The sequence below is a fragment of the Cricetulus griseus genome, chromosome 4, assembly GCF_003668045.3.
Source record: "Cricetulus griseus strain 17A/GY chromosome 4, alternate assembly CriGri-PICRH-1.0, whole genome shotgun sequence".
NCBI lineage: Eukaryota > Metazoa > Chordata > Mammalia > Rodentia > Cricetidae > Cricetulus > Cricetulus griseus.
In genome coordinates this window covers 93,244,370-93,485,977 of record NC_048597.1, presented here as the reverse complement: position 1 = coordinate 93,485,977, position 241,608 = coordinate 93,244,370, and the positions used below count along the sequence as shown (strand labels likewise).

Genomic DNA, 241,608 nt, shown 5'->3' with positions numbered 1-241,608 from the left:
GGCTGGCACTGGGGTCCAGACTCACAGACCTGCCCCACAGATCCTGCCTCCAGTTTTGGCAGCCAGCGTGACCTGAAGCCAAGATCATCACCTCCCAGTTTCTACCTTGGTTCTTTGGAGGAGAGAAACAGCCAAGCAGACCACTGGGCCTCTTACAGGGACAGCATGGCCAGAATGGGAGTAGGGTAGCTTCTCCCAGGAATTTTGAGACAGGGTGTCATGTAGACCAGGCTGACCTCAGATTTGCTAACCTCAAATCTTTCTGCCTCCACTTTGCAAATGCCTGGGATCACAGGGGTGCTCGACTGTGTGTGGTTGGTGCACTACTATGGATGGATTCAACCTAGAGGCTTTGTGTATGTTCAGCAAACACTTTGCCTACTGAGCCACATCCTCAGAACTCGCTTTTTTTTGGGTGTTTTGTTTTGTTTCCCTGTTGTTGCACTTTGAGAGAAGGGCTCAGAGCCGGGAGTAGTGGTGTATATCTATAACCCCAGCCCTTAGAGCAGAAGCAGGGCCATCCTGGTCTACAGACTGAGTCCCTGGACAGCTAGGGCTACACAGAGAAGACCCTGCCTCAAAAAGAAGGAAGACAGACAAGGTCTCAAGTACCCCAAGCTGTCTTTGAACTTGCTGTGTGCTAGATAGCCTTGACCCTCTTGCCCCTGTATCCTGAGTAACTGGATTGCACACCCAGCTTGGGGCGGGGGGTGGGATGGGGGTGGCTTCCAAAGAAGGGTTTTCAGTAGAAGGGAACCTCGCCTGTCCTTTGTGTTCCAGCAGGTTCTAAGTGTCTTCACTGCACCTTCCAACTTCTCCTTTTCTGTTACTCCATCCCCGATGACATTTCAGTATTTGTAGGGAAGAAACCCCCTGTGTTTACCTTTTCTTGGTAGTTATGTGATGAGCAAGTAACAGGAAGCCCCCCCCTTCCTCCTGAGCAGAGGGAGCAGCTGGTTCTCCATGAGCCCACAGAGAGGGGAAGTTGACAGGCCTCTCTCCAAGGACCCCAACTGTGGGAGAGGCCTGGTGGTCTGTTTACGACTGGCCTGCTGTCTGGTTTTGGCTACCTTGATCCTTTGCCAGGAGACCTGACAGTTCTGTGTCACAGACGGCCAGCCAGACATCGTCTGGAGAGAACTTACTTTTTAGGGTTACTTCCCCCCTCTACTTGGTGTTCTGTGTCCAGAAAAGTGGCTGTTGGCTCTGAAGGAAGCTGTTAACTCTTACACGGCCCTTCTCCTTCCAGCACAGTCAGGAATCCTGGAATTTGCTCACGGACATGAGTCGCAGTCACTGGCACAGTTTTCATTTCAAAGGGGATGTATTCATTGCTCAGGGTAGACTGTGCTCTCCCAAGAACAGTGGAGAGAGAGGTGGGTCCTTTACCCTACTGCCAGGGGTGATATGTGCAGTGACAGCACCTTTGTGGAAGGCAGGCTCACAGGCAGGTCTGCACTTAACATTTAGAGAGCTTCATCCCTAAACACCAGTGGAACATAAATTGAAGAGTTAGAGGGGTTTGTTATTGGTCACATTCCTGTCATGCCCTATGACTATTTATTCATTTAAGAAGGATATTGAGTAAGAAACATTAAAAGAATTGGTTGTAGCTGGGGCTGTTAGCCACATTGGGTGGCTCCATTCCAGGCAATCTGATGTCCTTCTCTGGTCTTGAGAGCACCTACACACATGTACATACAGGTACACAGACACACAGATACACATAAAAATAAATTTCAGAGAAAAGTAGGATACAGTTGATTCTGAGAATCAATTGTGAGAAAAGGTATCACTCTGTATCCTTGGCTGGCACAGAACTCATTATGTAGAGCAGGCTGGCCTCAAACTCAAAGAGATCCTTCTGCCTCTGCTTTCACAGTGCTAGGACTAGAAGTGTGTGCATACCTAATGATATTTACATTTTTAAGAAGTTGACAGAAACCCAAAGGAAGACAATTCAATGAGAAGAATCATGAAGTTCAAAACCCAGGGTCCATAAACAATTGGAACATGCCAGGGCTGGACAGCTGGCTCAGCAGCTGAGACTGTACTCAGTACTCACGTCAGGTAGCTCACAACCAGGGATACCACGTCCACTTCTGGCCTCTGTGAGCACCTGCACTTTGCTGCATACAACCACAGAAAGATACACATAATTAAAAATAAGTTATTTTAGTTTGGACATGCCATACATTGTGGCTGTTTTTCCTTGAGTTCTCAGAGATCTGAGTGACAGAGACTGTTTTGCTACAAAACCTAATACACTTGCTGCTTTAGTGTTTATAAAACTCCATAGCCAAAGGCAGCTTGGAGAGGAAAGGGTTTATTTCATCTTACAGTTTGAAGTCCATCATCTAAGAATCAGGCAGTGTAGGAACTTCAGGCAGAAACCTTCTATAGTTGTGTCCTCGGGAAGAACAGTGGCTCACACACAGGTTGTGTCCAGCCAGTCCAGCAATGACTGCCTCCTGAGGCAAAGTCCAAGGACCAGTAGTTCAACCCATGAGGCTGGATGCCTCAGCTGATGTTCAGTCCCCGTCAGAGTCCTGAAGAGGCAAGCTTATGCTAGTGAAGAAAAGCCTCCGTTGCAAGATAGGTGAGTGTGCCAGTGAGAATAAGGGCAAACAGGCAAAAAGTGAAGGCTTCCTTCTGTGTCATTTATATAGGCTGCCACAAGAAGGTGTAACCCAGATTTCCACCTCAGATGATCTGATCAAGAAAAACCCTGTCTGGCAGTAGTGGCACACACCTTTAATCCCAGCGTTCAGGAGGCAGAGGCAGGTGAATATCTGAGTTCGAGGTCAGCCTGGCCTACAGAGAGGGTTCCAGGATGGCCAAGATGACACAGAGAAACCCTGTCTTGAAAAAACAAACGGAAAGAAAAAGAAAAACCCCTCATAGGTGTGCCAGGCTGCTGGGGTTCTTGCTTAATTCCAGATGACTATAGTCAAGTTGATAATCACCATCACAAACCTAGAGGCAGGAACTGATGCAGATAGAGGCCATGGAGGTGTGCTGCCTACTGCCCTGCTCCTTTTGTTTTCTTAGACACCCTAGGTCCACCTACCCAGGCATGGCACCACCCACAGTGAACTGGGCCTTTTCACACCAATCGTCAATCAAGAAAATGCCCCCATACTTGCCTACAGACCATTTTACAAGTCATTTTCTCTCAGCAGAGTGTCTTCCTTCCCCAAATAACTCTAGTTTGTGTCAAGTTGATAAAACTAGCTAGCATAATTGACTCCTTGTCAACCTGACACACAAACATCACAATTCAGCTAGACACCTTTCACATATGTCCACAAGATGCCATGTTAATATTAATTCTGAGATATAAGATAATCCAGCTTTTGGGAGCTGGAGAGATGGCTTGGTGGTTAGGGGTACTGACTGCTCTTCCAGAGGACCCAGGTTCAATTCCCAGCACTCACATGGTCCCTAAAACATCCAAAGTTGAGCTAATTTAGCAGAGGAGCTGGAGTCGGTTCCCAGCATCCATGCATTGCCTCACAACCATTTCTTAACCCCAGCTCTAGGGGATCCAGTGCCCTCTTCTGACCTCAGTGGACACCAGACACACACGTGGTACACAACCATACACTTAGGCAAAACACTCATACAAAATGATAAAAGTCTTTAAAAATTAGAAAAACAAAAAGGCAAAAGTCTCCTCCAAAGATCAGAGCCTCTGTAAGATATCCAAAATCTCTAAAATCCCCAAAGTGTCTGTAAAATTCCAGTCTCTAAAGCGTTGGGGGCTCTGTAAAATCAAAACAAGTTAAATACTTTTTTTACTCCCGAGAGGGTAGAACCCCAGAGCATAGTTCAAATCAAAGAGTTCAGTGCTTGACCTCTGGGACCCACTCATGGTCCTCTGGGCTCCAGAGGATCCAGGCCACTTGTCAGCTCTGTCCTTTGTAACAAATGACAGCTTGCTTCGTAGATTCTGGCCAGCTTCATTCCTCAGCTGCTGCTGTCTATTGTTGGTTCTTTTTTACTCTTTTGCTCTTTGTCTTTGCGGGGCGGGGGGGGGGTGACACACCCCCCAGCTCCTAAATAAATACACAAAGGCTTATTATTATTTATGAATGCCTTGCCTTAGCTTGGCTTTTTTTTTTTTTTAAGATTTATTTATTTATTATGTATGCAGTGTTCTGCCTGCAGGCCAGAAGTAGGCACCAGATCCCATTATAGATGGTTGTGAGCCACTGTGTGGTTGCTTTGAATTGAACTCAGGACCTCTGAAAAAACAGCCAGGACTCTTAACCACTGAGTCATCTCTCCAGCCCCCAGCTTGGCTTGTTTCTAGCCAGCTTTTCTTATAATTATCCCCATCTGCCTTTTGCCTCTGGGCTTTTTCTGTTTCTTACTTCTGTATATCTTACTTCCACTCTTATTCTGTGGCTGGCTTCTAGCAGCCTCCTCTCCTTGTTCTTGCTCCTTCCTCTCTCTTCCCAGAACTCTCCTATTTATTAACCTCTGTCTTCCAGCCCCGCCTATCCTTTCCCCTGCCTCACTATTGTCCGTTCAGCTCTTTAATAGACCATCAGGTATTTTTTGTTTTTTGTTGTTGGTGGTGGTTTTGTTTTGTTTTTGTTTGTTGTTTGGTTTTCCAAGACAGGGTTTCTCGGTGGCTTTGGAGGCTTTCCTGGAACTAGCTCTTGTAGACCAGGCTGGTCTCGAACTCACAGAGCTCCGCCTGCTTCTGGGATTTAAAGGCATGCACCACTACTGCCCCATGACCATCAGATGTTTAGACAAACAAAGCTTCAGAGTTAAACAAATGCAACATAAAAGAATGTAACACATATTTGCATCATTAAAACAAATGTTCTGCAGCATAAACAAATGTAACACACCTCAAAATAATTCTGTCTACAACAGCTGTCCATGGTGGTGGTCCCATGGCACTGGCATCTCCAAGATGTCAGGGTCTTTACTGACATCTTTCCTGGACTGCACCTCCAGTAGCCTCTTCTAAACTCTGCAGGGAGCCTGACCCTGCGGCATGGTGCCTTCAGCTGCTCTCCACGATCCCTTCATGCTTCAAAACCAGTACTAGCTAGGAAGCCCTTATATGTTACCAAGCTTGGCCAGCATGAGATGCAACCTTCGCTACCTCTAGACCACAGCTTCTGTGTGCTGACTCAAGGAAATAATCCAAATCTACAATTTCCAGTGGTGCTGGTCTCTTTTCTAATCAGTGCTGATTTCTCAACTCCAGATTACCAGCATTGATTGTCCCCACAAAGCTAAGGTTTCACTTCAGTGGCGCTGTCTCTCATTAATCACGGTTGACTCTTCCGCCTCAGTTCACCAGAAGCACGAGTTTTTAAAGCTCAATATATTGAATGGCCTCGGTAAGAGTGTTTAAGAGTCTCCCAAATTTCCCTCTGAAACCTCACAAGCCAGGGAAGCAAGCATTCAAGACATAATCCCAGAGAGGACTTTTCCAGAGTCAGTTGGACCTTCTGCACCCATGATGATTGGATGTGCAGCAAGACCCTGGCAGATCTTCAGAGAAGGGCTCTCTCCATCAGCTGGCCTGGAAGGGGGCCCCTTTGAGATCTGCAGTTTGTAGTGTGCCTTGCCAGGGTGCCTCAAGAACATTATAGGAGGCATGGATTGCTCAGGCTTTTTGGGGGGGGGAGGGAGGCAACCTTTGTAGTCTATAATGTCTGCAGCATGTTTGGCTTTGCCCTACGAGCCATAGCTTCAGGTGTGGGGAGAGACCCTGTTGGCTACTTTCTGCTGCCTAAGGCAGCCTGTGAGCTGGAGAAGGGACTGCTGTCTCTAAGGGGGTGCCCTACACTTCTCTCTCCGGTGTGGACTCGGCTTCAAGTGCTGCCCATGCAGGCATCCAGAAAGTAAACACACAGTGGGGTAGTGGTGGTGCACTCCTTAAATCCCAGCACTCGGAGGCAGAGGCAGGTGGATCTCTGTGAGTTTGAGGCCAGCCTGGTCTACAGAGAGAATTCCAGAACAGCCTGGGCTATGCAGAGAAACCCTGTCTTGAAACATCCCCCCCCCCAAAAAAAAGTGGACACTCCATACCCTGTTCCTGTTTGAGGAGGGGAATCGAATCCTGGGAGGAAAAGGGGGGCAGTAGCCATTTCCTCTTCAGATGACTCAGAAGCCAACCTACAAGCCCCCTGGAGTGGAAGGTGCTGGGAGTGGGGGTGAATCCCTCCCCCAGCCAGGCCTTTCAGAGCAAAGCAGCCCTTTTCTTACTTTAAGACACCTTTGCCTCCAGTAGATGGAAAACCTTGGAAATGCACAGATGGTGAAGATTGTATTTGACAGGCCAGGTTTTTTTATGATTTTTTTTTTTTACTTATTGTTTGTGTATGAATGCTTTGCTTGCATGTATATCTGTGTACCATGGGCTTGCCTAGTGTCCACAGAGGCCAGAAGAGTTCCCTGGATCCCCTGAAACGAGTTACAGACAGTTGTGAGCTGCTGTATGGGAGCTGGGAACTGAACTCAGGTCCTTATGACCTGTTTTCAGCAAAGCCAGTGGGTGCTGGAGCTCAACGGTAGTCTAGCCTGGGAACCAAAGCCTCTCTATAGGCCTGCTGTGATAAATATTATTTATCCCTCTCCAAGATGCTTGTCTTGTGCGATCCCAAACACAAAGAACATGGGGGAGACATCCTGCCAAGAATCCTGTCTGTTGTTTTTCCGTTCTCAAAGGTGACATTCCGGAAACAATATGGTTGCATTTGAGCCTGGAACTATCTCCCAGGCTAAGTGGAGTCAGCCTGTTTCTTTGAGTTAGTGGCTTTGAAAATTTTTACCAGCCCTGGGGCTAGAGGGATGGGTCAATTTGTAGAGTACTTGATGGCCAAGCTTGGGGACCTGGTTTGGATCCTGGGCTTCCACAGAAAGGTTGGACCTAGCAGTGTATGCCTGGGAGCTAGGATAGGGAGAGGAGGGTCCCTGGGCCTTGCTGCTCAACTAGTCTAGCAGAGTCCTCCAGGTCCAGGTTCTGTGAGACTCTGTCCCCAGATAACTAAGTAAGTAAGAGGATGAAACAGTTGAAGAAGGTGCCAGGAATACCTGTGATGTGCAGACAAACACGCAGATGAAACACTCAGATTTTGTTTACTTTTCTTTTTTGAGACAGGGTTTCTCTGTGTAATAGCTCTGGCTGTCCTGAGATTCTTTGTAGACCAGGCCGGCCTCAGACTCACAGTGATCCACCTGCCCCTGCCTCCCAAAAGCGTGCACCACCACTGCCCAATAATAAAATCTTAAAAATCAACAGAATTTTTTAAGATTTTATTTATTATGTATACAACATTCTGCTTCCATGTATATCTGCACACCAGAAAAGGGCACCAGATCTCATGACAGATGGTTGTGAGCCACCATGTGGCTGCTGGGAATTGAACTCAGGACTTCTGGAAGAGCAATCAGTGCTCTTAACCTCTGAGCCATCTCTCCAGCCCCTGAAAAACAGAATTTTTTAAACTGCAGGTTGTACTGGAATGGACAGACTCTACATATTGCCCACCTACATATTGCCAAGACTCCCTTAATAACTGGGTGTGTACCGGCCCATCATGGTGCTGGCAAGTTGAAGTTCAGGCCAGTTCTGGTCACCTGATGCTTCTGCCCTGTTAATGAAGTCCCTGGGTTTCAGTTTTCCCTCCCAATCCTCACTCAGAAACTCAAAGTTCAATAAAAGGTATCAGGCAGACACAGCTACTGGCCATGGTGATATCTGTCCCTGGAACTGTATGACCAGGAGCCTGGGGAGCCCTTCCCACCGCAAATCAGCTAAAACAAGGAAGACTGGGTTCAGGGCAGGAATGGCTGTTCAGGAGGCTGGGGATGGTTTGGGCATCACATCCTTACTTGTCCACCAAGCAGAAGCCAGTTTCACTTTTGAGATGGGGCTGTGTCAGCAATGACCAGTAACTAACACCCAAGAGCACATTGTCCCCAGCTGGCCCAGAACCAGACCTCAGTCCTCATGCTAGCTGACCACTGGGCTCCAGCACCCAACATTCAGCATTGTTGATTGTAACTCCTGCCCCATACTCCAGGATCTCACAACTTGTGAGGGGCATAGGAACATTGAATCCTCCCAGACTGGTCATAACAGGCTAGGATGTGGGGAGGAGCTGACATACCGGCTCTAACAGGCACCTGTTGTGTCCACTCTGGCTTTCCACCTACCAGCAGATCACACTGGGCAGGATACATCACTTCTCAGGACCTGATATTTCCCATCTATAAAATGGGGCAGCAATAGTACCTACTTTGTGGGACAATTGTAATGGTTAAAGAGCCTAGGACAGGACCTGGGAACCTGAGTGGCAACTATTTCTTTGAGCTGGGTACTATGCTAGGACAAGGAGATGAAACCACACTGAACAAAACAGACATGGCGTTCCTCCTGAAGTTTCTAAGGAGACAGGCACACATCAAGCAGGGGCAGGACTGGGTGCTCTGAAATGATGGGGGAGGGGTGCAGTGAGCAGGGAAGGCTTGAGGAAGCATATGAACTAGAGCCTGGTGAGTGAGAGGCAGTTATTGATTTAAAAAAAAATAAAAGTACCCAGGCAGAAGGAACACAAGCTACCAGCCACAGAGACAAGTCTGGCCCTCTGCCTGTTCATATAAATAAAGTTTTATTGAAATACAGTCCATTCATTTGTTTACATACCATAGCTGCTCTTTCAACTTCACAGATCCACAAAACAGTAAAGATTTATTATCTGGTCCTCTCCAGAGAGAGCTCTCTTGTTGGTAATGAGTTGCCCTCTGAGAGTTCATTCTGTAATACCTGAAGAGGCTGCTAGACCCCTTCCAGAGAATCCTCCACAGAGATCTGGAAACCAGTAGGATTGGTGCCACTTTGTGACCATGGGAAGGAAACGTGTTTGGAAAAGAACCATGGTTGGTAGTTCTCAGAAGCAATCAGACATGTAGGAAACTGACCCCATGGATCCCAGAAAAAAAAGGGCAATAATTATGTCAGTATACAGAGTCTGTAAAATCCTTGTCCCTTTCAAGACCTCTATTTACTAATTATAAAGTAAACACAGAGCTGAGAATATAGCTCTGGGGCAGAGGGCTAGCACATAATTAATTCAGTAGTACCTAAAAAATAAAGGAAAACAAATGAGCATGACATCACTATGGGCATTTAAAACCCTCTGTAACAAAAAGTAGAGATCTGTAAAGGAGATGGTGCCCAAACTGCTTCTGAGGGTCAGCCATGTGAGCTCAGATTGGGTCGAGCCCTCAGCACCCACACGATGGGAGTGTTGCTGTTCACACGCGTCTGTGTCCTGCTTTTCCCTTGAGGTGTAGGAAGTGCTTTATAAGTACACACCCGAGCATGGTGACAGTGCCTGCATCTCATGCAATTTCCTCACAAATCCATCTCTCTCCTCTGTCCCTCCCTTCCTCCATCCCTCCCTCTCTTGTATTTTGAAGCTGGGGCTCACTCTGTAGACCAGGCTGTCCTCAAACTCACAGCCTCCTTCTCCATTTTGAGGGCCGGAATTAAAGGTGTGTGTCACCAGGCCTGGCTGGGTTTGTTTATTTTTTACATAGAGCCTTGATTCCTAGTCCTGGCTGTCCTGGATCTCCATTCATAATTCAAGCTGAACTTGAATTTACTGAAATCCTCCTGCCTCAGCCTGAGAATGCTAGAATTACGTGTGTGCTACCACACCTAGCTCCTCAAATCTCTTATGCAAACAATTGTTGCTGTAGTCTACCGGGGATTTTGAATCTTGCCAGGCTCCATTTCTAAAAAGCAAACTGGTGGCAAAGGCCTGCAGTCCCAGCTGTGTGGGAAGTAGGATCATGAATTCAGGAATTGCCTAGGGCCACAGAGTGAGTTCAGAGCCAGCCTTGGGAATTTAGGAAGCCCCTGCCTCAACAAGGACTGGGAGTAGAGTGCTTGCCCAGCACAAATGCTTGATAACAGGTACCTGTGCACCTTGAATGACTGAAAGTGTGCTAAAAGGTAAGCTGAGACATACGAAAAAATTTTGGAACGTTTACTTAAACAATGATACATAAATTATGAAGCTCAGGGCTTGTCAAGACGACTAAAGGCACATGCCAACAAGCTTCATGACCTGAGTTCAATCCCCAGGACCCACATAGTAGGAACAAACTGACTTAAAAGTTGCCCTTTGACCAGATGATGGTGGCACACGCCCTTAATCCCATCACTTGGGAGGCAGAAGCAGGTGAATCTCTGTGAGTTCGAGGCCAGCCTGGTCTACACAGTGAGTTTCAGGACAGCCAGGGCTTCACAGAGAAACCCTGTCTTGAACAACAACAACAAAAAAAAAAAAAAAAAAAAAAAAAAAAAAAAAAACAAAATGTTGCCCTTTGACCTGTGTACACACTCGGGGGTGTACACACACATACACATGCATGCACAAAATGTAATAAAAAACTAATAAGCTTCAAGCCATCGAGGTTCAGGAATTCAGCTGAGGGTACTTGAGAGATTCAAAAGGAAAACAGATCTGATTGGTTTGGAAGATTCCTAGTGATTGATCATAACTGTATTGGCTACTTCTGATTGGTTGATTATAACTGTATTGGTTACTTCTGATTGGTTGAGGACAAGTCCTGTCTGTCTTTAGGTAGTTCCTAGAAATGGCTAAAGTTTTGTTTGTGTCTGTTTGCAAATCAAGCAGGGCCTGTCTGTCTGTCTGCTCAGGGTCCTTTATTCTGCCTCCTTTTAAATGTGCTTTAACAAGTGGGGATATAATTTTAACGCTTGCTTTGTATTCCACCAAGGACAGATCTCCCTGGTGTGGAACTTGTGTGTTTCCCCAAGATGTTCTCATGCTGAGTACCATTGCTTTGGTCCTTGGGGGTGCTGGAGAGTCTTCAGGGCTCCATTCCTAGAGGCACAAAGCTGCTTGCGTGATGGCTCGCCTTGCAGGTGTCAGGTGCAGGAGGATGTGGCTTTATGGTCCCCACACAGAAAGCTTGAACCGGGATCCACTTGGCAATGTGTGTGCCTCTAGAAAGCAAGTCTCCCTGCTCGATGGACCTTGATTGGGTGAAAGGCAGCTGTCTTCTGCCACATCAACTGGCTGGGGCGGAGCTGGGTGGCAAGGCACTCACCAGGACAAAGAACAGTAGCGGTTCCTTTTCATGTAGTTCACATCACAGCCCCAGATTTGAGTCCTGTCGCTGCAATTTATCTGTCTATTCAGGTGAGGTCAGCTGAGGGCCTCAGCGCTGGCTTCCTAAGGCAGTTAAAAGATACTGTCATGACTGATCACAGAGCCTTGGGTCTGTCTATCTTTTTTGTTTGTTTTGTTTTGTGTGTTTGCTTGCTTTTAGACATTTTTAAATTTCATTTATTCTATGTATGTATAAGTGCATACACATTCATGTCATGGTGTGTGTGTGTTTGTGTGTGTGTGTGTGTGTGTGTGTGTGTGTGTGTAAGAGAGAGAGACAGAGACAGACAGACAGACAGACAGACAGAGAGGCACCGACAGACAGACAGACAGACAGACAGACAGACAGACAGAGAACAACTACTTTTAGGAGTCAGTTCTACTTGGTAGATTCCAGGACTTGAACTCAGGTTCTCAGGGTTTGGTGGCAGGCACCTTTATACATGGCCCTGTTTTGTTTTCTGACATAAGCTGTGGGATTCTGGTTGGCCTGATACTCATTATATCATAACCCAGGCCGGCCTCAGCCTCTCAAATGCTGGGATGACAGGCATGAACTACCATACCTGGCTCATATTTTATTTTATCGAGATGGGTCTCATTTTGTAGCTCAGGCTGACCTCAAACCCTTCTTGTTATTGACTTTTAAGTGCCATGGTTACAAACATGTACCACCTGGCCCTGCTGACTTTCATTTTTTAAATAATCTGTGTGCATGCAAGGCAGGGTATGCCTTCTCTCTATGTGGGTCCTGAGCCTGGCCTTGCAAGCAGGCAGGGCAGACCCTGGAGGCTAATCCCCCTTCCCCCTTCCAGATCTGTGCTGTGCACTCTCAACCTGAGCCTGTCTACTCAGTGCAGCCCTGGTTGTGACCCCTGGTGTCATTGTCACTTCTCCTGCCTGACTCTACAGCCCACCCTGGAGTAACATATTTACTGGGCAGTATGTGGTGATGGTCTCTTGCCCTGTTTCCTGGCTGGTCCCACTGTCCCATGAAGGACTACAGGAGGGACAGCATGAGCCCATGGATGGTATACAACCTGAGATGTAGGGTTGGCCAAAGGAACAAGATAGGGAGGAGAAATCCACTGGGGAATTGGGGACGTTACTGCCTGGAGAATTCTGCTAAAGGGACCTGGTGATTCACCTGTGGAGTGGCCAGGACAGTCATATTCTTTAGCCCGGGTTGGCCTCAAACCTGCAGCACTCTCTGCCTTGGCCTCCCCAGTGCTGGGATTGTAAGTGAGAACCACTGCATCTGGTTATGTAGAACCGAGTGAGAAGAAAAGCATCCTATTGCCCAGGAGAAGGGAGGATGCTGAGTACAAGCTGAGCTACAGAGATGGGGATACACACACACACACACACACACACACACACACACACACACACACACACACACACACGTGACACGAAAGCTCTTCTATATACAAGCAGCAAAGAAGTGGGTGCATTGTGGTTCCTTCCCCTCTGCCTGCCATTTTCCATCTTGAATGGAAGTGAGACCTGCCCTCCCTTTCAACTGGCCTCAGCCTCCCGTGACAGGGTTCTTTCTGGCCACACTCTCCATTGCCCATGGAAATGCTGTGACTCTTGTCTGAGGTCTCACCCAGAGGTCCCGTCACCTGTAAGGTCCCATACCTTCCTTGATTTCCAAGAGTGGCATCAGGCCAATGCTCACCCAATTTTAATCAGACTTGTCACCAAAGCTGTCACAAACAAGGGGGTGTGGGTGTCACATGACCAGCCTGAGTAACCACACTCTCACTTCCTTCTTCCACACCCTGCCGTTGGGGGTAGGCGCATTGGGACCACAAGTGTCTGGCAGTGTGGGCTGGGGCCTTGTCACTGAGGCAGAGTCACTTCTGGGCCCTGAGGCAGCTGCCCCATGCTCTGCTGAGCAGGGTAAGTTCTGGTTTGCAAAACTTTGGGGAGTGGCTGGGGGCTCTAGGGACAAGAGGCCTGCCTTTGTGTTGCTAGCACACATGGCAGAACCCGGGGCCCTTCCAAGTGTCACTGAGGCCCTGGACTAAGGTCTCATTGGAGACTGGGTCTCCTCTAGCCTTAGCTGTGGGTCTCTCCTGATACTGCCTAACTGCTGTCTGGTTACCAGGCCATGGCTGCTACCTTGCAGTCTCTGAATGGAGACTCAGAAGTCTGGGCCCTCTCCCTAGGAACTATCCTGCCCGCTCTTGTCATGAGGGGGAAACTTAAGACCAGAGTTGAGACTAAGTCTGGAAGAGTCCCAAAAGGATGGTGTGGAATTCATCTTGAGGTTGTTACAGCATGAAAATATTCTTTGGGATTCTCTCTCTTTCAAATTATATATAGTTTCCATTTGTTCATTAGGCTGGCTTGGAACTCTATGTAGCCCAGGCTAGCCTCTTGCTTTGGCCCAGTGCTGGGGTTACAGGTATGAACCACCATGCCAATCTTCTTTGATGATTTAAATTTTTTATTTTTATTTGTATGTTATTATTGCTGTGTTTGTGTGCTCATATGAACTTGTGTGTACGGACAGGCACATGAATATCATGCAGCATGTGTGGAGGTCAGAGTCTGTTCAGGGAACTAAACTCAGGCCAGTGGACATCCCTGGCAGGCACTTTTGCCCTCTGAGTCATCTAGCCCACCCATATCTTTTTTGCTTTTTTAAAAAAATTAAATTAGATTTTGAAAATAGAACTTGTTCATGAAAAATTGTTTTTAAATTAGTCTTAATTTTAAAAAAATGTTCTTTGTATGTGTGTTCGATTACATGTATGTCTGCTCATTACATGTGTACAGTGCCCTCATAGGCTAGAAGATGGTGTCAGATCCCTTGGAACTGGAGTTAAAGATGGTTGTGAGCCTGTGGTTATAGGCATGTACCTCTACCGCACCTGGTTCGTTGATGCTGGAATCAAAACCAGGACTTCAGGCATGCTAGGCAAAACACTGCCCACTGGAGACTGGCAGGGGCTGAAGACCCAAGCAGATCCCATCTGCCATACCTACAGACCTGTGTTGCCTTTGCTGGATGATATTGGGGTTTGGCCCAGGCCCTTTGGCAAGCTTGGCACCGAGCAACCTCGAGCCCTTCCCCCTGCAGATAGAAATTGGTTCCTGTTGTCTGACCACTCTGCTTTTTGGTGGCCTCATCTTACCTCCTTTTCCCGTAACTAACTTCTATATACAAGTTAGGGTTAGGGTTAGGGTTAGGGTTAGGGAGGTGGCTCTTCTGGGTGCCTCTGCTGATGCCACACCCTGTGTGGATGTTCCTTCCTCACCAGAATGGCCAGCAGCCAGAGAGCTGAAACTGGGGAACGGAAGAGCCATCCTGCTAAGCACCCCCAGAAAACCTGGGTTGGGTCCCTCCTGGGCCACCAGAGGGGTTTTGGTGCCTTGGGGTCACCTGGGTGTTCCTAAAGGTCAATGCTGCTGTTTATAGGTGGGGAAACCAAGCTCTGAGGAGAGAGGCAGCTACATATGATGTCATGTGCTAGAGGCACTGAGTTAGGCTGCCACACAGGCCTCTGGCTGCAGGCGCCTGGACAGTGGTGACTAGTTCTGTCAGTCTCCTTTGATGCATAGTGCAGGAAAAGGGGATCGGAGGGTGATGCACTTGAGGGAGACCATCTGGCTGGGCTATGTGCTATATATGCCTTTTCAGAAAGCCAGGTGAAGCTCTCCTTGAGTTAATTCGTGCTAAGCCTCACAGCTGACCTGTAGCTGGCCAGTGCCCTAGGGTTCCAACAAGCCATGCTTGGTTCCTGGGGCTAAGGAGCCCCCACATTATCTAACACCATGCTTTGTGGCCTTGCAATGGGGCCACAGGATATTAATTAGACACACAGGATGTTTACTAGTGAAGAGTCGGGGCCCCAGAGTGGAGGCGCACACCTTTAATCTCAGCATTTTCTGGAAGCAGAGGCAGGTACATCTCTATGAGTTTGAGGCGAGCCTGGGTCACGTAGGGAGATGTTGTTTTTCATTAAATTTAGTAGCAGTCCCTTAAGCTGTCCTAACCAGCAGTTGCAAGTCTGCAGCTACCAGTTCATCGGCATTGGCCGTAGCCAGATGGGAATTCTGAATTCCCTCTCTGGCACCCGACTAAAGGGAACTTTATCTAGATCTCTGTCCCTCTGTAGGACTTGGGATTCAAAGTCTGAGGTGAAATAGCAAGTAGCTAACCTCCTCTCCTAGCTTATGGCTCCCCCAAAACTGGGACTCAACCCCCACTTAAGAACCCTCGCTATACATGGTTCCTCCCTACCACTTCCTGTCAACTAGTTGCTGACTCAGCCTCCTGACCCCAGGTTAATTTTACTTAATCAAGCAAATGTAACATGTCTTTGCATCACTAAACAAATGTTCCACAGCGTAAACCAATGCAAACACATCTTAAATTAATATTCCACAATAGTGAGACTCTTGTCTCAAAATGAATGAATGAATGAATGATAGGAACTGAGTGTCAAGGCACACAGCTCTAATCTCAGTACTCAGCAGGCAGACTCAGTAATTTAAGGTCATTTTTAGCTAAAGAGCCAGTTGTAACATGAGACTACCTCAGAACAAACAAAAAGTTTATAGGTGGGAATGTGAATTTTAAAAGGTGGGATGTGTTAGTTGACAAATACAGGAGACTGCAGACGGCATCTCTGTGCAGTTCAGGGGCTGGGAGTGGTCCTGACCGGGCATGCCGGGCCTGTTGGTGTTGACAGCTACAGAGTTCCTGCCCTCCATGAGCTTGTGGGCTGGTGGGGTGGCCCAGAGAAGATTACCCTGGTGCCCCTGAGTCTAAGGCACAAGAGTCACGGGAGACCCCAGCTGTGTGCCTGCCTGTTGCTCGATCCCGGGCATGTGGCACTGTCTCCAGGTGGTTGTATTATTGAGCTTCAGGAATTCATGGGTTAACTTGAATGGAGTTTTAGGAGACAAACTTCAGGAAGGTTTACAGAATGGAAGATGCTGGACCAAACCCAAGACGATCTGAATGGTTCCAAGAACAGATGATTTGGGGCTCTGTGTGTGTGTGTGTGTGGCAGGGGGTGGGGTGGGGGGTGTTGTTGCCTGGCTTCAAGCTCCTGCTTCTGGCCTGGCCTGTGTGACTCTAGGTGTCTGGGGGCCTCAGAACGATGGTTCCATCCTTTAATGGGACAGGTCTTAGGGCGATATTCAGCACACACACCAAACTCAGTCTGTATGACTCACAAACCTGGAGGTTGAAACTGAGGGTGGCATCCAGGTCCTTCCACAGAGACCAACTGCTGTGCATCTCAGTTCTCTGGGGAAGCAAAGGCCAGTTCCAGCCTGCTCTAAGGTTGGGGATTTCCCAGGACAAAACAGTGGTTAACAGGGAGCCCCTTGCCCTAAATGCAAAATTCAAAGTTATGACAATGATCTAGACATGGTTTTAGTCCCAGCACTCCCCGGGAGGCAGAGGCAATTGGATCTCTGCGAGTTCAAGACCAGTCTAATCTACATAGTGAGTTTCCAGACTAGCCACATAGTGAGACCCCATTTCAAAAAGATGATGATGATTAACAGCTGGCTTTTATTGAGCATTTACTGGTTGCTAAACATCTTGTGAGTACCACACCTCACTCACCCTCAGCAGCCCCATGAGGAATGGGATCTCTCTCTCTCTCTCTCTCTCTCTCTCTCTCTCTCTCTCTCTCTCTCTCTTAGTTTCTCTGTGTAGCAGCCCTGGATATCCTGGAACTAGTTCTGTAGACATGCTGGCCTCCAACTCTCAGAGATCCACCTGCCTCTGCCTCCTGAGTGCTGGGATTAAAGGTGTGTGCCACCACTGCCAGGCAGAGGAATGGATCTCTTGCCTCTGCACACACTGTCCTCAGTGCTGTCCAGTGACTGTTTGCCCTCGTGGTGGTGTGAAAGTAGCAGCCATCCTGGAGAACCCACAGTTTGAGTTTTTGATCTGATCTATCCTGGGCTATCGATTCTTAGACACTGCAGGCTGGAGTTAGACAATGTTGCCCAACTGCAGGCTGAGGTAAGCATTTCCAACACGTTTTAGCTGAGCCTGGCTATTCTACAGTGTGTTGTCAGGTCAAGTGTGTTAATGTATTTCTCACACGTCCGTGCCACCACAGATTCACAGGGACTAAACCCCATGGCAAACCGAGGCACACCTATATAGCAGATGGGATACCCATGGCTCAGAGAGGTGAATTGAGTTGCCCACAGTCATACAGCTTTGTCTGGGACAGAACTATGATGGACTGTCATCTGACTCCATGACATAGACCCCTCATGGGACCTGAGGTGCATGTGCCCCAGTCTCCCCTGGTTGTTGGCATATGCTTTGCCTCTCTTGGAGTCTGAAAATCACTCTAAGATGCTGTTAAGAGAGTCAAAAGTGTTGGAGGAACGAGGGCCCTGGCAGCCTGCCCTTCATAAACCCCAGGGGTGAGGGAGATAGCTACTGGTTTGGGGGTGAAGGACAGGAAACAGGCAGGCAAGCATCGAGACAAATTGGACTTGGACATGGCTCCACCCTCTCGAAGCTCAGCCCAGCCCTGATCTTGTTTTCCTGTCACCTGAGGGTAGGAGGGTGAGCCACCCTTCCAAGGCTTGCCTTCCTCATCTGTGTCATGGGGGTCTTGAGAAGATGGGGGAGTTTACCCAGAGAAAAGCCACTGCAGCGGCAGCCTGACGGGGCCTTGATGAGAGTCGCTTTCAGCTGGACCTCAGGAAACATCACCAGTGACGCATCTGGTACTGGTCCACCTGTTTCGGGCATGGCGAGATTCCATCCCTGCAGAGGACAGATGTTCCAGGCCGTGGTGTTCCAGGCCCATCCTGTTGATGTCCATTGATGGCAGGGCATGGCCTGGAGCAGCCAGTGGCCCTGGGTAGTAGAGACTTGGGGACTTCTGTGATGTATGACTTGTGGTTCAAGCTGGACAGGCCCAGGCAAGGAGATTTGGGCACATCATCTTCTGTGCTAAGCAAATGTTCTTCCATGGAGGCACAGCCCCAACCAGGGAGGCACAGCCCCAGCTCTTGGTTTACACATTTACTTTTACAGCTGAACGTATGTTCTTCTGTCTCTAGCTCCCAAGTGCTGGGATTACAGCTATGCATCAGCATGCCTGATCACATATTTTAAAGAAGAAACTATATTAGTTAATGTATTTACTTATTTATATGAGACAGAGGTGTTGCTCAGGCTGGACCCAGCAACCCTTCTGATGCCAGGGCCCTCCCTCCACCCTGCTCGCTGCTGCCCTGCTCCCACCCACAGGAGGGAACGGCTCCCAGTTCCCTGGATGCCACAGTGGCAGCATTCTCATTTCCATGGCCCTCTTGAACCTGAGCCTCGCTGTGTCCTCACAGAAGGCTTCTTCCTTTCAGAAGCCAACATCAGGGACCTCCCATGGGACATCTTTGAAGCAATGTCACTCATTTTATACATGAGGCAGCTGAGGGTTGGGGAGGGCACTCAGAGTCACATAGCTCTATGAGGTGAATATGGGATTCTGGCCAGCCCTGTCTTCACCCCAGGCTGCCTCTATGTACAGGAGATTGTGGGTAGGAAGCAGCCTGGCTCCTTTCTGATTGGCCCTCACCTGCAGATGGGACCCCTGACTTTCAGACTCTCTGACCCCCCACAAGCTGCTTTGCCCCCAGGAACTGAAGGGCTAGCCTTTGTAGTGCCCACCCCACCCCACCCCCATTTCAGGAAGTGGTTAAGTCTCTGCCTTCCAGGAACCAAGGGGAGGTAGTGGGTGTGGGCAGCGCGGTGTACTTTGTCATGATGATGACACTTACCTCAGCACCGGTGGCTTCTTCCTGCATTGCTCTCCCCCCAGGTAAACAGGACCCAGTCAGGGTCATGTCTTTTCCTCTAAGAAGGAACCCTGCTCAGAGAGGCAAGTGCCTGTTTCAAAGTCACACAGCTTCTAAGAGGCAGTGTTTGAACCCCCTCCCATCTGATGCCATTGTCTGCTGCCCCTTTCTAGGACCTTGGTGGTTACTGAACAACTAGTGTGAGCCTTTCCCCACTTCCAGGATCCAAGCTCCACAGGCCTGAACTAAGCCCTCTGCTGGTCAGCACCTCTGCTCCTTCACCCAGGCTATGTTTTCCATAAAGCCTCCCTTGGTCTGGACTTGGCCACTCCCTTCCCAGGTGTCTTTGGGCAAAAATCTTGGCATCTCTGAGCCTGTGCCTGCCTCTGTAACAGGGGTGACTGTCCATGCAAGTACCATAAAGTTTGTTTTCACATTTCAGTAGAAGATGTGATCAAACTGGGCATAGTGGTTCATACCTTTAATCCCAGGACTTGAGAGGCAGACTTGAGAGTTCAAGGTGAGTCAGGGCTACTGAATGAGTGCCAGGACAGCTAGGGCTATGTAGAGAAACTCTGTCTCGAAATAACAATAAAAACAAAGGAAAAAAAGCCCACAAAGATGTGCTCAGAGTTGCATTTAAAAACTTGGTGCAAAGCCGGGCGTTGGTGGTGTATGCCTTTAATCCCAGCCCCTGGGAGGCAGAGGCAGGCAGATCTCTGTAAGTTCGAGACCAGCCTGGTCTACAAGAGCTAGTTCCAGGATAGCCTCCAAAGCCACAGAGAAACCCTGTCTCAAAAAAACCAACCAACCAACCAACCAACCAACCAACCAAACAAACAAACAAACAAACAAAAACTTGGTGCAATACTAACTAACCCGTGAAAGAGGCCACATCAAACCCTAGGAGGGCCCTACAGGTTAGAGTCATCTTGTCCCTCCCTCCTGCCAATTACACAAATGAAGGACCAGGGAAAAATATAGGAAATGATGGATGCGGAAGCTGTCCACTTCAAAGACACTGTTGGAGGGGTAGTGTACTGCTGCAGGATGCTGTGTGCAGGGCACCAAGTACCCAGCTCCTGCCACTCACCACAGTGTTCTTTAGGGCTGGCCTTTATAAATCCTGGACAATGCCTGGAGGAAGTAAGGAGACAAGGGGATGATGGCCTAAAGGAAAGGGGCTGTTCTTCCTGGTTCCCTGGTTGGGAGGACAGTGGTCTCATACAGACAAGTCTGAAGGCTGAGCTCCTTGAGAGGTGAGGTTCCTCCTGGGTCCTGAACCTGCAGTTGATGGCTCTGGGCCCTGAGGGATTTATAGAATAAATTGACTGGAGCAACCAGAGCATCCAATGTTGGCTGAGAATTTGCTATAACATGACATCTTCACAGTGCCTTTGAGGCAAGTCTTGTCATCCCCATTGTCCAAGCAAGGACACAAAGGGAACAGGACTAAGGAGAGATGCAGAGAAGGGGAGAGATGGCTCAGTGGTTAAGACACTTGCTGCTTTTCCAGAGTACCTGTGTTTGGTTCCCAGCACCCACATCTGGCAGCTCACAACCGTCTGTAACTGCAGCTCCAGGGGACCCGATGCCTACACTCAGGTGCACACAGCCCCATATAGACATGTCATATGGATAGTATAAAATACTAAGAAGAAACTTTTTTTAAAGTTTTAATTTTTTTATTTATTTGTTTTATTGGTTGTCCAAGACAGGGTTTCTCTATGTAGACCTGGCTGTCCTGGAACTTGCTCTGTAGACCAGGCTGGCCTCAAACTCACAGAGATCTGCCTGCTTCTGCCTCCCAAGTGTTGGGATTAAAGGTGTGTGCCACCACCCAGCAGGTTTTTTATTTTTATTTTTGAGACTATAATTACATCATTTCCCCCTTCCCTTTTTTTGATCTAAACCCTTCCATATATCCCTCCTTGAACTATTTCAAATTCATGGCTTCTTTTTTCATTAATTGTTGTTTCTGTATAAGGTTACTTGCATGTATGTTTTCAGAGATGACTATTGGGTGGTGGATAACCAGTTGGCGTGCTCTTCCCTGGGGAGGACTATTTCTCTCCATTTCAGCATTCCTTAGTTGGCTGAAGTTCTTAAGTAGGGCTGAAGTCTTTCTAGGTCCCCTATGGCATGTCTATTGGTGTTGTCCTTGTTAAGTTCAAATACATCCTTTTTTAAGGAGAGAGAGAGAGAGAGAGAGAGAGAGAGAGAGAGAGAGAGAGAGAACTGAAGACAGGCAAAAATTGTGTGGGGCAGGGAGGAGACAGAGAGATGAAGGGGATGGGGCTAAGACCTATTAGGGACCAAGGAGCTGGCTTTGTCCTCAGACCCCAGAGGGCTCCTCTACTCAGCCACTGTATTGTGTGACACCTGCTGTTCTTTTGACACTGTTAATGTCTAAAATAGAAACTTAAGGGCCAATAAGAGGCTCAGCTGGTGAAGACGACTGCTGCCAAGACTGAGAACCAGTTTGAATCCCTGGGCTGACAAGGAGGGAACTGACTCCTGCAGGTTGTCTTCTGACCTGCACACATGGCTTGCGTGTGCACACACATATGCACACACATGCAAAATAAATAAAACACAAATAACTAAAACCCAGACATTGAGAAGAGCTAACACAAAAATGTAAATGGAGGCCTTGCAGAGATGGCTCAGCCGTTGAGATTACTGACTGCTCTTGCAGAGGACCCGGGTTTGGTTCCCAGAACCCACATGGCAGCTTATAACTGTCTGTAAGTCCAGTTCCAGGGGATCTGACGTCCTCTCCTATTTGCCAAGGCCACTGCATGCACATGGTGCACACACAGACATGCAGGCAGGCAAAACAATTATATGCATAAAATAAAAATAAATCTTCTTAAAAAAGATAAGTGAATGTAGTAAGTAAGACTTCCTTTGCTGGGCTCAGTGGCACACCCCTTCATGCTGTAGTGTGAGATGCTGAGGCAGGAGGATTGCTTAGTCCAAGGCCAGTCTGCACCACAAAGTGAGTACCAGGCCAGATGCATATATTTAGTTAAGAATAAACCAGGAGTTGGTGGCGCACATCTTAAATCCCAGCACTTGGGAGGCAGAGGCAGGTGGATCTCTGTGAGTTTGAGATCAGTTTGGTTTACAGAGCGAGTTCCAGGACAGGCTCCAAAGCTACAGAGAAACCCTGTCTCCAGAGGGGAGGGTAAAAAACCGGTGGGGGCAGAGGGGGAGAAAACAAAATTTAACCAAAACTGCTAGTGAGGTTGGTAAACCATCTCTGATGGCGTTATTTATGTGGCTAAGTGCAAAGCTTCTAGCAGCCAAGAGTCCCATCTCAAGAGATGTCTGCTGCACAGTGCCTGCCCCAGACCAGACCAGGGCTGCCTGTGAGATCCTCAGCCAGCACAGGCTGATGCCATCCCTCCTGCCTCTCTGCCCCTGTCTTCCCAGGTACCATGCTTCCACACTTGCTTCTGCTGCTGAGCCTCTTGGGCCCTGGCAACTGCCTTCGGTCGTGGGACCCCTGGGAGCACGGAATCAAGGAAGCCTTGGAGCCAGTGCATCTCCGGGACCGGAGACAGGCCGCTTCGGATGATGAGTTTGAAGAGCCGGACTATTCTCCGGAAGGCACAGACCCCCCAGAAATGTTGATAAATATTACCAACACTGTGGGTGCACACCCTGAACCTCTGACCGTGACAACCATGCTAGAGCAGAGAGTTTCTGTGGGGGCTGGAACCTCTGAGTCAGCCACTGTCACCGGCCCTGCTGGCCTAGATGCAGGAGGACAGAGCACAGAAGCTGTCACACAGTGGAGGCCAACCACAGTGGCGGCGATGACCATCCAATCAGCATCCACAGAAGCAGGGACTTCACAGCCAGCACCCACGGAGGCAGAGACCTCGCAGCCAGCGCCCACGGAGGCTGAGACCTCGCAGCCAGCACCCACGGAGGCAGAGACCTCGCATCCAGCGCCCACGGAGGCAGAGACCTCGCAGCCAGCGCCCACGGAGGCAGAGACCTCGCATCCAGCGCCCACGGAGGCAGAGACCTCGCATCCAGCACCTATGGAGGCTGAGACCTCGCATCCAGTGCCCACAGAGGCTGAGACCTCGCATCCAGCACACACGGAGGCAGAGACCACCCAGCTTCCTGGGAGTCTGATTGTAAAAAGTCTGTCTACAGAGTCCACAGCCACAGAAACACCTTCCAAAGAGCCCACGGCCACGGAGACCATGTCCACAGAGCCTATTGACTCTATCATCTTCCTTGGGCCATCTGTGACTCACAAGGGCAATCGTGTGGCAACTGGCCACATAAATGACAATGGTTTGAAGAACGGGCTGTTTGTGACCCCTTGGAGCTCTCTGGCCACAACGACCCCAGGGACCTCTGACCTCATCCCAGTGAAGCAATGCCTGCTAGCCATCCTCATCTTAGCCTCTCTGGCCACCATCTTCCTGGTGTGCACGGTGGTCCTAGCTGTCCGCCTTTCCCGTAAGAAGCACATGTACCCAGTGCGGAACTACTCCCCCACCGAGATGATCTGCATCTCATCTTTACTGCCTGAGGGGGGTGAAGGGGCCCTTGTCACAGCCAATGGGGACCTGCCCAAGGTCCAGGACCTGAAGACAGAGCCCAGTGAGGACCGAGATGGGGATGACCTCACCCTGCGCAGCTTCCTGCCTTAGTCTCTCTGGCTATCTGAGCAAGGCCCTTGCTGGCTTTACCCTCCACGCCCACCTGCTGGTCACCAAGGCCACAGAGCTGGGCTTCCTGGGTGAACTTTATCCATAGGGGTCTTTAGGGTCCAGGACCTCCAAGATCCTGCAGCTCCTGCTTCATTCATGGAGCCTGGTGGCCTCCAGGCCAAGGACCACAGTAGCAGTTGCTGCTCCTGGACACCTCTCTCTACCTGTCTGCTGTTTTTTTTTTTTTTCTGGGACCCCCAACCCCCACTGTCTCCCAGTGCTGTGAGACTTCCTGGGGGTCACTAGAGTCCTGGCCTCACCTCCCCAAGAAAGAATAACTTCCCTACCCCAGTCCCAAAGCTTCCCTGTTGGTTGCCATGGTTGCCTGATAAGAAAGGCTCTCTGGGGGAGGCTGCCAGTGAGCAGCATTTCCCAAGGCTGTGTCTGTTCCTCTGGCCGCAGTGAGGGGCAGCTAGGCTTTCCCAGGCACCTGTCTAGGGATAGCAGGGCAAGGACTGGAAAGACAGTCCTTCATGTTGGTCTGTGTGAACCATGAGCTTCTGTATGTTGACAGAGCGACCTCGCAAAGTGGCCTGTCACAGAGCAGGTGCTCAATAAATGTGTGGCAGCAAATGGCGGCTGAGTCCTTCACATGCCCAGGCTGCCACCTCCAGACAGTTTAGCCACAGGCTCTCAGGCCAATGTGCATGTTGCTGTGAGACAATAGAGACGTTTAGTCCATTCTTGGGCAGCGGCAAGGGGGAAATGGAGGGCTCGACTTGGAAGTGATTGCACACACTAGAGACCTGAAGGAGTAGGAGCTTAAGGTCATCCCAGGATATGTGTCAAGCTTGAGATCAGCCTGGGATCAAAGAAAACTAGAACGGGGTCTGGGTGGATGGCTCAGTGGGTGAAGAGTGCTTGCGGCCAAGCCTGATGTCTTAAGCCTGACTGGGGGTCCTACATGGTGGAAGGAGAAAACTGACTCCCCCAAATTGTCCTCAGATCTCCACACACAATAAACAAACAAAACCAAACAAATAAACAAAGTAGAGAGCTTTGCTGAATACACCCTTACCAAACTAGGCCAAGGGAGGTGGGTCCCTCAGTTCTCAGACAAATATGCCTCTTGGTGCCCACATGACCCTGCCCAGAAACCTCTCTCCCTCCACAGGGTGCCCATGTCCACTTCTAGCAGATTCTCACAGACTGGCAGAGCTGCTGCCATCCATGACACTTTCCGGGTGTCACTTACCTCCCTGGGCTGTTGCTGAGAGTTTGGGGCTGACCAATTTCTTTTTAAGGCAAAGATGGTGAGTATTTGGGCTGTGTGTACCACACCATCTCTACTGCAACGTCCCAAGTTAGTTCTCTAAGCCGCAGAGAATGTGTGGCAAATGACGGTGTCACTGTGTGTTCTGTTAGGGCAGTTGACTCAGTAGGGAAAGCACTTGTCTTATCAGTGTGAGGACCTGAGTTTGATCCCCAGAATCCACAGAGCAAAACAAAACAACAAAGCAGGTACAGTAGTTCACACTCTCAACCCCAGCCTTGGGCAGCAGAGACAGGTCATTCTCTAGCCAGCTATTCTGTCCTACATCGAAAATTCCAGGCCAATAAGAGACCACTCAAAAGGAAGATATATAGTTCCCGAAGAACAAGAGCTGAGAGTGTCCTCTGGCCTCCATGTGCACATGTAAACATGTACATACACATATACATGAGCACACACACACACACACACACACACACACACACACACACAACAAGCCAGCTCAGGCTCTGTAATTTTGACCCCTAATTGCAGGACAGGGTACCACAAGGTCACAAATTTGCCAGCTTTCTGATCTTGGCATTAGAGCCTGTGCTCTGAGAGCCTCCCCCAACTCCAGCAAACCAGAAATTGTCCACATGTGTGGCAGACATGCCCCACCTCACCCCAATCCCACAGGAACCCCAAGGCTTCATGAACTCTCACTCTTGTCCCGCATCCAAGTTCTTTCTTCCCATCATTTCCACAGACAGGAGGGCTGCTTGAGTACACAGCACCCTGTCTTCTGGAAGAAGAACAATGTCCTTTAGAAGGAAAATGTTTTTTTCTCTCCCAGAAAACACTCTGGGATGAAGAAGCCTTGACCCACCTGCTCAGGGTGTGACCTGCAAGAGAAAGCTACATCTTGGGAGAGAGGGATTGGGACAGGAAGAGAGCCACAGGGAAAGGCAGGAGGTAACATGGCAGGTGATGGGATCCTCAGGGACAGAGTAGAGAGTGGTGGGGAGATGTCCCAGCATCTAGAAGTGGTCCTGCCCGCTGCTTCCCCCTCAGCCTAAGACGATCCTGGCTGGTGCACTGGGAAGACCTGGGTTCATCTCCCCTGAATCAGAAAGAGTATAAGGGGATCCACAGACCCGGCAGGTACAGGAATGAGGGCATCTGAGCAGTTCCCCGGGGTCCTGGTCCCCTTCTCGGTTTTCTTGCTTGGAAAGGGGCTCACCATGGATGAGAGGAGCGGCCACCAGGGGGCGCTGGTCACCTTCTCCTGGAGGATGGTGGTACAATGAGGAGCCTGCATCCTGGTGTTTTGAGTATGAGTGCTCTTGGCTTTTCTGGTAATATATTTGCTAAACAACCGATTCTCAAAACTTGACACCTAGCCCTCGGGCAGATTCAGATGTCCCTTGTGCGCAGCTGCCCCACCGCCCATCTCTGTATGGCTCTGACGGTGCAGAACCAGTCAGTCAAGGCATCCACTCCGTGAACCCACACACGCGGGCAGTATCTCCTCACACATGTCTGCAGCATCTCTCTCAACCCCTCAAACTGCCTTCAAAGGAGGCCCTCGAGTGTTCCCTTCATAGAGGAGGAAACGGAGGCTCAGAGAAGTGAATTCCTAGCCCATCCCACAGAGGATCTGGGACTGTAATCCCTGCCCTGCAGCCTTGCTCTTGCCAGGGTGACATTCTATCCTCCAGATCACAGTGGGATTCTGGGGGAATCCTATGGCCCAAGATCACTTTGCTGACCTTCCTGCCATCCGGAAGTCCCCCTTGTCACCAGTAATCTCCTTGGAACAGAGGAAAGGCATGATTACTTGGAAGGGTGACCAAGCAGAATCAGCCCCTCTCTGTAGAGACGACACAGAGTCAGGCCCAGCACAAAGAGGGCAGATGTGAGCTGGGCACTTACCTAACCCTTGTCTCTATCATCTCATTTAGGTCACAGTGGGGCTGCACAACAGGCACGTGCCAAACTCACCGTGCTGCTGCTGGGGAAACTGGAGCTTAGAAATTGGGAGCAAATTGTCAAAAAGACAGAAGAGGCAGGGAGGGAGTCAGGCCTGGGTGGGGGGCAGACAGGAGGTGGGTGGGTGGGCAAGTAGTGGTAGGCTAAGTTTATGCCCAGTCCTTGACTCCCCCCAGTGTCAGGGGCTGCCCCTTCCACCCGTCACATGGGTGTTTCACTTGTCAACAGATCTGGGCAAGAGCTCAGGCTTTCCTCCCTGTCTGCCTCTTGGACAAGTCACAGGGTACTGGGGTGTGTACTAGTGTGAACACAGAGGGGTGCGTGAGGGAAATGAACATGGCAAAGGAGGGGTATCTGGAAGAGGAAGAGTTGCTGCAGGGGTTGGGGGAGACTGAGGATGTGGGTGAAGGATTGCGATGCTGGCATTAGAGAGGGCGGGAGGAAGAGCAAGCTAAGACCTCGGGGTTCTGATGTGGGCAGCCATCCTGAATAGAGCCTGTGGGAAAGGCAGCAGAGGGCTGGGATGAGGGAGAGAGGGGCTCCTGGTGGGGTTTCAGCCTTGTGGGGTGCAAAGACCCTCCAGGTGCTTCCCCAAGGCAAACACGGTTTGACACTATCAGCCATCAAGGGAATGCTCAGGGAAAGCCCACTGAGGTTCATGTCACAGCACAGCAAGACTGAAACCGACAAGGACAGCAGTACACGGTTGGATGGGGAGGGGCTAGGTGTCCAGCATGGTTGATGGTGCATCTGCTTTAGAAACCAACTGAGCAAATTTCCATAACATTCAAAACAATCACTGTACACCTTGGGAATCCCACTCCCAGGTAAACGTCTGCCCCAAAGAATGCAAATACATGCTGGTCTGAATCCATTCACACACTGGCAACAACCTCAGTCCTAACAGCCAGATTCAGCCCATGAAGGAGAATTACCCTGTGGTATGTCCATATGGTGGAATAGTACTCAGAATAAAAAAGACTGGATACCAGCACGCCTGCTGGCATGAGGAGATCAATCACAGAAGCCAGGCACAAAGGCTGTGTGTAGAATGTGGATCCCAATGACACAATGTCCAGAAAGGGGCTGTAGAGATGGCTCAGGGGTTAAGAGCACCAGCTGTTCTTCCAGAGGACCTGGGTTCTGTACCCAGCACATCAGAACTCACAACCACCTGAAATTCCAGCTCCAGGGTATTTGATGCCCTTTCCTCACTTCCATAGGCACCAGGCATATATGTGGTGCATATATACACATGCAAGCAAAACACTCATACACATGATTTATATATATATATAATATATATATATATATTATATATATATATATATATCCTAAAAGTTCAGGGTGGGTCTGGAGAGCTAGATCTGAGCTTAAGAGCACTTACTGCTCTTGCAGAGGACCTGAGTTTAGTACCTAGCATTCTGGTCTTGTGGCTCACAACCACCTGTAACTCCAGCTCCATGGGATCCAACACCCTTTTATGGCTTCCCTGGGCACTGCACTCATACACATATACCCATACAGAAACACACCCATGCGTATAATTAAAAAATTTTAAGGATTTATTTCTTTATTATGTATACAGTGTTCTGCCTGCATGTATGCCTGCACACCAGAAGAGGGCACCAGATCTCATTATAGATGGTTATGAGCCACCATGTGGGTGCTGAGAATGGAACTCAGAACCTCTGGAAGAGCAGCCAGTGCTCTTAATCGCTGAGCCATCTCTCCAGCCCATAATTTTTTAAAAATATTTTTTTTAATTTCAGAAGGGCTAGGGAAAGGGCTCTGTAAGTAAAAGTGTTTGTCGGTCCAGCTCAAGGATCCAAGTTTGAATCCGCAGAACCACGTGCTTTTTGGTGAGGAGGGATATAAAGACAGGAAAATGTCATGGGAGAATCTTTTGTACACTGTGAAGATGTGATGTTGCCAAGGTGCCTTCTGATTGGTTTAATAAAGAGTTGAATGGCCAATAGCTAGACAGGAAGAGGTTAGGCAGAACTTCTGGGAGAGAGAGAAACTCAGGGATGAATCTAAACCTTCGAGAGACACCTGGAAGACATGGAGACAGTCGTACAGATGAATAGAAGGTAAAAAAGTCACGTGGCAAAACGGATATTAATAGGAACATGTTAATTGAAGTTATAAGAGCCTAAGCTTTCATAATTAATAATGAAAGCTGTGTCGTTATTTGGGGCTGGTGGTCCCGACAGGAACCACTGCAGAAGAATCTCCCAAACTCATGGGCTCAGCTCCCTGAGCAGAGCTGCTTCTGATCTCTGGATGGATCTGGCAGCCACACTAACCTCCTGTGCTTGTCCCCACTCCTCTTCCTGGGGAATGACATCTCCTCCATCCTCCCTCTGGTGATGGACGTGGAGATGAGCCTGGTTGCTCAACTGCACCCTCCATCTGCAGGGTAGGTGCCTCTGTGTCTGCTCATGTCACCCAAAGACCACTGTTTACCTGTTCAGGTGGGTGTCACCCAGAGACTCAGGTTCTCCTTTCCCCAGTTTAGAAAGGAGATAGACATCAGCCTGAGACCCACTGGGTGTTTCCTAAGGGACTCTTTGTGCCTCTTGGTGCTTATCTGCAGCCTGGGTGGTCCCAGGGTTATGGAGACATTGGGCATAGGACACCGCACCCCCAGACAAACAGCCACAGTAACAGCTCTTGATGCTGGCTAAGTTTGTTGTCACACTCACACTGATTCCTCATCCAATGTGGGTCCTTCTGGGGAGATTATTATCTCACATGTCTATCACTGTGGGGAAGTCAAGTGTCAGGGACACAAAGCATCTGGTCACATGGCAGCAGCTGGTCACATAGCATCCAGTCAAGAGCAGAGAGAGGGAGCCTGGACTCGTGACTGGCTTGGCTCGATTCTCCAATCTTGTGCAGTTCAGAATCCCCTACCCGAAGTGGAGGGTTCTCTCTGCTCAAGGCAATCTCCTGTAGACACATCTCCTGTAGACATGCCCACAGGCCAACCAACCAAATCTGGACTTTCTCATTGAGACTCCCTTCCCAGGCTGATAATTAGAACAAAACATCATAGTCACTTAACTAAAGCCACATAGTCTGAAAAAAATATCAGAGATCTGGATATCTGTATTTAATCTCTCTCTCTCTCTCTCTCTCTCTCTCTCTCTCTCTCTCTCTAAGCATTTTTTTTGTTTTTTTTTTTAAGCCAGGTGTGACAGGATACACCTAGAGTCCCAACATCAGGAGGCAAAGACACATGGATCTCTGTGAGTTCAAGGCCAGCCTGGTCTATGTAGTGAGTTCCAAGACAACCAGAGCTACATAATAGAGACTCTCTCAAAAAAACAATACATAAGTAAGATAAAAGTATAAAAAACTTTTTCAGAGTTTAATTAGCTCAGGATTAAACTCCATTTTTCTTATTTTGAAAGAATTTAAAATCTTATGTGGTTATGAGTTTATGTGTACCTTATTGTATGTACAGGTTTCTGCAGAGGCCGGAGTATGTCAGATCCCCTGGAACTGGAGTGACAGGCAGTTGTGAGCTGCCTGATATAGGTGTTGGGAACTAAAGTCCATCCTTTGCAAAAGCAGTCTGCACTCTTAAGCACTGGCTTATCTCTCCAGCTCCAACAGAGCTGAGATCAGCCATGACCACAGCCTAGCTCCCTGAGCAATGGCTGGGAACCCCCCAAATTTCTAAATCACTAGGTCAGGCAGCAAGATTACTCTCCCAGAGTCCACAGCAAAGGTGGGAAAAAGCCATGACTGTGCACTGCCCACGTGTGGTGCCCATCTGGCCAGAGGGGAAGTGGGTGAGCTAGGGTGGGGGAAGCAGAGAGGCGACCTAAGTCCACCAGCTCTGGTCTAAACTCTAGAAGCCTGGCTTGTATGTTTGTGGAGCGGGGGAGCAGGCCACCACCCTCTCACCCATTTCCTCATCTGTGAGTTGAGGTAGTTCCAGGCTGCAGGAAGAGGATCTGAGGGGCTGAGGTGTTGCATGGCAGGCAGGAGGTAGGCTGTAGAGCCTCTGCCTGAAGGAAAGTGGGAGCTACTGTGGCTTCAATGTATTGAAAAGGAGCCCTAAATCCATGAGTTAATAGTGTTAGGAAATAAGGACTTGGCTCAGAGTTTCCTCACATAGCAGAAGTGATCCCAGAGCTTATTTCCCAGTGTTTTCTGGAGCATGGATTGGTTTCTGGGTCCCCAAGAGCTTGGTTGCAAGGTCTTGGTGGTGTGAGGAGGCTACAGCCACCTCTGTTTGTGACTCTGGGCTACAGAACTCCCCACCATGGCAAAGGTTAGTTAGTGGGAGGTGAGGGCTACTGTGGACACAGAAGCCCAAGTACCAGTGGCTGGCTCAATCGAGCCTTCACTCCCCTAGGGTGGCTCATTCTGCACACGTGGTTATCTGGCCTTGGCTCTGACATTTGTGTCACATAGAGGCACAACTTCAGGTAATATTCCCCAAGAGTTCAGCAGTCCCTGTGGAGACAACTGAACACAAAGGCTCATGAGTGTGACTCGTTCAACTTATCAATGGAAGTTTCTGGGCCCAATTCTGCCCTTGTTAATTTTCCGATACACATCTGCATCAGATGGTTAAAGGGAGGTGCTGGGCACCTCCCCCTTAGCCCCCATTTGACATAATACAGAAACTCTAAAGTTTAGTTAAACAACGTGCTTGGATTTTAGGGGAGGAAAAATAAATCCAACTCTAAATCCAGCATTGATTTACTTGAATAGGGACTAGGAAATAAAGAGAAATAGAGTTATTTGAGAGACAGCTATAAAGTTTACTGTATGGCACATTCCTTTTGTTTGATGGTTATAGCTACCTTCTCTTCTTAGGCAACTACCCATGTAGTGTTCTTGGACTTTTGGAAATGAGTTTTCCTGTGAAGATAGAAGCAAAAAACTTCCCTTTCTTTTAGGAGGTTTCTATTTAGTTTATGAGATATACCTCAGTAAATACCTGTCACTTGTCCTTGTTGAGAGGTTTGTCCTTTTCTTTTTTTTTCTTTTTCTTTTTGTTTTTTTCGAGACAGGGTTTCTCTGTGTAGCTTTGGAGCCTATCCTGGCACTCACTCTGGAGAACAGGCTGGCCTTGAACCCACAGAGATATGCCTGCCTCTGCCTCCCAAGTGCTGGGATTAAAGGCATGCACCACCAATGCCCAGCTTTGTTTCTTTCCTTTTTTTGGGGGGAGGGGTTGTCCTTTTCAACTTGAATGTTGATCAAATTTGATGGTTGATTCAAAGTTTTTCTTCTCCTCGACAGGTGTGGTCAGGTACACCTGTAGCCAGCCTCTAACAGGTGTGGCTTACTGTCCCCTACACCCATTCCTCAAAACTTTCTGCTCCTCAGTACATGTTTTTTTTTTTTACCTCAGCACCTTTGTGTGTGGTGTTCCTGATGCCTGGGGTACACGGACCTCTGAATGGCTGGTGCACACAGATCTCTGAATTGCTGGTGCACACAGATCTCTGCATGGAGGGTGCACACAATTCTCTACATGGCTGGAGCACACAAATCTCTGCATGGCTGGTATCTTTGAATTCCTTAGGTCTTGCCTTGAAGTCCATCTGCTCAGGTAAGAACACTTTAGCCATCAATGTTCACACCAGCAGGCCCTTTCCCTCATCCAGGCACTGTGGGTGTATGCTATAGGAGGACTTACTTAGCTCATACTCCCTGGCACTATATATGGTACACAGTGGGCATTCAGATAGGAAGGGAATCTTTGCAAAAGGCTAAAGGCACAGACGGGAATGGAAGCCTCAAAAGGTCTCAAAGTCAGAGTAGCTGTTTCAAATCCCGGCTTTGATTCTTAGGGTGTGTGTGTGTGTGTTACCACGCAACTTCCTCACTTCTGGGCCTCTCACTTCCTCTCCTTGAAATGGAGAGGAAAACCCTTGGTGCCAATCTGTGCCCATTGGCAAACTGTGAGGAAGGCAGGACCATCCCAGGGGTACTATGGGGGCCTCACAACCCTCTCAGTCAGTCTGCCTCTGTGGTTTTAGGGACCCAGACCCCGCCCTGCTAAGCTCTCTGTCTTTTGGCCTAAAATTAACTCACAAATTCCTTGGCTGCCTGGCCCAAGCTTCTAAGTGACAATTCAAACCAGATGTTTCCAGCTGTTAGGCCCCATCCCCCCAACCCCAACTGACCCATACTGCTAGCTTGTGCCCAGGCTCAAGAGGTTAGGCCTGGCTAGAGGGTCTGTCTGTTGTTCCACCTGCCTAGGCCCTGGGGCTGGGTGGCCAGTGGGAGGGCTTTGTGCACAGCTGTTCAAGAATAGGACATTTCTCTAAAGATACAGTGGAGTGGGGGAGCTCACTGAGTGTGTAAAGAGCAGGCAGGGTGGCTGAGGCTTCCTCTGCCTTGTGGAGCCCTGCTGGGTGCTACTGAGCATCTATGACCATCAATCCCCCTTAGTTCCCTATGTGACCTCTGTCACTGCAATGGTTCTCATCTTGGTGCCAATGGCTCCCGGCCTTCCCACAGGAACCCTTGTCTGACAACAGAGGGAAAAGGCCCTGGCTGGTTGGCCACTCAATGAATGGTGTCCCTGCCAAGCCACAGACCCTCAGGGCAGGTAGTATGTTATTGGTGACATCCTTTGCTTCCTTGATCCTACTGTAAGGGCCTGGTTCCACTTGGTAGGTGGTCTGGATGTCCTGGAAGACCCCAGCCCCCATGCAGCTGTCCCTTGATAACCTCTGGCCCAGTGGCAGAAGGCTGACTGGAGTAGCACCTGCAGGAACATGAGGCAGAGCTTCTGGACCAGCTGAGTCGGAACTTTGTGGTCAAGTGGAAGGATCCAGAACCAAGGCAGAGACCAAAGACCTGCATAGCCATCAGGGGGTTGTCACAGAGCCCTTGCCCTGCCTAGAGATGGGGCCCTGAAAATCGCTTTCTCTGGGTCCTTGAGAAAAAAGTATTGTGAGTGCACAGGTGCTTGATGTGTGAAAGATGTGGCCAAGTCTTACATACATGCAGAACACAGCATGGTTAACATGGAAAACAAAGCCCTTCACGTGTCCCCAGAGCTGCAGGCCTGGCCCACTCATCTGCTGTGTTCTAGCCACATCTCCCTCCTTCTCACTCCTGGATGTTGACAGCTGACCACACCTCACTCTTCCTCTGCCTGGACCATTCCTCAGAACATCTCCTGGACCTACTGTCACCTCCCTTCAGATCTTTGCTGGAATGTTACCTTCCCCCTACTCTGTGGCCAACCCTGAAAGGTTCAGGCATTATTCTGGCCTGCCCCTATTACCTGGTTGAACAGGCAATACCCTGGTCAGCCCAAGGTTCCATGGGAACTAAGACTGCACGCAGGTGCAGAGGACCCCTTTAAAAGATAGGCCCCTGCCCATTTACGCTCTCTGTTTCTCTGTTCCCTCTCTCTGTCCCCTCTCTCTGTTTCCCCGCTCTGTCTCTCTATGGCGACCGGCCATGGCGGTCAGCCATTTACCTCTGTTCCTCTTCTTAGTCTCCCCATTCTGCCGGGCCTTATAATAAACTTATAGTCTTATGTCTCATGTCTCAGCATTTCTCTTTTCTTCTTTTTAAACAAAACAATAACAAACCCCACACCACCAATACACTGTCAAGTCATCTTCAAAGTGGTCCATGACCTCTGATCTTGATGTAGGTTCCATAAGGACAGGCCTGTGTGGCACCTGGAAAAATGTCCAGAACAATACCATGAGGGCAATGTAGAGGGGTTATAGCGAACAAGAGAAATGGAGGCCACACCCTTCGACTGGGAACTTCAGGCCCCTCCCTGCTCTTAAATATACAGGGTCTTTGTCCCCTCCCTTCTCTCACCCCTGCCCTGACACTGCCTGGGGTATACAGAACAGGGAGCGTGGTGGTGACTAGCCTGGAAGAGCCCAGCATGGAGCTGATATGGCGGAAGGCTGAGGTCAAGCCTAGCAGCCACCAGCTGTACTGCAGCCATCACCATGGCCTCTTCCACAGGGAGAATGTAAATGTTTACAAGGCAGCCACAGTTGGCTGGCCACCCGGCCACAGGAAGTTCTGAGACCCCAGTCTGCAGTGTGTACTGCTGCGGAGGGATGTGGGCTCTTAAGAAGTCTTTGAACTGAGTCATAACCTGGACAGGGCAGGCTGATCCCTAGTGTCCAGCTGTACCTTCCCACGCTGTGTGTCCCTTGAATAGGACCCAAACCTGAAGGCCACAGGACCATCCTGTCCCTTGAGCCCCTTGCCAGTCAGAAGCCCCCAAGAGTTACCTTTTGACATCTCAACCCACAGCTTAATCTGGCCTTGTTTTGTGGGGTTTGGGGCATGTATTTATTTGTTTGTTTATGAGACAGGGTCTCGTGTAGCCTGGGCTGGGCTTGAATGTTGGGAGCTGCAGGTACCATGCCTACAAGATGGTGCCGGTTTCCGCCTTCCGCCAGCCTGATGGCGAGTGCTGTCTGTGGTAAACAACTCCTTATTAGGAGCAAGGCCACGTATCCTTCTAAATCTGCTTGGTGACAACCTATCCTAGCGTGCCACCTGGGCGTAGATGATTGGTAGTTGCTGGATATATTAAGCCCTGCCTTCCTGGGTTCAGGGCCACTTCCTGTAAATCAAGGTTCCCGAATAAACTGTGAGAAGAAGATTCCTCGGTGTTGCGTCGTTCTTGCTGGTCAAGGGTGGACGAGACACTTGAACGGTGTGCTCAAGGATGTCTTTGAATTCCTGATCCTCTTGCTTCCACCTTGTATGATTACAGGCACGCGTCATCATGCGTGTCTTCTGCATTGCAGGTGGAACTCAGGGCTTCAGGTGTGCTAGGTGAGCACTCAACCAACTGAGCTTGAGCTACTGTTCTGTACATACAGCTCTGTCAACTGTACACAGCCTAAAGTGACCTGAGAAGGGTGGGGGATTGGCTTGTTGATTGATGGAGAAGAGCCCAGCCTACTGTGAGCAGCATCATGCCCTAGGCAGACAGCCCTGGGCAGTATGACAAAGCTAGTTGAGCACAGGCCTGAAAACAAGTCAGTCAGCAGTGTTCCCGCCTGACTTCCTACCCTGACTTCCCTTCGTGATGGACTGTGACCTATAAGAGGGTAAACCCTTTTCTTTCCTAAGTTGGTGTCTGTCACAGCAACAAAAAGCAAACTATTATAGCTACCTGCATCTCTAGCTTGTCATAGCTAATCTTGATGGTCACCGTGGTTAGACCGACAAATGTCTAGGAGGCTGATGAAACTCCATGGGTATTCCTCCACAGGCCTGGGCTGTGATGGGGCTGCAGCCCAGGCCTCTCTAGCCACATGAAAGACCCAGCTATTTTTGCTTGGAAGGCAGGCTCCAGTGCTCAGGGTTGTGTAATTACATGTGGCCCTGGACCCATGAAGGGATGGAGCTGGGGACTGTGGTGGGCTGGCACTGCCCAGAGCCCACAGGAAGAGTCTCAGCAGAGACCCAAGATAGGGGCGTTTCCCAGCCCCCCCCCAAACTCCACTGGCCAGGGCTGCTGAGCAGGGCAGTGTGGCTGCTAATTGCAAGGGACTCAGGGCAGGGTCTCTGAAGTGTTTCCAGGCAGAGCAGAAACTCTGGTACTGCTCTGGGCCTCCGAAATTATGGGTTGCAAGTGAACAGCCCAGCCTGAGCACCACACTGCAGGCTTGCCCACGCCCCATAGATACCACAGCCAGCTGGGCCCCACACGTGTCCCAGAAACCCTGGGACGTGGTGTGAGACACTGTGGAAGGATAGAGCATCTCTTAAAGTGTTGGCTGACGGATGCCTGACGGTATGGAATCAGATGGCAGAGGTGTCATTCAGGTAGCCAGTGCCACTTATTGAACCCCATTGTATTTCAGGTATTGTCCTAGACCAGAATCCAGAGGTTCTTAACCTGTGCGTCATGCACCCCCCACCCCAGGGTCACATATTGGGTACCTACATACCAGATATTTAAATTATGATTCATAACAGTAGCAAAATTACCATTATGATGTGGCAACGAAATAACTTTATGGTTGGGGGCTCACCACAACATGAGGAATTGTATTTAAGAGTCTCAGCATCAGGAAGGTTGAGAATCACTGTCCTAGATGTAGTGTTAGGATAGGGCCCCAGACAAGCAGAGTCCTTTGTCTCCACAGACCTGGCTCAGCCATGCTAGCCTGACAATATTTAGGAGCTGCCTCAATGGTACTGTGCTTCTGACTGCCTCAGGACCTTTGCACATGCTGTCCGGATGCCAGGAACTCTCCTTCCTCTGTGCCTTCCTAAATACCTTCCCTCCATCTTTGAGGGCAGCTTTACAGTCTCTTCCTACAGTGGAAGCCTGGGACTGGGCTAGATGCCCATAACACATGTAGCCCTGAGCAACTCCTCCCCAGATCTCAGCCCAGGGGTGCAGTCCAAGGCTCCTTTGCAGTTCACTTGCTTATTGCAGTTCTCCTGCCTCTCTTGTGAGCTCGGGCCTGTTTGCTTATCACTGGCTCTTTAGACCTGACTGTGGGCTGGATGCCACAGTCTTGGGATGTATCTACAGAATGAGTGGAATCTGGAATGTCTCTAGGTGGGAGCCTGAGGGATGGCAGTCAGTGACTAGCATCTTACTGGAACTCATGTTTAGTTGTGGCCCAGGGAAAGTGCTGTGACTTGTGGCAGCTGGGTGCTGGGCTCTTCTGTCTCTGCTCGTGAGTGGCACTTCCTGAATATCTACAGGTTATGGGTGAGGGGGCACGGTGAGGAAAGGTGTACCTGTGTGCACATTTATATGTTCCGTGTGAACTCGTGAATGTGTGAATAGATGTGAGTGTGTGTGTGTGTGTGTGTGTGTGTGTGTGTGTGTGTGTGTGTGTGTGTGGCCCCATAGTCCCTTTCCCCAGGCATGTGGAGGTAGGAGAGAGGCTGTGCTGTGGCAGCCCAGTCAGATGTGGGTCACTGGAGTGGTGGTGGCCCTTTGGGAGATTTGGAAATAGAAACTGGTGCATGAGAAGGGGTCCTACACCTTAGCCTTCCATTACCGCAGGGCATGCCACTCCACTGTGAGCCTGTTCACTATTCTGGCATAGAGCTTCACTCTCTCACATCTCCACCAACACCAACAGAACCTTGTCTGGGCACCATTGGCACCATGGCACCAGGCTGCAAGGCAGGTCTCTCTCAGGTGGCAGGATGTGGCTGCTCAGTATCTTTGGGCTCTGTGTCCTCAGGCTCAGCAAAAATGACATCATGCAATCCATAACAAAGTAGAGCAACTGCCCATACCTGCACCACAGTAGGAACCAGTCAACTGGAGGCAGCTCAGTGGCCCAGCAGGTGTGCAACCCCAAATCCCATGCAGTCCAGACCCAGGACTGGACCCCCAGCACTCCCGAGGTAGAAGCAGGAGGATCAAAAGCTCAAGAATGTACTTGGTTACATGACAAATGTGAACCAGCCTGGGGTACAGGAGACCCTTGTCTCAAAAGAAAAGAAAAAGAAAGGAAGGGAAAAATGAAAAGGAAGAGAAGTCATCAAGGCATTTTGAGATGAGTTAAAGGACACCAGGGTTGGGGCATGGGGAGAGCGGCAGGTCTGGTTCTGCACAGGCACTGTGTAGAGTTGCATGAGGAACTTGAGCATGCATGGACTCTGTATCCTTGTATCCCTGGGGCAAAAGACAGGAGTGCGAAGACCCTCGATCTGGGGCCTGTGCTGTCTATACTCCTACCCTGTGACTGTGTCACCAAGGCCTCCATGGTCATGAGCATTACTTAATATGGGCTAGGGGACTCTAGATGGGGACATGATAGCCCTTGGTCACCCCTAGGTGACCTTCACCAGGGAAAGAAAGAGGGCAGAGAACACTGCTCACTGCTTGAGGATTCTGCCTGGCTGCTGGAAAGGAGGAGGATGAGGTCTGAAGCCAAGTCAAGCAGGAAGCTTCCAGAACCCTTGATGAGGCTGTGGATCTGGCCCTTCCTTAAAGACCAGAATCCTGGCCGGGTGGCAGCACATGCCTTTAATCCCAGCACTCGGGATGCAGAGGCAGGTGTATCTCTGTGAGTTCAAGGCCAGCCTGGTCTACAGAGCGACTTCCAGGACAGCCTCCAAAGCTACAGAGAAACCCTGTCTGGAAAAACAAAAAGCAAACCACCACCAATGACAACAAAAAGACCAGAGTCCTGATACAAGTCCTCAGTCTGTTGGGTATAGGGCTTGCTCCCTGGAAAGTGGCCCTGGGGAGGTCTGAGGCGGCTTGGGCAGGGTCAGGGCCATCCTCTTTCCTTCGCTTCCTGAAGTGCTTTGTCAGGCCCCCTTTTGTTCAGGTGGGGTTCCAGGGTATATCAGCCTTCCAGCCTGGCTTCCCTGTGGGCCCTCTCCTGCTATGGAACCCCCTCTGGTTTGCAGAAGGGCAATGCACACCCCATGATGAATATTGCTGCACATAGTCCTAGAAGCCTGGGACCTCCTGGAAGGGAAGGCATGTCTTCGTTCCATCTGGGACCTGCTCTGGACTGACCTTGCATGTGGGGATGCATCAGGTGTTTACGGAAATAAACAAGAACATGAGTGAGTATGTAGGTGAGTGAGTGAGTGTGTGGGTGAGTGTGTGGGTGGTGAGTGAGTGTGTGGGTGAGTGAGTGTGTAGGTGAGTGAGTGAGTGTGTGGGTGAGTGTGTGGATAGTGAGTGAATGCCAGGGCTCAGGGATCACTGGATTCACCTGTGAAGGTAGCCATGGTGCTCCAGGGTCAGTTGGCTACCATCCTCAAGCCCCAGCTGCACCATGTGAATTCCCTCTTCTTTCCATTTCAGTGGAATGGGCTCATAATATCTGCTCAAGCTGCCCTGCTGGGACTTTGTGAGGTAGAGGGCAGGGAGCCAGTACCTCAGGCAGCTCCCTCTCATCCCTAAGAATGGGGAAACTGAGACCAGGGAAGGAAGGGCCAGAACAGTGCCTGAACCCAGCGCCGTCAGGCTTCTTCCCTGAAACACCCCCTTTCCCACTTTGTACCCTAAGCCTGGAAATCCTGAGTCACAGCTGGAATGGGCCATGGAGAGTTTTCCTTCCCACTTCCAGGGGCCTCAGAGCCTCCTGACCTCGCCCCTCAGGGAATGTTGGAGGGGGATGGGAAGGACCTCAGCTCGAAGTTCTGAGAAGTTCTGGAAGCCCCTCTGTCTGTCAGTCCGTATGAGTCTGCCCAGGGGACCCGAGGTCAGGGGGAAGCAAGCATGGAGTGTGAGGAGGGTGGGACTGCGTGTGGCCCAGCGTAGTCCCGCCCTTCACTGTCCCCACCCCAAGCTCTCTTAATGAAATCAAGCTGGCCCTCCAGCCCAGCGGGGAGGAGGAAGGAGGAGGGCCTGGAGGCCGAGGCGGGCAGGCACCAGCTGGAGCAGCTGGCGGCAGACGGCGGCGGCGGCGGCGGCAGCGGCAGCAGCCAACTGTTGGACTGTCTAGCGGGCCAGGCTCTTCTAACCTGGCGGTTGCACCCAGGCTTTCCTTCACAGGGAGCTGGTAAGTCCCAGCCCGCAGCTCTGAAAGTCTGAGGTGGTTTGATGTTTGGAGCTGGAGACTCTTGGAGAACTTTTCCAGAATTCCTAAACGTGTGTACGGTCTGAGTATGTGTTTGAGGCTGCGAGTATGCATATGCTAAGATGTGTGTGCATGGATGCTGGGGTCACCAGAAGGATAGCACATATGTGGTTGGGATGTGGGGAGGATGCCTGCGTGTCATTTCCAAGGCCAGTGTGCAGCTGGTGTGAACTTGTATTGTCCTGTGTGTGGCTGTAGGCTGTGCCCGGGTTGTCTCATGCACCAGTTGGTGTACATGTGTACAAGATCTGAGGGCTGTGGGAGCTTGCTGGAGTGTCTTGGAGTTGTGTATTGTAGGCTTTGGCTTCTGCTGCTGCTGCTGCTGCTGCTGCTGCTGGTGATGGTGGTGGTGGTGGTGGTGGTGTGGTGGTGGTGGTGTGTGTGTGTATGATGTAAGCTCGTGTGTAGGCTCTGAGACCTCAGTCTCCTTCCAGACCTTTTCTCAAGGAGTCCAGGTCCCTGTCCTTGGCAGTCCCAGAGGAATAGGCTGTGGATACTATGCTTCAGCCAGAGCCCCCTCCCCCCAAGTCTAATTGAAGCCAGGTTTCCACAGCCTGCCCCTCCATCACTGGCCACCACTTTCTGGGTGGGGGTGGAACAGAGGCTCTGCCTAGGCAGCCTCAGGTCCTGGCATACTCAGTCCCTAGGGTTAAATTTGCCTCATCTGCATGTTCATGACCACCTCCATTTAAAACAGCAGCTCCTAAGAGAGAGGGTCCTGGAGGGCATTCTGGACATGCTTCATCCACTTGCTGACACTTATATAGCAGGCATGGCTGTGACCTGTCCCCATTGCATAGATGTGGAAGCTAGAGCTCAGGGAGCTGGCATGCCCAATCCCAGATACAGCTAGGAGGTGACACAGGGCTGTTCTGAGCCACCTCTTCATCAGGGCTCTGCTGGGCAGTGAGTTTCCTTTGGGGTAAAAACAGAGGAATAATCAGCCCGAGACCCTGAGTCCTTGTGCAGGACAGACCTAGGAGGTCAAGGAGGCCCCATTCTCCCTAGGAGGCAGGCCAGGGGTGTCTGGCAGGTCTAGAAGTCATTTCAGCTCTGCTTGGGTCAGTTCTTCCATTCCATGGAGAGGAAACTGAGGCCCAGAGCGTTTAGGGGAGACACTCAGGGTCACATGGCCATCTCCTGCAGGATTTAGCTAGCTCCACACAGGGCTGAGTCCCCACACTTAGCTGCCTTTCTTGAGGACCCAGGAAGACTGAGGAAGGTGGGGGGCTCCAAGAGTTAGGGTCTTGCTCTTTAGAGATAGTAGTTTCTGCTGTTCTGTCCGTATTCCCTTGACTGATTCTGTGGTGCCAGCGGGAGGCCAGTGCTCTCTTGTCTACATGTGTGTGACTGTGTACACGTGTTTGCATGTGTGTTCTGCTCTTCTGCTGGGGGTGTCAGGGGGCCAAAGCAAGTGAGGACAGTCATGGGTCCGTTGAGGGGAAAATGCTGGCTTACCCTGCCTGAAGCATTCCATTCCTGAGTTCCAGCTTTCTTGTGAGATCAAGCCTGTGCTGGCACTTCTAGAATGTTCTCTCACACAGTGTCAGCAGCTCTCGGAGTCTCAACCTGGAGTCACCCCACTGAGGCCCATTTGAAGATAGGGAAAGTAAGGCCCCCCAGGAGCCAGCTGGCAGATTTAGACATGATGTGGCCAGGTTGATCAAGCTAGCCCAGTGGCTTTCTGGCTGATGTATCTGGGGTCAGCATGCTGGGGACTTCTACAGTGCTCAGGCACTGTGGTCACGGTGGCCTATCTCTCTGGAGCAACAGTCCTCACTTCCCACCACTGTATTTTTAGATAGCATCTTAATATGTAGCCCAGGATGGTTTTGAACTTGCCATCCCCCCTCTGTCTCCCAAGTGCTGACCCAATGCTGCGGTGTATGTAGCTCAGTGGCAGAGCACTTGCCCAACATACATGAGACCCTGGGTTCAGTCCCCAGCACCACCCCAAAGGGGAGGATTGGGGGGGGCAGGTCAGTAAATGCTTGCCAAGAAAAAAATGAGGAGTTGAAGCCCAGAACCGAGCTAAAAAGCCAGGTGTTGTGATGTGTACCTGGAATCTCAGCCTTAGAAAGGCGGGGACAGGGGCGAGCCTAGCCCACTTGGTGACTCCCAGTTCCCAGGGAGAGGCCTCTTGGGCATAATACCCCAGATTGTAGTATGGCTTGCACACACATACACATGCCATGCACACTCATGCACACATATGGATGCCCACAGCCAGTCACGATCATCTGTATGTCTTTGGACATGTCACCATCCACTTTGAACTTGAAGGGTATCCATTGTGGGCCTGGACCTAGGGAGAGGGTTGAGATGAATCATCCTCCATCACTGTCCATGAGCCCTGGGGGCTCAGCAGCAGAGTACTTGCTTAGCACACATGAGGCTCTGGCACAGCAGAAAAAGAGGAAAATAAAACAAGCAAATTGATAATTTAACCACTTTAGAAAAATTTTTGTTTCATTTATTTACTTATAGGGGGTTGTGCAGACCACAGTGTATTCAAGAGGTCAGAGGACAACCTGTGGGAGCTGTTCTCTCCTTCTAGCCTGGGGGACCTGGAGATCAAATTCAGGGCTTTAGCCTTGGCAGCAATCTCCCCTACCTGCTGAGCCATCTTGCTGGCCCATTTAGCCTCCTTTTTTTTTTTTTTTTTTTTTTTTTCTGTTCTGAAATGAACTTCAGTCTTCTTCTGTTTGAGCCAGTTTGACTGAATTGGCATCAGTGCAGTGGCCCCTGCCATGAATCCCACCAAGGTAGAAAGCATTTTAAAAATTAAGCTATAAGAATTTAACTATTGCCGGGTGGTGGTGGCACATGCCTTTAATCCCAGCACTCAGGAGGCAGAGACAGGCGGATCTCTGAGTTGGAGACCAGCCTGGTCTACAAGAGCTAGTTCCAGGACAGCCTCCAAAGCCACAGAGAAACCCTGTCTCGAACCCCCCCCCCAAAAAAAAAGAACTTAACGATAAAAACGAACAGTATGACAAACCCCCACAGCATTTGTGATGTTGTGAGTCACTCAGAGCTGACTGGGAAAACCAGGAGGCTGAGAGATGCCCCCCCTCACTGAAACGGCTTGATTTTGGCTCCTTTGGGTGGGGGTGGGGACATCCTGGTGCCAGTTCCCTGTGATACTGAGGGCTCAGTGCACATAACCGGAAGGCTTCAGGCCACTGGGATAGTCACTAAATGACCAGCTTCCTGAGTCCCTGTCACATGAGAGGCAGGTAATGCCACCTGTGTCATCAAGCAGGACCCGTGGCCATGGTGCAGCTCAGAAACTTGTGTGGTCTGTTGTCTGCTCTGGATCTCTGCCTCTGTCTCCCCATCTTAGTCCTCCAAGGGAGACCCCCTGAAACAGGGCCCTGAAGCCTTCTCTGTCTTACACTTCTTGCCCTAGTTAGCCTCAGGGGACCAGAACCCTCGCCTGGGATAGCAAGAGTTTGAACCCCAGATCCTATCCCCCTACCCCCAGCAGGGAGTGTTAGTGTAAACTTGGGCTATGAGGAATTTATTAATTAGCCTGGCTGTCTGGGCCAGATGGGGTCTGGGGGGTTCATGCCGGGAGCAGCCTTCCAGGGGGGGAGGGGCGCATCTGGTTCCCATTTAGTGGTGGCAGTGGGGAGAGGCTACGGCATTGGAGAGGGATTGCAGTGCTAGCTAGCTTTGTCTCCCCAGGAGCTGTGGTTCCCCCTGGAACCTCTTGGGTTTTTCAGAGGCTCACAGAGAAGTCCAGGCCTCCAAGGGTTAGGGGAATGGGGGACACAGATGCCCTGAGCCTCATCCTGGCAACCGGGCCTCCAATAGAGTGTGTAGACCTGGCAGTTTCAAAGCCTAGAATCTTCTGGAAAAGGAAGGAGGTGGATTGGAAAAGCCTATGCTGGAGCTACAAAGGCCCTGGGGTAATGGTGCCTGGGGGCATTTCCTGTGCAGAGGTGTCCCTCAGCCATCTGGTCCCCCACCCCACCCCAGCACCATCTCTCAAAGCCCTCAGGCCATTGCTTCCTTTCTTAAAATTTTTTATTTAATTATTTTTAAAATTTTGGTTTTTCAAGACAGGTTTTCTCTATGGAGCTTTGGAGTCTATCCTGGCACTTGCTCTGTAGACCAGGCTGACCTCAAACTCACACAGATCCGCCTGCCTCTGCCTCCCAAGTGCTGGGATTAAAGGCATGTGCCACCAACGCCCGCCCAGCTTGGCCATTGCTTCCTTTATGCCTGCCAGATCTCCCTGTAGAAGTCTCTTGCTCCCCCTGAGCCTCAGTTTCTCCTGAGCCTTGAATTCTGCAAATGGAAATGGGGATAGTCATAGCCCTTCCCCACTGGGTAGCTCTCAGACTTCCATGACAAATTTCTTTCTTTTCTTTTTTTCTTTTTCTTTTTTTGGTTTTCCAACACAGGGTTTCTCTATATAACAGTCCTGGCTGTCCTGGCACTCTCTCTGTAGACCACACTGGCCTCGAACTCACAGAGATCCGCCTGCCTTGGCCTCCTGAGTGCTGGGATTAAAGGCGTGCATCACCACTGCAGGTCCCATGACAAATTTCTATTTGGGCTGGGAGATGGCTGGGGTGGTGGTGCTGGAAGACCTGTGTGGCATCCCTAGCACCTGTGTCAAAAGCCAGCGTGGTGGCACATGCCTGAGATGTCTGCAGTGGGGATGGGGACACAGGGGGATTCTTGGAGCCTTAAGTCCTAGTAAGAAGCCCTGCCTCTAAAAGGTAGTGGAGGAGGGTGCCTGAGAAGGAATGACATTTGAAGTTTTCCGGTTTCCTTTTTTTTTTTTTTTCTCGAGACAGGGTTTCTCTGTGGCTTTGGAGGCTGTCCTGGAACTAGCTCTTGTAGACCAGGCTGGTCTTGAACTCACAGAGATCCTACTGCCTCTGCCTCCTGAGTGCTGGGATTAAAGGCGTTCACCACCACCGCCCGGCAGTTTTCTGGTTTCCAAATGCATCCCTCTTCAACTAGTATCCGATGCCCAGTAAACCATGAGAGCCTAAGCTAGCATGTGGATTCAGCCACACTGGTGAAGAAGCATCTATTGAGCACTTAGTGTATACTCAGGGTGCAAACACTGAGGACACCAAGATGAACAAAATGCAGTTTCTGTCCTCAGGAACATTAGAAGGAAGTGGAACAGATGGCATCCCATGTATGTTCGTGGGAGCATGTTCATGTTGCCACACGGTGAGGAGTTCAGCTAAGTGACTTGCTGGAATGTGTTCCGGCTTCTCTGGGGAGCTAGCGAGCCACTCCTGAGTCCCGAGACCCTGGAGACACGGAGACTCAGCCTGATTTCTCTCTTACCGCTTCCCCACAGGTTCTGTGGCCAACATGGTTTCCAGCCTCCTCTTGTCTCTGCTGCTACTTCTGAGGCCCTTACCTCTGGTGGCCTACTCTGTGTCCCTCCCAGCCACTTTCCTGGAGGATGTCGGGGGGAGTGGGGAAGCTGAGGGCTCCTCAGCCTCTTCCCCGAGCCTGCCACCACCCCGGACTCCAGCCTTCAGCCCCACATCAGGGAGACCCGAGCCCACAGCTTTGGAGGGCCCTGCTCCGCCCACCAACCTCCTGGATGGGATCATGGACTTCTTCCGCCAGTATGTGATGCTCATTGCGGTGGTGGGCTCTCTGGCCTTCCTGCTCATGTTCATCGTCTGTGCCGCTCTCATCACCCGCCAGAAGCACAAGGCCACAGCCTACTACCCATCCTCCTTCCCCGAGAAGAAGTATGTGGACCAGAGTGACAGGGCTGGGGGTGCCCGTGCCTTCAGCGAGGTCCCTGACAGGGCACCTGACAGCCGGCCGGAAGAGGCCCTGGACTCCTCCCAGCAGCTCCAGGCTGACATTCTGGCTGCTACCCAGAACCTCCGGTCTCCAGCCAGAGTGGTGTCAGGCAGTGCGGAGGGAACAAAGCTGGTGAAGGGTGGGTCAGAGGATGAGGTGCTGAGCAGCCAGGAGGAGGCCCAGGAAGCTCCAGTGTGCGGGGTCATTGTAGAGAAGCTGGGGATCCCAGAGGAGCCAAGCCCAGCAGAGGCTGGAGGGGCTCCTGCAGCCAGTGAGGGCCCAGAAGGACAAGAAGGATTTTTCTCTGTAGCCGAGGAACCCCAGGGACAAGCTGGGCCCCCTGAAAGTTCCTGTGCTTGTAGCAGCATCTCCCCCAGTGTCTAAGAGGCCCAAGAACTGCTGGGCCTGACTGTTAGGTCCTTGAAGGTCACTGCCTTGGTCAAGAAAGGCCTTCAGCTCTGACTGCTTCTTGACACCCCTCCTTGGCCATCGCTGGCACCAATCCTGACCCCAAATGGGCAGAACTGATGGTCTCTGGTGCACCCCAGGAATCGTCATCCTAAGTTCCAGTGCCTCTCATGCCTCTTCCCTAAAGCACACTTCTCTACAAGAAGAAGGACAGACATGCCCCAGTTGGAGCTGTAACAAGGCAGTCCCTATGAGCAGCCACACAGCAGAAGGGAAACAGACCAGAGGCCCCCAGTGAGGTGGCACACACTGCCACTTCCATCTTGGCTGGGAAGACAACCAGGGCTGCTGGATTTAGAAGGTGTCAAATGGATGGGCCTGCCACAGTCCTCAGCTGTCATTGTGCCCTACTGGGAAGGAAAGCAAGGTGCAGCCCATGTCCAGTTGCACCAGGGACTGCAGAGGGTCCCCTTGGCATCTCCCCATCACCAGGATGTCGATGTCACTCTGCCTCTGCTCAGCGGACTTGATTAGTTAGAAAGCATCTTGAAGGGGCCCCCATTTTATCACAGAGTTCCCCTAGACACTCCATAGATACACAAACTCAAAGCCATGTGAGTCAAGGAGCCGCTGTGCCCCTCCCCCAAGCTGATGCAACTACTCTAAGGGTTCCTATCGGGCTGGTCTTGTTTCTTTCCCCCTGCTTTATAATTAGGGTGATGATGGATAGCTATGAAGTCCAATCTCACCGTACCCACTCTGGAAAACATCACTCTTGATTTTCTCTAAGGCACCCCACTTCCTGATTTGGTTCAGTGTTGGAATGTGAGAGGCAGGGAGTCCAGTTCTCTCAAGTATCCAGCAGCTCTGACTTGAGAGTGTGCAACTCATCTTGATATCGATGCTGGGATGAGGGGAATGAGGGGGGTTCTTCTCTGTCGGACCCCAAAGCAGCCTGGAAGCCAAAGGGCATTTGGGACAACTGCCATTCTGGATTCTGACGCCCAGGCTGGAGCAGGGGCCTGGCCCATCCTTTGCTCACACAGTAGTCTGGCAGCCTGAGCCCACACCATTCCTCAGTGTTTGACAGTGTGGAGGCTTTGTCTTGTTGGGGGCCTTGAGGGGGGGCTCCCCATATCTCCATTCAGGGCTCCCTGACTCCATGGCTCTTCAGGTGTGGAGATATAACATATAATAAACCTTGATTTGGCTCGAGTGTATCTGGACTGTCTGTGGCTGCACAGGTCTACAGCGAGGGAGGAGGTGTTTGTGGGCTGTGGGCAGCATGAGAGGAGGGCATCAGCCAGGTCCTAGAGCTGAGGGTGGGTGTGACAAAGAGAAAGATGGGTGCCCGTAGGTGTTGGGACCCACATACCTGAGGAGTCCTAGAGATGGTGTGTCAAACCCATAGAGGCAGTTTGCCTCCTGGCTCTGCAGCTGGTGTGGCCACACCACAGCCACCTCTTTGCGCTGTGGGACAGGGCAGCGGCGAGGTCACGGTTGTCCGTCCTCTGTAGGTGGGACAATGTTGCTGACACCACCCTTGTCAGGTCTTTTGGCCTGCAGAAACCCACCCAGCCATTGACCCCCACCACCACCACTCCACCCCCCCCCCCACACACACCTAGTTTCTTCCTTCCCTTTGCTCGTGAGTTCCTGTGATGGTGACCTCCTGCCTGGGCCCAGGAACTGCCTTCTGGGATCCAGATGTGGTGGGGTTTGGGAACATGTGCCAGGTTCCCAGGATGGTGGTGGCAAGGAGGCTGTCTCCTAGAGCCCTGATCCTTCAAGGAGCACACATGCAATCTGAGGGGCCCGTGCTTAGTCTTCCGGAACACACAAAGGCCTCTGTGTTGTGTGGCTGGAAAGGACCCATTTCTCAGCTCAGCCCAGCTTCCTCCAAGAACACCAGAAGAGTTGCCTATGTTCCCCCAACTACCTCCCATTCTGGTGTGCTGTGTGGTTCTGGCCAGGTGCCTCAGTTTCTCTGGGTGTCAGGCTCTCTCCTTGTTGGTCAGAAAGTACAGAAGCTCCCTAGGGTCACACCAAAACGACACTGGAGAGCAGTTCTCCAGGCAGCAGCCTCCCACTAATTCCAGGAGAGCTCTCCAGAGATCACTGTGGCTTATATGGCCTTAACAACAGTGTGTATTCTCTGATCCTGGAGCAGGAGGGGATTAAGGAGGTTGCCTGAGAGGCTCTGTGCCTCCGAGCTTTTCCAGTGCCCTTCCTTATGTCATGATTCCCTTCCGCCCTTCCATACCGCATGCAGGGCTAACTCCACCTCAAACTCTGGCCTAGACCTTCTGATGCTGCTCCTTCCCCACCTCCGGGCTCAGCAATGGCAGTGGACCGTGATGAGCATGGGTGAGCGGTGATCGGGCCCTCTGCAGGGCCACTCTAAGTCCTTGACACCTTACTCACTGAGACTCTTGGACCTTGAAGTGAGTGCTGGCTTTACTACCACAACCCAAAGAAGGAACCAGGCCCAAACAGTGTAGCCAGTTGTCCATGTTATACAGACAGGGGGTCAGCTCCGTGGACATGATCCTTAGTGTTTTGCGAGGGATGGTGGGTAGAGGGAGGAAATGAGGGGATGATGGAGGGAGGGAGGGTGATGAATGGATGGATAGGTGAGTGGCTGGAGGGATGGAGAGGGGGGAGGGGACAGCACGGCTCCACTCCTGCTTAGAGCCCTCTAATTTCTCCACATCTGCAGGGATCTTCCCAGAAGGGCTGTTTTGTGGACATACCCAGGAAGCCATAGAGGGAGATCATGAGTTGTGGGCTAAGACCACAAGGGACAGAACTGGGCTTGATGGTCAAGCGAGACAAGGGACCAAGGTCTGAACAGACCATCCTGGTTACAACCTGTTCATCTGTCTGCAGCCAGGCCTGCTGCCACTGTGTGAGTGTGTGTGTGTGTGTGTGTGTGTGTGTGTGTGTGTGTGGTGCTGGTGACCTGTGGTGGGTGAGGGGCTGAAGAGCTATAGCAGGATTGTGCTCTGGCCAACCCCAGCAACAGGGCTGGGTCATACTCAGGTGAGAACAGAGGTAGGCAGAATGCAGCCTCTGTACACGTTTTTATCCCTGTCATGGTAGAGTCAGAACTTCTGGTTTAATGCCAGCTCTATTCTCAGCCATGTGACCTTGGGCACACCCCACTTCTCTGGGTATCTGTTGCTGTGTAAAGGGGGTGATTTTATCCCGGGGTCATGGCTGAGGTGTAGCTTAGTGTTGAGTGTTTGCTTGGTGCAAGCAAGTCCTCTAGATCTACCCCTTCAGAGAAGGATGAAACAAAGTTCTCTGAGAGCAGCACCAGCCTACCTCCCAGGGTTTTCCAGACAGAGAGTATGAAGTCCAAGAGAAGAGGGGTGTGCAGCTCCATCCCAACCTCAGGGCTGTCCTGGTGCTGTGCACCTGGTGCTGTGCATGCTTGAGTGTGAGGAGGAGAGGAGGCCAACACCAGGATCCACATAGCCACCCCTAACCCTCTCCACAGAGACCAGCAGCTCAGAGAGAACAGCAACTTGCTGGAGGTCACACAGCCCTGCAGAACTGCACTTGAACCCAGGTCTGTCTGCAGATTGGGCAGGAGTCCTCAGGACTGTGAGGACTGACTGCCTTATTTTAGAACATGCCATTTTATTTTATTTTTAAATGTGATTTACTTTATTTTGGCAGGATTTTGCTATGTGGTCCAGGCTGGCCTTGAACTCCTGCCTCATCATTGAGTGCTAGGATTGCAGGCATGGGCCACAACTGGCTGGAACTTGTCAATGGTCCAAAGGCCAAACCCAGCTGCTGCTGGTGGGGTGGGGGATGCACGTGAATGCTATTTCCTCTATCTCCTCTTCTGCCTTCCTCCCCAGGTGCTGGCTGCACCAGGGTGTGTGTGGGCTGTGAGGAGATAACACAGGGCAGGCAGTGAGCTTCCTGAACTCTCCTTAGGGCACCTTCTTCCAGTGCCAAGACTAATGTGTTGTAATTACGCTATTGCACAGCAAAACCTGCCCCTAGCGTCTGGAAGGAAAAGGGAAATGGACACCCACCCATAGAGATCAAGTCCAAGATCTCGTGGCCACATGGAGCTTTGAACACGGGATGATGGCGAGGATACTGGGGCAGACAGGACTTCAGGAGCCTCTGGTTCAGTGGATCAGAACTGTGGCTGATCCTTACTATCGCCCACAGGATTTGGAGTTCCCTGGGAGACACACCTGTGGGCCCTCTGTAAGGGTATTTTCAGAGAAGTTTAAGCAAGTAAGACTCACCCTGAAAACAGTATATTCTGTGGGCTGGAGTCTCAGGCCAAAAACCAGGGGTGGAGTGAGAAAGTCAGCTGGGAACCAGCGCTCATCTCTGTGCTTCCTGACAGAGTGGTGTGAGCTGCCTCAGCTCCACCATGGAGCCATCCAGGCTATGAGCATCCGCATCCTTTCAAACCATGGGCCAGGGTAAAGCCTTCCTTAAGCCGAGTTTGCTGGACATGCTGTTATAGCAAACTGACCACAAGAACCAGGGGGACTGGAGCAACGGCTCAGTGGTTAGAGTGCTGACTGGACTGGGTTCGACTCCCAGCGCTCACCTGGTGGTTCTTATCCATCTGTAACTCCAGTTCAGTAGACTCGATGTTCTCTTCTGGTCTGCGAGGGCTTCTGTGCATGGGTGTGCACATACTCTCAGTAACACACACACAGAAAATGAGTCAATAACTTCTCTCTCTCTCTCTCTCTCTCTCTCTCTCTCTCTCTCTCTCTCTCTCTCTCCTTTCTCTCTCCCCCTACTAGGCAAGGTTGTATTATGTAGTGTTGACTGCTGTAGAACTCAATATGTAGAACAGGCTGGTCTCAGACTCACAGAGATCCACAAGCCTTTGCCTCCCAGAAGCTGGGGCTAAAGGTGTGTGCCCTCAGCTCTGACTAACAAATAATTGGCAAAGGATCACCTGGTGTCCCTCTGTGACTGTTTTGGGAGTGGTTCAGATTGGAAACCCTGATCTAAAGCAGTCTTTTATTCTCTTTTATGTGTGTGGGTATTTTGTCTGCATGCATGTGTGTACACACTGTGTGTGTGACTGGTGTGGGCCGAGGCTAGAAGAGGGCATCGGATCCTTTAGAACTGGAGTTACAGATGGTTATGAGCTGCCATGTGGGAGCTGGGAATTAAACCAATGTCCTCTGGAAAAATAACCAGTGCTCTCAACTGCTGAGCAGTCTCTCCAGCTCCTGTTCTTTCTAGTATATTTGGCCACATGAGGCCCAACTGGGGGGTGGGCATCCTTTGCACCAGGACAGACCTCATGCAGGGGCAGCCTTGTGCCAGCCCTTCTGCTCTGGAGAAAGGATGAGCCTTTGATGGTGGTGGTGTGGGACAGGGGTTTGCCTCTGTTTCAGGAGGGCTTAATTTCAGGATTTCTCTGGCTGGGCAGAAATAGCAAGGGGTGGGGGGACTTGGCGCCGGCTCTGGGCCCTGGAGACCCTTTACAGCTGTTCCCCCAGGGTGGGAGGGTGGGGGGCAGTTTATGGCAGCAGCTGCAGAGTGAAAAATAGCCAAGCTTATAAATCGGCCTCTCCAGGAACACTGGAGCCAGAGGCGTCTGGGGCTTCTCCCTCAGGCTTGAGGATCGGGTTCAGTCAAAGGAACTGGAGGGGAACGAGGGGTTCATCTAGATGGTAGAAGAGCAGGGATGTGGTAGGACTCTGGGCCTCTGTTGTTGCCGAAGGCCTCCTCCATCCCCATGGGCCTCAGGTGTACAAGGGACAAGGTGCATAAGGACAGGGCTGGGGTCTCAATTCTGTCTCCCAGTGTGTGTTATCCCTTTGAGCTGACTGGGTCACTTGAAGCCCTCATGGTACCGGTGGGAACTGAGTTTTTTCTGGGACCCTGCCCCCTATGGATGCTGGGCAGTGAAGGGGGGAAGAGGGGAAGTAGGGGGAGGAGGGAGAAGGGAACGAGGGGGAGGGAAGAGGGGAAGGAAAGGGGGAGGGAGGGGAGAGGGAGGAAAGGGAGAGAAGTGGGCAGGGGGAGAAGGGGGAGGAGGCCTTTCTTCTCTGAGGTGAGTTTCAAGGCTCTGCAGCCTGAGCTCCTGGAGTCAGTTAGGCTCCTAGAGCTGCTCTTCCTTGAGCAGCCAAATACTCCTGAGGGCTGGGAGACCAGAGCTGAGTCTGTCACCAGGGGAGTCCTAAGACTGTGCATGAGGGAAGAGAGACTGGATCTCTGACACTCCATATCCCTGGGCTTGTGTGGAGTGTCCAGTGAGGTCAAGGGTCACATCTCAGTTGTTTCTGGTCTTCCCTTGGGGACGAGGTGACCCTGGTCAGGGTTTGATTGTTGTCTGGGTCAGCAGCTGGAGAAGTGGCTGGCAGCATGGATGGGGGTGGCCTTGCCCCACTGGGCCAGGTGCCAGGCTTTTTATAGGGGAATTGGAGGACCCTGGGGTTAATGATCTGGGAACCCAGTTTATGTTGTTCCTACCTCTACAGGAGTCTTTGTGGGGACAACTGTTGTTTTTTGTTTAAGTTAGAAAGAAAGTGCGCTATGGAGATGGAACCAGCGCGATGGAAAACCCGAACCATAGAAAGTACATTAATCATACATTATTAAAGTGTGTGGGGGGATTGAGAGAGGAAGAGACGAGGATAAGAGAAGAGAGCAAAGAGAGCGTAAGTGGGCGGGGGTCTGTCTTTTAAAGGGGTTCTTTACACCTTCGGGCAGACTAGTACTCAGGAACCCTCGGCTGACCAGAATACTGCCTGAGTGCATTCTGCCAGGTAACAGGGCAGGCCAGCATAATGCCTGAACCTTTCAACAACTTCCAGGCACAGCTGGGGGAGGGTGTGAGGCATCTGTCACAGGCCCACAGAGACTCAGATTAAATCCCAGTATTTAATCCACCCCTCCTTTTGAGCAGCTCCTGCCCCCAACTTGGAACCTCTGAACCCCATGCCTGAGAGTCCACAGGCCCTGTCTGGCTGAGAGGCTCAGGGCAGAAACTTCACTGTGTCTTTACTGCTCCCACTCGTGGAGACTCTGAAGAGGGTGCTGTGCCCCCAACCCCAGCCACTCCTTTCTAAGCCAGGCCCATAAGTGAAGAGTCAGAGGTGGGTGGGTGACGCTAGGTGTTGGCTAATCCTTGGTATCAGCTCCAGCCACAGCTTTGTCTTCCCTCAGAGTTTAAATCCTACTTTAGAATTTCCACCACTTCTTGGGCACCACTGTGCCCTGGTGATGGTCATCAACATTTGTTTTTGTTTGTTTTAAGACAGGGTGTAGCTCAGGGTAGCCTCAAGTGTGGTGTAACTCAGCCTCCCAAGTGTGGTGATAATGGGTATGAGCCCCCAAACAGCACTTTCTCATGTACTGAGTCCTCACAGAGATGAGAGGGGCACTGAAGTCACTTGCCTTTTGTTGAAGAAAGATCCCGGAGTTCAGAGAGATGAAGTACCTGTCCAAAGTTACACAGCCAGAAAGTGTCTGAGCCAAGATTTGAAGTCCTGGATGGTTGAAATCTATAGTCAAGTTTCCTGCACTTATTACAGAACAGCGAGTGGATGGATGGATGGGTGGGTGGGTGGATGGGTGAGTGGGTGGGTGGATGGATGGGTGGGGGGATGGATGGGCAGATGGATGGATGGATGGACAGGTGGGCAGATGGATGGATGAGTGGCTGGCTGGATGATGGGCAGATGGATGGATGGATGACTGCTTTGGGGGAAGGAATCCAAGGCAATGAGCTCAGACTTTCTCTGGACCCTAGGCAGCCTGTGGCAATTTCTCCACTGCTGGGTGTTACATCCCTTATGGCTTGCCAGAGAGTATGCAAAGACTCTGACTGTAGCTGGCTGTTGTCAGGCCCTTTCTGTCTGCTCATGTGGTGTAGCTGTCTGTGGGTTGATAATCTGTGGGGGCACCCATGTGGCAGAGCCCTGGCGGCCTAGCATCTTGTGTGAGCAACCATGACCTGTTGATCTTCCTCTTGTGGAAGGGAACTTGCTTGGTTGCTGACTCCAGGTGGCTAGTGAGTGACCAAACCCTGCCCTTGGATCGTGGGTGGATACTGAGGCTCCAGGGCTCTGAAGCCACCACCCTGTGGTTCTCTGGAGATAGGCCTGTGATGGAAGATTAATCCATGAGCAAGCCCTGGCCCTGTGCCAGGAACCCTGGGAGGAAGGACTGGTCTCTGCCACTTGCTGGGCTGTGCCACCTGGATCAAGTCACTCACTCTTTCTGGGCCTCAGCTGTGTCTCTGACATAGGAGAGATTTGAGGCTCAGACTGAATTTTAGTCAGGGATGAGTCCCAAGTGCCCTCCCCAAACCCACTTCCACATGAGACTGTGGTTGGGGGTGAGGGCTGCCAGAGCCAGTCTCCCTTAAGCAAAATTGCTCAGCCAGGCCATAAGACCTTAGATGGCTCCTTCTGGAATCCACCACAAAGGGATCAAGCCCCTTCCCTCCCTATTTTCAGATCCCCCCATCCCCAGTTCCTAAACTCCTTTTGCACCCTCTCCACTATCCACCAACACTGAACTCTGGGGAAGTCCTTCCTGCTATCTAGCTGAAGTTGTGCACCTTGAGCCCAAATACTAATTTCCTCAGGGCCCAGTTATGCAGAGCTGTACTGGAGATCTGGGCCAGCCTGGGATTTTGTCTTCTCCCATGACTCTCAGCACATGTAGCCCAGGCTTTGAGCTGACTGGTGGGGGATTGTCACCCCTCCTGGAAGGTCCTATGATGGCATCCAGTGAGCAGTGAGTGAAGATCAGAAAGTCATTTCTAGAACTTTCCTGCAGAAACACACCTGAGCTCACACCAGGGTGGACACGTGGACACAAGAGGACCGCTGTGCTATTGTTGTTTAGAATAAGTAACAACAGGGAAACGGGAGCAGTGGAGAAAGGCTAGCTGCTTCAAACTCTCCCGTGTAGCCAAGGGTGACACTGTACTTCTGATCCTCTCTCTGTCCCATGAGTGCTGGAGTCACAGGCATGTGCTACACACCTGGTTTTCTGCAATGCTGGGGATGGAACCCAGGACTTCACACATGCCAGGCAAGAACCCTACAGCCCAGCCCTAGACATTTATTTATTTTTTTCTTTTTCTTTTTTGTTTTTTTTTCTTCTTCTTTGAGACAGGGTTTCTCTGTGTAGCTCTGTAGACCAAGCTGGCCTTGAACTTACAGAGAGCCATGTACCTTGGTCTCCTGAGTGCTGGGATAAAAGGCATGTGCCACCAGCACCTTGCTGGAAGTTAATTCTTGAATAAAGATATTCAGAGAGACCTTGTTTCATGCCGGAACAGAAACAGTCTTTATTTCACACAAATGGTTGTACGTAAGAAACTGCTGTGAGGTTGGTTTGGTTGAGTTCATTTTATGACAAGGAAATCAGAGGGTTTTTCCGAGGCAGTCCCTCAGGTGTGGAGCAGGGCACCCCCTGGAGGGCAGGGAAGAAGCTGTGGCACGGGGGCCACAGTGGCTACCTGTCTGAGGGGTGGACTCAGATGTCCCCTGCCCTTTGGTGACCATGAGTGAGCATGCTTCTTCTTGGGGTGTGTGTGGGGGTCTGTGACAGCCATGCTGTAGATGCCTGGGGTGACTATGATAATGGGGATGGTGGATGTGATGGTGGGGGAGGTGATGACGGTGAGCAGGATAGGGGAGGAGGTGATGATGGTGAGCAGGATAGGGGAGGAGGTGATGATGGTGAATGTGATGTTGAAGGAGATGCTAGCCAAGGTGGATGTGGTGGAGGAGGAGGAGATAGTGGTGGTGTGGTAGAATGGATGATGGTGGAGGAGGCCTCTCACTTTTTGCATAATGTCTGGCTGTGGATCTCTGCATTTGTTCTCATCTTCTGCAGGAGAAAGCTTCTCTGATGATAGCTGTGTAAGGTGCTGATGTTGGTGATCCCACTGTTGGTGCAGTTGGTTGGTGACAGGCAGAGGTGAAGGCCATGACGGCCTTCACGGTGGTGATGGCTGAGTGTACTCTTTGAGTCTACTGTTCATGAGAATGCTTTAATATTTTGTTAGTGACAAAATGTAGGCTGTCGTTCCAAGCAAATGATCTTTCAGAGGTCTTTCTAGTCTTAGTGGCCTGTCTAGTCAGGGTCAGTTCCTGCGACGAAACACCGTGACCATAACCAGCTTGGGGAGAAAAGGGTTCATTCACATTATCAAAATCAATGAGGGCAGGAACTCAAACACAACAGGAACCTGGAGGCAGGAGCTGATGCAGAGGCCATGGAGGAGAGCTGCTTACCTACTTGCTCCTCATGACTTGCTCAGCCTGCTTTCTTATAGAATCCAGGACAACCAGCCCAGGGATGGACCCACCCACAATGGGCTTGTCTCTCCCCTATCAATCGTTAATTGGGAAGATATTCTCTCTGTTGAGGTTCCCTCCTTTCCAGTGACTCTAGTTAGGGTCAAGTTGACATAAAAGGAGCCAGGACAGCCACTGAAGTTTAGTAAATACTTTCCATCCTCTACTGGAGCACAGCTCCTCATCACCATGGGAGGCTGGGTGGACCTGTGCCTGGGCAAGCAGAATGAGGCGCATTGTGCGCACCCACCCTCCTCCTGCTGTCTTGCCTGGTGTCTCCCTGATATGCTGACCCTGCAGAACTGGGAGCCGCCCAGCAGGCAGAGTCATCCCAGGGACAGCATCCCCTACACTCACTCTTGCTGGCTCAGCGCTTTCTCCTGCACACTTCTGCCGCTGTTTCCGGCTGATGGGATCCCAGGGGGACCCGACTTCCCCCCCCCCCCAGTTGTACCAGACAGAGCTTGAGACATCCTGAGGCTGGGTAAAAATGCTAGCAGCAGACAGGCAGGAGGGGTCTTGATGCCCTGCATTCTGCTCAGCCACCCCCTGCGGCTGGAGTTGGGGAGAAACGCTTTGCTTTTGCGGTGGGGTGAGGAGAGGAGGGGTTGTCTAGGCAGAGGGGGCAGATGAGTCATGCCCTGGCCTGCATCGGTTATGGGCTAAAACTAGGACTTTTCCAAGTCTGTGGAATCTTTTTGTTTGAGCTGGAAGGGAATATAGTTCTTGAGATTCAGTTACCTCATCAACTGCAAGCGAGCAGAGAAAACTGCCCAGGAGTTAGGGAAGAGTTCTGCCTCCAGGCTTTCCCAGGGTCCTCGCTGTGGGCAGGTCTGGAGGAAGGTGAACCAGAGGGTGATCTCTCTAAGCAAGGAACATCTAGAGCGACTATGATGGTGTAGTGACCAGGCCTGTGTCACCTTAGCTGTGGCTACTGGGAGCCGGTCTGGAAGATGGCATTTAAGTGAGATCCATCTGAAGGGCAGCAGCCTTTGGGAACTCTAGCCAAGAGAGTTCCTGAACTGGGAACAGCAGGTACAAAGATCCTGAGGTAGGAATGAATTGGGAGAGGTAAGCCTAGTGTCCCGAGCAAGCTGTGTGAGAGTGGGAGCGGAGCGGGCAGCTGCTTCATGAAAGGCTGAAGTATATTGTTCCTTCCTCACAGTGTGTTTAAGGAACCACCCGATGGAGGAATGAGCATTTAATAAGCGCCTGCAGTATACTTTGTGCTGGGCACTTTCCAACTGCCCCTCTATTGTTGTCCAAACAAGCCGAGCAAATGTAGTTGCTTGGAGGATCATACACAGCACAGACTCAGCTCTGTCCCTGGGAACCCTTAGCTTAGCTAGCTAGATTTAAAAAAAAAAGCCATACCAGCTCACTGTCCACCACTCGGCTCCCCTGAAGACTGGGGATGCTTGGAAGGAGACTCAGAGCCTGGGACTGTCCAAGCCAGACCTACAAAGAATCTAAGCTGGCTGTCTGCAGCCTTTGGGGGTTGAAGTGGATGAGCACTCCCCTGATGGGGAGCACTCTCTGGGGACCCTTGTTTTGTGGGAAAGAGAGCAGGATCCTAGAGCTGAAGGACCAATGAATGCTCTCACTGAGCCCTTTGCCCCTAGATAGCAAGACTCGGGGATGCCTGGGATACCAGCGGCTTAGTCATCAGTGTCTTATTGCCTCCAAGTGTAAACTAGAACTCTCTCTGGGAAAATGAGTCCTGACACCAACAGTGTGAAGAGAGTTAGGTCCTTTTGCAGGACAACATGGAGGAACATCAGGCCTAAAGCACCCAGTCATGGGGACTTGGATTGGTGACACCATGATTATCTCTCCTCTCTTTCAACTCTGAATTCTTACCCCATTTCTTCAGGAATCATCTCAAGTGAACACCCCGCTCATGGCATCCATTGGAGAGACAGCTTTCTGCAGGAGCAGGGTGTGTAATAATGGTGGTGGTGATGGTAACAATGGTGACAATGATGGTGGTGGTGTTGATGATGGCAGTGGTGGTGATGGTGATTGTCATGTTTAGTTTTTGTTTCTTGCCGATTTGACACAAGCTAGAGTTATCTGAGAAGAGGAAAGCACAATTGAGAAAGTGTCTCCATCCGATTGACCTATAGGGTGTGGTGGCCTACACCTTAATGCCAGCACTCAGGAGGCAGAGGCAATTGCTACACTAGACTCTCTTCAGAGACAGTTGCTATGGAGGTTTTGAAGGAATGCAATCTGCTGTCCAGCACGAGGACATTAGCCAGCCAGGGTGGTGTTGATGGTGCTGGCAATGGCTGTGACAGCAGTAGCTATGGCCTCGGAGGTGGCACCTCATCCCAGTTCTTGCTAGATGCTCGGTGTTGTGGGATTAACTCTCACAACAATCTTGAAACTTAGGGGCCAGTATAGTGCCAGTCTCCCAGTGTGGGACAAGAAGCTCAGTGAGGTTAAGCATATGGCTACATGTCTGTTGTAGACAGATCATGGCATAGTTACAATCAGAACCCAGGCCTCTGGATTTTCTTCCAAAGTTGTCCCTAAAGTCCATGGTCCTGTTTCCAGGCTGTGGGGCGGAGGACTGTAGGGCATGCTGTACTAGGGCAAGGTGTGGTCCAGCCCATTTTCCCCACTCAGGCTTCCTGTGACCGGTTAGCCTGAGGCCATGGGGCAGCATGGGAGGGTTCAGAAACCACTCTTCAGGGTATTGAGGGTTCTCCTCCCCTTGGAGTTAGGTTTCTGTGGAGCAAGGCCAGGGGTGGAGGTAACTAAGATGACTTTCCAAAGACAACTGGGTGGATGTGAAGGTGGTTATTCAGCCCCGTGGCAGGCTGACTGTGGTGGAGCAAATTTGCCTGTCAAGCCATGTGTGACAGGAGCTACTGGTGTGTTGCTGCAGGGATGTCACCAGGAGGATCTGTGCAGTGCTGTGTACTCTGGATTACTGTGCAGTACTGTGTGGTATTCTGGAGCACTGTGAAGTACTATGAAGTACTGTGTAGTAAGGAGTATTATGTAGTATTCTGGAGAGCTGTGAAATACTGTAATAGTTCTCTAGAGTACTGTGAAGTACTGTGTAGTATTCTGGAGTACTGTGTAGTTCCAGGCTAACAACACTGAGGCTGGAAACCTTGAGATACTATTATAAAAGAATGATATGGTTAATGGCCATGGTAACAGCAGTTTCTATGAGCAGCGGCAAGAATGACGATGGCAGTGTTCATGGTGACTACAGTAACAGCCAAGGTCTTGCCTGTGCTGACTCCTGACTGGAGGGGTCTTGACCTTGAACCCATCACTTCACTTTTTTCTTTACAGCTCCTAGCTCCAGTGCCTGGTGTATAGAGCCATACAGTGGTAATCCCCTGGGTGACAGAGTCACGGCGAGTGATGGCTAGTGCTTCCTGTGGGTGTTTCTGGTGATATCTCTGGTGTCCTCAGAGCCACAGCGATCTATCAGAACTGACCGGACAAGAAGTGTAGGATCTGGGCAGCTCACAGGGCCAGATGCTGCTGAGGTGTTTAAAAGGGCAGTTTCCTCAGAGGCTGCCAGGAAAAGTGGAGTGTGGAGGGGCGGTTCAGGAGGCTTCAGTGACTCACCTTGTCTCCCAAGACCCATCATGTGATCCACCTACATGGTTCATGCTGTAACCACACATCTGGGAGACTGAGGCAGGAGGATTGAGGAATTTTGAGGCAAAAACAAACTAAAAACCAAAACCCAAAACCCTCCAAATAGCAGACATTACATGGAAGAGCTACTTCAGTGTTTGGAGATTCCTATGGAGACTTAGGCTCAGTGATGGGTACATGGGGCCGAAGTTGATCTGTCTGCAGAGGGGTGGCTTTACAGCAAGTGCTAGAAACCGGGCCTGTTTGGGCTGCACTCACTCCCATCCTCAGGGTTAGGCTGTGGAATTTCAGATGTCAGCTGGGACAGAAGTGCCTCATTTTAAAGTCACAAATAGGGGTGGGGCCCTGTGCCACGGCCACGAGCAAGGCCCTGAATTACATAGCAGCACAGGACAGCGAGCCCTGCAGGGCAATCTGACACAGCCCCACCCAGGGTCTAATTTGAGATTCTGATGGACTCTGGCCTGTGGTCTCCTCCAGACTGTGGAGGGAGTGGCCTTTGAAGTTCTGAGCCCTTCACTAGAACTCAGACTATTTTAAAATAAAGGATGATTTCAAAGTCAGCCTGCAAGTGCCTGCACAACAAAGCCGCCATCAGAAACAGTTTGCCTTTGAAGTTCACTGTGGTAGTGTTCCAGTGTCTTCACTGGAAAATAGGGCCTTTCACTAGGCTATACCACTGTGTAGCTCGGGGCAGGGGTGGCTGCTATCCATGCCTGAGTCAGACTGTGTTTGGAGACATGGTCTGAGTAGACCAGGCTACCCTCTAATTTTTAATCTTCTTCCTCAACCCATTGAGTGCTGGGTTTACAGGCAGGTGCCACCATGACCAGTGAGATGCCTGTTTTGAAGAAATTCAAGGCTAGTGCAGTACATGTACTCTTCAGTGAAACATGAGAAGGGCACAAAAAGCCTGTGAGGCCTCTGGAAGGCTAGCAGAACCATCTGCCAGAACGAAACTGGTGCCTGGGCCTAGACAATAGTTGAGACTCACCCCGAGGCTCTTCTGCTTGGCCCACAGAGCTAGGCAACACCTCAGCTAGCTTCTTGGGTTTATTTCTGACTTTCATAGACCAGTGGTATTACTGCAGGGACCCTTGAAGCTGTTGTGAATTTACTACACTTCCCAAAGAGCAGTGAGGAGCAACAGACATCTATCTCCTGTACCCTTTTAAGAGCACCCAAGTGGCTAAGCACTGGTATGCTTATTCATCTCAGCCTGGCCTTGGGGAACCCCAAGGGGCTTTGGGCATAAGTGAAGGATTCAAGAAGCAGGTTCACTGGAGATAACCATCATCTTACATTCTTTTATTATAATATATATATATATGCAGATCTGTTAAATATACAGTAATAAATTCTATCAAATAACTACAAGGCATTCTGCTGGCAACCTCCCCCCCACAGGGTTAGGTAAAACTTGCTGTCACTCTTCAAAGGCCACCAAAGCTTAAGACTTCAGCTCTCAGGACACAACATAAATCAGAACAGACGTTAATTGCACTAAAGATACGAGTGAGCTGAAAGGAACGTAGAACTAGGCATAATCAAACAGTGTATTTGCCTGCATTAGAACCACAATGGCAATGGTGAACAGTGTGCGTTTCTCGTAGCGTTGATGTGGTGCAGGGTGGCAGGAGGCAGCTGTGACCCGCTGGAGCTTCTCCAGGGCTCACTGCTTCTCTGGCTCTCCCTTCTTGGGTTCTTGTTTCAGTTTGTAATCGGCTAGGGCAGCTTTGATGGCGTCTTCTGCCAGCACTGGAAGGCATGGAAGGGTAGATAGCTTCACTTTCAAGACATTGGAGAGGTGGTCTTTATGATTTTATACACTTATCTTTGTTTATTCATATAGTTGTGTAAATAGGTATTTGGAGCATGTATGCGTGTGTTTGTACATGTATGTGAGTGGGTGCATGTGCTGTGCTCATGTGGAGGTCTAGGACAATTTTGGGGAGTGGGTTTTCTTCTCCACCATGTGGGTTTAAGTGCTCTAACTTGGGCTTGGTGACAAGCCTTACCCCTGGGCTGTCTCCCTGGTCTGGGAGGTGGTCTTAAGGAGGAGAGTCTTTTTAAGCTGGAGGGTGCTAGAGCTGGGAAGGCCCAAGAGTGTCCTAGCTGGGCACACAGACTGGGATGGTCATGCCTTCCTGGCTGGGATAGTGAGGGGATTTCCAGAAAGTGCCTGTCACCAGGCAGGGACACAACAAAGATCAGGTCCCAGAGAGTATGGACTGGTGGTCACAAGTGCTGGCAGAGCTCAGCCTTAAGCCAAGAACTCTGATGGCACAGTCTGCACACCTCCTCCTGCAGTCCCATACTGGAAGGCTTTTACTGAGGTGGATACCCAGAGTGAGGTTACGGGGAGTAGAAGCTGAGAGCCAGAAGGCCACAGAAAGCTAATGACCCACACAGATGAGCTACTGCCTTGGCACCTGGAAGGCTAAAGGCTGAGGCTTTCCCTCAACTGCCAAACTGTAAAGTGTGATCTCAGGGGTGTCCTGAGGATGGTGCACCAGTCCTTCGCTCGTCTGCTCTCTGATGCATCTGAACCGACTAGGTCAGCAAACCTGACAGCATGTTACAGTGACATCCTCATTCCTGCTTTCTGGGACATGGGAGTGGATGGAAGGCATCAGATGTGAGTGCAGGTTCTGAGGTGCATGGCCTCTCTTAGGGCAATGCAAGTGTTACACAATGACCTCAGTTGAGGAAATGCACAGTGAAGAGGGCGGTGGAGAAAGCTGTCTCTTGCCCGCCTGTCCACCAGTGTGGTGGGAACAGCTGATTCTGAACAAAGATCCGGGCTCACCTCTGGCCCTACTGCTTTTCCCCAAGCCTCATTTCCTCATCTCTGAGGGGAGCAATGCTGCCGGCTGGGGTGTTTCTGGGTGCTCAGTGTGGCTCTAGGGCAGAGGCTTCCCAGCCTGACTTCCTAGAGCTCTGGAGCGTGAGACCATAGGCTCTAATCTCCCAAAGGTTACCATGGCAGATGTTTTCTGGGGTCACAGGATAGGTGCCTAACAGGGAGTTATGACTACTGAGCGTCTCAGTTCCTGATACTTGGGGTAGACTCACTGGAGCAGTGCAGTTTCACGGGCGGGAGGCAGAGCTCCTTGGCGATGTCCGTGTTTTTGATGGTCAAAGCTTCTTCCACCTGAGGTGCAGGGGAAAGTGGGAAGTTTTAGTAGGTCAGAACACACCCCAGGATGGGCTGTCGGGTAACTCTTGCTTAGGACTTCAAAACAACTACTGGGCAGAACTGCCACTGTGTACCCAGGGGTCTCTAGGGGGACACACACAACTGAGCTGCCTGGCTGGGTAAGCAAGAACAAGACCCCTGCCCACTGAAGGCAGGTATTACCTAGGCTGCTTCTGCAGCCTCTGCCCGAGGGTGCCTGTGCACTGAGAGCTCTGAGGGATGATAGAGGCAGGGGACATGGCCAGTACATTAGGGAAAGCCAGTCTCCCCCAGACAGGAGACCTTGAGATTAGAGAAAGAGTCTTCCTACTTTCCAATCATAGCTCAGAGCTCTCTAAATGCCATGTCATAGCATGTGCCCAGTCTCACTTCTCCTTTCCCCAAGGCTAGTTCTTAACCAACTTCCTTTGAGCCATTTTCTTCCAGAACAAGCAGGCCTGGGCCTCCCTAAGCTCTGCAGCCCAAGTGCCTGAATCATGTGGAGCAGGGGGCATGAGGCTAGTAAATGGCTCCACTGGAGGGCTGGCTGACAACATAAGCATACCCCTCCATGACTCAGCTTCCTGAACTGGGTCCTGCAAGGGTACAAAAGATGAGCGCACTGCTTTAAAATGGGGTCTCATGCAGGGCAGGGTGATGCTTAAATTGCTACGTAGCTGAGGAAGACCTTCCTGTCCCAATCCTGCCTCTTCCTCCTAAGCGCTGGGATTCCTGGCTGGTGAGCCATGAGCCACCACACCCAGCTAGTGCGGGTGGTTTTGATGCAGCTGGATCTTAGCAGACTCATCTTAGCTGCTGAGGAGGGGGCCGGTAGAGAAAAGGACAGAAAAGATGTCACAGCCCATTCCCAATTCCTTTCAGAAGTTCCTGGCTGGCCACCCGGACCACTGCTCTCCTTTACTCCGCCCTCATCCTTGTGATTTTGACTTCTGAACCCCCTCAACACAAGATACTTCTACCAGCCTCTAAGTGTGCCTTTCTGGAATCCCAGTCGAAACAGGAGATAGGAGGAAACAAGGAGTAATTATTACACAGTATTCTCAGGAAACCTTAGGGAAAGCCCATGGTGGTTTCTTTTCAGTTCTGCTTGGTCAGAGGGACTGGTGATGACCCTCGTCTATTTAGCTGATAACCAAGTAACAGTAACAAAAAGCCTCAAAATGGTTCACAACTCCCAATGTGAGGAATGTAACCAGTATTAAACTTTAGAAAATGGCTTCAAGAAATCATTGACATCTTTTTTTTCCCCCTAAGCAAGGTCTTGCTGCCTTTCCCAAGCTGGTTTTGAACTAACTATCTTCATCTTCCTGCTTTTTGTTTTGTGATTTATGACTAGACTCTTCCAGAGCCAGGGTTGCAGGGAATTCTGATTTAATTCTATGATTATGTTGAAACAGGTCTCATTATGTGCACAAGGCTAGCCTGGAATTCAGAGATCCTTCTGTCTCTGCCTTCTGAGTGCTGGGATTAAATAATTCTATACAATCTGTGACCACTCTTACCGTCTTTCCCTTTACCCACTCCGTGGCTAGGGAGCTGGAGGCGATGGCGGAGCCGCAGCCAAATGTTTTAAATCTGGCATCCACAATCTTCCCCTTCTCATCCACCTGGATCTAGAAAAGAAACAGGCGCTCAGAGGTGATTCCTGGACCTGACATCTAGAATGCAAGAGCCTGGAACTTCTGGCCCACAGTGTGTGTTATGAATGAGCCCTGGCTTGCTGCCCACACCAGATGCCATGGCACTGATTACTGTTTTTTTTGAAAGAGCTCAGTCACTGACAGTGAAACTCGGGGTCCACACAGGCCCAGCCGGTAGAGAGAGAGGAGCAGGGAAACGATGGCTCTCACCCTACTTTGGTTGTTTTCAACCCTAGTCTGCTGTATGTGAATTCTAAGCAGAAGTCTGCTGACAGCTGCTGCCTCTATCGGCCTCCTTAGGCACCAGGAGAGCCTGCAATCCAGGTCCTCATTAATGTCTTGGACACCGACTATAATTAGTGGCTCCTTCCTACTGCTTACTCAGGTGATACACATCATCTCCCGCCCCTTCCTCTTCCTGGAAAGGTTCGGTTAGCACATTCCCTTTCTCACTGTCGAGTGCTAGCTCATGCGGATTCTTCCATTGGCCAGTAACATTCATAAAGCCTTTCACTCACTGAAAAGGGGTCTACAGTGATGCAGTGAAGAGGAAAATGAAGTCATCTGTTTCAGAACAAGACAAGCCTCTACCCTCACCATCCATGACAGCCACTCAATCTGTCTCACAGGAATGGACAGACAAGACGATTTGCTACGGTGATCCTTTCCATCCAGCCAGTACCTGCAGTTTCATGACGTCACCACACGCCGGCGCACCCACCAATCCGGTCCCGACGTTTTTGGATGTTTTGTCAAGGGACCCCACATTCCTAGGATTCTCATAATGATCTACAACCTGAAACGACAGATTAACAGACTTCACCATCTCCCTTGGGTCAGCAATCCCAATGGGACAGAGGTGGGAGGGCAATGTGTGACGTAGACTCTTTCCGTCTCCTTCCTGACGACCTTCATCTAGGAGATACTGTCCGAGATATTGGCAAGAAACTCAGGTTACAACTTAGGTTCATAGGTATTTCAACCACAATTTAATCACGTGACTTACACAATGACACCAGCTTTGGGCTCAAACACCACTTACTTACATTTTTTACCAAACAAAATATACTGTCGTAAGAGAATTACGCATTTTAAAACTCCAAGGGTACAAATGGCCCCAAATGGAAGATTTCCTAAGTGTCAAGGTGACTGTTTCAGATGAGCCAAGGTCGCCGTGGCGCCGCGCCATTTGTGGCTGTAAACATAAACACAATGCCACCCTGGTGCAGGAGCGCCCCCTGGTGCCGTAAGGCTTCCAGCCCGCCCAAATTCCTGTGGATACTAATGTCAACAAAACACGCTCCTCTTTGGGGGGGGGGTTGAAGGCCTTGGCAAAAGCATGCAAACAAGAATATAACAGACAAGAATATAACAGACAGACATTACAGTCAGGAATAGTAAGATTTAATAACTTTGATTTTTTTTTTTTGGCTAGTTACCAGGAGGCGCCCTCATTTGCAGATTGAGTCTAAGCCCTGAGGCCCCACAACGCACATCTCATCTGATGTCTTGTCTAGCTGTGGTAGTCTTTTTTGTTTTTTTTTTCTTTCTTTCCCGAGAGTCTCTTGTCAGGGGGCCTTCACGTCCTTAGAAGATAGGGGGCCACAAACTACCTACCCTTCTATACTTTGTGCTCCCCGAAAATACACAAACAAATAACCGAGAGCCAAAGTTGTACGTAGGTTAGGTGCTTGGTTCGCCCGGGGCCCATCAGCTCTTAAAATAACAACATGGCCGTAAGCGGTTTCCATTCGTTGGACCGAGCGCTCCGCACACAGGGGGCTGCCGAGGACCCTTTTTGGATCTGGGGGGACGGGTCAGGCGATGGCAGTGGCCTGGCGAGGACGCTGGTGCTGGGCAGTGAGCTCAGATTCAGAAACGTGTGTGTGTGGCGCCCCTTGACCCCCGGCATGACATACCGGGACCCTCCCTTCTGGGCTGGCAGAGTCGGGACACTCCAAGTGGCGGGGCTGAGGTTGCCGCGGGATCGTCGGGGGTGCTCATCCGGGCAACGGCTGCAGGTCGGGTAACTGCGCAGCGGGGGTAGGCGAGCCGGGGAGTAGCTGGGGAGCCGACCGCCTCTCCCAGGGGCACCCGGCTGGCGCCGGTCGCCCGTCCCCTCGGTGGTTCGCGCACCCCCTCGCCAGCCCATACCTTTTTGTGATAGAGCCGGGCTGGGGCCGACAGCTCCCGGGCGGGCAGTCGCGGGCTCCGGAGCAGCAGCGCGGAAGCCGCCCTCCTCAGACGGCCCGCTCCGACCGCCGCCATGTTGCCGGCTCGCACCTGCGTCGATCGCGGCGACGTCAAAGCCAGGGCGCGCTAGCCTGACGTCACCGGGCGTTGCGGCCGTCGGCCCCGCCCCCGGGAGGGGCGTGGCGGGCACAGAGCGGGAAGGTCTGAAGCGGCGCTAGGCTGGGTGTTGGGGCTTTGCTCGGGCCGCCGCAGGGGTCTCGGGCGGGCTTGGGGTTCGAACTGGCGCGAGTCCCGGTTAAACTCCGTGTTCTGGCTGCGTGGCTCAGGAAGCGGGCTCTCTTTGCTAATTCAAGCACAGCCCTTTCATCTGGAGCAAATGCGTAGTGAGTGCACACGGGGCGTCACCACAGAATCTTGGGGGGGGGTCCCCCGGAAAGCAAGACGGACGCGACTCCCGCCTCGCTAACCTTGCTAGTGAAGGAGAAAGGCAGTGTGCATTGAAAAGCGCCAACGCTTTTCTACCCCAAGGACGAGAAGTGTAAGAAGGAAACGCCCCGACATATCCATGAATGAAACTCCCCGTTTTATGGCAGTGCACGGCATCCCTAGACAACACTTACTGCACATTACCAATAACACTGGCTATGAACCTGTGAAGTCACAAAATTCACGGGGTTAACACCTAGGAGGACGCTTTATCCTTCCGGAGACAGAACGTTCTCGTGAATGGTGCAATCCGATCGCCGAGGAACCCGAGTTTTTTTTTTTTTTTTTCTGCACCCGAGGCTCGGTTGCTGGGAAACAAGCAAGCACTTAGAGCCGGCTGAGCGAGGCAGAAGGCGTTCAGTCCCAAGAATGACTTTGACCTTCTTAAGATGGCGTTTCGACCTTAACCACAGACACCACGCTCACACGACTTCCGCTGTGGCCGCCACTTCCGGTTCAAAGACCCAACAGCTGTCCAAAGTTGTAACGGAATTCACGTTATGCTCATGAGCCTTTTTCCCCCGACATTGCCTCCTTTAGAAATATAAAGATATATCCGCGGTGGTTATTTTACGGGTTTCCCGCCTCTCCAGGCCCTCCGTGCCGCTTCTAGTGCTGACGAAGCGGCGTTCTGATTAGGCGGACGCCGCGGACAGCCCGACGTTCGCCGGGCTTCGGCGGGCGAGGGAAGACCCGAGACTCGCAAGCTGCGCAAGATGGCGACTGCGGCTGCAGCCTCTGCGTCCGAGCCGGAGGTTGAGCCCCAGGCGGGGCCTGAGGCCGAGGGAGGGGAGGATGAGGCGAAGGCAGCCAGTGCGGACAGGAATGTGCAGTCCCGCGCTGTGGCCTCCGACGCGGCCAAGACCAAAGGGCCAGGGTGGGACCTGCAGCGGGAAGGCGTGAGCGAGAGTGACGGGGATGAGGAGGACGCCATGGCTTCCTCCGCTGAGAGCTCCCCCGGGGAGGACGAGTGGGAGTACGACGAGGAGGAGGAGAAAAACCAGCTGGAAATCGAGCGGCTGGAGGAGCAGGTGGGCAGCGGGCTCCTTCCCTTGGGTACCCAGGCCTGGCCCGCCCGCTCGGAGGTCGCCAACGCCATCGCCATCGCCATCGCCATCGCCGTCACCCACCGTGTCTCCCTGCGTCCCGGCTCTGCGTGCCCAGTGTTTTGCTAGCGTATTTCATTGAATGAATTCTTCCCACGGCCGAGACGGGAGTAGTGTTGGTCCGGTTTCACTGTAGGAAACCGAGGCTCTTGGAAGGGGCTCTTGGAAGTGTTTCTTGTGTTTAAGCCGAACCCAGGACTGTCTACTCTTTTTATACTTTAAATTTGTGTTTGTATGCATGCACGCACAAGGTTGTCTCTTACCAGGGGGGTTCCCAAGATTGAACTCTGGTCATCAGGTTTGGCCGCAAGCGCCTTTATTTTCTGAGCCATCTCTCCTGCTTCAGGACTGCCACTCTTAAAACCAAATGGTGTAATTGGCTGACAGTCGGAGGAAAACTTATTTTCCTTTAGGCATTTCTTAGCATTGATGTTTGTTACCTAATACAAAGTTTTTTTGCGCTCTCTCTCTCTCTCTCTCTCTCTCTCTCTCTCTCTCTCTCTCTCTCTCTGTGTGTGTCTGTGTGTGTGTGTGTGTGTGTGTGTGTGTGTGTGTGTGTGCTTGTGTGTTTATAAGACAGGGTTTCTCTGTGTAACAGTCTTGGCCGTCTGGGGACTGACTTTGTAAACCAGGCTGGCTTTGAACTCAGATCTGCAGCTTCCCAAGTGCTGGGATCAAAGGAGTGTGCTAGCATGCCTGGCTGAACGTTTTTTTTTTAAATCCCCCCCTCCCCGTTATTTGAGTTAGGGTCTCTCTAAAATAGCCTTGCCTGTCTGGAACTCACAGAAACCCTTCTGCCTCTGTCTCCAGAGTGCTGGTGTTTAAGTGTGTTTGCTGGTATTAAATGTGTTCCCCCACGGCCAGTCTGGAATCTAGGAACATAGCACACATTGGCACATAAGCTTTATTGATGTTGGCCTTAATACCTCAGGAATGTTGCAGACATCTACCCTGGGGTCATGCAGCCTCTCTGGGGAGGGTGCCTTGGCACTCTGCAGTTTGGGTTGTGCTGTGCTAGCATACTGAAATGCTATTTCCAGACTTTCTGATTTAAAATTTGTCAGCTGGCATGTTCCAAATGTGCAAGTCTTAGTGTGCCGTCTGTTTGCATGTTCAAAGATCTCCAGAAGGGTCCATTTGGCAGATCTGGAGCTTAGTCCCCACGCAGTAGCCGCCTTCTCTCTCTCCCCGAGCCCAGCACACCCTTCAGCTTCTCTTTTGTGAGTTTGACTACTTCATATAAAAGGCAAGTCGATTTGTGTGCATTGCAATCTTGCTACTCTTGCTCATTGTTTCTGAGGGTTTGTAGGTTAATCTTGGTTTACTATGCAGTCTTGGCATGTGTATTGTTGTCACCTTTTTCCTCCCCTTAAGTCCTTAATTTCTTTTCCTTGGCTGTTTGAACCTCAGATTCAACTACATGTTTGACCAGAAGATACTCATGGTCATCTCTGTGTGGTTTTAGAAGGTTCTGAGTGTATGTCCATCAGGGATTTGGGGGGGCTGGGGTTGTAAGGCAGGCTCATAGGCTAGTCTGTGTCTTTCTGTTCTTGTTTTGCTAATTAAAATTCTAAGTCGTGGTTGATGGTTTTATCAGATGCCTTTCTGTGTCTCTGTGTTCACCTTTATCTGGTAAGTGGAAAATTACACTGATTGGTTTTCTGCCTCAAAACCACCTTTCTACTTCAAGAATGTGCTTAGCACAGTGTGCATCGGTGGCTTCCCTTTGCTGGGCAGTAGGCAGGATGTGGATATTCATTCTGGCTTAGCCTGGTACAGTAAGGACACTGGCTATTTGCAGTTGGGGGCGTCTATGAAGAAAGCTGCATGAGCACTCGTGTGCAGGGGTGCAATGGTGGTGTTCTGTTTCTTTGGGAAAAGGACAAAGAGTGCTGGCTGGCCTGGAGGTAGAGGCTGAATGCTGGGTGTTTTGAGAAGCTCAGGTGTTGCCTGTGTACAGCTAGAGGAGGTGGGCGTGGTCCAGACACCTTTGCCAACAAACCTTTGATGGTGTCTCTGCCAGCCTTGCTGTGGAAGGACACTCACTGGTTTCATTGTGCATGTCCTTGCTTGCTGAAGGTGTTGATCTCACTCAGTCTTGTTTGCTGTCCGATTGTCCTCAGAAAAGTGTTTTGTCTTTTTTCCTTTCCTTTTTTTTTTTTTTTTTTTTTTTTTTTTTTTTTTTTTGAGATAGGATCTTTTATGTAGACACTGCTGACCTAGAACTTGCTGTATAGACCAGGCTGTCCTCAAACTCAGAGATTTGCCTACCTCTGCCTGAATGCTGGAATTAAAGACACATGCCACCACATATGAGCAATTATGCTCTCCTTGAAACAAGATTTTTCAAAGCAGCCAAGGCTGACCACGAACTCAGTCTTCCTACGTCTGCCCTTTCAGTGCTGGGGTTGCACCATGCCTGACTCTGTGTGGAGTGTCTTCACTGAACTGTCCTGGCTCCAGGCTGTGCTGCTTGAGTGTAGCCGTCTCTCCTTCCCATTCCCCCTTGCAGCTACTGTCTTGGGTCAGATGGTCTTAATGGTCTGTTTCTTCCTTACATGACTTAGAACCCTGAGGAGACGCCTCTCTGTGTGCTTACCAGTGCCTCTGTTCCTGTTCTTTCAGGGTGGATCTCCTAATGCTATTCTTTTTGTTGTTGTTGTTGTTGTTTTTTGAGACAGGGTTTCTCTGTGTAGCTTTGGAGCCTATCCTGGCACTCGCTCTGGAGACCAGGCTGGCCTTGAACTCACACACCTGCCTCGACCTCCCGAGTGCTGGGATTAAAGGCATGCGCCACCACCGCCCGGCCCTAATGCTATTCTTAAACTCGTCCTTTGTGTGGATGTGTAAGAGTTAAAAATATTTACAGCTTTTAGCTTGAGAAGTTTCAAATGTAAACCTATATACCTAGACAGAAGGCAGGCAGAAGGCCAGGACTGCACCAAGCAAGGTCTGTGTTCCAGAGTAGGAACACATGATTCTGGAGAGATGGCTCAGTGGTGAAGAGCAGTTAGCAGAGGACCAGAGCTCTCTTGGTTCCCAGCACACAAATGTGGTGGCTCACAACACCTGTAACTTCAACTGGGGGTGGCCTCTTAGGACAACTGATGTCACTTATCCCCATATAGACATAATTAAAGAAAATATTAAAAATAAAAACAATGAGCTGGGCGGTGGTGGCGCACGCTTTTAATCCTAGCACTCGGGAGGCACAGGCAGGTGGATCTCTGTGAGTTCGAGACCAACCTGGTCTACAAGAGCTAGTTCCAGGACAGTCTCCAAAGCCACAGAGAAACCCTGTCTCGAAAAACCAAAATAATAAATAAATAAATAAATAAATAAACAACAACAACAACAAAAAAAAACCAATGAGAAAACTATGAACATGGTAGTGTCAGTTAAGACTCAGCCCAGGCCTGGCGTTGGTGGCACAAACCTTTAATCCCAGCACTTGGGAAGCAGAGGCAGGTGGATCTTTGAGTTTGAGGCCAGCCTGATCTACATAGTGAGTTCCAAGACAGCCTCCAAAGCTACACAGAGAAACCCTATCTCAAAAAACAAAAAAGACAAAAGAAGACTGAGCCCAGGTGTCAGTGGCTGGAATGTTGTGCAAGTTACCTTGTTGTGCAGTTGTTTTGTAGGTGTGGGATGTGCGCCAGAGTTGGTTGCTACAGTCGTGCTATTTATTTATGGCTCCCACACCAGCCTCTTGCTGTCCTTACTTGTTCAGTGTCATGAAAGAATTCATATGGCACACCTGCAATGTCGAAGTGCCTATGCGTTCTGTGGGCTGGAGACTAGCAGTGCCCCAGATGGAAGCTGAGGCTGTGGAGGACACTGGTGACTTCCTAAGGGTGGTACTGTCTCAGTAGAGAGGGCCCAAGGGGAGGGAGCTTCCTGTTAGGATAAGAACACCTCTCACTTCTGTGTGACGGGGCTGGTGCCGCTTAGCTCACTCAGTGGCCTCCCAGGCTAACATCAGGTCTGTTTGGGACAGATGTGTCTGTTGTTACCAGAGGTGACAAATGCTAACTTTCTTCTTAGCTGTCCATCAACGGCTATGACTACAACTGCCATGTGGAGCTGATCAGGCTGCTGCGGCTGGAAGGGGAGCTCAACAAAGTGAGGATGGCCCGACAGAAGATGAGCGAGCTCTTCCCCTTGACTGAAGGTAACGCTGCCCCGGGGGTGGGGGTGAGGGGCTGCTTTTGGTTCAGAGAGCTGAGGTGAAGGAGATAAAGGAAGCCAGCTGCTTCTCATTTCATTGCCTTAGACAGTGTTCTGTGCTGCAGATTCACATGTGGAACATTATGAGAAACAGTTTCTTTAACGTAATTTAACTTCACTGTGGTCACTGTCCCATTCCACAGATGTGTACTTAGCCTATGCTCATAGTGCTATGGAATTGTAAATTTAGGTAAACATTTATAGTTTTAAAATCTCTTTTTAAAAATCTTTATGTGTATGGGTGTTTTTGCCTGCATATATGTGTATGTGCACCAGGTGGCCAGAAGAGGGAGCCAGATGCCCTGGAACTGGAGTTCTAGACAGTTGTGAGCCACTGTGTGGGTGCTGGGAATCAAACCTGGGTCCTGTGGAAGAGCATCCAGTGCTCTTAACCACTGAGCCATCTTTACAGACTCTAAACTGAAATAGTTTTAAATGCAGTTGTTTCATTTTGGTACAGTAATTGTACATTTTGTTTACTTCCACGCATTTGCTTCTGAGAAATATACTTGTAGGAATTGGCTCTGTGACTGGGTCTTTTTTTTTTGTTTTTTTTGAGACAGGGTTTCTCTGTGGCTTTGGAGGCTGGAACTCACTCTTGTAGACCAGGCTAGTCTCGGAACTCACAGAGATCCACCTGCCTCTGCCTCCCGAGTGCTGGGATTAAAGGCATGTGCTACCACCACCGACTGTGGCTGGGTCTTGCTTCGTATTTGTAACTGGCCTTTCAGCTCAGAAACCCTGGCCTTGGGTGTGTCTCTGTTCCATCTTCCTTTCACAAAGCCCAGCTCAGGTGGAGCTGCTGAGAGAGACCACATTGCACATGTCTAATGAGGCTTCTCACTAGCAGACTAAGCAGATCATGGCAACAGTGGAGACTCAGTTTCCCACAGTCAACTAAAGGTAGCAGTAGTTCTTGCCTGATACATGACAGAGTAGGATCCATTTCTTGGGACAGGTGTGTCACATACCAACTGGCTCTGAGTCGTCAGATACAGGTTATCACTCTTTTAAGAACTGGATCTCTGGGAACCTTGGGAGCATGTGAAGGCGTGTGCTGAGGTGTGCTGTCATCTCTAGAGCTCTGGCTGGAGTGGCTGCATGATGAGATCAGCATGGCCATGGACGGCCTGGACCGAGAACACGTGTATGAACTCTTCGAGAGAGCCGTGAAGGACTACATCTGTGAGTGCCCGGGCCCTGGGGTGCTGGTTGCGCCAAATCTTTACTGCCTTATGATGCATTGTGAGTTGTTGCCAGGAAGTTGGACTTTGTTTTCTTTGTGCTGTCTTAGTGCTGAATAGAGATTATTTGGGCTTAAGACAAAAGTGGAGAAATATTCGTAGGAAGAGAGTAAATTAAATGCCTCACTCAGCATCTGTCTGTCAGGGAGGACTTACACAGGATTTCTAGGCACTTAAAGTTTAGCATGTATCTCTTGATTGAAACAGACTCACTCTGTAGCCCAGGCTAGACTTCAGTTTGTGACCCTCCTGATTCCACCGCCTGAGTTCTGGGACTAAGGCATGAATGTCTGTCCCTGTGTGTCCATTTTGTTGCTATTGCTTTGAGACAAGGTCTCATCATATAGTTCAGGCTGGCTCTGCTTCAGCTTCCCAACGTGGTGTACAGGTGTGTGTCACCACACCCATGCACATGTCATCATGAGTTCCAAGCCAGCCTGGGCTACACAATGAGTTCAAGGGCAGCTTAGGTTATGGAGTAAGAGCCCCATCTCAAAACCAAAAAAAGTCTGAGATAATGGCTTTGCACAGCCTCTTATACCACTTTTAGACACGTTTTTGAGAAGAACATTAAAACACTTTAAGAAAGCTGAATGGGGAGTTCTGCAATCCCAGTACTCAGGAGGTGGAGGCAGGTGGATCAAGGGTAGTCTCATGAGGCATTGTCTCAAAAACAAACATAAAACCCCTAAAAACAAGAAGCAAAACCATGAGAACAGTTTTTAAGTGCTATCTCCAAGATGATGGAAAAAAGAGTGGCTGTGGCTGTGTGCCCTCATACTTGTGGTTCTTCTGCCTTTGCCTCTCATGTAGTGGGATTACAGATGTCCCCACCACACCCATCAAGGTAGGCTCATTGATTGTCACAAATGTACCACTCTACAGGGGAGGTTGGTGTGACAGACTCCATGTGTGGCAGGGAAGGAGAGAGGTCTCATGGCAAGTTCCAGGACAGGAGGGGGCCGTAGGGGAAGACCTCACTCTTCTCAAGAACTCAAATCAAAACAAAAAGTGGATTTCTAATGACAGGATCAGTGCTTTTGGTTTTATTCTTTCCTTTTGACCTGAACACTTGAAAGACTAGGGTTAGCAAGAAAAACTTTAGGGCCTGATTTTTTTTTTTTTTTTTTTTTTTGACAAGTGACTCAGATTTATAATTTCAGTCACTGAAATATGTTAGTGGGTTCCTACACATACACACACACACACACACACACACACCCCTGTCTTTTTGCTGGGGATCAAACTCAGGGCTTACATGGCTCCATGCTCTACCCCTTCCGTTTTAAGTTAGTTATGTATTGTCCCTTTGTGTGCTGTCTGTGCAGTCAGATCTCTGTACTGTGCTTAGTAGGAATACTCTTGAGATTTCAGCCTTGTAGGAAGCTGGGTTGCTTGTTGACAGTGATCTTTTTTGCACAAATGAGCACGTTTTGATGGGGTATGTGTTTTGTTAGCACTAGGGTGACACTGGGGCATATTAGGAGCTGAGCTTACAGATCACTTCTCCTTTTTAGGTCCAAACATTTGGCTAGAGTATGGCCAGTACTCTGTTGGTGGCATTGGTCAGAAAGGTGGCCTGGAGAAGGTTCGCTCTGTGTTTGAAAGAGCCCTGTCATCTGTTGGCTTACACATGACGAAAGGCCTGGCCATCTGGGAGGCTTACCGAGAGTTTGAAAGTGCCATCGTGGAAGCTGCTCGGGTGAGTGCCCAGGTCTCTGACCCAGGCTTGCAGGAAGTATTATTTTGAAACATCCAAGAGTCTAACAGTTAACCCATCCGCCTTTGCCTGTCTGTTAGGGATGGACAGTAACAAAGTCAGCCATCTCTGGTAGAGTGAGGGATTTCCTTGACTTGGATGTAATTGACTATTTCTTTTCTGACGCATTAAAAGACTATTACGTGGCTGTGGACAAGTGCACTAGAACAGTCCTGTACACGTGTTTGTGTGTCTGTTAAGGTGTATGTATATTGTGTGTGTATCTTTGTATCACGATCAGTGTGACTGAGGGGAGTTTTCAGACAGATGCATAGACAGCTGTCCTCTCTGTGTGACCCTCTGTGTTAATGATTGGTGCTCTAATCTGGAAATCAGAAATCCAGAATGCCTCACCTTCCAAACCTTTTGAGCACTGACTGACTCTGACTGGGAAATTTAGCTTCTGAGCTCTTGTGATAATGTGGCCCAGCTGAAAAAAAAAAGCCTTGTTATATAAAGTGTAGAAGGTGTAGAAGGCATCCCTGCTTAGACTGGGCCTCTGCATGCTAAGGCTGGGCACCTCATTTTCCAGAGATTCTAGAATCTGGAAAGAGTATGATAAGTGAAACCTTTCTGGGCCCAGCTCAAGCTGTGTGAGTAGAGTGGCCTCAGTGGCTTCCTAGTCAGTCCCAGTTCTCACTCGCAGAGGGTCAGTGACAGTGAGCGTGTAGTGAAGCCAGAGCCTGTGCTCTGCAGCGTCTGTTCCCTCTGTTCTGACACGGGCCCAGGCTGGCTTCAAACACAGTGCCTGCTTCTCTGCCTCCCCACCACACTGCTTCCCCTGGAGTCACTGAGCCTGCCCCCTGCCATGTGCTGCTGTCCAGATCACTTCCCTTCATGACAGCAGCAGGTCCCCACAGCCGTGACCCTTAAGTGCTTCTGTGACCCTTAAGTGCTTTGCTTTGTGATACTTAGGTGGACAGGGCCTGTGTAGCTTTGTAGATCAGGTTGGCCTCGAAGTCACAGAGATCCACCTGCTTCTGCCTCCCAAGTGCTGGGATTAAAGGTGTGTGTCACCACCACCTGGCTTGGATTTCTCTTCCTTCCTTCCTTCCTTCCTTCCTTCCTTCCTTCCTTCCTTCCTTCCTTCCTTCCTTCCTTCCTTCCTCCCCTCTCTCTCTTCCTTCCTCCCCCCTCTCTCTTCCTCCCTCCCCCCTCTCTCTTCCTCCCTCTCTCTCTCTCTCTCTCTCTCTCTCTCTCTTTCTTTCTGGTTTTTCGAGACTGCGTTTCTCTGTATTGTTTTGGAGCCTGTCCTGGAACTCACTCTGTAGACCAGGCTGGCCTCAAACTCACAGAGATCCACCTGTTTCTGCCTCCTGAGTGCTGGGATTAAAGGCATGCACCACCAACACGGCGGTTTCTTTCTTTTAAAAAAGATTTTATTTATGTTTTTGTTGCATTTTTATTGTGTATATGTGTGGTATATGTGTGCCACAGGTACGTGTGGCAATCAGGACAACTGTGGGAGTTGGTTTTCTCCTTCTATCTTGCCTACCTAGGGGCTGAACTCAGGTTGTCAGACTTGGTGGCAAGCACCCTTAGCCTGCTGAACCATTTCACTGGCCCTGGGTTCCTTTTATTCCTTTTTCTCTTTTTGTCGTAAGCCCTTAGAGGCAACAATATGGATGACACCTCCTGTATAAGGCATCACAGCCTTTTTTTGTTTGTTTGTTTGGAATGTTTTTTTGAAGTAGAAGGAACCAACACTTGTCCTTTACTACCGATTTGCTTCTTTAGCCCATAGCTGCCTTCCTTTCCCCTTCTGACCGGGAACAAACCTTTGATTCACAGCTGGAGAAAGTCCACAGCCTCTTCCGGCGACAGCTGGCGATCCCACTGTACGGTAAGAGAAGCAGGCTCTCCAGTAGCCAGCCCTCTGTGTTGTTGTCCATGTCCTTCCCCAGTGTCCTGCAAGGGCAGGCAGGACTGCTGCTCTCCTTCTGACTGGAAGAGTCTGTTAGGAGTTGTCAGTGCTAAAACTTAGGAGAGGCAAAGGGCAGGGAAAGACCCTGTTTCCTGGAACTCAGCTGCAACTTCTTCCTACTGTGAAGAGGAGGACACGGACACAGTCCCTCATTTCCTGGTCACTGTTGACCAAGAGTCCCACTGCTGGTCTGTCTGCATGTCAGGGGCTTAGTATCACCTCCTAAGTGATTTGGCTGAGGAGTTGATTATAGGCATTCATGTTTCCGTTTCTGGGCTTTGCTTAAAGTTTCTGTGGATGAGCCCATTTTGGAAAGGCTTCAGCAGTGGGTATGGGCAGTACCAGGGGAGCTTTTCCTGTGTGTGGGGTTGGCACTGCCCTGTCTGGCAGCAGGTCTTGCTCAGAACCTTGGGGCAGCTGCTTGAGCCCCTTCTTCTCCCACTTCGTGGCTCCTTGGGCTGCAATTCTCAGCCAGGCTGCTCTGCTGTCAGCTCTTCCGCCTGCACCGAGAGGATCACAGTAGAGCACACTGTGAAAGGTGGGCGGGAATGCAGGACTCTGCTGTGCATGCTCAGTGCCTGATCGTGGTCTCTTGGATTGAGAGGCTGGTAGGGTTGTCTGACCTGTTGTTTTGTGATCTCCACAGAACTGGGAATCTGAGCAGTGAGAACTGTTGTGGCTGCAGATATGGGATGGGCGGGTAGCTTTTTTATGTTGATAAACTCAGTGGCACAGCCCATGGGCTGATCCCATCTCTCTCTAGATATGGAGGCCACCTTGGCAGAGTATGAAGAATGGTCAGAAGATCCCATCCCAGAGTCGGTACTTCAGAGCTATCAGAAAGCCCTGGAGCAGCTGGAGAAATACAAGCCCTACGAGGAAGCCCTGGTGAGTGCTCTGCCCCTCAGGGACTCTTCACTCAAGCTCTCCCTCATCGATAGTGCTGCAAGGTAAACGGTCTCTGTACCGTTTGTCTCTGTGCAGTATGTAGAGAGTGTAAGTGTCCATCACCCAGGTTAAGAGCTAGAGTGCCCTTCTCCAATTCCCTCTTCCTCCCTGTCCCTTGAGGTAATCACTTTGAAGACTTTTATGATAATCCCTCCCCCTTTTGATAGCTGCACTCCTGTGAATGTACCTGTAATATATCACTTGATCGTGCTTGTTGAACTTGGCTTGGTGATTTAGGCTGTGCTTCTTTTCCCTTGTGAGTGTGTGTGGTGGGGGTTAGCTTACTTCATAAATGGTTCAACACATGGGGGCCGTGTAGTGTTGTATGTATAGCAGTTTGCCCACAATGGTGCAGTGTTGTCTGTAAACACAGAGGAGTTTCTCTAGCATGTTTGTGTCAGAGAGGGGATTCACTGGCTACATACAGTGTCATGTCCCCAGGTTCATGCACCCCTGCCAGCAGTGACAGGGGTGAGGGGCCCTCACCTGTACCAGTCTTGATTTTGACATTACTGGGCTTAGCTCATTCCACAAGTTAGGGGTGGAGTTTTGTGTTTTCCTTGATTGCTAATGGCAGAGCGTTGGCTTGTGTGCATTTGGCCGTTGGGAGTTTTTCCTTTTGTGAAGGTTGTTCAGCTTTAGAAGTTGTAAAGTTTTTGTTTTTTTTTTCTTAGTGCTTCTTGGGAGACCTGGCTTTTGATCCTTCGTCATGATGTCTTTGCCTTTGAACTACTGTCTTTGTTGGCACTGATTTCATCTTGAAGCAGTAGTCTGGGTTTTCAGTCTGCATTTCTGTCCAGTGGCAGCAGGCAGTAATGATCTGAGTCTGTGGAGAGGCACTTGGGGCCTAGATTATGACAGGTGTGTCCCTTGCTGCAGTACAGGACCACACAGTGACTGCGAGTTTGCTGGGCTCTGCCCGCCTGTCCTGCCTGTCCTGTCATAGTAGTGACAGTTGAACACTCTTCACTGAGCCCAAAGCTTTCCAAGGGATCTTGGCTTTCTTCAGCTGTTGACATGTCTGTCAGAGCTACACTCAGCCTGTCAGTTTCATTGCTATTGCACACGTCTGTGGGTTAGTTTGAGGGCGTTCCCATCTCCTGGCATGTGAACCCCGCAGGTCTCCTCTGAGGCTGTGATAGCCCATTGCCTCGGAAGCTTTAGACAGAGTGGCTTTTGGTGTATTTGAAGTTGTTTCTTTTTAAAGACTTTATTGTCTAGTTATTTCTCAGTGTATAAGAATGCAATTGATATTTCACATTATTGTTCTTTTTCATGTACCATGCTTGCTCACATTGGAGTTTTGGTCTTCGGCTATTTTGTGATTATAGGTGACATTTACCACACCGTATTGTGCTCTCACTTTTTTGAATTATCTTGCTTTTTGGTTTGTCCCTCCAGACATCATTGTTTACACTACCTCAGACATTCATTGCTTATCAACATTGTTAGCAGTACGTCAGACAGTCTCTGCATGCTGCTTTCTTTGTTCCATGTTCCTTTTGAATCTTAGTTCTGTATCTGAAATCCTGCAGCCGGAAGTTGGATGTGTGCCGTCTCTGCACCCAGGATTCACTGGCAGCAAATTTTCTCCATTTAGTGTCTGACAGGCCCTTTCTTTGTTTTCCTTCTTGACTGTTCTATTCTCAGGCTGTAGCATTGCACTAATGTGATGCTCTTGGCAATAGAACAATCTCTGTCTCTTGTTTTCTATTGTCATAGATGGCTCAACTTTCCGTCACAGACTTGCTTCTTTGAAGATAATCATTGCTGTCTGTGATTTTCATTTCTCATTGTTTTAGCTTATGCCCTGTGATCCCATTACCTTAGGTGGTTCTGGCTGCCCTGTCTGTCTTCTTAGAGCTTCCTTAGGCATCTCAGTTGTTTTCAGCATCTTTCTGAGCACAGTGAGGAAGAGGCCAAACTGAGAGTTAGGCTGTGCCAGTTCTGAACCCAGCATTAGCTATAATTCTGGGTAAGTGTTGAACTTCCCTGTGCTTCAGTTTCCCTGATGTAAGATGGGGACAGTGCTGAGACCTGCCTCTTACAAACGTTTTGGGGATCAGATTGCTACAGTTGGCAGAGACTTGACCCTGAATAGGCTTTCTGCATTCATTAGGGTCCATCCTCTGCTTGTTGCCTCTGTGCCAGGCCGGCTATTGGAGCCACTCTTGTCATTTCAGTGGCACCTTGTCTAGATGGTCAACTCACTGTCATTACGGGAAACATGACTCTAAGACACACTGATGCTGTGTGCAGAAGCCATGTCCTGCTCTCATTTGCATCTGTAAACGATGTGTGTGCACTTGTGTTCACAAAACCATCTGTTCCACTGTGGCTGTCAGCAAAGGGTGGCTGAAGAGAAGACAGGCTGAAAGTGGGTTACAATTGTTGGTAACACTCAGCCTGGCCCCTCTGTCTTTGGCCTGCATTGGTGTTCTTCTGACACGTGGTCTCAGTGTGAGCCCTTCACTGCACCACTCTGGAAGGATGTGAGCAGGGGTCATTGGCAGGGTGCTGTTCTGTCATGTGTGATGAGGAGTGGTTGTGGAAAAGAGTTTGGATCCTAGTGGCAGGGGCCAGGTGTGCGGAGGCTCCCAGTGCTCACAGGTCACAAATTTGTCCTGTCGTGGGCAGTTCTGAGGAAGAAGTCCTGGTGGCTCTCATCTGGGGTTATCTGCTCTTGCCAACGCTGAATTACTTGAAGATGATTTCTGAGAGTGTCAAGCATCCAGATTAACGAGTGTGATTTTCCTCACTCCAGTTGCAAGCAGAGGCCCCAAGGCTGGCAGAATACCAAGCGTACATCGATTTTGAGATGAAAATTGGAGATCCTGCTCGTATTCAGTTGATCTTCGAGCGCGCCTTGGTGGAGAACTGCCTGGTCCCAGACTTATGGATCCGCTACAGTCGGTACCTAGTAAGATTGTGCCTCAGTTCTGTGTCTGCCAAGCTAGACGTGAAAGAGATGGTTAAAGTGAAGCCTCCCGTACACACCACTGCTGGCTTTCAGCGGCAGTCACAGCCTGTGTGGCTGGCTTCGTTGTATCTCTACTGTCCCATCCCTGTTGTTCTTCACTGCTGCCTCAGCGTGTACATGAAATGTCCTTCTGTGTGAAAGGGCCCGGGTGAAGCTCATCCATCAGGGTTGTGTCTGTGGGACAGTTTGGACTGCCACCTCCCCCGCTCTGCCTATCTTGCATTCCTCTGGTGATTTCTTCCTTGAAGAAGTCAGGCCATGGCATTCTTTTATGTATGTTTTTGTCTCCATTTCTTTTGAGACAGGTCTCAAATGTGTGAATCTCCTGCTTTAGACTTGTAGTTGGCCCCACCCTACCCCAGGCGTAGAGGGGGCGGCTTCCCAGCTCCCAAATAAATACACAGAGACTTATTCTTACGTGTAAATGCCCAGCCTTAGCTTGGCTTGTTTTTAGCCACCTTTTCTAACTTAAATTATCCTGTTTCTCTTTAAGTTTTGCCTCTGGCCTTTTTTTATTTTTATTTTTTTTTTACCTTTCTTTACTCTATATGTCTTTCCCTCCTTCTTACTCCATGGCTGGCTGGGTGGCTGGCTTTTGGCATCCTCGCCTCCTCCTTTTCTCAATCCTCCCTCTTCTCTTCAAGCCTAGATTTCTCCTGCCTGCCAACTCTGCCTATTTTTCTCTGTCACCTGCCTTTTGGCCATTCAGCTTTTTATTAGACCAATCAGGTGTTTTAGACAGGCACAGTAACACAGCTTCACAGAGTTAAACAAATGCAACATAAAAGAATGCAATGCAACTTTGTATCATTGAACAAATATTCCACAGCATAAATGAATGTAACACATCTCACATCTTAAACTATATTCCACAGCATAGCCTCCTGAGTGCTGGGATGACAGGGCATACCTTGTGCATTCTTAGCTTTACAAGAGATGTTTCAAAGGAATCTCTTCCATCAGTTGGCTGTTCTGGGAGTGTCTCACTTTTCTCATCCACCACCAAGTACTTGACAGAGGCAGCTTAAGGGATGAGGCTGAGGGGATGCAGCCCTTGATGGTGTGGGGCTGTGGTGATGACGGTGTGGGGATGTGGTGATATGCTTCTGGCAGCAGCGATTTCAGTCAGGGATTGGAGAGTGGGGTACAGGGTAGGAGTGGGGTTGAGTTATAATCCTCAAGGCTCTCACCTCTCACTGACCCACTTGCTCAGGTAGAGCCTACCTCCCCAAAGTTTCACAACCTCCCAAAACAGTGCCAACAGCAGCTGGTACCAGGTGTTGGAACCTGAGCCTGTGCAGGGTGTTTCAGTCTCTACCACTGAGGAAGTCGTACAATTCTGTCCTCTCACTCTGGGATTCTTTGTCACAGGATCGGCAGCTGAAAGTAAAGGATTTGGTTTTATCTGTACACAGCCGTGCTGTGAGGAACTGCCCGTGGACAGTTGGCCTGTGGAGTCGGTACCTCTTGGCCATGGAGAGACATGGAGTGGACCATCAAATGATATCTGGTGTGAATGTTTGTGTGGGAGAATTTCTGAATTATTTTTTGGAATGTTCTTTCTATGCAGCTCGCTGTGGAGCCTAGGCTTGCTGGGATGACAGGCATGAGCCATCATGCCTGGCAGCTCTAGCCTTTTGTCCCAAGTGAGGAACAGAGCTGTAACAGTCTTGAGCCAGTACCCCAGGGCCTGCCTTGTAGTGGCAAAGGCTATATGGCTTCTTAGCACTTTAGCTTCTAATACTCAGTGAATTTCTTAGAAGTCACGAACTGTCTTGTCCAACTGGGACTCTCACTATGGAAGAAGAGTTCCTCCTAGAGCACAGGGCTGGAGGGGTGTACCCTGCAAACACTGCTTCTATTCTTTTCCTTCCTTGATGTGTGATGCTGGGATAGACATCTACAGCTTGTGCGTTTATAAGTGCATAAACCACATATTTATGGGTTTTGATGGCTTTATTTCTTTTTGAATTGTCTGGTGAATATTGTGTTTTTTCCATTGCAGCAACCTTTGAGAATGCTCTGAGTGCTGGCTTTATCCAGGCCACTGATTATGTGGAGATTTGGCAGGTGTACCTAGATTACCTAAGGAGAAGGGTTGACTTCAGACAAGGTAGAGTGTGAGCCTCATCAGAACTGGACTTAGTCATCATGTCCCCCCACCTCCCTGTGTGTGCATGTGTGTGTGTGTGTGTGTGTGTGTGTGTGTGTGCGCGCGCGCGCGCGCCTACGCACAAGCACATGTGTGTTCTCGAAGGTACATGTGTGAAGGTCAGAGATGAGCCTTGGGTTCTGTTCCTTGGGAGTCATCCACTGATTTTTGGGACAGGGTGTGTCATGGGTTGACGCTAAGCTTTAGCTTGGCTGGTTTGTCAGTGAGTACCAGGGATCTGCTTGTTTCCACCTTCCTAGCAGTGGGGCATGTCGCCTCACTGGCTTTTTACTTGGGTGCTGGGAATCATGTCCTCAGGCTGGCATGGCAAGCACCTTATGATTGTATCATCCTCCCCCATCCTCCAGCTGCCATTCTTTTTCTGAGCACATCCTTGGAGATATGTCCCTGTTCTTTAAGCACGCTGAGATTGGGAAAGGGTTGGTGAATGACCTGCCCTTAGAACATTTTTTGTGGAAACTAGCAATTTCCAACTGAATTCACACTGTGGTGTGGAAAGGATGACAGCTCTTGTGCTTGTGCTAGTTCCTGGTAGCCACGGTAACCTCTCATTTTCTGTGTCTGACCTGTTATAAGCCCTGTTTCAGTTTCTTTTCTGTTACTGTGATGAATGTTCTGACAAACACTCAGGGGAGAAGGCACAGGCCAGCAAGTTGGGCATTCAGGGTTGAGGAGCTTAGAGCAGCCACCACAGGACTTTGAGAGAAGAGAGTAGAGTAGATGCTGTGTGTGCCCTGTCCATCACACAGCCCAGGACCCCAGTTGGGACCACGCCACCCACAGTGGGATGGCCTTCCACCTCAATGAATGTAGCCGAGTTTACCCATCACAGGCAGGTCCAGGGGCCCTTTTTCCTGCTGATTCTAGGTTCTGTGGAGTTGACACTGACCACCACAAGCCCCAGATCTTTTTTCCAACAAGACTGCCATACTCTTTTTTTTTTTTTTTTTAGATACTTATTATTATACAGTGTTCTGCCTGCAAGTATGCCTGCAGGACAAAAGAGGGCACCAGATCTTTTTATTTATTTATTTATTTATTTATTTATTTATTTATTTATTTATGTATAGTGTTCTGCCCAGGCCAGAAGAGGGTACCAGGTTGCATAACAGATGGTTGTGAGCCACCACGTGGTTGCTGGGAATTGAACTCAGGACCTCTGGAAGAGCAGCTAGTGTTCTTAACCTCTGAGCCTTCTCTCCAGCCCCTGCCATGCTCTTTTAAATCTTTGTCTCCAGGATCCCTGTTCCACACTGTGGTGGACTTACACAGCCCCATGCCACCTGCCTGTCCCTGATGTGCAGCATCTGTGTTTATCACTGCCACCCCGTCTTTCCGTCATTTATTACAGTGAGAGGAAATGTGACTGAGGTTCCTGTGTCCATAGTGGGTCTTCATGGTTGTGGTGTGAGACTTCAGAATGGTGACTTCATGGAGTTCCTCTGCCTTTTTCAACAGACTCTAGCAAGGAGCTGGAAGAGTTGCGGTCCATGTTCACACGTGCTCTGGAGTATCTGCAGCAGGAGGTGGAGGAGCGTAAGTGTCCAGCCTGCTGTCTGCCCAGTTGTCTTGACTGTTCTTGCTCGCTGAACCTCTCCTCACCTGGGGTGCTTGCTTCATGTCTGTCCTAACTGTTCCGTTCCATTCTGAAAGGTTTCAGCGAGAGTGGAGATCCAAGCTGTGTGATCATGCAGAGCTGGGCTCGGGTTGAGGTGAGCATCTTCACAGCCTGTTACTCCCTCCTCTGAGGGCTTTGTTCAGCACTCAGGAATTGGGGGACAGAATCTGAGGGTGTGGTCTACGAAGCAGCAGTGCCTGGACTCTGGCTGTGGATCCATCCACCTCTTCAGCCCTTCCCTCACTGCTTGAGGGTGTACTGAGTGTGTGCTGTTCACCAGTGTGCTGAGGGTACTGTGAGCGAGCTGGTCTCTGTGTGCTAAAGACTTTAACCTTGTCCAGAAGATGGACTGTGTGAGCAGTAGAGGGTACAGGTGGATGCTGTTCCTGAGCCAGGGACACCGAGCAGAAAGAAAAAAGAATTATAAAATTCAATAAGATTCAATCCTGTTCCATGATGGCAGTTGGGTCAGTGAAACTCACCTGGATGTATAATTCTCTAAGATTTTTGTTAAATTTTGAAGGATGAGAAACAGACTGCACTTAGGTGGTGGTACTAGTTCAAATCACATAACTTTGAGTTAGCGTTTGCTGCTGATGGATTATTATCTTCCTCTGTAATGCTTTCCAAGTAAACATTTGTAGTCAAGTTTATATAAAAAGTAAATGGCTGCCCTGCCTCACGTTTGCAAGACCTCTCTGCAGAACCTTTGTCTCTGGCTTCAGAGCCTTTCTGTGCTGCAGGCTCTGTCCGAGACTCAGCTCTGTGCACACCTGTGAGGCTCACTGCTGCAGAGAGGCAGGCAGCCAGGCTTCAGGCCTTTTAGTGCTAGAGGGAGGCCTGGGACCTTCAGGTGTTCATGGGACACAGTCATGGGGTAAGGAGGAGTGTTTTTGGCATATGGTGTGGATATAGCTGTGATAGGATGCAGGGCCTGTCCCACCTGATCTTGCTAATGTATTTTAGGCTCGCCTGTGCAATAATATGCAGAAAGCTCGAGAACTCTGGGACAGCATCATGACCAGAGGAAATGCCAAGTATGCCAACATGTGGCTGGAGTATTACAACTTGGAAAGGTGAGTGACTCAGGGCAGGTGACATCTGTACCCATTCTTGGCTGAGGTGACTTGAGCCTGCTCCTTGGGATGGGTACCCTCCTGCCTCTTCCTTTAGCAGGGCCCATGCCTGGCAAGTCTTGAGGACCAGTGTTTTGTGTGGGGGTGGGGAGGCTCATAGCCCATGAAGTTCTTCTAAGCTGTTTGCTTTTTCTTTTGAACATGCCTGCTTGGACTCTTGTGGGTTTTTTTTTTTTTTTTTTTTTTTTTTTTTTTTTTTTTATTGCATTTGTATAGGAAAGCTCAAAGCACTGAAAGAGAAAAGAGAAACACCAGATTAGCTAGGGGTTGCTGTCTAGACTTAGTGTTATTTATGGGTTAGGGTGGGCTCCTGGATGGTGTGTTTGTAGTGTGTGTGTCCAAGCTGTGATCATTCTAGATTATTGAATTCAGTAAACTACACCTAGTGGGAATACAAAAAAACAAGACCTTGCCTTTCCTCCTTTCCTCCCAAGATTGAGACTGTGTATAGCTGAAGAAGTAAGTCTGCAGCCCACCAGAGTGCTCTGCACACTACTGATCCAGATGGTTTAACTCCATGCTCTGAGCCTTGAGGCTGGCCTTGAAGCCATGGTGATTCACCTACTCAGCCTCCCCAAGTGCCTGCCAAGATGGCAGGCATGAGCTGCCACCACTCTGAAGGTTTTGAGTATGCTCATACATGCATGCATACATACATACATATATACGTATGTACATACATACATTTGCTCTGAAGGTTTTGAGTATCCACATGCATGTATACGTGCATTTGTGCCAGTGTGATTAGCAAATCTTAATCTGTTAGGGTAAAACCTGGCTCAGAGCATGGAGTTAAACTATCTGGATCAGTAGTGTGCAGAGCACTCTGGTGGGCTGCAGACTTACTTCTTCAGGAGCTAAATCAGGGTGCATTCGGTTGATGCATGGTTCCCTCCCATGTGCACAGAAGGCCTGGCTAGAGGCTCTTGTCTGAGGTGTATCCCTGGTGCACCTGCCTGGCCAAGGGGAAGCATGTGTAGGGGAGGCCCTCCCTCACAACTGCAGAGGCTTGTGGCAGGAGAGAAAAGGCCCTGGTGCTTCTGAAAGCCACTGTCGTAGGGCTCTTCTGTCTCAGCAGTAACCTGTCACATTCTTTGCTGTGGGCCTTCATGGCAGCTATTTGTTCTCTGCTCTAGGGCACATGGTGACACACAGCACTGTCGGAAGGCTCTGCACCGAGCTGTCCAATGCACGAGTGACTACCCTGAGCATGTCTGCGAAGTGTTGCTCACCATGGAGAGGACAGAAGGTGGGACTCTGCTTCTGCTTCTGGCTTGAAGTGTGGTCCTTTGGCCAGTAGTCTCCAATGGAAACATCTGGTCTATAAGGACAGGTTGGCTGCTTGCCCGTGGGAGTGAGTTCTCTTGCAGTAGTCCTCAGTCTGCAGACACAGGAAGGGCTTAGGTGCACTTGTGGCTGACCTCATCAGTTGGTACCAGTAGCCGTCCTCCCCACCACAACCACAAGGGGACTCCTAACAGATGTCCCCCTTCTGGGAGGAGCCCACATGAGAACTACTGCTCTAGCAGTGTGGGGTACTCGAGAGGCAGGGCTCAGCATGCTGTTTGGTCCTTATGGAATTTTAGATTCTTGGTGCTGGTCCTAAGCCATAACAGAACTTGGGAAGACTGTGGGTTTTTCCATGGGCACCTGTCTGGATGGGAGTGTGAGCCTGAGACCTGTAGGTGACACCCAGAACAGAGATGCTGGCACATGGGAGTAGCTCCCTCGGCTCTTGAGTTTCACGTATCCCCTGCTTTGGAATGCTTTTACAATCTTTGCCATTGAGAGCCTGTAAAGCTGTCTTTTTGTTTGCTTTTAAGTCTCTCTTTGGAAAGAGGAAGGACACGTAGCAACCCAGAAGGATTATTAGAAATAATAATCTAGCACCTGTTGACATTCATTGTCTTAAAGCAAGAGCAACTACAGTTCTTGTGACAGGAGCTGTCTGCTCTGGAGCACACTGCTACAACCCGGAAGTGAGGGCTCAGAGCTCTACTCTCTTTCTGCCCAGGAACCTTAGAAGATTGGGATGTGGCCATTCAGAAAACTGAAACTCGCTTGGCTCGTGTGAACGAGCAGAGGATGAAGGTGACTGGAGTGCTCCCGAGGGTTTGGGACTGCTCCATTTTACCCCCTTGTTTGCTGTGGTGTTCTGTCTGTGTGAATGTCTGTGCACCATGTGTGGGCAGTCCCCACCGTGGCCAGGAGAGGGTGTCAGATCCCCTGGTACTGGAGTGTCTGTTGGGAGCAGCCATTTGGGTGCTGGGAATTGAACCTGGGTCCTCTGGAAGAGCAACTGTGCTTATAACCACTGAGCTATCTCTCCTGGCCCTTCATAAGACATTAACTAAAAACCATTTGGGTCAGTATTTATACTTATCCTTTGTCATCTTTCAAATTCCCTGGTGGTGGTAGTGCTGGCCTTTAATCCCAGCACTAGGGAGATAGAGGGAGGTGTATCTGTGAGTTCCAGGCCAGGCTCCAAGTTACAGATAAGCCCTGTTTTGAAAAATCAAACCAAAACAAAAACTTCCAACTTAACAAGAATTGACTACACTAGATCAAATAGAAGAGCCTCAGAGGGGCTCGTGGGGCCTCATGCTTGGAAGCTGTTGGCACTTGATGGCTACTGGGGAGGGAGCTTCAGTTTGCTTTCAGGGTGCAGCCTGGGATATAGATTGACCCACTACCTCCACTGGATGGCCTCTGTAGACATACCAGTGGTACCAGTTAGACTCAATGGTTTAACAGAAGGAGTGAATGAAGTTGAGGGAGATGTGGTGGCCAGCATCCAAGATGAATCAGAGGGGAGACGGGGGATTTGATCAAATTGTATTGTCTATATGGATGACATTCTGGAAGAATCTTTTTTTTTTTTTTTTTTTTAAAGGAACCACAATTAGTCTTGAGGGATTTTCTAAGTCGGAGGTGGGAAGACCCACCCTGAGTGTGGGTGGCTGGGCTCTGAAATGAAAGAAAAGAAGTGAGCTGAGCATGGTGTGTGCTCATTCCTTCTCTTATCTGGATGGCCTTCTCTTATCTTACCTGGCCATTTCAAGTTCCTGCCCTAACCTCTCTACCACAGTAGACCTGCAAACAGCCTGCAGCTGTGAGCTCAGATGAACCCGTTTTTCCCCTCTGACTTTTATCAGGCTACCCTGCCCCAGCACAGAGATGAAGCAGGGCAGGGCCCTGCCTTTAGGAATGGGTTTGCTTTTTCTTGCTGTGTTAACAAGTTGAGGCTTTTGAAAGTATATGAGGTATGAGTCTCCTCTCACCATGTTCATACAATCTTGTGTTGCATGAAGAGTCATGTTGCGTGCCCCCCACCCCCTTAAGGCCCTGTCTCCTCACAAGCCAGCCTGCCAGCCAGCCAGCATAACATGGCACCTGGGAATGTCCTGCCCTCTTTCCTAGGCTGCAGAGAAGGAAGCAGCTCTTGTGCAGCAGGAAGAAGAAAGGGCTGAACAGCGGAAGAAGGTGCGGGCTGAGAAGAAAGCCCTGAAAAAGAAGAAAAAGACCCATGGCGCAGACAAACGCAAGGCGGATGAGGAGGATGAGAGAGAGTGGGGCGAAGAGGAGGAAGGTACTGTTACCTTAGCCAGGGCCTGCACATGTCTTCTTAACTGTCCAAGAGTGGCCTTGCTCCTCAGAGTGAGCTCACATTGATGTCACAACTGTGTTGTCCTGGCACAGTGAGGACTCATACCGTCAAATCCTCAGCTCTGTTTGCCATCTCCATTTTTCAGTAGTGACTCTGTGGTCAAGGCACAGTTGAAAATTGGTGTTCTGTGTAGCTGCCCTGTGTCTTGAGGCATTGGTTGAAGCTGTCCAGACCTAGTCCATGTGTGCTGGTGGGATGAAGGACTCTGGCCAGTATTAAAAGAGTGGGTTTTTTCGGGAGAGGGGGAAGAGACAGGATTTTTTCATTGACATAGCTAGTGCCTTTGCTGGAGTGTAAATTGGACCCCCCACATTATGGGACATGGTGGCTGTCCCTCTTACGTATCTTGGGTAATCACGATGCAGATTGTGTGGGGATGTGCTTGATGCAGAAGGAAGTCATAAAACGTTAACTGCCTCTGCTTCTCTTTTGAATGCCTGCAGAGCAGCCTTCCAAACGCAGAAGAGTGGAGAACAGTCTGGCCTCTGGAGTGGCTTCAGCCATGCAGGAAGAAACGGAACTCTCTGGGAAATGTGTAACGATAGATGTTGCTTCTCCTTCCAAGCAGAAGGAGAAGGCAGCCTCCCTCAAGCTGGACATGCCCAAGGTGGCACATGACAGCAGTAAAGATAGTGTCACTGTTTTTGTCAGCAACTTGCCCTACAGCATGGATGAGCCAGAGGCGAAGCTCAGGCCACTCTTTGAGGCTTGTGGGGAGGTGGTCCAGATCAGGCCGGTCTTCAGCAACCGTGGGGACTTCCGAGGCTACTGCTATGTGGAGTTTAAAGAGGAGAAGTCAGCGCAGCAGGCCTTGGAGCTGGACAGGAAGAATGTGGAAGGAAGGCCGATGTTTGTTTCCCCTTGTGTGGATAAGAGCAAAAACCCCGATTTCAAGGTATGGTTTGGGAGAAAGGATGCCTTTAAGGTGGCTGCCAGATGGGCAGTGCTCAGCCCCTGGAGCCCACATAGGACCATGCACTGGCAGTGTTGAGGAGCCTGTGTGCCAGGCTTTCAGGCTCCACCACTCTGAGCCTCCTCTAGGTTTGGTGATGGATGTAGTGATCATGTGGAAAGACTCTGCTTACCGTTGCTTGGGTGCTCAAGAGCACATGGCAAGAGCGACTTTACCGGTGCTCAGTGCGTGGCTGTCATTCTGGCCATTTAACAGGGTGGGGTGCCCCGTGGTTTTGTTTAAGTCTCTGAGAGCAGGTGTGGCTCAGGGTGAGTTCCTGGATGCATATGCTGGGCTGTGCCGTCCTGAGCTATGGGCTTTGCCTCTCTTTCAGGTGTTCAGATATAGCACCACCCTGGAGAAACATAAACTCTTCATCTCAGGCCTGCCCTTCTCCTGCACCAAAGAGGAGCTCGAGGACATCTGTAAGGCTCATGGCACCGTGAAGGACCTCAGGCTCGTCACCAACAGGGCTGGCAAGCCGAAGGTCAGTGGGGCACAGGCAGACTTTGGATCTCTGCTGAGGAGTGGCCCTGTTAGGTCCTTTTGGTGACATGTTTGGGTTCATCTTTCAAACCCTGACTCCACCCACATTGGAGAGTTGGAAAGTGTGGTGGAAGGAAGATGCCAAAGGATAGTGACAGTCTGTGGTCTGGTTTGTGCCTCTCCAACCTTTTCCTGGCTCCACACTGTTTCTTTCTTTGGGGCAAGCACAGAGAGGCAGAGAGGTTTTTTTGAGCTTCCAGTCAGTGACTGCTACTGGGAGTAAATCTGTAGCCAGGATGGTGACATTCAGGAGGTCACTGCTGATGGGTGCCGCCTACCACGGCTGCTCTCCTGACCTTGGAATCTGACCCACTTGTGGGTTTTGTCTTTCAGGGCCTGGCCTATGTGGAATATGAAAATGAGTCCCAGGCATCACAGGCAGTAATGAAGATGGACGGCATGACCATCAAAGAGAATGTCATTAAAGTGGCAATCAGCAACCCCCCTCAGCGGAAAGTTCCAGAGAAGCCGGAAGTGAGGACAGCACCGGGTGCCCCCATGGTGCCCAGGCAGATGTATGGCGCGTAAGTGTCCACTGCTGTTTTGTGCAGTTCTGTACTGGCCGGTGCTGGGGGTGGGGCAGTCATGTCCGGAGATTGATGCATTGGGTCAGAAAAGCCAGGACCTGCTGCTCTTCATGGGCCCTGGTGTCACTGGGAGAGATGTGCATAGCCAGTCTCAAAAGGGAAGTGGCCCTGGTGGCACAGTGGTGTTTGCTGGTCACACCTTTTATTGGTGGCACTGGGGATGGAATCCAGGGCCTTGTGAATGCTAGCCAAGAATTAGGTGGGGAAGAAAGGGCTCACAACTTAAAGTTACTCCATTATCAGGAAGCCAAGACAGTTTTCTGGAGGCAGAGGCCATGGAGGAATACCAAAAGCTTACTGGCTTGCTCTCCATGTCCTACACAGCCTGCTTTCTTTAATTTTTTTTGTTGTTATTTACATTTATTTTATGTGTTATGAGTATCTTGCCTGCTCATATGTCTATGCAACACATGTGTGCAGTACCCACAGAGGCCAGAAGAGGGCATCAGATCCTCTGGAACTGGAGGCAGAAATGGTTGTGAGCTGCCTTAGGGGTGCTGGCAGTTGAACCTGGGTCATCTGCAAGATGTGCTTTTAGCCCCTCAGCCATCTCTCCAGCCCCTCACCCTGCCTGCCTACCTGCTTTCTTTTACTTTTACTGTTGATGTATTTATTTATTTTTATGTGTATGGGTGTTTAACTGCCATAATGTCTGTCCTGTAGAGGCCAGAAGAGGGCATTAGAACTGGAATTACAGGTGGTTGTGAGCCACTGCATGGGTGCTGGGAATCCAACTCCAGTCCTAGAAGATCAGCCTGTGCTCTTACCTGCTGAGCCATCTCTAGCCGTAGCCTACTTACCTGCCTGGGGATGGCACCACCCCCAGTGAACTGGGCCCTCCCACATAAATCATTAATGAAAAACATGCTTCACTGTCTTACACACAGGCCAGTCTGATGGAGGCATTTTCTTAATCAATGTTCCTTCTTCCTGGATCATTCTAACACGTGTCAAGTTAACAAAAAACTAACCAGCTACATTCTTAGCTTTTGACAAAAGTTTAAGACAGGGCCCAGGTGAGCTCTGAGGCACCACATGTTTGTGTTGCCTTTGTCATTGATCCATGCTCAGGACAGAACTGGAGCCACATGTGTGGCAGTCTGCAGTGCAGCTGTCAGCCCTATGCATAGGTTGTGCTGTTCTGCTCACTTGATAGGAACTGGCAATGCCAGGATCTTTGAGACAGCCATTTTTGTCAACTGTGACTTGGCATAGGGGTGTTCCTTGTCAGGGCTGTAGAGAAGGCAGCTTGTTCAAGTGTTCTTGCTTCTGGCTGGAATCAGGTGGACGGTGTCTCATGGTTCCCGTGCTTTCCTTTTCCTGTGTGAGGTTAGAGCTCACCCTCAGGCATGCCTGGACAGTTGTAGTTCTCACCATTTCCCCATCTTCTGACTGGGCCTGATAGTCCCAGCTGTTTCACAGTCCAGTTGGGCTGAGTCTGTGCTTCCAAAGGGCCATTGTGTTTGCTCTTTCTAGGCGCGGGAAGGGAAGGACCCAGCTTGCTCTTCTTCCTCGGGCTCTGCAGCGCCACAGTGCTGCTCCTCAGGCCGAGAATGGCCCTGCCGTGGGGCCGGCTGTCACCACCTCCATGGCCACCGAGGCTCCTAAGATGTCCAATGCTGATTTTGCGAAGTTGCTTCTGAGAAAGTGAAGAAGGCTCCGAGAGATGGGAAATGCCTTACTTACTCCTTCATGCTGGCCCGGCATGCCACTGCGGCCCTGGAGACAAGGGCTGGGCACTCAACCTGTCTCCCACAGATTGTCCTCTGATGTAGACAGGAAGAAACGCCTACATTGAGCATGACGTCGAGGAGTGTTCCCTCATATTGAGGGTGGAGGCCGACTGCTTTCAGGCCGTCCCAAGGTACTTCAGTGTCCTAACAAGGAGCCACTCGGCTTTTGGGGCCCATTTGTCCTGATACTTTCACCACCTCTGGCCCTTTTTCTACGAACACCCCCACCCCCACCCCCACCCTCCTCAGCCCTGCACAGCACGAGTGCCCTTCGCTCTTTAAACCTAGAAGATAAAATGGAAGATGCTTGTCACTCATCAGAATGGCCTATTTAGTAAGTGCGGGTGGGGGTATCTCAGAGAACACATTTGATGGGCTTTTGTCCAAAGAGGCTGTGAGTTTTTCTATTATGTATTTGTAATTGACACCTCAACTGTTTTATGTTCCCTAAAGCGAGTGTCTGTGACATTTGTTTATATAGGAATGTGTGTGCCACCCGCTGTGGACCATAATCTTTGCTCACTGACTGGAGACCTGTTTCCTCTGTCCAAACACTTGTGTCTAAATACTATGTCGAGCTCAATGAATTCCCCACTTAGCTTTGTTTATTAAAGTGAAGTTCTCTTACCAGAGCCTTGCACAGTGCTGCTAGGTGTGTGTTCACTTATGGCAGGTGTGTTTCACATGGATGCACCTGCTTTCCTAAGGAGTGTATTAACAACTTGTGCAAGTCAGATCTCATGCCACTTTTATTAAATGATTTGCCAGTGACACAGACTTGCATATGTGGCAGCCTGACACTGCTGGGAAGATTTTTACTTCTCTCACCTTGCATCCTGTAATTCCTGATTTAAAAGCCCCTCGGCAGGGGCAGGGAGAGTGGTGGGGAAACAACTCACTGTGTCAAAGCACCTCAGAGGAAAACACTAGGGACCCTGTGTGTGCTGGACATTGCTCCTGTCTGTTGTGTGTGTTTACGCATCAGCCAGCCATCAGCTCAGCCCTAAGATTTTTGCCTAGGAGTTTTGCCTGCATGTGTATGAGCACCATGTGTATGCCTGGTGTCCATGGACTTTAGAAGAGGGATCACATGGGCCTGAAGTTATAGGTGGTTGTGAGCTACCATGTGAGTCCTGGGAACAGAACACAGGTCCCCTGTAAAAGCAACAGAAACAGCCATTGAGCCATCCTCCAGCCCCTTGACATTTTTTAAGTGTAGGCGGGGCTGTGTGCATGCTGGAGCTGTCAGCACTCAGTTCCTGCTCACCTCTCCTGTCCAGATACCAGGGCACCCATCCGTCACCAACTAATGCTGTCAGGGCCTAGCCCCAGTTCAGCTCCTATCTGGTGAGCGGTTCTTTACCTCCTGTAAGTGCTGCCATGTTTAAGATGGAGGTTCTCTGCTTTTGTTGGGTAGCACACAAAGACCTTTTTCAGTCATTACCTCAATTAGACATCAACTACAGGTAACAGGTGCCTCACCGTGGCATGGGCTCCTCCTGAGTCTGTCTTTGAGGGAACTGACCTGGCAGTTCAGAGAGAATGTGCACCTGGGTGCGTGCTGAGAATCCCACTGGGTTTGTGTGGCTTTCCTGATGGTCTCACAGAAACCATCTGGTTCTCTTCCTGGTGGCCAATACTCAGGTATGACTTCATGCTCTCCACAGGGTTCATGACACAGGTGAGCCTCTCCACACGCCAGAAGGGCCCACTGAGGGCATCGGAAAGAGAACAAAAATCATTTTGAATCTGGGTAAAAGCTTAGTGAATTTAGCTGAGGGCAGGCACTCTCTGAGATCTGTTGCCAGGACAAGGTACACAGTGGCAGCTCAGAACACCCTCCCTGAGTAAGACAACACAATCCGTGTTTATGTAATAAAATACTTTATTAGAACCAGTAATTTGTTAAAATATCGTTCATGTGTATCTAAAGTGCAGGTTCTCACTACAGGACAAAGCAAGCACCCTGTGAGACTAGGTATGCTGCAGAGAAAAGCAAGGGGCTTGGGGCTGCACTACCATGCAGTGGTGTGCAGTGTGACATGTCGCTGCAGGCTTAAGAGCTGTTATGTGCCGCCACTGCATGCACACATCTTTCACCCAGCTCCCCAGAAACTACCACAGAGTATCGCAAACCCTGATACATCAGTTGGCAGCATCTACCAGTTTGACACCTGGTATGAATTTACCATCCTTCAAAAAAGAGAAAGTGCAGTGCGGTGTGGGGCTCCTGGGCTGTCCCTCAGAACAAAACCCAGGGTTTCTAGCCATTCTGACTAAATAGCAGCAGTCAAATTGGCACTTAGCCATCATATATGATTGGAAAAAGTTTATTTCTTCTAAGATGACAACTTTGAAATGTGCCTATCAGGCATGACACTAGAAAAGCAAGGCCACTCTGAGGCAATCTCTACCTACTCAAGGGAACATTGGACCCTGTGATGGCTTTATAGGGGAAGGGGGTTTAAAAACAGGACAAAAGGGACCAGTCTGGGCTGTAGTCACAGGTGTCTGCTTTTAATTCTTTTATCAGAAATGCTTATTTGGAGTTGGTATGGTATCTTAGATATGCTTTTTTTTTTTTTTTTAATAATGTTAGAGATGGTGCCTAGGGTGGGGCATGTGCTACATAAGCATTCTACCATTGAGCCTCACCTCCAGGCCCTCTAGGGTCTTAGTGCAGGAGACTGAGTGGAAGTGAAAGCAGGCCTGTTTTATGGTGTGAAGGAGCAGGTTGACAAGATTGGAGAACTCTGAAACATCTGGTCTGACTCAATGCAAATGAAGCAGAAAAAGCCAAGCTGGCTGCCCTCCTCCTAAAAGTAGACAGGAATATAACATCCCCAGACATGACACTCAGGCTAGCAAGCAAGTTGATGGCTCGGGGGAGTAGGGTGTCTTTGGAAATCTGCAGTCTCCTGCTGGAGATAGAAACTGTCTCAAAGGGCTGCTCTGCCTGTCGAAGCTGCCCCCACAGCCTCTCAGGTGTGAAAGCCTGCCACAGAGCAGGGCAGGTTTTGCCCAGGATTGCAGCCTTCCTTCTGGTCACAGGACCTCAAAGGCATCTGAGTGCCCCCTGCAGCCTTGGGCTTCATTCCACAGATCTGGCCCCTCTGCCCCCACTTTAGTGCAAATTATGCCCAGAACCCAGGCTCGGGACATGAGAGGAGCACAGCTGTCCCTACATGGTGCTGGGGTCACCACAGGCATAGCTCTTAACAGCACCATTTGGCACTGCTAGCTCGTTCAAAAAAATAAATAACTTGGCTGAAGTATAAATTATCCTAAAGACAAGGCTTAATAATTTTCTTTTTCAACTAAAAAACATATGGAGGTAAAGAATGTTTAAATATCTCCTGCTCCTGGGGAGAGCTATGTTTCTAGAAAGGTGCTCTTCGAATACCGTCTCCTGGCCTCCCTTGTCGCCAAGGGAGGGCTGGCAGGTTAGGGCCTCACAGGGAGTGTCTCCTTGAGCCCAGAATGGTTGGGCTGGGCTTCTGGCAGCGCCACAGAGTACTCAGTGGTGGCAAGGAGCAATGTGTCCAGCGTGACCTCCGTACACTTGGCAATGAAGCGGATAAAGGGCCGCACGTCGCCCTCATTGGCGACTTCCAATACATGGTAGTACTCAGACCTCTGCTCCTTGAGTATGGTGATTGGGGGGTACCCTGCCTGCATCAGGATCAGGTTCATCAGCAGACGGGAGGTCCTCCCATTGCCGTCAATGAAAGGGTGGATGTACACAAGTTTGTAATGGGCTAAGGCTGCGAACTCAACTGGGTGCAGGTTCATGGCGTCCTCTGAATTGAGCCACTGTGTGAACTCCTGCATCTGCTTCTCGACATCCCGGGGATGGGGGGGGATGTGGTGTCCCACCAGGACCTGGGTCCTCCGAAATCTTCCTGCCTCCACTGGGTCTACATACCCCAGCACCCTCCTGTGGATCTCCAGCATGTCGTCGATGGTGACAGACCCGATGCGGGAGACCAGGGTAGTGTTGATGTACTTCATGGCCGCATGCATGCCGATCACCTCGTTCTGCTCCTCCAGGCTCTTCCCTGGCACTGCGTAGCGGGTCTCCAGGATGTGCCTAATCTCCGAGAGAGTGAGGGTGTTGCCCTCGATTGCCACCGTGTGGTAGATGTGGTGGTAGTAGGTCTCCTCCATGACCCTGCGCAGGGCGGAGCTCCCCTTAGGGATGGACATGACCTTCTTTACTTTGCTGTCGATGATGCTGAAGTACCTCTGGTCGATCTCCTCCACGAGCGGCAGTGTCCGATCCCGGTTGACCAGCGCCTTCTCATGGAAGGGTGAAATGGTCAGAGCCCTGGTGTACAGGTAGTCCGCCTGGATGATGTCCTTTTCCTCTTCTGAGAAGATGCCGAACTCATTGAGTGCATCTACGAAGCCAGGGTCCATCTTGAGGGCGTGCAGGAAGAGCTTGTGGGCTTTCTCCCTCTTACCTTGACGCTTCATCTCCAGGGCTTGGTTCAGTGCCGCCTTGGCTTCCAGTTTCCCTGCTGGAAGAGAACCAAAGAGGCCTAATGAGGAGGGTATGCTGCAGGGAACACTCAGGAGGTGTCCCTGGATGGGTCTGTCTTGCAGTTGTGATAAACATGCCCCAGGTGATGCCTCTCTCCACAGCCCCATGGGGTGGAATGCTGGTCCCTGGGCTGTGTCCTGAGCCACTCTGTATCCTGGGAGGCACCAGCTAGGCTCCCCTGCTACCTGCCTGGACATAGAAACAGGGCATTTACTATCCCTGTGCTCTCCCTACAGTGGCAGCTTTGGGTATCTGCCTTCCCTGTGGTCAGGTGGCCCTATCTCTTGAGCCCCTCCCCTTCAGGCCTGGGGATGCCAACACCTCCCACTCAGCCAATCCCTGGGGACTTCCCATGCCTGGACTGTTTTACCTTATGACAGTTGTGGGGACGGAACCCAGGTCTGGGACTGCTTTTAATGTGCAATCCCAGTTTGTGGTAATGTCTAGTTACCACCACTGGGGGTCTCTGCACATGGGGCACACTAGTGGAGGGACCTCACTTTGAACGCAGCCCTCTTCCCAGCTCTGTGTTGCCTCTGAGGGTCAGTGCTCACACCCAGCTTCCCTGAATTCCTCAGTGTCTCCAAGTTCCATGCTCTGTGGTTTCCAGCTGGAGTCCTGTTCTCAGACACTTTTCCTTGAACCACTCCCACTTGGAGCTGAGATGCAACTCAGGCCCCACCCTCTGTGAGTCTCCCTCCACACACTGGGACACCTGTTCTCAAGTCACTCACCAAACTGCAGTTCGTGACTGCCTGCCTCATTTACTGTAACACCCTCGTGCCCACGCACAGGACACGGCAGGCTCTCTATACACATCTGTCTTAGCTGACAAGGGCGAGATGGTCTGTGTGCTCACCTGGAGATGTTTTAGTCTTAACAGTCAGCAGCCCCACGTCCCCAGAGGTGACGCTGAGCTCTGTCGATGGGCTGGTGCACTTGGTGACCACATGCTGTGTTCTGTCCAGTTTGCTCCTGAGCAGGTGGAAACTTCTGAGCACAGCCAGACACTGCTCTTCCACTGCTCCCAGTGGCAGCAGCAGCGCCAGCAGTGACCCCAGAGCCATGCTCAGCAGTGTCAGCCACAGGAAACGGCCCCAGACCGAGATCCATTTGGGTTCAGCCACTGCTATCACCGAAGCCATAGGCATGAGTGTCATCTGGACTAAGGGCTGGGCCCGGAGCACTTGTCCCGTTACAGAGAGAAAGCAGAATCTGAGGAACCAAGCATCATAGAGAATGAGGCAGGGGGATGGACTTATTCCCAATAATGTCATAGCTGATGGGGAGGCAGGTGTCTCACCAAGGAGAAGGGGGAAGGTAAGGGCTCCTGGGGGAGTCTCAGCCTGGGAAGACTCTAATACTAACTCCTAGCTCCTCCTGGATAGTGTGATAGGAATCTCATGCAATTATTGTATGTATATCAACTCCCACAACAGACAATAACCCCACGAGGTGATGTTTCCACCCCACCCCCTCCAGATGGGGAAAGAGCTCAGACAAGTGAAGCCTGGGAACTTCTCAACCACGAAGTCCACCAGGGGATGTACTTCACACACTACAAGTGTGTGTTGCCACCGGACGCCTAGCGTTTGGGGCCCCACTCCTGCACAAGCGCGTGTACACACACCACATTCTTCGATAAGCACAAATGTCTGGTCTCCTGGTTGTTACCACACGAACGCCACTTAAGTGCCCACAGTGCTGCGTCCCTTCTGCCCTTCCTTTCCTGGCTTGTCCATCATGGACTGCGAGCCCAGGGCCTGAGCAACAACAGCCGGTGATGTCCCCACCTCAGTAAGGGCAGACACAAGCTTGGGGCTGGCTGCGGGGGAGCGAGGTATGCAAACGCCATCTTGCCAACAATAAGCATTTATTGGGCAACTATGGTGTGGCGAGCACTGCTCTGGCCTCTAGCCTTGCATCTTGTGAACGTCCCCGTGGAGAGCAAGCTACCTGTAGCTCCGGTTTACAGAAGAGAGGGACGCCGCGGCTCTGACAGGCGGCGCCGGGGCTCGAGGGCCTTACCCGCCACGTCATCACTGCGCGCGGCTTGTGCAGCTGCTCCAGCCCAGCATGCTGGGTTTACTCCCGAAGGGGGAAACTGAGGCTGGGAGAGGCGCCAGGCCTGCCGCCAGGTCCCTCCGAGAACTGGCCCCAGGGCTCGCGCCCGCTGCCGCACCATCTAAGCCCGCGCTGCGGTGCCTCGCTGCTACTGCCGTCGGCCCCGCCCCCTAAACCTCTCCATTGGTCGGCTCGCCGCCCTCGCAGCGCCGGATTGGCTTTTTCCACCTGTCCATCCGTCGCGCTTCCGGGTTCTAGAGTTCACCTCAGCCTCCCGGGAAAGACGCGCCGTGTGCCGCTTCTATTGGCTGTCGCTTGTGCGTCGCGTGCCTGCAGCGACCAATAAGCAGGGGGGGGGGGGAGAAGGCGGAGTCGAGGTCGCCGGCCGATAGGGGGCGCTAGCGTCCTGCCTCCGGCACCGAGCAATTGATAGCTTCGTGTGCTTCGTGTGCCTCCGTTTCCCTGGTGTGCAAAGGCGGTAGCCACCCAGCGTTTTCCACTTCTCAGCCCCGGGTTCCGAGTTTGTCCCTTTTCTTTCCTCTCTCTTGTTCCCTCTAACCGTTTTTTTCTTGTTTGTTTTTGAGACAAGGTCTCACTGTGCAGCCCAGGCTGTTTTAGAATTCACTGCTTTGGCCAAGATGGTTTAGATGTTTGCAGAGATTCATCTGATGCACCACGCCCTCCCTGACCTTTTTAGTTTGCATTCTGTGCTGCAGCCTGCTATGGCCCTTGGGCTACCAGATAGGGTTTCTGTGGTGCTGAAGCCTCCATGTTAACCCACAAACACTGAAAGGAAGCACCCGGGGCCTGTCTGGGAAATGCCCTCTTAGAGGAGTTAGTGGGCCCATAGATTCAGATTTTGCCCTCAGCCTGCTGTGACCAAGTGTGGGTGGCTCCATCCCTGAGCTGTCGGTCCTGGGTTCTCTAAGAAAGCAGGCTGAGCAAGTCATGAGGAGCAAGCCAGTGAGCAGCACCCTCCATGGTCTCTTCATCAGCTCCTGCCTCCAGGTTCTTACGTATGCACACAAGCATAAGATTAAGCGTTTTATAAAAATTAAGAAAGATGGGCTGTTGTCTGTAGTTGGTTGGGCCCTCCCCCATCAATCACTAATTAAGAAAATGCCCTACAGCTGCATCTTATGGCGCCATCTTCTCAAATGAGGTTCCTTTCTTCCATATAACTCTAGCACAGTGGTTTTCAACCCCTGGGGGCGTTTAGAATGATATCAGATATCCTGCATGTCAAATATTTGCACTATGATTCTTATTACAGTTATGAAGTAGCAATGAAATAATTTTATGGTTGGGGGTCACCACGTTATGAGGAACTGTATTAAAGGGTCTCAGCATTAGGAAGGGTGAGAACCACTGCTCTAGCATGTGTCGAGTTGGCATAACACTAGCCGGCATAGTGATTCTTATGTTTAACTTTTATGCCGTCTTCTATGCCGTTCTCTCAGGATCCCCTGAGGTTTCAATCTGACGCCCTAAGTAGTACATCATTGTAAAAGCCTTTCCCAGAGGAGGCAACTAGTGTAAGGGGAGGGGGCAGTTGCTGTCACAGAAGACAAGAAGGCTCTCAGGCTAGACTCATGGCTACTTAAATGCTGGGCCACCTCCCTGGGCAAGTCACTTACCCTCTGAAGTTGCCAGGCAGAGGCACTCAGACTTAAAATTGCCATTTTTTTAATTGTCACCCCCACCATCCCAGACAGGGTTTTCTGTGTAGTTCTTGCTGTCCTGGAATTTGCTCTGTAGACCAGGCTGGCCTCGAACTCAGACATCCACCCAAGTACTGAGATTAAAGGCATGTGCCACATTTAAAGTCCTCCTCTCTCCAGGGCTTCTTGGGAGGCCAACATAAATAATCTCTAATGAATTTAGGTCACCAGAGGCAAATCCAGAAATTCTGAGGGCCCCTGCTGACAAGTGAGAGACAGGGGGGTTGGGTGGGGACTGCAGGGAACTGGTTATAACCACTCAGTTCTAACCCACCACTTTTATGCTGGGTGCAGTCTGACACTTGATAGCACCCCCCTACCCCAAGTTTTCCCAAAGACTCATCAGGCCTGGATTGTTAAGTGAAGTTTCCAGGATTTTAAACACTAGGCATGTCTGTGGGCTAGGTTGTAATCTGAGAGAAGCTGATCTTGGAGCAATTGCGGGGAAAGGGAAGGAATATGATCAAAATATGTTGAATAGAAAATCTAAAATGTAACAACAAAAACCCAAAACCACTTGGTTGGGAGCGTCAGAGCAGCAGTACGCTGCCTGTGTGGACACCAGGGAGCTGTAGCTTCCCTGGAATGGCTTTCCTCCTTCAATCCCTCCTCAGGAGAGGCTGCGATGTCTTCTTTCTGCTCTCTGCACTCAGCTGCATCGAATGCACTTTATATGATCTCTGAAGCAATATTGGAAAGTTTTGCTTTCTCCGTCCTTAGTATTCTGCATTACATAGAATTGCCTCTTTGCAGCACTTGTAGTTTTTTGTTTGTTTGTTTGTTTGTTTTGTTTTTTAATGCTTATCTTGACACATAACAAAGAATGTAGAAAATGACTGCATGGAAACTATGTCCATTATGAAACACCAAACCAAACAGAAGCCTTCGAATCTCTGTATGTCTGCCATGTTTTGCTAGAGAAGGCAGATATCAAGGTTCCAGAGGACAAACCCAGCTGAGGCCTCCCACATATATCTCTGGACTATTGGCAATGGAGGTATCCCTTGAGATTACTGAAGATTCCTTTGGCCCAGTAGTGTCTGAAGGCTTGTCTGGGGCTGGACATCCCAGCATGAATGGCTCAAGAGTGTGATGTCAGCCAGGCATGGTGGTCTTTAATCCCAGCACTTGAGAGGCAGAGACAGGCAGAGTTTGAGACTAGCCTAGTCTACAGAGAGGGTTCCAGGGCTACATGGAGAAACCCTATCTATAAAAAACAAAAGCAAACAAACAAAAACAAGTGCATTGTCTTTATTTTTGAGATAGGATCTCCTACTGGCCTTGAACTCACAGAGATGGGCCTGCCTCTGCCTCCCAAGTGTGTTTTGGGTAGTGTCATTTATGATCCAGCTTTGGAAGTCAAGTGCTATCACACATGCTGTAGGTTATGTGGATGGCTTCCCCATGTGACTCATTGTGAGAAAGGGCAGTCAGGGCCATCTTGGAGCCTCTGACTGTACCCCTTGGCCCCTTCCCTCTTCAGGCCTAGCAGCCATTCTGCCAGGGTCAAGTCTCCTTGATCCAGGTCAGGATCTTCTGCGTGGGGGTGGGGGGTGAGGGGTGAGTGGTGAGGGTGGGGTGGGATTTATCTGAGTGCACAGGAAACTGTCACCACCTCCCCGAGCTGTGCATGTGTCTTTCCCAGTCAAACAACTTTTAAATGGCCAGAAAAGCCCAAAGATGCAATCCTGCTGGTGTGGAGACTGGCTCAGGTGTTCAGTGTGTTCTCAGCCTCACCTGAGGGATGACTAGTGCACTCTTCCCCTCCTGCTTGGGGATGGTAAATCAAGATGCAGTGAGGCTCTGGAGGAGCCACTCTGGAAAACTCCTGCTTCTCTACACCCTCTGTTTCACCTGCCTGAGTTGGCATGGGTGCTACTGGGCAGAGGGGCTGTAGCCCTCTTTGTCCCTTTGATTCATCCAGAATCCCAAAAGCTCTGTGGGTAGAGGCTCTGTGTTGTCATAGTAACAGAAGATGTAGAAATGAAGATGGGCACCTGCTGGCCAAGGAAGCCAAGCTTTTAATGCATGTATCTCTCTTTCAGAGACAGTTTTCCTGAGAGGGCTTTGGCCAGACATCAATGGGTTTATTTCAGGAGCCAAGGAAATGGTCTTTGATTACTAGGGAATGTGTTTGCCCCTAATCAGAGAGGTTGGTGGCATTTGGGAGTTCTTCAGGGGGACCAGGTGTGAGTTGAGTGCCTAGGCAACCTTTGCTTCTTAAACTAACAACTTTGGGCTGTGAAGATAGTTCCGAAGATAAAGCACTTGCCGCAAAGGCGAGGGCACTAGTTGAGAATGTGTGTTGACCCAGGTGCCTGCAACCTCAGCACACCTGCACTGAAGCAGGAGGCTCTCCCAAAGCTCATGGACCAGCAAGACTGGAGTGCACCACAGTGCATTGAGCTAGAGACCCTACCTCAAACAAGGTAGAAGCTGAGGACTGACACAAGCTTTTTCACTGACCTCCACACACACTCCCTCCCTGAGCTGGCTCCATCCACATAAGCTAGAGTCATCCGTGAGGAGGAAACCTTCATTGAGAAGATGCCTCCATAAGATCCTTTATGGGTGGTGCCATCCCTGGGCTGGTGGCCCTGGGTTCTTTAAGAAAGCAGGCTGAACAAGTCACAAGGAGCAAGCCATTGAGCAGCACCCCTCCATGGCCTCTGAATCAGCTCCTGCCACCAGGCTCACACTCTATGTGAGTTCTGAATGAACCCTTATGAGACACCAGTCTTTGCTTAGGGCTGTGTTCTAGATAACCCAGCCCAAGACAGTTTCAGGACCCCAAGGCCCTGGAGATGACTGTGTGACTCTACTGTTTTTTGTTTGTTTGTTTGTTTATTTAATCTGACAGATCTGTGGTTCTGGTCTGGGGGGTCATGTTAATTTTAGGTGTCAATTTGATTGGGCTGGGCATGCCTAGATAGCCTTGGGCACATCCTATATATCTAAGGATGATTTTGAACTTCTTGTCCTTCTACTAAGACCTCCTGGGTGCTGGTTTGTAGATGGATGCCACTGTGCTCAGTTTATGCAGGGCCAGGGATTGTACACAGGATGTCACACATGCTCTGCAAACACTACCACAGTGCCACCTTCTCTATCTCCCCACCCCCACTCTGTCTCTGTCGCTCTCTGTGTGTTCAGTTTCTTTAGGGTGACAAATACAGTGGATGTACAATGTGAAGGTGACACAGACCTGCCCTGTGGTGCTAGACAATAAGGAAGGCTGACATGTGATAATTGAACGGGAAGATGATGATGATCCTGAGAGGGAAGCATCCAGGGCACCAAGACATAATCACAAGTGACAACCCGATTTCTACTGGCTGGCTGATGGGTGGGGGTGACAGGGGAGAAGGTCTAGGAAGATGGCATTTATGCTGGCACTTACTGTGTGGAGAGGAGTTGAGGAAGCGAGGTTGGCAGTAAGGAGGTCTTGCAAGGTAGAGTGAACCAACTGCATGTGCAGAGGCTCAGTTAGAAGAGACTGACAGAGGGCCTGGTTAGGGCAGGGGTTGGAATGCAGGCTCCCTGTGGGAGAAGGGCATGGCAAGAGGAAGGGAGCAGCAGGAGACAGGTCTTCGGCAGCCATGAGGGCTGCGGTGAAGAACTTAGGTCATAGTCTAAGGCAGATGGAAGCCTCTGGGTTTTTTTTTTTTTTTTTTAAGTAAGGAAAGGTGGTTTAATATGATGGCAGAAGCTTAGTTTTCTTGTGGGACAGAGGATGCCCGGGAGAGGGTGTGGTTAGGGCCTGGCCAGGAGCATAGTGCAGGGAGCTGGCAACTCAGTGTGAGAACAGCCGAGGAGCCAAAGAGGGCAATAATGTGACCCACAAAGAACCAATAGCAGATTACCTTGGTAACCATGGCCAGATGGACAGTGAGGAGGTGACGCCATCAGATCTCTGGACCTGGAGCCACCTGGCAGGAAGAACCAGGTTGCTTCCAAGTAGCATGAGCATATGGCAGACCCAGATTTCAGCTTTGTTACATCAAGGGCAACACTCAGTCTTCCTTGAGACAATTTCAGATTATTAAGAATTCTTGAGTGGTCTCGGTCAAGTCACATGACTACCCCAGAACCAGCCTGGCTCAGGAGGCAGGGTTTCTCCTTTAGACCATGCCCATTGCTATGGAAGCTGTGATAAGCAGCTCCAGCAGGTGCCCACAGAATAGGGGGGGTACTTTTAAAGGGAAGTCTGAGACCAGAGTGCCCGCTACAGCTTCCCCTTCAGTCCCTGTTCCCAGATTATTGGCAAGTACAGAGGGTTCGGGTTCGTGAATGACAGAAGGCATTGGTCCTAATTTTTTTTTAATAATTTTTATTCTTACTTTTTTTGTACATTGGTGTTTTGCCTGTATGTATGTCCATGTGAGGATGTCAGATCTTGGAGTAACAGACAGTTGTTAGCTGCCATGTGGGTGCTGGGAATTGAACCTGGGTCCTCTGGAAGAACAGTCAGTGTTCTTAACCACGAGCCATCTCTCCAGCCCATTGGTCCTTGTTTTATGGGAACAGAAGAAAAATACATCCTATTCTGTGGTCTTAGGGACTGAGAAAATTCTATAGAAGGGCGATGGATCAGACAAATCAAGAAAAGTGTGAGGTCATTGCCGAGCTGAATCCTAGCCCCTCTGGCAATGGGCACTCTGGATCACGGCCGAAGAAGGACAAGCTAGCAGTGGTGTTGTGTTTTTGAGCTGTGTAGATGGACCCACAGTCCCTCCTGGACGAGGCCTTGTTCCTGGGAAAGGGTTTCTTCACTATCTTTACTGACAAGCTAGCAGACATCGATAACGTAAGCTATTAACCGCACAGCCAGTCTGTGCTTCAAAATTCAATCAACTCGGAGCATCAGTTTGCCCAGACTCATGCTGGAACCATTGTTCTAGCCATGGCCAAAATGTCCAGCCACCAGAGTGGGCATTCCCTGCATCCTGCCTCTCTGACAAAGCAACCGGAGACTCCACCCCCTCAGAAGGCCTGAGAGCGTTGTCTTGAAGCTTAGAGGAGCCTGGAAGACAGGAGTTGGTGGGTCAGTCTGCTCTTTAAAGTCCAGTGGTCAGTTAGGTGTGCACACAGATGCCTGTAACTTCAGTACCCGAGAGGTGGGAGTGTTGCTTCCAGTTCAAGGCAAACCCAGAGGAGTTGGGGGGGGGTGTTGGTCTGATCAACATACAGTGTATACATTTGTGAAATCATCAAAGAATAAAGATTTGTGTGTGCCCTCTAAACAAGTGTGTCTCTAACTGAAGAGCTATTTGGCCACCAGTTTTCCATATGAGAAGCTGGGGTTTCTTGATTTCTGTTTTTTCCTCCCTGGGTGTGGTGTGGGTTAGGGATGAGAGCGTGGGAATTGGGTATTTCTCTGTGGCAGGTTGGTTGTACTCATGTCCTCTGCTGTCATTTGATGCTCTGTGTTTTAGCACTCCATCCCTTCCTGGATCAGGCATGACACATGACATGTTTTGTCCAACGACACTAGTGAGCATCATGCCAGCAGAGGCACGTGTGTTTCCCCTTGCTCTTTTGGTACCACACTGTCCTCATGGGAACATGCCCAGGCCAGCTGGAAAGCATCCTAAAGACACATGCAGGGAGAGAGGAGGGAGAGAGCCTGGCTGTTACACTTGAGGTCATCAGACACCATCCTGAAATACTGGAAGTTATGTGGGTGGAGTCAGCTGGGATCAGAAGAATTCCATCCAGCCTTCAGACTCATGGAGGCAACCTTAAAAAGAATAGTTTGCGGCCATTGCAGTACCTGTTACACAGCAGTGTTGTGGCAGTAGGTAACTGACACGTTTGCATCCTGCAGGGACCTCCTTCCTCCCTACTTCCTTTCCTCCCTCCTTCTGGTATTTATTGTGCAGTTACCATGTACCTGGGCTATAGCCGTGCATAAACTATATAGTTTATAGTTTGTAGAGCTATAGCTCCCTCTCTTAGATTTTTCTAGTATTGTCCTTGGTCCCATCAGGCACCTTGAAAGACAGAAGTTCAGTAAGAGACTAATTTTGGGCTTACTGCAGGGTGGGCAGATCTGGGTGGGTTTCCACAGACTGCTTTGTGGGGATTTCTCTGCTTCTCATGTTAATGGTTCCCTCTGCCATTGTGGAAGTCACCACCAGTAGAAACAGCCCCTTCCCTGTGATGGGAATCCTTCCACGGTGATGTGTGAGCTCAGGATGGCCTTGAGTCATTTGTAGAGGGTGAACAATTCTTGCTGTGTTTTTATAAGGGAGAATTTATGTACTCCTAAGTTTGACACATTGTTTTAAATTATGCTTTGGTTCCAGGCCTGTGCAAAAAAAAAAAAAGTTCAGTATTTCTCTGAGTTCTGGGAATACACTGTAAATAATTTGATGCTTCTCAGGCGGCAATTTCTCTAATACAAAGCGGTGTCAGTATCTATATCTTATGGGAGAATAGGTATGTTCCCCTCCTTTCTCACTGCAGGGAAGGAGTGAGCTTTCTGGGTTCTCTGGAGTCTTGGAGGAATTGGGCCTGTGTCCTCTGGGCTTTGTGTGTTCTGCTCCCAGCTGCCTATCTCACTCAGGTGACCTGTGCCATCAGCTTTCGACCCTCTGCATTCCCACCTCCCTCTTCCCCTTTGGTGTCAGTCTCAAAAGACACATGTTCGAGACCAGCCTGGTCTACAGAGTGAGTTCCAGGGCAGCCAGGGCTGCACAGAGAAACCCTGTCTTGAAAAACAAAAGACAAACAAAAAGACACTTGTTTGAGTCATGGTGCTGTGACATCAGAGACAGGTGAGTAACCCTGCATCAAAGGTGATGGGCAACTTTCTGGAGGATGATAGCTTGTCCTCTGGCAAGTGCTCTTGTCTGCTGAGCTACCTCACCTGCCACCCTCAGTCCCTACCTTAAAAAACAAAACAAAACAAAAAAAACAAACTTTACGTAATTCAAAATTTGAGATCATAATAAAATTACATCATTCCCCCCTCCTAACCTTTCCATGTACCACCTCTCTCTTTCAAATTCATGGCCTTTTCCTTTGTTATATATTCCTAAATACACAAATATAGCTTGCCCAGGAATGTTACTTGTATGTATATATGTTTTCAGGGCTGAGCATTTGGTATTGGATAACAAATTGGTGTGCTCTTCTCTAGGGCACACTGTTTGCCCCGCCCTAAGCATTCCTTAGTTGCCAACAGTTCTCTGTTTAAGGTTGAGGCCTTGTGGGTTTCCTTTGTCTACCTTAACATGTCTGTTGGTGTCTTTCTTGTTCCGGTCATATTAGGCAGCCATGTTGATGAGACTTTATGTATGTGGCTTCTGACACATTCCCAGGAGACACAATCGTATGACAAACTCCCAGAGCCTCCTGCCCCCCCCCTTTCTGAAATGTTCCTTTAGTCTTAGGTGTAGGAGTTGTGTCTTAGATGTACCCCTTGGAATTGGGCTCCAGGGTTCTCATTTTGATTGGTTGTGGTTTTCTGTAACAGTCTTTGTCTGTTGCAAAGGGGAGTTTCCTGGATAAGGGATGAGGACCACACTTTTCTTTTGGAATAAGGACAGATGTTTAGAATGTAGTTGGGGATTATGCTGGATTAGAAAATTAGTAGTTGTAGGTTTTTCTCTATGATCCATGACTTCACTAGCTTTGGGTAGTTGCCTGGGTTTCTGGTACCAGGCATGATTTCCCTCTTATTGAGAGGATCCCAAGTTCAATTAGAGAGCTGTTGGTTGCAGCCAAGGTGTGCCTGCCACTACTGCACCCTTGGTGTTATGCTGTGACAGTCATTGTTATATTTCATAGGCGTCACAGCTGGGTAGGACTGTTGGTTGCTTCCCTCCTTTGGAGCTTGTATGTCACCTTCGGCACCATGAAAGCTAGTCCTTGGGAAAGAGGTATCCAGGTGAGTTCCAACTCAGGTCCCATGGGTTCTGCCCAAAGTGCATGGTGTCTTCAGCAATAGGGACTTATCTCTGGGAGGCAGCCAAGGGCAACAGCAAGAGTTGAGAATGCTTTTGGAGTCTCTCAGATAACCCTGACCAACAACTCAAAAGGGGACTTCTCCTGCCTGCTGTTGGGGTTTTTGTTAGACAGTCTATTGCTCTTTCTGGGAGCACTATCAGCCCAGATAAGAGAAGTTCATTAAAACTGTATCTGTATATTTATACCGAGAATTAGATATATTACAGGTTTTCTTTTTAGGTAGATAGTTAATAGTGTGATTCTTTATGTCTTTTTCAGACATCCTTGCTCTTATATTACCCTCCTGCCTCCTTCTGTATTTATTGCTCCCTTCCCCACTTAAAGTCCCCGTGATTCTCATTTGCCTCAGATCACCTGTACCCTGCTATTCCTCTCTCTCTTGCTCCCCAACCCTTTATCCCAGCAACTGTCCCTTTTTACTTTCCTGGCTTCTTCAGTTACTCCAGGGTCTGTATTCGTATCTGAAGATTTGGAGCTAGCAGCCTCCAGCGAAAGAGACATGTGACGTTTGTCTTTCTGGGTCTGGGATACCTCACTCAATATGATCTTTTCCAGTTCTACCCATTCACCTGCACAATTCGGGATTTCATTTTTCTTTACAGCCGGATCAGTCCTCTCCCTTAAGGGCATTTATCATGCGCTCAGGGCTTCCCTGCCCAGTGTCTATCTGAACTTAGACTCCAGAGCAGACCATTGTTCAGGCCATACCGACTGCAGCAGCTCTTTTCTATATGTAGCCCAGTCATAGGGTTGTCCTTGCTCCCTGAGGAGATAGTCATGTCAAATAATCTCACAAATAAATGTGAAATTGCACAGCGAGGAGAGGCGGGAAGGTCAGAGACGCAGTGAAAAGGTGCAGCGGGCTGAGAGCGCTCACTTCCTTTCCACGCCTGACTATAATCCCAGCACTCAGGAGGCAGAGATAGGAGGCTTAAGACATCAAAGTCAGCTTTGGTTACAGAGCTTGGGACTAGCCTGGACGACTTGAGATCCTATCTCAAATAAATGACAAATCAAACCAAGCAACGACAACCAACATATCCACATCCTAACCTGGGGCCAGGGAATCTGCAGCTGCAATTAAGAATCTTATGCCGACTCTTCCTGCTTTGTGTTGCTTGGCCCCAAACTCTACGACAAGCGTTCATATAAGGGAACAGAGACAGCCATGTGAGGATGGAGGCAGCTTGGAGCAGAGTTGGGAAAGTAGGAGTTCGATTGGCCAGAGGGACCAGGCTGGTTGTGAGGGGACAGCCAGCCAGTAAAGGCATGGAGGTGGGAGGGACTCACTCCAGCCTTTGCTCCCCAGCTCAAGGCCACCTCAGGAGCCTTATGCAGGTCTCACAGCTTGCTCATCTCCAGCTCTTCCAGGTATCCTTCAGGCCTCAACAAAGATGAAACTTCTCCAGGAAGTGTTTTTTGTTGTTGTTGTTTTTTCATTTGTTTTTGATGGGGAGGGAGGTTACTACAGCCCTTGGGGAGGTCAGGATATCTTGGGAGAATGGAGTCTCTCCTTCCAACCTGTAGGTCTCAGGGATTGAGCTCAGGCCTTGGGGCTTGGTGGCAAGTAGCCTCAGCTGCCAAGCTCTCTCCTTATATTTATTTAGGGAAATGACCTTTGGGATCTGGTCTGGGGCAGTCAGTGCACAGACCCTCAAGGCTGCATCTCATTCCGAAACACTGCAAAGCATGAGAGCTCAATGTGCAGGACTTTGCAGGTGTTTCCTGGTTGGTGAAGCCACACCCAACCAGCACATTTTCTACCATCAAGGAGCTGCTTTTCCTTGTATAGCCACTGCTCCTCCAGTGGCTCTCAAGGATGCCCTTGATGACAGCCAGCTCCTATTTTTTTTTTTCAAGACAGGGTTTCTCTGTGGCTTTGGAGGATGTCCTGGAACTAGCTCTTGAGGACCAGGCTGGTCTCGAACTCACAGAGATCTGCCTGACTCTGCCTCCCGAGTGCTGGGATTAAAGGCATGCGCCACCACCGCCCGGCAGCCAGCTCCTATTTTATAGAAATAACCTTCCTTAAAAATTCTTGGGCCTGGACTGGAGAGATGGCTCAGAGGTTAAGAGCACTGGCTGCTCTTCCAGAGGTCCTGAGTTCAATTCCCAGCAACCACATGGTGGCTCACAGCCATCTGGAATGAAATTTAGTGCCCTTTTCTGGGCATATATGCAGGTAGAACATTGTATGCATAATAAATATTAAAAAATACAAGATGGCTTAGTGGCCATACAAGCCTGGGTGCTCAGTTTGGTCTCTGGAACCCATGTTAAAAAAAAAAAAGATGAGAGAACTGTTTGTTCCACAAATTGTTACCAGACCTCCACACGTGTGTCATGGTATGTGTGCATGTGCACATATGTGTGCTCATACACTACACACTCAAAAGGCCCTTAGAAAATTCTTCTTTTTGTTCATTTTTTTATTAATTTATTTTTAACATTCCAATTCCAGTTCCCCCTCCTTCCTTTCCTCTCACTCCCTCCACCCCCCACCCCACCTCCCATCTGCTCCAGGGAGAGGGTAAGGCCTCCCCTAGGAAGTCTACTAAGTCTGTCCCATCATCTAGTTGAGGCAGGACCAAGGCACCTCTCCACCCCCACACCCCTGTGTCTAGGCTGGGCAAGGTACCTCTTCATGGAGAATGGGCTCCACAAAGTCAGTTCATGCATTAGTTTTAGGTCTTGGACCCACTGCCAGTGGCCTCATATATTGTCCCAGTTATACCATTGTCACCTGTATTAAGGGAGTCTAGTTTGGTCTTATGGAGATTCCCCATTTGTAAGACCTGAGTCAGTGATCTCTCATTAGCTCAGGTCAGCTGAGTCTGTGAGTTTTCCCATCATAGTCTTGACTCCTTTGTTCATATTTTTGCTCCTCCCTCACTTTGATTGTAGTCCAGGAGCTTGGCCCATTGGTTAGTTGTGGATTTCTGCATCCCCTAGAAAATTCTTTATGACTATCGTGGTTTGGATGTAAACTGTCCCCACAGGCACTTGGTTGGGTACTTGGTTTCCAGCTGGTGGCACTGTCTGGGGGCAGCTGTAGAACCGCTGGGAACTGAGGCCTAGCTTTTAGACCTGGGGCATCAGGGTTGAGCCTCACAGCCCTACCCCACTTTCAATCTGCTCTGTGCTTCCTGGCTGGGCATCTGTACCTCAAGCTCCAGCCAGCATGGACTTCCTCATCATGGTGGACCACTCCCTCTGAATCCCTGAGCCAAACAAGCCTTCTCCTCATTTCACTGCTCTGCCAACAATTATGTCATAGCGAAGGCAGAAGCAACCAACATAGTGGCTGTGGCATGGCACTGAATCCCCATTTCCTGGACAGGGAAACTGAGGAATGGGGAGCTTGGGCAAGAGGTAGGGATTGGAGCAAGCCCAGCTCTAGAGCCACACTCTCAACAATGATGCTTTTGGGGGCTGATGGGGATGGTGAATTGAGATGGAGGATAACCAATAGGTTTGTGCCCTCCAACCCCCCACACACCCCATGGACAGCATGAGGCTTGTCTCACAGATGGTGACAGGGTAGGTAGGATGTATAGTATTTCATGTTGTAATGAATCTGACAGCACCTACTAACCATCAAGGATAAAAGATGATTAGAGTTTGTTAGGTCCTAAAATTTCTTTCTTCTTTTCTCTCTTCCTCTCTTTCTTTCTTTTTCGAGACAGGGTTTCTCTGTGTATCTTTGTAGACCAGGCTGTCCTCAAACTCACAGAGATCCACCTGCTTCTGCCTCTCGAGTGCCGGGATTAAAGGCATGCGTCACTACCGCCCTCTGACTCTAAAATTTAATCTTTCCCTCAATTCTGCTTTTATTCACTCAACAAGTGTTTTACTGGGCAGCAGCAATCAGAAGGTTCCAGTGTACTGTTGTGCTTGTCCCCACAACAGCCACCCCAAGGGGTAAGTGGCTCATTTAGACTTCAGAAAAGCATATGGGCTTGACCCACGATAGCCTAGTACCCACGAGGACATTGAATCCACAGTGCCCTGCCAGGACAGTGGGATGTTCATAGGAACCTATTTACAAGTGGCCCTGTTTAAGCCTGTGGAATTTCTCCTTGTCTCTGGGAGCCATTGAGAAAACTGTACAGCATTCTGGTACCTCGTCTGGTATGCTTGCTGTTCAGCCGGAAACTGCCCTTGACGGGGTTGCCTCCCTGGTTAGCCTTTGAGCTGGGTGAGCGGCTGCTAGGGTCTTGCTCCTCAATTCCCAGCTGGGCTCTTCGGTGCATTGCTCTTCTGGATCAGCAGGTGGTGCTGTTGAGAGGCAGTTGGAGCATGAGCTCACTAATCCGTTCTTTGTTATTGGATTCTTGCTGGTGAGACGTTGACTTGATCTGAGGAAGCAGGGAACTTTGTGTGCCTTCAAGGGTGTGTCTTGTCCCTAATTCACTCCGCTAGCTCTCTGCCTACAGCACCTTTGCACCATGATGCTGTTGGCTTCACAAGTGACAGAGCCAAGGGCAAGAACTGAGACCCCTGAGTCTGTGAGCAGAAATGGACCTTCCCGCCTCTGACCCGTTTCTCTCATGTGCTCTGTCTGTCACAGGAACAGAAGGTTGGTGACACCTCAATCCGCTCCGTTGCCAGAGATAAAAGTCAACTCGGCTTCTGCCCTCAGTTTCCCCATTTGTGGAAGGGTCAGAGTCCTCTCAGTTCTGTCCCAGGTCTAACTTTCTTTTTCCAGAGCCCGCAGAGGCTGTCATCTCCAGGCAGGTGGGGCTCAGGACCCGCTGCTGAAGGGTGCTAGAGAACACATCCCCTCACAGGCCACAGCGGCTGCCCATGAGGGTGGCAGCTACATCCTGTGAGTGGGGACGTGGAGCAGACTTCCTAGTTGAAGGTTCTAAGTCGCTGACTCTGGGGGACTGATTGTTATATTACTCTAACCTGACAGGGTGGCATGTGGGAGCAGGCATTGCAGGGTAAGAATAGAATCCAGGATATCTCACATATGACCTGTTCTTTATCCGTGGGAGAGGATGGTATTGGGTATTGGGTAGGGGACTGGCAGGGAGGGGCTGTTCCTTCAGTTGTGCCGGGGAGCTTGGTGGTATATCTAAAGGTGAAGGGAGAACAATTCTAGGCTAAGGGTTGCTGGGACTCACTGCTTAAAGACTACCACAGTTTGACTCTCACACAAAGCGGGTCTCTTCACTTTCAGGGTACATGAAAGCCTGCCCTCCGCAGGCTTTCTACGGGTGGCGAGATGTAGCAGACCTGGCGGAATGGCACTCAGCCGGCCCCACAGCAGGCTTTTCCTTGCTGGCTCCAGAGCTCAGCTCTGCTTCTCAGTGGAAGGCAGATTGTGTTAGCTGTCCCCAGACTGGCAGGAAGTAGATCTGAATCCCTCCTCCCAGCCTTGTGGAGTAGCCTGCTCTAAGGAGAAAGGGCTCTTTAGAAGAAGGTAAGATGGGCCAACCAGGGGAAGCTTTCTCAAAGAGCTATGTCAGGAGGAGGTAGCTATGCAGGTAAGCACTGGTTCTTTCTCAGAAGAGTTAAGCCTTGTAGGTAGACCCTGGAATGAGAGCACCAAGGACATGTGACAGAGACAGAGGTCAGCTTGACTTTCTTTAGAGAACTTAGGAGCTGGGCAACAATTTCAGTGGTTCATGCCCTAGGATTTTATTCCCAGCATCCAATACAGTAGCCATAAGCCCCACGGGGACATTTACATTTCAATTCATTGAAATTAAATATAACAAAAATTAAATACAATGAAAAAATTCAACCCCTCTGTCACATGGACCACATTTCAGTGTTCAATGGCCCTATGTGGCCTGTAGTCACCCTGTGGGATAGCACACAGAATGTCTTTCTAAAAATTAGTGTCCAGAAAGTGGTTAGACAGATGTGGGGTTGGGACATTGATTCTGAGGACAATTCTGGTGTTCAATTCTGATGTCCCCCTGACTCGTTCCAGGGGACACTGAGAAAGAAACTACTGACATAATGTCCTGTCACCTATGAGCACAGCAGTCTGCTTCTCAGACCAAGGTCATGTTCAGGACCATCAATCCAAGATTTAGGGTCAGGACACTAACCCCAGGGCATCCGACCAGCAGAAATCTAGAGTCCATTTGTCCCAGTGACCAGGTTCAGCATCATCACTGTGTGAAGGTGCCCTGTTTCTTGAGTATTTTCCAATCTGGAGCATCCCTTAGATGTTCTTTGACCCTTGTGGCCTGCACTAGACACTGTTTGCTTTTTGAGACAGGGTCTCATGTATCCTAGGCTGGCCTCGAACTCAGAGATCCACCTGCCTCTGCCTCTGGAGCACTGGGATTAAAGGCGTGTGCCATCACACCTGGCTGAGGCTACATCTTTCATGAGCAATCAAACATTCACTTCATTCATTCATTCATTTATGTGAATGGAGTTGTTCTTTGATATTGCTTTGTAATATGCTATTAATGTCATTAATTTTGATGCTTACATTGCCTTCAAGCTTCTTGTCTCTTGACTTCTGTGATTCTTTGACTACTCCTTGCTTTCTGGAACAGGATAGTCCTTTGCCTGAAGAACCTTTGTCACCAGAATTCTCAAGGAAGCTCCACTTCAACTTAACAGAAAATATCTCAAATATAGATCTTGGTGTCAAGTGTATTTGCTGCTATAGCATGTCACTACAGGCCCCTTAGTGGACAAACACAGTGTGCCTCTGTGTGTATATAAGTGTTTTTTTTTGTGTGTGTGTGTGTTTGTGATTGTGTTTTGTGTGTATGTGTTTGTGTGTGTATGGGTTTTTTTTTGTGAGTGTGTGTGTGTGCACATGGTTTCTAGATGTCCTTTCTCTAGATGGAAGTCTCATGAATGACTTGCTTTCTCCCCTTGTAGTTCCTTTAGTCCACCTCTGCTTCTTCCTTGCATTGTGGCTGGAGATTCATTATCCTCCTTAGATTTCATCACTGGACTGTTGTAACCATTTTCCCATCCCAGTGTTCCATCTCTGGAGGATGCTCATGTGTGCACCCCATCCTGCCCTGTTTTGGATTTACTGTTGTGGTTACTGTTTTGGTTCTGACACTCTTCTTAGGAGTCGGGGGACAATAGAGTGGACAGGATGCATCTCCTTCAGGTGACCTGCCTTGATCTATCTGAGGCAGGGACAGTCTTAGAGGCTCATGGGTGCATTCTTTTAAATATTCATAGGCTCCTTCTACCCAGCCCCCTCTAAGAGGTCAAAGCCATTAAAGAGGTCCTTGACAATCATGCAAGAGTATTCAGAAATGGATGGATGATTCCAAGGGCCATGTCATTTATTCTCCTCCTCCTCCCCCACAGAAATCCAGGGGAGGAAAAATGCTGCAGCTGAAACGAGCCCCCACTTGCTTTCTATAAAGAGGAAAATTAGCTGCTCTAATAATCATGAATATTAATGTGCAGCCAATTTCACTCAATTAAACTGATGACTATAATTTTGCCTTAGCACTTTTTATTTAGCACTTCATGGGGGCCATTTCAGGGATGCTCAGTGTGTGTGTGTGGGTGCTTTGATCCAGCCACAGGTTTGTCTTAACTCCCTCAATCATCCCAGACTTTCATTGCATGATGGACAAACTCTGTCTGTGTGTAGACTGCTCCCTTTCCCTGGTTTGTGGCCGGGTTGTGTCATTGCCAATGAGAGCTTACAGGATTGTCCAGCTTACTGTCTTGGTTTCTGTTTGTTCACCAGCCACAGTGTCCTTGGGTGGTGTGCCCAGTGCCATATGTGTTCATTGGCCATGGTGACTGAGCTAGTGGGAATATGCCTCCCAGGCTAGTGTTTCTCCTGTATGTTGTACATTGGGACAGAGAAACTGAGCTGTAGCTGGCTTTGGGTATGTGGGCCACACTGCCAGTTCTGTCACGTGGAGTGGTGTTCTTGTGCAGAGAGAAGCATTTCAGAGCAGATGAGGAGGGGGCAGCATCCTGATGGCCACTGCTGGCTGGTCAGGGAAACACTTCTGCATCCTTGTAACAAGGGCCTCATATGTTTGTCTTTAAAACTATTCAACGTATTACTTAAAAATGATATGTGTGTGTACATACCTCCCCCCACCTCCCCCCCCCCGCCACAAGAGTACAAGTCCTCGTAAAGGTTAGAAGAAGCCCCAGAGACGGTGTTACAAGTGGCTGTGAGCTCCAGTTTTGAGCCATTTTTGTTAACTATACCCAGGGAGCCCCAGCTAACACCACAGTCAGGGGACTGTTGGAGGCAGTGTTTCTCTTGCTCCAGCCCTGTGTTCCAAGTGTGGTGGTTTGAATGAGAATGGCCCCATAGGCTCACCTTTGAATTTGTGGTTCCCAGAAGGTGGAACAGATTTGGGAAGGGTTAGAAGGCATGACCTTGGAGGAGATGTGGCCTTTTGGGAGAAGTATGGCCTTATAGGAGGTGTGGCATTGTTGGAAGAGGCATGGCCTCACTGTGGTAGGCGTGGCCTTGTTGGAGGAGGTGGGTCACTGCAGGTGGGCTTTGAGGCTTCTAAAGCATCATTATTCCCAGTGTGCTCTCTACCTCTGACTGGCTGTTGGAGATGTAAGATCTTGGCTGTTCCTGACATCATGCCTTGGTTCCACCATCATAGACTCTAGCCCTCTGGAACCATAAGCCCAACTAAACGCTTTCTTCTATAAGTTTCCTTGGTCATGGTGTCTTATCCCAGCAATAGAAGAGTAGCTAAGACACCATGATTCTGGCCCCATGATTCTCCTGTTTCTACCTCCCACCTGACTGTAAGAATGCTGGGGTTACAGACAAATGCCATCGTGTCTAGTCATTGCGTGGTTTCTAGGGATCTGAACTCAGGCTTTTGTGGGCAGGCTCTCTGCCCTATCCTGCCTTTGGAGCCCAGGTCTCCCTGAGTACTTTACATTGGCCTTGAACTCAATCTGGATTGGATTCAGACTCACAAGGGACATGCTGCCACCACATCTGACTGGGACAGGGCTTTGAGATGTATTGAGGGAGACAATGGGCAGCTCAAGTTGGGAGGTCTGGATTCTGGCTCTCACTCTGTGCTTGAATTTGGGAAATGTGCCTCACCTTGATGAACCCGTTTTCCTTCTGGACAATGGGAGTGTGTGTAGACTGGTCAGCCTCAAGACTAAGTGTGTGTTGGAATTGCGTGGTGAGAGGTCTCACAAGTACAACCCAGGACTCAAGCCTGCACAGAGTGGTTCTGCAGGAACAGCTTCCTAGGGCTGGCAGGCTAGTCCCTCCCTCTCAGCAGGTTTTGGGAAACTGAAATCACATGATGGTGACGAAGTCCTCTCAGTGGGGCAGGGAACAAACACAGCCCCCACCTCCAACACTCTTCTTTTTGGAGAAGCCAAGGCTGCATGCAACCATTAACCCAACTTGCTGCTCCTTCCACTCCCTTCCCCCTTTCTCTTCCCTTTTTCCTCCTTCCCTTCCTCCCCCTTCTTTCCTCCCTGCCTATCCCTTCCCCTCTTTCTCCATTCTCCCCCTCTCCCCCTTGTGTTCTCTCTTCCCCCCCTCCTCCCACTTCTCTTCTCCCCTCCCTCTTCCTCTTCTCCCCCTACCCCCTCCTCCTCAGCCCTTCCTCTCTCCCGCAGCCTTTGGAGCTTTCCATGGTCCTGACCCCAGTCAGGCATCTTTCTGGCAGCTGTTTACAGAGGCGGTGGTGAACAGTCTCCTCTCCCTGGGAGTTCTCCCCACTTTCCTCGGCTTGGAGGAAGAAGAATGCTTGCTCTTCTAGTCCTGTTGCCAGCACACTGGTTGCCATGGCAGCAGAGAGGGAGGATGAAAGCTAGGCTCTCACCTAAGTGGAATTAAAAGCCACCCTCTTGGGGGAACAAATAATGGTTCCAGGAGGGCCCTGGAAACTGGAGAGCATTGTTTTTTTGACTCATTCTCTTTGTTGGGATGAGGTTCCCAGAAGGAGAAGGTATGGGGGTGGAGGTGGGTGGAGGGGTCTGTAAGGGCTTTTTATGGTGGGGTGGGGGTGGGGAATGCATGGCAATGGTGGCACCAGCAAAAATGACAATGCCTTACAGTGCCACCACCCTTCAAAAATGGCGACAGACATTTTAGACTCTCTGTGGACTGTATAACTGTGAATTATTTGGGGGGGGATCCTGAAAGCACCATGAGGTGACTGGAATATTGTCTACAGGAAGCCTCCTTGGTGCCTGGGGCTTCTCCCGGTCACTTGGCTAGAGCAATGTCTAGACCATGACACTCTCCTCCTCCTCCTCACAAGGAAGCACTGGTCCCATCACAATGACAGCCTCCAAATCAAGACCAGGTGAAGAACGGTAGCTACCTGCAGGGCTGTCCTCTCAGGTCATGGTTACTCCTGGGGACAGTATTTGAGACTGAATGGTAACTACAGTGACCAAATAGCTGTCATTTTGCCTGACTAGAGAAGGGGGTGTGTTCAAGCACATTGCTCTCCCTTTGCTGCCAGCAGGGAAGGTCTTGCTTAACCACACAATGCCAATGGTTAATTTCCTGTCCTGTGGACCCACAAGACAGCCCGAGGCAGTGAGTGCTAGAGTCATCTACATTTGACAGATGAAGCACACAGGCCCAAGGAGGAGAAGTAGCTCTTGGAGTTCGCACAGCTAGAAAGTGCCATGGTTTAGATTTGAACCCAGGTCAGCTACCATTCCAGATAGAATGTTAAGTCTAGCTGAGGCACCAGAGCAAAGTTTCCATGGAACCCAGCTTGAAGCCAAAGGGCAGGCACTCTTGGGACTCTGCTAGTCAAGTGGTCTTTGCATCATAGAGACTTTTGGAGAGAAGGGTTTGTATCGCCCTCCATATGCAGTAGTTATTCAGTAACAGTGAGTGGGAGTGAGTCCCAGGGTCACAGGGAAAGCCTGATTCATGCCCATCATCCAGAGGAGGATGGGTAGTTTTTCTGACTTACCCTCTCACATACCACAAGATTGGGTAGTGATGTTGGCTTGAGATTTTATTTTTACAGCCCCCTGAGATGCCATAATAGACAGGAATAAGGGTCATTATGACACACACCACCAACAGTTGTGCTAGTGGGAAGGGGGAACTCTCATGGGCCCATCCCTAGACAAAGGACTAGAGGTAACTAATGATGCCTGAGAGAGGGAGAAGAGTTTCCTAATTGGTCTCCAACACCAAGTGGTCAGCCCTGAAATCATACACACACAAGCAACACTAAACAGAGCAGCAAGTTATATTTGTATATTTCTCTCTCTCTCTCTCTCTCTCTCTCTCTCTCTGTGTGTGTGTGTGTGTGTGTGTGTGTGTGTGTGTGTGTAAAACAGTAATAACCCAATAAAAATAAGTCATGGATTCGAGAGGGAGTAAAGTGGGGCATAGGAGGAAATGGAAGAAAGGGGGATGGGAGAGGATGGAGAGAGGATATAGAAGGGGAGGAACAATGTAATGTTTTAATAGACAGAAAAATAACAAGTGAACCATCCAAAGAAAAATTTAACAATTCTAAAGTTAAAAAATAAAGGGATGGGGTCATGCAATCATAGGTCAGGTTTGTCAACTCTCAGAGCAGAACGGGACTTTATGAGCAATCAAATCCAGCCTGGAAGATGGCTTAGTTGGTAGGTGAACTCAGCAGAAGACCCGAGTTTAATTCCCCAGAATCCATGTGAAAAGTCCAGGCACAGTGACATTTGCCTGTGACACTAGTGCTGGGAGTGGAGATGGGAGATTCCCAGTGCTCACTGCTCAGCCAGCCTGGCCAAATCAGGGAGCTCCAGATTCATTGAGAGACCCTGTCTCAAAAAACAAAGTGGAGAGTGATTGAGAAAGATACCTAAAGTTGACTCCTGGCTTACACACACACACACACACACACACACACACACACACACACACACACTCATACACACATGGAGTAGTCTGGTCCAAACTATCTCAAAATGTTCTTGTTGATGGTCTATAAGATGGAGTACATATTGTATTGGTTAGTGTAAGCTCACATGAGCTGCACTGACAAGCAAGTGTGCTCTGACAGGACTTTTATTCTCTTCCTCCCAATGCTGCCCTCCAAGGGCACAGGTTGATTTGAATTTTTAAAAATTTTGTTTTTACTTGTGTGTGTGCGTGTGTGCGTGTGTGTGTGTGTGTGTGTGTGTGTGTGTGTGTGTGTGTGTGTGTGTAGGTGCTTGTAGGTGATTTTGAAGGCCAGAAGAGGGTGTCAGGTCTCCTGGAGCTGGAGTTATAAGTAGTTGTGAGCTGCCTGACACGGGAACCAAACTTAGGCCCTTTGAGAAGTAGCAAGCTCTTCTAACCACTGAGCCATCTCTCCAGCTTGGTATACTGAATTTCTGGGATGCTGTCTCCTCAGCATGTAGCTTTGGGGTCATGAGGGCAAGGGACAGTGAAATGGAAGGCTGAGAATTGATAAAAATGATTGAAAAGTCACCTCTCTCTATCAATTTTGTACTTGGTTGAATTATAAATCATAACTATTCACAAGGTGTCAAAGGTTAAGCTTTTACAGCATGAGGATTTAAAGGATATGGCTGTCACAAGTCTGTTGAGGGGAATAACCACTGCATAAAACAAGTATCTTGGAATAAGTGTTTTACATCAATAAACGACAATCCTGGCTCTAAATAAGAATGACTTGCAGGGGCTGGAGAGATGGCTCAGTGGTTAGAAGCATTGGCTGCTCCTCCAGAGGACCAGGGTTCAGTTCCCAGCACCCATATGGCAACTGTCTTTCAAAATTGTCTGTAACTCCAGTTGTAGAGGATCCCACAGCCTCACACAGAATACATACAGGCAAAACACTATAAAAAGAATTAAAAAAAAAAAGACGACTTACAAATGGGGTTGACAAGATGGTGAAGCTGTTAAAGGAGCTTGTGGCCAAACCTAATGATGCAGTTCCATTCCCAAGTCCAACATGGTGGAAGGGGAGAACTGACTAGTGCAAGTTGTCCTCTGGTGTCCAAATGTATGCCATGGTATGCATGGGCGAATGTGTGCACATAATTTTTTATTTTTAGAATGACTTCAGAGGGCTGGGGATTTCCCTCAGTGGTAGGTCACTTGCCTAGCAAGGGATTTCCCTCAACACCATACACACACACACACACACACACACACACACACACACACACACACACAAAGAATGATGTAGAAGAAGAAAGTATAGGTGACATTTCACTAGCCAGAGCTCAGGGACACACTGTGTATCAGCATCACTCTTATTTACCCCAGAACAGAAGCCAAGCCTGGCTTCAAGAGTCCCCTTCTGAGCAGCAGGGGACAAGGAGCCTCAGGTAGGAAAGAGGAGGCATTTTAGGGACAGCCAGTGAGGGAGGGGGGAGGGAGGCGGATCTTGTAGTTGATCTTTCAGTCTTCCAAAAATCCTATTTGAAAAGGACACGGAAACATGAGTGAGAGTTATGGCTAGGACAGAAACACAAACAATACAGTCGTAAAGACAGGTGGATGCTGAAACAGACACAAATTCATACCGGTGTCCAGACACACAGGTGGAGACACACCAGCAGTCGCCTCCAGCACATTGATTACTCCAGGTGTAATTAACCTTCCCAAGGCAGAGAGGAGATGCCAGGCAGACCCCTGAGGCCCCCTGTGGATAATGAAGTAGGCACAGATGCACAAACCTTCCCCATTTCTGTCCCACGAATGCCTGTAAATAACCAGTGTCAGCTCCTGCTCCTGGCAGCAGTCTGGGCTGCCATGCCACTGGCTTTAATAGATTCAGCCACTACTAGATGGTGTCTCCCCAGCTCTGCAGAACCTGACTGTCATGGTAAAAATGCCAGCCAGGGATGTTTCGGAATCAATATTGTGTTCTCCTTGTCACAGAAACCATGAGATTGATTGCAAGGAAGCAGCCGTGGTTGGATTTAACTGGACCCCAGGGCCTAACCCAGCAAGGAAGATCTTTGGCCACAGCTGTGATAGACCCACTCCTGCTGAGCCAGTGCTGTGGCGTCCTGGTGATGTGTCCCCAATATTACCCTTCCTATGGCATCCGTTTGGCTATGAATTATGCCCACCTGAGCTTGAGTCTCACAGGCCCTTCCTGAGTCCAGTTTCAACCATAAAATAGTCTGAGAATGGCCCTGCTTGTGGGGCTGGCATGGGACCTCTAGGATGGGAGGAGGGGGCATGGCAACCCTAGTTTGAGGTTTAAGGCTTTTTTTTCCCCTCCAGCAATAGGTGGTAAGTTTCCACTTCCCTGTGGCTTGTTGCACCCAGGAATAAGTTTTTTTTCTCTGCTACGTAGTCAATTTGGACATGTACTGGGTCTTTCTGTATCCTTATATTACAGAATGCAGAGGAGGTCGGGTGCCCACTTTTACCCCAGCCAATCAACAATCCCTATTAGGACACCACCAGACCAATAGACAAAGGGAGGGAGGAAATTACCTGGTGGGTCACTCTAAACTCACATAAAGCCCAATCCCTCAGAGTCTGTGGTCTTCCCAGCTCTATCTGAGAACGCTAACATCTGCCAAGAAACACTTGCACTTTGCACTGGGCTCTTCTCCCATCTTATTTCTTTGAGAGCCTATTCGAGGCCTGCATCCAGCACAGGGCCCAAGCCTCATTGGCTGTTTTCACCATAATACCACAGAGTCAGGAGACAACAAACCCTATGTAGAAGTGTTTGCATAGATGTAGCAGCCTCAGAGAGAAAATGGCTTCGAGGTCTCAGCCATTTTCTCTGAGGTCCTAGCTGCCCCAAATATACTGGATCCACCTTACTGGGAGCTGAGTAATGGGGGTAGGGACAGCTGGCTTGATTGGCCAGCTGGTTCTCTCCTGGGTGCTCAAGGCTCTGGGCATAGATGTTACCAGAAGTTCATCTGCTCCTCTGTTTGCTCAACCCCCTATTCCCCTACTTCTTAGAGGTTTATTGGGTACCTCCTGTGCTCTGGGCATGTGAACAAATAGACCAGACCCCTGTCCTGGTGGGTTTGTGCCACAACCTGGAACAGAAGATCAAAAAAATCAACAGAGAGATGAACAAGATGATTTGTGAGGTTGTCTAGTTCTCTGAAAGTAAGGCAGGCTGATGAGTGACTTCAGTTGGGTCTGGGGAGGCCTCTAAGGAGCTGACACCTGATCTGAGCCCTGACAGAGGAGGAGGAGCCGGAGGAGACCATGTGCAGATAGATACCTGTCAGCTGGGCTGTGAGTTCCAGAGAGAGGGAACAGCAGGTGTAGTGCCCATCAGGGACCAGAGCTGGGAGTTCAGTGTTTCTCTGGGGGCAGGAAGAGGGGTGGGGTAGTTGAGGGAGGCTGGGGGGTGCAGGCTGGGAGCATGGATGTCAGGGAGAGAAATGAAGGCTTTATTTAAAGTATCACCAAAAATCATTTGCTGGAGGTTCGGAGTTGGGAGAGACACAAGATCCAATTTATATTTTAAAAGGAGGAAGGACTCTGGGTGCCTTGTGCCAGTGGCCTGTGGAGAGCAAGGGCATGGGTCGGGGAGAAGCCACCTGCAGTAGGAGCTGGCAGGAGGAGATGGCAGGGCTCTGACAGATTGGGCAGGATGGGGGGGGTAAGGGTGGTAGCTTGGCCTTGTCTGTCTCGATGTAGATCCCATTCTGTTTTCATATTAGCTTTTGATGATGACTGATATCTTAGCTCATCTGGGAGGGCAGGTGGCATGATCTGTGACAGAGACTTTCCTCCCTCTCGACTCCTAAGGAAGTGATGTCAGGAAGCAGGGTCATGGCCTAGTCACTTGCTAAGTGACTGACTAAATCACACCCCCGAAATCTGTCCCGGGGCCCCCTCTGTGAAGTGAGCAGGAAGGTGATAGTGGATCAGAGGGAAGCTCCGAGGACCACTGGAGTCCAGGGGTCACCACCTGCAGGATTTAGGGGAGTGTGACATAGAAGGGTAAGGGTAGGGGACACTTCTCTTGGCTGCCCCTTCTTGTGCCTTTAAGTTCTGTTGGACCAAACATTTATTAAGCACATATTTACCAGATGTTCCCCCTACTAAAATTAATGTTTCCAATTTACAGGGGGAAACATCCCCAACACAGCCCCAAATGCATAGAATTTATATTTTTGGCTTATTCTTCCATCTCCTCCTCTCCCCCAAATCATTGGCTCTTGCTTCTGGCTTGTGTTAGAGTTTGGTACAAGATGATAGTTGATTTAGCATGAAATTTTATGTGGCAGGATAATTTATTGAGGTATTAATTTATGCTCTGTTTTGCTACAAGAAAGGAATCAGAACAGATGGGGCTATCCGCAGCTTCCCTTCGGTGCTGGATACAGCTTGGAAAAAGGGATAAAAGAAGCCAGGCAGGTTGGGCACACAATGTCTGTTTCCGTGGGCACTCAGTCATGGTCTGTCTGCTTCTTTCTTTCCTTCTCTGTCAGGTTAGGACATCCTGGCTATGGAGAAGGGATGCCATTTGCAAACAGGAGGACTCTGTGAGTCACCAAAGCCTGCTCTGTTGCTGGGGGCTGGGGAAGTGCTGGCTCCGACAACACAAGGCTCACTCTACAAGCCTGAAGACCTGGGTTTGAGCTGGGCCCTCATGGGAGTGCTGAGAGTGGCGGCATACACCTGTAGTGCCGGGGAGGCAGAGACAAGAGGGCTTCTGGGTTTTGCTGCTCGGCCCTTCTAGCCAACTGATGAGCACCAAGGTTCAGTGAGAGACCCTGTCTTGAATACCAAGGTGGCTGAATGGCTTAGCCGTTAAAAGCATTTGCTGCTCTTGCAGAGGACCTGGGTTCAGTTCCTAGCACTGTCATGGTGGCTCACAACAATTGGTAACTCCAGTTCCGGGAGGCTGACACTTTCTCCTGAACCCTGTGGGTACCAGACATACACACAGTACACACACACACACATACACACACACAGTACATACACACAACACACACACACACACACACACACACACACACACACACACACACACTCCTAAAATAAAATAAATATTTAAAAAAAACCCCGGGGGGTGGAGAGATGGCTCAGTGGTTAAAAGCACTGGTTGCCCTTGCAGAGGGTCCAGGTTCCATTCCCAGCACCCACATGGCAGCTCCAAACTATCTGTAACTCCAGTTCCAGGGGATCCGACACCCTCTTTTGACCCCAGTGGGCACCAGACTTATAAACTGTGCATATAAATATTTAGGCACACACTCATACAAATAAAATAAAATACATTAAAAAAAACAACCCTGGGGCTGGAGAGATGGCTCAGTGATTAAGAGCTCTTGTGCAGGACCTGAGTTCCGTTCCCAGCACCCACACGGGTCAGAGCCATTGGTAACTCCAGTTCCAGATGGTCTGATGTCCCCTTCTGACCTCCATAGGCACCAGGCATCATGTGGTGCACATGAATAAATGCAGGCAAACCCTCGTACACATAAAAGTAAAACAAACAAGATAAACCCAGGGTGAGATGAGGAGGCAGCCCAGTAGTCAAAGTGCCGGTGGAGTGAGGACGAGTCTGGATCCCAGATTCCACATAAATACCATGTGTGCAAGACGGCAGCACTGTAACCCCAGCCTGTAACTGCCATGTGTGCAAGGCGGCGGGTCTGTAATCCCATCCCTGGAAGGCAGAAACAGGCTCCCTGGAGCAAACATATTAGCAAAGTCTGAGTTGGAAGTAGGGGAACCTGCCTCAAAGGATAAGGTGGGAGAGTAATTGAGGAAGGTTCTAGATATGGAGCTTGGGCCTCTATGTTCATATGCACACACCTGTGCACATGTACACACACATGCAAACGTGCATATACACACATGTATACCACACACACACACACACACACACACACACACACACAAAGAAGAAGAAGAAGAAAACAAAGCAAATCAAGTTGGAGAAAGGTAGAGGAAGACTCCTGCTGAGGATTAGGGTTACAGCTCAGTTGGCAGAGTGAGTGCTGGCCTAGCATGCATGAGGCCCTGGGTTTAATGCTCAGCACTGCATCTACTAGGTGTGGTGTCACATCTGTGATCCCAGCAGTAATGAGGAAGAGAAAGGAGGAACGGAAGAGCAAGGTTATCCTTGGCTACATAATGGTTGAGGCTAGCCTGGGTCACGTGAGACCCTGTGTCAAAAAGACAAATGAACAAAAACAAACAAAGCCTCCCCCAACAAAACAAAAAGAAAAAAGAAAAGAAGGGGAAAAGGCGGACGTTGGAGAAAAAGCAGACGTGTACTGCGGGGATCAGTACAGGATGAAGATGCTATCTTCTCTACTGTGGAGTTCAGGAACGCAGCTTCCAGGGCTCCGCTCTGGCTGAGCTGACTTAGCATGCATGCACACCGAGTGTTTCTCTTTGCAGGCAACCATCTCTCAGCTGGGAGATAAAGTTATTTAACTACGGCTGTCTCCCAGAATGAAACTGTTGGAGACGTTTCCTGTTTGTCTCAGAAGACCAAGGGCACCAGCTGCTGGCCTGCCAGCCTCGGGTAGGCTTCGTGACACTGATCTCTGAATGGGGAGGTTCTGCGTGGGTAATGGAGTCAGCTTGTGTTCCAGCTGCCTGTGAACTCTCCTCTCACTCGGTCCTGGGCCTGATGTGAACTCATCACAGGCTTCACAGGTAGCAGGGTAGGAGTGATGGGGCCTGGGAGGATTCTTCTGCCTGCAGATGTCTGCTCTGCTGGCTTGTCACGATGTCCCTCCATGGAGGAGGAACAGGGACTGTGAAAGAAAAATGTCATCGTATACAGTTGCAACGGAAATTGTATGTTTGTCTGCATGGAAGAGGCTAGACACTTCCTCTGTGAAGACCCCGATAATAGATGTCTTCAGCTGTGCAAGTCATGTGATCTCTGTAGCCCATTTAGCTGAGTCACCGAAGCACTTAACAAGTTGTACACAGTATGCACAGACCAAAACAGGTGCTGGGGAGACAGCTTGGCTGGTAAAACGCTTTGCAAGTACCAGTTCAAACTCCAGAACCCACATAAAAAACAGGACACAGTGGCGGCATGTACTCATGATCCCACCACTGGAGAGACAGAGGCAGATGGATCCTTGGAGCTCACTGGCTAGCCTGGACCAATCTGTGAGTTTCAGCCAAGGAGAGATCCTGTCTCAAACAAACAAACAAACAAACCAACAAACAACAAAAAAGAAAACAAAACATAAAAACAAGGGATATGTTAAGAGAGATGGCTTGGCAGTTTACAATATTTGCTGCTCTTGAGAGGACCAGGGTTTGGTTCCCAGCACCCACGAGGTGGCTCAAAAAGGTCTGTAACTCCAGCTCCAAGGATATGGTGCTCCCTTCTGGCCTACACTCTGACATAGACACACACAGACACACACACACACACAGACACACACACAGACAGACAGACAGACAGACAGACAGACACACACAGACACACACACACACACACACAGACACAGACACACAGACAGACACACAGACACACAGACACACAGACACACAGACACACAGATACACACACACACACACACACACAATCTTAAAAAAAAACAACCCAAAACTGTGGCATATCGAAAGTCACCCAGTGGAGACTATCATGTTGTGGGTGACCATCTGGAACCATGTCTCCATTTCCATAATCTAACAATAAGCCCCTCCCCTTGGGCCACAGTGATTGACACTCTCCATAGAGTTATCTGAAGCCAATTAAGCCAATCAGAATCCTTTCCCAGTATCCTTCTGGATCTGGAGGCTCTCTCTCTCTCTCTCTCTCTCTCTCTCTCTCTCTCTCTCTCTCTCTTTCTCTCTCTCTCTCTTTCTCTCTCTCCTCTCTCCTCTCCCCTGTCTCCCCACCCCCTTCTGCAACTTTCCTTTCTGGAAACGTCTTTCTCATCAGTACCAATAGGATTGCAAGGAGAGTAACTGAAAGCTGTTACTGCTGGTCACAGTCGGTGGTTTGAGGGTGAAAACTTGTCCCCAGAAAGACCAGTCACCCCGTGAAGGCTCTGAAACTGAACCACAGTTCTCTGATGTTCTTTCCCCAATGGTGTGGTGTGATTTCTCTACTTGCCTGTGGTGGGGTTCAGTGACTCCCATGATGGCAAGCCACCTCTGTGTCAGGTCAGAGAGAGAGTGGTTCCTGGGAAAAGTTCTCCATCTGTATCCCTCACTCCAGGGCACACCAGCTGCTGTGTGTGGGGACTGCCAGCCTCCTGTGAACCCCAGTGCTAATTTGCCACATTTGACTGAACTATCTTGGGGTTGGTTCTCCAGCCCTAACCAAGCTTTCCCATACCTTTTGGGGCAGCAGAGCTGTCCAGCTCCAAGAACCCTGGGGTTCCCAATGCACAGGAACTGTGTGAGATCACAGTCCACTCATCTTGAGGCTGCTGTCTTATGTAGTGGGAGGTACCTGATATAGACTACCTTTGAAGGTTTGGGATTGAGAGAATCAGGCTAATTGATCTGTTGGCATGCCTGTTCCCACCATTAAGTTTAGGATGCATGCCTGAAGGAGCCAGTTTTTTGTTAGTTTTGTTTTTTGTTATTTTGGTTCTGATTTTTTGATACAGGGTTTCTCCATGAAGCCCCGGCTGTCCTGGAGCTCACTCTGTATGTAGATCAGGCTGGCCCAGAACTCACAGAAATCTACCTGCCTCTGCCTCCTGAGTGCTGGGATTAAAGGCATGCACCACCACCACGCTTTTTTGTTTTATTCGTGTGTGAGGGTGAGTGTGTGTGCAGGTGCCTGCAGAGGCCAGAAGAGGGCACTGGATTCCTTGGGGTTGGAGTTAGAGGCATTTGTGAACCACTCATGTAGGTTCTGGGAGCTGAACTCTGGTCCTCATGACTGAGTGTCTAGTGCCTTAACTGCTGGGCCATGACTCCAGCCTCAGGAAGTCAGTTTTCAAAGACAGAGGGAAAGAAGGATGCATGGGTGGATGGATGGATGGATGGATAGATGGATGGATGGATGGATGGATGGATGGATGGATCGACGAGGGAGGGAGGAAGAAAAGGGTTGATAGTGATGTGAAGCTATGGTGGGTGGGTGCTGTTTCTGCCATGCTTCTTTCTTTCTTTCTTTTTTTTTTTTTTACTTGTTTGTTTGTTTTTGGTGACACCTCCTGTTGAGTCAAATAGGTTGGAAATCTCATTTCACCCCAGTGCTTCTTGGGTGAGCCTGTCATTCACGTGGTTCTGCACCCATATGAAGGGCCCCTCATGCCTCTGGAGCTCCCCACTATGTGAGTAAGCCACTGATCCCTTCCTCCACCTTTCTGTGGTAAGGCTGTTTGACAAGTGGCAGGCTCCAGTGTGGATTTAAGAAAAGAACGACACAGCAGGTGAAGTTCTTTCTAAGAAAGTGCAAGTCCCTAGATCTAGCTATCCCTGAAACCCAGCCAAGTTCCTCCTTCCATAGAACTGGCCGGAACAATGAATGTTCATTGCACACTTATGATAATTTCCACTTTTTGTCAAGTCAGTTTCTTTTGCAACCAAGAAAGGTTAAGGGGTGCAATACCCAATGCCAGGGGACTCGAGTGTCAAGGGAAACACCTGGAACCAAGGTTTACAAAAACATGAAGAATGGTGAGCTGGAAAGTCTGGCACTGAGTCCTGGAGTCTGCCTCAACCTGTTAGTTTAGGGTGACCCATGGTGTCCACATACCCCATGGTGAGCTCTTAAGGGACCCGGTGCTGCTAACTAAGCTGGGGTTGGAGGACAGCAAGCAAGGCACATGCCTGAAAGCCTTCTGAACAGCCAGAAAGATGGCTCCATTTGTAAGTGCTTGATGTATAAGCTGTGTGGCCCGAATTTGATTCCCAAAGCTCACAGTGGAAGTGACTTTAGGAACCTGTCCTTTGACCTCCATGTGAGTGCCACAGCTGGCACATATCCACAAACACACACTAATACAACGATAATAACTAAAATAAGATGATTTAAAAGAACAGCAGAGGCAGGATGTCTCATTTGCTATCAATAGGCCCCATTCCTTGTTTATTTCTGTATTTTTTCCTCTTAGATTTTTTCCTCCTTTGCCTGAATACAAAGTATTGGTTCAGTCTCTGCTCCCTGTGTACTTACAAACAGTTTGGAGTGCATTCTTGCAGGGGTTTTCTTCCATATTTGAACACTTGGTGTGTACCCAGACTCAGCCAGACTGTTGCCATTTTTTCTTTGCCACTATACTTATAAATAGGTCTTGGGCACAAGGAGGCCTGGTTTATTTCTGAAAGAGCTCTTTAATAACCTAATGGAATATTACCCATCCCCCTGTGGATGAAGTTGCTTTCAGCTTTTCTTTTTGTCTGTGCATATTTTTGTAGGAGTACAGGTGGGAAAGTGAACTTGAAGACTTACTTCAACTTACTGCTGAAGGGTCTCTGTTTCCTTCTACTTGTCAAGTGAGGGCAATTTGTTTTGGCTAATCTGATTGACGATAAGACTTCCATTTATTGTCTTAACTGGAGTTTCCTTTATTTATTTATTTTTTTTCAACTCTCAAACAACTTCCTTTTCCTTGGGCGCACACACCCTCTCTTCCTCCAGCCCTCCACACAGTTTCCTTTCTTCTTTACATGCCTGAGAGGGGTCTTCTCCAGGGTGTAATTAGCACCATGGCTCTCTCTGGACTTCCCCTTCCTTAGAAGAAACGCAAACCTTTGTCTGGAGTGGTGAAATCCAGTGTTTCACTGGAGGCCGAAACAACGAAAATGAATCAGGCAGGACAAGGAATGAAAGCTAGATAAACTCCCACATTTGAAGCACCTCTTCCCTCATGGGGACAAGGGTTGTCTCCTGCCTGCTCACCATTCTCCTGCATCTCGCCCTCCTGGGAAGGCAAAGAGAAATCTTAACAAACACCGCGGTGAAGGATGTGAAGGATGTGCTGTTCTCTGGGAGTTTTCAATTTGGCTGTATTGATTTATAAGGACTTTTCAATTACTGAATTCTTCCAGGTGGCATAGCGGAGGGCCGTAGACACGAGCGCCATGCTCTATTGATCCCAGGTACTTACACAGGGGCGCCAGTGTGCCGGCTGGAGATTGATGAAGCTCTGAACGATGAGGCTTCCCGAGCAACATTTATTAAATGACGGTCTAGGACTCATTAATATGGAACTCGTCTAGAGAAGACTAGGGAGCCGAGAGAGGCACGGAGGAGAACCCCTGACCGCGGCACTTACTTAATATACGAAGAGATTCACATCTAGTGGAAAGGCCATTTGGAATCTTGGGAAATTTCGTCTCTCACTTTATTGTGCAGTGTGTTTGGGTGGCTTCTGGGGAACCATCCATTAAAACTCAGGTGCATGGGGAGACAGGGACTAGAAAGAGAGGTCAGTTCCCCATTTCATCTTCAGTTTAAGATGGGGTTATCAGCCAGTACCTAACCTCTGACCTAAAGGAGAAGCAGTGAGCAAGCGAGTGACTAGGAGAGACCACTGAGTACTAGCTACGGTTGTGGGAGCAGACACAGCTACTTCTATTCCCAGTCAGGTCTGGGAATTTCCAGCTTGTAGATTCATGTCCTCTGAGGTGCTTCCTGGGAGTGGCCCATGTGACATGTACTAGATGAAACTGTTAGTGTCCTAGGACTGTCTTAACAAATTGATACTAGATGGGTGGCTTAAGAAGGACCAGATTTGTTCTCATGTAGCTCTGGAGGCCTGAAGTCTGGGAGGAAAGCATCTATAGGACCGGTCCTGCTCACAGAAGGGTCCCACTTGGCCTCGTTCAGCCTCCGCTGGCCTCAGCTCTCCATGGCTTGTGGGCACATACCTCTCTTCCTGCTGCTTGTCCTCATATGCCACTTTCCCCATGTGCTGATGTCTCTAAGTTGTCCTTATACAGACGTCCATCACCAAAGTGAGTTCCCTCTGTAGACCACCATGACTTCTTCAAACAGGGTCACGTCTCCAAAGACCCTAATTTCTTTGTCTTTTGGTTTTTAGAGACAGGGTTTCTCTGTTTAGCTTTGGAGCCTGTCCTGGAACTCACTCTGTAGAGCAGGCTGGACTTGAACTCACAGAGATCTGCCTGCCTCTGCCTCCCGAGTGCTGGGATTAAAGGCGTGCATCACTACTGCAGAAGACCCAGTTTTCAAACAAGGTCGGGCTCATAGGCTCTGAGTGGATCTGCATTTTGGGGTGACACTGTTCACAGTACAGGCACTGTGGAGAATGCCTATATTGCCATCCTTCCCTGGGGTTAACAAAGGGTAGAGGAGATTAAAGAGATGTCCCCCAACACACCTGTTTGTACTTTGTCATTGCCCTGGAGTCCTTCCTGTAATGGAATCGAGTAGGAAGGATGCCACTGATTTTTAAAGATGAAAAGACAGGGTCATTTTAAAGACAGAGGGTCAGGCAGGTGGCTTCTCACAGCTGGGAAGCTACTGGTAAAGAAGAATGTTAGATTGCAACCACACCCTGGAAAAACCTGCTAAATTCCTGTGTTTTCAGTAGGCACTGCCCACCTTCTCTGCCCACCTCACACTGTGTTTGGTCATGACCCTCCAAATCTGCCCATAATGGCTTAAGTCAGGCATGAGTCCCTGGCCCACACCAATCCCATTAGTTCTTGTCCTGGGGGCTTGAAAAAGAGATTGGGGTTTCCAAATTTAGTTCTGCTGATGGGAGCCTGATACTGAGTAGGCGAGAACTGGACCAGCCACCCAGTACCACGGTGTGGGGGGCAGTGTCAATGGCAGGGTTAGGGGTGGGGTGGGTTGGTAGCAGGAATGTGCAGCCTTCCCAGGTGGCTCCTGCATGTAACCCAGTCACACCCCTCTCCTTTTCTTGCACAGCCTTCTGGTAAGCTTCCTGTCTTAGTTTGATCTTTCTTTTTTTTTTTCTTCTTTTCATGTCTTTCTTTCTCTGTGAAGCCCTGGCTATCCTGGAACTCACTCTGTAGACCAGGCTGGCTTTGAACTCATGGAGATCCACTTGCCTCTGCCTCCCGAGTGCTGGGATTAAAGACGTGCGCCACCACACCAGGCTAGTTTGGTTTCTATTGCTGTGATAAACACCATGATCAAAGCAATTTGGGGTGAAAGGGTTTATTTAGATGTCTGGATCACAGGCCATGGAGGAACAATGCTGACTGGCTTGCTCTCACCACTGGCTCAACCTGCTTTCTTATAGAGTTTAGGGCCACCTGCCTAAGGGTGTCACCACCTACAGCAGACTGGCTCCTCCCACAATGTTCATCAATCAAGAGAATGTCCCAGAGATGTGTGTACAGGCCAATCTCATGGAGACATTTTCTCAAGATGTTCCTCTTCCCAGATGGCCGTAGCTTGTGTTAAGCTGACAAATAACCTAACCAGGGCATCTCATTCTCTCCGAGTCAGCTGTGGATCCTCCCTGTGATGGATTCCGCTAGATAAACTCACTGCAGCTGCCTATCGGCTACTGTGACGGCGTGGTTGACAGAACTCAGGGTGAGGATGACACCCTGTGTGTCACCAGCCCAGGAAAAGCCCCAAACTCAAAATGCAAGTTTAGTTTTTACTGGAGGTGTGGATGTGTGTCCCTTTCACCCCATTTCTAAGGTTAAGAAGTTCAAGTGAATCATTACTCTCTGCAAACCTGAAGTGACTTCTGTTACTTATTACCAAGAGCTACATGCGTGGCAGGAAAAAAAAAAAGTTAATAACCCCAAACAAAGAGTAGCTTCAACTATCAAGGTCTTTCTTTGTTTGCCAAGATAACCTGGTAGAAGATTGTTCTAGAAGGTAGTAGTGTGACAGGTGTTTCCTGTCTTTGTGTCTTGCTAACTCTAGGGTGTAGGCAATGAACTCCCCTTATGGTAACAAGGTGGCTGCTGCTGCTCTGAGACTCTCATCCTCTCAAGTCAGGACTGAAAACCAGGAAGGGCAGACAAGGATGGGGAAGCCATTCTGTGCATGCCTTTCTCATTGAAGAGCTGGGCAGGCCACATTCTCTCATACCATGGTTCAGATCTGAGTAATACACAGTGCAACATGATGGGTTTAGACAACTCTGTGTGTTTGCTCACATGGAGGCCAGAGGTCAAGCGGTACTATGGCTGGCTTTCACGTCAGCTCTCCACTAATTAGGCTCACTGAGTAGGAAGACTCACCCGAGGAGCCTTCCAGATTTCTTTGGCTGACCTGGAAGGGCCCTCTTAGACTGTGGACACATTTTCTGGCAGCAGTACAGATAGAAGGGTGTGGCAGGAGGAGGGTCACTCCCTTTTGGCCTCTCATCCTTCCTCTCATACCCAGGTTGATGTGCCCTGCTACTGGTTCCTCTGTTGACATCAGAACCACAGGCTCCAGGCTTCTTGCAGACTCCAGTGTACTCATTAGAATGGCAGTACTGGGGAGAAGTTGGAATGTTGCAGCTCCAGAGGGTAATTACCTCACCTTGGGCTAATTCCAGCCCTCTGGAACCACTGTTACAATAAAGCACATGGGGGACTTTGGAGGACTCCATGTTGGGCGAGAGACAAACATGCCAGGCAGACAGAGCTTAAGTTAGAAGTTTTATTAGAAAAGGAAGGGAGGGGGGAGGTATTGCGTGCTCAAAGATGATCTGTAGGCCGTAAGACTAAGATTTCTTTATTCAGATAAATACCAGCTAAACGCAAGCCACAGCGTGCCCAGAGGCTGCAAGCTATCGAGGCCAGAGAGAAGGGGTCTCCACGTGTTCTCAGCCCCTTAAGAATTGCCCCCCACAGTCATCTTCAACCTCCCCTGACCACACACGCCCTCACGGGTGTGGCCAGGCACACCTGTAGGGGCTACTAGAAGCCGGGCTACAGTGTCTCCCTACAGGGAGGGAAAGAAAAGAAAGAAAAGAGGAGGAACAAAGTGGGGGGTCCTCTTTGTCCCTTCAGAGGAGCAGGTGGAAGAGTGGAAATGGGTGGAGTTTCCTTTTCTTTTAAAGGGTACCTTTGTACCTGTGTGCAGACTACATAGCCATGGAACCCTGGGCTGACCAGGGTACCTAATGCCTGAGTGCATTCTGCCAGGTGACAGGGGGCAGGTCAGCATAATGGCTGAATCCTTACAGCCACCATTCCTTACCCACCTGTGTCTGAACTAACATCTCATGACTAATAGTGAAGGGACCAGCTTCCCTTTTGGCAGCCATAATGGCCAAACACGTGCTTCTATGACCTTGTCCCAGACACTAGAAAGTCAGATGCCTGCCTTGTGACAAGGAACCAATCAGAAGTTAGCTGGTAGCGCTATGCTTTACGACCCTGGGTGTGCTTTACAGACAAGTGCACAGCAATGACGTAGAGAGCATAGCAACCACCCTGGGAGGGCCTATGGGCCATAACAACCAGTTGACCAATCAACACAGGGCAAGCCCTCCAAGCCTGGAGGCACACCAATCCTGAGTCTGTGCATACCCCTAGACACTCCTCTTATGCTGCCCTATAAGATCTCTTGGGAGCCCCTAGGAGCCATCTTTTGTTAGCCATCCAGCATGGCGGGTGGGTGAAAGACCCTAGCTAACATGGGGTTAGATCGTTAAATTACAATAAAGCCTCGTGCAGTTTGCAGCAAGCTCTCGAATCTGCCTGGTGATTGGGGTGACCTCGAACGTGGCCTGGGACCCCGGATACTTGAGTTTTCGGGGTCTAACAATAGGTAGACATCTTTTGGAATCTCTTAACTTAGCAGGTTGCTAGCTTTCACCAACCCCAATGCTAAGGACACCATCAGATAGCTTCTGGGGCCTATAGAAAATCTTCTCCCATCTCACTGTACCCGCCTCTGATGTACTCACCAATGTATTTTAAATTTGTCTTGGTGTATGAAGTTCTTTGTTTTGTAAAACTACAAAAACTTTGTGAAACCTCTTCCACATTGGAACATGGAATCTGGAGTAACCTAAACCTGTGTTTCCAGGCTGTGGTCACTCAAATTGGCCCCAGAATAAACTATCTCCTTTCCCTTTAGGATTAGAGCTAGCCAGGCAGTGGTGGTGCACACTTTTAATTCCAGTACTCAGAAGGCAGAGGCAGGTGTATCTCTGTGAGTTTGAGGCCAGCCTGGTCTGCAAAGAGACTTCCAGGACAGTTAGGGCTGTTACACAGAAAAACACTGTCTTTTTTTTTTTTTTAAAGATTTATTTATTATGTATACAGTGTTCTGCCTGCATGTATACATGCAGGCCAGAAGAGGCAGAAGAGGGCACCAGATCCCATTACAAATGGTTGCAAGTCAACATGTGGTTGCTGGGAATTGAACTCAGGACCTTTGGAAGAGCAGGTAGTGCTCTTAACCTCTGAGCCATCTCTCCAGCCCAGAAAAACAATGTCTTGAAAAAAAGAAAAGAAAAAGAAAACAAATGAAAAACCCCAAATAAACAAATAAATAAAATGTAAAAATAAAAAAGTAAATAAGATTAGAGTTTCAGTTTTGTGCCAACTAGACCAGTGGCTCTCCAGGGACTTAATGAGCACACACACACACACACACACACACACACACACACACACACACACACACCCCACAACACATATGTGAAGGTCAAAGGACAGCTTTTTGAGTTGGTTCTCACCTTCCACCACATGAATTCTGGGGATCAAACTCAGGTCATCAGGCTTGGTGACAATGGCCTTTATTCACTGAGCCATCTCACTGCCCTCCAGGTGGGCTTTAGACAAGTCTAAATCCATCCTCCAGAGACGGCTTTGTGTCATTCAAAAGAGCTCTCATAGCTGAAGAGGTAATAGAGAAGGTTTCTGGTTCTGGGAGGGCAAGCAGTACATTGCTTTTTTTCTTTTTTTTTTGAGACAGGGTTTCTCTTTGGAGGCTGACCTGGAACTAGCTCTTGTAGACCAGGCTGGTCTCGAACTCACAGAGATCCACATGTCTCTACCTTCCAAGTGCTGGGATTAAAGGCGTACCCCACCAACACCCCGCCAGTACATTGCCTCTAGAGCCCTATACCAGAGCAACCCAAGTTTCCCTACTGTTTTTGGTACGTGATTCACCCATTACACTACAGAACGACAACCCACAGCCTTCCCTGCACCCCTCTCCTCTGCTGTTGCCCTGGCAACAGTGCAACCTCTGACCCTGCTGTCAAGGACAGCACTTTCCCACTTCTTTGTTGGAAACTGTTTTTCTCCCCCAGGTAAGACAGGTAAGACTCTCCCAGGGAGCATTCTCAACTTCCTCCTAACCCGAGGGCCCAGTACTCTTTCCTAATGCCTTGGGGGATGGGTAGTCACTAAGGAAGGCATGTCCAGGGGGGCTCGGGGAGGGAAAGTGTGCTGGGTTGTGAGGGGACCAGATCTCCTGCCAGTATTGCTTTCTTATCACAGGGCCACCTTGGGAACCCTTGGCCTCTAGTGAGCCCTTGCAGGCTGACCACAGTTGTGTCCTTTGCACGCCTGGGTCCCCCTGACCATAGGGAGGTGGACAGAGGCAGTGTGCATTGTGGCTGAGCCACAGCTTTGGATGTGACCTGACACGAATTGAATTTTGCCTCTGCCCCACAGGAAGCCAGTTCCTTGTGCAAAGCCTCCAACCCAGCAGAGGAACCAGAGAGTGTGAGCTTCTATGACCCGCTGTTTCCACACCTTATAGTTACTGCACTTTGCTTTCTAGGAGCCAAACTGGACCTTAGGAGGTGGTAGTGACACAGGTAAGAACAGGTATGTACCCTCTGCCTGGCACTGAGTCACTCACCTTGGACTGAGACTAAACAGCCATCTGCCTGGTCCCTTACAGTGTGTCCCCTGCATTCCAGCCATCATGGAGCTGTGTGTGGAGGGGTAGGTCTAGGACAGTGGAGCAACAGGAACCGTCTGTCAGTAAGAGGAGACAGTAACCATTAGAGCTCCTCCACTGAGGCTGCACAGGGTAGCCACTCCCTGGGCATGCTCACTTTTCTGGGCATGTGTTCTTAGGCACAAGCCTAAGAACGCATGCAACTTATTAGGCAAAGTAAGTCTGAGACTGAGCTTCCAGAGTCCAGGAAACGTGAGCTAAACTCAGAGAGCCCCAGCAGCAAAGGCCCACTCTAAGGCCACGTTGGGTCCGAAAGACAGTTCCGCAATGCCCTATACTCTCTCTGGCTCTCACAGTCTTTCCTACTCATCTTCTGCCATGTTTTCTGGGGCTTGGAGTAGGTGATAATATTCTGGTTATTTTCTTCCAAAAGTTTAATGGTGAACACTGGGCCACCATGTCACAGCAGTGGTCCTCACTCTGAACCTTTGATGAGGGGTCAGTCTAAGGCAGTAATCTCTTCCCACTGTGAACAGGCTTAGCTCATGGCAGGCTGAGGGCGGTGGTAACCTGTGGGTATTAGTTAGAATGACAGGCACATCTCATCATACCCTTTTATTATTATTTTTAAAGACAGGGTCTGTATATCCCCAGCTGGTCTAGAATTCTCTGTGTAGCCCAGGCTGGTCTTGAATCATGAAGATCTTCCCGACTCAGAGTCCTGGGATTACAGATATGTGCAGCCATGCCCAGATACACCACAGCCATTTAGCAAAAAAGCAGTGGTATCTCCACCCTAGGGACTATGACATTCTCAGCCACAGTTCTCACCCCTGTCCCTCTGGCTTACAGTACAGATGTGGGTTCCTTCCATTGTAGTGAGCTTTAAGTCCTACTCGAAAGTAGTTGGCTGTCCCTATAACAGTCATGCCCCCCGTTGTGGCATCAACTCGTATTTATTTGTGGTATAGCATGTAGGATCCATGACTAAGCACAAGTTCGGTTGACACTCTTCCCCAGTAGCCTGCATAGTGCCTTCTGATACCAGGAAAGTCAATCATCCAGGGAGGAGTTTCTGTTTCAGTGCCAGGCTGATATCTCCGAGTCCTGCTGCCATCTGAGGATAGATACGAGATTAACTGTTGTTGGAGCTGTCGGGGGATTCTTGTCAGGTAGGTGGTGCCCGGTGCCCCAGTGTGTTGTGTCTTCGCCAGCAGAGCCTTACTGTCAAGTTCTGGTATTCAGTAAACAGCAGTGGCAATAGCCTGAGGTGTTTTGTGGGCCTTAGGTACCTTGCTAGCCAATGACTGATGAGAAAGTATCCTACCTCTGGTACCGGGGCTTTCATTTAGTAAGCCCATGACTTCTGGGAGTCTTTCCACCATTGCAGGCACCTTTGTTCAATTTCTTTAACTACTGTTTTAACAACCCATTCTCCCTTCCAATTAACCCAGTGACCTGAAGGATTGTACTGTAGGTGAAAACCCCATGGGATCTGGTTGTTCTCAGCCCAGTTCTGTTCATCTGTGTTTATGCAATGAGCCTCCATCACTGTCGGCTTTCTGGGATATAAGTGTACATAACCTCGGTGGTAGGTCACCTTACCTGTTGCTTGGTGGCATGGAATACTTCTAGAGGGTTATGCAGTACACACACAGGGCACATCTTCACACCCTACTTACAGACATGGATCCTGTACCAATACTGGACTGGACATAAGGATTCGCACACTTGCCTCTGTCTTCTGTCCACAGTGGCTATAATTGGGGGCAGATCTACCTCACATGTCTGGGCTGCATATAGGTATTTCATGGGGATGCCAGAAGCCTTAGCTATTTTCCAGCTTATGTTGATTCATTCATGGCCAGACTTTGTATGAACTCAGAGAATATCCATGGAGGGTGGTACCTGAGGGCAGACAGTCAGTATTTTAGTAAGGGCACCTGTTTCTTGGTCCCCTGTAGACTCAGTGGGCCATGGATTGCCACACAGAAAACTCCCAGGGCCTATGATTCACACTGGATTCCATTGTCTATTCCTGTGTACACCTGCTGTCTTCACTGTGGCTGACTCTGCACAGTGAGACTGTAGGGGAAGCTGTAGCCACGCCTACTTATGGGCTGGCTACAGGTGTGCCTGACCATGCTTTCGAGGGCATGGTCAGGGTGACGTAGAGCGATACTGCGTTTTCTCTTTCGGTTTCACTTTGGTACTTGCTGGACAGACTGCTGCCATGCCGGCTGGCTAGGTAACTCTGTAAGTAAGGCTTTTCCCTATTAAATACCCTTATATTTCTACCTGACTCCGTATTGGTAATTTCCCACTATATCGAGACCATTCACAATGGTTCCAGATACAGCCTAGCTGTACTACAGATCCTCACAGGTCAAGTCTCCTGAGTCAGCTCTATCCATGCTGCCCTTAACTCAACTCACAGGGCAGCTCTTCCTCTTGCCTCCAGCCTCATGGAGTCCATTCTCTGTATTGTGGCAGCCACTTACTCCTGTCTAGTCCCTAGCTTGTGCTGTTACTGTGGCAGGCAGTTACAGGACAGTCAGCATGGCTTCCAGTGTTGTCTCTGGTTTAATTAGACAGGGAGGCTTAGTAGCTTGGAGGACATTGGTTCAAGCACAGCCCACATGACGTTGGTGGCAGGGCTGGAGAACTACAGGTCACTGCAAACATGTCTGCTGTTTGATTCTGTGCTGTCACAGAAAGAGGCGTGGCCAGATGACCCTCAGTGCAATTCTTACCTGACTTTTATTGCCTGGGCACAGGGGGTCACACACACTGCTGTGTTTTGACACTCTATCATGGATTTCTGTGGCTAGCCATGATTGGGATCAAACCCTCACTGGGGTTGTCTTCTCACTTTGTTTCTGCCTTAGCAGTCTGAGCTTCCAGCACACAAGGGCACTGGGGCTACTGGGCATGCATCTGTTTAGCCTATCCTACAGGGACCTTAGCTGGCTTAAAAGCCTCCTAAAAGTTTCAGTCCATCCCCTACAACAGACTCTCCCTCCCCCCATTTAAAAAATCAAGTTACAGAAATGAGGGCAACTTGAGCAAGGTAGGGTATGAAAATACTCCAGTATTCCCAGGGGGATCCCAAACACCTGCAGCTGTTTGCATTCACAGGCACGGGCTGTTGTAAAATTTGCTTAATAACCTTGTTGGGTTATTGTCACACTGCGACAGTCCCTAGAGCTCGGCAGCAAGCCTGGCTCTCCCACAGTGTGAACTGTGTGCTCGCCCTCATTCCTTTAGGTGCACCCGTGTCTCCTTCAGATCCTACCCTGCCCCCCACCCCCGTGTGTGTGGGCTTACGAGTTCATGTAGTGTATACACTTTGGAGTGGGGGTGCTCATGTATGTACTTGCATGTGAGACCAGAAGTCAGCATTAGGTATCTCCATCACTTGTCACCTTCCAGGAGGCTGGACAGCCTGTTGTGCCCAAATTCTGAACCTCAAAAATCACCAAGAGACCCATTCCGATGCAAAAGTAGAGTCTTATTTTAGGAGTTAACTGTATTACCTCTGTTTCTCTGTCCATCCGGCACATCGGATAGGGAGAGAAGGACCTGAAGGAGCTTTGAAGCAGGGAATTTATTGGGCAGAGCAAGGGGAGTGTCTAGGGGTATGCAACACTCTCAGGATTGGTGCACTTCCGGGCTTTGGGCAACCTGTCTGTGTTTATTGGTCAACTGGTTGCTATGGCCTATAGGCCCTCCCATGGTGGTTGCTATGCTCTGCATGCCACTGTTACACCATTGTTACCATAAGGCACATCCAGAGCCTGTAAAGCACATCCAGAGCCCACCAGCTGAGTTATGATTTGTTCCTTGACGCATGGAGGGTGTCTGACCTCCTAGTGACTGGGGCAGGTCCGGCAAGGTCAGAAAGCCAGAAACTGAGCAACATGTGCTGAGTCAGAGGCCTACATCTTGCTGGGTCTTTTCTGCAGCCTGTCATGACTGCCAAAGCAGGGGGCAGGGTGAAGGTCTGGTCCCTTCAAGCCTTGGGGCCTTATTCACTCATCTACCTTAGCTACTGAAGAACAGCTTGACAGTGGATGAAGCCCAGAGACTCCACCAGGTGACAAAAGCTAACACAGGGAGACATGTCCACCTTATGCCTCCAGATGTGTTAGGCAGGTGTAAGGATCCAACCTTCTCCGGGCACAGTGTTCTCCAACTGTACAATCTGAATCTAATGGCAGTCACATGGCAGATCCACACGGGGAGCCAGACTGCAGAATTTCCTGGCCTGACATCTTCCAGTGTGTCAAGGTCATGAATGACAATGACACACAAAGGGACAATTCCAGCTGAAAGAGGACAAATGCAGAGGTTGGGCACCCATAGTTGAACCCAGGACTAGACTCTTCTTCTGCAGAGGGCATTGTTGGGATATGGAGCAGCATAAGGTCTGCAAGCTCGGAACTAGAGCATGTTGATCTTAAATTCTCGGTTTTGATGTGTAGACTCTCAATTTTGACGTGTTACGGCACTGGGGAAGGCATTCTTAGGAAATGTATGTTGATGTATTAACGGGAAGAGGGTTACTATCAGGTCTGAAAAATGACTCTCACTGCCGTGCCTCTCTGTAGCTATGGGTATAGACATCTATCTACTGACTCATCTGTCTAATGTCTCCCAATGGCTAGATGTCCTTGAAGCAATTGAGAGTAATTATATTTATGTTTTATACATAAAAATCACATATCTCGATCCTGAGCTCGAATATGTGTCACCCTCCAAGGCCAAAATGACTTTGCTGACGTGGCTGAGCTGACGATGCTGAGGCCAAGAGAACGTGCGGGTTTGTCTGTGGGCCTGAGGAATCCTGTGCTTCCTCACAGAAGCACTTAACCTCAGAAAGAAGCACTTTTCCTCAGAAAGAGGGTTAAGTTGGCCAGTCCTATTGAAAGACCCCCACCCCCGGGCTGTAGCCTTTCTACTCTGGTCGGCAGCTGGCGGGCGCGCGAATACATCTTTCCCTCCTTAGCACTTCCCTCCTTAGCACCTTTTGATCTCTGCAGCTGCTGGCCCTCACTCCCCGCCCCACGCAAGGCCAACCCCCGCCGGATCGCTCGGTCCCAAGGCCAGCCATCTGGACCGGCAGGAGATAAGGCCATTTCGCCTGGCTATTAAACCTTGAGAAAATGCTGATTTGATGCTTTTCGCTTCTGTACTATGCCTGTTTTCCCTTATAAAAGGACCCTCCTTCCGGGGCTCGGGGCTTGGCAAAACAGAAGCTAAGCCCCGGATATCCGTGTTATTAATAAATCCTCTTGTTCTTACATCCAAAGTTCGTGGTTTCGCTGATTCCTGGGTGTGGGTCTTCTTCCACGAAAGAACCTCTCCGGGGGTCTTTCATTTGGGGGCTCGTCCGGGATCGAGACCCCCGCCCAGGGACCACCGACCCACATTTGGGAGGTAAGTGTTATGTGGATCCACTGTCTTGTCTCGTCTGGTCCTGTCTTTCTGTCTGAAACCATTTCATGAACTGCGCGCCCGCGTTGGTAGTACACAGCTGCGTACATTTGTATTTGACGGGTTCGGACTCCCGACCCTGGCTCCAGGAGACGTCCTGGTAGCGATTGAAGCATTAGTGGGCTCACCTTTGTACTTTTGTTTTTGAGCTGAGATCTATGACTGGACAGCTTCCCAACCTCTTTGGAGAGGGTCCTCGGCTTGAAGGATTTGCAATCCTTACCGGGGACGAAGAAGGCTGGCCCCCTTCTTCAACGCCTTCTAAAATCTTACTATCGACTCTCTGTCGAAACCGCGCAGCGAAAGCCTGTTCTGTTTTGCTTAGTCTTTGTATCATAACCATTATCTGTGTTCTACTAAGTCTAGAAACTATGGGACAAACTATCACCACTCCCTTGTCCCTAACACTCTCACACTGGAGAGATGTGCAGGATTATGCTCATAACCAATCTGTTGATGTGCGTAAACGCAAATGGATTACTCTTTGTTCCTCAGAATGGCCAGCCTTTGACGTTGGCTGGCCGCGAGATGGTACCTTTAACCTCCAAACTATATTTCAGGTGAAAGAGAAGACTATGGATCCTGGACCACAGGGGCATCCCGACCAGGTGGCATACATAGTCACTTGGGAGGCCTTGGTTCAGGACCCCCCCCCTGGATACGTCCTTTCCTACACCCCAAGGGCTCCCCCTCCCTTCCTCCCTCTAACCGCTCCAACCGGCCCATTCCCTCAACCCCAACCCTTTCCAATCCCCAGCTCCCTCCCCACTCCAGCCTTTACCCTACAGCGGTAAAGGACGCTAAAGCTGAAGAGAAGAAGACGCCTGAGGTGCTTCCCCCGGGAGAAAACCTGTTGGCTGACCTATTGACTGAAGAACCCCCTCCATACCCGGCGCTGCCGCCCCCGCCAGAGGCAGAAGCGGCCCCCGCCGTCTCGGCAGAGACGGCTTCAGCTCCCCCACCTGACCCTTCCCCAATGGCTCACCGACTAAGAGGTCGCAGGGAGCAGCCCGCTCCAGATTCAACCGCTTTGCCCCTCCGAACTGGACCGAATGGCCAACCTCAATATTGGCCATTCTCAGCATCGGACCTCTATAACTGGAAAAATAATAATCCTTCCTTCTCTGCAGACCCTGTGAGGCTGACATCTCTCATAGAGTCGGTACTCACAACTCACCAACCTACCTGGGATGATTGTGAGCAGATTTTGCAGGTTCTTTTAACCTCGGAGGAGAAACAGCGTGTTCTACTAGAGGCACGAAAGAATGTCCCAGGAGCCAACGGGCAGCCCACCCAGCTGCCCAATGAAATCGATGCGGCTTGCCCTCTTGAAAGACCTGAATGGGATTTTACTACTGAAGCAGGTAGGACCCATCTGCGTCTCTATCGCCAGTTGCTGGTCGCGGGTCTCCGGGGGGCAGGACGCCGACCTACCAATTTGGCCCAGGTAAAGCAGGTAATACAGGGGGCGGAGGAATCGCCCGCCACTTTTCTAGAGAGACTAAAAGGAGCATATAGAATGTATACTCCCTATGATCCAGAAGATCCAGGGCAGGCCACCAGCGTTTCTATGTCCTTTATTTGGCAGTCAGCCCCGGACATAAGAAACAAGCTCCAAAGGCTAGAAAATTTACAAGGATATACGCTCCAAGACTTGTTAAAGGAAGCAGAACGTATTTTTAATAAGAGAGAGACACAGACAGAAAGAGAAGAACGTTGGAGAAAGGAAGCCCAGGAGAGAGAGGAAAGACTGAGAAAAGAAGCAGAGGAGAAAGAGGCTGCAAGAGACCGTAAGCGGAATAGAGAGATGAGCAGGCTATTGGCCACAGTAGTGACAGGTCAGAGACAGAATAGGCAGAGGGATGGCAGAAGGGGGCCCCACCTGGACAGGGATCAATGCGCTTACTGCAAAGAAAAAGGACATTGGGCAAAAGAATGCCCTAAGAACCCCCGGGCCAAGCCTCCACGGCCAAGAACCTCTGACCTTCTAAACCTAGAAGATTAGAGAAGTCAGGGCCAGGAGCCCCCCCCTGAGCCCAGGATAACACTGCAAGTCGGGGGGCATCCGGTCACCTTCCTAGTAGATACAGGGGCACAACATTCTGTTCTGAATCGGTCACCCGGACCCCTGAGTCACCGGACTGCATGGGTACAGGGAGCTACAGGCGGAAAGCAGTACCATTGGACTACAAATCGGCAGCTCCAGCTCGCGACTGGTAAGGTTATGCATTCTTTCCTCCATGTGCCAGATTGCCCCTACCCCTTACTAGGACGGGACCTATTGACCAAATTAAGAGCTCAAATACACTTTGAGAGGTCAGAAGTCAAAGTCACAGGGCCAGAGGGAATTCCCCTTACCATCTTGACAATGTCCATAGAAGATGAATACAGACTCCATGAAAAGAGGACTAATTCGAACAATCAGGAAACCCTTGATCACTGGCTTGCGGAATTTCCCCAAGCCTGGGCTGAAACAGGAGGAATGGGCCTTGCCATCAACCAGGCCCCAATTATAGTAACCTTAAAAGCTGCCATCCTTCCTGCATCCGTCAGACAGTATCCAATGCCTAAAGAAGCCCGCGAAGGAATTCGGCCACATATTAAAAGGTTACTTGAACAAGGGATTCTGGTGCCCTGTAAATCTCCTTGGAATACACCTTTGTTGCCCGTCAGGAAGCCAGGAACCAATGACTATAGGCCAGTACAGGATCTGAGGGAGGTCAATAAAAGGATAGAGGACATACACCCTACTGTCCCCAACCCTTATAATTTGCTGAGCGGATTGCCACCCAACTATACCTGGTATACAGTCTTAGATCTTAAAGATGCCTTCTTCTGCCTCCGCCTGCATCCCACCAGCCAACCTATATTTGCCTTTGAATGGCAGGATGCCGACCTTGGAATCTCTGGGCAGCTAACTTGGACTAGGTTACCTCAAGGGTTTAAGAACAGCCCCACCCTTTTTGATGAAGCTTTACATCAGGATCTGGCAGGATTCCGGGTCCGGTACCCCGCGTTAATCCTCTTACAGTATGTAGATGACATCCTCCTGGCAGCCAAAACCAAGGAAGAATGCAAGGAAGGCACTCGAGCCCTCCTCCAGACTCTTGGGAGCCTAGGATACCGGGCATCCGCCAAGAAGGCCCAGATATGTCAGAAACAGGTGACCTATTTAGGATACAAGATAAAGGATGGACGGCGATGGCTAACGGAAGCCCGTATGCGTGCCATTTTAGACATTCCCACCCCACAAAATCCCCGCCAACTGAGAGAGTTCTTGGGAACGGCAGGCTTCTGCCGCCTATGGATCCCCGGGTTTGCCGAAATGGCGGCTCCCCTCTACCCCCTCACTCGGCCAGGGGTTGCTTTTAAATGGGAAGAGCCCCAAAAGAAAGCCTTCACCAACATCAAAAAGGCTCTCCTTGAATCACCAGCCCTGGGTCTACCGGACTTAGCTAAGCCATTTGAACTCTTTATAGATGAGAAAGGAGGCTATGCCAAGGGAGTCCTCACCCAAAAACTGGGGCCTTGGAGAAGGCCCACTGCATACCTCTCCAAGAAATTGGATCCTGTAGCATCGGGATGGCCACCCTGTCTCCGAATGATTGCCGCCATAGCCCTGCTAGTAAAAGATTCTTACAAGCTAACCTTGGGGCAGCCTTTGACCATACATGCCCCTCATGCGGTTGAGGCAGTCATCAGACAGCCTCCAGACAGATGGCTCACTAATGCCCGAATGACTCATTACCAGACTATGCTGTTGGACAAAGACCGGGTCCACTTTGGGCCTCTGGTGACTCTGAATCCAGCCACCTTGCTCCCTCTCCCAGGGGAGCCAGAGGCTCATAATTGCTTACAGGTACTGGCTGAGGCCCATGGGGCGAGACCCGACCTGACTGACCAGCCTCTACCCAGCCCGGACCACATCTGGTTCACGGATGGAAGCAGCTTTTTGCATCAAGGAAAACGAAGGGCGGGCGCAGCAGTCACCACAGAGAATCAGGTTGTCTGGGCTCAGGCACTCCCTCCCGGAACCTCTGCGCAGAGGGCAGAGCTCATTGCCCTCACGCAGGCTCTAAAATTGGCAGAAGGTAAGAGGCTCACCGTGTACACAGACAGTCGTTATGCCTTTGCCACTGCCCATATACATGGAGAAATTTACAGACGGAGGGGGCTGCTTACCTCCGAAGGGAAAGACATTAAGAATAAGGAGGAAATCCTCGCTCTCCTAAGAGCTCTTCATCTGCCCTCCGCCTTAAGTATCATACATTGCCCCGGACATCAAAAAGGGGATTCTCTTGAAGCCAGGGGCAATCGGAGGGCAGACTTGGCTGCCCGAGAGGCGGCCCTGACCACAGACACCACTAGCCTCCTGGCTCTGGAGCCCACCAACGACCGTCCCTCCCCCTCATGGGACTATGAACAAAGAGACATCCAAACCCTAGAGAAATTGGGAGCCACAAAGGAACCAAACGGGGATTGGACTTATGAAGGAAAGACTGTCATCCCCTACCGGGTAACCAAGTACCTAGTGACATTTTTACATAAGATGACACATCTGAGCTCCAAGAAGATGCGGGAGCTCCTCGAACGAGAAGAGGAATTCAATTTCCTTTTGGGGAAGAACGATATTCTAAAACAGGTAACTGAGCAATGTGATGCGTGCGCCCGAGTCAACGCATCCAGACTGAAGCTTCCTCCTGGGAACCGGGTCAGAGGCTACCGGCCCGGAACACATTGGGAGATAGATTTCACTGAGATTAAACCAGGTAAATATGGATACAAGTATCTATTAGTTTTTGTAGACACCTTTTCAGGATGGGTTGAAGCCTTTCCTACTAAACATGAAACAGCCAAGATCGTTACTAAGAAATTGCTTGAAGAAATCTTTCCACGTTATGGGATGCCTCAGGTACTGGGAACAGATAATGGGCCCGCCTTCACCTCCCAGATAAGTCAGTCAGTGGCCACCTTGTTGGGGATTGATTGGAAATTACATTGTGCTTATAGACCCCAAAGTTCAGGACAGGTAGAAAGGATGAATAGAACAATCAAGGAGACTTTAACAAAATTGTCGCTTGCAACTGGCACTAGAGACTGGGTCCTCCTACTCCCCCTAGCCCTCTATCGTGCTCGCAACACCCCTGGGCCACATGGGCTCACACCTTTTGAAATCCTGCATGGAGTACCTACTCCTATCATTAACTTTCTTGATCAAGATGTCTCAGATTTTGCTAACTCCCCTTCTCTCCAAGCTCATTTACAGGCACTACAATTAGTACAACGGGAGATTTGGAAACCCCTTGCTCAAGCTTATAAAGACCAGAGGGACCATCCCACCATCCCCCATTCCTACCAGATCGGGGACACCGTTTGGGTCCGGCGTCACCAGGCCAAGAACCTTGAACCCCACTGGAAGGGACCCTACATCGTTTTGCTTACCACTCCCACCGCACTCAAAGTAGACGGCATTGCCGCTTGGATACATGCTTCACATGTAAAGCCAGCCCGACCCACCGATTCAGCCACTACATCAGAATGGACCGCACACCGCACTCAAAATCCTTTAAAGATAAGACTCTCTCGTACACCCTCCTGTTGATTGGTTGTCTGTTTACCCCCCATGTAGCAACTAACCCCCACAGGGTTTATAATATCACCTGGAAAATAGCCAATCTAGGGACCGGGGAAATAGCCAACCTCAGCACTTATATAGGGACTCTACATGATGGGTTCCCTCCTCTCTATGTCGACCTATGTGACTTAGTAGGGTCTGATTGGGATCCCTCTGACCAGGAACCATTCCCAGGGTACGGATGCCACCACCCTGGGGGAAGGATAGGGACAAGAAGCAAGGATTTTTATGTTTGTCCTGGCCATAGACCAACTCATGACTGCGGGGGGCCACAGGAAGGGTACTGTGCAAGCTGGGGATGTGAAACCACAGGGGAGGCTTACTGGAAACCCTCTTCCTCTTGGGATTTCATCACTCTCAAACGGAGGGAGATCCCAGGGTACGCAGGGAAAGGACCATGGAGATGTGGGCAAAGAGCCTGCGGACCCTGTTATGATAGTGCCGGAGGGGGAGGTTTTCAAGGCGCCACCCCCGGAGGAAAATGCAACCCTCTCATCCTAAGGTTCACAGATGCTGGAAAAAGGACTACTTGGGATAGTCCTAAAGTCTGGGGACTCCGGCTGCACCGAGCAGGGAAAGATCCGGTGACCTTATTCTCCCTGTACAGACAAATCACTCCCCTAAGCCAACAATCAGTCGGGCCAAACACAGTAATAGCGGACCAGAGGGCCCCAACCCAATTCCAAGTCCCTGAACCCCCTACCGTTCCTAAAGCTATCACTCCTACCCCAGATGCTGTCATCTTCTCCCCCACCCCAGACGCCCTAAACATCGAGTTAACCAGAGACCCTCCAGGTACCGGAGATAGATTATTACAATTAATCCAAGGAGTTTACCAAGCCTTAAATTTTTCAGACCCCAACAAGACTCAGGAATGCTGGTTATGCCTAGTTTCCCGGCCCCCATATTATGAAGGCGTGGCAATACTGGGCAACTACTCCAACCAGACCTCAGCACCTACCAGTTGTGGAGCTGCTATGCAGCACAAGCTCACAATATCTGAGGTCTCAGGAAAGGGGCTATGCATAGGCAGGATCCCTCCCTCACATCAAGAATTATGTAACCAAGTAGAGCCATTATCTCAGGACAGCCGATACCTTGTTGCCCCTTATGGAACTTATTGGGCTTGCAGTACTGGGTTGACTCCCTGTGTCTCTACCACTGTTCTCAACACCACCATTGATTTTTGTATATTGATAGAACTTTGGCCCAAAGTCACATACCACCAACCTGAATATGTTTACAGCGTACTAGGGAAATCAACCCGATATAAGAGGGAGCCAATATCCCTTACCGTGGCCCTATTATTAGGAGGAATAACAGTGGGGGGCATAGCAGCCGGCATAGGGACCGGAACCGTTGCCCTACAGGGAATTAATCATTTTAAGCTTCTACAACAAGCCATGCACACGGACATCCAGGTACTGGAAGAGTCAGTCAGTGCACTCGAAAAATCCTTAACATCACTCTCTGAGGTGGTCCTGCAGAACAGACGAGGATTAGATTTATTATTTTTACAGGAAGGGGGGCTATGTGCTGCCCTCAAGGAAGAATGCTGCTTTTATGCAGATCATACAGGAATAGTAAGGGATAGCATGGCCAAACTTAGGGAAAGGCTAAAACAGAGGCAACAGCTATTTGAGTCTCAACAAGGATGGTTCGAAGGATGGTTCACTAAGTCCCCCTGGATCACTACTCTGGTATCTACTCTCATGGGACCTCTGATTATTCTATTATTAATCCTTATACTTGGTCCCTGCATTCTGAACAAGATAACTCAATTCATTAGAGAACGATTATCTGCCATACAAACCTTAGTTTTAACTCAACAATACCACCAGCTAAAGCAGATAGATCCAGAATATCCAGAGACCTCTGAATGAAAGATTCCATTCAGTAACAAGAGAAATGGGGGATGAAAGACCCCCACCCCCGGGCTGTAGCCTTTCTACTCTGGTCGGCAGCTGGCGGGGCGCGCGAATACATCTTTCCCTCCTTAGCACTTCCCTCCTTAGCACCTTTTGATCTCTGCAGCTGCTGGCCCTCACTCCCCGCCCCACGCAAGGCCAACCCCCGCCGGATCGCTCGGTCCCAAGGCCAGCCATCTGGACCGGCAGGAGATAAGGCCATTTCGCCTGGCTATTAAACCTTGAGAAAATGCTGATTTGATGCTTTTCGCTTCTGTACTATGCCTGTTTTCCCTTATAAAAGGACCCTCCTTCCGGGGCTCGGGGCTTGGCAAAACAGAAGCTAAGCCCCGGATATCCGTGTTATTAATAAATCCTCTTGTTCTTACATCCAAAGTTCGTGGTTTCGCTGATTCCTGGGTGTGGGTCTTCTTCCACGAAAGAACCTCTCCGGGGGTCTTTCACTATATAGCATTGGGTCACGGGATGATGCAGCAGAGAGGGAACATTGATAATGCTCAGATCACAGCCTTGACCATGAAGGAAGACACCTGGGCCAGTGCTTGTGGGTGACCTCAGAGGCAGGTTACCATCACAAGAATCAGCTCCGAGGACACCTTGATCTCTGCTGTGTGCCAAGGTCATACTCTTTGACTGCAAAGCTGGAAGGAAATATGTGAGGCTTAAAGCTGCAATATTGGTTGTCACACACTGACCTTGGGAAATGAACACTCTATCTCTGGATATGTTTATGCACGCACACATATATTTGGGGGAAGAGAATGATCACACTGAGGTGATAAAATATTCGTGTTTGAGGAATCTGCACAGATGCCCTAGAAAAGTCTGCACTACATTTACAATGTAAAGCTGAAGTTATCTCAGGGGAAAAAAGAAACAATAATACAATAGTCAGGACCTACAGCCTCCTTCTGGAGAGATGTTGCCTTTGCCACTGTCATTTCGGGAGTTTTTTTACCTTCAGGTACTGGCCCAGCACTGTGCATCTCCTCATCTGGTCTTCATGAGAACCCCTTGAGGCTGGAACTGTGAAGACAATTCAGGGCTTAAGAGCACATGCTACCTGAAACTCCAGCTCCAGGAGATCTGAAAGCCTCTCCAAGCCTCCACAGGCACTACACACATGGCACACACACACACACACACACACACACACACACACACACAACACACACAGCACACATACACATACACATGCCACACACACAGTACACATACATACACATGCCATACACACACATACATGGCACACACACATGGCATACACACGTGGCACATACATGCACACATATACATGCCACACGCACAGTACACACACAAGGCACGTATACACATGTCATACACACATACACTATATACACACATGCATGACATACCCAACATACACAACTAAAAAATAAAAATGAATCTAAAAAAATACAAGCCCACCAGGATCCTCTGAAGAAGATTTATGGCTCTGACTGTAAGATTGAAGTCTTTCAGGGACTGAAGAGCTTGAGAAACTCGCTGGGAGCTACAAGGCCAGTGTAGCTGAACCAGGGCCCTCTTAGCTTTCCCAGTGGCCAGTGCCCTTCTGGGAGAGGTCAGAGCAGGGGAGACAGCTCAGTTGGTAAAGTGCTCACTGTGCAACACTGGGGACCCAACTGTGATCCCCAGAACCCACGTAAAAAGGCAGAGGTTACAGCTTCTACTCCGGCACTGGGGAAGTGGGCCCCTAGGGCTCGAAGGCCAGCCAGCCTAGCCTAATTGGCAAGTCCCTGGTCCCAATGAGAGACCCTGCCTTAAAATTCACCACTGGAGAGTGACCTCTGGCTTCCACGTGGGAGTGTGTGTGTAAGTCCATTTACATGCTTACACACTTGTGTATGTATCTCATGGGGTCGCAGTATCGTCTCTTGGTAACTGATTATGTGTGACTCACAGGTCTCACAAGCCAGACCTCCTATCGGGACACCCTGGGACAGGATCAGTCTGCATCAAGTTGTAACAAGCCTCCCTGGGTTTGAGTGCCAAGTGCCCATCTCAGAGGATTGCTTCCAGAAGCCAACATCAACTCTGCATGCCACTCCTGCATTATTTATGAGTTTTCATTAGTATGCAAATTTCTGCCAGTTGATTGGCTTGCCCCGCATGGTTCCTCGGGTTCAATAAATCAGCAGACGCTGAGCTATCTTGTTTAGTAATTCTCTAACCATGGGCGTTCGTAGCTGCAGTGAGATCAGAAAATCCTCCACAGAGCGTAATGAAGTAGGATGGCCGCCATCTGCCTAGGATTCCTACTTCTGGAAACTCCTCAGAGGCCCAGGGAATTGCCAAGCCGGCCTGGTGTCTCTGGATCTCCAGGCAGGAGGATGAAGTTTGCACTTCAACTGGGAGTCAGATGACCTCTCTACCCAGTTCCCATCCAGGAGGTAGAGACAGGACAATCTCCAGATATCAAGTGAATGAGGCCCATTGTCTTGTTTTTCCTCAGTCTTGGGCAGTAGGCCTTTATGATGTGGGCAAAGTCACAGGGCTGCCTCTTCTGTGGAACTTTTATTTACAAGTCAGGTAGCCAGCTACAAGGATCTCAGGCCTTTGTTTTGCATCAGAGGTGGTGTTATAGGGGTGCTGCTAATGGGGGACAGTGGTGCAGGTTATGTGGCCATGTACCCAGGCAAACATTTCTGCAAAGATAGACTTCTAAGGTGGGTGTGGCTAGGTCAGGGAAACGTTTGCCATCAGCATTTAATAACTGCTCATTAACCTCGGTCCCTCAGACCATGGTCCAGGAGGCAGGGGGCTGGTCTGTCTCCTCCACAGTTGGGTCTCCCACACAGACACGGAACACAGTGTGAAATAATGAATAGATCTTGACTCCTGATATAACATCACCATGGAATCTTGGAAATCTAATTTCTCCATCTTATGTGTGTCTAGCAAATTCCACTGTACATCTCCCACAATATTTCAGAAAGACAACTGGAAGTTTTTTCCTTGTGCCTGGGTCCCCTAGCATCTAGCAGTGGCCTCTATCTGCTGGAGCCAGTCCATTTAGAAAGATCATACCTTCCTTAATTAGACTTACCAAGCCAAGGCAAAATTGGTCTCTTCCCAGGTGTTCCCAATTAACTCAAGGGCACCTCCAGTCACCTCTGGCTCCCCCTGGTCTGGGATACTGCCTGGGAGCATTGTGGAAGAAATGTAATTATATTCTGGCCACACAGAGAAATCTGAGATCTGAGCCATCTTGTTCTTTTGTTTACCACACGCAGAGTCCCAGGTAAGTGTGTGTGTGTGTGTGTGGGGCACACAACGGGAGTGGACACAAGACCAAAGTCTCCAACACTGTCCTTCCCGTTGCTTCTGTTTGAGTATATAGAGACAATTTGGCCATGGATTTGATTTGATTTTGACCAGATTGGCTTTTGAAGTGGGGACCTTTTATCTGTTCTACAGATCTCGCTCATCAGCAGCTCACCAGTGTCCCGACAAGCTGTGCTCCACCTTCACCCAGGGCAATCTTAAGGTGCAGATGGGTTCCTCTTCTGTGACTTCCATTTTTTTTTTTTTTTAGATAAAACCTCAGCGTGTGTGTGTGTGTGTGTGTGTGTGTGTGTGTGTGTGTGTGTGTGTGTGTGTGTGTGTGTGCCTGAAGACTCAGGGCTGGCTGGAGGTCAACACGGATGTCTTCCCCTATTGCTCTCCATCTTATTGTCTGAGACAGGATCTTCCTTGAGCCCAGAGTTCACTGTCTTGGCTAGACTGCATGGCTAACAAGTCCCCAAGAACTGCCTGTCTCTGCTCTCCAGCTTTGGGGATATAGGAGTGAGTGGTTGTACCTGGCTGTTATGTGGAATGCCAGGGAACTTGGGTGCTCTTGCTTGTGCCCATGGAGATGTCTCCCCGGCTGGGAATATATCTCAGTCATTGGACTGCTTGCCTAGAATGCACGATGCCATGGATTGATCCCCAGCATTGCATAAAGTGGGTATGGTGGTACGAACTTGCCATCTCAACACTAGGGAGGTGGAGTCAGGATGATCTGAAGTTCAAGGCCATCCTTGGCTACATGATAAGTTCAAGGACAGCCTTGGGCTACAAGGACCCTGTCTTAAAATAAGTCATTAAGAATTTGGAGCCAGAGAAGGGAACTGGGATCGTCATGTAATTCAATCTTGTTTGTAATTCAAATATATAAAAAATAAAAAACTAAAAAAAGAAAAAAAAAAGAATTTGGAGTCAGATGTTTATGTCTAGGCAGACAATCTGGCCATCTTTGGTGGCTGCAACTGATGGGACTCCAGCAAGTGTGACAAGATTTTGCCAGGGATTCAGAAGACTCTCAGGCTGTGGCCCTTGTAGCAGAGTGGTGGTTTGAATTAGAATGGCCCGAACAGGTTCATACATTTGAATGAGTAGTTACCAGGGAGTAGAGCTGTTCGAGAGGATTAGAAGGAACCCTGTGTTAAAATAAGTCATTAAGAAATTGGAGTCAGATGCTTATAGCAAAAGGCAATGTCTGGCTTTTGTCATTTTGTGTCACAGAGGCACACACTTTTCAGAGTCTTTGTTTCTTTTCGTGCCATTCATTCTCTCTCAACACATCTCTTGCCTCTTGCATGTTACCATAAGCAACAAGAGGAAGCTGGTATCACCCTCAGCACTGCCAGGATGCCTACAGATCACCCACATTATGTCACCTTGATACTAGAGTCACTGGAGAGGAGAGATTTCAATTAAGAACATGACTCCATAAATCAGGCTGTAGGTAAGCCTGTAGGACATTTTCTTAATTACTGATTGATGGGGGAGGACCCAGCCCATTTTGGGAGGAGCCATCCTTGGGTCCTTGTTTCTATAAGAAAGCAGGCTGAGCAAGCCAGGAGGAGCAAGACAGTAAGCAGCACCCTTCTATGGCCTCTGCTTCAGCTCCTGCTTCCAGGATCTTGCCCTGCTTGAGGTCCTGCCATGACTTCCTTCAGTGATGAACAGTGATGTGGAAGTATAAGCCAAATAAGCCCTTTCCTCCACAAATTGCTTTTTGATTATGGCATTTCATCGAAGCAATAGAAACCCTGACTAAGACAGTCTAGTAGTCACTTTCCCCATTATCTTCGTGGCAGTATCACTGTCTACCTCCTTTTTCCTGCAGCTTATTTACACACACACACTCACTCACACACACACACACACACACACACACACACACACACACACACACACACACACACACAAAGCTATGAACCGATGTCTCTGTAAGTCACCATTGGCTTCTCATGATAACAAGATCACAAGATCCACTCTCACCATGTGTGTGTTGTCAGAATCTCACAGACATTCTCCCACCCACAACCCCTCTCCGCCCCTGGAAACCCCAGGAATTGCCATCTTATTTCCATTTTACAAAGGAAGATCTGACAGGTAAGGTCCGGAGTGGACAGCCTGGGACTTGGACCTGGCTGTGTTTGGTTCCGGGGCTCTGTACTTGGATGACAAGTACATGACATGTAATTCCCATTTCACTTGACAAGAAATGGAGCTCTGTCCATTTCTTTCCTGAAGTTCATTGGTAAATAAGCTATTGGCTTACCCTGTATTTTATCTGTGTGTTTTGCTTACATGTAGATATGTGTAACATGTATGTCTCTGGTGCCCATGGAGGCCAGAAGAAGGCATCAGACCATTTAGTTGTTGGAGTTACAGAAGGTTGTGAGCTGCCATGTGGGTGCTGAAACTTGAACCCGGGTCCTAACCATTGAGCCATCTCTCCATCCCCTAGGCACAATATTGATTTTGGTTTGTTTTTCTTTTTAGGCAGGCATAAATAAAGACAGGCTTTCTGGGTGGCTGGATTGCTTTTCACATTGAGGGCTCCTCAGAGGAGCCCCTCACCCTCTCCAGCGTCACTCAGAGCTAAGCAGGAATGAGGGGGGAACTCCCAGATTCCCCTTGGGAGAGTTGGAGCAGGCTTTTCAAATGTTGAAGTCATCAGCTGCTGAAGGACAGTTGGGACAAGAGAGATGAGATGACAGTGCCAGCGGCGAAAAGGAAATTACACGGTCACAAATCCTTCGGAAATTGCTGTTTTCTCTCCTCCCCACCTTGCCAGCTTATGAAGCCTCAAGGCTCATAGCTCAATAGCATCAGGGAGGAAGGGCAGGATAAGTGGTGATGAAGGGCAAAGCTAGCTCCGCTCCAAGGATGCTGGAAAATGAGCTATGTGTCCTTGGCCCTGACCTTGGGTTAGACACATGGGACCCCCTTTCCTAAATTGCATAAAAGTGGCTAAGTTTGCTCAAGCTAGAGTCTCTGCCTGGAGGGGTTCACTATGACTTCCTGCTAGGGAGCCAGAAGAGCCAGAGTGAGGAATTGCCTGGCATTTTCTTTTCTTTCTTTCTTTCTTTCTTTCTTTCTTTCTTTCTTTCTTTCTTCCTTCCTTCCTTCCTTCCTTCCTTCCTTCCTTCTTTCTTTCTTTTCTTTCTTTCTTTTTTTTTTTTTTTTTTTTTCGAGATAGGGTTTCTCTGTGTAGTGTTGGAGCCTATCCTGGCACTCGCTCTGGAGACCAGGCTGGCCTCGAACTCACAGAGATCCTCCTGCCTCCCGAGTGCTGGGATTAAAGGTATGCGCCACCAACTCCCAGCACATTTTCTATTTATGGCAAATCTTCAGAGCAGGCCACGGGCCACCGAGGTTCTCTCCCATATGGGTTCTATGATTTGCTCCCAAGGTCATGGGGATACTGTGAATGGCTCCCATGCTAGATACTTGGCCCCTAATTGTGGTGGTTGATTTGATAGCCAACTTGACAGGATATAAAAGCATCCAAGAGACACCTGTGGGCACGGCTGTTGAGAGGATTGTCTAGATTAGATAGAAGTAGGAAGGTCCCGGGCACCATTCTCTAGGCCAGGTGCCTACCCTGCTTCCTGACTGTGAATGAGATGTGACTCATGCTATGCTCATACAAGGAACCCTGAAAGATAATGTAGCAATAGTGGTAGCATCAGCCTTGTTTATTGAACATGGCTGCCAGGTCTGGTGCCTGGAGGAACTTTGATCCAGCTGGGTGAGTTGGGCTGCAGCTGCTCTGTTTGTGCAACAGGTTGATGCTGTAACTACCTATGATGGAGTACAGACCTGGGTTAGTGTGAGTGCATAATGGAGGGAGCGCCATGTAGGTATTACTGTATGTGGAATCTTCCTTTACACTGTGTGAATATATGTTGCCATGATTGGCTTAATAAAGAAGCTGACCGACCAATAGCTGAATAGGATAAGGTTAAGTGGGCAGGAGAGTCAAACTGGGAGTCTGGAATCTCAAGCAGATGCAGAGAGAAGCAAGATGGGCATGCCCTACTGAGAAAAGGTACCAAGTCACATGGCAAAGCATATGTAAGAAATACGGGTTAATTTAAAATGTAAGAGTTAGCTAGTAACAAGCCTGAGCTATTGGCCAGGCATTTATAATTAACATTAAATCGCTCTGTTGGTTATTTGGGAAATGGTGGGAGGGAAAGAAAAGTTTGACTATAGCTGTAGTCAGGGAAACTGAGGCTCAGAGCAGCAAATAACTCACCCAGGACCACACAGCCAAGAAGCAGCTGATCCTTTGGCCTTAAACCAGTGTCTTGTTACAGTACACCTGCCTCTTCTCCCTCTGCTTAAGGGAGCCCTGACCTGGGCCCCTATTCTCTACCCCTGCCATCATGGCCCATGGGTGTTCCTCACCTACGTTCTGAACCTCAAGAGCTGCAGAAATACATTGCAGAGCTGGAGAGATACATAAAACATCAGCTTTGTGTTTCTGGCCCCATAGGTGGTGGCGGCCTTTAAATTGGTCAGGCTGTTTGGTTGTAACCGTTAGTCTTTTGCTTCTCTGCCTTGACAGCTGTCCTGATAGACTGATGGATGAGTGAGCAAGACATGTGGAGGCCGGGAAGAAAATTGGGCCCCTTAACTCACAGTACTGACAGCTCCAGAGTGCAGCCTGCTCCCCCCCCCCCCAATAAGTCTAGAGCCACCAATGGCAGTGTCCTGAGACGCACAGGGGTCAGTGGGATGGGATGGGTAGGGAGTGTGGTGGGGCCTTGGGCAGGTCCACTAAGAACAGAGCTCTTCTACACTCACCATCATGCTTGGATCCTTAAAGGTCAAGGTGTAATCGACATAAAAGGCACAGGACCATGAATACATGATGCACTGCTTTTTTTTAAAAAAAAGGATTTATTTTTACTAAAAAGAGTTGTTTTCATTGCTTTAAATTAGGTGTGTGTGAGTATGTGCACACAAGTGCCCGTAATGGCCAGAGGAGTTGGAGCCCCTGGCGCTGGGGGTACAATGGTTGAGTCCCCTGACATGGGTGCTGAGAGCCAAACTCCAGTCCCTCTCAGACAGCACACAATCTAACTGCTGCAGACCAACGTGGTTTTGTTTTTTGTCTGAAGATCTCTGGGATGGAGGTACAAAGCCTTTCTACCCACAGCAGGTCATCTCGGGCTCCTTCCCAACACGTGGCATCTCCACTCCTCCCAGCACCTGTCCTGATGGCCGGCAGGTGTTTGTCTGCTCGGTTCCTATAAATTCGATTGTATAGTTTGTGCCTGGCTTTCCCTGCTCATGTTTTTCCAATGTCCTTTTCTTTTTCTTTCTTTTCTTTTTTACTGGTGACTAACATTTCCTCATCCTCTGCCCTCCTCCCAAAGGGTACCTGCAATGCTCTTGATCTGTTTTTGTTTTTCAAAATGGTCTCTTACATTTAAATTTTTTTCATAAACATAGTCGTATCTCTCTCTTTATCATCATCTTTTTCTTTTTTTTTTTCTTTTTGAGACACATTTCCACTCTGTAGGCCAGGTTGGCCTGTAACTCACTATGCAGCCTGGTTCTCACTAACCACAGCTTGAGCACTTGACATCTTTGCTTTTTCTTTTTCACTTCCACTGTGGGTGACATGCGTATTATTGCATGATATCACTCAAAAGTGTACCCATTATAGACCCCAATACTTAATCTCATCCTCCTTTAAGGTCAAAGGCATAGAGGCCAGAGAAACTGACTCGACTATCAGCCTTCACCATGTCCTCCCGTATACTCACCAGGTGCCTTAACAGCTCCAATCATTGCCCCGATCACATGATCACTTTGGGGTCCATGAGGAGCTGGCCTTCACAGGACAAATCACCCGACAGAAGACAGTTGTTATTCATGATGGCAAGGCTACTCATTTCCTGAGGGCTGGTGTCCTCTTGTGTCTCCTTCAGAACCAAGGGGTTCTTGGATCACCTTACAGGACCAAAACAGAATCAGTGATTGACCAGACCATGCCTTGGCTAGGAGAGCTTCGCAATGCAGGCCCCTGCACCCTCCTCATCTTCCTCAACTAAAACCTAGCGCTCACATCTGTCTGCTCTCTTTACCTATTCCTCTTTCCAATGTGTCCATTGAGTAAAATCCCCTCCTCTGCTTCTCCGTTACTAGCACTCTGAGGGAGCTGCTGGTCTTTGGGGTCTTGTTAGCCTGGCTGTTTGTCCTAGAACAATTGAATGGCAACATTAGAAGCTAAAGTTCAGAAAGAGGCAGAATCCGTCCAGAGTTCTTTATCATTGTGGAAATGAGGCAGCATGGAGGCCGGTGCTGAAGTAATAGATGAGAGCTGCTTCCTGATCAGGAGAGAGAGAGAGCGAAAGAGAGAGAGAGAGAGAGAGAGAGAGAGAGAGAGAGAGAGAGAGAGGGAGAGGGAGAGGGAGGGAGGGAGAGAGAGAGGGAGAGGGAGAGAGAGAGAGAGAGAGAGAGAGAGAGAGAGGGAGAGGGAGATGGGAGGAGAGGGAGGGGAGATGAGAGAGGCGCAGAGGGATGAGAGGGATGAGGGAGAGGAGAGAGAGGGAGAGGGAGAGAGAGGCGGAAGGGAGAGAGAGAGAAGGAGAGGGAGAGGGAGATTAAGAGGGAGAGGAAGAGGGAGAGGGAGGGGGAGGGAGGTGGGAGGGGGAAAGGGAAGAGGGAGAGCAGGAGAGGGAGAGGCAGAAGGAGGAGGAGAGGGAGAGACAGGGAGAGGAGGAGAGGGAGAGAGAGGGAGAGGGAGAAAGAGGAGGAGAGGGAGAGGGAGAAGGAGAGGGAGAGGGAGAAGGAGAGGGAGAAGGAGAGGGAGAGGGAGAGGGAGAGGGACAGGGAGAGAGAGAGGGAGAGGGAGAGAGAGAGAGGAGAGAGAGGAAGAGAGAGGGAGAGAGAGAGGAGAGGAGAGGAGAGAGAGGAAGAGAGAGGGAGGAGAGGAGAGGGAGAGAGAGGGAGAGAGAGAGTGAGAGAGAGAGAGAGAGAGAGAGAGAGAGAGAGAGAGAGAGACTGGACCTGGCATGGGCTTTATTTATTTATTTATTTATTTATTTATTTATTTATTTATTTGTTTTTCCAGACAGAGTTTCTCTGTAGCTTTTCAGCCTGTCCTGGAACTCACTCTGTAGACCAGGCTGGCCCAGAACTCACAGAAATCCTCCTGCCTCTGCCTCCTGAGTGCAGGGATTAAAGGCATGCACCACCACTACCCAACTCTGGCATGGGCTTTTAAAATCTCAAAGTCTACTGGCAAGGACACACTTCTGAATCCCTCTAATCCTTTCAAACAGCAATGCTCCCTAAGCCTATTGGGGGAGGGTATAGAATAGTGACTAAGATACTATCTTTCTCAAAAAACTCACTGTTGGGGAAGTGACCTGGCTCCCTCCCTCCCTCCCTCCCTCCCTCCCTTCCTTCCTTCCTTCCTTCCTTCCTCTCTTCTCCCATCTGTGCCCTTAAGGTGTGTCATGAAGTATCAGCAAAGCCCTCGCCAGATGTTGGTACCTGGACTCTGCACTTCTCAGCCACTAAAACTGTGAGAAAGGAATGTCTGTTTATCATAGACTTCCAGCCTGTGTCCTCTCAGTGCACTGTGCTCTAGAGCCTTGGCCAGGTCAGAGGAGGGAAGGGAAGAGCTCCCTGGCTCCTGCCTTCTCTGCATCCTGTAACCCCTTACCTGCTCCTTCTTTCCACAAAGCAGATGGGACCCCTGCTGACCCAGGGGCTGGGGGTCCCACACAGAGGTATAGGGCTGAGCCAGGGCAGGGAGAGGCATGGACTTGATGGCCAATGCCCCAGACCTGGAGTGCGGCAAGTGGACAGGAGTCCTTCCTGGAGGGCCTGCTCCACTGTGTGTCCAAGACACAGGCCCAGGACCCTCATGTATCTTTTCTTCCCTATGGCTCTGCAGGACCCCCTGTTCCAGTTACCTGGACTCCTGACTGTGACAGCTGTCTGTGACCAGATGCAGGGCAGACTCCACATACCTGAGCCACTTATAGTTCCTGCTTTCCCAGGCTGGTGGGTGTTGGTTTCAGCTAGATTGAAGCCACCCAAAACAGCAGGTAGAAAGTCAAGGGATGTCCTCCCTCCTCGGCAGAGCCAGTGCCAGGGCTCCTGCCTGCCTGGGTTGGCAAGGCTCACTGTGGCAGATGACATTTACGGACTTCAGTGCTCAGAAGCTAACAGTTAGGCCAGGAGAAAGAAGTCCAAATGGGGGCCCACATGCTCATCCGGGCCCATCCTACCAGGTCACGTAGCCTAGGGCAAACCCTCCTGATTTAGCGTGGAGTGCACTTCTTGGGTATTGAATGGATTTCTGCAGTGAGAAAGCATTAATGGGTCTTGTTACCAGGACAGGAACCCCACCTATGTCCTGTTCTTACTCAAAAGACAGAACTCGGAAGGAGACTTCAGAAGTCCAGTCTACTCCATGTAAGAAAACAGTGCTGCCCTTGGTGACCCCGGCGGCTGGCATTCACATCCCCTGTGACCTCTCCCACCAAGGGGTTCCAGAACAAGGCACAGGGCTCTTGCTTACACTGTGTTCCTGCATAAAATTGGCAGGGGTTGGGGCTCTGTGTCCCAATGGGGACACAGATTCAGGTCACCCTAAATTCCATGTTCTAGTGTAGTAGTGGCTGAAGGGTTTTTTTGTTTGTTTGGTTTTTGAGACAGGGTTTCCCTGCCTCAAACACAGATTTCCGCCTGCCTCTGCCTCCTGAGTGCTGGGATTAAAGGCGTGCACCACCACCACCACTAGTGTAGTAATGGGTGAAGTTTTTATAGTAACAAACCAAAGAAATGAGTAATTTAAGGCACTTTTCAAATACATTGGTAGAAGTATTAGGCAGTTAGAATGAAGTAGGCAAGATGGTTACAGGCCTCAGGTGCATCTCACTGAACTCAGCCTTTGGTTGGTGGAAGGTAGCAGTCTATTATATTCCAAAAGGTTTCACTTGTTAGTCACGAGGACATTAGGTCAGACACAGAGGTAGAGAGGATTTTTTTTTTTTAAGATTTTATTTATTATGTATACAGTGTTCTGCCTGCATATATGCCTGCACACCAGAAGAGGGCACCAGATCTCATTATAGATGGTTGTGAGCCATCATGTGGTTGCTGGGATTGAACTCAGGGTGTCTGGAAGAGCAGTCAGTGCTCTTAACCTGAGAGCCATCTCTTTAGACCCAACAGGAATTCTTGGGCTGATAGCCTGGACCTGCACCAGTCCAGCCTCTCCACAGTCACTGAAAGGCAAGGTGCAGTTTTTTCCAGGAACTCTTGTCCACATTTAGAACCCTTAACAGCTCCCTGTGTCCTCTCACCTGGCAGATTCTCCGAGGCCTGGCCTTGGCTTCTGTCTTCAACCTCACACTCTCTGCATCTTGAGGTCTGCTGGGTCCTCTGTCTGTGTGTCTTTCCTCACTGCCTCTCAGGCTTTTCCTGTTCTGTTCCCAAGCTGTTCTCCCTTCTCCTCCCTACCCTCCCCTCCCCTCCCCTTCCCTGCCCACCCCACTCCACCCTGCCCCCATGCAATGATTAGGGCTTTGTTCTGAGGCCTATCAGCAGAACACAGCTACTCACACACCCTTGATTGAAGAATACCCTCCCTCTCTGATCAGTAGTGAAGTCTGGGAGGGGCTTACATGGTGGGGTATGGGGAGGGAGGAAGGGGACATTAGCCTAGCTGGACAGATCAACAGAATCAACCCTGGAGATCAATGGGATAACAGATGTCCCAGCCTGCTCAATCCCACACTCCCTCTTTGCATCCTTTATACACCAACCCTTCACAATGGAGCCAAATTAACCCCTTTCTCCCCGTTGCTTTTAGTCATGGAGTTTATCAAAGTGATAGAAAGCCAATTAGGACACCGTCCTTAGGGACCGTCACCCACTCTGGTCATGTTCCTCCTCCAAAGGAAGGTGTCCCCTGACTTGTCTTGCCAGCACTCTTAGAATACCTCTTCTGCCATAAAAGAATGAACTTCTAGACCTAGGCCCCATTTTTGCTCACTATTGTATTGTTCACAGTCAGGGACACAGTAGGTGTTTAATAAATGTTTCCTGAAAGCACAAACACATACATGCCAGTTGGCTTTATGCTTGTGTTTGATGGCTGAAGGTTGTGTAGTTGCTCCATCCTTCCTACCAGCCCCTGTCCTCCTGTTATCTTTCACAGTCCCTCTGGAGTGTGGCTTGGTCACATCCTTCTCCCAAAGGCCACATTACTGTGACAAGGTCTGCTCTGAGTCCTGGTGAGAGTTTCGGCCCTTGGCTGCTTCAGACCTTGGCAAACCAACTCAGCCCTCCCCACCTACTGGAGCCATTTTCCTCTCCTTGGTGACATTATTAGTCAGTGTTACATGTCTACAATAAAACACTTGAGGCAACTGACTTATACAGAAAAAGGTTCATTTGGCTCATGGTTTTGGAGGCTCAAGGGTGTGGTGTTTGTCTGGGGCTCTGCTCTGGGGACAGCAGCAGATCTGATGGCAAGGAGCATGTCTTCCATGAATGGCCACATCATGAACCAGGAAGCAGAAAGAAGGAACCATCAGAGCCCCAGTCTCCTTCGGAGCTGGGTCTCACTGACTGAAGGTCCTGGTGTTAGGCTCCACTAGTCAGGGTCCTCCACACCTTCAGGCCCCATCACCCTGGAGAGAGAGCTTGTACCTGTGGGCCTCTGGTGGACATACGCTGGTGCCCAAACTATAGCAGTGCCTGACAGGTGGGAGGGGTTTGGCTGAGTTGAGGGACTGGGTGTGACATATGGAGGGCAGACTTGATGGTGGGAGCAGAGGGCTTAAGCAGGGAGCAGGAAGGGGACAGAGCTGATTAAAAGGGTGGGGTGGGTCAGCTATGGAGGCTGCTCCCACGCTGGCACAATGCTGAAGTCATAACACATTCTTAAAGGGACTGATCCCAGGGTCACAATAACCTTAGGGTTACTGTGGCTAAGGGTCCAGGTTCTGGATTCAGACAGCCAGAACTTGGACCAGAACTCCCCCTGACTGAAAGAACTTTCCAAACTTTAACCTTGGTGCCCTCCTTTGTCCTCAGAGGAAGGGCAGTGCAGTCAGGCCCCACTCCCTGGGCTTCTTGTGGGAACTTGGAATTGGTACCAGAGAACGATCTAGAATCAGGCCAGCCACACAGGCCTTGCCCATTAGATATTATCTATTGTTTGTTTCTAACTTGTGCTTCTAGCTTCCCATCATCGCTATTAAAATTTTATTCATTATTGGTGCAATGGAGTTGGTAAACGGCTCAGTGGGTAAAGGCAGCTGCCATCAAGCCTGAGTTTGATCTCTGGGACTCACATGGTGGAATGAGAGAACTGACTCCCTCTGACCTTCATACGAGCATGAGTGCGTGTGCACGCATTCGCATACACACACACACACACACAATTTTGAAAAGAGATTAGAACAGTTGAGAGTTGAGCTTCTCACACTATCACTGTGTCAAGTATCCCCAGGCGGTGTTTCGGAGAGCTTGGTCTGTTCGTCTCTGTGTCACCACACAATGCTCTGTAGTAGGTTGCCCGAGAGAAGGCAAGAGAAAGCAGCCATCATGTTCCCATTGAAGAAGGGATACAAGGAGAGGAAAAGGAATACAGTGTGGGCCTCTCTCTGTCTGTCTCTGTCTCTCTCCCTCTCCCTCTCTCCCTTTCTTCTCCCCTCGCCTCTCTCTCTCTGTATCCCCTAGGTCAGAGGAGGATGGTGTCCTGCTCTGTCAATTTCTGCCTTATTCTCTTGAAACAGGGCCTCATTGAGCCCACCTTGACATTTATTGGCTGGCTGGCTGGTCAGTGGCTCCAGCAGCCCTCTTGTCTTCACTCTACACAGGGCTGGGGTTGTGGCTAGCACAAAGGGACACTCACCTTTTTAAAAAATGGTGGTGAAAGCTGGGCGTTGATGGTGCATACCTTTAATCCCAGAACTTGAGAGGCAGAGGCAGGTGGATCTCTGTGAGTTCAAGGCCAGCCTGGTCTACAGAGTGAGTTCCAGGACAGCCTCCAAAGCAATACAGAGAAACCTTGTCTCAAAAAACAAAACAAAACAAAACAAAAAATGGTGGTGAGGATGGAACCTAGGGCCTTGCTAGGGGAATGATCTACTACTGAACTCTATCCCCAGCAATTGTGAGGTGCTATTTCCTGGGGAAACATGAACAAATGTCCATTCACCCCAGATAGGGAGCTCCTAGCAGAGAGGAATGTGGGAGAGGGGTTACTTACAGGAGCAGAAATTACTCAAAGGCAGCTGCAGCACCAAAGCCCACCCCAGAGCAGGTGTCGGCTCACAAAGCTGGGAAACTGGAGCACACTGTGTACGTAGTCTGCAGGCAGCTCAGTAGTTTCAAAATTTCTGTTCCAGGCATCTCTCTTGGCAGATCTTATAGCCATGTATACTTATGTACACTTAGCACACCTGGTTAGTTCTGGGGACCCAAAGCCTGGAGTTGTTAACTCTCTGAACTTAGCTTCCTTGAAAGATGGGCTGTCTCACTTCCCTGTAGGACATGCTATATGTGTGTAGAACATACCTTGTAGGACATGCCCTATAGGACATGCTGTCTGTGTACATGTTTAGGACCTGCCATGTCTGAAGGTGTTTTCCTCCAACATGGAAGGTTTCACTCTCAAAGGAAATTGCTGCACCATGGCCAGCTTTTTTTTCTTTCTTTCTTAACTCCTTACTTTGTGATCTTGCCTTGTTAAATTGTCCAGACTGACCTGTGAGCTTCAGCTCACTCTGTAACCCAGGCTGGCCTTGAACTCACAGGCTGCCTCTGCCTCCTGATTGGTGGGATTAAAGGTGTGCACTGCCACATTTGGCCCTTTGCCTTTAACAGTTTTGAAAGATTTACAGTATGTTATGTGTATATATATGTAATATCTACAGAGGCCTGAAGAGGGCATCTGACCTCCCCCCAGGACTGGAGTTCTAGGCAGTTGTGAGATGTCATGTGTGTGCTGGGTCCTCTCAGGATCAGCCAGTGCGTGTAACCGCTGAGTCTCTCAAGCCCCTTCACCTGTTAAACATATTTTGAAAGATGTATTTATTTTTATTTGTGTGAGCATTTGTCTGCGTGCATGTATGGTGTGAAGTGTGTGAGTCTGGTGCCCATAGGGGCCAGGAAAGGGCATTGAATCCTTTGTAACTGAAGATATGGACAATGGCGAACCACCACATGGGTGCTAGCAATGGGATGCAGGTCCTCTGCAGGAAGGCCAAATGCTCTTAGCCACTGAGCCATTTCTTCAGTGTCCACCTTACTTTGTTTTCTGTTTTTGTTTTTTGTTTCCAGCCAGTAAGGTGTTGCTTGCTATCTGTCCTTTTGTGTGTGGTCTGGGAATCCACATGTTTCTACAGCAAGACCTTTACCTATGGAGCTGTAGGTAGCCCTGACTGTTGAAGGCTTAGCAAGAGGGACGCTGCTTGTGATGCCCTGAGGCATCATCTTTCCCTGAGAAGGTGAATAAAGTTCCTTTCCACCTCAAAACCAGGCCCATCGCCCACTGTGTCTCCTTGGCCTTTGCAAGACTACCTGGAAAAACATGAGATTGCTACAATCAGCTGATAGAGGGTGTGGCAGTTGGCCGATGTGGCCATAAGGAATATTTATGGGGCTGTCGCATGGTACCCTCCAGATTTTCTGGTCCCAAGGTGAAGAACCAATTTTGTACCAGCCATTAATCTTGCAAACAATTACTCAGAACTGGTCAAAGCTCCAGGATGGGGCTGTGATCTGAGGTTCTGTCTGTGCTGATGAGGCTCCTGCAGCTGACTCCCCCATTGGCAGCAGTGTTGCCATCTGGGATACCAAGGGGGAGGAAACTGAGGCAGTGGGGCTGGGGAAGGCAGGCTGGGGAGGCCCTAGAATGGTCTGAAGACCCAGTGGTCCAGGTTGAGAAAGGATGCAATGCAATGCACAGGCTTTGGGTTTCCCCTGCCAGAAGGGAGGCCCTGCCCTCTTTGAGTCAGATGGAGATCCAGTTAATGCCCAGAGTTGAGGTCATTGGGATGGTTAAGATACTCTGCTCAGTCACCTCTACCTCCCACAGAGCCATTTCTGGGCAGGGGTGTGGGAAGACTGGATTGCAGGCGGAGATTCTTTCCTGCTAGCCTGGTCCCACAGCTGCCTCAATCCCAAATAATTACACAGGCGCTGTATTAATTATGGAACTGTTGGCCGATGATTAGGGCTTCTTATTGGCTAGCTCTGTCTTAATTATTTAACCCATTTCTATTAATTTATGTATTTCCACGTGGTCTTGGCTTACTGGAGAATGCCTGGTATGTCCTCTCTTCCTGGGCTCCATATGGTGTCTCCTGTCTGCCTACACTTCCCAGAACTCTCCTTGTCTCCTCATCCCACCTATCTCCCTGCCTCATTGGCTGAACAGTGTTTTATTCATTAACCAATAAGAGATACATTATACAGAAGGACAACCCCCATTACTGGACCCTACAGGGACTCTTTCCTATAAACTGGGTTCTATCTGCTATAGGATATCATGTGCACACTAAGGCATACATGTCTGCTCACCAAGTCATATATGTGTTACCACCCCCCCCCAACATACCTAGTTGTTGCCTGGCACACTCATTGACAAAGTGTGGGAGAACAGGCCTTTTTGGGTGGAAGAGGAAAAAAAAGACTTGCTCGAGACCTGGGTAGGGGAGCCTTCCACTGGCTCCTGGAGTGGGACTGACAGGTGACAATGGCAGGAAGGTTCTGATGACTTGTTAACAGCCGTGGATCCTCCATTCATGCTGTCTGCTCAGTGCCTCTTCCATCACAGGTCCTATCCAAATCCTGGGGTGTAGCCAAAAGTTTCTGTTCCGCCTTTTTTTAAAAAAATTATTAAACTGTTAGGCTGGTGGTTTAGGCTTCTCATTGGCTAGGTCTCTCCTAATTATTAACCCATTTCTATTAATCTATATATTGCCTCGAAGCGGTGGCTTTCCCATAATTCAGCATGTTACCCCTTCAGCAGCATGGCGTCTCTTTGCAGCCTCTCTCCTCATCCTCTCCTCAGCATTCTCCTCATCTGGTATCCCACCTATGTAGGGGAAGCTATAGCCATGCCTACATAGGGGCTGGCTACAGGTGTTTGCCAGGGCGTGGTCAGGGTGACATTGTGTGACTGCGTTTTCTCTTTCGGGCTTGCGTACAGACTGCTGCCACGCCGGCTGGCTAGGTCGCTCTGTAAGGTTTTTCCCTATTAAATACCCTTATATTTCTACCTGACTCCGTATTGGTAATTTCCCACTATACACCTATACTTCCTGCCTGGCTACTGGCCAATCAGTGTTTTATTCATCAACCAATAAGAGGAACATATATATAGAAGGACATCTCCCATCACCAGGGTCTTCTCCAGAGCCCACCCAGGCAACCCCATATCCATCTGCCTAGTCACTCACTCATACACTACTGATTCATCTTCCATGCACTCATCTGCCTATGCCCCTACTCACCCACCCATGACCCATTCACCTGCCCCACACCCACTCACTCACCTGTCCATCCACTCCCTACTCTCTACCCCCACCCCATCTACCAAGTCATTTACCTGCTCTTCCCGCCAATTACTTACATGCTCTCTGGCTCACTCACTCACTCACTCACTCACTCACTCACTCACTCTCACTCTCACCTACCCTTTCATCTACCTGTGGACCCACCCACCCATTCTCCTTGCCTGGCTACTTAGCTGCCCACCTGGATCATTTACTCATCCACTCACTCACTCACCTACCCAACCATACATCTGCTCACACAGTCACCTGCCCACCGGCCCACGCTTTGTTCTATAACCTACCCATGCACCCACTCCTATGTCAATTCACTTACCTGTATACCCACTCACTCACCTGAACAACTGAGCAGCCAGTCAGAGAAACCGCTGAATATTTAATCATCCAGATAGCCAATCAATCAGCAGACTGATTATCCAACCAGTCAAACTGCCCAGCCAACCACCTGAATAGCCAATGGATTAATAAACCAGCCAATCTACCTTCATAAGTCATCTAAGCAGCCAGCTAGCTTCCTAGGCAGCAGAGCCATCATTTTTTTCTTCTGTTGTTAAAGAGAGACCCATAACCAGATAGGGCCTTGGCCCAGGGCCAGGCCATCTGCTGGCAGGGGCCTTGATGTGGCGTCATTTCTCTATTATCTTTCTACAGAATTCTGGGCCAGGTGAGTTCCTTTCTGGGCCTGTTTCTCCAGGTGACTGGGGCAGTGGTTTATAACATGGATTCTTAGGGGGTTCTGGGAGTGTTTTGGGAGTTGAGAGCAGACACTGAGTGTTGCTGGAAGTTCTTCCAGCCAGGTCCCACTGCCGCTTAACCCCAAATAAACACATGGATGCTATATTAGTTTTAAAACTGTTGGCCAATAGCTAGAGCTTCTTATTGGATACTTCTCTCTTAATTATTAGCCCATAACTATGAATCTATGTATTTCTACATGACCTTATCTTACCAGAGAATGCCTGGCACTTCCTGTCTTCCCAGTCTCTATATGGGGTCCCTTCTAGGTCTCTCTCTGCCTACCTTTCCCAGAATTCTCATCTCCTAGCCCCGCCTATCTCCCTGCCTCTATTGGCCAAACAGTGATTTATTCATCAACCAATAAGAGAAACATATATACAGAAGAACAACTTCCATCAATTGAGTGTGGGCTGGGGTTTTCACTGTTTCTCTTTCATCTGTATTGTTTCTGTGTTGGTATTTTGAGAGAGAATTGGTTAGGGAATATTTCCATGCCTTCGTTTAAGAACCATGAGGCTAAGTTGGAGGTGTAGCTCAGTGGGTAGAGTGCTTCCCCAGAAGGGGTGAAGCTCTGGTTTTGCATAATCAGGTGTGATGGTTCACATCTGGAATCCCAGCATTTGGAGTTCAAGGTCACCCTCTGCTACATGTGGAGTTCAAGTTCAAGGGCCAGTCTGGGTTACACGACAACACAAAAGCAAAAACACGACAAAGCTTGTTAAGATCGGCTTATGGTTATGGTTTGGATGCAAAATGTCTACAGGGTCATGCATGCATTTGAACACTTGGTCCCCAGCCGATGACACTGTTTGGGAGGCTGTGGAACTTTTGGGAGCTGCTGCCTGGCTGGTAGGAGTTGGTCACTGGAGTGGGCATTGAAGGGGAATTCCATTTGAGTCATCTTCTTTCTTTCTTTCTTTCTTTGATGGACCAACCACCTGGTGCTCAGGCCACCTTGGACTGAGCCCCTCCTGCTATCATGCCACCATGACTGTCCAAAATCCCCTGAGACCATGAGCTGAAATGAACTCTCCCTCTCATGAGTTGTTTCTGTCAGACATTTGGTCACAGTGACCAGAAAGATAATGGGGGCAGCTTCCCTCTCAGCTGTGGTGGTCATGGCTATCCCTGTGTATGCGTATGTGTGTGTATGGGGGGGATTGGGGGATGGGGTGGGTGGGGTGGGGACATGTAAGACCTGGAGTTTCTGGCGAGCATAAAGTAATGGGGCTCAGCAGTGATGTTTATGTCTTGCTGGGACACAGGGCCACTGTGTCCTGAAGCAGAGTGTGGGAATACTTGTTCTCAAAGGCCCCTGGGACTGCTGTGTCTGGGATGTCTCAAGAAAGGCAAGCCCAGTTGTATTTCATTGCTGGCTTCCAGGCAGAGCCTACAGCTTGCTCCTTGGAGGCAGGCCTGGCTGGAGCCTCCAACCAGCCCTTGGCAGGTCACTGGATGTGCTTGGACACGGCACCTACCAGGCGCTGCTTGTGAGGGATCGTCCAGCTGGGCCTGCCTAACTGCCTGTTTCCTGGAATCTCAGGACAGAAGCAGAACCTGGGCATACACAGGAAGACAGTGTGAGTCACACATTTGCTGCCGCTCAGCACACATCAGGCCTGGGTGGGGCACATGCCTGGGACTTCCTCTGCAGTTCCTAAGCCTGGTGGTTGCATAGCCAACAGGACACAGGGGTCACCACGTGGGAGGGAAAGCAGTGTTGGAGTCATGCACTGCTGGCCTTACCTTCTTCTCTGTGAGCCTCCGTCTCCTGTGGTGAGAGCTACCCGATGGTCTCTCTTGGTACATGGGAAGCTTCCAGGAGGAAACCTCTTTGAATCCCCACTTTACAATGGAGAAAGGGGCCGAAAAGGGAGTTGTTAAAGGTGTTGGCATTATAATCCAGGTCTTCAAGCCAATATTTGCTTATTTTTTAATTCTGTGGACTTGTTGTGGGCACCCTCCCACCCCTGCCCCAAGGTCTGATTCTTCCCAAGTCTCTGGGCCCCTCTCAGCTCACTTTCCCCACCTGGCAGGAGTGGGGTTTCACTCTCACCCAAGGTACATTAAACATCTTACAGCCAGCCTGCCCACTGATGTGAGCAGCCATCATTTATTCCAAGTGTCTCTGGGAGTTTCTGATTTATTGGCGATGGGTCAGCATGTTCTTTAGGCAGCTGACGGTTGTGCTATTACATTTCCAGAGATTAAGAATGGGGAGACAAACTTAGTGCTTCCACAGATCATGGAAGAGGATTTCCAGAGAGGGGTCTGGGAGCACATTCACACTCACCTGGCAATAAGCGAGTCCACACCTTGGGCTCTTGTGACGGTTACTGTGTGAGTTCCTACAGTAACCTGGAGAGGAACTCCGCTCCCAGAGGAGAGACTGCTAGGGGTGTCCCCATGCTAGAAAGACCAATGGGTTGGGGCTGTTGAAATGGCTTAGTAGGTAAAGGTGCTTACTTCCAAGCCTGATTACCTGAGATCCATGTCCCAGCCTACATGGTAAAAGAGAGAGCTGTTTCTTGCAAGCTGTCCTCTGACCTCCACATGCACGCCATGACATGCTTTATGTGTGCATACATACACACATGATAAGTAGATAAGAGAAGCATTTAGGGAACAATGGTTGGATGGGAGACTTGGATTGGAGACTAGTAGAAGGTGAATTCTTTGGAATCAGGCAGCCCTGACTGACCTATTGAGAAACTGAAGGTCAGACTGGGTAAAAACAAAACCTAATGGTGGGAGGTTGGACGTGCAGCCGTGCAGCTCTCCTTGAAGAGTAACACCAGGGACATCACCATACCCAGTCACAAGTCATACTTCAGAGTCATAGTAATAAAAACAGCATGGCACTGACACCCAAGGAGACATGCAGCTCAACAGAACAGAATAGACGATCCAAATTTAACTCCATGCAATTCCGGGCACCTGGACTTTTAAAGACACACTGGAGAAAAAAAAATAGCTCCTTCAACAAAGGACATCGAGAAACTAGATGCCTACACACACAAGAACAGATTCAGATCTTTATCTTTCACCCCCCACAAAAAATCAACTGAGAAAGCATCCAAGACCTCACCATAAAGCTGGAAACTCTGAAACCACTGGAGGATGTGGCGAGTGTTCCCACACAGGCCTTGCTAAGATCTGCCACTAAAGGATTCCAGTAGTCCAAGAAATAAGGCCAACAGTTGACAAACGGGATCTTATGAGACTAAAAAGCTCATGCACAGCAGAGGGAATACTCATTGCCATGGAGAGGTAGTCCACAAGGCGGGAGAGAATCTTCGCTGGCCATGCATTGGAGTAAAGATTAATATCTAGAATACACAAAGAACAACAACAACAAAAAGGCAAGGAAACAGTCTAACTTAAAAAATGGGCTGCAGATCTCAACAAAAAGATCTCAAAAGAAGAAATACAAATGACTGATAAACATATTTTAAAAATGTTCAACCTTGGGGCTGGAGAGATGGCTCAGAGGTTAAGAACACTGGCTGTTCTTCCAGAGGATCTGGGTTCAATTCCCAGCAACCACAGGGGGACTCACAACCATCTATGATGAAACCTGCTGCCCTCTTCTGGCATTCAGATATATATGCAGGCAGACCACTGAATACATAATAAGTAAATTTTTCTAAAAAATGTTCAGCGTTAGTCATCAGGGAAACAAAGATCTAACTTACACTGAGATACCACACCACCCCAGTCAGAATGTCTACCATAGAGAAATCAAATGACAACAACGGGATGGTGAGAATGTGGGGAAATGAAACCCACCACTGTTGGTGGGATCGAAAGCTGGCACAGCTGCTATGGAAATCAATGTGGAGAATTCTCAAACAGCTGTAAATAGTGATGCTATGTAACCTAGCTATTTCACTCCCGGGCACACACCCAAAGGATGCTACGTCAACAGATACTGCTCATCCAGGTCTACTACCGTTCGCTCTATTCATAGTAGCAAGGCAATGGAAGCTGCCCAGATATCCACCAAATGACAAATGGATAATGAAAATGAAGTTCATTTACTCGATGGGCTTTTATTCAGCTGTAAAGAAAAATAAAATCACAAAATTTGTAGGTAAACAGATAGGACTGGAAATAATTAAATCGAGTTGCCCAGGCTGAGAAACACAAGTTGCATGCTCTTCCTCTCAAGTGGGTTCTGGCATTGTGTCTCTGTGTGAGTTCAAGCTACAGAACCATAGAAGCCAGAAAACCAGAAAGAAGACACGGTGTGTGTGTGTGTGTGTGTGTGTGTGTGTGTGTGTGTGTGTGTGTGTATGTGCGCGTGTGTGTGGTGTTACTGGGTGGGAGAACAAAAGAACATAAGGAATATGACAGTAGAGAGGGTGAACTTTGCATGTGGACAGGTTTAAGCAGGGAGGGGCGGAGGTGGGAAGTGAGGGTTAGCTGAACAGACAGAAATGTGATAAAGGAATGGACTCACCCCAGCAGCCCGGAATATCCAGAGTCTGCCCTCGTTGCAGTATTGGCCTTTCCTATGCCCTCTGGTTGAGAACACCAGGAGAGGCTAGACCATTCATGCTGATATCGAAGTCTTGGTCCACCTACACTCACCGGGAGACAAGAGGAGTAGGGGAGACCCCACCTGCACCTACTGGAAGAAGGGAGGGGAAGACAACACATTCAACAGCCTTGCGTTGGTGGCACATGCCTTTAATTCCAGCACTCGGGAGGCAGAGGCAGGAGGATCTCTGTGAGTTCGAGGTGAGCCTGGTCTCCAGAGCGAGTGCCAGGATAGGCTCCAAAGCTACACAGAGAAACCCTGTCTCGAAAAACCAAAACCAAACCAAACCAAAACAAAACAAAACACCACATTCAATAACAGAAAGACCAATTTGACACCACCAGAATCTAGGAACTCTACACCAACAAGACACGGACATCCCAACTCAGATGAGCAGAAAAGAAGGACCTTAAGAAACAACTTTGTGAAGATGTTAGAGACCCTCAAAGAGGAAACGAGAAAATCCCTTAAAGAAATGGAAGAAAAAAAACAAACAAAAAATACAGGAAAAGGAGGAAAAGACAAACCAAAAACTTGAAGAAATAAACAAATCTCTTAAAGAAAGCCAAGAAAAAACAACCAAATGAGTGAAGGAACAATTCAAACAGTCCAAGACTTGAAAGCTGAAATTGAAACATCAAAGAAAACACAGAATGAGGGAATGCTGGATATAGAAAAGCTGGGTAAACGATCAGGAATTACAAATGGAAGTATAATCAATAGAATACAAGAGATGGAAGAGAGAATCTCAGGTGTGGAAGATACACTAGCTGGGCGTTGGTGGCACATGCCTTTAATCCCAGCACTTGGGAGGTGGGCGGATCTCTGTGAGTTCGAGATCAGCCTGGTCTACAAGAGCTAGTTCCAGGATAGCCTCTAAAGCCACAGAGGAACCTTGTCTCAAAAAACCAAAAAAAAAAAAGAAGAAGAAGAAGAAGATACACTAGAATAAATAGAGTCATTGACCAAAGAAAATCTTAAGTCCAACAAATCCCTAACACAAAATATCCAGGAAATATGGGACACCATGAAAAGGCCAAACCTAAGAATAATAGGTATAGAAGAAGCTGAAGAGATCCACCTCAAAGGTGCAGAAAACATATATAACAAAATCATAGAAGAAAACTTTCCCAACCTAAAGAAGGACCTGCCTATGAAAGTACTAGAAGTTTACAGAACACCAAATAGACTGGACCACAAAAATGTCCCCTAGCCACATAATAATCAAAACACCAAACTTACAGAATAAAGAAAAAGGTCAAGTAACATATAAAGGCAGACCTATCAGAATTATACCTGACTTCTCAATGGAAACTCTGAAAGCCAGAAGGTCCTGGATATTCTACCAACACTAAGAGACCATGAATGTCAGCCCAGACTACTATACCCAGAAAAGTTTTCAATCAATATAGGTGGAGAAAACAAGATATTTCATGGCAAAACCAGATTTAAACAATACATATTGACTAATCCAGCCCTACAGAAAGTACTGGCAGGAAAACTCCAACCCAAGGAAGTTAACTACACTCACAAAAACAAAGGCAATAGATAATCCCACTTTACTGAACAACAAAACGAAAGGGTGAGGGGATCCACACACAATACCACCACCAACAACAAATTCAAATCAAACAAGAATTAACAATCAATGGTCATTTATATCCCTTAATATCAATGGTCTTAACTTGCCTATAAAAAGACACAGGCCAACAGAATGGATACGAAGACAGAATCCATCCTTCTGCTGCATACAAGACTTCAAAGATAGATGTTACCTCAGAGTGAAGGGTTGGGAAAAGATTTTCCAATCAAATGGACCCAAGAAACAAGCTGGTATAGCAATCATAATATCTAACAAATTAGACTTCAAACTAAAATCCATCAAAAGGTCATTTCATATTCATCACAGGAAAAGTCCATAAAAATGAAGTCTCAATTCTGAACATCTATGCCCCAAATACAAAGGCACCCACATTCATAAAAGAAACATTGCTAAAACTTAAATCACATATAAAACCCCACACACGTATAGTGGGAGACTTCAACATCCCACTCTCACCACTAGACACGACCACCAGACAGAAACTTAACAAAGAAACAAAGGAAATAACAGAAGTTATTGGATTTAACAGACATTTGTAGAGCATTCCATCCAAACACAAAAGAATGTACCTTCTTCTCAGTGCCAGATGGAACCTTCTCTAAAATTGACCACATACTCGGCAACATAGCAAACCTCAACAGATAAAAAAAAAATAGGGATAATCCCCTATATCTTATTGGACAAACATGCTTTAAAGTTAGAATTCAACAACAACACAAATTTCAGAAACCCTACAAACTCATGGAAATTGAACAATGCGCAATTGCATCACTCCTGGGTCGAGGAAGAAATAAAAAAAGAAATTAAAGACTTCCTAGAATTCAATGAAAATGAAGACACGACATACCCAAACTTATGGAACACTTTGAAAGCAGTGCTAAAAGGAAAGTTCATAGCACTAAGTGCCCACATGAAAAAACTGGAGAATAGTCACACTAGAGAATTAACAGCACAACTGAAAGCTCTAAACAAAAAGAAGCAAACTTACCCCAGAGGAGCAGACACCAGGAAATAATCAAATTGAGGGCTGAAATCAATAAAATAGAAACAAAGAAAACAATACAAAGAATCAATGTAACAAACAGTTGGCTCTTTGAGAAAATCAACAAGATAGACAAACCTTTATCCAAACTAACCAGAGAGGCAGAGAGAAAACATGCAAATTAACAAAATCAGAAATGAAAAGGAGGACAGAACAATGGACACTGAGGAAATCCAGAGAATCTTCAGGTCATACTTTGAAAACCTGTACTTCACAAAATTTGAAAATTTAATGGAAATGGACAATTTTCTGGATAGATATCACTTACCAAAACGAAATCAAGAAGGGATAAGCAATTTAAATAGACCTATAACCTCTAATGAAATAGAAGCAGTCATCAAACGTCTCCCAACCAAAAAAGCCCAGGGCCAGATGGTTTCAGTGCAGAATTCTACCAGAAATTCAAAGATCAGCTAATACCAATACTCCTCAAAGTGTTCCACATAATAAAAGCAGAAGAGTCATTGCCAAACCCCTTTTACCAGGCTACAATTACCTTGGTACCCAAGCCACACAAAGATACAACTAAGAAAGAGAACTACAGATCAATATCTCCCATGAACATTGATGTAAAAATACTCAGTAAAATACTGGCAAATCGAATCCAAGAACACATCAGAAGAATCATCCACCATGATCAAGTAGGCTTCATCCCAGGGATACAGGGATGGTCCAACATACGAAAATCCATCAATGTAATCCACCATATAAACAAACTGAAAAAGAAAAATCACATGATCATCTCAATAGATGCTGAAAAAGCCTTTGACAAAATCCAACACCCCTTCATGATAAAGGTCCTGGAGAGATCAGGGATAACAGGAACATATCTAAACATAATAAAAACAATACACAGCAAACCAACAGCCAACATCAAACTAAATGGAGAGAATCTCAAAGCGATTCCTCTAAAATCAGGAACAAGACAAGGCCGTCCACTCTCTCCATATCTCTTCAATATTGTACTTGACGGTCTAGAGCAATAAGACAACAATAGAAGATCAAGGGGATACAAATTAGAAAGGAAGAACTCAAACTTTCACTATTTGCAGATGATAAGATAGTTTACATAAGTGACCCAAAAGATTCTACCAGGGAACTCCTACAGCTGATAAACACCTTCAGCAAAGTGCCAGGATACAAGACTAACTAAAAAAAATCAGTAGCTTTACTATATATAGATGACAAATGGGCTGAGAAAGAAATCAGAGAAACATCACCCTTTACAATAGCCACAAACAACATATCTATGGGGGTGACCCTAACCAAACAAGTGAAAGACCTGTATAACAAGAACTTTGAGTCTTTAAAGAAAGAAATTAAAGAAGATATCAGAAAATGGAAAGATCTCCCATGCTCTTGGATAGGTAGGATCAGCATAGTAAAAATGACAATCTTGCCAAAAGCCATCTACAGATTCAATGCAATCCTCATCAAAATACAGGCACAATTCTTCACAGACATTGAAAGAACAATACTCAACTTTACATGGAAAACCAAAAAACCCAGGATAGCCAAAACAACCCTGTACAATAAAGGAACTTCCAGAGACATCACCATCCCTGACTTCAAGCTCTACTGTACAGTTGTAGTAATGAAAACAGCTTAGTATTGGCACAAAACAGACAGGTAGACCAATGAAATCGAATTGAAGACCCTGATATTAATCCACAAACCTATGAATACCTGATTTTTGACAAAGAAGCTAAAACTTTACAACGGAAAAAAGAAAGCATCTTCAATAAATGGTGCTGGCATAAATGGATGCGGACATGTAGAAGACTGCAGATAGATCCATATCTATTGCCATACACAAAACTTAAGTCCAAATGGATTAAAGACCTCAACATAAATCCAACCACACTGAACCTCTTAGAAGAGAAAGTGGGAAGTACCCTTGAATGAACTGGTATAAGAGATCACTTCATGAATATAACTCCACTAGCACAGACACTGAGATTGACAATTAATAAAAGGGACCTCCTGAAACTGAGAAGCTTCTGTAAGGCAAAGGACATAGTCAACAAGACAAAACAGCACCCCACAGAATGGGAAAAGATCTTCACCAGTCCCACATCTGACAGAGGGCTGATTTCCAAAATATACAAAGAACTCAAGAAGCTAGTCACCAAAACACAAAACAATTCAATTAAAAAGTGGGGTTCAGAACTAAATAGAGAATTCTCAATAAGGGAATCTAAAATGGTTGAAAAACACTTAAGAAAGTGTTCAAAATCCTTAGCCATCAGGGAAATGCAAATCAAAACAACTCTGAGATACATCTTACACTGGCCAGAATGGCTAAAATCAAAAACACCAATGACAGTCTGTGCTGGAGAGGATGTGGCGAAAGGGGAACACTCATCCATTGCTGGTGGGAGTGCAAACTTGTGTGGCCACTTTGGAAATCAGTATGGCGGTTTCTCAGGAAAATGGGAATCAGTCTACCACAAGATCCAGAAATTCCACTCTTGGGCATATACTCAAAGGATTCACATTCATACAATAGAAACATGTTCAACCATGTTCTTAGCAGCATTGTTTGCAATAGCCAGAACCTGGAAGCAACCTAGATGGCCCTCGACTGAAAAATGGATGGAGAAAATGTGGTACATTTACACAATGGAGTATTACTCAGCGTAAAAACAAAACAAAACAAAACAAAAAACCAAAAACAAAACAATGAAATCTTGAAATTCGAAGGCAAATGGATGGAATTGGAAGAAACCATCCTGAGTGAGGTTACCCAGTCACAGAAAGACAAGCATGGTATGTATTCACTCATATATGGATATTAGACATAGAGCAAAGGACTACTAGTTTACAATCCACACCACCAGAGAAACTAGGCAACAAGGAGGACTCTAAGAGAAAAATACATGGTCCCCCAAAGAAGGGGAAAGGGACAAGAACTCCTGAGCAAATTGGGAGCACAGGGTAGCAGTGGGGGTGGGAGAGGGGAGGGAGGTAGGAAAAAGAAGGGGAGAAGAGGAGGGGGAGGAGAACAAGAGGGATCAGGAAGAGTGAGACGGGGGAAGAATAGAGGAGAGCAAGAAAAGAGATACCTTAAGAGAGGAGCTAGTATAGGTTGAAAGAGAAATCAGGCACTAGGGAAATGTTCAGAGATCTACAAAGATGACCCCAATGAAGAATCTAGGCAGTGATGGAGAGGCTACCTTTGATGCCCTTCCCCTACAATGAGACTGATGACTAACTTAATTACCATCCTAGAGCCTTCATCCAGTAGCTGATGGAAGCAGAATTAGAGATCCACAGCTAAGCACTGAGCTGAACTCATGGAATCCAGTTATAGAGAGGGAGGAGGGATGAGCAAAGGAGTCAAGACTGTGCTGGAGAAACTTACAGAACCAGCTGACCTGACCTAGTGAGAGCACACGGACCCCAGTGGTAGCGCTGGGGAACCAGCATTGGACTGAACCAAACCCTCTGTATGTGGGTGCCAGTTAGGAGGCCTGGGCAGTCTACGGGGCCTCTAACAGTGGAACCAGTGATGGGGGAGGTCCTTCTGTGTATGTGTTTGTCTTATTGGTTGATAAATAAAGTACTGTTGGCCAATAGGAAAACAAGATAGGTGGGACTAGGAGTCAAGGAGGATTCTGGGAAAGGTAGGAGAAAGCGCAGAGTCACCATGTGAGCCCAGGATGATAGGACACTTCTGCTGGTGTCTGATAAGTCTTATAAAATATATAGATTTATGATAATTAAGACTGAGCTATCAGATGAGAAGTCCTAGTCATTGGCCAAGCAGCACTTGTACCTAATATAAGTCTCTCTGTGTTACTTGGCAACTTGGGCGGCCTGTTGGAAAGCGCCCACGTGGCAGCAGGGCTCAGGCGGCTTGGCATAAAGACTTATTGTTACAAACCAGTTTTATTCGTAGTGCACAAATGGACTTTGGGAGCCCATCCCCTATGGGTGGATACTATTTCAGCCCAGATACATGGAGGAGGGCCTAGGCACTCCCCCAAATGAGGTGGCAGACTTTGATGATCCCCCATGGAAGGCCTCACTGTCCTTGGGGAATGGGTGGGGGTGGGTTGGTAGGGGGCATGGGAGGATGGGAGGGAGAGGGAATGGGGGATTGATATGTAAAATGATTGTTTCTAAATAAAAAAAGGAAATGTGGAAAAGTCATATGGAAACCTACTATTTTTTATTTTCTGAGACAGGGTTTCTCTGTGTAACAGCTGGTTTTCCTGGAAGAGATCAGCCTGCCTCTGCCTCCCAAATGCTGGGATTAAAGGTGTGCACCACCACCACTGCCCAGCTGGATGGAAATCTACTTTATTTATTTATTTATTTATTTATTTATTTATTATGTATACAACTTTCTGCTTCCATGTATATCTGCACACCAGAAGAGGGCACCAGATCTCATAACAGATGGTTGTGAGCCACCATGTGGTTGCTGGGAATTGAACTCAGGACCTCTGGAAGAACAGTCAGTGCTCTTAACCTCTGAGCCATCTCTCCAGCCCGGAAATCTATTATCTTATAACTTATCACCCATTTAAAAATCTATCTATCTATCTATCTATCTATCTATCTACCTATTTATCTTCATCATCATCTATCTTTACCATCTGTCTATATCTATCATCTATTTATATATCGGTCTACCTATCATCTATCTATTCATTCATCTACCTGTCTATCATTTATCTATCTACCTATCCATCTATTATCTATTTATCCATCTATCCATCTGTCCATCCATCCATCATGACTCTACTATCTACTATCTGTCTACCTATCATTTGTCTATTTCCTGTCTATATCTACTGTCTACCTATGATTTGTCTATCTTTTGTCTATCTACATACCTACCTGTCTGTCCTATCTATCTATCTATCTATCTATCTATCTATCTATCATCTATCTATCTATCTATCTATCTATCTATCTATCTATCTATCCATGAGAGAGTATGATAAGAGATAGCTTGAAAAGCTGCTACCAGAAGCTATGGATCATTAAGCAAAATTCCCAGTGCCAGTGTGGGATATATTCTTATGACTCATAGGCCAAGGAGGCCCCAGGGGTCACCCAAATTGCACAGTCTCCTGTCATTCCTCTACTTTGCCTATCAGAACTATATGGTAAGCTTACTTTGAAGACATCATGCATCCTAATTGCATGCTATAAAGAAGTCAACTGGAATTTCTCTTTGTTGCCCTACTGGTTGACTTTCATAGCTCTAGAAGACGCTATACAGGCTAACGGGGAGAAAAATCCGCAACAACCCTACCCAGTGTATACCCTGTGAACCATAATAACAATGCAACATGCCATGCTCCCAGCCCCTTCTTTTCTTTCTTTAGGTTTCAACTTGATGGTCACTTCCTCCAGGAAACTTCTGACCATCCCCAGGCTGGCCAGGTTCTTCTGTTACATGTGTTTAGAGAATAGGGCTCCATAAATACATGGGAGGTTATGCTTAAATTTCCATGGTGGCAGTGGTAGGGGAAGTCACAGCTGTCAGGCCTGTGTGTCCCTAAATTGTGTCCCAGTATCTCTAACAGGGACTCAGTAAAATGTACATTGAGGGATGGAGGGATAGCTCAGTGGTCAAGAGCTCTTGCTGTTCTTCCAGAGGGTCTCAGATTGGTTCTTAGGCTGCTTGCAACTGTCTGTAATTCCAGCTCCAGGATATCCAACATATATACACGTCACAAACATGCGTGTGCACACACATATACAAATATTAAAAAAATATATCTTAAAAAATTGCAATGTGGGGCCAGGGAGATAGCTGAGTTTTTAAGAGCATTTGCTTTGAAATAATGAAGATTGGAGTGCCAATTTCAGATCTCAGTACATAATAAGCCATGTTCTGAGGTGGGGGTGAAGTGGGCGGAGACCAGAGGGTTGGTGGGGCTAGCTGGCTTCCAGCCTAGTCGAGAAAATGTGATTCCAAGGTTCAGGAAGAGACCCTGACTCAAATGAGTAGGGGGAGGGTGGTAGACAAGGATGCTGAATACCTTCTTGGGGCCTCTAGAGATACATATACCTTCATACTCAAGTGCATACGCCCACTCACATCCCCCCACAGAGGTACACGCCCACACACTCACACCTCCCCACAAGTGCACACGTACTCTTTCTCACACAGAGAAGGACATGTACAAACACACACACACACACACACACACACACACACACACACACACACACACACACACACTTAACATTTGAAAAGTGTTGAAAATTTCCGTGAATGAATGGATGGCTGAATGGCTGAATCCTGATTTTGGGGTGGCTGCCTCTTTCTCGAGTCTTCTACACAGATGTGGTTTACTGAGTCATCACGAAGACATTGGGCAAGCTTCTGTGAAGCAGAGCTGTGTTTCTCAGGTCTATAGTTTTCCAAAACTTAGACGTTCTTGCACACATATCTGGCAGCTGCCATGTGTCTCAGTGTTACCCCTGTTGCTAAAGTAACAGCCTACAATAACCCTCAGAAATCCTCCTCTACAGTGTGGGACAGCTTCCCTCTTTAGCTGACTCACATTGAGGACAATGTAATTCCATGGCTGGGTTATTTTTAATTTCACGGGGCAGCGTGGTTCAAGCCTCCATCCCCTCAGTGCCACCTTGTGAATCTCATCCCCGCAGAACTATCCCTTCTGTGATGTTACAAATTTAATGTCCCCCTTAAAATCTACTCATCTAAAATGATAGTAAAAATACATTAAAAAGTCAGTCAGGATAGCCCTTAAGACGGTCAATGTATGTGACTGTATGAAACAGAGAATCAGAGGTCAGTCAAAATAAATTTAAAAAGGTGCAAGCAAGCGTGCTTGGTCTGGGAAGATGACTGCTCTTCCAGAGGACAGTCCCTGGTTCTCAACCATCTGGAATTCCAGCTCCAGGAGATCCAACACCTCTGGTCCCCACGGGCGCCTGCACCCATGTGCACATACCACAGATAAACATGACTAAAACCAAACTAAGTCTTTAAAAAACCAGGAAGTAGACATGGAACACCCACCTCTGCATAAACAACAGGCTTAGAACAATCTGTCAGATGTCAGGGGCATGCTCAGTGAGCTAGAGTGCAGCAGGCATGAGTTTGGACCCCAGCACCCACATAAAAAATCAGGCATGGCTGCCCACGTCTCAGGGACTCCAGCGCTGTGTGGGCTGGAGACAGGTGTCACTGGAGCTTGCTGGCTGTTAACCTAGCTCCAGATTCAGCAACAGACATCATCTCAAGTGAATCAGGAGGAGTGTGGTACTACAGCAGGTTACCTGATGTTTGCCTCTGGCCTCCACAGGCGTGTTCACCTACACAGGTGCGCATACACCGTACGTACAAAGCATGTTGCTTTTTGCCCTGATGCGGCAAGGTTCAAAGGCCTGAGAAAAATATTAAAAACCCTCTAGTCAATCAGGAGTCAGAAGACTAAATGAGAGTTGGGAAGTGCAGCTTCTGCCTGTGGCGATATATTTATTTACCTTCTTGTCCTTGTGACAGAGTGCGGTTTGGTCATACAAACCAATGTGTGAGCAGTGGCAAGTTTGAGGCTTAGGCACTGGGCTTTCTGCGGTTTCTCTCCAGCATTTATTTATTTCTAATGTCCAAACCCAAAGGACAGAGATGGGTGTCTTCAGCTATTTTACCATGGCCTAAACTGTGACGGTAATGGGTAGCTAAGAGGCTGAGGCAGAGCCTGGGAAGGCATCAGGCCTGTCCCGGTCATAGCCTGGGAAGCTCTGCGAGAGCCTGCCTGTAAATAAGAAAGTGAACGAATAACTGAATGATATATGTAAAGAGACTGGGAATGTGGCTCAGTGGCCAAGCTGGCCCGTGTGAGGCTTTGGATTCAATGCCTTGTTCTGTAAAACAAACAGACCCAAACAAAACCCAGAAACCAAACCAAGAAAAGAGCCAGAGACAATTCCAGCTATCTTTGTGGAGAGCCTGACTGGTTGAGTCTGGTTTGAAGCCTTTATTTGTTTGTTTGTTTGTTTTCACCCTGTTCACAACAGTTCTCACCACTAAGCCAGCATCTCGGACAGACAGACAATGAGCGAGTGTCTACCTCACAGGGTGGGCACGAGGCTTAGGAAAGGCCTTCTCGGGGACAGGTAGGGCCTCCCTCATGACTGGTCATTTCTGAAAACAGGAAGCTGCTTCATTCCTATAGCCCCAGGCACCTGGCTGAGACTCAAATAAAGCTCTTGCAATGGTGCTCAGAGGTGGGGGTGGATGGGGAGCTGCTACCCATGCTACCTTACTCTTCTGTTTGTAGACCTTCTCACTGCACAGCCCAGGCTGACTTTGAACTCTTCACCCGCCTTGAGAAATCTGCTGTCATTGGAGGGAATTAGCGTCTCCTCAATGTGGAGATTGCCTCTGGGGCAGTTTGGTGGCTGAAAGTAGGAGGGGTGTTCCGGCAGTCAGTCAGTATGAAGGGCTTCAGACTGTGGTGGGTGGTGCTGAAGAGTTGATCCAGAGGATCATAGACATCATAGCAGGAGAGCTGCGGGACCTCTGTGAGGAGAAACTGAGGCCTGGAGACACACCTGACCTGACTGAGTTCATCCCGCTGGCCTGCAGAGCAGAGGCTTGCAAGCCAGCACTTCTGGGCCTTGTTCTCTAACTCTTCCCTCACGATGGGCAGTTTGCCTCTTCCAGCTGTGCTCAGTCACCATCATCTGTATGGTTTTCTTCCCTGAACTTTGCAAAGGCTCTGGCTTCGTCTCCCTGAGCACCTGCAGGAAGCAGGGGTGCTGGAAGGCTCCCCAGGGGTGGAGTGGGGGGTGGTATGAGATCAGGGTGTGTGTGTCAGCCAGAGGCCTGTGCCAAGTCATATCCCCAAAGACAGGGAGGACCTGATTCTCCCTCTAGGGTTCCAGCGGCAGAAAGCCATGTTTATTTTTTAATGTTATGCAATGTCAGTGAGGGTTTTTGGCAGAGGGAAACCTCAGCTGGAGAAAACCTAGGACCTGAGACAGCAACTGCATCTTTCTCACCACAGTTTCTTCAGGCGTCTTTCTTTGAGTGTATATGCTGCTGATGTCTTCATTAAGATCTCATCTATCTCCCTCTCTCACCCGCTGGTCCACTTGCATTCTGCTCACAGGCTTTATTCTTGGCTTCTCCATTTGTTATCCACGGTGAGCACTACTTACTTCACTAAATATTTCCTCTTTTTTTTCCCCCCCCTAGAGCATTGATTTTATTCATAGGGTTGAAGGGAAAAAAATAATCAATTTTCAGGTACTAGGGACCGAGTCCATAGTCTCTGTGTGTCACATAAGCATTCTACCCACTAAGTCACACCCTTAACCTGATGTTATTGTTAATATTAAGAGGACCATGGCCACACTTTGAAGTAGAAGCAAATGTACCTGGATTATGTAAATGAGCTACAGGGTTTCAAAGAAAAATGTGGTGAGGGCTGTGTAGGGAGACACCCTAGCCCCGCCCAATAGTCCTGGGACAGGTACCAGGTGAACCCGGGACTCGCCCATAAGGGCGTGGTGAAGGAAAGCCAGGGTGACGTAAGGGAGCTTCTTAAGGGGCTGCACGTGGGGACCCTGGCCCTTTTTGTTCTGGCCGCGCTTGCTGGGTTCTATAACCTAGCTCTGGCCTGTGTTTTGCCTTGGTGTCTTCTTGAATAAAGAGACATTAATCTTATAGGGCTGTACCTCAGACCCCAAATCTGGAGGAAAATCTCCTTCTATCTCAGGGTGTCTCTCTTTAGAATGCTTACCAGGTGATGGGCACAGGAGAAAAGACCAACTGTGTGTTTTGTTTTGTTTTCCCAGACAGGGTTTCTCTGTGTAGTACTGGCTGTCCTGGAACTCGGCTGTCCTGGAACTCGCTCTGTAGACCAGGGTAGCTTTGAACTCACAGAGATCCATCTGCCTCTGCCTCCCAAGTGCTGGGATTAAAGACATGCACCACCGCCCAACCCACCTCCATGTTTTTTTTAAAGACTTATTTATTTTGGATTATGCAGTGACTCTGGAGGCCAGAAGAGGGAGTCAGATTCCCTGGAGTTAGAGTTAGAGTTGGTTGTGAGCTGCCATGTGGGTTCTGGGAGCTGAACTTGGGTCCTTTGGAAGAACAGCCAATGCTCTTAACTGCTGAGCTAGCTCTTCAGCCCCTGCCTCGATGCTTTCTAATAGGTAAATACTTTGCACATCGTGTAATAGCTTTACTGTGATAGGATTGATGTGTCACATAATTTGCCCAGGGAAAGTACACACAATTCAGTTGTTTTTATTGAGTTCTCAAAATTGTACAACTAACACTGCAATAAATTTTACAACATTTTCATTGTCTCAGAAAGAAATCTTGTATAGATAAGCGTTCATTTCCCAGCTCTCCCAGTCCCAGGCAGACATTAGCCTACTTTCTTTCTCTGTAAACCCTTTCTCTATAAATTCTATAATTTTATCTAATTCACCTGCCCTTGATTCTTCACATAAATAGAACTACACATTGTGTGGCCCATTGGTTTATTCATATTGAGCATGCATCTGTACTCTGTTCTGCCCAAATAATACTCCACTGTACAGATATTTTGTCTATTCATCTATTGATAGACATTTATGTTATTTCTCCCTTTGGGCTATCATAAAAAATTCAACTGGGAACATTTGTGTACAAGATTTTGCCTTAACATCTAGTTTCATTAAGGAATACAATGGCGGGATCATTGTTGTTTTGTTTTTATTTTTACCTGCCAGAGGTAGGTAAAATATTTTCCAGTCCCATTGACAGTGTGTGGGAGTTACTGTCACATCTTCGAGGTTTAGGTGGGGCCTCATTTTGATGCTGATTGGGGTTTCCCTGGTGATCTGTGATGTCAGTACTCACATGCTAATGAGCTGAGTCCTTGTTATGCCTTCCCTGCAGCCTCTGTTCAGATTCTTTGCCCACTTGAAAACTGAGTTATGGGATTATTTGCCCCTCAGCATTGAGTTATAAAAGGCCTTCATACAGTCTCGGGCCCCTTAACTGACATACAAACTGTAAATACGTCCTTCAAGTCTATGTGTTGTCCTTTCTGGTTTTTGTTTTTTCTGGCTTTGTTTGGATGCATACTTGAGATCCTTTACTTTTTAAAATGTTTTGTGTGAATTCTTCAGAGTATTTTCAGGCCATGGTTTTGAGATCTGATTTTACGTTTCCCATAGGAATGCAGTTGGGACACCGATAACAACACAACTGTGGTTTTACTAACATCTGCTGTTTACCACATTGTTTCTGGTGTCTTTGCTATCATTAGTATACCGAATAGATAGATTAGTAATCTTTCCTACTATGATAACAGAATTCTATTATGAATACATCTCCATTAATCATTCTTTTTGGGTTGGGTGGAGAACGCAGTGGGGATTAAACCCAGGGTCTGTGTACACTGTCCAAGCACTCTGTTACTGAGTGACACTCCAGCTCTCTGCAAATAAATCTTGATGCATCATCAGTCTGGTGGGTTCCCCAGAATAAAGTTCTGGAAGCGCAACTTCACAGCCTCAGCCAGTCCTGGAAGACTCAGCCTCGGAGCCTCTCCATCGCCCACCTTGACCTCAGTTGGACCCGTGGCTGCCTCCTTTAGTACTGCTGTTTACAAAGAAAACTTCTTCCATGATCCTTCCTTTGGAGCTTGAGTTTTTGTATTTTCTGCTGGGGTTAGGCTCAGCTGTGCTACAGTATTGGTGTGAAGAGAAAAAGCAGGCTAATCATCAAAGCATCTCCAGGCAGAGGAGCTGGTCAAGTTAAATCTCGGAATTGCTTTTGAGAGATAACAGTTTTATTCTTTCTGTTCATATAACAATCCCTTACACAGGGAGCCTGCTCATCTCACAGGTCGCAGGGTGCCCATGCTGCAGCCTTGCTCCTGCTGACAGTGGCACCTTCAGCACCAGGCATCACTCATTTTGGTTTGCAGCAGTTGTTTGCTTCTTCCACTCTGGCGACAAGAAGTGTTTTGATAAAATCTTACCCCCAAACACTAGATTAGTGGGTGCTGACCATACAAAAAATGTCCTGATCACCACAGAGCCTGCGTCTAATGCTGTCATTGATGCAGCCCCTTACTGATTTACTCATTCACCTACCTGTCCATTACCTTTTCATTCCCCCATCTACCCAACTGTCTATCCGTCCCTCCATCTACTCACCCTCTACCCAACCATGTAAGCACCCACTCATTTATCCACCCATCTATCCACCCACCCATCTCTCCAGCCATCCACTTATCTAACCATACATCCACTCATGTACCCATCATCTGTACATCCATCCATCCATCCATCCATCCATCCATCCATCCATCCATGAGGGTGGGGAATTAACAAGTTCACTAGACCCAAGATAAACGATAAATGGGTGTTTTATAGGGGAACAACTTACACAGATAATAGTAAAGAACCACCTCGGCATTCCTGATCTAGAAGATGAAGTCTGCCATTCAGACTCATTTGTGACCCTGGAGAGAGAGCTGGCCCATGTTTCTCTCCTTCAGTTCATGTCAGCACCTGAAACCACATCCAAAGGGGTGTGGCCACCAACACAAATTCATTGGCAAGGTGAGATGTTACCATCCATCCATCCATTCATCCATCCATCCATCTATTCATCCATCTGTATGCATCCACTGTCTTAGTTAGGGCTTCTATTGCTGCAATAAAGACAATGGCCAAATTCAACTTATGGAGGGAATGGTTTATTTCACTTATCATCGTTCACCAAAGGCAGGGCAGGAACTCACACAGGTCAGGAACCCGGAGGCAGGAACTGATGCAAAGGCCATGGAGGAGGCTTGCTCTTTATGACTTGCTCAGCTTGCTTTCTTATAGAACCTTGGTCACTAGCACAGGCATGGCATTGTCCACAATGGCCTTGGCCCTCCCATACCAATCATTAATTTTGAAAATGCCCTACAGGTTTGCCTGCAGCTCAATCTCATGGAGGCATTTTCTCAGCTGAGGTTCCCTCCTCCCAGATGACTCCAGCTTATGTCGAGCTGACATAAAACTAACAGCACACCTACCCATTCATCCATCTACCCATTCCTCCACCCTCCCACCTATCTATTCATCAATCTGCCATCTAACCATCCATTCATCTACCCACCATCCACCCATCCTTCCCTCCACCCACCCTTCCCTCCACCCACCCTTCCTTCCACCCACCCTTCCCCACCCACCCTTCCCTCCACACCCTTCCCCCACCACCCACCATCCACCCACCCTTCCCTCCACCCACCCTTCCCTCCACCCACCCTTCCATTCACCCATCTTACCCAAACATCCAACCATCAAATCAAATCAACCAAAAACCAACCAAACAAAACCAACCAATGAATCAACTATTCCAACACACAGCAAAAATCCCACAGCACATACATCATGTGCCAGCTGTACTACTAGGTGCTGGAAGCTCAGATATGAATCAGATTCATGTTTCACACTTAAAGCCATTTGAAATCCTAAAGCCCTTTGGAAAATCTGATGAAACTGTTGGATCTCCTTCCCAGAAAGCCTTGCGCCCCCACAGACACACACATGATTTTGTGTGTTTATGACTCCCCTTAAGACTGGCCATAGCTTTTCCAGTGTGTCGCTAATAGATTAGCATGTTCAGAATCATTGTTGTTCCAGTAAATGAAAAAGATGTAGGGCTAGGGAGATAGTTCAAGAGCTAAGTGCTTGCTGTGCAAGATTGGTGACCAGAGTTCAGATGCCCAGTACCAGTGTAAAAGGCTGGACATGGCCACAGGCACCTGAGACCCCAGCGCTAAGAGGCAGAGGCAAAGGAATGGTAGGTAGTCTTAGCTAGGAACCTAGATTTTTTTTTGAGTGAGTCTGTCTGGAAACAAGTGTGTCTGGGAAAACTCCTTCTGGTTTGGCCTCCAGAGTACTAGGGTTACAGGCATGTGCCATCACATGTGGATGTGTTGATTTTGACAGGGTCTGGCTCCTCACCAAAATCCAAATTCTTGGTGTTCTGGCTCTTCTACTGGTTCCAGGGAAGCCTGTGGAGGGTTCCTATGGTCTTCTATAAGCAATTTGGGGAAGGCCACATAACCTGGCTGTGGCTGGCTGGGGTTGCTCATAAGGGGAACTATTGGGAGTGAGTAGGTCATCAGGCTAGAGTCCTGAAAACTGGGATTAGTGATGTTATGAAGGACCCCCCCCCAGAGTTCCTTTAACACTGTCACATGAAGCCACAGAGAGAAACTATACATCTATGGGAAAAAGGTCCTCAGAGGACACAGCGACACAGCATCTGCCAGCATTTGGTCTGGTGCCTCTTGGCCTCCAGGGCTGTGACAAGAGATGTGTACAGTGCTTAAACCCCACAGCTCATGGCTCATCGTGGTCACATCAGTTGAAACAGCCCACCACTCACTCACTTCCATTATTATCTCCAGAGAAGCTCAGGCCCAGAGAGGTGGAGTCATCTGCCTAAGTCACACAGCGAACGAAGTGCTGGGGCAGGATTTGAACTCCCTCAGTACCTCCCCCACCTACTACTGGCTTGAGGCTGTAGTGACATCCCTGGGCCTTGGCCGATAGAAAACAGCTCTGAGTTGGGATTCTGGGTTTCCTGCTGCCAGCTTTGCTCCTTCAGCTCTCAGGTTTCCACCCAAGGGAAGGGGGTGCTGGGAGTGGGTTTTCTCAATGGCGGAACCCATCTTTTCATTACTTCTCCCAGCAGCCCACAGGCAGGGCTTTAAGCAAAGGCCATGTGGTTGGGGTGGGTGAGGATCAACATGGGAGGTTTGGGAGTGATCAGCCATGCTAAGGGCTCAGGTTTGTGGAATTAATGCGGATCGGGGTCCTGGGGTTTGCTCTCCCAGGCTGGAGCCAGTGTGCTGACAGCACCATCTCTCCTGAGCCCTGTGTTTTCCCAAGGTAAGAAAATAAGCTCTGAACCAAGGGAAAGTGTAGGCTGCTCAGGTTTTAAAAACAGGAGCAGCAGCCCTGTTGCTGTGAAGATACTTTGTGTTTTCAAAGTTCAAAAATTTTTCTTGTAATGACTCACTTAAAGGCCATACACAGCCTCTTTGTAAAATATGTGGAAAATCCTGGACCAGAGGGCCCTGGGGCCAGGACAACTTGTCTGTAGCCTTTGAAGGGCTCTGGAGTGTTGGGCATTTGGGAACCATGCTGCATGCCATAGGCAGTTCTCCAAAGTCTCTCATGTCTGCAGCAAAGGTGTGTTTGTAGGCAAGTACGGGAAAGGGCTTTAAAAGCATCCGTGTCTCTATGCTCTGATGAGAGTTAAATTATCCACCATGACCCTGTGATTTTGCGATGTTCTGTTTCTGAGGACGTGAGTTGCTGTTGACTCACAAGTAGACACCCGATCCGAACTTTGGTTAACTTGGTTTTGCCGTCTCCTCTTGGGTTCTGAACTCTGTTCGCTCATGATATCTGTTTTTAAGTAGCTTTGTAGGTTGTGGGTGCAGCCTGTGGACTGTGTTCTGGGCTCCTGGGAGTAGGGCCTGGGATGGCCTCAGCCTTTGCAGGATCATTCTTGCAGGGGAGGCAGAGGCCGCTCTGCCCGTGGGGCTTTGTGGCACTGGGGAACTGACTTCACCTCGCTGAGCTTCTTCTAACACAGGGATAGAAATGGTATCAGGCAGATGGGGTCTGTGATACCTAAGTGCAATGCCTAGAACGATGCCTGTTTCAGCCACTCTAACTCCTCCCAGCTTCTACCAGCTACAGCCTGGCCTCTTGTCTCTCAGGGACGGTGTTGCCCTTCCAGGCTTTCAGGCAATGAAGTATTGTGGGTTACGGAGGAATGTGGACACTTTGGACTAAGAAAGTGGTTGAAGGCTGTAAGTAGGGCTCAATGGACCATCCTGCTGGGAACATGAATGAAAATAGTGACTAGAGCAATGTGAAGAAGAAGAAAAGTCCAAGAGGTTTCAGAGAGAAGCAATATTAGCAACTGGGTTAGAGATCATTCTTGTGATATTTTGGCAAAGAATAAATGGCTGTTTTTTTTTCTTTTATCCTAAGAATCTGTCTGAGCTAAATTTAAGAGTTCTGGAGTAATTTTATTGGCAGAGGAGATTTCCAGACAGCCTAGCTTTCACTGTGCCATGTGGTTATTAGTGACCACTCTTACTTTGAGCTACAATGAAAAGGAGCAAGTAGGGCAACAAGAAATACAAAATGTACAGTTTGATGAGAAAAAGACAGCAGAGAGTGTACTATTGGAGCCAAGACCTTGAGAAGTTTAAAGATAGGGCTAATAACAAATGGAATAAAGGGAAAGATGACCTCAGGGCAAGACCCCACCCAGCTAAGCTTCCAACTTGTAAACCAGCTATCCCTAAGGAATCTTAGGCTCCTAAAGCAAAGGAAAACTTACTCAGTAAAGGACAGTATCAACAAATAAAAGCTTATGAAATGTAATTCAAGGAGACACAGGCTCCATCCCAAGCAGGCAGCAGAACTTGGCCACATTGGCCACATGGTTCTGATTCTAGACTCATGAAGGAGACAGGAATAAAGGCATTTGTGTAAAGGGCACATGTCAGGGCTGTCCCTGCATGAGGCCTAGAGAGGCCATTGCGTGAAGCTGTGAAGGTAAAGCCTGGATTGCACTGGAGACCCCAAGATGTTGGAGATGCCAGAGCCATGGAATTTCTGCCAAGGAGAGCTGCTAGTGGGAAGGGAACCAGCACAGGAGAAAGAAGTGTGTTGCAGTCAACAGAGCTTGAAGGGTGGAGCCATCTGAGCTCTTTGACTTTGGACATAGAGCTACAGGGTTTGGAGTTTGGGTTTCAGTCTTGCTTTGGTACAGTGTTTCCTCACTCTGCTCTCTTTCCTCGTTTTGGAATGGGCATGTGCTGTTCCATTGTATACAATTGTATCCATTGGAAGTATGCAAATTTACAGGAGGTCACAGTTAAGAGACTGCCTGAAGTGTTCCGTGTTCCTGCAGACTAAACGCCATCGCTGCTGACAGGCCGAGCTCAGCCCCCTCCTCTCAACTCCTGTGTGGCTTCACCTCCTGTTTCCCACCATGGGCAGCAGGAAACCTACCAGACACCAGCTTCCGGACCTCTTCCCGCCTCCAGAACCCAAAGCCGCATAAACTTCTCCTGCTTATGAGTGTCCGCACTATAGCCGTGAAGGCAAAGCCAGGTGATGAGAGACACGCCCCACTGTCATAGGTGATAAGAGATCAGTTGTCTGAGAATGTGAAGCTGGGCTCCCCACCTCTCCCTTTGTCCTCTTCTCCCCTCTCTCCTCCTCCCCTCCCTCCCTCCATTCTTCTCTCCAATCCCCTCATCTCTCTCCCTCAATCACCCCTCCTTCCCTTTCCTTCATTCTCCCCTCCCCCTCCCTCTACTCATTCCATTCTTCCTCCCTTTCTTCCTCTCCCATTCCCTCCTCTTCTTTCTCCTCCTCTTTCTCCATTACTCCCCCCCCCATTTTCTTTCCCTTTCCCCTCTCCCCTCTCTCCTCATTTGTAAGTAGTTTTAGGCAACGTGACTTCAAACAAACTTCAGCTCAGTATCAGATGTCAGCCCCACGCTGGCTGCCTGGGCTCAACTTCCTGTCGATGGCCTTTTAGCATCCCCATCTGTTATGGGTGAGCCTTTCTTCTAAGCCATAACATTCTCAATGGGCGCACTTACTGTGGTTCACAAACACACACCAAGGACTGCTATGTCATCTGCAGACCAAGAACTGGGCTCCAGCCTGGTTGGACTCCAGCTCTGCCATCCACCAGCTGGGTGGTGTCGGACAAGAGACTCAACCTCTCTGTGCCCCAATTCCCTTACCAATAAACAAAGACAATAAAAACACCTGTCCACCAGCATGGCCTGTGAGGAGGATCAAGTACTGTGTGCCTAGCACTGTGAAGATCATGCACTGAGCATCCAGTACCCTGCCTGGTTCTAGGCTACTTCAGTAATTCTGCTGCTGTTGGTGATGATGTAGCCAATAAACTAGACACTATATTAGGTGCTGGGTACAGACTAGGGCAGAAAGCAGACATCCAGCAGACGGGAGGGACAGCATGGTGCCAGTCAGGTCAGTGCCTGCTGTGATGTGGGAACCCAGAGCAGTCTGTTGCTAGCCTGAGGAGGCTTCCTTGGGTGAGGAATCAGCCATGACGAAGGAGCTGGAAGTCATCTGGCCACAACCGGGGAGGAATAGCACTCACAGAAAAAGAACAGCAGACGCAAGGGCCTGGAGCTTGAGACAGCCCTTAAACAGGGCAGAGATAACCAGCTGCAGGTCTTCAGGTTGGTTAGGACTCCCCCTACCCCCACTCCAGCAGCCTGGTTTCAAGGTTCCATTTGCGGCTCCAACTATGCTCCCAGCCAAGGGGCGGGTCATCCCTACTGGACTGCTACCACCCAGGAGCGCAGCCTGGCTGGCAGGCGCGCACAGCCTCCTCTAGCGCCCTCACTTCGCACAGCTGGCGCCCCCGCCCTCCCGCACGCCGTTTCCTGCTCCTCCCTCCTCTCCCGGCTCCAGCTGTTTCTCAGGCTGAGTTCTGTCCCTGTCCCACACAGAACTCTGGACAGAGTAAGGCGCTTAGGATGTGGCTGGGGGCTGTGCTCCGCCGGGCGTGAACGGGAGAAACGCTTCCCAGCAAACAGCCCCTACCAGAACAGCTGTGTGAGCAGGAGAAGGCCTGAAGCCACCGGACCCCGAGGGGAGACTGGGGAGAAGGAAGGTACTGCACTTGGCTTTGAGTCCTGCAGAGGGCGGGAAGGGACGCACCAGCGGGGACCGGAGCGCTTCTCCTAAGGTGATGCCTGTCAAAGTTTCTAGTGTTGAGTGGGACCCGAAGAGCAACGCTGGTGCTTGTGAAAACCAGCGTGGCCGTCGCAGGTCCATCCTTCCCCAAACCAGCTTGAAGCCAACTTGTGCCTAGCCACAGGCTATCAACTACAGGTTCTCCGTGTTGTACAGCCGGGACAACTCGTTGGCTGCCTGCAAAGGTTGTAACTGTTGTCGGGTCCACTTCTCATTTGCTTTTATTATTGCGAGCGAGAGTCTCTGCAATGGATTCTATGTGGAATGGTTGTGCTTTGGTTATTGGTCCTGTGGATACATTTCGATGCCCCCATCTCTGTCTGTCTGTCTGTCTGTCTGTCTGTCTGTCTGTCTGTCTGTCTCTTTATGTGTGTATGTGTGTGTGTGTGTGTGTGTGTGGTTTCTCTGTCTCTCTCTGTCTCTCTCTCTCCCTCCCCCCTCCTCGTGTCCAAATGTGCATGTAGAGGGAGGAGAACGTGGTGTCCTTGAGGCAATGTCTCTTATAGATAGAACCAGAGGCTGGTCGGTTTAAGTAGCTTGGCTACCAGGTTGCTCCAGGCATTGACATAGCTCTCTGTCCCCCAATGCTGGGGTTACAGGCACATGTGGCCATTCTCTGTTTTTTACACAGGTGATGGCGATTTGAACTCAAGTCCTCATGCTTACACAGCAAATGCTCTTACCCAACCAGCCATCTCCCTATGCCTTCACTAGCTACTTTAAAAATAATAGGTTTGCCTTTAATTCCAGCACTCAGGAGGCAGAGGCAGGAGGCTCTCTATGAGTTCAAGGACAGCCTGATCTACATAGTGAGTTCCAGGACAGCCAGAGCTACATAGAGAGACACTGTCTCAAAAAAAAAAAAAGAGGTTTATCTTATTTTTATGTATACATGAGTCAATCTCTATGTGGGTTTGTGCATAGGAATGCAGGTGCCTGAGGAGACAAGGGGTGTCAACTTCCTCTGGAGCTGGAGTCACAGATGGTTGTGGGCTGCCAAGTGGTTGCTGGGAATTGAACCTGGGTCTTCTGGAAGAACAGCTGGTACTCTCAGCTGCGGAGCCATCTCCACAGCCCCTTGACTCCCTATGGCATAGGGGTGTGGTAGCCTTGAAGCATGTGCCCCCCACCCCCTGCTCTCTGCCTCCTACCTGATACGATTTCTCTTGTGCCACTTTAGTTTTTGATACAGGATCTCACAGTGGGACCCTGGGCTTGATTAGGCAAGACTAGCAGGCCAGGGAGCCCTGTGGATCCTCCTGCCTCTGCCTCCCCAGCACTGGGATTACATGTATGTACCATCACATCTAGCTATTTAGGTGGGTTCTGGGTATTTGAACTCAAGTTCTCATTCTGGCAGAGCAGGCCACCCCCCATCCTTCATGTATTTTTATTTTTCTAACATTTTTTATTAATTCATTTTTTTTACATTCCAATCCTAAGTCCCCTCCCTCCTCTCCTCCGTCTCCCCCTACCTCCCAACTGCTCCTCGGAGAGGGTAAGGCCTCCCCTGGGAAGTCTACTAAGTCTGTCCCATCATTTTGTTGAGGCAGGGCCAAGGCACCCCCCTCCCCACTCCATGTCTAGGCTGAGCAAAGAATCTCTCCATATAGAAGGAGCTCCACTGTTCAGTTTGTGCATTAGAGTTAGATCTGTAGGTCCAAGAGCAGGCCATTTCTCAACCACTGAGCCATCTCCCTGGCCTCTGATTAGTGAGTCTGAGGCTTGCTTGTTATCTCTGACTCTCTTGTGTAAGTCCACCCGTGCCTTGGGTTCATGTTTTCTTATTGATATCTAAAAGTTCTTTGCATATGGAAGACATACAGAGCCCTTTGGCCAAGCTCTGCCTTGAAAGCATCACACTCCCTCTGCTTCCATCCCAAAGCATTTACAATGAGGGAGTACTGGTACAGAAAATCACCACTTACAGCAACTCAGGGGCGGCATTGAGAGCTTGATGTCCTATGTATGTGGCTCAGAGAGGGCAGGTCTCAGGTCTGAGGTCACACAGTGAGGAAGTGGTGGAAGAGCTCTTGTGTTTGCTCTGTATCTTAAGAAAGCCCTGATTCCCCTTTGCGTCCCCCTCCTTCCCCTTTTCAAAAGGATCTGTGGTTCTTGCATCTGTCAAGAGAAAGGCGTGATCGGCTCTGGGCCTCGATGCTGTTTTGTGCCTGGTTCATTCAGGCTGTGGAAGGGGTTGACTCAGCATTCTCCTCTGAAAGGTTTGGCTTAAACTTGTGAGTGGGAAGTTAGGGTGTTGTCTCCCAGAGCCGGGGTGGTGTCTCTGGGCTCCCCAGACTCTGAGTAGTAGGTGAACCCCACACTGCACCCCTCCCTCATCCCCCTACCCCATCACAACTCCTCCCACACTGTCTTATAACTGTCAGTCATCTTGTCTGCCTCCAAGTGACCTGGAACTCCCTAGGCCACAGCTCAGTGTTATGTTCTCTGGGTCCTCTGACCCCTGCATAAGACCTTATGTACACGATAGTGTCTGCTGAGTTCACAGAGAAGCTGGGCCCCAGTTTTTCCATATGAAGAATGGGCTGGGAGAATGGACTGTAGTCCCATGTCTTAGATGTTTGATTATGAATGACAGCTTGAGGTGGTTTTCTGCCCTCTACCATGGCCACATAATGAGGGTGCTAGTAACACCTGCAGATTAGAAATCCAAGTCCTTGGAAGGATTCCAAGGGTAGACTGCCATAGATTCTGTAGGGCCCCACAACTACAGAGGTGGGTTTATGTCCAGTTTCTACACCTGCAAAATGGGGTTCTTAAACAGGGGCTACCCTGTAGGGTTTTCATGAAGGTGAAATGACATAGAGCCTGACAATGACTAGCAGATGGTGGTCCTCTAGGCTCTCAGGGTTACTTCATATGTCCATGACACTCAGCCTCTGCCTGTGCCATTGATCTGTGCCACATAGAGGCCAATATGGTGTGTGTGTGTGTGTGTGTGTGTGTGTGTGTGTGTGTGTGTGTGTGTGCGCGCGTGTGTGTGTGCATGTTTATGTAAGAATAGACCTTCATGCATGTGTGTGTGCATGCATGTGGAAGCCAGGGACTGACCTCCTGTGCCACCCTCCAGGAATTGTCCACCTTGCTCTTATTGTAGCCTGGCACTTGATGAGTAGACTAGACTACGCTAGTGAACCCCAGGAACCCTCCTGTTTCTGCCTCCCCAGCACTGGGATTACAAGCACACACGGCTAGTCTGGCTTTTACGTAGGTGCTGAGGTCCTTATGCTGACTTGGCAAATGCTTCATCTACTGAGCCATCTCCCTAGACCCTAAAATGGGTTTCTTCACTTATTATTGATGCTCAGGTCACATTAGTGTGAAAAACAACATCTGTGGTTCTCTTCCCTGAGCCTGAGATACTGGTGTCATTCTGACATTTGTGACTATAAGGTTCAAGGGGAGATCCTAAGCTTGGATCAGAGTAATGGTGGGGGCTTCTTTTCTGAGAGAGAAAGAGAGAGAGAGAGAGGAGAAGTCAGAGCAGGATACAGGGTGTCTTCCTCTATCGCTATTCACCATACTGCTGTGAGACAGGCTCTCTCTCTCTCTCTCTCTCTCTCTCTCTCTCTCTCTAAATGGGCAGCTCACTGTTTTGGCTTAGACAGCCTGGCTATCAAGCTCCCAGAATACACATGTATTCACCCCCTCATACTGGAGTTACAGGCACACATGGTCACACCCGGATTTTAATGTGGGTTCCGGGGATTTGAACTTGGGACTTTAAATTTGTACAGCAAGCTTTCTCACCCTTCAAGCCATCTCCCCAGCCCTCATGGGTACTTTTTAGAGCTTCAGTATCTGTGAATCAGGGTGAGCCTAGGGCATCAGTGCCCCAAAGGGGCCCCTCAGAGGCTTTGATGCCTTTCTACTGGAGCACGGCTGACCGGAGCACTCCAGGATTTTTGTGTTTTGCCCTCTGCCCAGGCTTCTGATTCTTTGCTTAGTTTCTGTTTCTTTCCCAAGCAAATACCCACAGACCTCTGTGAAGCCACATGCTCTGTGTCAGCAGCTGAGGCTAGGAGGCTTCGTGGAGAAGTGAAACTCCATCTTATGGGACACAGCATGTCCTATTGAACTGGTTCCCCACGGGTGGGGGCTTTGCAGTTACTTTAAGAGACAGAGTCCGGCTGGGAGTTGGTGGCGCATGCCTTTAATCCCAGCACTCGGGAGGCAGAGGCAGGTGGATCTCTGTGAGTTCGAGGCCAGCCTGGTCTCCAGAGCAAGTGCCAGGATAGGCTCCAAAGCTACACAGAGAAACCCTGTCTCGAAAAACCAAAAAAAAAACAAAAAAAAAAAAAAAAAAAAAAAACAAGAGAGACAGAGTCCATTTATCAAAATAAAGCAGTTGGAAAGATGCAACCTGAAAATCAATAAAAATACTGTCACCCCCAAAAAACAGAAGGGCGACCCACCAGAGAGACCCCACGGCTGTGCCTGACTGTTCCAGACACTGTTCACGCAGAGAAGAGACAGTGCGTGGAAGTGTCATGGGCTCATGGTGGTGCTGGAGGTGAAGTGAGGAAACCCCAGCAGAGTGAGAAGCCAGAATGAGTCAGGAGTAACTTCCTGTCTTTCAGCTCCTGGAGGGGGGCAATGAGCAACTTGAAACGCAGATTTTTGTTCATTCACTCAACAAACGTTTTCTAGTACCGACTCTGTGTTGTTTGATGGAGCAAAGCAAGATTCTTCCTCCTAGCAACCTCTGTGAGTTAGTTACATGGCTCCCATTGAAGTGAGGTGCTGATTGGCTGGGTGACATCCCAGAGGCTCCTGATGGGGTCAGGATTTGGGTTCTTGTTCCCCACAGTGGATCTTTCTATGCTACCTCTAAGAGGGAGGCACTAAGCCAGCCCTGGGATGCAGGGAAAGGGCCTGTTTATGGCAGCCTCTTGGGGTTGCCTCTGGACTCAGGGCCCTGTGCTGTTTCTGGGTTTAGGAGCCTCAGCACATTTGCAGCAAGGGTCACAAGTGAGATTGGAAAAGAGTGGCACCGCTGGATGGAACTGAGACTTTGTGGGTTTCCGTGGTGCTGTCAAAGAAAGAATGCTCCCAACAGAAGTCACCAGTTGGCTGTGTCCAGAGACCCCAGAGCCAGCTGCTCCAGGATTCAGTTCCCAGCCTTGCCCCTTGGCCTCCTCTTCCTGGCTGTGGGACCTCATGCACACAGAGGGCAGAGCACAGCACGCGCCTCTCCGAGGAAGCATTGGCTTTGAAATGTGCTTGGGCAGGATCTGAGCAGCCTTTGGCTCCAGTCTGGAGCCTGGCTCTGGTGGGGGTGCCTGGGTGTCCTCCGTCCACGTGCTGTGGAAATGCTGGAAGTACCCATAGCTGAGTCAGCAGGGCTCAGGATCACTTCTGCTTTCTCGGGGTACAGGTTCGGAGATGGCAGCTCAGGGTGGTGATAGGGTAGTTCTTGTGCAAGGAGATGGGTGGTCAGGGAGATGGATGCAGAAAGCAGCAGGCACATCCAGCATTCCCCTGGGGCTCAAGGATGAGAGAGGCAGTGAGAGAGGGTGCTTGGGGAGAGGCGGCTGAGCGATGGTGGGAGCAGGCCCTACAGCTGCAGGCCTGTGTTCTGGCTCAGCTGCGGGACCTCAGCCTCTTCCTCTCAGAGTTGCTTAGGTTGCCATGCTCTTTGGCCTGTAGTCCATGCTCAGTGAGTGGCCCAGGGTCATGGATATGGACAGATGTTCAGAGCTTGTCCCTGTTGTATGAACTTGTCTGAACAGTCTACAGCGTCTGAGTTCGTTTGTGATCTAGGGGCAGGTTCCGGCACTATCCTGGTTTCCTTTTTCTTACCGTGACAAACAACTTGACCAGAAGCAATTTGGGAGAAGGGGTTTATTCAGCTCACAATTCTAGGTTACAGTCTGTTGTCACTGAGGGGAATTCAAGGCAGGAACTCAAGCAACCAGTCATGTCACAGCCATTGTCAGGAGCAAGGAGTAAAGGAGTGCTTGCTGCCTGCATGGTGCTGTCAATGGGCTGGGTTAATTAACAGTCAGGACAATGGCCCACAGACACACTCACAGGCCCAGGACAATGGCCTACAGGCCGCTCATGGGCCAGCCTGGCCTAGATAATTCCTCATGAAGATTTTCTTCTCAGGGCTGAAGAGATGGCTCAGCAGTTAAGAGTGCATCCTGCTCTATCAGAGGGATTCAGTATGTAAGGTTCCCAGCGCTCACACTGGACAGCTCACCTGTAGCTCCAGCATCTGTGCGATCCAGCACCCCTGGCCTCAGGAGGCACTGTGCATGCACGTATAATTAAAAATCTAAAACAAATGAACAAAACCCCCAAAGTCTCCTCCCAGGAAATTCTAGGTTGTGTCAAGTTAACAGTTAATCTAACTGGCTGATAGAAAGGGGATCAGCCTCAGGGTCGCACCCCTTCCCCACCCCGTAGGCAGCCACACCCAAATAACACTCAGAGGCGTAATATGAATTGTAAATGCTTGGCTGACAGCTCAGGTTGGTTACTAGCTAACACTTACATTTTAAATTAACCCGTTTTTCTTACCTACCCCCTGCCATGCGGCGGTGCCTTCTTTCAACATGGCATGTTCATCTTGCTTCTTTCTGCATCACTTGCAAATCCCGAGACTCCGACTTCTTCCTCCCAGCATCCTCTGTCTTGCTGTCCCCTCTATACCTCCTGCTTAGCTTCTGGCCTGTCAGCTCTTTATGTTAAACTGATCAGCCTTGGCAAAGACATATCTTCATAGTGTACAAAAATATTATTCCATAACAACTCCCTCCTGAAATCCCTGTAGTTTTCCTGTTAATCACAACTGTCAAGTGACTTTTTGCTGTGTAAGAACAGGTGCGTTGACTCTGGATACAAGGATGTGGGCATGTTTGAGGGACTGTCTATCACTGAGGGCCACCCTGGGGGCAACCCAAATGTTGAGAGTACTGGACCATTTCTCTTCCTTGTGATTGGCTCTGAAGAGCACAGTACCATCCAGTGAGCACAGATGTGGGTGAGACCAACCAGTGGGGCTGTGCCAGGCATCAGGAGAGGTTATCAGGCCTGTTCTTAGCTCTGGACTCTGACGCCACTGAGGTGGGTTCAGGTTCTTGCTTTAGTGTGTAGGAGCTGCCCACAGGAAGCTGCTGTGGAAGGGGTGGCGATAAGATCCCCCAGGGCTGTTAGGTTTATGGGAGTTAGCCAGTGTGTAAGGTCTGTGCTTCTAAAGAGGCTCAATATGATCACACAAGGCCCCGATAGCCTCATTCGTTGGGTTGGGTGTCTCTGTGCCAGGCACAGGTGATTTCCACACCCCAGACGCCCCTATGTCAGCTCCATGCTGGCAGTCAAGTTTGCTGGTAGGTTTGTGAGTGAGGTCACATTAGCCAACTGGGTTGGGAACCAGCTGCCCAATCAGGCTTGTCCTCTGCTGGGTTCTCAGGTTCTGAGACTCTGTCCCCTCAGCATAAGAGCATGTAGCTCCTAGCTTGGCTGCCAGCCGGCCAGGATGTCTCCTCATGTCTGCCCACCCCACCCCCACACCCCGGAACGGACCCCCGGGGCATGTAAGACAATCATTCTAACTTTGAGCCATCCCTCAGACTCAACCCTTGTTTTTCTTTCTTTCTTTCTTTCTCTCTCTCTCTCTCTCTCTCTCTCTCTCTCTCTCTCTCTCTCTCTCTGTTTTTAGGGGATGGCAGAGCGGGCAAGTCTCACTAAGTTCCCCAGGCTGTCCTTGAACTTGCTTTCTAGTCTAGGTAGCCCTTGAGCTTGAATTCCTCTTGCCTCAGCCTCCTGAGTAGCTGGGATTACAGGCCAAAGCCACATCACCCCTGCTATACCTCTGTTGGTTAAGGCTGGTCCCAGGCCAGTCCAGATTCAGGAGGAGAAAGAATCGGCTTCTTGGTGGGAGGAATGGTGTATGTACGCTTTCAGGGGCTATCAGGGTGACTTCAGACTTTTAACCCACAGACTTAATCTTAAATCCGATGAGGATGATGATGCCACCTGAGATGGCCACCATACCACCCAAGCTTGTCCACAATCCCATTTCTCAGATAGGAAAAATGAGCCAGGGAGGTTGGGGATGAAATGAGAGACAGCCTCCATTCTTGGACATCTAAGAGCCTGCCTGGCCATATTCTCATGGCAGGGGATTTGGGAGGAACCAGTCCTGCCTGAAGAGCTCCTAGGCTCCCAGGAAGACAGCTGAGATGAGACAGAGTGGTCCCATGTGGTCAAAAGGCCGGCTTTCCCACTGGGAAGCTTGGCTCACATCACTCCTGGGGTGGAAGCTCCATTCGTCCATTTGGCAAGGCAAGTGTGTGCTTTTTAGACCAAGAACAAATTGTCAACTGCATTCACACTGATGTCTGCTGGAGACACTTGGTGGCTAAGGGCTGTAGGAGCAAAGAGATGGCTTTCACGGGAAAGGCGAGAAGTCCCCAGACAGGAAGCCTGCCTTTGAACTGGGTTCAAAGCATAAGCTGACCTCAAGTTGCCCGAAGCAGAGAGGGAGCATGGATGAGGAGTGGAAGGCAGATGACTGTGGGGCAAATGGTAAAGTGGGCAGGGAGCAGGGCCTGGAAGGTCCCACCCAGTTTCCTGGGTGGCCTGACATATTCCATTTTACCAGCACAGTGCACTCATCCTCATCAAACTCAGTGCTTAAATTTCAAGTTGCGAAAACGGAAGACTCCAGACAACCAGAATTAATTGAGTTTAAAATTTGAAGTCTGGGGCTTTATGTCCTGGGTTGTTTGGCCATAAACTGGGTTGTCAGCTCTGGCTGGGTGGGGCTGCAGGATGTGTGTGGGGGGATGCAGCCACAGATGTGGGAGGTGCTGAGATGGTGTTAGAGAGGGAATTCAGGGTGTGAGCCCTGATCTGCCTGTCATGTTCAGTGATTCCTTCCTGGCAGAGGTATGCTCTGCCACACATGCTGTGGGGCACACAGGCCTGGCTGACATTGCAGGTTCCCGTGGAGGGGAAGGAGACCAAACCACAGGAGGAGCTGCTCTTGAGGGAATGTGGGCGTTTTCAGTCTCTTTCATGACAGGTCTGGACTCCCAGGACCTGGGTCATGGAGAAAAGGGAGTCAGTATTTCCAGTAGTGTCTGTAGGGACAGCTGCCTCACGGCCCAGATCCTACCCAATCCCACTTCCTTTACCCAAGGTCACACCTTGGGACTGGCCATCTCAGACTATTCCTGCAGGGTCTTTATGACACACATGGGAGGGAGCATATGACCCTGCTTTACAGTCAGATAAACTGAGGCCCAGGTAGGATGTGTGCTTATTCCTTCCTCTGTCCTCAAACTTATAACATCTCGATGAGCCAAATACAGGGCATACAGTGTCTACACTTCCAGCCACTGCTGGCCACTCAGACAGAGCCTGGGGACCATGGTGGTTCTTCATCAGTGTCTTCCCTTCTTCAGCGGACATGACAGTGGACACAGGGAAGGGAAGGGTGAGGCAGCCTCCTGGTGACAAAGCCTCCATTTCCCCGTCTGAGAAAATGAGTTGTGGCAATAATTTGGGAAGATTTATAGGGAAAAAAATTATCTTTTAAAAATAAATTAACCGGGCATTGGTGGCGCACGCCTTTAATTCCAGCACTCGGGGGGCAGAGGCAGGTGGATCTCTGTGAGTTCAAGACCAGCCTGGTCTACAAGAGCTAGTTCCAGGACAACCTCCAAAGCCATAGAGAAACCCTGTCTCGAACCCCCCCCCAAATTAAATAAATAAATAAATAAAAATAAATTAACCAGGGCTGGAGAGATGGCTCAGAGGTTAAAAGCACTGACTGTACTTCCAGAGGTCCTGAGTTCAATTCCCAGGGACCACATGGTGGCTCACAACCATTTGTAATGAAATCTGGCACCCTCTTCTGGCCTGCAGGCATGCAGACAGGCAGAATACTGTATACATAATAAGTAAATAAATCTTTAAAAAAATAAATCAACCAGCTAATTAATTTTATTTCCTATAGCCCATTCAAATGGGCTGGAACAGGGAATTAGGCTAATCACATCAGTAGGGATGCAGGCTGCTGTTGCCCCTGAGTGCTTCGCTTCAGTTACTTTATTTGTATCTCAGAAGTGCTAGCTTAGCTTGGTCTTGGTGCTAGCTTGGCCTTGCTGTTCGCATCTTCATTATTGGCTGGTCCTTAGCCCAAGGGTTTGGTTAGACAGGATGGTGGGCAAACTGAACCCCTTTTCAAAAAGAGAGTTTTCTAGAAGCTGGGGCAGTTGCTCTGAGCTTTACATGATTGAAAGGCCCTGGTACTGCAGCAAGCGTCTGGCCCTCTAGATGCTTCTGGAACCACCAGTATGGCCGTATGGCCTGCCCCTGGGGAGGGTAGCACCTGCTTGTTCTTCTTGGGGTGCTGCGTGAAAAAAACTGGGGCCCCCTCTAGATCTTGGACTCCTTGAGGCTAGGGTCCTGGGCTGCTTCTCTAGAGCAGGATGCAGAGGTATGGAGTGTGTGTGTGTGTGTCATCTGTCTTGGTGACTCCATGGCCACCTATGCCCTTTTGCTCTCCCTCTGCCTCCCTTCTTGCCCCCAGGCAGACGTATGGCCTCAGAGCAAGGGGTCTGGGTGGTCCCTCCCTTCAGGAGCTGTCTGTGGTGAGACCCAGCTACCATGCTGTGGGAGGGAGTGTGTCTGCTGCCTAGTACACACGCCCAGCAGCCCCACCCTGTATCCACCACATCCTGGTACTCAGAAGACACTGAGAGACTGGGCAAGCAGGCAAGCAGGACTTGACAGCAGAGGGACAGACATTCAGGGAATAAGATCTGGGGAGTCACTGAGGCCTTCTCTCTACCTCAGGAAGAACAAACCTTAGCCACAATTATTGTGAGAGTGTGTGGTGTTTTATTTTGACATTTATGACATTTTAATATATGACATTTTAAGGGTGTGTGTGTGTGTGTGTGTGTGTGTGTGTGTGTGTGTGTGTGTAGGCATGCATCGGGCAGCTTAAGAAGTCTGCATTCTTCAACACAAGTGCATGTATTTTTTTTTTTAAGTCCATACACTTTTGAACATAAATGTGGCTTTTAGGCTGTACACGATTCATGCCAGCACTCAGGAGGCTGAGGCAGGAGGATGGGGAGTTTGAGGTCACTTGAACTCCATGGTAAGAGTCTACCTCCAAAAACAAGCAAATAACCCACCTTTGAAAAAAAAAAAGGAAAACAACTGGAGGCCTCCATAAGCCTTTGGACCAGCTCTAGGGGGAGGTGGAGGTTCGGGTTGGCCTCCTGTCATGTGGTTGATGAGAAACCTGTACCTTGTGGTCTGAGGGAGTCCCCAGCAGGTATCAAGCCTTCTTCCTCTTGCCTCCCTCAACTCCCGCCCTGAGGAAATAGGGACACAGAGAGGTTAAGTGACTTGCCCAAGACACACAGTTAGTGATGTGCCTGAGTCAGAGTTTGAAGCCAGGCAGCCTTAACCACAGTGCTCACAAAGGTGTCACTTTGGCTGGTTTCGCTTGTATCTATCTGTCACCTCACATCTGTGACAGGACAGATGATATCGGTTTCCTGGACATCGAAGAATCCTTCCTTGCAGAGCCGGGAGCCTGATAAGGGACAGAAATAAGTAAAAGAACATTCTTGCATATTCTACCGAGGACTGTGGCTCAGACATCTGTCTTGGATGAGGTGAGGTTGGGGTGGCCTCGACGTGTTGAGGGTATGTCTCAGGGTCCCTGTCAGGACGAGCTCATTTTTACTTAAAAGTGGACCCCTTTTCCATGGTGAATTTTTTTCTTTAAGATTTAAAGCTGTCCCAGGAAATCATTATGTTTGACTGGTGAGTTTGGGGACACCCCTCTCTCCTAAATAGACACTCTGGGCTGGCACCTCATTCACCCAGCTCAGTGTGTGAGAGGATGTCTTGGGACATTCTCTGCCATTGATTACTCTGTGCTGAGGTAGGTGACTGGCAGGAGAGGAGATTTGGGGGCTCACCCTCAGCCAAGACACAGAACAGTGAGAGCCTGTTCAGTAGTAACAGCGGTGGGTCTGGAGATGACTCAGTGCTTGAGGATGCATCCTCGGCAAACATGGGAGTCTGGGTTCACATCCCCAGCACCCATGTAGGAATCTGGACAGGGCTGCTGCTGTCCCTGGTAGCTCCAGCACTGGGGGACAGGGATAGGCGGATCCTGAGAGTGCACTGCTGGCCCTGCCTATACAAACCAGTGACCCTCTGATTTGGTGAGAGACCCTCCCAACAAGGAAATAAAATGGAAGGTGACAGAAGAAGAAACTTGGGGTCTCGCTCAGGCCTCCTCACTGCACATGTGCAGGGGTGCACACCACACAGTGCAATAGCATGGACTCTAGTGGGTTTGCCAGGGCTCCACCTCAGGCTGGGTACTATTGTTCTGAGGTCTGCTGTCTTCCTCTTACATCCTAATACTCACCCTGTGAGGTATGTACTGTCACTGCTTCACTTGGGGACACTGACACAGAATCCAAGCCCTCCCGGGGGGCTACACAGCAGAACTAACCTTGTCCTGGAGGCCGGGCTCCAGAGCCATGGCCATCTGTTATCACCATACTCTGAATCTGGCTTTGGGGCTCCATTCCTGGCTTCTCCATCTTTTAGCTGTGTGTTATTGGGCAGCTTGCTTGACCCTCCTGAGCTTCAGTTTTCTCTTCCAAGGGGGCCATCAGGGCTTTGGGGAGGCTGAGGGTGAGTTAGGGGTTGGGAGGAGCATAAGAATGGCCAGTGAGGTTTTTCATTCCTGGATCCAGACCCAAGAGGCCTTGGAAACATGAACCAACAGAGCAGTCACAGCCAGGACTCTTGGCAGGAGGGCAAGGGAGCAGAGATGGGGACAAAGGTTCCTCTGTTAGCCACTCGGGGCCTGTAGGGAGGCCCTGATGGAAGAACCATGAGTGTTCCAAAGAGTAAGACTCCTGCCAGAGGCAGGCTGGTACTGTGGCTCCTGGGCCAGGCTGGAAGATTCCTCTGGACTCTTCTTGAAGGGCTTGGGAAGTGGCTTCTTCCTCCCTCCACCCCGCACCCAGGGCTATCGAAATTTTATTTTAGAACCAAATAGAAATGGAATGCAAGTTCAAGTTGGCAGCTGCTAGGAGTCCTCAGGACACCAGGTCACCATCTCCCTTGTGTACTCAGGCTCCAGCCTCAGGCTCAGGGATGACACTGGTACCTGCCCTCTGAAGAGACTTGCCTCTCTAGACCCTGGGCTACTCTCTGAACCTCCACCATCCAGCTATACCCATAGGGACCAGGGATCCTTCTACCAGCTCTCCTGCTCTCTGTGGCAGCCCAAGACGTGGTGGATAAATGCGGAAACTGATGGCCAGAAGTTTTCTCAGTCTCCTGACCAGAGTGAGGACAGATATTTCCATGACTGGTGCTGCAGGTGTGACCCAGCTGTGTGTGGACCACTTGGCACAGGAGGGTGCAATTCACATTCTTTAACACAGCCTGGCTCTACAAAAGAGGGCCAGCCCTGTTTCCTCATTATGAAAGTCCCTCAGGGACTGGGAAGGGAGCTCAGTAGCAGGGCACTTAGCTAGCAGGCAGAAGGACCTGAGTTCCATCTCAGCTACAACATATCAACAAAAATGAAAAATGATAACACAAAGGAAACCTTAAAACAACAAACTCCAGTAAGGGGGGGGCGGGATGCTAAGGATTCTATTGTAACATTGTAACACATATGACAAGATTGCCTACAACATGTAACACTGAGAGGTTAGATTGAGATCAAGTGCCCATCCCTCCCAACAGTAAGAAATTGGAAGGATCCAAGAACCCATTCCCAGGGCACTAGTTATGGAGAAGCTGGCCGACCTAACAGTGAAATATTTTGCAGCTATCTAGAAGGAGGGGCTATGTTTTACTGTCTCCCAGATCTACTGTTGGATAAGGAAGGTGCATGTATCTTCTCTTTTATACAATGTGTGTGTGTGGGGGATCAGGAAAAACCTTTGTAATTACTCAGACTTCAGAAGGACACGCAGTAACCAAGTACAGGACTGGTTGCCCTGGGAACAGATGGACAGCGGTGTGGAAGGGGCAGGGTTTTTTTTGTTCTAACTCTTTATAGTTTTGCATGGTTTGAACATCTCTAATTGGGTAGAGTTGTGTCAACTAGTCAGAAATTTAATAATGAAGAGATGCCACACTTGAGTTGTGAATGGAGACCCTCACGGGAAATATCAACAGCAATTGTTTCGTTTTGAGTGTGTGTAGCAAACTCCTAGGCCTATGGTCTCTGTGACCTTGGGGGACAAGCCTGGGATTTCAAATTAGCTCCACTTGGTTCTAGCTCTTTGCCGTGTCACAGGGGAAGACCGGTCCTTGTGGGGCCTCTGTAGGAATCACTCTTTGTCTAGCTCCCCATTCTCTTGGCAGCTGTGATGGGCATCTGGTGGCCTCCTGTGGGCTAGGCTGACATCCAGCACAGATTTGCCGCCTCCTTCTCACAAGCCCACAAGTAAGTGCTTTCAGGAGAATGACCTGTCCTCATGACCCTCTTCATTGCTCACTTCCAATGGGTGGGCGACGGTGGCAGAGGCTTCTAGAGAAGTCAGCGACCCCAAGCTCAGCCCAGAAAGGCCTGATATGTCTTAATCCTCCTTGTCTCTGGCAGGACTTTCCCAAACACCAGCCCCCACTCTGTCACCAAATGGCTTACACTGAGTAACGCCTCTTCTGAAAGAGGCTGCAGGTCAGGGCAGAGCTCTGGCCTTGTGTGCAAAAGATCCTGGGGTCCTTCTCCTCCAGCATTGCATAAGTCAGTGAATAACAAACAAACCACAGCTTTTCTGTGACATCACCCAAAGCCCTAGATGGATCCCTCTTCTGCCCAGCACAGGGGCTGCCCAAGTGCTTGTGGCTCAAACCTCTTAGGCCAAAGCTCAGGCCACTCCTGCCTGGGTTCTGGGTCTTGGCTTTCTTCTCTGATCTTGCAGCTCACCCCTTAGTCCCTTTTTCTCTGGTGTCTCTCTCTTTCTCTGCCTTCATCTCTCTTGTCTTGGTATCTTGCCTCTTCCCCCTAAGTTTTCTCCATCATGTCTCCCCCCTCCCCTCTTGTATTTCTGTCCATACCAAAGTGTCACCAGACACCACCATGTTCCACACCTCTTTTAACTCCTTGGTGCCCTGCTCCTGACTGTGGTCTCCAGTTCTACCAGGCCCCTGCCCTGCAGGAGTCTGAAGTAGGGAGGACTTATCCTCTACTTCCCTGTAGCCAAAGGCAGGCCAGCTTTGAGGACAGTGGCCAGTGCATGCACCAGGCCCAGATAGGGGTACACTTGAGGTTCTGTAACCATGCCTCCTGAGTACTGTGATGCCTTAGGGATGAAGGGCTGCATTTTCGTATTGCAACAGGCCTGTCTATGACTCTGCTGACTGTGTGGAGTTTGCCAGACTAGGCTGCCTTTCAGTCACCTAACAGCAGGGGGCAAACTGGACTTCTCCCAGTTACACAGATGAAATAAGTGTAGATCCAGAGAGGCCAAGTCACTTTCCCAAGGGCTCACAGCTTGTGGGCCAGGTGGAATAAAGCCTACTCTGAAGGGTGGGGATTCGGCAGCACCTGGTAGAGTGATTACAGGAGCCAGCGAGGTCAACTGCTTGCCTGTGAGCCAAATGGCCCGTTTTTCACAGCTGGAATAGAGGCAAGAAGGAGCTCTTTCAACTGCCATGAGGAGCCTGGGTGTCTTCCTCATCAGGTGCCAAGTCTGTGGCTGCCTTGGTGAGTGGCTTAGTTTCCTTATCTGTCAGGTGTGGGTCACAGTGCCTGGCTCTTGGGTTATTACTGGGATGTAATGACCCAGGATGAGAGCTTGGCAAATGAGGCTAGAGCGACCAAGCCTGGGAATTGTGAGAGGGAGTGAGGTACCCGGCATGGGTCAGGATAACAGGTGTTAAGTTGGGACTTCCAAGGCAATCAGGCACTCTGCATGGAAGCCACAAGCCTTGTTTAGTTCGTATGGTCAACCATATTAATAAACAAGGACGGCAGGGACCATGGAGTTGGCCCAGGTTGTCCCCAACCAGTACAGATTATCAATAGTGTCCCACTTGTGGATGCTGACAGACATCATCAGGGCCTCAGCACTGAGAAGCAAAGGAATGCTGTTCTGACACTCTTGGGGTATTCTAAAGGTTCTTCCAGTTTTAAGCCAGCCACACATATCCCTGCCGGACTGAGCAGTTAACCTTCCCTGGTACACCCAGGGGAAATGGCTTTGTTGAACTGCTGTTTGGAACCTTGTTACCAACTCAGTATGGTCAGCCTCTCCTGAGATAGCTCAGGCTGGGTGTGGTTAGGTCCCCAGGAGCCCAGTTCCTTAGCCTGGGCAAAAGTGTTCCAATCTTAACATCAGGAATCCGCCTCACTGTGGTTTGGACTGTTCAGGGCCAGTACCACGTGACCTGGGAGCTGGCATCTCTTCCCTGGCCTGGAGCCTTGGAGGTGGACGCAAGGCCCCTGTGAGCAGTTCTAGCACCGTCGTCTGGTCTGTTTCCTTTTCAGACCTGGCTCGTAGTCTGTTCCTTCCAGGTTCCTTCCTCCTTTCACTCTTACTTTTAATTTATGTTCCTCACACACAAACTTCTTTGAACTCTCACCCTCTTCTGGATTGAGCCAGTACTCAAGCAAAGAGACAAATGGAAGCCTACCACCCCAACCCTGCTGTGCACCCCTCCCTCACCCTGCCTCTGGAGGACTCAGGGTGGGCCAGCTGGCCAGGGGGTTAAGAAGGTTGTTGAGGAAGTGCTGACTGAGGTCAAAGAGAGGAAGTGGTCAGTGCCAGGATGGGGAGGTGTCGTGTGTGTTCTGGGTGGCTCCAGAGACCTAAACCAGGCCATTCAAGTTCAGTTAGTAAATAGAGAAGGGCTCTCTATGAGTCAGTCTTACTAGAAGTTCTGCTGGTTGGGGACTCAAACTGTTAACTGACCCCCGAGTCACCTCTCTGCAAACTACCAGCCAAATGGCATGTGCATTAAACTGACCCATTTCAAGGATGGGGTGACCTGCGGGCACACCGAATCCTGTGTCCTGAGATACCCCTCAGTCCTTGCAAGGTATGGGTTGTACCATACTCTCTGCATGTGAGGCTTCACGAGGTCCGAAGTAGACTCACTCTGCAGATGTGGGGCTGGGTTCTGTGATACAAAGTCATGGCAACTGAAGGTCAGGTTGCAGCTAGTTAAGTTTGTGTGTGTGTATGTGTGTGTGTGTGTGTTTAAGTTGTATTTATGTGTGTGTGTAAGTTGTCTGTGTATGTATAAGTTGTGTGTGTGTAAGTTGTATTTATGTGTGTGTGTACAGGTTGTGTGTGTGTAAGTTGTATGTAGGTATGTGTGTGTACAGGTTGTGTGTGTGTGTGTAAGTTGTATGTAGGTGTGTGTGTGTACAGGTTGTGTGTGTGTGTGTATGTAAATTGTGTGTTTGTGTGTGTGTGTGTGTGTTTTGTTTTTATTACACTTTCTTGAGACATGATCCCTCTTCAGAAGACAAGGGTTTCAGGCTTGGATGTCCATGCGTGCTTTATGAGGTTCTCGGGATAGGGTCCGGCAATTCATGCATGGTTGGTAAGCACCCTACTGGCTGAACTGCACCCCTAGTCCTGGGACAGATTTGCTGTCATCAAATGAGGCTAGAGCTGAGGACACTGAGGCTAGTGATCCTGTTCTTATCAAATATAAGGTGGCAGGCTTTTACCCAGAAGCTCTTTGAGTGACTCTTAGGAGTCTTGAATTCCCTTTGGTCCACAGCCAGCATTTTGTTCTCTGACTGGGTCAGGGCAGGGTGAGGGGACCGTTTCCCTGGCCAGACCCCTCCCAGGTCAAAGTGTGGGCTTTGCCTTGGAAGAGATAACTGGAATGGTGATGGAGAGGGGCAGGCTGCTCCTGTTCCTCCTTGCCAGAGCCTGGGAACAGGGTGGAACCTCACACTCCACCATCCTGGCAGCAGTGACAGCCCATTTGTCACTGTCCTGGGCCAAGGCCAGGGAATTCTCATGAGCTGGAATGTAGCTGTGGTGCCTGAGGCAGGTCAGAGCCCTGGGTTCTCTCGTGTTCCATTGGGCTGTATGAGTTTTGCAGCCCTCTACTTTCCTTGGAGCCTGTTTGGAGATAGTCCTGTGAAGAGATGGGTAAGTTGGGGTCACTGGAAGTTCTTGAGATGTTGGAGGCATGCTTCAATGGCAGATAGACCAAAGCCAGCCTGGGAACAGGGCAACACTCAACAGTTGAGCCACAGAACATGGTTAGTGGACAGTTGCTGTCACTGATTATATAGGTCTTAAGAGTCAGGTTGCCCTGATTCAAATCCCACTGCTGGCCCTTCCTGGCTCTGTGGCCTTGGGCCAGAGTCATTTCTGCTTAGTGCCTCAGTTTCCTCTCCAGCCTCCTTTCTTCTGCCATCCACCCAAGTATACCTTTTTAGAAAGACAGATGCTCTCTATTTGTATGCATGGCTCCCTATTGCTGGAATGATCCAACCAGTGGTCTAGTGAGGCACTGTAATGTCTCTCTGCCATTCCCCTCTCTCTATCCATGCTACCAGTCTCTGTGACCTATATACAGCACCCTCCACTGGGGCATCTTCTCCATCCATCTGGCAAGTGATTAGCACCTTCCAGAGATCAGTTTGAATGTCACCTCCCCTAGAAACTTCACCTTGTCCCAAGCCTCCTGCTCCTTGCTTTGTGCAGAGCCAAGACTCACAAACATGGTGACTGATGAGTTCAGACGGAGGCACAGGGGACCTGCATGCAGACATTTTTCACTCCTACAGAGCCCCACACTTTCTTGCAACAGAGGTAGGTGGGAGGACTTTGCTCTTCTCTCTTACTTACCCTCCTTTGCTCTTCCTTCCACAGTGGTGGAGATTCAGAGAACAGCATTGTAAATTGTGGCTCAGTTAGTGCCCCTGATCTGAGGACCAATAGGAAGGAGCCCACTCCACCTGGATAGTAGAAGCTAGAGATTGCAGTTGGCTGGAGGTCAGGACTTAGGGCAACAACATCTTGTGACTCTGATCATGCCATTTGTTTCTGAGGGTAGGGACTGGGTCATCTCACCCTATAGCATCCGGCACAGTGGCAGCCAGATACTCACTTGCAGCTTTTCCATGAGTGCTGGACCCGCTCCTGCCTCTGGACCTCTGTGTTTCCGATCCCCACTTCCCAGAATGCTCTTCTACCACATGGCTCCCCATCCCTGAGCCCATGTCTCTACTCAAATGTCAGCTCCTCAGAGAGGTGACCCTGAAGGTGCTGTCTGAGCCGGCGTAGACCGGATGCTGCTCTCAGTCTGTTCACAGAGCTTATTTGAAAGCATTTGTGTGATGCTTGTGGGGGTGGGGTGGTAGTCAGGCTCACTTCTGAGACTATCAGTGTGACTTCATTCTGTGGACACCCCACGGGGCAGGAGCTTAGTCTTGGTCTTCAGAAGCAGAAACAGAGGCACTGAGAGGTGAGAGGCTTGCCAGGTGACACAGCAGAGCTGGAATTCACCCCTGGGGCAGTGTGCCTCTGAGGTGTTTGCCCTGTGATGCATCACCTCCAGTCTCTGTCACACATACCCATTCCCAAGTGTAGCCATGTTCTACTCTGTTCTCTGCTGTGTCCCAGCATCCCAGTCGGGCCTGGCACACAACAGGTGCTGTGTGAGTGAGTGTTTTCTGGAAGGGTGGAGGCAGCAAGGGGCACAAAGGGTCTCCAGGGCCTAGCCCAAGTCAGCATCACTGTGTTGGAAGTGTCTCCATCCTTTGGAGGTTTAAGCCTGTCTGGGTGAGGCTCACTCTGGCCCCCAGGAGGACCTCTGTCTCCTGACCCCTCCCTGGCAGAGGTGTCAAATGGAGCTTTGTCCCGTACCACCACCACCTGGGGTCCTGCCAAGCCCACTTCCTGCCATGCAGGAGCCAGGCGTCTCTGGAACATGGTGGCCACTGTTGTGCAGCCAACAAGGGCCCCTAGCTGCTCAGGCAGCTAGAGAGGACTGGGCGGGGAGGGGACCCTGGACCCTAAAGCAGTGAGCTCCCAAGGACCTGCTAGGAAATGTGTGGCAGCTGCCCGGTGGATGACAACCCTTTGCTGTCAAAGCCACACAGTGCTGGGACATGTCTGTCCTTGCCTCATCGTTCACAGTTAAGAGGAACAGTAGAGATGAGGAGGAGCCGGAGGCCCAGAGAGGCGAAGCGATCTGCTCACTCTCACACAGCCCACCTGAAGAGCTAAGACTGGAATGCTTCGGATTCCTGGGAAACTCAGGGGAGGAGCCAACCACAGTATGGAGCATCCTTTTTTTCCCACTCACTCATCGCTGGACAGCTCAAGAAAGCTTAGTTTGTGTGAATCTCACTGTTTCAACTGTGAGGTGGGGATGAAGGGCTAGTGATGTTGCTGGAGACCCACAGAGGCTGCCTGCTTTGCTGAGCCCCTACCTGGCTATATTTCCTAATTGAGCTGTATATCTAAAAGGGAAAACAGAGTCACAGGTTCAGGATGGGTAGCTGGTCAGCCTCCCTGGGTCACTCTGGAGGGCAGACTTTCAGCTGGCTGCCAGCACAGTGGCCCGGTCTGCATTCTGTGTGCTGAACACCTACTGTGAGCTCTCTCCTGCCATGCTTACTGCTCTCTCCTGCCCCTTCAGAGGGTTGGGGGACCCCCGTTTACAGAGTCAGTTCAGAGAACAGAGGTGGCTAGTCCACACCGAGATCTACAGAGAGCCTCTGACCAAGCTGGTTTGTCTGGCTCCTAGCTACAGACTCCTGACTACTCCTGCAGCTAGGAATGCATGTTCTGGTTAGTCAGAACCCAATGTTGCACTTGGCAGATTAATTTTTGAACTTCACTGGCCTAAGACATTGTAGCTTCAGGGAATTCTCCCCAGATCCTGTCCTCTGCCTCCCCCCCATTGCTTGCAAATGTAGTATTACTTATCTCATGAATGACTGACTTACATTTCCAAGAGCCCAGAATCACACAGCAGGGAGAGCCAAAGTATGCTGTGTGTTTAGGAGGCATAGCATTACACTGGGGATAGACATTTGGCCCAAATATAGTGTCAAACTGGACAAGAGCCTAGGAAATCATTCAGACTCCTATGAGTTGGGCATATTTGTGGGTTTTCTCCCCTCATTTTTTTTTAAGCCAGGGTCTTGTTAAGCAGCCTACATTCTACCACACCCAGCTAAGTTATTTCTAAGGACATTTACTAAGTAAGGCCAAGGATAGAGAAGAGTTTCAACTGTAAAGTGGCTGCAGTCACGGCCACCGTCCCACAGTCTGGGTTAGATGCTCATACAGTGCCTCTCGGCACTCCAGCACATAGTAGGCAGGCAATAAGATGGAGCTAATGGGGCGACTGATATTCATATTGAATCCTGACTTTCTGGTCGCCGTGAGTGGTTCAGGGGTCTCACACACACCTGAGTGGGCTCTGAGTGGGGCCAAGGGGCTTGATAAGTTGTCCTCATTCAAATGATAGATGGGAAAAGAAGGTGTGAGGTTGAACCTTGGGACCCCAGGAGGGACCAGACTCCAGGCTCACTCTCTTGTCTCCCGCTGGTGGGTTGTGTGAGCTGCCTGAGAGTGTCAGGGAATTCTGTCTCCAGCCCAGACTGCACAGCCCCCATGAGTGCCCCACACCTGAAGCTTTGCAATCATACTGTGTGCCCCACTCAGGGAGGCTTTTATTTAGATGGGGAATCTTACTAGGTAATCATTGGCTAGTCTAGAACTCACCATATAACCCGGTGTTGTCCTCAAACATACGGTGACCCTGCCTCTGCCTCTTGAGCTGGGATTACAGCTTTGCACTTCTATGCCTAACAGAGAGGCCTCTTGGGGATTTATCCAGGATACCCTTGGGGTAAATGCAGGAAGGCAATGGGTCAAAGACCTGGCACTCCAAGAAAGGCTTTTGGGCTCATAAGAATGAGTCTCGGACACTCTAGTGGACTTCTTATTTCTGAGTCCTGGGCTCAGGCACAGCACCCTCCAAGCAGAGAGCCCACGATGCCTGTCTCCTGGCTCTGGTGTGGTGACTCAGAGGGAGCTAGTGCGGGGGTGTGGGACCAGAGAGGAAACTATCCCTGACAGAACTAATTCTGTCCAAGGCTGGGAGCCAGGCCTGTGGCTGGAACATCTGTGTGATTTCCAGACACCTGGGGCCCCATGCACTGTAGCCCCTAAGTGATTCTGGAACTACCCACAAGAGCTGGGGCCCCCTTCTCTGCTTTGATTAAATGGGACTAACCGTCAAAGACATCCTAGTCTGGAGTTGTTCAGGCTTGGGAGCCTGGGAAGAAAATGCTATGTGAGCCTGTGCTGGTCATGTGGCCTCTCTGAACCTATGTGTGCAAATCTATGACACAGGGTCAAGGCTTCCCATGAAAGCATAAGATGTATGAGGTTCTGGATCTTTGGATCTGGGTATATCGGGCACATGATAGCCCAACTCTCCCTTCCTGTGGCTTAGAGAGGTCCAGTCACCGTCCCTGGACTACAGTTCCCAGCCCAGGACAACCTTTGAGAAACTTCTTAGTTCCTAAAAGGCCTTTGGAGGCTGAGAGAATTAGAGACGTGGCTGAGCCATCACCCAGCTGGACTGTCAGCTGGGGCGGTGGGAGATGGGGACAAGAGCCAGACCAAACACTCAGACCATTTGGAGCTGGAGAAGGGTTTCCAGTTTTCTCCCACGCTCACACCCACTGCCCTGATAAGGCCTTGTGTTTGTCCTGGGGCTGCTGTTGGAGAGGTCGGCATCTACTCAGAGGTGGGGGGGAGGAGGGAGAGAGAGAGAGAGAGGGAGGGAGGGAGGGAGGGACTGAGGGGGAAGAGAGAGAAACACACAGAGAGAGAAACACAGAAAGAGACAGCTGCCTGGAGGGCCAGGTGCATGCAGAGGTGAGGGATGTCGGTGAAAGGCCTTGGGTTGGCTTGGACTAGGGCCGTGGAGGGCCAGGGAGGGGGAACTGCAGAGAAAGGGAGCGAGGCACAGAAGCCAGCAGGAAGGACAGGCAGAGAATAGGACTCCATGTGGCTCAGGGGTACAAGAAGGGACAGAAACAGAGCCGAAGACAGGCAGACATCTGCTGCCCAGATGTCTCTTGGCCCTACTATCCTCCTCCCATGGGTGTGTGTGTGTGTGGGGGGCAACAGGCCAACAAGGGACAGCAGAGGTGTCGCACTGGCTTCTTAGGCAGCACAGGCTTGTATTGCCACTTATCAGGTAAGATGGGGGGTGGTGACTGGAAGAGTGGGTGAGCTGCTGGCCCCTGACCCCAGCCTCAAGTGCCTTTCGAGTGAGGCTGGGACCACTAAATGGGATGAGGATGGAAGAGGCATGTGTGTTCCCATCTGCTGTGGCTAGGCATATCCCAGGGTCTATACCAGATTCAGGAAGCTGAACCCTGCATGCATCCGTGAAGGACGGGGGACAAGAACCTGTCTGCAATGTGTGACCAGGGGCAGCCCTCACATGGCCACTCACTAGGGGTAGAATGACTGGAGGGGATCACAGGACAGTGAACATTGTGACATCCATCCCGTCGGGGTTCTAGGAGGTTCTTCTAAGGCCAAGGACAAAGGTTCCCAGTGTGTCAGCATCAGATAGTTTGCAGGCCCCGGGTTAAAGCTCCCGCCCACCTCTGCATTTTCTGCTAAGCCAAGTGGTTGATTTGATGTGCCTCTCTTGATTGAGTTTGCTGTGTGAGTTTGGGCACATGGCTTAGCCTCTCTGTGCCTCGGTTACCTCTTCTTACTCAGTGTGGGATGGTGGCCAGAGTGTAGCAAGGACTGTGCACATGTCAATTAAACGAGGAAGAAGGTGATGACATTTGCCTTAGGGCTTTGTTCTCTGTGGCTGGTAAAACCAGATGTGGCTGTTGGTAGGGGCAGCCATCTGCCTGGGGGCCTTGCTGGTCCTGCAAGTCGAGGCTGGCTGAGGACACTCTGATGTGGGGACACTGAACTGTCTGTTACTTCCCCTGGGCCACCCCAGCCCAGCAGAGAAGGCTGTCGGGTATGGCCCTGAGGAGGGCTTGTTTGGCTTTCTGTCTGCTAGTATAGCTTGGTTGTGGGGCCGGTGACCTGGGTGTCACCCAGGTGTGAACCCCAGACAAGGGTTTGGGGTGTTTGTTCCTCGGAAGTTTTTCTGGCCTTCAAGAAAGATGAGGAAAGTAAAATCCTTTGCCATCACGCCCATGCCTAACTGTTCTGGTCACAGTGTGGCTTCTTCAGGCCTCTGGGCTTGGTTCCCCAGGAGTAGTCCCCAGGGGTGCTCCCCTGAGTTCTCCTCCCAGAGTCCTCCCCTTCTAAGTGCTCCCTGGAGTGTTCCTCCCATATTCCTCCCCTTCCACGGGCTTCTCCATGAGTTCTCCCTAAGTGCTCCCAGACTCTTCTTCTCCTAAGTGCTCCTCCCTGAGTTCTGCTCCCCGAGTGCTCTTCTCTGCCATGCAGCTGGACCAGTGTGGGTCTACGGGTCACAGGGTCCCTGCTGTATGCTGCTTCTTTGCACACTCCGCACTCTGTGGGGTTCAGTGCATCACAGCTCCTTATAGTGGCTCAATATCCCAGGGTGGGGACCAGGCCCCCCTTTCTCCTGTCCCCTCCCCCATGATGGTATTCAGAACCTCCAGCACCCAGTCTTTGGCAGAAGTGCCTGTGTCCCAGCCACATCCCTAGAACCTTGACTGTTTTTAAGCACTAGTGTCCTGGTGGACTCTTGCTCCAGCACTTAGGACCTGGGGCTCTACTGGAGGACTGGCAGGTGGGGAGCACCTGGGATGCTGGTGGGGGAAAGGGCAGGAGGTGGACAGCACAACCTTCTGCAGCATAGAGCGTGGCCTGCCTTGTTCCCACAATGTGGCGGTTCACACTGTATGGGTGTGGGTGAGCCCAGGGAACCCTTTGGATAATGCCATACCCGGCCTCCTCTGACTCCCAGCCTTTCTGTCCCACTCCCCAAACCAATCTTCCTGGCCTGCTTGGCAGACATCCCCTGTATGTAGGAAACTTCACTCATATTTGTTGATGGAGGAAGACATGCCTCCTTGCAGAGCAAGTGGACTCTGTGTGCCGGGCTGTGGAGGAGGGCTGACTGGGTGTTCACTCACAAGCTGTCACTGTCACTAGACGCCCGAGGCATCTCCAGCTCTCTCCAGTGTTTACCTGTGCCTCGCTGGCTTTCTCTTCAGCTTGGTGTGTGTTTGATTTAAGGACTTCTTTGTCTGAATGTCATCTGTTCCCATTCCTTGCCTGTTTTCCTGTTGGGGTTGCCTGTCCTGGGTCTCCTTGGCCATTCTAGACAGCCGTTCCTCTTTGGAGGTAGGGTTCTTCTGATCGTGTGTGTGGGCGCACATGGGTCCTGCTGTAGTCATTTCTCATCACTGGAGATTGTCCATCCCTAGAGGCAACTTAAGCGATGAAGGGTCTACTTCAGTTTACGGTTTGATGGGATATAATCCTTGTTGGCAGGGAAGGCATGGTATCCAGGGCTCCATCGGAGGCAGCAGAGGCTTAAGGCAAAACCTGGGCCCATGGGACATTTTAGTTCTTGGTGTGTGACCTGGGAAAGGATCCAAACTCAAAAGCGGAAGCTTGGTTGCTACTGAACAATGCTGCTTCTGCAGTCTTGTACATAGAATTGCAAAAACATCACATGAGAATGCACAGGAGGGTGACCACATGGGTGGCAGGCGCTGGCGTCTCCAAAGCCTCAGTTTCCACTTCCTTCCTTCCTTCCTTCCTTCCTTCCTTCCTTCCTTCCTTTCTTTCTTCTTTCTTTTTTCTTTCTTTCCTCCCTCCCTCCCTCCTCCCTCCTTCCTTCCCTCCCTCCTTCCTTCCTTCTTTTCTTCCTGTTTTTTGAGACAGGGTTTCTCTGTGTAGCCCTAGCTGTCCTGGAACTTGCTCTGTAGACCAGGCTGGCCTCTGCCTCCCGAGTGCTGGGATTAAAGGCATGCACCACCATCACCCAGGTTGTTTCCTCGTCTTTAAAATGGGAGAGAGCTGCACAGGGTGTCTTTTGACTGTGAGCCTGGAACTGTTTTAAAGAGACATATAAAAAGGGGGAGGCAGAGTGATGCTAGGATTTGTTCACTTCCAGAACCCAGGACTGCAATGTAGACTCCATTGCTTGGAAGTCACCATGCTGAGAGGAAATCCCCTGTATCCACGCAATGTTAGGACGATAGAATAGAACAGAGCAGAAGGAGCAACAGTCAGTGTCCCAGTTTGCTCTCACTGACCTGAGGAGACAAAGCAGAACCAGACCCCATTGTCCTCGGGGAACCAGCCATCTGCACACTTCTCTAAGGCAGCCATAGTCTACTTCCACTGGAGGACAGGCCCTGCCGGTGCTAGCAGGCTACCGTGGGAGCTGGCCTGCAGACCTGGCGCTTATCTTCTGAGGCTGAGAAAATAATAGGAAATTGTTTCTTTGCAGCTATGGGAGCAGGACAGAAGCCTGGATCCAATGGGTCAGGTGGGATCACCCGGGGGGGACTCCTCCCTTCCCTGGTGGCTCCAGGTGGCTGTTTTGGTTTCATCTTCACATGGCCTCATTTTCTATTGTCAAATGTCTCTGTCATTCTCTCTCTCTCTCTCTCTCTCTCTCTCTCTCTCTCTCTCTCTCTCTCTCTCTCAAGCCCTCACTATGTAGCTCTGGCTGGTTTGGAATTCACAATGTTCCTGCCTCCTTCCTGAGTGTGAGAATCACAGGCCTATGCCACCATACCTTGTCTTGTTCCTGTCATTTCATTTAGGACCAATTCTAATTAGGACGGTCTTTACCACAGTTACTTTTGCAAAGACCCCTCCCCCCCACCCCAAGTAGCTCCAGATTCACAGACTCCAGTGGACACACTTCTCCCAGAGAGTGGGCATCATTCCCGCCACTGCTGGGGTAGAGGAGGAGCCAAGGGAAGACCCCCTGTAAGGATGCTTGAACTGTTTTTTAAGGACGGTTTTGAACGTGGAGAGGGAAATGTCATTTTGCATCTCGGGGGCTGCTGCCTGCACTGACACTGGTTTAGAAAAATGTCCCACATCCAACTTCTCACCTGCTTTTTTCTTACATTAGAAGGCGCTGGTCTCCTGGGGCCTTGACTTGGCTTTTCTGGGTTTCCTCCATTAAGCTCCCTGGGACTGGGGTGAGCTAGGGGAACCTTGGCCAGATGCATGCAGGGCATCCGGGACTCTATCCCGCTGAAGCAGCTCTTTAGCCTTAGAGTGTTCAGGTCCTGATATGTTCCAGCAGGGGTGGGTGTTGTCATCTTCCCATCTCCCAGACCGGACCACTGAGGTTCCGGAAGGGGAGCTGATTTCAGAGCCTCTCTGCTGCCACCTCCTCCTTGTGTCTTCATCTCTTCCTAGGGATCCACAGGACTGTCCCAGGGGAAGCACAAGACAGGCCTAAGGTTTTATGGATCAGACCACTCTAGGCTCCTGTGTCAGATGGGTAGGAGCTCAGAGCCTCAGGCAGCATAATTCTCCTGTCCCTGGGCTCTGGGGGGAGCTGAGGACAGGAGAGGCAGGCCAGCGTGCTGGCTTCATCTGTGACCCTGTGTGTCCCTGACCTCAGCTAGTTGGTTCTGGAAATTGGGGAGGGTGAGCTCCTTAGCCAGGAGGGGCAGGGCTTAGAAAAGTCGGACAAGAGGAAATGTCTTAGTCACTGTTATGTCACTGCTGCCGGGAGATGCCATGACCACAGCAACTCCTATAAAAGAAAACATTTAATTGGACTCTTGCTTACAGTTTCAGAGGTCATGGCAGTGAGCATGGCAACATGAAGGCAGGTGCTGGAGCAGTAGCTGAGAGCTACATCCTGATCCATAGGCAGAGAGACTCTGGGCTTGGCATAGCCCATCCCCAGTGACACACTTCCTCCAACAAGACCACACCTCCTAATCCTTTTAATCCTTTCAAGCAGCGCCCTCCCTGTTGACTAAGCATTCAAATACATGAGCCTGTGGGGATATCTGTTATTCAAACCACCACAGGGAGGGTGTCTTATTAGAGGGGAGGGCACCCTGGGGCAACAGGAAGGGTGTGAGCAGACTCAAAATGCGTTCTGTGTTCTTGAAGTGAGGGTGAAGGTTGGAGCGATGGGCACGAATCGGTCCCTGTCTAAGCATGATGTTAGAGCTGCAGCTCCTCACCTTCATAGTGGGGTAACAGTAGTAGCACCCCTGGAGATGGGTGGAAGTCTTCCAGCTAATGAAACTAAAGGTGTTTAGCCCAATGTCTGGATGACTGATACACCCAGCTGTTACTTATCACCAGGAACTGAATCCATACAGAGTAGGGTGAGATGCACGAGGACCCAGGACCGGCTGAGGCAAGTGAGGACAGCTGCAGACCCACAAAGTGAAGGGAGAATCTGCAAAGGTGACCTTGGGCTTCCTGGTGGCCATATGAAAAAGGCAGATGTGATCATTACAGATCATGGATTATTATGATAGAGGAAGGAACAGTTCTTCCAGGGAAGCTGTGTTGTTCTTTACCACCCGAGGAGAGCAGTATCACTGGGCAAGAACTATACATGTTTGTGGGATGACTTTCGAGAGATTGCTGCTTACAGTGACCTTATGGGGACGACAAAGGAGGGGAGGGGCTTAGAGAAGGCAGATTTGTGGGGAAAGGAGGGGGAGGCTCTGAGCTCTCAGGACTCAAGGCTAAAGCTTGGAGGCTTAGAGCAGGTGGGACTGGGGCTGTCCACTCTTCCCAGGAGTAGAGGTGGAGTTGAGCATCCTAGGGGTCAGGCTCTGCTCATGCTTCCCAGCTATGTGGCTATAGGCAAGAGGATTCACCTCTCTGAATCTGTTTCCTCATTCACAAGGTGGAGTTTTCCCTGTGGGGCCATCTGAAGTCACAGAGGTGTTGGTATGCTGCTAGTTTTCTGCTCTGTGTTAGCTACTTATGGGACATGGGATGCATTTGGGTGACACTCTTTATTCCACCAGCTTCCTGGTGGTGGTGGTGGGGTACAAGGAATGTGAGTGACAGGAATGCTATAGCTCTTATGTTGGCAGAGGCTGAGCACCCATCGTCATTGCACGTAGTGTTCCAGGCAGTGGAAGGGAGGTGCACTGTGACAGGGGTTAGGAACCAGGAGTGGTCAGCCCTGTGACCATGTGCTGGCCCTGAACCCAAACAGGAAAGACAGATGGACTGGAACAAGCCATTCCACAGGCCTTTCTGCCCTTTTCCCATCTGCCTTGACAAAGGCCACCAGAGGGGGCAGGAAGGGCAGCAACACAGTGTGCCAGGCCAGTTCTCAGCAGAGCCAGCCCTCCTTTTTGATGGATTTTCCGTCCCTAGATTTGACCAGCCATAGATGAAAAGAATTTTGGGAAGCCAGATGTGGGTAGCATATGCCCATAATCCCAGGACTCAGAGGCAGAAGGATTGCCAGTTTGAAGACAGCTTGACCCACATAATAAGATTCTGTCTCTCAAAAAAAAAAAAAAAACAAAGACAAAACAAAACCAAGAAGAAGAAGAAAAAAGCAAAATATAAAAAGGAAAAAAGAAAGAAAGAAAGGAAACCATTTAGGTTGAGATTGCTTGTGTTCTGAGCGTATGCAGCCTTTTGTCTCATTTCTTGTCACCGATTGCTGTGGTACAAAGGCTATGCACACAGCATGTCTATGACATTAGGCATTGAACTCAGTCCCCAGGAAACTTAAGTATCTGGCAGAATGCATGTGGTTTTACATGCAAATATGCTATTTCAGAAATGGATGTGAGGGTTTGGGTATCCTAGAGGCATGTGGGAGCCAGCCCCTACTCCACATTGGAGTTAGTCCTTGAAGCCTCCTACAGTGCAGGACCTGTCACCCTCCTCCCTTCACATCCACTTTACAGATAAGGCAATTGAGGTATTGAGATCACCGACTCTGTCCAGGACCCCAGGAAATCCATGCAGCTCAAGTTATGGGGTCTAGGGGAATGTAGGGACAGACAGAGGGACCTCCCCCAGTTAGGAGGACTAGGGGTAGGGAGGTGAAGGCTACACCAAGTGACGACCTGCTTCTAATAGAATGAACCATGACAGACCTGGCAAAGGGCCATATATGCCTCCTGAGCCATTCCTGTGGCTCTTCCTGGGGCAGAAGGATGTTTTGGAGATAAAATGACACAGCCTCTGACCCCAGCTGCTTCCAGTCCAGCCTAAGAACCAGACATGATGTCATCTGGGTCATCTTCCTATGGCCAGCAGTGTCTCTGAGTCCCTTGTGCCATGATGGAGGTTGCTGGGTGGAGCCCTCTCCCTCCTCTCTCAGCCTTTGCATCCTCATTTGTGCTCACCCTTTACTCCCACTCAGAGGTCACTTGTCCCAGAAAGCTGACAGCTCCCAGGCTGAATGCCAGTCCCTCTTACTTCTTGGGATATCTGGGGCTTGCCCTGACCCAGTGCTACCTCTCTGTCATACCTGTGAGTCCACTGTGGGAAGATCCTAAGGAAATTGTTTCCCATCACTGGTCCCTCTGAGGCCCAGCACAGGAAGAGTGGACACTCATGGAGCAGCAGTCATTAAGGCATTGTGGCATGTCAGTTAAGCCCTGGGTTCTTCAGGCTTTGGATGGCTTTCTCACCCATCTGTGTGCTTGGTCAGGCCCATCTGCTCCCCAAGTCGCACAGTTGCTTCTCCAGGGTTAAAGTGGGGCTATTGCTAGGGGAGATGGCCCACACAGTGAAGAGCTGGTCTGCAGTCACAAGGACTTAAGTTCAATCCCAGCACCCTGGGAAAACAAAACAAAACAAAACAAAACAAAACAAAACAAAACACTGTGTAGCAGCACCAATCTGAAATGCCTGTACTGAGAAGGCAGGGGCAGAAGGATGCAAGAGCCTTCCTTGCTGGCTAGCCAAACGGGTAGAATCAGTAAACTCCAGATTTAGTGAGAGACCCTGGCTCAAAAAAGAAAAAAAAAAGATGGAGAGAGATTGAGATTGACACTTGATATATACCTGTGGCCTCCACACGCAAGCTTACATCCATGCACACATATAAACAGACACACACACACACACACACACACACACACACACACACACACACACACACACACACACAGTGGGACCACTGAGACAGTGCTCAGTCCATTCTCTCAGCACATAAAAGTTGCAAGTGGCACCTCATATTGCCATTGACAATAAGTCTCCCCAACAATGGGGCCTTTCTCTTTCCTTCCCCTTTTCCTTCCTTCCCCTCCAGCCCTAAGGATTATGAACCCACACACGCTGGCTGGGTGAGTGCTCAGGTTCTGGGTGGGTGCTCCTCCACAGTGGTACACTCCCCTTCATTCTAACTGCCTCATTCCTTGGATGTACTCCCAGTCTACAAAGCATGGTGACACCCAAGCTCACGTCTGGGTCCCTTGGGCTCAGAGCCCCAGTGAAATTTTCCAAGTGGCTTTCCTTTAACAAATGTGTTTGTCTATAATGAGAGGCCAAGCTCAAGCCAGAGAGGAGCATCCCTGAATGCAAGGGAACTGGCTGGCTGGAAAAAAAAAGTGGGGGAGGCTTTGCTTGGCAGTCTCCCTGGGGTTGGAGTCCCTTTGTAAAGACCAGAGGGCCCTGACAGTGGAGATCAGAGCCTTCAGTTCAAACTGCTGGGCAGTCATGTTTCACTCCTAAGTATTGATGGCTTTCTGTGTACCCTTGCCAAGCCAATTGCCCTGTATCCTGATGTCCATTACTCTCTAACACAATAATATGTTCTGTGATCTGAATGTCCCTGTTTTGTTGATGGGGAGCCTGAAGCTCGGACAGAAGTCATTTGCCAGAAGTGCACAGCTGGCAAGGTGACATAAGTTAGGTTTGAACCCTGCACCCAACCCCTGCCTCTGGCACCTCCAGGTTCACAGACTCTCAGGACACTGCATAAAACCCAACTGGGTTGCTTTGGGGCTGATGCAGGACCAGCTGGCTGCCTGCCCTGGCATTGTGTAGGGTCACTGTCCCCACACAAGGTCACCAGGTCAGGAAGGACTTTATCTAACTCACAGTGACAGAGAAGGCTTTCCAAGCCTCTGTTTTCATGTTTTTTTTTTTTTTTTGGGGGGGGCAATCTTACTTTGTAGCACAAGCTAGCTTCACACTCATGATTCCAACTGCTTCAGCCTCCCTAAGTGCCTGGATTACTGGATTATAAATAAGAGCAATTTTCATTCTCCATGTTTCTAGCTTAAAAAAATTTACTTATTCATTTGGCACATGTGTGTGGGCTTGAATGTCTCCATGTTCATGGATGGAGGTCAAAGGACAATTTTGGGGACTCACTTCTCTCCCAACGTGTGGGACTGAACTCTGGTTGTCAGACTTGGCCAGCCAGTGTCTTTACCTGCTGAGTCATCTTACCAGCCTAGTTTCCATACTTCATAAGGCAAGCACAGCAATGCCTGCTGGGAAGAGGCACTGGGAAGACTAGATAATACGAAGGGATGTATCCTTCATGCCTGGCAGGTTCTGGAGCAGTTATTCAATCTTCTCTCCCCCCACTGCCATGTGGATTGGTGTTTTCTGGGCCCTTACATGTTGGTGAGTGTCCAGGGAGCCACTCCCCTCAGTCTGTGTAGCATTGGCATTGTGCCCACCTATGTTTAGCCCATTATACTGGTGTGGACCAGCATGGTAGTTGTTCTAGGTAGAGCCGGTTGGTTCTAGGTTCAAGGGCTCTGCTCTTCACATCAGGGAAACTTGGCTGAGTGACTCCCACCTCTTGGAGTTGCCATTGCTTCTTTATTGGGCTCTGAGTCTACCACTGCCTCTTCTCCCCCCTCTGCAGGTATTTCCAGTTGTGCATAGTGACCAACTGGCTGGGGACTCACACTGGAGTTCTGTTCTGCAACAGTGAACAGTGAAGGTGTCCAAAGGTAGGACTCATGTCTCCAAAGGTGACTAGTGGCCATCAGCAGGGTGGGATCGGGGGAGGATGCTAGTATGGCTGCCCCTGAGGCTTTGGGCATGTGAGTGGAACCAAGGTCACAGCAATAGGCTGCTTTCTCTACTGCACGTAGAGCTGGTGTGATAGCCCATACCCTAGGGGTCTTTGAATGACTAATTGCCTCACACATAGACTGTGATGAACGAAGGGTCCTTAGGAGGCTGGTGAGACTTGGTTTAGGAACCCTGTCTTTTCCTGTGGTGGGGGTGAAGGATTTCATTATTATCCTTGTTAGGATTTGTGTTAGTTACTTTTATATAGCTGTGATAAAACACCATGGCCAAGGTGACTTATAAAATAAAGCATTTAATTGGGCTCACTGTTTAAGAGGGTCTATAATGGCTGAGTGTCCACATCTCACAAGCAGGAGACAGTGAGAGTACCTTACCCCAGTGACACACCTGCTCCAACAAGGCCACACCTCCCAATCCTTCCCGAACAGTTCCATCAAATGAGGATGAGTATTCAAACATATGAGCCTATGGGGGCCACTCTTGTTCAAACCACTGCAGGGTTCCTAACCCATTCCACATCTGCAGGTTCAGCTTGTTTGGGGCTGGGTCTCCATCTGGCCTCACTTTGCTACTTGGACCTGTGGGGTCCAGCTGTTATTATCTGTATATGCTAACCCTTATAGTAGTGCGGGGCTTGCAGGGTGGCTACAGATGTTTGTAAAAGAAATAAAGTAGGCCAGGTGTGACGGTGCACACCTTTAATTCCAGCACCTGGGGGGTGGAGACAGGTGGATCCCTGTTAGTTTGAGGCCAGCCTGGTCTACAGAGTGAGTTCCAGGTCAACTAGGGCTGCATAGTGATACCTTGTCTCAAGAGAAGTCGGGGGTAGGAGGGGGACTAGAGGGAAGAGGGGTAAGAGGGGAAGGAAGAGGAGGGTAGTAGGAAGAGGAGGAGGATGAGTAGAAGGGGGACTAGGGGAGGAGTAGGAGAAGTGAGAGGAGGAGGGGAAGGAGGACTGGGGGAGCAGTAGTAGGAGTGGGAGGAGGAGTGGGGCTGGGGAGATGGTTGTCAGTACTAAATGAACTAATGAACTTCATGCTCGGTGTCTCCTCTGACATTGCCCTCTGCCCTCCATATGTACTTAGCTACCTGAGCACATGCCCATGCATGTATGACAGGCAAATGCATACAAAGCAAAGAAATGAAGGCAAAGGGGAGATGCTTGGCTTGCTGCCCTGACCTTGCTCAGATGGTGAGGAGAAAGTGGGTGGTCTCACTGTTGCCAGGCAACACCTCAGCACCTGTCCGTTGAAGACTTTAGCCCGTGACTCTGTCTTCCCTTGCAGAGATGGAGTATGACAATGCTTACAACTACTCCAACAATTACAACGATGAGTACCCTGATGGCTTTGACCCCATTATGGATTTGGAGGAGGTGGATCCACTGGAGGCCAAGGTGGCCCGAGTCTTCCTGGTGGTGATCTACAGCCTGGTGTGCTTCCTTGGGATCCTAGGCAATGGCCTGGTGATCATCATTGCCACATTCAAGATGAAGAGGACAGTAAACACCGTGTGGTTCATCAACCTGGCAGTGGCTGACTTCCTGTTCAATATCTTTCTGCCGATCCACATCACCTACGCCGCCATGGACTACCACTGGGTGTTCGGGAAGGCCGTGTGTAAGATCAGTAGCTTTTTGCTCAGTTACAACATGTACACCAGCGTCTTCCTGCTGACTGTCATCAGCTTTGACCGCTGCATCTCTGTGGTGCTTCCTGTCTGGTCCCAGAACCACCGCAGTGTCCGGCTGGCCTACATAACCTGTGTGGTGGTCTGGGTCTTGGCTTTCTTCTTGAGTTCCCCATCTCTTGTCTTCCGGGACACGAACGATGCCAATGGGAAAATAACCTGCTTCAACAACTTCAGCTTGTCTGCCGCTGAGTCCTTGCTACACTCCACTCACTCGAGAGGGGATCCTGTAGGGTTCAGTAGACACATGGTGGTCACCATCACCCGCTTCCTTTGTGGCTTCCTGATCCCTGTCATTATCATCACTGCCTGTTACCTCACCATCGTCTTCAAGCTGCAGCGCAACCGACTGGCCAAGACCAAGAAGCCTTTCAAGATCATCATCACCATCATCGTCACCTTCTTTCTGTGCTGGTGCCCCTACCACACACTCTACCTGCTGGAGCTCCACCACATGGCTGTGCCGGGCTCTGTCTTCAGCCTGGGATTGCCTCTGGCCACTGCCATTGCCATCGCCAATAGCTGCATGAATCCCATTTTATATGTCTTCATGGGCCATGACTTCAAGAAATTCAAGGTGGCTCTTTTCTCCCGCTTGGTCAATGCTCTGAGTGAGGACACAGGGCCCTCTTCTTACCCCAGTCACAGGAGCTTCACCAAGATGTCATCATTGAATGAGAAGCCTTCGGTGAATGAGAAGGAGACCATCTCACTCTGAGCCTTACTTGGGAATGCCCTCATGGGTGCTGCAGCCCAGGGACACCCAGGGACACCCAGGGACACCCAGGGACACCCAGGGACACCCAGGGACACCCAGGGACTTGTCTTCTGAAGTGGGAGACATGGTGGGAACCTTTCTGGAGCATGTTCCGATGCCCACTACATTTTACACAAGGTGACTCATGTTTTGAGTGGGATTCCAGTATGTGGACACTCTTCCAGAAAAATGGAAGGCAGATCAGTCTGAGCCTCTGGAGTGGGGGCAGTAGGGGATCAGCTTTGACTGACTCAGACAGAAAAGGGCAGGGTTCTCCATATAGGCACAAGACTTCCCTGTGTGTGCTGCACAGTCTCCAGTGTGGGTGAGGAAGTCAGAGCAAACCCATTGCAGACCTGATACAGCCACGTGACAGTCAAGACAGCAAGACCCCCTGCCACCCCCTCCCTACCCCTGGCCTTCATTCTCCAAGACCTTGACTTTGGATTTCAGATGAGCTGGGAAAACCAGAACCTGGGGGGTTAATGGAACCCTGCAAGGGCCCAGTGGGCTGTGGGCAGTGGTGGTAAAGAATGGAGAGAGAGAGAGAGAGCTGAGAACCCCAAAGGACATCTACAGAACAACTCAGCTGCATGCCACAGGGACACGATGCTCTAGGTTGTGGATGCCTGAGGTTCAGGTGGTGGCAGTCCTTGGCTTCAGGGACTGTATTCACCTGGCATTGTAACCTGAGTCTGGGGTGGGGACATCTTCACAGAAGTTGTTCACTCCATGCCAGGGTCTCTTCTTTCTTTCCCTAATCCTCTCAATTCCAGCTGGAAGGTCTTAGAATACACCTTCCTGGGTGGTGGGTAGAGGGTGGAGGGTGGAGGGTGGAGGGTGGAGGGTAGAGGGGTAGTCTCCCCCATCCATCCCCTTTAAGCTTTCCTGGAGACTGGTCTAGATTGGAGTTTGAGACTCCAGCCTCTGAGAATATCCCAAAGGCTGTCTCTGGGGGCTCGGCTGTGACATTAACTAGCTAATCTGAGTTCTCCTTGAATCACACTTCCCAGGTGAGGCATCACAGCCTTGTGGGCAGCTGGTAGACAGGCTTTCCTCCCCAAATCAGACACTTTCTCCTGGCAGGGAAGCCAAGAGGAGGGAAATGACTCACCCAACACCACAGACTTCTGGTCAGTGACAAAGACGTGAGCCTGGGTTTCTGCCTGGCTGGCTTTGTTCCTTCACTGAGGATTTGATAACCTACATCATTTAACATTTCCCACTCACGCTGAGTGTTTCACAGGTATCTTCTCACTTATTCTTTACAGAAACTCTGAGTTAGGTCCTTATACATGTAAGGAGTCAGAGGCTCAGAGAAGTTAAGTAACTGGCCCAAGGGGACCGAGTTAGATGCTGGCAGGCTGGATTTGAACCTTAGTTTGCTTCCTTAGCTCAAAGGAGATGTGGAGTCAGGAAGCAACTGGTGGCTTGGGGGTTTTAGCTATAAATACCGGTTCTTCAGTTAATCTGTGTGAATATCTTTGTTGTTGTTTTGTTTTTTTGAGATAGGGTTTCTCTGTATAGCGTTGGATCCTGTCCTGTCACTAACTCTGTAGACCAGGCTGGCTTTGAACTCACAGAGATCCACCTCTTTCTGCCTCCCAAGTGCTGGGATTAAAGGTGCACGCCACCACTGCCTGGCTCTAGGCGAACATTTTAATAGTCCTTATGAAGAATTGCATGTTGATTTCAGAGTAACCCAACATGAAAAAAAAAAGAAAGAAAGAAAGAAAGAAAGAAAGAAATTCGGAAAAAATGCTCTTGATCCAATCTCCTCCAACTCCTCCTGGCTCCTGTCACACACACCCTGAAATCTGCTGGGCAAGCAGAGGGAGGAGCCTGGCACAGGGCAGCCTCTCTGGGTTGATGTCCTCTGGCCCACAGTGTCTGCCTTCAATTCTCTTTAAATCTGCTTCTCTGTCAGGGTGTGATACATAGATGCATGGCCTCTGGCCTGGCCAGTTCCTGAACTTTGGGCTGCTAGGACTCACAGTCCATCAGGGGACAGACTGTTCCTCCCTTGTTGGGGCTTGAGATGAGGCAGTTCTGAACTGATGCAAGCTGGAACCTCTGATTGCTTCAGAAGGCCTGAACTTCCAGGGATTGAGAAAGCAGGGGGTGGGGGTTAAAAATAGCCTTGTGTTCCCATTGTCCTCCCCAGGGCCACAGATGTACAACTGAGGCATGTCGTGGTATGGGATTCATCATGTCACAGAGGCACTTGTCCGTGACTGGGGCCTCATGGTCCCCTGGACCATACCCTTCCGGACATCAGGGTTGGCCAGGCCAGCAGGGGACCAGGAAATCTTGATGCCATTGGAAAAGCTGACAAGCAGGAGAGTGACACTAGTCAGACCCTCTTCCTTCTGGCTGTCATGACATCCCTGCCCAGGCAGAGCACTAAGTGAAACCGTCAGTCCTGTCCTTATGGGTTCTCACAGTCACCCCCATCTCCCAGGACCTATTGCAATCCTTGCAGCTGGCAGACTGTGGTGGCCCCCTGTGCCCCTCCAAAGACTGGCAGGGGCAGCACCTTCTCTGGGCCTGGGACCCAGCAAAGCGCCCCACTGATGCCTCCTGTGTGGTTGATGGGCTGAGGAAACAAGGGAACAAGACAAGACGTGGAGGGACAAGAAGGGAAGACCATTGGAGTGTGGGGTGGGGGGCAGAGCGTGCTGGGGAGGAGAGTGCCAGGTGCTTCTGAGCATTCCCGTCTGTGCTGGACCAGGGGAGGAGGATGCTGTGTCCCTTCCGATCTTGCAGAAAGTGAAGTTGGGGCCACACAGCTAGGCAGTGATGTGGGGTATGTATGGGGGGGCACTTGGAACCAACTCTGCCCCTGAGACTTTACCTTTGTCATCCCAGAGAAGCAAGATGGGAGGGAAGGGAGGGCAAGGAGAATGGAGTAATGCTACCTTGACTTTGGACCCTCCACCTCAGCTGAGCGACCTCCTCCCCATTAGCCAGGCTCTCTTGGAACTCCCCCTCCTCTAGCTCATCTGCTGGGCCTCCCTATTCAGGGAGGGACTTTGGGGTCTGTAGTTCCTGGGTTCAGATGGAGCTGCCTACCCTTGTGGACAGAGTCACTGTGAAGTGTGATGCTTGTCACGGAGGGGCCAGGGACATGTCCTTTGGAAGGGATTTGTGTTGCCCTGGGGAGAGTAGGTCCCTGTTGAGATGTTGGGAGGTGCTCCAGGCTTTACTGTAGGAGCATCAGTGCTGAGGAGGAAGAGAGCAATTCCAGGGGTCTGAAGGCTGAAAGCGTCTGAGGGCTGGACTGCAGCATGGTAAGCAGGAGGTGGACAGAGGTCCAGGGCTGGGGAGGCACAGGTGCGGGCCAACCTGCCAGAACTGTGTGTTGAACCCTCTCCCCTCCCTCTCTCTCTCTCTCTGGAAAGCACTGGGGAGAGGAAGCCAGGAGGCAGCTGCACAGCCGCCTTAGTAGGAGCCCCTGAGGTCTCTGGACTGGGAAAGCTGGAGAGAGTGGAGGGCTTGGGAGGTATTTAAAAGCTTCAAGCTTTCTCAGGGGAGTGGTTAGCGGGAAGCCAACCCTGGGCCCATCTGTGTGGCACAGAGGTCCTGATGCATTCGTTTGTTGATGAAAATTAATTGTAAATATTATTCAAATGTACCTCCCAGTGCGCAATTATACTCCTCAGGGGAGTTCTCTGAGTACATCAGGAAACCGTGTAAATAATACATACATTAGCCCCGGTGCAGAGGCGAGCTAATGCTGCTGTTGTGGTGGCAGCTGTGGGAATTACTCTGGGCACTTGGACTGGAGGTTAGCCTTGGACAACCAGATCTGCCTCCTGCAGAGGACGGGTACAACCCTAGGCATGCTTCCCTGGTCACTGGCCAGATGGGGACCCAGAGCTGGGAGCGGAGGAAGACATGAAGTTCTGAAGCATGCCCACCTGGGCTGGGAGGCTCAACAGCTGCTGCAGTAACATTGTGATTATGTGGGTGTGTTCAAATCTGGGGCAAGCATTTCTGTCTCGTTGAATCTTTATGGAAAGACCATGAAAAATTTGTGCTAAGACCCAGTGCCATGTCTGTAGATGGATGGATGAAATTGAGAGATTTAGACAGGTGAGGTGAGCTGTGCAAGGTTGCACAGCTAGTGAGACCTGAGAGCCAAGCCCTGTCTGTCATCTGTCTGTCTGGAAAGCTCTTGCTTTCCCCAGTTACTTGGTCAGTCTCTGCACCCCCAACCTTTTGAGGTGGGGTGATGAGAGTCTGAGGGACTGCCTTGTCCTTGGAGGGGAGGACATGGTGTTCACAGGCCTTATCAGTTCCTCTCAGCCTGTGGGTGTAGGAGTTCGGGAGAGATACAACAAGTTCATCCCTTCTCAGCCCCCTATTTTCCCAGATCATGAAACTGAACAGGATATAAATAGTTTGGGGACCACCCCCCTCTTCAATGAGAGGGTGTGACCAAGTTCCTGAGAGTCACTTTTAAAATGTCAGCTTAGATACCTGGAGTTCACCAAGCTGCCCTCTTCATGACTAAGCTTTGAGTGCCAGCTTCAGTGACCACCTGCCCAAGGTTGAGCAGAATCCTGGCTGAAGTTGAGTCAGGTCTTGGCAAAACCCACTTCAGAGTACAAACAAGATATTTCTAAGACGTCTTCACTATTGCCCTGGATGTGGTTGAGATTGTCTTCTGGACCTGGGAGGTAATGATGGGGTCACTTCCATATAATAAAACCTCACTCTGTTCATCTGAGATGAGTGTCTTCTGACCTTCCCTCCACACCCCTGCAGACGGCAGGGGAGAAGCAGGCATGGGAATGGTTCTGGCGGAATCCACCCAGGGAATGAGCCCTCACAGATAGCCAGGCTTAATGGCTTCTGGTGGTGATGACTTGGCAAGAGAGGCTCCTTACTCAGTCTGCGTGGGCTGGAATCCCACCCGCATTGTGTAGAGCAATCAGGGGCCTTGAGGAGGTTTTGAAACATCTCTGAAAAATCTTCCTTTTCCGTATGGATTGTTTGTAGCTCTGAGGTGCTGCAGGGCTAAAGGAGACCCCTGTACGAACACTTGGCCCTCATTCATATGGACCAACATCATCACTGGCCCCCAAAACCAAACCAAGGCAAACAGGTAGCCACCAACACCACTCCCCAGGCTATTCTTTTGGGGTCACCCTGCCTCTGGTGCTGGCTTTACCTATGTACTCCTCCTCCTACCCCTCAAATGTTACCTCCTGCTGGGCATGGCAGCTCACTTGTAATCCAGGGATCAAAAAGCTGAGGCAGGAGGATTAGGAATTTGCAGCTAGCTGGACTACAGAATGAGATCTTACCTCAAAAAGAAAAGCCTACACCAAAACATCAAGTCACTCCCTCAGCCAAGACATCACCTCCTCTGAGGTGGTCTGATCCCTGTTCAGGGTCACAGATTAGATCTCATTTTTCTGTAGTACGGGCATCAAAATCACTTTACTTGTTTATGTATTTAGTTGTCTCCTGTCTGTCGCCTGTCTGGAGAGGGACTCCATCAGGGCAGGATGGAGTGTGCCCCACTGGCCTTGTGCTTCCAGCACCCACGGCAGAGCTTAGCTTGGAAAAGATATCATCACTGAATAGGATGGGATGAAAGCCCTTCCCCCTCGATGTGGTCCCTTCCCCCTTGTGGTCCCCTATTGTTGTATCCTCACAACACCCCCAAGGATTTCTCCTTTGTGAGACACATGGAAAGGGTAGACCAGATCGCTGCACAAAATGGAGGTGCTGTGGTTCTTCCTGAAACCATTCGGAACCATGGGGGCAGAGGAGGTTTTCATTAATGGCTTCTGCCTCCCTAGGCCTTCTTTCCTGGTTGTCTGATTTATTGCAGCTTGGGAATAAACAAAACAGATACCTCCACCCCAGCCCCACACCCTCCCCATTGTTTTCCATCTCTTCCAAGCCAGGACTCTGTTAAAGGCTTGGCAGGCATGGCTGTGACCACAGACATCCTGTGTTTACCCTTCCACTAGGAAATCGTGAAAGAATCGGCCCGGGCATCGAGTCTGTGTTGGCTATGGATGGGGTCCCCTGACGCCCTGAGGCTCTGCAGCCCAGATGTGCCGGGAGAGACAGACATAAGTTTCTCTGCATCCTGGTTTCCACAGCACAGATGTTTGGCATGCTACAGCAAGCATCTGGATAACTGAACGAATTTCCGATTTGATTCCAGATGTTGAAGGAGGCAGGAAAGGGGACTCGAGGCCTAAGGCTGATAGCATGGATGGCTTTTGGTCAGCAGCAGGTGTTTGCAATATAAGGCTCTGGTCAGTCACCGATGCCTTACTGGGAAGGACTGACTCAGGATGGGCTCTCACTCGTGGTGAGAAGAGGCCAGAGATACTGTCCTTAGGAGCCTCTGCTTTAGGGATGAGGAAGATGACAGATCCAAGTGGACGACCATCCCTTGGTTTGCGCTGAGTACTCTCGAGGCTCTGAGGACTCAGCGCCATTCCTACTTTCATGAGTCAGTTGGCCCATGTGCTGGATGTGGAGGAGAGGGAATCCAAACTGGTGTTCTGAGGAGACCTGGTGTTCCTCTATCATCACACGTTCTGCTTCTTGCTAAACAAGCCAAATCCCAAGGACTCAGACTGGGGAGAAAGGCTTGGTGTTGAGTTGGAGAGAGAAGACTCAATTCTTAGATGGGAGTGGAGTGGAGACTGGAATCCAACACATACCTGCCAGATACTCCCCACTAGCCTTGAACCACTGGATAGGAAGGGGTCTAACCAAACAGCTGTCTCTCCTCAAGTCCTGTGAATGACTGCTAGACGAGCATCTGAGGTAGCCTGAAAGAAAACAACAGTGTGAGATCTCTGGTCCCTTCCCACTCTCACCATAGGGACCAGCAGCTTCCCAGCCTGTGGGAATCAAACGCCA

At 49.5% G+C, this 241,608-nt stretch overlaps 7 protein-coding genes across 10 annotated transcripts; 5 read left to right on the top strand and 2 right to left on the bottom strand.

Annotated features, from left to right (window-relative positions):
• Positions 1–12,620: 12,620 nt before the first annotated feature.
• Selplg (selectin P ligand) lies at positions 12,621–24,683 on the top strand. The gene is made up of 2 exons (XM_027415967.2): positions 12,621–13,085; positions 22,416–24,683. The coding sequence occupies exons 1-2, from the start codon at positions 12,920–12,922 to the stop codon at positions 23,654–23,656; spliced, it is 1,407 nt and encodes a 468-aa protein (XP_027271768.2). The 5' UTR covers positions 12,621–12,919; the 3' UTR covers positions 23,657–24,683.
• A 15,273-nt stretch (positions 24,684–39,956) lies between these two features.
• On the top strand, positions 39,957–47,877 carry Tmem119 (transmembrane protein 119). The gene is made up of 2 exons (XM_027415966.2): positions 39,957–40,375; positions 45,786–47,877. The coding sequence occupies exons 1-2, from the start codon at positions 40,171–40,173 to the stop codon at positions 46,631–46,633; spliced, it is 1,053 nt and encodes a 350-aa protein (XP_027271767.2). The 5' UTR covers positions 39,957–40,170; the 3' UTR covers positions 46,634–47,877.
• A 14,019-nt stretch (positions 47,878–61,896) lies between these two features.
• Positions 61,897–67,759, bottom strand: Iscu (iron-sulfur cluster assembly enzyme). Its single transcript, XM_027415965.2, has 5 exons — positions 67,603–67,759; positions 66,131–66,244; positions 65,311–65,421; positions 63,685–63,763; positions 61,897–62,367 (listed from the first exon to the last, which is right to left on the bottom strand). Exons 1-5 carry the CDS (start codon positions 67,714–67,716, stop codon positions 62,282–62,284), a joined length of 504 nt encoding a protein of 167 aa, XP_027271766.1. The 5' UTR covers positions 67,717–67,759; the 3' UTR covers positions 61,897–62,281.
• A 690-nt stretch (positions 67,760–68,449) lies between these two features.
• Positions 68,450–95,367, top strand: LOC100762447 (squamous cell carcinoma antigen recognized by T-cells 3). Of its 3 annotated transcripts, none has more exons than XM_027415960.2 (19): positions 68,450–69,158; positions 73,278–73,404; positions 74,541–74,645; positions 76,222–76,406; positions 78,201–78,306; positions 79,151–79,275; positions 82,100–82,255; positions 83,687–83,825; positions 84,321–84,428; positions 85,947–86,024; positions 86,142–86,200; positions 87,073–87,182; positions 88,379–88,491; positions 89,257–89,333; positions 90,663–90,831; positions 91,353–91,804; positions 92,196–92,348; positions 92,741–92,931; positions 94,471–95,367. In XM_027415960.2, the coding sequence occupies exons 1-19, from the start codon at positions 68,844–68,846 to the stop codon at positions 94,643–94,645; spliced, it is 2,943 nt and encodes a 980-aa protein (XP_027271761.1). In that variant the 5' UTR covers positions 68,450–68,843; the 3' UTR covers positions 94,646–95,367. The 3 variants fall into 3 exon arrangements, with proteins under 3 accessions (XP_027271761.1, XP_027271762.1, XP_027271763.1); XM_027415961.2 differs by having other exon boundaries at positions 68,455–69,158; positions 78,255–78,306; XM_027415962.1 differs by lacking the exons at positions 68,450–69,158; positions 73,278–73,404; positions 74,541–74,645; ... (1 more) ...; positions 78,201–78,306; positions 79,151–79,275 and having other exon boundaries at positions 82,102–82,248.
• Positions 95,368–96,594: 1,227 nt separating this feature from the next.
• Ficd (FIC domain protein adenylyltransferase) lies at positions 96,595–101,488 on the bottom strand. Of its 2 annotated transcripts, none has more exons than XM_027415963.2 (3): positions 101,227–101,488; positions 100,130–100,485; positions 96,595–99,247 (listed from the first exon to the last, which is right to left on the bottom strand). In XM_027415963.2, the coding sequence occupies exons 2-3, from the start codon at positions 100,428–100,430 to the stop codon at positions 98,172–98,174; spliced, it is 1,377 nt and encodes a 458-aa protein (XP_027271764.1). In that variant the 5' UTR covers positions 100,431–100,485; positions 101,227–101,488; the 3' UTR covers positions 96,595–98,171. The 2 variants fall into 2 exon arrangements, with proteins under 2 accessions (XP_027271764.1, XP_027271765.1); XM_027415964.2 differs by having other exon boundaries at positions 101,299–101,488.
• LOC113835669 lies at positions 101,157–151,993 on the top strand. Its single transcript, XM_035444170.1, has 7 exons — positions 101,157–101,325; positions 101,461–101,651; positions 145,972–146,098; positions 146,944–147,602; positions 148,311–148,371; positions 148,966–150,924; positions 151,411–151,993. The coding sequence occupies exons 1-7, from the start codon at positions 101,157–101,159 to the stop codon at positions 151,755–151,757; spliced, it is 3,513 nt and encodes a 1,170-aa protein (XP_035300061.1). The 3' UTR covers positions 151,758–151,993.
• Positions 151,994–233,553: 81,560 nt separating this feature from the next.
• Cmklr1 (chemerin chemokine-like receptor 1) lies at positions 233,554–234,954 on the top strand. The gene has a single exon (XM_035443433.1). The coding sequence runs from the start codon at positions 233,554–233,556 to the stop codon at positions 234,670–234,672; it is 1,119 nt and encodes a 372-aa protein (XP_035299324.1). The 3' UTR covers positions 234,673–234,954.
• Positions 234,955–241,608: the final 6,654 nt, after the last annotated feature.

Excerpts from the sequence above, each read along its gene's own strand:
- Ficd (XM_027415963.2), bottom strand. The coding sequence starts at position 100,430 with ATGACACTCATGCCTATGGCTTCGGTGATAGCAGTGGCTGAACCCAAA. Across the intron at positions 99,248-100,129 it reads TAAGACTAAAACATCTCCAG|CAGGGAAACTGGAAGCCAAG; the intron begins GTGAGCACACAG and ends GTTCTCTTCCAG.
- Iscu (XM_027415965.2), bottom strand. The coding sequence starts at position 67,716 with ATGGCGGCGGTCGGAGCGGGCCGTCTGAGGAGGGCGGCTTCCGCGCTG. Across the intron at positions 65,422-66,130 it reads GTGACGTCATGAAACTGCAG|ATCCAGGTGGATGAGAAGGG; the intron begins GTACTGGCTGGA and ends TTTCTTTTCTAG. Across the intron at positions 62,368-63,684 it reads CGTGAAACTGCACTGCTCCA|TGCTGGCAGAAGACGCCATC; the intron begins GTGAGTCTACCC and ends CATGCCTTCCAG.
- Cmklr1 (XM_035443433.1), top strand. The coding sequence starts at position 233,554 with ATGGAGTATGACAATGCTTACAACTACTCCAACAATTACAACGATGAG.
- Tmem119 (XM_027415966.2), top strand. The coding sequence starts at position 40,171 with ATGAAATCAAGCTGGCCCTCCAGCCCAGCGGGGAGGAGGAAGGAGGAG. Across the intron at positions 40,376-45,785 it reads CTTTCCTTCACAGGGAGCTG|GTTCTGTGGCCAACATGGTT; the intron begins GTAAGTCCCAGC and ends GCTTCCCCACAG.
- LOC113835669 (XM_035444170.1), top strand. The coding sequence starts at position 101,157 with ATGGTGTGGCGAGCACTGCTCTGGCCTCTAGCCTTGCATCTTGTGAAC. Across the intron at positions 101,652-145,971 it reads GCTTCTATTGGCTGTCGCTT|TTCGTGGTTTCGCTGATTCC; the intron begins GTGCGTCGCGTG and ends TTACATCCAAAG. Across the intron at positions 150,925-151,410 it reads TTTCACTGAGATTAAACCAG|CTCATTTACAGGCACTACAA; the intron begins GTAAATATGGAT and ends CTTCTCTCCAAG.
- LOC100762447 (XM_027415960.2), top strand. The coding sequence starts at position 68,844 with ATGGCGACTGCGGCTGCAGCCTCTGCGTCCGAGCCGGAGGTTGAGCCC. Across the intron at positions 91,805-92,195 it reads GCAAAAACCCCGATTTCAAG|GTGTTCAGATATAGCACCAC; the intron begins GTATGGTTTGGG and ends CCTCTCTTTCAG. Across the intron at positions 92,349-92,740 it reads ACAGGGCTGGCAAGCCGAAG|GGCCTGGCCTATGTGGAATA; the intron begins GTCAGTGGGGCA and ends TTTGTCTTTCAG.
- Selplg (XM_027415967.2), top strand. The coding sequence starts at position 12,920 with ATGACCAGCCTGAGTAACCACACTCTCACTTCCTTCTTCCACACCCTG. Across the intron at positions 13,086-22,415 it reads CCCATGCTCTGCTGAGCAGG|GTACCATGCTTCCACACTTG; the intron begins GTAAGTTCTGGT and ends CTGTCTTCCCAG.